The 288,358-nt window shown below is 34.5% G+C and overlaps 1 protein-coding gene across 1 annotated transcript; it reads left to right on the top strand.

Annotated features, from left to right (window-relative positions):
- The first annotated feature begins 24,868 nt into the window (after window positions 1–24,868).
- SEMA3D (semaphorin 3D) lies at window positions 24,869–218,110 on the top strand. The gene is made up of 19 exons (XM_028846124.2): window positions 24,869–25,393; window positions 58,558–58,689; window positions 89,870–90,061; window positions 114,172–114,332; window positions 130,460–130,522; window positions 138,889–139,008; window positions 144,563–144,656; window positions 147,298–147,426; window positions 158,511–158,653; window positions 172,418–172,532; window positions 173,967–174,036; window positions 177,384–177,528; window positions 191,758–191,980; window positions 194,044–194,132; window positions 196,077–196,118; window positions 199,162–199,319; window positions 201,855–201,919; window positions 207,764–207,903; window positions 215,426–218,110. The coding sequence occupies exons 3-19, from the start codon at window positions 89,911–89,913 to the stop codon at window positions 215,849–215,851; spliced, it is 2,334 nt and encodes a 777-aa protein (XP_028701957.1). The 5' UTR covers window positions 24,869–25,393; window positions 58,558–58,689; window positions 89,870–89,910; the 3' UTR covers window positions 215,852–218,110.
- Window positions 218,111–288,358: the final 70,248 nt, after the last annotated feature.

Genomic DNA, 288,358 nt, shown 5'->3' on the forward strand with positions numbered 1-288,358 from the left:
AAATTAATTTTTCAGAAACTGTTGTTCGCGTTTAAGCCCATTCATCCTCTTTGGTTAAATAGCATTGATAATTGCTCTTATGAGATATTAAATTGGGACTGTGGAGAATCAGAGAATCTTTTTACATTTATTTTGTAGTTAATTTGACAGCAGATCTGTCTCCCCATATTAACTACTGTCTCCCCATATTAATCATAAAGTGAAAGATGATTTTTATTTACCATGTTCTCTCCAGCATCTACAATATTGTCTCTTAATAGACTTTCCAATTATATTTGATGAATTAATAAATGAATAAAAAGAGAGGAGGTTATAGTAGAATACTTTAGCCTAATCCTACTAAAGACCATAGTAAGTAATAAGTCAAATAGCCTGAATATTATATATTTCTTAGATCGAATGGTGTTGAAGATTACACAAATTAGACAGTAATAATTGGGATAGCCTAACATAGCAACTTTGAATTTATTGCCTTCTGTTACTCTACAATAGATAAACAAGTTTCCATTTCTAAATATAGTATCTTCAATCTTTAATCCTAGTGAATGCTTTATCACCTTTAATCCTGCTGAATGTTTGTATATCTACTGTAGACAGTAACTTTTTAAATGTTGCTAATGTAGGACAAAGTATGGACTTTGATATAATTTTATTCATTTAAGACCTATGCTTTGAGTCTAGCTACATAGAATCCTTCATCATTGTTCCTTTCCTATGTGAAATCTCCTAATAATCCTAAAATATTTATGCACATATGGGTAATTTCCAATTACCTTTGGAATATCAAATAATGATTTAAGGAATTCACTAAAAGCATAAATTAAATTAAAAGAAGAAAATGTATCTTATATAGTTATAGTAGTTTAACAATAACCTTTCATTTTAAAAATTAATTTTGTTATGACTACATAATGATAAACGAACATTTGAATAAGAAAAAGAAAGGAAAGAAGAACTAATAGATTATCTTCCCTAATGTAGAGACCAAGGTTTTGTGACCAAAGGAAGATTTGCAATGGTTTTACTTAATTAGCATCTGCTGAGAGAGGCTGTGATCTATAATAGAATCTGCAAAACATGAGTGTTGTTCAGAGCCTCCCATTAGTTAATGGTGTGACCTTGGTCAAACAGATCTGACCCTTACTTTATTCATCAGTATATGAGGAGGTTGGATCAATACATTCCAAACCTAGAGTTCCACTGTTTTCTGTGGTAGACCCAGGAGTTATCAATCCACAACTGGTGTTCTTGGAAATTTTTGAAGGCATTATAAATAGTTTTCAAGGTTTAATAATAACCAAGACAAAGACTGACAACTTCAGTGAAGACTATATTTTGTCAAAGTTTAAAAAAAAACGTGTTTTAATTGACCTTGTGGGGATTAAATCTGTGCATACATGTTGCATATAAAGTGTTTCAAGCTTAAGAGCTGAAAAACTAGTTGATTATTTATTGTTGAAAATGTCTTAATGTATTGCATTGGACAGCGTGTTTTCTAGTTTCTACAGGTTGATAGTTTTATATAAAAATTGTATTTGGGAAGAAGGAAGTAAATCACTACAAAATATCAAAGCAAACATGGGAATCAGAGGATAAGAAAGGAGGTAATCAATAAAGAATAATAATTCTTTTTGCTCTTCAAAGCTTTTAAGTAATCGATCAGTGAGAAACAGAGCATCTAATCAGTGGTGATGCATTATGATGGTTCAGTCTGTCCCCACTGTCCTGCTTCCTCCCCATCATCCCTTCAGAGGCCTTTTCCTGATTCACATTTGCCTAATTAGTATTTACCCAGTGGACCAGATTGTGTATGTAAACTTTGATGACAATAATTTGCACAGAGCTTTAGTTCTACAGCACCGGTTGTACGTGTGTGGTAGTTTACCACTTATACCAGAATTGGTTTTGCTATAAATCATGTCAGTAGATACATTTTGAGTTCATTCTGTCAAATTTCGTGCTACATACTATGCTATATGCTATAAACTGATTTTAATTAATATATTTTGTCATTGCTACTTATTAACTTGGAAATCTGGTCATATGCAATGTTGTAGCTTTAGTCTCTGGTTAAATAAGGCTAACAAGGCATAAAAGTGTCAATTGTCCTTAGCTACACTTGACTGGAATGGACACATGCCTTATACTTATCTTCCTTCAGTGGTCCTGATCTCTTCAAATCTAAAACTAAGTTACCCTCTTTCAATGAACATATCTAGATTGTTTGTAGTAATGTGTATATTTTCTTTTCTATATAAAGCTATATATAAATAAACAAACATAAATGCATGTGAGAGAAGGATATAGCTCATAGCTGCCTTGACTTACCTACTCTCTTTGCCACCCCGCCCTTCTCACATTTCCAGTGGCAGGGCAGGGAGAGATCTGATAGAGCAGGCGAGTGCAAAGAAGCTTATCACTTCCTCAAAGTTACTAGTGCTGCATCTCCAGGCTCAAATTCCCAAAGTCTGGATTTTGTACAAAGGATCTGCTGAATTTATATTTTGACAAATGCCAAATAAGCAGGTAGCAAAATCGAAATTCGACTGAACCTGAAACCAAATCTAAATTTCACAAGCATAGAATGAATTTCTAGAAAACAAGAAAAAAATATTTAAAATTAATTATTTTGCTAAAAATCAAACAGTTAATTTTATTTCAAGTTTGGCATTATGGTGCACTAATTTCTGAACACTATAGCTTCTTTATTCCTGCAGGTACTGTATTATAAATCTACAATATCATATGGATGATCAAATATTATATCTGTTGCTGTGTCAATCTTAGGCATTCAGAGTTGTTTAAATTTTATTCATTATACAACGGTTAAATAAGGTAAGCAGTGTCTCAATTTGTGTTGATATTATATATTAAAATATTTTAAATTTTTAATTAAGCAATATTTTACACTTAGGGTAGTTACGTGATAAATGCAATTATGTAAATTAACAGGTATATGGTATGTTGTAATTAACAGTTGCTGAACTTTCTTTTGTTAATTATCACATGCAAGTTTTAAAATTGAATGTGAGTAAATTGGGAATCATTTAGCATATTATTTAAACAAATGAAATCGAAATTTTGAAAGACATGCTCAATATCATCTGAAGTCAGTAAAAGCAACAAGATATTTTCATCTAACTGACAGCATGCATTACAGATAGTAATGTTATGACTAATGCATTAAATGATTTTTTTCCTCTAATAAATGACCAAGATAAAGATCTATCTCCATGTAAGCTCTATAACTTGAAGAGTGGTAAGGATGAATTTCACGGAAGCAATCCACAGATTAATTTTTTAATGATTAAAGAAAACCTTTGCGAATATTTTCATGAAATTAACATGATTGTTCTAATTTATATGTTTGTTTATGTTTAAAATACCTGCTGCTTCACAAAATCACTTGGGAAAAAAATTAGCAATCCGTCAATCTAGATATATGGCAACAGAGCAATGTAATTGACATGTAAAATTTTTTAAAATTCTGAATTTTCACCCAGGTCTTAACTTTCCTTTAATACACCTTTCGTTCCACAAATTTCCTGAAATGGAGTGATTAGCGGGGCATTCACGGTAAATATCATGGGAAACATTTGCACTTTGAAAGAATATCATTTTAATGTCTTCTACAGCTGGTTTTGGCAAACTATTTTCTCTGTAATCAACCATTGGATGTTATTAAATATTTATTACCTAAAAATACAGTATTTAGACATTTATTGAAACCTCCTTGTCAATGTATGAAAACTGGTATTCTACCCCATTGAAACATCGTGCATAAACAGATGAGAGGGCAGTTACAAAGCCTGTCCTCTGTTATGGTGTTTGGCTGAAGGAGATGAAAACACCCCGATAGATTTCTACTTATGACCAGTAATTCTGTCACATGTCACATTAACCACTTGCCAAAAATACAAATAAAGGATGTAAAAAAAAACCTTTTAAACTTTTAATTTCTAAATTAATCATAGCTTTCACTATTTGTTCTATTGTCTAGGACAAGTTGATAAGTATATAGCAATTACTGATTTTCCATGCCATAAATCTCTTTAAATAGACTATGGTGTTAGTTTCTGATATCAAATCCATATCAAATTCCTTATTAATCCTGTTAATGAAGAATTAAAGCAGAAGCCAAATGCATTGGATATGATGAAAATTTATTAATTATAGGACTATTGATTGTCTAAAAGTTCAGCAACAATAGCAATCATGTGGATATATGCATTTGATAAGCAGTATGTTTTCATCAAACAATGAGCCTGATTACACACTTTAATGACCACACAATGTACCCATTCTTTTCCTCCTCCACTCCAGTCCCATGTCAAGATGCACCCACATTTTGGCAGAGAAAAGTGACCTAGATAATCATCTGGCCATCTTCTCCAAATTGGGAAATCATTTTAAGTATCTGAGTATTTTTCTTTAATCTTTAGACCCCCAAGACACTTCATTAATTCCTATGCACATGTAACTGGTTAAAATTTTTTTTTAAAATTTATTTATTATTATTATACTTTAAGTAGTAGGGTACATGTGCATAATGTGCAGGTTTGTTACATATGTATACTTGTGCCATGTTGGTGTGCTGCACCCATCAACTTGTCATTTACATCAGGTATAACTCCCAGTGCAATCCCTCCCCCCTCCCCCCTCCCCATGACAGGCCCCTGTGTGAGATGTTCCCCTTCCTGAGTCCAAGTGATCTCATTGTTCAGTTCCCACCTATGAGTGAGAACATGCAGTGTTTGGTTTTCTGTTCTTGTGATAGATTGCTAAGAATGATGGTTTCCAGCTGCATCCATGTCCCTACAAAGGACACAAACTCATCCTTTTTGATGGCTGCATAGTATTCCATGGTGTATATGTGCCACATTTTCTTAATCCAATCTGTCACTGATGGACATTTGGGTTGATTCCAAGTCTTTGCTATTGTGAATAGTGCTGCAATAAACATACGAGTGCATGTGTCTTTATAGCAGCATAATTTATAATCCTTTGGGTATATACCCAGTAATGGGATGGCTGGGTCATGTGGTACATCTAGTTCTAGATCCTTGAGGAATCGCCATACTGTTTTCCATAATGGTTGAACTAGTTTACAATCCCACCAACAGTGTAAAAGTGTTCCTATTTCTCCACATCCTCTCCAGCACCTGTTGTTTCCTGACTTTTTAATGATCGCCATTCTAACTGGTGTGAGATGGTATCTCATTGTGGTTTTGATTTGCATTTCTCTGATGGCCAGTGATGATGAGCATTTTTTCATGTGTCTGTTGGCTGTATGAATGTCTTCTTTTGAGAAATGTCTGTTCATATCCTTTGCCCACTTTTTGATGGGGTTGTTTGTTTTTCTCTTGTAAATTTGTTTGAGTTCTTTGTAGGTTCTGGATATTAGCCCTTTGTCAGATGAGTAGATTGCAAACATTTTCTCCCATTCTGTAGGTTGCCTGTTCACTCTGATGGTAGTTTCTTTTGCTGTGCAGAAGCTCTTTAGTTTAATGAGATCCCATTTGTCACTTTTGGCTTTTGCTGCCATTGCTTTTGGTGTTTTAGACATGAAGTCTTTGCCCATGCCTATGTCCTGAATGGTACTACCTAGGTTTTCCTCTAGGATTTTTATGGTATTAGGCCTAACATTTAAGTCTCTAATCCATCTTGAATTAATTTTCGTATAAGGAGTAAGGAATGGATCCAGTTTCAGCTTTCTACTTACGGCTAGCCAATTTTCCCAGCACCATTTATTAAATAGGGAATCCTTTCCCCATTTCTTGTTTCTCTCAGGTTTGTCAAAGATCAGATGGCTGGAGAATTTTAGACCAATATCCCTGATGAACATCGATGCAAAAATCCTCAATAAAATACTGGCAAACCGGATTCAGCAACACATCAAAAAGCTTATCCACCATGATCAAGTGGGCTTCATCCCTGGGATGCAAGGCTGGTTCAACATTCGCAAATCAATAAACATAATCCGGCATATAAACAGAACCAAAGACAAGAACCACATGATTATCTCAATAGATGCAGAAAAGGCTTTTGACAAAATTCAACAGTCCTTCATGCTAAAATTTTAAAAGCTCTTCATGTGCTTCTCACTTTCTAAATGCCTTGGAAATTTGGCAAATGTCTTGGTCTGTCGGCAGTGTCTGTTTCCTAGAGCCCTGGAGTGTTTTCAAAATAATTTCTAGGAAAAGAACTACAATAGGCATATGATGTTCAACAATAAGATTTTACAGCAAGCAGCAGTATTGTGATGCAGGATTGTCTTGAAAGAAAATTGTCTATTTTTCCCCTTATCCTTTAATATGTTCAGAGTCAAGCTTGGCCTGCTGGACCAAAGAGTTTTATGTATGGTAAGTTCACATATTTGGAAATAGTAAAAAGAAGAAAAATATTTGTAATTTCCATCTCATGGAGAATAGAAAGGAGAAGGAGGAATGAAAGCAGAGTCATGAGGTTGTCAAATGTATCCCGATTTAAACCTGATGAGGGGAAAGTTCATCAGATAAGTTAGTGTGGAAGAAGGCTATGTCCCTAACCATGCACCAACCTGGCGCATTCACATCAACTCAGTGATCTCTGTAAGGGAGGTCCTAAGATGTCATTTTCCTCAGAAACATTAGTTTTCACGGGACTCAGCTAAAGAGACCTAGCTAACAGTTCGGAGAGACTGCCAGGGAGGTCAGAATGTCATAGCAGGAACTGTTTTGAGACATGCAGAAGAAACTGCCTGACCTGTGACTATGTGGGCATAGCAGGCAGATCTCAGAGAGTTTCATAGAAACAGCGAGGGCTGAGACAAGCCTGAGACAGTTTTGAAACACTGCTGGGCCTTATGAAACCAAAATATCACTAGTTGTTCCAATTACGGACTTTAGTGAAGAAACTAACAGGGCCAGCAACACCCACATGGATAAGGCATATTTTTCTGGAGGACAGAAGAAGCTGAAGACATCACACCCCAGGGCTTTGGTGCTTAACTGCTGCTTTGGTGCTTAACTGCACTGGGTCATGATTTAGGGGAAAGAAGCAAAAGAAGGACAAATTGTCCCAGGTTTTGATTTTTCTTAATCCAAGAGACTGAACACTACTTAATGGAATATTTAAATTATTGATGCTAACTAAGGGATGTCAAGGGGAAGGAACAGAAAAAATGATGGGGTCAAGAAGAAGGAAAAATAGAAAGTAATAAGGGAAAGATAAAAAAAAGTTAAAGGGCACTTTTTAAACTGACAAATAATAATTCTACAAGTGTTACGTGGTACAATGATGTTTGATATTTGTATAATGATTGAATTAAGCTAATTAGCATATCCATCACTTCATCTACTTACCATTATTTTGTGGTGAGAACATTTAAAATCTACTTTTTAAACAGTTTTGAAATATACAAATGTGTTCTTATTAACTTCAGTCACCATGCTGTTAATAAAGTAAAGAAACAACCCAGGGAGTGGGAGGTAATATCTGTAAACCATATTTCTAATGGACTAATATTCAATATATACAAGGAACTCAAACAAGTCAATAGTAAGAAAGCAAATAGCTCAAGTAAAAAATGGAGAAAGAATCTAAATAGACATTTCTCAAAAGAAGACATATGAATGACTAGCATATTTATGAAAAAATGCTCAAAATATGTAATTATTAGAGAAATGCAAATTAAAACCACATTGAGATAACACCTCAAGTATATTAGAATCACTGTTATCAAAAAGAAAACTTTTATGCTCCATTTTTTTTCTCTAGCTCCTGATGTTACTATTTATTAGGATATTTGAAATATCTTTGAGTTTATTTCAAGGTATAGAGTGTTCCAAGGAAAACTGTAGTGGTGTGTTGGAGTTCTTACTATATTTGGAAAGAATGGAAGTCAGAGTGATAATAGAAAAAAAGGATGCAAGAGGTTGGTTCCTAAGGCTAGAGGAAGAAAATGAGTCAGACTGGGAAACATTGGTTCCAAAGATCTCTACTTCTAAAAGCTTCTATTCAGTACCCTCAGCTCCCTTTTAGTTTGACCACTGTGCAAGAAGCCTCTCCTTGTTGATGAACATAGTAATCAACAATATAGAAGGGAGTAAGTTCCCATACCTATCATGAGCCCTTTTCTCATCATCCTACACTGAAAGAATTAAAATGCCTCCTCACTAAAATTGTTATTATGTAGTAAGTTTAAGCTGGTTTACACTGGGTTGGGCCTGGAGAACTAACTACCAGCTAAAAACTGAATCTAGGAAATACAATTTTTTAAGTATAACTAAATCAAGAAATGACATTGGAAGGGTATTTTTAAGTGGCCTAGAGTCTGTTTTTTTTTTTTTTTTTTTTTTTTTTTTTTTTTTACGGTATTAGATCAATAGCTGCAGTTTAAAAGGTCTATTCATTCAAGTTCTTTGGTGTAATGCTCATTTGATTTCAAATGCCTTTTACAAGTTGGAAAAGTCACTGCTCTCATATGACTAAGGCAGAAAAGGTCAATTAAGTAATAGTCTATTCTGGTCTAGCAAGAGTCTCTTCCTTTCCAATGTTAAACTATGTATTCATTTTTAAGAGCTCAAAGTTTTTCAAAAGTGTTTTTTTATAAATTAGTAATATAAAAAAGTATTCATTTTAAAATCTGCTTTCACGTTTTAATCTAGAATATATAGTACATGTAGTTTTAAAATATTTCTCATACTTGAATCTTCCCTTCATTCCATGGGTCATTGCTTATATTCAGATCTTTATTACCTTGGAATATGGAATAATCTCTAAGAAAGAATTTTTTATTCCAGTATCTCCCACTTCTAACATATGGTACTGGCAGATTAGCCTTCTTAAAGAGAAGAGCATTGATTTTACTACTAGGTTCAAAGTTTTTGTTTTTGTTTTTTTCCACCCAATATTTCTCTAGCTCAATCTGTAAAGTCCTCATTTCTTTGTCAGGCATCCACAACCTTCCATAACCTCTTCCACAACTACTTTTACAACCTCGTTTCCTACTCTTTGATAGATCCTCATTCCAGAAAAATTGCAAATTTTCAGATTCCCTTTTAACACTGCTGGCATTCTCATATCAGGAGTTGCTTCACATGAAATATTTTTCAGGAAATAGCCTCGCCTTACAACCTCTTCCACCCACACAGTTTCCAGGTGTTCATCATGCAAGATCTTGCTCAAAATCCCTCTTAACAATATTCTATTCATATACTCCAGCCTGTACTGTCTTCTGCACAATGTCCGGTTACATGTTTTTCCTCTGAACTCCAATAAAACTTTAGGTTTAGTCTCTTTGAAAATAATATTTTTGTCTTCAAAACAAATGGCAAAAACTTCAATTCTAGTTAAATCTAACACTTCCTCTACTCAGTCTATAAACACATGCAGCTGAGCATTTAACATGTTATAAGAACATATTTACATTTTTACAATAAATTAAGATAGAAACATACAAGATGCTAACTTGATGACTACCACACCCACACTCTTCTGGATATCTCCTGCATACTTCTGCTCTCTGCTCATTACATCCTCTCCGATCTTCACTTTAGCTACTGAGCTTAATCCTGTATTTTTGAGAAAAGAGAGACAATATGAGGAGAACTGCTAAAATCTCATGAAAAATTATCTACCTGTCAACCTGCTTTGCAGGAACCTTATTCTGTCCTACTTCATTTTACCACACATTAACTGTCTTTCCTGTTAGTATGAAAACTTTCCAACTTGGTATTAGACCTCACCCTCTCTTACCTATGCAACAATGTCATCCAGAAGTTATTTCTCAATTCTTTAGAATCATGTAGTATCCTTTGTTCCACTATATAGTTTTCATCAGCAAAAAAAATGTAGTGCAATTGTTTTTATATTTAAAAAAAAGATAGAGACTAGTGTGGTGGCTCATACCTGTAATCCTAGCACATTGAGAGGATGAGGTGAGACAGTCACTTGAGCCTACGCATTCTAGACCAGCCTGAGCAACATAGTGAGACCCCTTCTCTACAAAAAGAGATTAGCCATTCATGGTGGCACAAACCTGTAGTCCCCACTACTCAGGAAGCTAAGGCAGGAGGATGGCTTGAGTCCTGGAGGTCAAGGCTGCAGTGAGCCCTGATTGCACCACTGCACTCCAGCTCCAGCCTGCAAGACAGAGAGAGAAAGAGAGAGAGAGAGAGAGAGAGAGAGAGACAGACTCTCTCTGAAAAAATAAATAAATAAATAATGGAAATGAAAAAGGAAAGCCTACTCAGTTCTGGGTTTCCATAGAATAGTGGCAATTGAAATCTTTCCACACAGCCTCTAAAAACTCACATAGAACAAGAGAGAGCACACACAAAACCACTCTTAACTCAGATCTAGAGATTAACTAGTAGACAGAAATTACTAAAATCTCTAATTTACATATAAATAATAAAATAAACTCCCCAAAATGAGTAGGGTCAGACCTGGAACCCAAGCTGATGCTAAGAGTAAGAAGGAAATTGAGTAGAAAGGAGATGGTGGTGAAGCCTAGCAATAGCAGGAGATGTTAAATGACTCAAGAGAGAGTTCCATACTTGGTGGAAGTTACTGAGAAGAGTCACAGCATGGACTACTGGGGAATTGTAATGAAGGGGCTTAAAAGTGTAGGTGATCAAAGCTAGTAGTTTTCAGAAAGCACAGCTTCTGGGGAGGAGGCATTCCTTGGAAATTGGGGCTGGTGAAAGAGAAGAGAACAAATGTTGGAAACCAAGCATCCTATGAAAACAAGAAAGAATTGCAAAATCAGAAGACCCATTAATCGTTTTCCTCTGTTGAGATGAAGACAGATATCTATGAACAAAACCACGTTTTGGTATATCAAAAGAAGAGGATACTGTGGAACAAAGAAACTTGAGAATCCACATACCTAAACTTCTCTTACAAAATTACCTATTTTGCTGGTCTAGGAAAATATGAGACAATTCAAACAGAAGATAAATTAGCAAAAATAAAATAAAACCCATATGCAACTGTGTATCAGTCTGTTTTCATGGCCTGGACTCTACTGTGGCCCCTTTCGGCCACAGTTGAAGTGTCTGGGATGCAGGGCACCGAGTCCCTAGGCTGCACACAGCATGGGGACACTGATGCTGGTCCACTAAACCACTTTTTCCCCCTAGACCTCCCGGCTTGTGATGGGAGGGGCTGCCCTGAAGACCTCTCTCATGCCCTGGAGATATTTTCCCCATTGTTTGGGCAATTAACATTAGGCTCCTTGTTACTTATGCAAATTTATCCAGCTGGCTTCAATTTCTCCTCAGGAAATGGGATTTTCTTCTATATTGCATTGTCAGGCTGCAAATTTTCCAACCTTTTATGTTCTGCTTCCCTTATAAAACTGAATTCCTTTAACAGCACCCAAGTCTCCTCTTGAATGCTTTGTTGCAGAAAATTTCTTCTGCCAGATACCCTAAATCATCTCTCTCAAGTTCAAAGTTCCACAAATCTCTAGGGCAGGAACAAAATACCACTAGGCTCTTTGCTAAAACATAACAAGGGTCACCTTTGCTCCACTTCCAAGAAGTTGCTCATCTCCATCTGAGACAACCTCAGCCTGAACTTTATTGTCCATATCCCTATCAACATTTTGGGCAAAGCCATTTAACAAGTCTCTAGGAAGTTCCAAATTTTGTGCATTTTCCTGTTTTCTTCTGAGCCATCCAAACTGTTCCAACCCCAGCATGTTACCCAGTTCCAAAGTCACTTTCACATTTTTTAGTATCTTTTCAGAAACACCCCACTCTACTGTTAGCAACTTACTGCGTTAGCCCATTTCCATGCTGCTGATAAAGACATAGCTTAGACTGGGCAATTTACAAAAGAAACAGGTTTAATGGACATACAGTTCCACATGGGTGGGGAAGCCTCACAATCACGGCTGAAGGCAAGGAGAAGTAAATCACATCTTACGTGGATGGTGGTGGAAAGAGAGAGTTTGTGCAGGGGAACTTCTCTTTTAAAACCATCAGATCTCGTAAGACTCATTCACTCTCATGAGAACAGCGCAGGAAAGACCTGCCTCCTTAATTCAAACACCTCCCATTTAGTTCCTACCACGACACGTGGGAATTGTAGGAATACACCCAAACCATATCAAACTCAGTGGGAAAAAAAAGCAGAAAATGAGAATGAACAATTTCAGCTGATGAAAATCATATCTATTCAAAATAATATCAACAAGAAAAAAGTGAAGGATAAAACAAAAGATAAACATTTTCAAACTAACTCACAATCTAGAACTCAATTATACGCTGAACGCATGGGACAAACTTAAAATGGTGTGATTCTAAAATACTAAAAATAAAGGAATTGGTGAAGGTGTATTCAAAAAAGTAAATAAGAAAAAATGGATTGGATTTCTGATAACAGACAAGGTACAGTAGGTCAAAAGGCATTAAAATATATACTTTATAATGCTAAAGACCACAATATACAATATTATGAATATCTAAACAACTAACAAAACAACTAGCTTTATATAGTACAAACTACAAGTGATGCAAAGGAAACTGAAAAACCTAAACGTAGAAGAATTGAACACACCATTCTCCGTACAAAATTCAAGTAGAGCAAATACTGATAATAATGATAATGTTAAAGAAGACTTAAGCAACATAATCTTATGCAAATACACAGGGTAACAGAAAAATGCCTTAATCTCAAGTGCACAAGAAATAGTAATGAAAATTAAACATATATTTGGCCCTTCAAATCCCCAAACTTACCACGAATATTACAAGCAACATTTTCTCACAGAGCTACAATAGATTTAGAAAATAACACAATTAAAAACTAGACATTAAAAATAATAATGATGTCTCTTTATCCTGAAATTAAAAAAAAAGAACTTCTCCTATTAATACACAGGAGAAAGAGGAATTAGGAAATAAAATTCTGAAAACTAATATTAATGAAAACACTACATTTGAGATACTAACGATATAAAGTAGTAATCATAAGAAAATGTATGGCTATTTATATGTATAGTAATACAAATCAAAGAAGGAATAGGATTGAAGCAAATTTTCCCAAAAAAGTTAAAGAACAAATAGAAAATCCTTTAAAACAGGAGCGAAAAGAAAATAATTAGTGGACAAGCAAAAAGTCAATAAATTTTAAAAAGGAAAAACAGTTAAACCAGTTAATGAAAAAACTTTTAAAAAGTAAAATAATTATTAGATAAACAAATTAAAACATAAAAGACATAAAACATAAACATAATAAATTACCAGTGGTAATAATTATTGAATGAAAAAATGAAAACATAAAATGATTTTGCCCAACAATATGCAAATAAATTGATAAAACTAGATAAAATAGATAACATTCAAAGGAAAATATAATTTATCTAAATTTATCCCAGTATAGAGAGAGTTATACTTCTACAGAAGAAATAGTTACTAAAGATTTACACCAAACCTTTAAACCCAAGCTAATCTCAATTATATAACAGTATTCCTGAATAATCTCAAAGGATCCATGATAAAGGTAGGAAAACAATAAAATAATTCCAAAAGTTTGCAGAATATAAAACTAACATACAAGAATCAATAGGCTTTATATACAAAAACAATATTTAGTGAGACAATATAATGAAAGAAAAGCTTTACTTACAGTATCAGTGAGAAAGTTAAAATACCTAGTAATGATATCATTAAGAAATGGACAAAACCTATATGGGAAAAAGCTTTAAAACATCTTTGAAAGGCAAAAAGGAAACTTGAAGAAATGGAGTGAAATTCTTATTATTGGTTTGGAAGAGTCATATCAAAAAGAGTCAATTCTCCTAATGTTATGGAGTTATTTTTTTATATGAATCTTAGCATCATTTTGTTTATTCCTAAAAATGAGAAGACTTTGCATGGTGATAACCATAAATCGTACTGAGTGTGTCCTCTTTTAATGACTACTAATTTTCTTAAAGACGTGTACATTGTTGGTGTAGTTATAGTTCATTTATTTCTGTTGCTGTATAACCTTCTTTTGCGTGGATTTTCCACAGTATATTCATCCATTCTACTGTTGAAAATAGTGTGGGTGATTTCTAATGTGAGGCTATTTCAAAGAGTGTTGCCATGAACATTATTGTCCATTTCTTTGTTGAAAACATATTTCTTGGGCTGTATGAGTAGAATTGCAGGGTTATAGGTTATTAAAACATTTAATTTTTAATCTGTACTGCCAAAGGCTTGCCAACGAAGAGTCCAAGTCTGTAAAATATTTTAAGAGATTTATTCTGAGCCAAATATGAGTGACCATGGCCCATTACACAGCCCTCAGGAGGTCCTGAGAACATGTGCCCAAGGTGGTCGGGGTGCAGCTTGGCTTTATACATTTTAGGGACATATGAGACATCAATCAAATACGTTTAAGAAATATATTGGTTTGGTCCAGAAAGGCGGGACAACTCAAAGCAGAGGTGGCGGGGGTGGTGGGGGTTCCCAGGCTATAGGTGATATAAGTAAATATAGGTACATTTAAACATTTTCTGGTTGACAATTGGTTGGGTTTATCTAAAAACCTGGGATCACAGAAAGGAAACATTCAGATTAAGATAAAAGATTGTGGAGACCAAGGTTCTTTTGAAGTCTTATAGTTTGAAGTCTTATAGTGGCTGCCCTTAGAGGCAATAGATGACAACTGTTTCCTATTCAGATATTTAAAAGGTGCTAGGCTTTTAGTTAATCTTTTTAGGATTGGGAGGGCCTGGAAGAAAAAGATCTAGCTATGTTAATAGAGATTCTTTCCAGTTGCAAATATTACCCCACAAATGACAGCTTTGCAGGACCATTTCAAAATATGGCAAAGAAACATGTTTTTGGATAAAACATGTTGATTTTTTTCCTTGTCTTGTAATGTTATGACAGAGTCAGGTTGGAAAGTAAGTCACATTACACAGCGTTAAAAAAAATAAATAAAAAAATAAACATCTGATGAAAATTCATGATTTGTAGGGCATGACTCCACAGACCTCTTAAATAGGAATTTGGGCAAGATAAAAAAAAAAAAAATCAGAGTTTAGTCCTCAGGGTTTTCCAAAGTGGTTGTACAAATACTTCCACCCACTGTGTATGAGAATTCTGATACTTCCAGCCTCAGCAACTATTGGCATTTTGTCTTTTTCATTTTAGTCATTTTTGTGGGTATGTAGTAGAATCCCATTGTGGTTTTTATTTGCATTTCCTTGATCACTGCACAAGTTGTTGGCCTTTTGAATCTTCTTTTCTAAAATTTAAAAAATATGTTATGGATATCTAATAACTGTTGAATACCCCTTAGATGAAGATTCTTTTTAAGTCTTTATTCCCTGTTTCTACTAGGTTGCCTTTTTCTCATTCACTCAAATAAATCCTTTACATATTCTGTATATGTAAAGGATGTGAAGATATACGGATTGACAACATCTTCGCTCACTCTGTGGCTTGACTTTTTACTATCTTAAGTGTTTCTTTTGATGACCAGAGTTATTAATCTGATACAGTCAAATTTATGAAGCTCTTTCTTTACGGTTAACGTTTTTTGTGTACTGTTCAAACTTCCTTCTTCTACTCTAAGCTCATGAAGATGTCCTTCCATGTGGTGGTGTTGTTGTTGTTGCTGTTGTTGTTTTCTAAATGATATTGTTTTTCCTTTCACTGTTAGATCAAATCCCTCTGGAATTATTGTGTTTGGGTGTGAAGTAGGATTTTAGATTCACTTTTATTATATTTGTAATAGCGGTCTCCAGTTTTCCTTGAGCATGTCAGTTCATTTTTACATTCCAAATGTTAATGCAGGCATTCTACTTGGAGGAATGTTGTGGGGAAAAAAGCTGCTAACTTTTCTTAATATTTAATTAATCATTCTATTCTAAAACTATTGATTATATCTCTTTGTCTCACAGATTTTAAATAGTATCTTTGGTTATATATGCCATACATTTTGGAGATAACATTTTTGAGGTACAAATATTTTATCCCAGCAATTCCTGATTGCCTCAGGACTCGTCATGCTTTGGGTAACTAAGTGTTCCATGAACTATGTGATCACTCACTGAAAGGAAGACAAGTGAATTGAATAAAACAAAGCCAACTTTCAGCTTTAAGATTTCCAAATAGACTTATTTAAATGCTTAGCAGTATCTCAAAATTGAAGGGTTGGTATTTTCCCAAAAAGTCTCTTTGTTTTCAACTTTCTAAATTCTAAAAAAAAATAGTATATGCCATAAAAAAAAGAGTTAAGAAAGATAATAGGTGAAAAACAAGACTATCCCTACTTAGGGCTATATGAAGTTTGAACATTCTGGGAAAAATCAGCGCTGAGCTGACGAGAAGTAAAACAATTAGTTGAAAATTAGCTGGGTGTGGTGTCCCATGCCTGTAGCCCCACCTACTCAGGAGGCTGAGGCGAGAAGAGTGCTTGAGCATGGGAGGTCGAGGCTACAGTGATCTGTGACCGTGATGCTGCACTCCAGTTCTAGCCTGGATGTGACAGCGACTTAGACTCTGAGTGACATTGTCTCAAAAAAAGAAAAAAAAATGAAAAAGAAAAAGTTAGTGGGTTTTCTTCAGTTTCCCAATGTTTGGCAAAGTCTGGGGATTATAGAATATCTTGTACCTTTGGTTAAACCTACCCCATTGTATTTATGGGGTACAACTGTGAGGTTGCTGGCTGCAGAGGCCCAGAAGCAAGGTACTAATGTCCTTTACCAGCATTTAACCAAAGGAACCTAGTGTTTAAAATAAAGGGCAGACTAAGGGGGATTTATAAGTGGATGCTGTAACTAAACTATAGGTATTTCACAGACACAATGGGAAAACAAGATAAATCCTAGTAGGGAACTTTGTATTCATCTTAGTGTATGCCAGTGGAAGAAAGAAAATGTCTATAAACAAAAAATTCCCTTCACTCCTTTTGTGGGATGAATTGTGACCTCCATCAATTCATATGTTGAAGTCCTAAACCCTGGCACCTCAGAATGTGACTGTATTTGGATATAGGGCCTTTAAAAAAGTAAGTCAGGTAAAATAGATCAAATGGGTGGGCCCTAATTCAATATAACTGATATCCTTATAAGAAGAGGAGATTAGGACACACACACACACAAGATGATGAAAAAACACCAAAAAAGATGGCCATCTACACACCAATTACAAAGAACTTAGAATAAACCAACCCTGATGATACCTTGATCTTTGACTTTATAGCCTCCAGAAATGTGAGAAAATAAATTTCTCTTGTTAAACTACCTGATCTGTGTTAGTTATTATGGCAGCTCTAGAAAACCCAATATACCTTCCTTCCACTCCTAGATTTATTTAAGCCCTCTTTGAATTTAAATGCTACCATTGGGAGAAAGCAAAAAATGGTAGAACCCTGGATTGAGATATGATTAAAATGTTAAATGGCTGAATAATTACTGACAGAGTTTACCTTAAAACAATTAAGCTATTTTTTTTCTGCTTGCCCAGCAACAGTCAAAAGAAAGGGGGAAAAAAAAAAAAAACTATACAATTATATCAATAAATACAGAAAATGGATTAGACAAAATCCAACACCCATTCATGATGAAAACTGTCAGCAAATAGGAATAGAGCAAAATTCCTCAACTTGACAGAGAACACCTGCAAAAATCCTAGAACTAACTTCATACTTAATGGTGAGAAATAGGAAGCTTTATCACTAAGATCAGAAATAAGCAATGTTATCTCCTCTCACCACTGCTTTTTAACAAAGTACTAAAACTCCTAGCTAGTGAAATAAGACAAGAATAAGAAATAAGAGACATACTGATAGGTAAAGAAGAAATAAAACTATCTTTGTTTGCAGGTGACGTAATAATCTGCTTAGCAAATCTGAAAGAATCGACAAAAAAAAAACTATCTTGGAACTAACGAGCATTATAGCAAGGTTGCATGGTATAAAGCTTATCTACAAAAATTAATCACTCTACCAGGTTTTCTACTTTTTCCATTAAACCCTTGGCATATTTATCACAGGTTTTTAAAGTACCTGGTCTGATAATTACAACATTCCTGCCATATCTGACTCTGGTACTGATGCTTGCTCTGTCTCTTTAAACTGTGTTTTATTTTTTCCTTCAGTATGGTTTATAATTTTTGTTGTTATTGTTGAAAGATGAACATGAAATACTATGTAAAAACAACTGCAGCAATAAAACTTTAGCAATGTAGTGGTAAGATCCAGAAGAAGAGGAAGTAGCCTACAGTCCTATGGTTAGATCCCAGTCTTTTATTAAACTTGTGCACGTGAACTGTGAACTTCATCCTTGCTTCTCAGTTTTGTTTTGTTTTGTTTTGTTTTGATTCCCCCTCCATTATGTGGGATAGGATGACCAGAAGGGGCTGGAGTTGAATATTTTCTACTTGCAAAGTGGTAGGCTAGAGCAGGTTGGCTTTGAGTATATCCCTTCTCCCATGTCACTTAGGCTCTGATAAAATCCCAGCAGGTCAGTCTCTGGTCATATAGTTTCTGCTGAGGGTAGCCTTGCCAACAAGAACAGAATATTCCAGAGTCTTTTAAAATGATTCTTTTTTTTCCCTCTCCCTGCTAAAGGCCAAGGGGATATTTTTTCTTGATACTTATTGTGAGGACCAGGTACAGCTCCAGGATGTAAAGCTCACAAAAATGTAGGGATCATCCTTTGTTTGGGTCTCCCTGGAATGTTTTAATTGTCCACTCTGAGCCTCCATTAATTTGTGAATTTCTGTTCAGGCTTTCCCACCTAAAGAAGGTTCCTGTGATTTTTGTCCTGGTAAATTGTGATACTGTGCCCCCCTGTCTTTCTCTCCTATTTGGTGGACAGAATTTGCCCTGTGACCTTACTTCTCTGAGCGATACAAGAAGAACTGTTGATTCATCATTTTGTTCAGTTTTTTTACTTGTTGTTGGGATGAAGTGCTGGCCGCTAATCTCCCTACATGCTGGACTGAAACCCAGAAGTTAATGGCTATGTTATCATCTTTTGTAATTATCTTCTTTTCTTAGAATTGTAAGTTTTAAATATAGTAAAATTAGAGATTTTTAAAAAATAAATGGGTTATCATAGACTCCTAATGTAGACTTGCTTTTGACAAACTCAGGAATAAAAGTTGGAAACTAAAACTTTGCTTGATGTAAGAAAACATAATTTTATTGAAGTGGCAAATAGAAAAAGAATACAAGTTGTTAATAGTATTATGATGACACAATATTATTCACTACAATAAAATGAAATTAAAAATTCTAAACTGTTTTATGAATATTATTTCCTAATAATTCTAATGAAAGTACATCTGTGCATCAAAGGTCAAAATGTACACTATGTTAAATAGACTTAAAGCAACATGATTCTATGTTATTGTGTGCCTTAGAAAAGCAGTAACTCTGGACATTAAATTGGACACTTTGAGAAACTGCATTTATTCTTTCTGATTAGTAAGACAGAATTTGGTCTAGTTTGGTAGTAACTTGCTAAATTAAGGGTGAAGATTAGAAGTACCCTACTAGCTCACTTAATGAACAAAGGAGATATAGTCAGATGGTAAATATTTTATTTTTAAGTCACTTATCTTTAAGTTTCATTACCTGTATAATAATAATACTAAAAATAATAATAGTGATTATTATAGAGTTGAAGTAAAAATTTAGCAACCTGGCCTGTTTTAAGCCTTTGACATTCACTTAGTTACTGAGCTACTTAAACGAGAGTTTGTATGAAAGTCATTTTCTTGATCAGAAACTGTTTCACACTAACACAAAATTTGTGTTGTTTTAGAAAAACATGGTGGGCATTTTTGTGATATTATAAAATTAATTACATCTACAGCCCACAATATGTAACACACTTGTTACATCCTTATTTCTGAGTAAAGTAGAGCAAAAGGAGAGAAAAATATGCAAGAATGAAAATCACTATTCTCTTAATTGCTTCATTATATACTTCACTTTTTGTAGTGGAAAAATAAACACATCTTACAGTCAAAGAAATGGTAGAGGCACAAATATAGTAGAAAAGGAATCATGAATTTTCTCACATTTGTGGAAACCGATGGTTTAAGTCTATCCAAAATAAACTTCAATTTTTAGCAAAGAAACTCTATCTAATGCATTTATTTGGAAGGGGTTTTGATAACATCTATACAAATTTATGGGTTATTTTGGAAAATCTTGCTTTTCAGGGATACTGATTTCATTGTGGCTAAGCAGCTGCTTATGACCTTGAACAAAGCAGAAGTCTTGGAATGCCTTCCTGCTGTCTGTGTGGACCTGCGCTTGCCAGTTACTGCACAGAGAAATAGTTTAATTCCACATGGAATACAGGTATGGTTGGGTTTCAGGAAATAATAGAGTACTGTTGATTAATTGTGAACCAGAACAAATAAGCCACAAGAGGGCATATTTTTCTTTATTTCATCACTCATATACAAATAAGGCTTGCCTCAGCTGGGTATCACAGGAATTCCTTCTTCAACCTCATTTTCTTAGAAGGATACACTGCGTCTAAAATATGCTCTAAGGGTAGAATGATGGTGGTATGAAGGTATTTTTAAAAAGCAAACTTAAATATGATTTTTTATATTATGCATAGGAAAGTTGTTTATTTTTCCTTAAAGTCCTTCTTTGGGGATTGTTTATTGATATAAGTACATTGTTACAAATCAAACACAAAGAGTCATTTATCTGACTAAATTCTACCAATCTGCAATAGCCATGTAGACTCCTATATCAGGCATGGAAAGCCTTTCCAACTTCTAGTGAATGTTCATAGTCAAGGAGGATTTTCTTTTCTGAAGTCTCAGGATTTGGGCCAAAGAGGCTGGACTGTGTTTTTATTTTTATTTTGAAGTACATTCCTGCTGAGTTTAATTATTCAGCACACCCCAATCCAGCTAAGTAAATATAGCCTTAAGATTCTGGCTTGGACAGTTTTGAAAAATAGCCGATTTTTTTTTTTTTAATTTTCTTCTTTTCTTTTCTTTCTTTTTAAGAAAAGTCTCTATAGAAAGGTGAAATATTCTATAGAGGGCATTGAGGCAGAATTCACAAGGAGCTGAGTGATAACTATGTCTTCCTTGGCCCTGGTTTCCTTGTGTCTAACATGAGGGCTAGAAGGTTTTGAGGTGTCTTCTAACTTTGAATGTTTATGATTATTTATGATTTTATAAGAGTTTAAAACTTAAAAGTATGAAGCAATGTTTGGACAGTTTTACATCCCAATTAGCTAAACATAAACTGTTTTCTGTCTTTATCTGATGATGAGAAGCAGGGATACATTTACTTCGGAGAGTTCTATGTATGTATAATTAATACAGAAATAAAAGATGAAAGTCAGGTGTGTTTTTTCCCACCATTAAACACATCAAATGATTTTATAATGTAAATATCTAATGATCCAGTGATGAGTGTATTGCTATGATCACATGAAGTAGATGGAAAAAATACCTGGAGTTTATAAGAAGAAAATAGCTAACAGAAGATAAGGAGCTAGATGAGCTGCTTTAAATTCATGCCCTCACTTGTTCCAATTAGATGTAATTTAACATATATGCCGATTCTCTTGGATGAGGATAACAACATTCCTTATCTGTCAGTGCTGATAAATTGATATATGAGAAAACATTTGTAAAGTGGTATTTATTGGTATTTATTACAAGACAGAGAGGTTTTGTGTATGGCTAAGGTATGACTAGTTTTAGAGAAGTAAGCATTAAAATGACATGCTTTTTAACCCAATTTTCCTTGCTTGCCTCTGTGCATAAACTTTGGGGTCTCCTTTATCAATAATTTTCTTTCACGTTCACCAAGTTTTCATTTGATTTGTGAATATAAAACTGTTCAGAGAGAACTAAGATCGTAGATTTTGTTGGATTTAGTATCTTCTGCTGAGAGTACAGCCAAATTTTCTGCTAGATTTAAGCTCTGGACCCAGTAATTACCTTTCTCCTGTCTTCTGGGCAGAGGTAGCTATATGTGGAATTGGAGAAGCCTACAATATGTCTATTCTACCCTAACCCATCCCTGCCGCCTTTTCCCATGGCTCTCAACATAGATTGATGATTACTGAAATTATACAATTAGAATTTTATTCTTTGGATTTGTTTGGCATCAAATTTGATCCTTTGAGAAATAGTGTATTTCATATTGCCTAACACAAATTACTACCATAAAATGAAAATTACTTATTCATATTATATCTGTGAGCCTGCATAGAGATGGGTGAGGAGTAGTATGTCTCAGAATAGCCTAGATTCTCAAGGCACACAATTTATTTATTCAATAGTGTTTCCAAGAACATGAAAGTTATTTGTTTTCTTTTCTTCTTCTTTTTGTTTGTATTTTTCCCCTTGGATTGAAACAGGCATACAAGCAGCAATTAGGTGGTTTTAACTGATGATATACACATCGCTTTCAGTGAAATTAAGGCTCACTTGTTAAATCTTGAATAGTCACCCTTGAAGACTAAACCACACCTTATATTTTTTGTAAAACATATTTTTCCCCCACTGGGTTTTATTTTAAGAATTTAGATAGGGTATTACCCCTATAGGACAGAATACTAAATTGCTTTTGATGAAGGTAAATCTCAAACTCTTAGAAAGGGTTGTTAAAGCTATCTTGGTGGGACCCTATACAGTTATTAGAAATTGAGAAATAAATCCAGTGACTGAATATTAACATTATTTCTACTTTTTTTTTTATTAACTTGTTTAACATACAAATATTGGTTAAACACCTAGCACATTCAAGACATTCAGGGAAGCAGCCTGAAGATTACGGAGCCATGGACACAGCTGAGGCCATTTATCACATTGGGCAATATATTAACAGTTGATTCTGTCTGCTTTGTGCTCAGAGTCATTAAAAGGAAGGAAAGCACAAAACTCACGTTCCAGATGTTGTTTTCTCATGGTATGTTCAGGATACTCTGGTAAATTCTGTCTAAATTTGAAGTCTGAACATCTTAAACTAAATCACTACAATACAATGTAATAGGCATTATATTAGAGGCTGAAGAAACAAAGACACAAAACAGCCAACACTTTTGTAAGGGATGCGGACACATGCATAACTAATTATAATATAACATGAAAAGAGCTTATTATAGTAGTGAAATCAAAGTGCTTTGGGAAAACAGAAGGGAATGATTAATTCTGTAGGGGCTTTATTGAAAGGATTGAATGGTAGCAAAGGAAGGTGTCATTTGGTTTAAGCATATTAAGCTACAACTTAAAAGAGAAAAGAGGAAAATGGGAAATCCAAAGTTTACCACAATTCTAGTTACACACAAAATTCTGGCCAATAAACTGACAAAGTTATTTAAAAGTTTAAAAATAGAGATGTTTTTCTTTTTTAAATCAAAAACTACTTACTATAGACCCACCATATATGGGGGACAAAAAGATATTTTGTTTTCACAACGACCTTGCAGTTTGGAGGGAAGTGCAATGACATATACAAATGAAAATAATATAAAAACATAGAAAAATACAATAAACAATTGCATGACTAGGTGCATAATGAGTGGTGTAACATTAAATATAAAGCATTCAGAAAAAAATGAAATAAAAGTTGCTATAGTTTGAAATAGTCCATGAGGACTTAAAATTTTTTTCTCTATCCAAAGAGGGTATTTATGGGGTTGATTGGTTGTGAGTCCAAACCAAGGTTATAGAGTGGGGCAGCATGAGACACAAGAAAGAGCCTTGGTCAGATTTGGGAAACCTGAGCCTTTCCTTAGCCTGACTCTGCCATCAACCACCTATAACTTAGAATGACTCATTTAGCTTCTGTGGCCCTCAGCCCTTTGTCACAGATAAAAGGTCAAATGAAGAATGTCTTCTACCCCTTTCAGTTATTCCATTACTGCATTTTTCTGTTCACCATCTCCAAATCAAGACATCTCTTGTTACTTGCTAAGGAAGCTTTGGGACCCTTGATTTGTGTTCTTAAATCAAGCTGACAAACGAAGGATCCCATGGCTGCTTTCTTTCCATGTCTCTACCTCATGTCAGATTTATGTTTGGGACTAAGGGCAAGGTGTGTGACTATAAACATGGATTTCCCATCACAAAGGATTTACCATGCAGCTAAAAATGCCTGACTTACAGGGCTCACCAAATGCACAGGCCTTTTTATAATGTCCCTGACGGTGGCCTCATGAGCTCACATTGTCATATATTTTTGCAGAATCTGTAGAAGTGAGATATTTCTGTGTTACTTTTGCTTCAAGAGGTAGAAGTGAGATATTTCTGCATTACTTTTTCTTAAAGAGGATCCTGCATTCAAATTGCATAGGTTCCAGGTTCATCAAAACTTAGATCTTCTCCTTGTCGTCATATACTTCTAAGTTCCTATTATGTGAATAACGGGTGCAAAAATCTAAAAAAAACAAAACAAAACAAAACAAAAAACCAAAAAACAAAAAAACCTCCCGAAGACAAAGATTATGAAGCATATCTCTTTGTAGGTCTGGTGTAAGGGAAAGAGGAAGAAAGGATTACATTCTACTCGTTTTTATCTTTTTCTGTTTTGTCTTTATTGGGCGCCAGCCCCTTAATGGAGGGCTGATCCCTGTTCTTCATCCCTATGCCTGCCTTGTCAAGGCTATTAACTATGGACTGAGGTTTTACATAGTGGAACGCAGATATTGTTTTGTGGGATTAGCATTTTTAGGACGGTGCTTGTGGTCACTCTCTCTGTTTCTTCCTCACGGGGTCCCTTAACAGGTTTTATGGTATAGAGAAGGAAATAAAGAGGTCCTCAAACCACCTAGAAGGAAGATCAGACGTCGGAGGTTGCTTTACATTTAGGGTGCCCTGTCCTGATAAACATCCGTCAGCGCGACCGGGGCTACCTCTAAATCCATGCTACTGGCAGCCTCGGCGCAGCAGAGATGAACTTCTGCACGCTTGGGAGTTCTGGCGTGCGCAGTGGAAGGGGGGCGGGGGCTGGGGGAGGAGATCGGAAGGGGAAAGGTAATCCCCGGCGTTTTCAGCATCCTCTTTTTAGAAAGACTGAGTATCTCCCAGGACAGCTGCTGCGGTCACACCACAAACTTAAAAGCCGCCCTCCTGTTTGGAGCGTGCCTTTTCTCGCCACCCTCGCCTCCCCAAAGCTCCAGCTGGTGCCTCGCTCTCCGCCTGTCCCAGCGCGGCGCTCGGGGAGGCAGCAGCGCCCCCTGCCTCCCGGCCTGGCCCCTGCGGCCGCAGCTTCCCGGCTCTACCAGGGCTGCTGGCGGTTCCGCTGCTCAGCCAGGGCTGCGGCTCAGAGGAACGCGCGCCGGTGTCCCGGGTCGCCGCGCCGCTGGACCTCAGCCTGCATCCCGTTCCTCTCTCCCTGAAAAGCCACCAGGAAAAGAGAGAGAGAGAGAGAGAAAGAGAGAGAGAGAGAGAATAGTTCACAGCAGGTAAGTCTGGTTTGGGTCACCTGCTACTCCAGTGGGAGTGTGTGCTGGAGACCGCGGTGCTAAGCAAGGGTAGTGGGATTTGGGGGTGGCTGTGTCCGAAGTGGTGGATGAGCAGGGTCTGGGAGATAAGGAACCGTCCTGAGACAGAGAAGGCTCCCGCGAGCGGACAGAGAGTGGGCGCCCAGGGGAGCAGACGCGAAATCGGTGCGCAGTAAGCGCGGCACCGGCTTCAGCGCGGCCCCTGAGGCGCAGTCCCACCCCGCCTCAGCAGCTGCGGAGCCTACTCCTCCCAAGCCTCCGCTTGGCAGCACTGCACAAAGTTTTCCTCCCGAGACGCACCCAGGAACTTTGCTCTCTCCCTGGTTTCCTCGCTCCCCCACCACCCCTCCAGTTCTGGGCAGCGGAGAGCGCCTATGAACGTGTCCCGGGCTTCCGCCGGCTGCAGGTTCATTTGGAGACGCTTTGGTCGGGAACATCCGGGGAGGATTTGACCAAAGGGCATCTGCGCCCTCGCTCGCTCCTTTCGCTGTTGGTCTAGGGGGAAGCGAAAGGGGCAAGGAAGACGGAAGGGAAGCGTGGTGGTTTTTTTTGTAGCATTTTGGGAGAGGAATGGGCGACGCCTTTTTCCTCGCCGGGGAATCGCGACGCTCCGTCTGATGGAAGTGTGCATCCTTTTAGATTTAGAGGGAAAGTTGGAGTCAAAGAGCAGCCACAGAGCTGGCTGTCTGAAATGTGGTTAAGGCAAAACACTCGGGGGATCCCTTTGTAGTAGTGGGCTTGGCTCACTTTGGAAAGGCCGGATTTGACTCGTGCTGGGCATTTAACCAGGAGTGCGGTCCCCCGGGTGTTTCCTCCCGGCTTCCGCCCAACAAGCCCGGAGTTAATGCGTTAATGGGCTACGCTGGTAGCGCACGGGCCGTTTTCGGCGCTGATTCTCCTCCTCTGATGACTTGAGTTCAACCTATTGGGCTGAGTTGCTTTGACTCCGTCCCAGTGCAAGGAAGGAAATTGACAGAAGGAGGAGACACCGCGCTCTGGCAGGGCGCTCTTGGATCCAGGGTACTGGACCAGAGCCGCGCCAGCAGCTGGGGCCGCTAATGTCCGGGATTCCGAGTTATGGGGACAGGAGTTAAACGGGCGAACTTTCAGCGATTTCGCCTCGAGCGAAGCGGTAATAAAATGCAAGCTTCTCTGCGTGGACTCTTATTTCATCACCAAAACCCCACCACTTCTCCCTTAAATTAGTGCTATTTACACAAGCCAAAGAAGAGAGGAGAGGATCTGAAGTTTATGGTTTAGCCTAAAAAGGGTTCTCCTGAATGTGTGCGCAAGCTGGGGATGGCGTGGTGGGGGCGCGCGGAGACGAGGGGGAGGATTTCCTAACAGAGAGGGAAGGGTTGAGGCGGAGGTAGAGGAGAGGTCTGAGACATCTCCTGGGTCTGGTGCTGCTGCTATTGTGTAACCATGACAACCGCGGGGGCAAGGGCGGTCAGAGCCTTCCCAGTCCTGCACGTGGAAAGAAACATGTGAAAGGCGGAGAAGGGAGAGAGCCACATGTCATCACTCCAGTGATGCCTTCCCTTCTCCTTTTCCTTCTCTTTTTCGTTCTCCTTCTTTGAGGCCAGACAGCAAGGAGGATGAGCAAGAAGACACACATATCATCACTCCCGTGATGCCCTCCCTTCTCCTTTTCCTTCTCCGAGGCCAGACAGCAAGGAGAATGAGCAAGAAGATCGGGATTGGGAGTGATCAGCCCCAGCTGGCCACTGCTTTAACCCACTCCGGTCTTAAGAGTCTCTGAGACTCGCCCCAGCAGCTAAGGCTGGTCAGGGGTGCCATCGCTGACAGGCGCAAAGTGATGACCCTGGTCAGGGAGATGGGAAGAGACCTTGGCTCTTGGAAGGGAAAGGCCAGGAAATACAGGAAGGTGATGTGGGACGAGATAAGAGTCGGGTCAAGGGCTGAGAGACAGTAACACAGTACTGATTCGGATTGCCAACATTTCCAATGGAATTTGCCCAATTGTGAAATGGAAAATTGCTAGAGAAGGGAAGAGACATTTATCAAACACCTATCATGTTTCAGATGCTGTGAACTTTATCACAATTAATAAATATCCTCAACAATATGATACAAGTGTTATTATTCTCTTATTCTTTTCTTTTCTTTTTGAACAGAAAAGAAAGAAAAAAAAAAAACCAGAGACATAAAGAGTTATAAATGGGTATTGTCCCATTTTGGCTTTTATGTTCTTAACAAAGAATCATAATTCTTAAAAAGTTGTGTTGATGGGGGAATAAGCTAGGTAGTTATTATTTTAGACATGATAATAAATGAGATACAAAAATGTTGCTTGATGTGCCCAAATATAAGCTAGTAAGGGACAGGGCTGAGATAGGAACTGTTTTACCTGGGTGTGGGTCTCCTTTCAGAAACTTCAAGCAAGTTGTCGTGACCCTACTTAATGGGAGGACTTTCTGAGGTCAGTTATGATGCTGTATCTGTATCTGTTATCATTTACATGTGGAGGACACTCAAAAATTTAAATGCAATTCATGGTTGAGAATGAGAATGAACCACATCAAATTGATAAGCCCAGAATCATATGTATGTGATATTAAAGATCTATTCATACCTATAGGTTTCATTTTCCTTTGTAGGAATTATTAGTTTCTTTAACAATGTCCATAAAGGGGAACAAAAAAAGAAAATAATTTATCAAATAGAAATCCCATGGTTATGTTAAGAACATTTCCTGAGATTAGTTAAGTTTTCCTCTGTCTACTTATTGTCCTCATAACCTGAATACCTAAGAATTTACTTCGTATTTCAGCACCATTGGTTCACTTTTGTAGTTTGCTCTGGTTACTTTCCTGTTGACATTTTGAGATGGGAGGTTAAGAAAAAGTATCTGGCAATGTAAAATGTTTTGGAATTATCAGGAAACTATAATCAACACTAGCAGAAACTAATGATAAAAGATAGAAAAGTAATTGCTGTGGCTTTCTTTTGCCTTTCACCAGAATTGCCTTCATAGGTATGTCTTTACTAATGATTTGCTTTATATTTTGCAGAAGGAAAATGCACAAAGAAAAACTGAATTTGTAATCACTCTTTTATATAGGGGGAGGACTAGTAAGCGTGGGAATGGGAATTATTTTTGGTGGCAGGGAAGGTCAGGAATATAAACAACTGGAAAGGCAGAGGAAGCACATCTTCTACTGTTTCCGAAAGGGTAACAGACCGGACTTCAGGTTTCAACTTGAGTCACCAAGCTGATTTACTCCCACATATTTTTCTTTTCCAAAATTAAGAAGGATATTGCTTGGGGTTGAAGTTAAATTAATTCAAGAAGTTTCATAGTCTCCAGTTATTCTTCATACTGTGCTCTCATTCCATTGCATGGACATTTATTTGTTAACTATCAAAAGAGTTATCATAAACCAGAGGTGTCTCTGAAGATAACTTCAGGGATTGGCAAGCCTCTCTGTGTCTCAGTATCTGTTTACTACATTAATAGAGCTACTGGGCTAACTCATTACTAATTTTATTATGCCTGTGTAATATCAAATTCTCAATCTCAAGGGGAAGACATTCTAATTGGTGCTAGTTTAATGAGTATTATGTCTTCAGGTTGTTTGTTATAGCTTCATTATTTTGGAAAAGCAAATGTTCACTCTGAACTTTGCTGTTCTGTCTGGGCAGTTCACTACATTGCTGACACATGTTCCTTGAGAATCATCCTTGTCAATTAATAAATAATTTTCTTCATCAACAAGAGTAGCCATAGGCTGGTTTTGAAAACTTATTATTCTTCCTCTAAACACCTGGAGCTGCACAGAGTACTTAAGTAAAGTAGTATTTCAACACTCCATAACATAATCCTTGAAAGGAGAAACAAATATTCACATTTGTGGAATAAGTCATAATAACAATAACAGTAATGATGATTTTCTATGGGCAATAACACTGATCACATTCTTTCCTGCCTGAAAACGTGGTTTTAAAACAATTCCCATTCTCCAGGAAACATAGCCAAAATCCTTTTTAATTTTATACATTTTCCATACCTTTCAAGCTAATAGTCTATTTTCAAACATTTGTATTCTTCTTTACTTTTTCTGTGGTTATGATCCCTTACTAGGTAATAAAGAATCTTGAGGGTAGGAATTTGTCTTCCCTAACTTTTTATACCTTCCTGTTGTTCAATGCTGAACAAATTCTAAATACTATTGAAGTATAACCAATTGTTTAAATAGGTAATAGTGATTTTGAATCTTTTTATTGACTGTAAAAGTCAAACTAAAGATTTTGGAGTTTATAATTTACTTTCTCTGAGATTTTAGCAAAAAGTGTTATTTATAATATTAGGATTTTACCCCTCATAAAAAATTGTGAGAGACTGGGAGTTTTATGATAATGCATAACATACAGAAATAGTGTAATGATCAGATCAGATAGAGTATATAAAAATAATAGTTAAAAATTATTTAAAATTATTTTTTGTAATGTTTAGAAGGATCCCATTAATAAAGATAGGTATACATCATGTATGTCCATGTTAATTCATCCTAACTTTAAATACCTAAATAATAACTAAAAAAAATAAAAGAAAAGAATAATTCACTGCAACCAAGAAATACAGTGATAAACAATTGCAACACTTTTGAGATTATTTTGAAACTTGAGTGATACTAAGATTAGTAGACATTTATATATAATATAAACAATTAAACATCTATACATAGGTAAGTCTTTTTAAAAAGCTGACATTGTAATGAACTATACTGTTTATATTTGCATTTTAATAACTGTGATGATTTTCAATCCATCATTATTAATCTTGGATGCTTTAGATCCATGTTCATGTTTAATAATTTTAATAGCCATCAACTAGGTCATCTTTAACTAGCATGCTAATCTTTCACTGGTCAATTTATTCAGTTTGCTCACTCATTTGCAAAGCTCAATAAGCTACAAAGATTACCTTCATTTTCTCCCCTGCTTTTTCCATGCTGTACTCTTTGGAAGGAGGTCAGCATGCTTAGCCCACACTTCAGGAGTAGACAGTTAGGCTTCTCTTCCTCGTGGGCAGAGTAGCTACATACATTACTTGAAATTATTGTGCATGGAAGAATTGTCTTTTCCTCCATACTTGTTAATTTATTCAGTCACTTATTTATACTAGCATACTATCATGGTTATTTATTTTATACTTGCATTATAATCAGTACTACTTAATTTAATTAATTTATTTATTGCTCAAATTTTTCCAGCTTTGGCCTCTGGGAGCTCTTTCAATTGGCTCCTCTGTCTTTTCAATACACCCCTAGCATTGTGTGTGTGTGTGTGTTGTGAGCATGTCTTTATTTTTTGGCATTTCAAGATGCTGTAGGCTCACCCTGATCCAGTCCTGGAATGAGCCATTTCTCCAAAAATTACTGGTTCTTTCTATTGGAGAACAATATTAGAAAGCAAGATTGGCATGGGGTAGCATTTTACAGTGGATAAGCCTGAGGAGCCCTATCTCACTATCTTATCCAGGTAATCAGCAGTGGGTGGTAAATCATGTTGATAGTATATGCCCTTGATATTACTGCATTAAAACGACAATTTGCCTCTGTGATCTTTCTCCCCAAAACTCAAATCTTCAATCTAAGCACAAGAAAAAATCAGATAACTTACGCTAGAGTAGCATTGTACAAAACACCTGATCAGTAATCTTCACAACTGTCTTCAAAAACAAAGAAAGTCATCAGTTCTCAGCGCAAATGGACAAAACCAAACAAACAAAAGCCTCAAAATAAGCAAAAAAAGTCTGAGAAACTGTTACAGCATGAGAAGCCTAAGCCTAAAGAGATATGACAACTAAATGTAATATAGTATCCTGCATGGGACTCTGGAACAGAGAAAAAAAAAAGTTAGATTAAAACAAAGAGAATCTGAACAATGTATGGACTTTGATTATTGAAAATGTGTCATTATTGATTCATTAATTGTAAAAAATGTCCATACCAATGTAAATGTCCATACCAATAAATAATAAGAAAAACTGGATGTGGTTTATGGCAGACTTATCTGTACTATTTTCTCAATGTTTCTGTAAACTTAAAAGTATTCAAAAAATAAAGACTATCTTAAATGTATATTTAAATTATATAGTGGAAAACTCTACTAATAGTGAACCTTTCTCTGGTGTCAATAAGATTAATGCATATATTAGTCATTTTCACACTGCTATGAAGAAATATCCAAGATTAAGTAATTTATAAAGGAAAGAGGTTTAGTTGACTTACAGTTCCACATGGCTGGGGAGGCCTCAGGAAACTTATAATCATAGCAGAAGGGGAAGCAAAAACGTCCTTCTTCACATGGCAGCAGGAGAGAGAAGTGCAGAGTGAAAGAGGGAAAAAACCCTTATAAAACCCTTATGTCTTGTGAGAACTCACTCACTATCATGAGAACAACATAGGAAAACTGCTCCCATGATCTAATCACGTCCCATGAGGTCCCTCCCCACAACACATAGGGATTAGAATTCAGATTACAATTCAACATAAGATTTGGGTGGGGACACAGAGCCAAACCATATCATTCTGACCTTGACTCCTCTCAAATGTCATCTTTATTGCATTTAAAAACAAAATTATGCCTTCCAAAAGTCTTAACTCATTTCAGCATTAACTCAAAAGTCCAAATCCATAGTCTAATCTGAGACAAAGCAAGTCTCTTCCAGCTATGCACCTGGAAAATCAAAAGCAATTTAGTTCAAAATATAATTGGGATACAAGCTCTGGGTAAATGCACCCATTCCAATGGTAGAAATTGGCCAAAACCAAGAAGCTACAGGCCCCATGCAAGTCTAAAATTCAATAAAGTAGTCATTAAACCTTAAATTTCCAAAATGATCTCCTTTGACTCCATGTCTCATATCCAGGTTATGCTGATACAAGAGGTGGGCTCCCAAAGCCTTGGGAAGCTCTGCTCCTGTGGCTTTGCAAGGTATAGCCCCACTGCTGGCTGCTTTCACAGGCCGGCATTGAGTGTCTGTGACTTTTCCAGCACAGTGCAAGCTGTTGGTGGATCTACCATTCTGGGGTCTGGAGGAAGGTGGCCCTCTTCTCACAGCTCCACTATGCAGTGCCCCTAGAGGAGGCTCTGGCCAGTACTCTATTACTTTGTGGGGGCTCGCACCCCACATTTCCCTTCTGTACTTCCCTAGCAGAGGTTCTCCATGAGGGATATTCTCCTGCAGCAGACTTCTGCCAGGACATCCAGGCATTTCCATACATCCTGTGAAATCTAGACAGAGGTTCCCAAGTCTCATTCTTGACTTCTTTGCACCTGCAGGACCAACACCACATTGAAGCTGCCAGACTTAGGTTGCACCCTCTGAAGCAATGGCCTGAGCTGTAACTTGGCCCCTTTCAGCCACGGCTGGAGCACCTGGGACACAGGTCACCAAGTCTGAGGCTGCACACAGCAGGGAGGCCCTGGATCCAGCCCATGAAATGTTTTTCTTCTAGGCCTCCAGGCCTGTGACAGGAAGGGTTGCTGTGAAGTCTCTGACATGCCCTGGAGACATTTCCCCATTGTCTTCATAATTAACATTTGGCTCCTAGTTACTTAAGCAAATTTCTGCAGAGGCTTAAATTTCCCCTCTAAAAATGGGTTTTTCTTTTCTGTTGCATCATCTGGAGGCAAATTTTCCAAATTTTTGTGCTCTGCTTATTCTTGAGCCCTTTGCCAGTTAGAAATTTTTTCTGCCAGATACCCTAAATCATCTCTCTCAAGTTCAAAGTTCCACAGATCTCTAGGGCTGAGGCAAAATGCCACCAGTCTCTTTGCAAAAACATAGCAAGAGACACCTTTATCCAGTTACCAACACATTTCTCATCTCCATCTGCAACCACCTCAGACTGCACTTCATTGTTCATATCATTATAAGCATTTTGGTCAAAACCATTCAACAAGTCTCGGAAATTCTAGACCTTCTCACATCTTCCTGTCTTCTTCTGAGCCCTTCACACCATTCCAACCTCTGCCTGTTACCCAGTTCCAAAGTCGCTTCCGCATTTTCAGGTATCTTTACAGCAGCACCACACTACCCAGTACCAATGTACTGCATTAGCTTGTTTTCATGCTACTATGAAGAAATACCTGAGACTGGTAATTTCTAAGGAAAGAGGTTTAATTGACTCACAGTTCCACATGGCTGGGTAGGCCTCAGGAAACTTACAATCATGGCAGAAGGTGAAGCAACATGTCCTTCTTCACATGGCAGCAGGAGATAGAAGTGCAAAGAGAAGTGGGGGAAAGCCCCTTATAATACCATCAGAGCCCATAAGAACTCACTCACTATCATGAGAACAGCATGAGGAAACTATCCCCATGATCTAATCACCTCCCATGATATCCCTTGCACAACACATGGGTATTACAATTCGGATTAGAATTCAAGATGAGATTTGGGTGGGACACAGAGCCAAACCATACCGGTGCCTTTCAACTGAATGCTTATGTTTTCCTCTACTTCCATTTACTACTTTGCTGCCATTTTTTCTGTTGATAATACTATCATAATAAATAGTACTGTAAATTAGCTGTTCTTGTAATTACTTATTTTTCTAATAAAATAACACTTGAATTATTAAAAACATTCAGAATTCAAATGATGATTATAATTAAAGGCTGTCATGCAAAAATGCTATTTATTAGTCATCTCTATAAATAAATCTTAAACATTTAAAAAATATGTGCATTTTTTACTTCTGTCTTTGCTGTTTTAATGATATTGACAAGACACATCAGTGCCAGATGTTTTCAATTCTAGATGATGATTATGCTTCCAAGATTCTTGCCAAAATTACTGTGTGACTACTTACTCTTTTTTTCTCTTTCAATCTCAATAACGTCTACCACATTAAGTGCTTGAAAAATCACTTGCCATCAAATGTTATATGTGTAATATATAGACCATGACAATTTTGAATATTAAATTATACCCAAGAGGCTTCTGCCTCCCCCTAAAATAACTTTTAGAAGCTGAGACTTACATGTGTTCCAGACAATATAGAATGGGCAGCAAATATGGCTACCATCTTACTATCTCCCTATTACATTTTACACACATATGTGCATATCTGTACATCCATCCATCCATGTATGAATACATGCACTTATACAGTCATGTATCACTTAATGACAGGGATACGTTCTGAGGAATATGTTATTAGGCAATTTTGTCATTGTGCAAACATCATAGAATTAACCTATGCAAACCTAGATGGTATAGCCTATTGCTCCTAGGCTACAAATCTATACAGCATGCTACTATACTGAATATTGTAGGCAACTGTGACACAGTGCGAAGTATTTGTGTTTCTGAACATATCTAAACAGAAAAGATACGGTAAAAACATGATTATACTTTTGGGACCACCATGATATATGTGATCCATTTTTGAATACAACATTGTATACATCACATGACTGCACAGATATATCTCTAAATGTCAATTCTCTCTCTCTCTCTGTCTCTCTCTCTCTCTCTCTCTCTATACACACACACACACCCACACATACACACACACATATATGTATATATCATATATACACACACACGCATATACATGTTACTTTACACATTATTCCTTCTCTTCCTTTTGTTCCAAATTGTTGAATTTTTTTTTTTTAATTGAGTTTTACTGTCTCTCGGGAAGCTTTCCTTCAGTCAGACCCAAAGTTGTTTTCCCTTTTCTATATAAGTTTTTATACATACCAAAGTCATACTCTTTTTACCTTATATTTATACTTATTTAATAATGACCTGATTCTGTTACAGTTAACTGGAGTTTCTGCTGAATTTGTGCTATACCAGAGCAATGGCTGAAAGTTTAGGCATGCTTTTTTATTTCTGGTTTTAGTTTGTATGAGTCATAGCATACAAAACACATTTCAAGAACTTGTTTGGAAAATGTCATGGAACCTGATCCCAGAATGTGTGACTAAAGGGTGATATCCCACTGAAATTTCTGAAACAATACAAGTGTCTGAAAAGACTAAGATCAATATGACTAATATGATTTGGACTCTTACTAGAATCTTAGATTTTGGGTTTTAGTTTCCATTACACAAAATAAAATTTAAAATGTTTTATAGAGTGATCTTGTCTTGACAACTTAGCTCAATCCAATAGAGGGATGAAGCAATATAATATTCTGACTAAAATTCTTTAAATGCATACTTAATTTGCACACTAAGTATGTGCAACTCACTTTTTTTGTACAGACTCATGTTGTCTACCTCTTTGTTTTAAACTTTTATCAATATATATATCATCGTGATGGCTTGTGAATACTTAATCATAATGAGAGTATTAGTTTTAAAATTTTATTTGTAAATGAAAATAACCATCTCAAATGTTAACAAGATTTTAGGTTTGACTTTACACACCAGAGAGTTAATTCTTTATATATTTTTGCAGTTATATATATATTAACTTTATCCTTGACATATTTTAAAATTCAAAATTCATTCTTTTGACCACACTATCTTTGGACTTGTTTCTTCATATATTTATATAGTTCCCCATCATAACTTAATTCATTGTTATCTGTTTCTTCCCAAGTAGATTGGCCATTAAAAAAGTAGCCAGGTTATTCTGTCTGCAAAATTACCTGCATGATGACAGAGTGTAAGACAAATTATTTATAATTTTGGAAATGGAAGTTAATACAAATTAAGAAATTATAGTAGTAGATTTTGAAATTGACTCCTATCACCTGTAAAGTAGCTGTTTAAAAGCACTTATACTGGATGTACAGACGGGTGAAATAACATTTCCCTTTCTTTGGCTCGATGCACATTTCACAGAGCTGTGGGGATTGTTGACTTAGACTTCACTATGATGAGGCTTGGCAGAGAGTATTCATTGTTCGGGTTTTAAAAAGGGCAAGTTTTTGGCCAGAATAACTTGCAAAGAGAAGGAATGCTATGCTTACACATGTGTACTCAATAAACCTTCAGAGAGCCTGGGTTAAGATATTACAGGATTCCTCACCCTATCCCAGCCCCCGTCTCTGGATGTTGATTGTTTAGAAACCTTCTTTGGTTATGTCACTATCACATGGGTCTTTTCATATTTCAGGAAATAGTACTTTGATTCATATTTCAGAAGTTAATAGTGTACAGTGAATAGTCATTTCATATCCTGTGCACTTTCACTCGAGTTATTAAAAATCACAATGGCATTCAGGCTTACTTTCCCCTAGTATTTAGCAGTACAAAACCATCATCTCCAAATCAACAAACAATCATTCTTTTGTATACTTGCAACCCTTTATTACATTCAATAATCGTACATGACATTATGAAGAAAGATAGTTGAGTGCATGGTCTCTTAGAAAGAAAGTATAAAGCATAGAACTTTTATTTCTGAATCTGTTGCATGTTGATATTATCTGTACATACCTATATTACATAAAGAATCATTATTCTACATATCTAGCCCATACTGTTACAGAAACAAAATAATAATTTAAATACTGAAAAAAAAATAATCGTACATGAAGATTTTGAGTTTTCCTTTACTAACTGGGTACAAACAGTGTTGAAGTATGTGTGTGCTTTAAGTTGATAGTGTATTAGGATGAGAAAAATCTACTGTAAATTTGCTAAATTGATAAGCAGAGCAAACCAGCATTAGCCGTATGGACCAGGCATAGGGGTCTACAGTTTTGCTGTGCTCTTTCACTGAGGGGCTCTGGCTATGATTTTCCTTTTCAACTGGAATAATTTGTGCAACTCACTTTTTTTGTACAGACTCATGTTGTCTACCTCTTTGTTTTAAACTTTTATCAATATATATATCATCGTGATGGCTTGTGAATACTTAATCATAATGAGAGTATTAGTTTTAAAATTTTATTTGTAAATGAAAATAACCATCTCAAATGTTAACAAGATTTTAGGTTTGACTTTACACACCAGAGAGTTAATTCTTTATATATTTTTGCAGTTATATATATTAACTTTATCCTTGACATATTTTAAAATTCAAAATTCATTCTTTTGACCACACTATCTTTGGACTTGTTTCTTCATATATTTATATAGTTCCCCATCATAACTTAATTCATTGTTATCTGTTTCTTCCCAAGTAGATTGGCCATTATTGCTTTTATTGCTTTTATTGCTTTTATTGCTACCAACTCTCCCAGCCATCAACCGATGCCCCTACTCCCTACCCCACAGACACCCACTTAATCTCACCTGGAAAAGATTTTTTCATTCCAAATCTACCCACTTCTTTGTAAGATCTCTTTCAGTCCTCAGTAGCTCTTGCCCTGTCCCTTACTTCTTCTAGTGCCACAAGATTGTTTCTAAAGGATACAAACCAAATGGTTGTTACCTAGGTATCTTTTTTCCATATTCTTTTAGCATATTACCAAGTATTGCACAAAATGAGTGCACAGTTTCTAATACTTGATTGAAATTAATCCATTTAGAATCTAATGCATCTGTTTTTTTTTTTTTTTTTTTTTTTTTTTTTTTTTTTTTTTTTTTTTGTTTTTGTCTTGTGACAACTTGGGCTACGGATCTTATCACAAAGCTTATGTCACTCCTATATTTCCCATATATTTATATTGCTGTTGAAGCCCTCCTAACTCCAACTCCCCTTTTGTCTTTTCTTTAATGAGTATTTATTGTTCACGTGCTACATGCCAGGTGCTATAATAGTCACTGATGAAAAACAGATGAAAAAACATGGCTAGTGCCCAGAAGTAGACAATTTTAAAAGAATTTTTTATCCTCATGGGTTAAATCACATATCCTTAGGGTATCAAACACAAATCAACAACAGGATCTGTTTGTAGTCTTGGTCTTTTTTCTCTGCAGCCTATGCTTAATTACATCGCCTTCATCCTCACCTGCTTTTATCTATGTGGAGGTTATGTTCAGAATATTATCTCCCTTCCTTCTTTCTTGGGTCCCAGCTATTTCAGCACACCAGGAGCCCTGGCTCAACACGTGGTATTAGTCCTGATTACTCAATATTTCAGTTATAAAGGCAGTCACTCACTTTAGTAACTAAAAGTGTTAGAGTCCTTGATTAGTTTAACTTTCAACTGAAGCTTTAAAGTATGGAAATGAATGTGGTGTCGTGGCTAAGACTATGGGCTATGAAAGCAGACATCCTGGGTCCAGGTCCTAGCTCTGTCAGTTCTTAGTTTTGTGATTCAGACAAGTTACTTTCTACATCTCAGTATCCCATTTTTTAATTGGAGTTCATGAAAACACTAATCTCATAGAGTTATTGTGAGGAATACATGGCTTAATACAGGGAAACCAAATGCTATATGGCATATTCCAAGAGCTGTATGTTACTTTTTCTTTGTCTTATACAGACTATGTGTATTACAATAGATCAAATTCCCACTCCATTCTCCTGCCTTTGTATTTTTTATCTACTGAGTTGCATCCATCTCATTCAAAGAACAGCCCCTTGGTGGCCTACTTCAAGTATATACTTTCATAAGAGAAGGGTGTTTTAGAATTGAATATCCCATCTGTTTTGGCACGGAAGTGTGTTTAAAGGGATAATTTTGGGGCACATTGCAATGGATCATGTTACAGTGATGTGAGGAAGAAGGCAGGACAGTGTAAACCCTTAATCCTAGTTGCCACAGAAGAATCAGCCAGTTATAGAAGCTGAACAGCAAGTAGTAAAAGCCTTAAGCACCCCCACTCTGAATTCCCAGACTTATTTCCTAGCATCTCTCTGTTCACTTTTAAACTATCTACTACTGGATTCATAATATTACATATTTTTTGCTCCAGTTATACACCCTCAAATGTGCAATGTATTCAATTGTTCAATTCTCTCCCTTTTTCTCTCTCTCTTTTTAACACAATGCATAGTTATTTACTTAGCCTTCCAAGCTGGATCTGCTCTCATTCCCATCTCCTTGTCCAGTTTATCTCCACTGTGTGATCACTACCTTGTTTCTTTTGTGCCTTGTTCCTTGTGCCTTTTCTAACCAGGTATTGCTCTTGGGATCTTTTGTTAAACGCTCTCACTATTCTGCTGTTTCAGAATATTCTATTTTAGTCTCCCTCATAAGAAAGTGAGGGGAAACAAAATGACCTAATTCACCATCCACTCACTCAAGGGTCTGGAACTCAGCCCAGAAACATTCTCCATAGTGCAGTCTCATGCCCAGAGACAGGATCATTTGTAGACCACACACCAGTGCTCAACTTGCCCTACTTGAGCTGTCTAGTTACTAAGAGAGCCCAGAATGCTTGCTCCCTAAATTTGGGCTTCAGAGGACTGTGTAGGAACCTGCAGTACAGCACTTGTGCAATCAAGTTGCCTAATAGAAGCTAAGCATGAATCCTTCAAGAAGCAAGTTTAGGGAGAACCCAGAGATAAATGAGTAACTTCTGCATCTGTAGGGAATCTAATGTGCAAAGTACATCTTTGTTCCATGCTGCTTTATCGGCTTGGCCATTCCCTAGAATACAGTTTAATAGAAACAGCAAAGTATGTTAATCGATGATGTTTTCCAGAAATTGAACTTGAAGGTCACTTCAGCTTCTGAGCAAGTTGAAGTGAAACTGAATAATGTTCTGATTATTTTATGAGAAAATACTTGTTGAGTGCTTTTCTTGGTATGGTTTCAAATTAGGCTATTCCCATAATTGTCTCTTTTGCTTTTGGGTCCTCATCAATATATCAGATTTTAATAATAATTTACAAAACCCTATCTACAGAAAGTGAAACGTTTTAGAGATAGGATAAATAACAATTACTCTAAATATTTTCTAAGTAATCACAAATAATTATTTATTGATTTCTAAATAATCATTCTACAATATTCATCTTGGGAATATTAAATATTGCCCCATGTTTGCAGATAAATTGGTATAAAATGTTTCTTGTACTCTTTCAAGTGCAGAGGGAAAAGAAGCCTTTACTCATATATATGTGTCTATGTATGTATGTGTGTGTCTCTCTCTACATATATTATAAACACACACACACACACACACACCCCGCTTTAGCATGTGTAATTTTCTATTCCATGAGTCCTTTAGGATAATTTTGTTAGAGCAAATCAAGAGAAGGAAACAATTTTAAAGACTAAAACCAAAGTCAATTCAATTCAAGGTTCATTTTTGTTTTATTTTTCCTTTTTTATATATAAATTCATTCATTCCTTATGTACTTTTATTACTTTAGTGGATACATATTATAAATATGCTGGCTTGATTATGAGATTTTTAGTAAATGAGATAAACAATATTAATTTTTAATTATTTTGTGGGAGACATACAGGGTGTCCTTTTTCAAATTATTAACTTTAGGTGTTGTTTAAGGGACATGCCTATCAAACAGTGGGTTTTCTGGGTAGTTCCAGGACACTAATAAAAAGGTTGATCTTGATCAAGGTTACAATTGTTGTTCCAGGTCCATAGCCTAGGACTGAACACAGGTAGGGAAGATGGACCAATCCTAGGGCTTTCATGTGGGTTATTTTGAGGCCCCCATAATTCCCAGGCTTCCCCTGACTGTTCCCTCTCTAGCTCCATCACGGTTGCTTTCTCCTCCTCTCACTACATTCTCTTTGTTCATATTCTGTTCTTTTTCTCTCTATAGACTTTGTTCACTGACCCACTCACTTTGCTCATTCCAGTTATTATTTAAATGGGAAATACACATAAATTATTAACTCTAACCTCTCAGCCTTCATGCTTTTCCAGTAGGCCCTAGTCTACAGCAGTGAATCATCCACTTAGGGGTTTATATTCTTATGATTTCGTCACATGCCGTCTTCTACTGGTTGTGACTTTGTATGCACAAGTGTGTACATTGTATTTTGGTGGAAAGGAAGCTCATTTTGAGCCACAGTCACAATTATTCTATTAATTATTTGAGAAAATTTTAGTGTACTTATATATTGAGATAGAGGCAAATGACAATTTTGCATCCAAAATGCAATGAGTTTTAAAGAGAATATATAAAGAAATAATCTATTCTGGTGCCTGACACCATTGTTATTTTAAAAGTCAACACTAGCGTTTTGATGTCTTCTCACCAGTATATATTAAGCATGTTCTGCTGGTTGCAGAAACTTGAAATGCTGTGACTTGGAATTTGGATTTTATTCCATAGTTGATAGGGAATGACTGAATATGTTTGAACAATGAAATAACCCAAGAATTAGTGTCTTGGGAAGACGAACCTATGAATAATTTTGAAGGAGATTAATTAACCTTTTCACATATGTGATATGGACTAGACTATTGCAATGGTAGTGATAATATAAAAGAAGGATACCAGAGAAATTATAAGAAATAATTTTTTAGACTATTATGGCAGACTTTGCCTGATAGTCATATGGTTTATGATTTTGCCCTATTCTATATTCAAAACACTCTGCCTGACATAGAACTTTTTCTATACCTCTCAGGACCTAGATACCCTAAGATCCATACCTTTCCATTGATATTATACTTTTTGAAATGATTGTTGTATTGTTCCCAGAATTCACCGTGGAACAAGAAATATCTTTCCACATACATAGAAGTCTGAGGTCAGACTTGATTCTAGCAGTATATAAAATACTTCATGATCTTTTTCCTGATAAAGGAAGATGACTGTTTCAGACTACTGAAATAATGAGGTACAGAAAATAGGTTTGTACAGGCAGCAACTTTCAAACATACATCATAGAACTCGAAATAGAAACCAATGGTAATCTTACTAAATATTTATTTTGTGAAATAAAGTAGTGAATACTTATTTTGTTGTCATTTATATTTAATATTTAGGGCCCAGCATTGCTCATGCTGTTCTTCCTGAAAGGAATTCCTTCTTCCTCTCTCTTTTTTTTTAAATCTTGTGCTATTCTATTTTTTAAAAACCAAATCACATTTCACCTTCTTTATCCATCAGAATACCAAATCAGATCACATGTATACTGAACTTATTTTTATTGTTACATTCACAAACTCACATTCACACATCAAAATAAATAATTTAAATTTAAAACTATTTCATATGGATACTTTGTCTCACTAGCAATCTACCAGTTCTTAAGAACTGATAGTTCCACATTTCATATTCATTCTGTGAGATACCTAGCATAGCAATCAACAGTTGTTGATTTGTAATTGCAAATGAAAAAAAAAAAAGTAAGTAGAGTTTTGAGAAAAGAGTCTAAAATCCTGAGTTGTATGTAGCATCAGTAAAATATTTTTGTTTAAATAAATAATGAAATAGATACCACAGCACTTCTTTTCCAATTTTTGTTAGAATCAGAAAGACTTAAGAAGATTATCCTTTTCTCAATCAAAGATATCCAAAATCAGTGTCTTAGGTGGCAGTACTGATTTAATTTAAAACATATGTTAGATGGAAGGATGTACATTTTAACCTCCGTAACATTAAGTTAATAAGCTATGAAAATGTTCTAAGTACTCTATTTTGCCTCCTTACTATCAGTCCATTTCGCTTTAGGTTATCTTCATTCAAAAGAATGTTACGAGCAAAATATCCTGTGAAAGTAGCAGACAACCTGTTAGTGTTCAGAAAACAGTGTCTCTAAAGTTCAATTTTATTCTAAATATATTAAATTAGTGTATATCCCCTAAGTAATTTTTGAATTTCTCCAACAAGCTGCATTTTGTTAAAACTTGTTTAACAGAACTAGTATCTGAAGGTTTTTGTTTGGTTTAATTTCAGTTTTGGATGTAATTGGAGTATGAGTGTGACAAACTGTCGGATTCAGAATATTTATTTGAAAATCTTTCTAATTAATAAAATAATGATAAAATAATTTTTTCTAGTGTATCTCATGGACTCATAGTATAAGAAAATAATGATAAAATATTTTTTTATCTAATTTGTCTCATGGACTCATAGTATTTCAGGATAAAAAACAAACTGAGATATTGTCTAGTCTAATTTCTTAATTTTACATGGATAACTAAGCACAAGCTGGTTTGAATTCCTTCCCCTGCCTCAATGCTTTACTGCCTCTTTCTTTCTTTCTTTTCTTTCTCTTTCTTTCTTTCTTTCTTTCTTTCTTTCTTTCTTTCTTTCTTTCTTTCTTTCTTTCTTTCTTTCTTTCTTTCTTTCTTCTTTCTCTTTTTCTTTCTTTCCTTCTTTTTTCTTTCTTTTTTCTTTCTTTCTCTTTCTTTTTTCTTTCTTCTTTCTTTCTTTCTTTCTTTCTTTCTTTCTTTCTTTCTTTCTTTCTTTCTTTCTTTCTTTCTCTCTTTCTCTCTTTCTCTTTCTTTCTTTCTTTCTCTTTTTCATCCTTATTTCTTTAAACATGAATATATATATATGTTAAACTATATATATAGTTTAAAATAAATGCTAAGTGTTCAGAAGAGAATTGCCCTGGGCTTGAGTAATTCATAATCCAATTCTTAGGTTGGTACAAAAAATAATTAAAATTAAAAATTGCAAAAACCGCAATTGCTGTTGCACCAATCTAAGACACTGGTTATAGTGTGCTCAGAGGCACATGACTGAGTTATCACAGAGCTGAGATTACAACTGAAGCCTCTTCATTCCCACAAGAGTAAACTTTTTGCTTCTTACTGAGGTTGACAACTAATTTAGAAAGAAGCCTGTAATGCCAGAATTCTTGACACATATCAAAGCAAGGTGACAAATAATAGTCATATTGAAATGAGCATTTCCAGATGAACAAATTAAATTTTGTATCAGATGCTGAAGGATTCTATTCTGCTATGAGCACCCAAATCTATAAAGCTGGCACGGTCTCTACCTAGAATATATTCCTTATAAAAACTTGGCTGGGCGCCATGGTTCATGCTTGTAATCTGAGCACTTTGGGAGGCCAAGGTGGCAGATCATCTGAGGTCAGGAGTTCGAGACTAGCCTGGTCAACATGGTGAAGCCTGTCTCTACTAAAGATACAAAAATTCATCAGGCATGGTAGTGTGCACCTGTATTCTCAGCTACTTGGGATGCTGAGGCAGGAGAATCACTTGAGCCTGGCGGGTGGAGGTTGTAGTGAGCCAAGATCATGCCACTGCACTCCAGCCTGGGCAACAGAGTAAGACTCTGTCTCAACAACAACAACAACAGCAAAATCACAATAGTACATTTATACACGTGTACCATTTATTAACACTATACAAATTTATATTTATCTATTTATCCATATATACCGATGTATATGCATGTATACATAAATGCCTATTATATAACATGCTAATTCTATCTTGTATATATGTGATTGTATATACTGTATATCTATGATTGCATATATTATATATTGTACATAAGAGAATGTTTGCAGACAGCAACTTTCAGAAAGTTCCTGTGTAAAGTAGTTCTTATAATGACAGTAATAGCATGAAATCACACACTGACCCAAATGCTTCTCCTCCAAGTATAACACTTATTCCTTGAAATTGCCTATTTCTACTCTATTTCCTCCATTATTACATGAACTCTATTAGGGTAGGAACATGTCTGTCTTGATGACCGTTTTATCATTATGGTACTTATAAATACATGGTAGATTCTCAATAAGTGTAAAATAATTAATGTTTTTACAGGATAAATGTTGTCAAGTGTCCTTTGTGATGCTCACCCTGACTTAAGTTATTCAATACAATTCTTCCAGACAACTTTAAATTGTTAATCATTGTTTGGCTTTCTTTGTCTTGCTTGAGTACCCTTGGATTTACATTGCTCTTATCTATTAATTTTACTGTGACATCATCATTCAAGAAGTATAAACCAGGGATAGGCATGTTTTGAAGAGAACTTGCACTCATACACTAACTTGTAAAAAAGAAGTTTTTGAAAGTCACAGAGGTATTTTAAAATAAGAATTAAAATTAGATCATACATTGATAAAAAGTTAAGTGGTATTTGCTGTTAGATGTTTCTTGGAAAACTTGTTCTGACTAGCCTGTAGAAAGGATGAAACTTTCCTGAGACTACTGTGTGACTGCATCCTCTCCCCACCAAGCCACCCAAATATTAAGTAACGGGTAGGCTTTGTAGGTGGAGATGGGCCATTTCCCACATAGTTGTAGTTGTTTTTAAAAAATAGTAAGAGCCACAGGTTGATTAATCCATTTCAGCCATTAGACTATGATAAGAAAAGTATAAAATTCTGTCAAACTTTTCAATTATTATATACACTTTAGTCCAAAATATATGTCTTCATCATAAATATGCATGGGAACAGTATAGAATACCCCTACTAGTGTTTTGTTTATAGCTATTTGTCTATGGGAGGTAGACTTATCTAAGTATTACCATTTTCCATTTGATATCTGGATGTGAACAAAGAGAAAGATAATGTTTTTACACAATATCATGTTTTCTTGATGTGGTCACCTTTAATAATAGAAACCAAAAGAAACATTTCCCAATGTATTCATCATAATTCTATCAGGAAGCAGATGTGCAGTCTTATTTTTCTTTTAAATCATGTATTTATTTATTGCATTATATCTTTCAGTTGTAGATATTTTCCTGTAGAGGGAAATTCCATCCTTCCTGGAATCATAATTCCCCAAGTTTTCGATGTATTTTTTTAAACTGGAGATTTGACATGAAAATACACCCTTCCTTCTTAAATATATTGGTCTTTTGATTGTATGTCTCTACCGGTAAACCTTGAATGCTTATAATGCTTCCTGAAGATATTTCTGTATATTTATCACAGTAAATCAAGATAATTTTATGGGCAAAGTCACATTCTTACTAATCTACCACAAATAGACTTCCAACATTAGTATCAGCTACACAGTAAATTATATCATTCAAAGGTGAAAATTTATAACACAACCACCTATCCTTCTAGCTTTCTAATTACTTTTCTTCATTCCTGTTGAAATGCTTTATGTTTCCATGAGAACATCTCCACCCTTGACTGTTCTGTATATTTCCAGATACTCTTGGCCTCACTTCTGTATTTAACCAGCCAAGACCTCCAGATGAGGCATTTCAAGCAAAATGTTTCAGCCTATTATAACATTTCTTCTCTTGACATTTCAGTGTAGTTGATGTAGCTCCCTGCATGATGAAACATAATATTGTTTTGGCTTTTCATGATCTTCAGGGTCTCAGTTTACCTGTGTCTAATGAAATATCTGCTGTTTCTCCAGCCACCTTCGCTAATGGATATTTCTCTAAGGCCAATCCATTTGTATTCATTTCAGGACATTGTTTCAGTTAAATTTTGTTTAATTTGGTAATTTACTTTCACATTCACTGTATGCCATCATTTATCTAATACCTCTGATCCGTTGCTTTGGCTGTAATCCATTATCACCTTCGTACAAAACCTCAAACTCATGTTTTCTTATCCACTTTAATGTTCTTTCAGCCCTTCAAATATCGAATGTTCAAAATAAAACAGGGCTTTCATTTTTATTTTCTCCCTCACCAACTCACTGAACCTCTTTTCTTTGTTTTTATCAGCACCATACGGCTAGTAATTTGACCTTTACACATCAGTCATCCCTAATGCAATACAGAGCAGGTCCTGTGAACCTAGTCCCACCTGGATTCCCATCCTGATTCTGTCACTAACAAGCTTGTAGCCTTGGGCAACTTGCTTTATCTCTCTATGCCTTAGATTCAGCATCTGCAAATGAAGTATTAAGAGTATTTAATAAATTACTGTGTGGATTGAGTTAATATGTGTTCACAACTTAGAATAATGTCTGGTCCTTAGTAATACCTCATAAATGTTAGCTACTATTATTATCACTTTCCTTTGCTCTTTATTTCCAATTACTTCAGCAAGTTTTCTTAAAACTTGCCTCCTTTCCATCGTCACTGCCAACACCATGATTCAAACCTTCATGTTCTTTTGCCTGAACTATTTTATTAGTTTTCTAACTCATATTTCTGTTCTCATTTCATCATAAGCCCTAATCAAGTGAAGATATTGCATTTAAGAACCTTTGTCATTGTTAGTAAGACTTTATTTGGTAAGGTCAACATCGTGTAGAAAAATACATAATTTAAGCAAAACTAACAATGACATTAAGTATCACGTGCATATATAGTATGTTTTAATGTGTATATGTGTGTAGGTATATGAAATATAGTAGTAAATGAAGAACAATATCATTCTAAGAAAGTCAGATTCTCATGGTTTTTAAACCTGCTTATGCCATTAACCATCTTCTTGGCACCTTCCTCTATTAAAAAATCGATGAAGCACATTATATACTCAGGTACATATTTATATAATTTTGTTAGGAATAATATATGTCCTTTTAAGGCATATGAACCCATCTGCATTTTCTCTTGCTTATGTTTTTAGTGTCTTTTCTGAATATTTCTGTAAAAGGCTGACTTTTGCAAATACTTTGTAGTGTTTGAGATGCATGATTGCTTTCTCTACTACACATTTTCTCCATAAATGGAGATTGCACCACATACTTGCTCCTATTTTATATGAGAATAATTGTAAGGAATAATTGATGTCCTTCTTAATTTAAAGGGAATGACCTGAATTGGGATTAAAGAAATATATTGCTAACTTTTTGAGAAATGGTATGCATATGTACTCAGATATTGCAACATCACAAGTGATGAAACTACTGTGGGTGAAGCATTATTTTCGCCTGATAAGGTAAACTCAAATACAGTGACTGCCTTGTTTAGATACCTCTGGTGTCATTCACTGCCTACTGTAAGTGATGGCAGAATCCATTGTAAACACAATACCTTTGTCATGATTGGGTTGTAATCTAACTTTGCAGTTTAGTCCGTGCTTATCTTAGCCACATGAAACTATTACATCACATCTTTTCTCATGCCATATCTTATGTGTCTATGGAAACATTATCTACTTACAAACTCTAGCTTAAATGATTTCTCTCTACTGTGAAATTTTCTTTGATTCTACTACATCTCCCATCCATCTCACTCAAGAAGTTTTGTTTTTTTTTTTTTACTATTTAATTCATCTTCTATATTTCTTGTATAGCACTTTCATTCTACTAAATTACAGCTCTTTGTATACATGTTTTATATCTTTAAGTGCCTATTGTTTCCTGGAATAAAAGACCATATTGTATTTACCAGCTACAAATACAATGGAGTTGAGTTTTATACAGGTTCTAAGTTCTAAAGTCAATATTTAAAGTTAAAAATTACTATTGTCAGCATTATCCAGACAAATCCTAATGTAATATATAAAATGTATTACACAAAATTTGTGTGCCACAAAAGTGGCTGACATTCAGTCTTTCAATAAACTACAACACTGAAAGTTTTCTTCCTGTATTGTGTCAAGTCACTTTCTTCACTTCAGCACCAGATGAAGTAATTAGCTTGTCTTTAGAGGCTGTGTTGTATGAAAAAATCCATGCATCTTTAAGCATGAAAATCAAATGCAGCTTGCGGAGATGCTCAGGCTATGAGAACTTAGAATGACTAAGAGAATCGAGTTTTCCTTTCCAAAAAAATATTTTTTAAATAGTGGCAGTTCAAAAATGCTCTCTATCTGCTTTAATTTTAAGAAATTTGGTTATCAAGTTCATAAGAGTTTAGATAAATAAATATATGTATAGATACATACAGATAGAGAGATAGGTTTCAGTTCAAACAAACAATAACAACTAGTTTAAATAACTAGTTTAAATCCGTGATTGATGGTATCATTATACAATGATATTACGTAGTGACTCTATTCAAGTTATTATTCACTGAAGGCTCTCAGGTAGCAACATTATGAAAAGGACATACTTTTGCTCAAATAAACCTTTATTCAAATCCATGCTCTGATAGTGACTGACTGTAAGACCTGAAGCACTCACTACACTTCTCTGAGCATCAACTTTATTGCAAACTAATTAGCATTTTTGAAAAGTCTTCCAAAAGAGTCTGAAATAAGATGTGTAGAGTTTATTTCATAGCAAACATTCTAAAAAGATTGATGATTATTACTGTTGTTATTGATGTTTCCATTTACAAAATAAACATTTTTAACTTATGAAAATTGAAACTTTTCCTGTTAGAATGGAAGTCTGTAACTTTACTCAGTTCAAGTTATGTTTGCAAGATTGGCAAAAATTACTTTCCCTTACTGTTTCTGAAAAGCATTCAGATATGAAATGCTTGGTTATTTACTTGAATCAGGATTGAAATATTTGGCTGGTTGAAAGCAATTCTGGGAATGAGAATAAGGGAGCCACTTTAAATGATTGAAGCTGGATTTCTGAATTAGGTCTTTCAGAAATAAGGGGCTTCTTTGCCCATTTTCCATGAATTTACATTTTTCATAGTAAATTGTCTTGGATCAGATAAATTTTAAGTAACATCTTTCACTTTATTCATTACTTTAAAAAAATTCATCTTTAAATTGCCTAATTATTTCCTACTGTCCTGTTATCCTTTCTGTTGGACTGATTCTTTTTTTCTTATTTTTTCCATCATGCTGATCATTTTCATAGCCTTTTTTTGTTCAGATTCCATTTCTGATCTTTGAAGTATTATAAATCTTTCAAGACTTTGGAAATTAAGATTATAGTTTACTGTTCCCTCTGATGACAAGCACTGTATTCTTTGCTTTATAACAATTTTCTTACTGAATTCTCTTGATTTATTGTGTGGTGGGTGATACCTTTTCCTTTTTCAAGTGAAGAAACTGAGGCATAGAGCGATTAAATAACTTGCCCCAATTTCCTCCTACTGAGCTGTGAAGATAGAATGTGGACCCAGGCAGTTGGATTTTAGAGTTTAAGCTCTTCACTGCTGCACAAGCGTTAGCTCACTTTCATGGACAGGCGACTTTCCATGTGCCTTTTTTTTTTTTTTCTTCACTGTTATGGAGAGGCCACTTTCCAAGTGCCTTTTTTTTTCTTTTCTTTGTATTCTGTTTTACTTTCTAATCTTACTGTATATTTTGGATTTATGTATACTTCTTTTATATTCTTACTTCACATCCTTGTCTTTCCTTCTCCTTAGCTCACCTCCTTGGATGTCCTCGGCCTCTAAACCTCTGCCTTATGACATTCAATCGCTGACTCAGTTCCTTTACTTCTGTCTTCCAAGGAGTCTGAACATTTTAAATGTTATTTTCCTTTCAGTCAGTTCCAAGATGATGTTTGCCTCTGCTAAGTGTATTTCCTCTCAGCTACTGGAACCTTCTGTTCTGCAGATTGCTCCTTGGTGCATTTGGAAAGACGTTGCCAAGTTTCTTTTTGTGCATATGCTTGTTTTCAGTTTCTGGAAACTTGTAAGAGCTTCCACTCTTTTTCCACATTCTTCCTCAGGTTTTCCTCACCCTCCCAGTACACCTTTCCCATATTGTTCCTCCTTCCATTTACTGCTCCACTCCACCCATCTTTAGAGTGTCCTTTTGTTCTGAATGCTTAAACCTACCTGAAATTTCTGGCTTTTTTCACTGTGGCATGAGTTGCATTTTAATCAACTATGACATGTCATACTTAGAAAACAAAGGTCATTCTGTGAAAACAAATGGCTACACATTCTGGAAACTTAAGCTAATAACTTTTGTTATTAATTTTTACTTGATCTACTTCACCTGCTTCTTTCATTTTTCTTTCATAATAATTGCACTTTTTATGTTTCCCAACAAACTCATGATAAGGGTGTGGTTTTATGCAGTAATCACTGTTTTGTTAACTCTGTGTTTATTGATGCTGTGACTTTGTACATGAATTGCTCAGGACTTACAATGCAGTGGAAGGATCACTTGCTGGGCAGTTGGAGGATGAGGTCTTTGTTGTTGTTAGCCCTTCTTTCTACTTGACTTAGGCTGCTCAGAAACCCCTCTGATTCTTGCTTTGTTACTTGTGAAACAGAGGAAGAGCAATATCTAACTCCAAAGCTGAAATTAAAATGAGATTAAAAAAAAAAACCACACATGTTTTACAAATTGGGAACAGCTGCAAAACAGGTACAGTTTATTATTACATTGACTCTCAAAGCACAGAGATGAGTGTCAGACAAGCAAATGCATAAAACGCAAACAAATGGACAGTCTGACTAGAGTGAGAATTTCATTTCTTCAGAGTTTTCTATTGTGCAACAGATGTTTCTTAAAATGCAGAAATCTTCACTTTGAGTTTTAATAAAAATATATTTGTATGCAACATTGTGAATATTTAAGTTGCGAGATGGTGGATGACATACCTGTTTTGCTAACTCAAATATCATAATCCAAAAATAATACCTGTGTGGGTAGTTCACTTTCTTCCTAATGGGTATTACAGAGTGATTCATAGAAAAAAATACAGATTGACCTCTATGTACATGCAACAGCCTGTGTTATTATGGATAAATAAGTCCCACCTGAGAATTGTTTGCTTCCTTTTGTGAAGAGCCACCTCACTCCTACATGAATGATAGTTGTTTTCCTCTCTTCCTGCTTCTTGCAACTCTCCCTGCCTACTCAACCTGCAGCCATCCTCAGTTCCAGCCCTGTCTTCTTTGCCCCTCCAGAGGCCATGGGTATCTGGGTTTTTCATACCCCGCAAAGTTACAGCAGGGGAGGGAGGAATAATTTAATGATTAAAACATTATAAAATATTTATGATTTATTTCCATATCTATCTATATGTTATTTATATATTTTATATTTACCCCCATTGCTAATTATATGAGTGATTTATTCACATTTCAATATTTTAAAATATTAATTTGCAAATCAACACAAAGAATCACTGTAAGCCGTGTTAAAATGACCAATTATTCGATTTTATTTAGTTCCCTTCTGGAAATTACTGAATTAATTTATTATTTCAGGTGAAGGCTAGTGTAACAAGAAAACATGGAAGATAAAGCTAAAATTTTTCGTCCTTTTGAAAATTGAGTTTGTATTATTAATATAATTCTGATATTTCCTTATTTTATGTTGATTGTTTTGTCTTCCAGAATCACGGTCACCCTCTGTGTGGTCAAGTTGCCTGTATTTTATTTACATTGTCCAACTGATGTTGTCCATTCCCCTCCTCCATACATGCAAGTAGTCATTGCTTGCATTTTTATACTTCACTTCCTAATTTTAGGGTTGACTTCTTTTCTGCTTCATTGCAATTATTCTTCATAAACCTCTTCTCCTAGTACCAAATTTAATAATACTTTTTTCCTCCAGAATTTTGATATATTTTGCTGGTTTGTAGAGAGATACTTTGCCCGTCAACTTGTTGCTCATCCAAGTTGAGCTTCTTTAGTGCTTTAATCTTCCATCAGAAATCATCTTTCTTTGTATCTTAATCATTTTTCCATCATGTCTCTGAACTCCTTCCAGCTTCCCTGCACCTTTTAGATAACGAGATGCCGGGTCTGAACACCAGGTGCAGTCCCACCAGTCCTGTTTAGGAGGGTCCCATTACCTCCTGTGCTGCTATGATGTTTTCTTGTTCCCCAAGGTTCTCATTAGAATGATGATGCGTGTTTCTACAGGCAGAGAGTCAGGCACACTGCGTCGCCCCCATTTGCCTACAGCTGCCTTCTGGCTAATTCTTTTTCCATCGTGGAAATCTCGGTTTCAGTTTCTCTCTCTCTTTCACTATGACTCTGTCTCTCTTGTTCTTTATAGTTTTTATTTTTACTCATTCTGCCTGACTCAGATCTTATTCATGTATTTATTGACCTCTTTATTTTTTTTCTGTATCTTGATCAGATCCATTATCTTCCCAGTGCTATACTTTCATGCTGGTGTTGATAGTAATCTCTGTCACTCTGACTGCATGTTCATCCATCTCTTAACCATATCAATTTTGTTCACACTTCAATGGTAAAAAAATATACATATTTCCTTATTTTATATAATGCCTTACCTTTTTGTTTTTTTATCAGATCAATAAATAGTTTGACATTATCCTGTTAGGCTTGAAAATTCAATTTTATCAAAGTTGAATTGAGATATATATTATTTTCAATGTTACTATTTTCAGTTCAATAAAATAACAGTTCAGTTTTTATCCACAAGTGATATAGTTTGTGGAGAGATGTGATAGATATATCATCTCTGGAGTAGTTACTGTAGAACTTATGGCTTGTGTTTCTTGAACACTAGTTGGTCATTCTCTCTTCGTTCACTTCCTTCTTTCCTATCTTTCTTGCTTCCTTCCTCCAGTTATGTAATGGTTACTGAAATCCTACCATCTGCAGGACAGTGTGAAGGAAAGAATGCGCACTGGTATTAGATGGCCTGCTGTCAAAGTGAATAGCTCTGCAGCTACATCAAATCATTTACATTCTGTCACTATGTTCTCACTCATAACTGGAGTGGAGTTCAGCAATATGATGATTAAGTGAGAATAAGACAACGTTTTATTCACAAATTAGAAGCCTAGTTAGAGATAAAGCCATAATAAATTTTCTGATAATACTGAGAAAAACCTTGACCACTTGAAAAGTTTGTCTTTCTGGTTTACAAAACAACACATGGCTCCCCATTGCCTACCAAATCAGTTGTATCAAAACACATTCATAGTACACATGTGGTTTGTATATGACCAGAGGACGGAAGTGACAGAAGATAAAAAATAATGTAATGGTTCATGAATTAGGTAATAAAGACAGATGAGGACTAAAGTTAGAGGAAAATCTGAGTCTGGCACTCTAGATTTGGGAACCGATTTTAAACTCAATGACTGTTAAAAAGGGATAGATTCTGTCCTACCACCTGGAGTGCTTTCATGATTAATCCAGATTCCTTATCACCCCTCTTTGACTTGCTGCAATGAAATATTTGAAGATGATGGCCTGGAAACTGCAATTTAACACCCTTCTCTACCCTCACTGCCATTTGATTTATGTGTTTATACTTGTTACAAAATTTTAGCTGAAAGTGCAGCCAGTCATTGTCAAAATAAGAGAATATCAGGGTCTAAGGTAAGTAAGAGGAAAAAACAGACGAAGGGGGTTAAGGAACTACAGGTGTTGGGTCCTGCCAGTAGCTGAGGTGATAGTAAAGACGGTGATGTGGGTAGCAAAGCAGGTAGACACTATAGACACAGTCGGTGAGAAGGGGAGAAATAAGTCACTATGAGGAATTTGTAGAAAGGGCCAGAAATTGAGTTTCTGATCTTAGTGGAACAGAAAAAATTCTGATGATACAAATCAGTGTGCTTTGGGGGACTGAAGTGAAAATGTGAGGACTGCTGGGCGTTGTTGAGAGGAGCTACATCTCCGCCCAGCAGAGCCTTTGTTGGCTTGTTTTGTTTTGCTTTGTTCTCCCCAAACAATGTTGATGTATGTACAGCATAAATTAATGCAGTTTATTTACTTACAAGCCTTGTAAAATACAAGTCACAAGAGAAATATAAGATCATATTGTCACATGGTACAAAAAACTCAGACATCAGAGTATTATAGTGAGCACATTTTAGACAGTATACATAAAGTGTAGGCAAGGGTCAAATTATGAAGAAAAGGCGCATAAAATGTACAATGGGGAGCTGTTTAAGTGTACCAAATTGTCAACTTATAAAAGCATCTTTTCAGGAATTTAGTCTCACTTGGAGAAACAAAAATATTTTGGTTAATATTTTGAATACAACCAGAATCTTTCATACAAGTTATTTTTATTGCACTGTGCTGATATTTTAACGTTGATATCAAAATTGTTACCATATTTGATATTGTTAACATAATTTATTAGTTAACTGCCACATTTTTAGTATTGACTTTCTTTATCCATCTCAGCAAATAAGGATGAAATATTGTTATTATAAAAATAAGAAATAGAATAAAACCCTAGGTCTATTTTTTTTTAATCAGACTAAAAAGGGAGGTTTGTGCCAGAAACAGTGAGACATTCTGTATTTCAAAGTGCCGTTTATTTCCGAAGCATGTCAGCCTCTGCACAGTGACCTTCTGTGTTTATCTTTATAAAGAGTAAAGTAAACCATTATGCAAACACACTTCCATTTGGGCACTGTAGTGCCAAGTGTTAATGGCATCATTATTCCAAACAAAGCATGTTTAGAACCATTACTTTTTGTGTTATTTTTCTTGTGGTGATTTCCATAAAGTGTCTGTAGGCTAAGATATTTGCTGATATAACTATTTTCTTCTTACTGTCTGTTATGCTAATGGTATTTTGTGGTGTTTTTGGTAAACTGGTTGATTTACTTCATAAAGAGCTTGTTAAAAAGATTACTTTTTAATCTGTGCCAGCTCTCTTTCTTTGTGTGTCCTCTATATTTCATGAATATAAATGGCTTATAGGTGATGACTTGGGTGGAAAATGTAAGCAACTCATAAGGGGTTGAAATTTGCTCATAAATTAGTAAAATTCTTAAAATTTTTCAATACCAAACTAAAATATAGTTAACACCATAGGTCTTAAAGAGATATTATTTTTCTGAAATGTGATTTTTATAACTTTATACTCTGGAAAATTCAATTATTCCTTTAAGTTGGAAGAATCAAACTCTATAATTCTATGCAATACATTGAAGTTGGAGATTGCTTTATTATCTTAAGAATCACTTGTGGCCAGGCGCACTGGCTCACGCCTGTAATACCAGCATTTTGGGAGGCTGAGGTGGTGGATCAAGAGGTCAGGAGATAGATAGAGACCATCCTAGTCAATGTGGTGAAACCCTGTCTCTACTAAAAATACAAAAATTAGCCAGGTGTGGTGGTGCGTGCCTGTAGTCCCAGTTACTCAGAAGGCTGAGACCGGAGAATTGCTTGAACCCTGAAGGTGGAGGATGCAGTGAGCCGAGATCTTGCCACTGCACCCTAGCCTGGGTGACAGAGCGAGACTTCATCTAAAAAAAAATCACTTATATTACAGCATAATGCAAGATAAATTAAAATATTATTTTGTTCACATTTCTAAGCATATATATATATACACACACACACACACACGTAACAAATAGGTGATAAAGCTAACAATTATCAGAAGAAAAATAAAAACAACTGGATAAGCCAGTGCACATTTGGACTTAGAAGCACATCAGCTAAAATAAAAGGAATTGTGTAAGTGTGACATAAGTCATATTGTTCATTCATATTCGCAAGAGCTCAGCATTTAATTGTCGTTTACTGAGGTGCCACAATTTTATGAGATGTCAAGGGCTCATTACTTGCTGCTGTATGATAAATGCAAATATTATCTCTGGCAATATTAGACATTTTATAATTTATACTCTGTTGAAGAGCTAACCCCCATTAGAAATAAATATATAACTAAAATAAAACATGAATATAGGTAAGTATGACATCTCTAAAAGGTAAATAAATTATTGTTTATTATATATTTTTTAAATAATAGGTTTGTTTTATAGTATCTAAATGTATAAGTGAATCATTTGTAAAATGTCTTTAATTAACACCATCAGTTGGACCTGTTCCCTGATTTGTCTATTATTTAAGATTTGTGTCTTTAGCATGTTACACCCCTGTTGGAAGTACATTAAGTTTCAGTATGACTAAATGTTATTAGGGGTTTAATATGTACCTATGGAAAACAAAATAACTAATGGACCCTCAGGGAGATTAAAACTAAGATGATAGCCTCATAAGCACTAAACTCCAATGGATAAGTAACTAGTGTCCAACAGATTTAGTGCACAGTAAGACATCTATTTTGTTATATATTTTTATCCCTTAGCAACATATATATTTAAGTTACAAGAGAAAATACAAATATTTTTATTCTGATAGAGTGTTTAGGGGTAACGTATATGGATATCACTGTCCTGCTTTGAAAAAAATATTTTAAGTCGGATGGATTGGCAGGAATGTATAATGTGATAATAAAGCAAATGTCAAAAAAAAAAGAGTGATTGTAGAATCTAGGTGTGGGTATACAGATGCTTTTTGTATACTTCAACTTTTCTGTATGTGTGAAAATTTTTATAATAAAATGTTTGAAAAATCTTCGCAATGCAAGATCGTTACATTATTTTTAAAGCAATCAATTTGAAAAACTGTGGAGATGACAGTAATAACATGACACAATTTTTTATATGTAGAAAGACAAGTTGTGCTTTATCTTTAAATGAATACCTTTAAAAATAATGACATCTGAGCTTAGCTAAATTCTTTTCAGATTTTTGCATATTTTTGTAAAAAGGTTTTACTCTTTTCTCTTTAGATTATGTGTTCAAACCTAATTATCTTTTATGGTTGTCTATTATTTAGGGCCAACCTAAACTTATCACCTTGTGTTGTATTTTAGTCAATGCACTTATTCAGTTTTATGGTTCTCTCTGGTACATTTACAAAGTGCATTTTATACTCCACTTCTAGTTTCCTATAAACAAGGAAACAATCTGTTCTACTGTATTTCAAATCACTGCCATCCTGACCATTACTTCATTTGCAATAAAAGTCACAAACTGTGCAAGTGCATTTCATACATGCTCATTTCCAAGGTGTTAATAAGTAAATGTCTGGTCAGCCTTGGTACAGAGAAGGTGACAGACCCCCCCACATGGTAGGGTTTGTATGACGTTTGATGGGATACCAAGAGTATGCTTCCCTGCCATTTCCTTGAGGCTCCCTTCAATGGGAACGTCCATGTTTGTTCCATCTTTCTAAAAAATAAAATAAGGTTTCTACTGAAAGGTAAATGTTATCAACCACTAAGAGTTATTAATAACTGAGCATGATGAATGTATATTCTAGCCAGCCCTGAGAAAACTGGGCATGATGAGAGTTTGGAACTTGGGAATTCTCTGTAGTGTCTGAACATTCCTTGGTTTAGCAGGCACAGGCAATATGATGACTTGGAGGTCAGGCAAGCAGAAGCAAGCAGTAAGCACTCTTAGCAGTAAGGAGCAGCTAAGGGTTTCTGTGACGGTTGATTTCATGTGTCCACTTGACTGGGCCATGGGGTGCCCGGACATTTGGGCAAATATTCTAGATTTGTCTGAGAGGGCATTTTTGGATAAGATGAATTGGTAGACTGAGTAAAGCAGATTGTTGTGTCTCCTGTTGTGGGTCTCACCCAAACAGTTGAAGACCTAATAGAAAAAAAAGCTTGACATTCCCACAAGTGGGAGGTAATTTCCTCTTGCCTGACTACCTTGAGCTGGGATATTTATTTTTCTGCCTTTGGACTTGAACTGAAACGTCTGCCCTTATTGGTCCTGGAACCTGAAGGTGTTTGGACTGGAACTGTAATATTATCTCTCCTGTTTTTCAGGCCTTCACACTTGGACTAGAACTATAACATCTGCTGTCCTGGTTCCCAGGCTTTTGAACATACACCATTGGTTCTCCTGAATCTTCACCTTGCCAACTGCATATCTTGGGATTCGTCAGCCTCAATAATTATGTGAGTCAGTCTCTTAAATAAACCTCAATAGATAGATAGATAGATAGATGCATGTATTCTCCTATTTGTTCTGTTTCTCTGAATAATTCTAATACACTGTCCTTGGGCTGATGTGATTGGAGAGGAAGCACTCTACAGGACGGTTCGTTAGGGCAAACTTTGGATCATCTATGTCCACACTACATACGATGTTATTTCTAGACATGATCACTCCAAGACCTTGGAATGCAAATAATGATTGGGTCTCTGCTGTATCAATGACTCTCAAAACAAATATAGTGTAAAGTAATTGTAATGCTTTGAGTCCTGTTAGTTATATACAGTTGACCCTTTAACAACATGAGTTTAAACTGGGTGGGTTCACTTATATTAGAATATTTTTTTTTCCAAACAGATACAGTATTCTCAGGATGCAAAACCTGCTTATACTAAAGGCAGTCTTCTTATATAGCAGGGTTCTGCAGGGAGGACTGTGGGAGAATGTTGCACACGTGGGCATATGGGAATGGCAGAGATCCTGGAACCAATCTTTGGTGTGTATCAAGGGATGACTATACATTATAATGTTGCCATTACATTAGTAATCACCTGCAAATAGTTATTTACCTCTCTCAGAATTAGCAGACATAGCTTTCTTGTGATTTCTTGATTTGAACATGTCACAGTGTCCCAGTTCCTTAGGCTGCTAGACTTGACTTTGACTTCCATCAGTGACTACTTTTGCTTCAGCTCCAGAGCTAAAGATGAACAATTATGTTAGTCCCTTCTACTATTTTATTTGTTGTATAGAATAACAACATATACCATGTAAGCACCAAGTAATTTATCAGTTTCTAATCCTAATACATGTGTGTATTTGTTTTATAAAATAAACTCTTTCAATATAAATTATTTTGATGAGATTATTAATCTATGTTTGAAGACACTTTGCTTGTATGTAATCTTGGCAGTGCTCTGTTGAGTTATTACTATACCAAAAATCAACATCATATTCTGTTATTGTTGTGTTGTTTCATTGTTTGATAGGCATAATTAATAGCTCTCATTTTCCTTTTACTATAAGATTGTGATTAACATTTTAGGCACTTAGCCTGAGATCACTTTCATCCTAGCTAACTTGTCTTCTTCCTCAAATTAGACATAGCGTTGTCCTCAAATTATAAACTATTAATTTTCAGGCAAGAAAAATGATGTCTTTTGACTACCATATAATTTAATTTGGTGATAAGAGATCAAATGTAATTGTAAATATTGATTCCTCTTTTATTTGCTTATGGCTGACAATGATTCTTTTACATGCATCTTTGGCTTATTCTAACAATCAGTAATAGATAATTCAGTCATTACTTATTTACACATTACAGTAAAATTTGTTTAACAGGTACTTGAAATAATCGAAACCAAAGATTAAAGAACCCTCACTCTGAACAAACAAATATTGTCCTACAAGTAAGTATAGGTATAAAATAAAACATAAAAACAAAACAAGGAAGAGGTAAATGTTTAGTAAATCAAAGGGAGAAAATATCATAAAGTGGTTATGAAATCAATGATTATGAAATTTAAACAATTTTGTTTCATATATTCAGCCATAGAAGCTATAAGATAATTAACTATTATATAATTAGAAAACAAAGAAAGCATCTCAAGGCATATAATACAATTGTAAGAGATGTTCTTTGCAAAAAAGTTTTGTGGACTTTTTCATTATTTTTATCATAGTAAGGTCAAAAATCCTTTTTTTTTTTTTTCTTTCAGACAGTCTAAACTTTGGAATTTTTAAATAGGAATTTTAAATTTTCTTCTAATATAATAGTTTAAGTTTATCTAGAACCTTCAGATCAATGTGATGAACTAAACAGAAAATATTATCACGAAAAGCTGTGCCAGTACAAGATGCTTTGAGAATATAAAGGAAATAGTACTAAATACACTATAATATACTGAAAATTGCATACCTTGATCACAGACACACACACACAGATGCATTCACACATCAACTACGATGTTCTAGTTTAACCCATATAGAAATATATATTGTCTAATCCCTAGTTCAGGTTAAGAACTATATTCTTTCTGGAACTGATTTGAAAATAATGTGTTACTGTTTGTTAAGAGTATGACACTGTTTTTGTTTGCTTTGTCTCAATTTGGGGTTAGGAAAAATTTCCAGAAACCTTCTATACATATATAAACTTGGAGATGTTTAGCTGGTTTATTTTGAAGATTTCCAAAGTGAAGAATGAAAGAAGAAATGAGGACAGACTATACAAGCCCAAATTAAGGAATAAGAAAATGAACCATTTTCTTGAGTTGACAACACTTTCTCTATTCAGTTTTACATAGGGTTTTTGCAGCAACTTTTTTTACATAGTTTTACTAGACTTTCAGTATCAGTAATATCAGATAACGTCTCTAATTATATATGTGCGGTGTGTGTGTTTGTGTGTCTGTGTGTGTGTGTGTAGATTTTTTTATTGTAGGTAACAGTGCTATTTAAACATTTATATTGCTTAGTATTTGAGAAACTTTCAGGTGATATTAAGCTTTTAAATGGGTTAAGCTTTTAACTGAGTTAAATTGTTTTAGAACTTTAGAAACATTGTTTTAAAATATTATTTTGTTTGTCTAACATTTACAATAAAAGGAATTAACAAGAAACACAAAATAACACCATTCACCACAGAGGGAAGTCAACGTAAAGAAAGTCATCTTTGGATCCTTTCCAGTGAGGCTTAATCGTGGCACCACAATAGGGACATTGTTATGCCAGGTCTTACTTACTTCATTACCTTATACCTAAACTCAGAGAACCAAAACATAGAAAAGCTGCAATGACTATAATCTTCTGGGTATAAATGTAGCAAAAGCTGGAAGATACTGAAGAGTAAAGGAGACAAAATGAACGTTAAGATGTAAGCAATAAATCGATTGGTACATTGCATACCCAAATTCTCCTTCAGGTTTCAGGTTTGATTTGGGAAGTGATTCGATTTACAGGGATATATATATATAAAAATATATATATATATTTTTTTTTTCTAGAAAAGTATTTAGAACAGAAATATCTTTCCAAAATTTTCAGTTCTTAGTGCCATAACAGCTCATTTTTTTTTTTTTTAATCACACTTCTAGGCCAACAAACAAATACTAAGAATTCTGATTTTTATAGTTAAGGCCAAACAACTTAATAAGTGTTTATGTCCTGACAACATAAATTAAAACAAAAAAAATGTTTTACATGTTTTAAATTTAAATATCCTTAAATTACATGTGAATTACTTACTAATGGGGAGTGCATATGTGTTGGGCACTGTGCAGCTTCTCAAACCTTGGAATCGGATTGAATATTGCGATCCTTAGTACCTGTTCCACAAGGACTTTTGAGGACACTTGCTTTACTGAGAACCCAACTTCACATACCTGTGACCCCTTGAATGTAACCCCCCGGAGTGTTGAAATTAAGAAACAGCTTGACTAGTAGTTAATACAGTGTCTGATAAATAATGAGTATTGTTGTGTTTATCTTGAAATTTTAAAATATCTTACAGCATTCCTGGTGAGTTCACTGTATTACTCCAGAGTGCCTTGCACATAGTTTTGGAATCACAGTGTTAGACTATTAGATGCTAATGTTAATCGTAGCCCCTGAATCTTAATTGAGAAGTCCAAAAGCCTCTGACATGGTGGAAGTGAATGGAGGAACTGTATGGCGACTATAAAAGCTCAGTATCTTCTTTAATCTCATTGTTTTCTGATTTTTCTCAGTCCAATACGCCAAATATTTCCTAGGATTTACAGTATCACAGAGTCTGTGACTGAAAATTTGATGTTAGACAGTGATGGTAAATGGGACCACTATCATTGTTTAAGGCAAGTGTTACTTTTGTTTTTTGTTTGTTTTGTTTGTTTGTTTTTTGAGACAGAGTCTTGCTCTGTCACCCAGGCTGGATCACAGTGACACGATCTTGGCTCACTGCAACCTCTACCTCCTGGGTTCAAGCAATCCTGCCTCAACCTACCAAGTAGCGGGATTACAGGCACGTGACACCATACCTGGCTAACTTTTTGTATTTTTATTTATTTAGTTATTTATTTGGGGAAGCGAGGTTTCGACATGTTGTCCAGGCTGGTCTTGAACTCCTGACCTCAGATGATCTACCTGCCTTGGCCTCCCAAAGTACTGAGATTACAGGCATGAGCCACCACGCCCAACCGAGTGTTACTTTTGTATTTTTAAGAAAATAATATTATCAGTGTTTATTAAGACATTTTAAATTTTGACATAGCATTTTAAGATTTGGTGTTATTTTGTGTTTCCTTTTAATCCCTTTTATTGTGCAAATGGTTTTATTTTTTGTTTCTTGTTAATTCATTTTATTGTAAATGTTAGAAAAATAAAATATTTTTTAAAAAGTTTCTAAAGTTCTAAAATAATTTAACGCAGTTAAAAGCTTAGCCTATTTAAAAGTTTAATATCACCTGAAAGTTTCTCAAATACTAAGCAATATAAATGTTTCATGTAGTACTGTTAGCCACAACAACAACAAAAAAATCTTCACACACACACACATACACACTGCACATATATAATTAGAGACATTATCTGATATTACTGAGACTGATTTAACTAATTTTTTTCAAAGTTTCTAACTATATTCAGAATAGCTACTTGTTTTAACATTCCTGTGAGATGTATTGTACTGAGAGGAGAACTCTGTCTTCTCATGAGTCTACCCTAACTGCAAATAAACCCGGGGGTGCTCTGAGGAAGGAGATTTGAACTAATTTTTCATTTTATCTCATTTTCGTGTTTCAGTAACCCAGTTAACTATATAAACACTGTTTCCTTTTAAAAACAAGTATCTTATAGAAATGTGTATTTTCTCTCAGCTAAGGACCTTAGTGGAAATCTTATCTGGATTATTAGGAGAACTCAAATATGAGAGTCCTTGAACTAGATGATGTTAACCATTTCCTGCTCAGTAAACTGAGTGCCATCAGTGTCCACACTGAAAGCTCAGAACAGAAAACTAAAACAAGTCATATTAAGATGAATAGTAAAAAATATAAATTGTTTTGTAAGTGAAAAGGGAAACAAGATATGATGACAGAGAATTCTTACAGATCTCAGGGAGGGTTAATTAATGATCATCATTAATAGTGATACTTAGCAGCTGTTTCTGACACTCTTGTGATTTTAAATTCAAATTTTTAATCTTCATGTTTATTTTTAATCTTCATTTCCTAGAACCTACTTTGCTGATCAAGTTTCCATACCTTTAAATAGATTGTCATCGTGATCTCTGACCATAGCAGAGATAATATGATTAACTTTTGTTCATTGGTTGAAATTGTTTACACTTACTAGGCAGTGGGTGTTTGAGAGAATGAAACTCAAAGCTAGTGCTGAGTGGGTTGGTATGTTAGGGACAGAGTGCACTCTCCCAGTTGAAAGACTCCTGAAAATTGATAGGGAGATGAGGCAGGAAGTTGGCCAAATGAATTATGCTGCTAGGAAATAATAGGAAGGGCACTTCTCCTATGTTGTATATCCAGAACTGAGTCTGGTTATTTCATATATAACTACAAGATCAGAAAACAATAAATTAGTAGATATATAGGTAAGTGAAACAATATCAGTGATACTAAAGCATTAGGATAAATAATATTTAAATAATAAGGTACTTGAAAAAATTGATTAAGATTTTCATGAAATTCTGTTGTCTAAATATCAGAAAAAAATACTTATAGACACAAGATTTTGCTTCTAAATTGATTGAGACATCATATTTTTCATTATTGGTATAAATTGCTTTCTAGCCAGGTTGCTAACAGCATGTCTATAAATAGATATATTTACAGATAATTAGAAATAGGGATCATTAGAAAGATGGACAGAGACCAGGAGCCGTGGCTCAAGCCTGTAATCCCAGCACTTTGGGAGGCCGAGGTGGGCAAATCACCTGAGGTCGGGTTTTGATACCAGCCTGACCAACAGGTGGGCAGATCACTTGAGGTCAGGCATTTGAGACCAGTCTGGCCAACATGACGAAAACCCATCTCTACTAAAAATATAAAATTAGCCGGGCATGGTGGCTCATGCTTGTAATCCCAGCTACTCAGGAGGCTGAGACAGGAGCATCACTTGAACACGGGAGGCAGAGGTTGCGGTGAGCCGAGATCATGCCACTGCACTCTAGCCTGGGCAACAAGAGCAAAACTCCATCTCAAAAAAAAAAAAAAAAAAAAAAAAGAGAAGAAAAAGAAAAGAAAGAAAGATGGACAGAAAATTCCACTTCCGTGACTGGAACTGTAGCCATCTAATGTTGACATTGTGGTATACGGAAAGATGAGCCCATTCTCTGGAGGAATGAACTATGTTTTTCTGGTTCACTTACTTCCTCCTAATTGCTGTACCAACATTCTTTCTTTTAGACTTTCTATTCCTGAAGCTACTCCCTTGAATTGTTCATATTAAATTTGCTACTCCTCTGAGTATCCCCACAAATCTGCGACATGCTTTTGTAGCCTGCTTCCATTCACTGGAGTCTTCTGCTTTGTCATCATCCAAACATATCTGGAGATTTTACTGTACATTTTTCCAGAAAGATATACTTGTAAACAGAAGACTGGCGCTTGTATCTTATTTCTCCATTTCTTTTATCTGTGATACCTGCTGTTAGGCTAGTTTTTATTTTCTTTCAAAAATATGACTTATTTCTTTTTACCAGCACAATTGCATATCTTAAATGCAGAATTGTTAAGTAAAAGTTTTTTTTTTTTTTTTTTTAAGATGGAATCTCACTCTGTCACACAGGCTGGAGTGCAGTGGCCCAATCTCAGCTCACTGCAACCTCTGCCTCCCAGTTTCAAGTGATTCCCTTTCCTCAGCCTCCCGAGTAGCTGAGGTTACAGTTCCCGCCACCACGCCCAGCTAATTTTTGTATTTTTAGTAGAGACAGGGTTTCACCATGTTGGCCAGGCTGGTCTCGCACTCCTGACTTCAAGTGATCTGCCCACCTCAGCCTCCCAAAGTGGTGAGGTTACATGCATGAGACACCACTCCTGGCTAAGGATTTTTAATAGTATATGTGAAATGTGATTGTATGTATGTGTAAAAATACATATATGTATACATATGTGTATATATGTCATTAAAGAACTGTAAGATGTCATACAAATATAAAGTTGATTGAATAAGAAAGATTGAATTATCTATTTACACCAATTGGTTTTTCTTTATATGTACAATTAGCCCTCTGTATCTTTGAGCTCCATACCCGTGGATTCAACCAACTACAGATCAAAAATATCTGGGAAAAAAATTATCTGAAGTTTCACAAAGCAAAACTTAAATTTGCTGCCCACTAAGTTCTATGCCAAATCCATGGGAATGAAATTATGTGTAGGCATTGTATTAGCTTTTATAAGTAATCTAGATATGATTTAAAGTTTATAGAAGAAAAAATGTATAGGGGAAGAGGTGAGTAGGTTATATGCAAAAACAACATCATATATAGGAGACTTGAGCATCAGCAGATTTTAGTATCCAAGAAGGATCTTGGAATCAATCTCCCAAGAATCTTGAGGGACGACAGTGTGTTTTTAATCTCAAAGTTTTGTATTTGAGAATAAGAAATCACTTCTTTTTGTAAATGCCTTATAATTTCCCTCCAATAAATATCCTTTTTTTCCACCAGATTTTGTATTATTAAACATACTGTATCATCTTGCTTGGTGACAAGATGTGATTCCTGAGAATTTCCTGTTCCTTTAATGGGAGCTCTTACGTATGAGTTGTAGATTTAGTATTCTAAAATTCCAGCAATGTAGCTTTTAGAATGGCATTTCTCCATTTATTATATAGTACTTAAATACCAAATAACTAAAAGTAACTAACAATGATAGCAAAAAAATATGTCCAATTCTGCTTCTTATGTCATTATTTAAGTATAGTACTTTTGTCTATCCCCCCAAACCAATAAAACATTAAAAACTTTTTGATATATTGTTCAGACCATCACATCCATGTCACCTTACACTTTATGTTTGACTTCACTTTTTCATTCACGCATTTTTTCTTTGGTTTTACATAATAAATTTAACACATCTATTGAGACATGTATTATGCCAGACTGGGATCAAATAAGGGTTAAAAAAACACTGTCAACATAATTCCCATACTTGAATGGCATCATTCCAGAAAGAGTTTAAAAATTTGGAATTCGATTTTTGTGATGCTCTCATGTCTATTCATAATTCAGAGCCCTTGAAACATTCCTAATGAGGTTTCAAGTATTTTATTTTTCCTCCATGCTTTATAAACAAATAAAATTAAACCAAACTAAACACAAATAAAATCCAAGCTAGAATTGTGTATATCATCCAGCTGCTCCAGGATTTCTCTCTAAAACTGATTTGCTCTCCTTAGTTAAATACAGTGGACACCAAAGCCAGATTAATTTATAATGCCAATTTCTCCCATCTTTGAAATGTTAATCATTGGGCTGGGATTAAAGTAGGAATCTACAATAAATCCAATTCTATGACATATTATTATTTGTTTTACACTATTCATACATATCATACTAGAGGCAGGGGGAACAGAAAAAATAAGAACAAATGCAGCTTTAATTTTGGGCTCTAGGCTGACTTAAATGTTGGATATTACAGGCCAGTTCCCAAAGGAAAAATAAAATGTATATATGAGTATACATTCTTAGAAACCTTGATAAAGATCCTTACAGAAATCCTGATGGTTGAGTGAATTGTGTTCATTTTTCTATTACACGAAGCATAAGGCAAAAAATATATCTTTATTCTCAGAATCTTTCCCCTCTATCTCATGTAAAATATATTTTCTACCTCTGGGGAAGAGGATGAAGTTTGCAGGTATTTACATCTTGCTTTTGTTTCAAAGCTAGCTTTAAATTCAACTTTTATGTTATTTAATTTAATTAATTTAAATTTAATAAATGATACTCGATTCAGTTATCCGAAAACTTTTACATTTGCTTGAAACAACTTGAGTAAATTCAATCTCCTTTTTTAGTTGTAAATTTTATGAAATCAGAATACAAACCAATTTTTATTGCTAATAAAAATTCAGCATCCACTTAGAGAAACAATGAAAGTGTAAAATGCACACCTGAATCTGAAGACTTAGCATGACAATGGTTTTTTGATTAATAATTTTATATTGTATACATGTTAACACGATTATATATTGGATTAAATATATAAGAATTGGTTTTATCTGTTACTTTTTACTTTCATATATAACTACAAGAAAATTTAAAGTACTGTGTCTCGGGTCAGGCTCGGTGGCTCATGCCTATAATCCCAGCGCTTTGGGAGGCCTAGGTGGGCGGATCACTTGAGGTTAGGCATTTGAGACCAGCCTGGTCAATGTGGCGAAACACCGTCTCTACTAAAACTACAAAAATTCGCCAGGTGTGGTGGTGCATGCCTGTGGTCCCAGCTACTCGAGAGGCTGAGGCAGGAGAATCGCTTGAACCTGGGAGGCAGAAATTGCAGTGAGCCAAAATCATGCCACTGCACTTCAGCCTGGGTGACAGAGCAAGACTCCATCTCAAAAAAAAAAAAAAAAAAAAAAAAGAAAGAAAAAATTACTTGCCTTATATTTTTACTAGAGAGCACTATATATTATACAACTGGATTATATTGCTATATATTACAGTCATGTGCTGCATAACAACATTTCTGTCAACTGACAGGCTACATATAGGATGGTGTTCCCATAAGATTATAGTATTTTATTTTTGTTGTATCTCTTCTATGTTTAGGTAAGTTTAAATACACAAATACTTCCCATTGTGTAACAACTGCTTTTAGTGTTCAGTACAGTGACATGCCATACAGATTTAGTGTTCAATACAGTGACATGCCATACAGTGACATGCCGTACAGGAGCAATAGGCTATACCATATAGTCTAGGTGTGTAGTTGGCTGTACCATCTAGGTTTGTTTAAGTTCCCTCTATGATGTTCGAACAATGATGAAATCACCTAATGACAAATTTATCAGAACATATTCTCATTGTTAAAGCATGACTGTATATTTTTATGCTATCCTTATCTTTAATAACTTTGAAATCACTGGAATTATAATGAAAGTATTAACATTTACTTTAGAGCTTATACGTTAGGCATTCTGCTAATCACTTTTCTCATATAACCTGATTTTATCTGCAGGTACCATGTCATGTCAGTTTCATAGCTAATTATGTGTGGCATCATGATAGCTATGTGATAGGTACTCATTATCATTATTGTGAGTAACTTACTTTTAAGATTGTCTTATTAGAAATAATTATTGCATTATGAGTAAACATATGAAAGGCGTATTTATTGAAAAGATAAGAAAAACGTTTAGTAAGTTGTCTGAGGTAGAATTCCTCTTGACATTACTTTTCCTAATTAAGGTGGCATTGTCTCAGCATTTGGGATTCCCAGAGAAAGTCTTTTCAACTCATGGACATGGCTCAAGAAAGACATATTCAGAAAAAAAAATGTATAAGATGTGTTATATTTATTTTGAGAAACCATCACCCAGCCAAAGAGAGAAAAGGTTATTCCATTCACATCATGTGGTTAGTCTGGGAATCTTTCTAGTGTAAAAGCAAGAAGAGTCATAAAATTAAAGGAAACATTGATGGGGTTTTTTAGACGCGCGCACGCGCACACACACACACAAACACACACACAAAAATGCCATCCTTCTTTGCTTTCTTCTAAAGAATCTCTTTCTGGACTCTCTGAAATAAAACAAATATCCAAAGCCTTTATTCTTCTTCGTAAAACTTGTCTAAATTCTGTTCTTGAGATCCATGTCCAATGCAAATTGGGGAAAATACCGTATTACCATGGAGAATGATTAAATAAAAACAGGACCACCATGAGCTATATGCCTTATTTCCCTGGTGTAATCTGTGTCTTTTGTAAATAAATTATGACATCTTTAGAAAGATTTTATTATTGAGTTTTAAATAAGGTTATAATTTCATGTCTAGAGAAATAAATTTTGATTTTAAAACAATACAATTCATATGGAATTAACTTTGGCTGATACTGAATGTGTAGATAAAGCTAAGTACTTTCTCAGTGTTTTACTAGATATTATTGGTTCAAAAATTTATTATATTGGTAAAGAGATGATATCTCAAACCTTGATTAAATAAGCAATTAAGTAATTTAGAAATTGGTAGACAGACACCCAGAAAATTGTCCTTTTTAGCAATGTTGATATATATTATTAATTGCTTAGAAATTTTAATACATCAAAACTAAAATGCATTGCCAAGTTCCGTATAGTTCACAGAAACTTGTTTTGTGTTTTTCTCTCTTACCTTCTATTTTGCTGGCTATTAAATTTAAATAGTACATTAATGCATTAAAGCTTTGGTTAAATGCATTTTTAACTCTTTTTCCTATTCTTTTTTTTTTTTTAATGCAAAGTGCATTGCACACATCATAAATTAATACTGAGAAATCTAAATTTATGCCAATAAGGTCTTTCAGTGAAGGCTTTATAAACTGGGCCCTTGTTTGTTCTGTGTGTGGCCACTTTGGTTATTAGTAGGGGTTACACTGACCGCCTTTTCCCAGATTTATGAGACTTGGCAAAAACCTTGAGAAAACAGAGCCCAGCTCCTCTCAATAGAAAACATTATTAGATACTAAATAAACATTAATTAGGTAAACTGGTACTATTCAGCCCAAAAGGAACATGTTCTTATTTAGATTTGCTCTGATGGGTGAAAGAATATGTGCCAGAAATGATTTATAGAGATAAAAAAGAAGGGAACTTAAGTGATTTAAATTTCAGTAACAGTCAAGACTATCCTTAGAAAGACTTTGTGCTCATTCATGAAGGGCAGTAATCCTGTGCTAGGGAGGACATGCATCATGTCCTTCTCCCAGTGGAGAAAGATCAAGAGACCAATCTTTTTTTTAATATTAGGACAGAATCCCCAATAGTACAATCATTAATTTTCTCTGGATTCCACTAAAAACTGAGAAATAGGGCATATTGTGCAGTTAGTTGACATATGGTTTTGAAATAAATTATTAAGTTTTTGACAATGTTAAAATTCCTGAAGAGGTTAAAGCATTTTAAAAGGAATAACTTGAACTTGTCCCTCTTCAACAAGTTAACATCATGAAAAATAAGAGAGGGGGTTAATATGTGTACTATATTAAAAATGATAGTGCTGCAACTAGGTAGGTATAGTGTGCTTAGAATTAGATACCAAATTGGACAAATCCACCATAAAAACAGTTTTGAAACATCTCTAAAATTTTTAATGTGACTGAATATTAAATAAAATGAAAACATAGTGATGGGTAAAGTGGAAACAACTCATTAGTAATTTATAAACTAGATTATTGATATAATCTCATTGTTGTGAAATACATTTATGTATATGCACAGAAAATAGGGAAAATATAGAAGATGTTAACAGTGATCATCTCTAACTGAGGTGCTGATAGGAAGATGGTGTTTTGATATTCTTTTTGCATACCTACCTTCTTTTAATGGTAGAATGTAAAAAAAACTACTTTTATAATAATCACAGTCTATTATTAATAGAATAATTAAACGGCAGTAAAATATATATACATTAATTCATTCATTATTAGGCCAATCCCCAGGGAGACCAGAAGAAACTTGTATTAAATAGATTTATCTCTTAATAATGACTCCTTAACAGAAGCACTTAATAATGTGTTCATGTCTTGCAGGTTGTAGGCTGTAGATTATAGGGAGTAAATATCATGTATATATACATAAAACTCTGCTGTAACATGTCGGACAGAAATTTGTGCTGATGTTTGAAGTGACTATGATCAATAATGTCTCAATTTTTCTTTTTAATGTAAGTGATCCTGTACATATCAGAACAATAAGTCACCTTAAATCCCATCTTCACTAGTCCTTTCATTTAAAGATGATAAAACTGCAATTCACAAAAATAGAATAATTTAACAACATTTACTGGCAGGGTTTAAACCAGACCTTAGCTTACATGGTTTCTAATGCTGTGCATTTTCATTCTGTCACAATCAAAGTTTTGCATATTTGAGGAAAAGAGAAAATGCAGAAGTCTTATTTAATAAATAAATTATTATTTTTTATTGGGTAAAATAAAACATTTTTATTGATGTTAAAAAACATTAAGTAAATGCTCTTATAAAGTTAATTTTTTAAATATTAGTAAATATGTTAATATATAAACATTTTGAAAATTATATGATACTTAATAGTAGTCTGCAGTAATATATTGTTAATACATTAATGTAATTAATAGTAGCCTGTGTAATAATTACAGCATACAACACATTTATCTAATTTAATTTCATCTAATTTGTTTTGATCACTTTTTCTGTGGTTATTTATTAGGTGTGTTTGTTGTGTCATGGGAATAGTTGTTTATTCTGCAACAGCACTGTACATAATAGTATTTATCATTTGTCTAATTCTTTGATACAGAAATAGAATGTACATCTTAATATAGTCAGAAAAAGAAAATACAATAGTATTTCATAAGTTTTAAGATGGTTGTTTTTTTCTCACTTCAATGTCTGAAATCAATGACGTCTTACAACCAATGCCATGTCATAGTTAAATTGACAAGATTGTTTTCTTAGTGACACCTAAAATAATGATGTATATTAAAATGGTATCTTAGGTTAGATTAAATAAGTTATAATAAATAATATTTATTCACCTTCTTTGGAGACATTTTCATTATAAGTTCAAAAGCATTGTTCTTAAAGAATAGCATTCATCTGTAGTCCCTTTGTGAAAAAGACAGAAATATTATTACAAGGATTTTAGGATGCTATACATCTTAACTTTAAAGCATTTGCTGATATAAAATGATGTTTTCATTGTGAAAATAAAATAAAAAATATATATAAATGTATATATCTATTTGAATAACTTGATATTTTTGATCCATTGCATAACTCTTTAGTACTGTTTAAATCTAATAATCAGTGCTCAGATCTTACCTTATTGACATATTAGTAACATTTAATCCGGTGGCTCTGTTGATCATTTATCTTCCTCTGATTTCTGATTCCTGTGAAGATTTCAAAGGAATACAGAGTCTCACATATTTCTCATTGTCCTTCTCCACAAGTAGCTTTTACCAGTCTCAGTTGCTGGTTCAGCCTCATCTCTCTGACCTTTTAATAATGGAGTGTGCCAGAGATCAGTCCTTGCACCCATTTTTTCCTCTATCGGAATTTCTTCCCTTGGCAATCTCACCTCTCATAAATGCCACCCATATACTTATGACTGCCAAAATTATACATCTATCTCTGACTACTACTTTCACCTTCTGACTTTAATTCAGCTGCCTTCTCAGTGTTGCCAGGTGAACGTCCAATAGAAAGCTAGAATATATACAAAACCAAATCTTGATCTTCCAGCAACCTCCAAAATGAGAGTTGAACAATGAGAACATAAGGACAGGGGGAGGGGAACATCACAGGGGAGGGATAGCATTAGGAGAAATACCTAATGTAGATGACGGGTTGATGGGTGCAGCAAACCACCATGGCACGTGTATACCTATGTAACCTATCTGCACATTCTGCACATGTATCCTAGAACTTAAATTATATATATATTTTAAAAAAAGGACAGGGAGGCACAAAATGGAACACAGGGATGAAAGGATATATTAATATACATGTAATATAATTTTGATATTTGAGTTACGTACATGTTTTATATAATAAAAAAGCAAAACAAAAAATAAGATAAAAAGTTTAAAGTAAACAAAAATTAGCCAGGTGTGGTGGTGCACACCTGTAATCCCAGCTGCTCTAGAGGCTGAGATGTGAGAATCTCTTGAACTGGGGAGACAGAGGTTGCAGTGAGCAGAGATTGTGCCACTGCACTCCAGCCAAGGTGACAGAGTGAGGCTGTATCAAAAAAAAAGAAGTAAAATTATTAATTAAAAAAGAATATCAGTTATTGCTCTTATAAAATTTACAGAACCTTTTATTCCTAAAGTTAATTAATTGTTTAATGAGTCAGAATAGCAGATTTCTATTATGTTTCCTCTATGTAATTGTTTGACTTCTTATCTGTCTACTAAACATTTATTATGCTTTTACTTTGAGCCCATTCAGCTTCTATGAGCTATCTGAAGTAGATTTAAGACAGTATACATTTTCTGTGCCTAAGCATCTTTCCAAATTTTTTGGAGAGGTAAGAGGCTTGTAAAATTCAGGCCATATGCAAGAAAATTTGACTGTAAGTCGATGTAGTTGAGAAAAAATCTGCTGTAGTTACCCTGGTAGAAAGTGTGTGAGTGTGTTGATCTGGAACTTACCCAGAAATGCTTTTTGGATGAGATTGGATCAGGACAGCAGAACATCACACACAGGAAGAAGGAAAAGAATATAATTTAGATGGGATGTGTTCACTGACTATTTTGCCTGGAACAGGGGGTGCACATTGAGGAACAAGGAAAGTAATTTGTGTAGTTAAAGAAGGGATTTAGATACCAACCTAGGGAGTTTATATTTCAAATTAGAGATGGCATTATGAAAGCAAACATTTGAGGAAAACAAGTATGGAAAACAAGTTATCCATTTCCAGGATTGAAGTCTACGGGTCAAGTCCGGAATACCAATTGTAGCAACCCAGGCATTCAATCAGAGCAACTCGATGCTACATTAGTGGCATGAAAATGGAGTAGAAAAATTAATCTTAGGTAAAAAAGAACATGTACATTATTAAAGGTATCATTAATATTGATGACAACTTTGATAAAGAGCAGATATTCCCTTGCCATATCCCTGTAGTGTCTGTGTTATGTATGTGAGTATATATGAGATTTATATATATACACACACACTCCTATGTATATACCATATATGTCTTATATATCATATCCTGTATGTATCTGATGTATAGACTATATATGTCATATCTATATCATATATACACCACATATATACACATCTTATATGACTTTTATGTATATCATATATGCCATATGTAATACATGGTACTTCTCTATTTCATAAAAGTAAATTGCAATATCTGAATCAGAGTTTCTCATATCTGACTCTGCTGTACATAAGATTTAATAACATTGATCCCTAAAAAAAGTAAACTTGAATTAAGTCAAAAAGGTTAATCTCTTTTTAAAGAAAAAAGTCTATGTATGTTGTTAATTATTTAAAAATATTCATAGACACTTTGCTTTGCTAAAACTACGTACGTCATATTCCTGTAATATTGATGACATATCAACAGACTAAATTTACATAAAAAAAACCCTGACCCTGAGTGGCTAATTGAATTCCCGAAAATAAGATGTCCTGTATGAGGCAAACCAGGACTACAGTCATGTCTTTAGACCTTTAACTCAGAGCACTTTCCTCTAAAGCATAGTGGTTCCTTATTCATGTTCCCTTTGCATTCTTTATCAAAGAGTAACTGGAAAATCTGACACTTATATAAAACATCAGAATTTAATAGTTCAAGTTAAATGATAATAAAAATCTGTAAATTGTAAAAAATAAAAATGTATTTTCCTAGTTGATACACATATTTTTAGCAAGACAAAGCATAATATGCCTTTCAATGCATAATGTTTTTACTGTTCTTTAATATTTTAAATAAAAACATATTATAGACAATTGTATAGTTTGTTTTAAACTGAAATAATCTTGAAATACCATTTACATATTATAAAAATGTTTTTTTAAATATGTTACTTTACCCTTTTGTACTACATTGATTGGTCAATAGATAGATGATATAAGCTTGTTTTAAATAAATCAAATGCAGTATTTGGAAAATCAAAGTTCCATGTATACTTAATGCTGATGCTTATCATAATCCCTGGAAGTTGGCAGTCTTTGTTGAATGATTAGGTAAAGTACACAAGTCAACTTTTTAAAGGAGAATTCTTAATTTTATGAGGATAATGCAGTACAAGAGTTTAATGAAGCATTGTCTGAAAACTGATTTATTGTAGTGACAAGTATAGAAAGATATCTTTTTCTCATTGTTTTATAATCAAGAATTCGTTACTCTTCATTGACATTCCAAAGGACGCACTCATGAACTATTACAATTGAATTCCACATTCTTTCTTACCCAAGATAGCAATAATCTCTACATCTCTACATTTTTCCTCTGAGTAGCTTGCATATTTTACCACTTAGACATTCCTCTCTCATCCTCTTTTTAATCTGGGTGTGCATTTATTTAGGAAAAGGTCCGTGCTGTGAATTTTCTAGAAATGTGGGAATCATATAGATAGGATAAATGCTTAATGGATAATTCTTGAATATGTCTTTAAATTCTACTTAATTTTATGGTTTGTCTTCTGGATATAACTCAACAATTCACAGGAAGAGAGGAAGAGAAGTAGAAACATGATAGTAAATAATACCAGTAAATATATCATTTTCATATGTGTGTATGTACACACACACACACACACACACACACACATATTTATATTTATTTATTTATTTATTTATTTATTTATTTATTTATTTATTTATTTTTTACTGAACCAGCAGGGATAGGAAGAGGGAGAAACTTGACAAAACTTTCCAAATTGTTAAATGAGCATTTGCTCACTTCTGAATTATAAATACCGACATGATTCATGGACAAATCATACCCAGTTGAGGGAATGGAACTATCTTAATCTATAATAAGAAATAATTGTCTCAAAAAAACCAAAAAAGAAATAGCTGTCATAATAGCCATTGTTTTTCTGCAAGTACTATTTATGTACAGATTTTAATGTACATTATTTCAAATGCAAAAACATAGCAAAGTTGTCATTATCTGCTAAATTTCAAAGAAAATCTTACCCTGGAAATGGTAAAACTGGAATTCAAAATCAAGCCTGTCTGACTACAAAGTTCAAATGCTTACCATTATCTCACGGCCCTTCTCTACACGCAGGGGTTTTCTAGGATATTCTTAAGTGATGTTAGAAAAAAGTGTTGTTCTAAAAACTTGCAAAAAGATACCCAGAATTACAAAGAATGTCCCTGAATCGCTCAGATATTCCTACCATTTTGGAGGGTATGAATCTTTATAACATCTATACCTCTTTCTAGTTTAGTCCCCACATTCCCATATGTTCCTTGGACTCTTGGGGAGACACAAGGTTTTTGAGTTTTTCTGATATTACACATAAGGATGCTGTAAAGAGATTTGAAAAGCTTCTCCATCATATGTCAAAGAAGTGGGCTGGTGAAGGAAAGAGGAGATTGAGTTCTTCTTTCATTTATTTAATAAATAAATACTCATATCTTACTCCATACTAGGGACTGTGTTAAGCTTTGAGGATACAGTGGTAAATTTAATAGATGTCCTGAATTCATGTGGTACAAAAGAAGAAAAAGTACATGATTCAGTAGATGGAGATTATGCTTGTTCTGGAAGGTACAAATGAAAAACTTGCAAGATTTAGGGAATGATCTTCTAATGACTTGGAAATATATTTTAAACTGTGATTTTATTATGATATAACAAAGGACTCATGTTTTGAATACTCTAAAAAGTACAGAAGTTATAATTAAAACTAAATTTCTTGATATGCATAAACATTGTTGGTTATTATAATATCTAAATAAGCCTTCAAAAATAACTTTAGGTTGGCTTTCTGTCAAAACCATTTCTAAGCATTTATATCAGCTCCAAGACCTCCCTCATAGACTTTTTCTTCAAACATATTTAGTAATCTCTAGTAGAAAATTCTAGAAAAAATATTTTCATTCTCCCTTTTATTCTGTATAGTCTGACAATTTCCACATCCAATAAAGCAATTAAGTATGTTCTTTTTATTAGGATTTCAGTTTGGCAGTGCATAGGGGCCCATTGAATTAGAAGTTTAGAGGAAAACAATGTATTATTAATACTGCAATAGGGATCTTATCTAATTGTGCATTGAAAAACATGTACACTGTGGAATGAGAGTTGAGAACGTTAATGCCAAATTATACAAACACATTTGTAACTATGATAGGAGAATATGGGAGTTTCCAGACTTCCTTTTAAGTTTCATATTTACTTACTATCTTTAGAAAATACTTGCTATCATAGTCCATGTAAAAATGGAAGACCATTAAGCTAACATTTGTTAGAGCTAGTTATGTGCCAGAGAAGATAGTAAGTGCTTTTCATGCATTATTTCATTTTATTCTCACAACAATCATATTTGATAAGAACTGATAATCCTATTTTGTAGATGCAGAAACTGGACTTAGAGAAATTAAGTGAATTCTCTCAGAGGATAAAGTTGATAAGTAACAAAATAGAAATTACAACCAAACCATCTTATAGCCAGAACCTGAAATTTTAACCAGTAGGCTGAGCGATCCCTGGAAAATTCAAGAATTTTATCTCAGTTGCTATAACACTTGGTAAAAACAAGTAAGTTTAATTATTGAGGATTTTGAGAGACTATCTGAGTTGAACTCTGTATTTAAAAATTCAGAATGTTGTGCTAGTTTTAGAACATTGTGCTAGCTTTCAAGTCAACTTCTGAGATATTGTAGTAAAAGGTATTATATTTTCTCCAAGAGGGAAAGATGTAAAAAATAAAAATGGAGAAATATCCATCGGCAGCTGTATGCTCAACTCAGGAATCCCCTGCTTATCCTGACTGAGACACTTTTTAACATTCGTGTAAGTCCAGTTGTTAAGATGTAGCTGAGGATATAAGGATGAGACTAAACACAGCTCAGAAACTGATATTACTATGTTGATAGAGAACTAGATAAGGAGGGTGATAAGGGTGGAGGGAGCACAAATATTCCACACATGACTTCAACAGAACAGTCATGCAAAAAGAAGAAAGCAAGCAAACATATCTACATAGGAAGACCAGAGAGGTTTTTTATAAATGTGTGACTGCCTGATAAAGAAGCTGAAATTTCTGGCACTTTATTAGTCTCACTATTACAAGACAACACCCCAACTCATTCTATACGCATTGCGTATGCACTGGGTAACTGCAAGTTACTTTTTAAACACAAATATATTAGTCCAGGAACTGCTCCCTTATACACATTAAGAGAAGGTAAAAGATATGAATTCAGCTTTAATGATAGAAGCTCTTTAATAAGATCCATATTATGCTTCTATATTGCATGTCCAGTACATCAAATAATGTTTCTAAAAGAGTGTTATGAGGTCATACTTTAAAATATAATAAATTCATGTGAAGGCATATATATAGATAATATAAAACTTGTATTAATTATAAGATGATATTTGTACATTTTATTATGTTATTTGGAATTATGTAATATATTGATATTAATTTTTAATTTTATTAATTTATATTTGAGGACAGTAAAGTTCATGCTAGAGAAACAGTTCATCCTTATGCAAATATGTATTTCAATAACTATTTAATATGAAATAAATTTTTTGATGTGTTCTTTTAATAGTCCACCTTAGAACTACCAGAAATATTAAGATGTTCTAAGATGCATAGTAGCTCTTTGAATCTGTGGCAGAAACAACTTCAACTCTTGGTATGCTACAAATACAGTAATTTTGAAAACTGTTACAAATAATACTGGCATGTTTACACATGTGAAATGGTTTAAAATGTTATTAAAAGTATTTTTGTATGTTTAACCTACCAAAACCTAATTAAATCTCAATATGATATCCAATTTTGCCATGTTTTAACTTAGGAAACATTGCTTCACCGTTTTATGCGTTACTATAGTCAATAAAATAATTTTTGTTTTCCTGCTATATATGAAAGTTTCGCTATGTTTGATATATAATCACAGGGTATTATAAATGAAATTTGATCAAAACAGTTTTTTAAGCTGGTATGAATTTTGAAATATACTTGGTAAAAGCATAACAATTTTAATGTAAGTAAAACTAGTTTCAAAAATTGATCATAAACACAATATAGCTGTTTTTAAACATGATTACTTTTTCATGTAAAAATTATTTTAATTAATTATTTAAAATAATTTCAGGCATATGTTCAAAAATGATCAGAAACATGTGTTCAAAACTATAAATTGGTGAGGTGCCTAAGTGACATCATAATTATGAAGAATAATTTTTTAAAGAAAGCTGAAAACAGATGACATTAATAAGAGTTCGTTAAAGATCTTTATACCTTTAAACCATACTATACTAGTTGTAAAACTAAAGACTAGGTGTGGGAATGGAAACTAGAACACTGAATTAAGTCTCATAGATGCATAAATTTTTTTTAAAATTACAACCTGTTAAGATTCAATACAAAGAATATATTGAATTGCAGACATACATAATCGTTATACTTTGAATATACTGTTGAATGTACTATATCTTTGTATTTCACAGGATCCACAAGATTTTTAAAATTTGTTTTCCCCTTTAGAAGGTAGTATCCTTTCTGGAGAAGGCACTCAGGGAAGCATACTTCTTTTAATCTTTTTAATCCAAGTAAAAATCTTCAAGTCAAGTACTACACATATTCACCAATGTTTATTCTATTTTGATTTTAAAATTTTATATGAAGTTATTGTTGATCAGGTATTTAGTTATTTTCTCTTTCTTGATAAATTATGTGATTTAATTTAAATGAGTAGCATTAGAGGCGCTCCAGATACAATTATGTTATATCCTTCATAATCAGATTCAAACCATCACTTTCATTCTCCCCTTTTAAAGTAGAGAAAAGAAATTTATTTATTTGCTTGTTTATTTGTGTTTATGATCTCAAATAATTAAAATTATTTTCTTCATTTGTTTTCATACTCTTGGATGTTATATAGTATTTTCCTGAAAACTCTGCTTTAAAGGCCTTATAAACTGTAATTGTACTTTCAGATAATCATGAGTTGTCTTTAAAACCATAATTTTCTCTTGTTCTTAAATCGAGTTTTAATAGAAAATTAAGACAAATTGATTATGATTTTTAAATGGCTAACACTGATAGATCACTTACTCTGTACTGGGCAGGGTGTGGCGCTTTACATTATGGTTTCTGAGTCCTTACAACGAAGGAACCAAATACCCTTGTTATCCACAATTTCAGGTGAGAAACATGAGACACAGTATGGTTAAGTAACTCGCCCATGGATAAACAGAAAGCAAGTGATAGACCTGGGCTTTTTGTCTGTGCGCTTAACCACAGTGCTACTATCCTTTTGACATGTCCCAGAAGAGTTATATAACCTGGTATATGTGGAAGTGTAGCTAAAAGAAGCTTTTACTTTGTATGACAAGGCAGTCATATAAGGTACAAATAATGGAACTTATGATATCAATTTATTTATAAAACTTATATATTTGTTTTAAGTTGTTTTTAACTTTCTCAATAGCAGAGTTAAACCAAACATAGGAATATTTACTGAACCAGGGATTTGAAACTTTTGAATTTCTGGTAGAAGCTGGTAGATTATTTATGGCAAAATTCAGATTTCTCCTATGGATAAGATTTTCCAGATATCCAGCTTTTTCTGGGCCAGGAGACCCCAATAATGAGCATGTGCAAATGTATTCTACAATGTTTACCTTATAATGACACAATTAGAAATACAAGTGGGTTGGAACAATTGCATTTGAAGCATGTTAAAACAAGATGAAATGCATGAACATATGAGACATAACATCATTAGAGACATAAACAATGATCACTAAATAACTATTACTGCTAAGAGTGCTGGACCATTCTTTTATTTGTTGAAAGAAAAGTTGCCTTTTTGATTGCATAGTCATCATCAGGTGTTGAATTTAAAATGTTAATTATTAATAGTTGATGAGTTGGGTCAAATACAATGAAATTCAAATCGGATATGAAGACTTGGTTCCTAAATTCCACTTGTGATGCTAAGTTCTTTTTACATGCTGCCTATTTGTGTTTCCAGATAGCATTATGTTTATGAAGTGAATTATTTACATTTTTCTCCTATTTCCCTAGGGTGTTTATTTCCCTAAGGTGTTTCATTAAAGAGTGAAGAAAGAAACAAATAATGTTAATGTGTTTAGCACATCTTTTGTTAAAAAAAAAAAAGATAAAATAAGGCTATATAGGATTCATTTAACTCATAAGTGTTTTGATCTCAACAGTTTATGTGTTCCTGAAGAATATATGTGAGTATGAAACTCAAGGTCATAGTTTTCCTGCTATGTGCAGTTTTTTTAGATTAAAAGTTTGCTATTAAATATGGGCATTGCTGGTAGATTTGATGGCATTTCTTTATCTGTTTATGTAAAAGGGTTAGGATTTTTATGAAGAATACGTATAATTGTCCTACAGCATACATCTCAAAAATGTAATTTAATTACTTCATAATTATTTACTGGTTTCCGATAGTTACAACCTTAAGATTCTAAACTAAGTATGTATAACCCCATGTTATAATTTAGTCTCAGTGTAGGAACTTATCGAAATGCTATTTCCTATACATAAGTGGTTTTGTATAAGCAGGCTTATATAGTTTTACATATTGGCAACTATAACCTCTGTATGTTGTTTTCATGATAAGATGAAATCCCCATCTCACAGTCTGATAAGACATGTATTAAATAATTTTTAAAAAATCAATTTTTCCTCCTTTGGCATAACCAATTTTTCAGTAAATATTTTTAATTGGAAAATTAAAATATACACATGAAGACTGTGGGAAACACGACTACCACACGTCAATAAATGAAAAGAAATTCTGTTTTACACATTTGTCTGTCTTTCCTATCTAGGTGTTGTGCTCTTCTCTTCGTGCATCTCTGTATTGTTCTTACCTTAGAATAAGTGCTGCTAAAACAAACACCATGATAATATTTTAAAATATAATAAAGTAGGTGAGGCACAGTGACAGTGGCTCACACCTGTAATGTCAATACTTTGGGAGGTTGAAGCAGGATGATCACTTGAGGCCAGGAGTTCAAGAGCAGACCAACCTGGTCAAAATAGTGAGACCCTATCTCTAAAACAAAACAAAACAAAACAAAAAAAAAACAGAATAGAAAATTAGCTGGGCATGATGGCACATGCCTATAACACCAGCTCCTCAGGAAGCCAAAGCAGATGGATCACTTGAGTCCAGGAAGTCCAGGCTACCATGAGCTGTGGTCATACCACTGCACTCTAGCTTCAGTGACAGAGTGAGATCCTATCTATCTCTTAAAAAAAAAAAAAAAAAAAAAAGGAAATATACATATATCATAAAAATACTCGTATTGCTTTGAAAAACAAGTTTCCAAGTGCAGAATTATTTATGCTGCCACAGAGACCATGGAGCCACTAACTTGGTTTGTAAAACAGAATATTCTGTACATTTTATTGTGAATAATCAATTTTTAAAAATTCGAATCCATTTATTCTTCACATAGGTAGAATACTTATAATATTAGATACATATTATAAATTCTGGGAAAATGTTAAATGGACATGTAATTCAACAGCTAAATGAATAACTGAATGTGAATTTCAGAAAAGAATAAAGAGAAATTTTGGATATTTGCCAAAATATTGTTTAGTTTTGATAAAAATGACATTTCTAAAAAATAAAAGGGCTTGACTAAATTAGAAATAAGCATATCTCAATAATAAAAATATAGTTGGCCCAGCGTGGTGACTCATGCCTGTAATCCCAACACTTTGGGAGCCCGAGGCTGCTGGATCATGAGGTCAGGAGCTCGAGACCAGCCTGATCAACATGGTGAAACCCCATATCTGTTAAAAAATATAAAAAATTTAGCCAGGCACGGTGGCACGTGCCTGAAATCCCAGCTACTCAGGAGGCTGAGGCAGAAGAATTGCTTGAACCGGGGATATGGAACTTGCAGTGAGCAGAGATCGCTCCACTGCTTTCCAGTCTGGTTGACAGAGTGAGACTCTGTCTTAAAATAAAAAAAAAATAAAATAAATAAATAAATAAATAAAATAAAATAAAATAAAAGTTAATTCTTACTTCATTATTCCAAGAAAATATAATAATTTTGCCTTCATATTTTCAATAATTCCTACTCTGCTTTTTTCAAGTCACTTCATTAAAAAAAGCAGAAGTACCTAAGAGGCACATATCAGAATATTTGAGGTCGATGCTTTTGAGTTTTAAAAAACAACCGATTTATGTTTCGAGTGTGCACATTAAAATTTGACAAAATGTTATATAATTCTCCAAAAGCATATTATAAGATTATCTTAGTCATGAAAAGTTGCATGAGTTAAAATGCTCCCAAGAGTGTAAGAATTTGAAAGGAAAATATTGAAACTTTGGACTGTCGATTAATCTGATTTGAAGAAAAGCCAACTCTGATGATGTTGTTAGTACTTTCTCTGACCCTTCAAATTCATAAGTATCAATTGCTGCTTTGAACACCAAATTGATGTGAGATTTAGGATGAGGAAAATTAATATCAATAAAGTCATTCACAGTAGTATTTTATTAAATTTGTATAAACGTGTTAACAACTTCAACACAGTTTAGACCTTGGAGGCACTTTATTTCTTTGGGACCTTTTTACAACTTAAACATTATTTTGTTGTTACTGTTAAGGTAAGAAAAAAAAGAAACTCACAATATTAAACCTAAGAGATTACACACATACATTCTAAAATCTCACAATTGTATTATTGTATGTTGAATTCGTTAGAGGTGAGATCTTACAGAATTTTATTTGGCTTTTAGTATATGGCTATAACGCATGCAAACCCAAGTAAAATGTTAACAGTGTTGCTTTGTTGAACAAGGATTATAAAACAACATACTCTCAGTGTATTTTAGAAATGCAAACATAATGTTTAAACCACTAAAAAATTAAAATGTAGGTAGTTTAATTTATATTTACTGACAAATAGCTTAGCTCAGCTCTACAACTAATTCTGATGATAATCATAATTTGTTTGGTGTGTGGAGAAATATCATTGGCCATCATAAAGAGGCCAATTAAATGCTATATTTGATTAGCATTTAATCAAATATAAGACTCTTCATGATCTCTGAGGAGTCAGATGGCCTTCCACACTCCTTTAGAATATATCAATTGATGGAGAATTCATGACATCTGAAGACAATGAAGTCCATTAATGGACAATTAGTCTTTCAACAAATACTTGCTATCTTACTAAAGTAGTAGAATATTTTACATGCCTATTAGAAAATACACAGAAGGAAACTTAAAAAGGATAGGATAAATTCAAGTGAAAGTTCCAGCATTCCAAGCTCTGCTCCTGTGGACCTTTTTACATACCACTTGAATCCTACTTTGATATTATTGCATTTGATCAATGGAATGTATAACAGCCCCCTGTAACATAAAGCTTCTCTTTGTTTGCCTATGTTACCTCTTTGGCTTTCAAGTGTTTTTCTATAATCCCTTTTTGTTGTTCTGTCCACAGCCATGCCATGAAGCAATGTTACCAATAATTGATCAGTCATGTGCACCCTACAGGAAAACCATCTAATCAAACAATAGCTCAAAATAGGAGCAGCAATTTGGCCAGAGTGAGTTAATACAGATATTGCTTTTAATATTGAGATAGGCATATTTCCTTGTGCTTTCTGAATTGGGTAAAAAACATTCTCAGGCGACCTTATACATACCACTTAGTTATAAAGAACAAAGAGCTCTTTATAAAATTAAAAAATCAGGGGTTCCTTTCTTCCCTTCCCCAACCTACACACCTATACACACACACACACACACACACACTTGAGAAAGAGTCCTACATCTAAGTGTTCCAGATTTTCAGGCATGAAGACTTATATATTCTAATTATTGTTCTGTGCATAGAAGCTATTTTTTCACACAAATAGTACCTGATCCTGGCTTAATGACTTTTGGAACAAATGCATATGAATAAATAAGACAAATCAATGAAGTTCACATATAAAATTTTGTATCTCTTGCTCCTGAAATAAATTTTTTGACAAGTTACCATCCATCTAATAAGTTCTGGATTCTTTGTGTTCCTTAGGGAAATGGCACAAGGTCTTCTTGAGTTTAGATTATGCATTTGGATCTCTGATTTAGTGGAACAGTGTGTAAAAGTCTCTCATAATCAGAACACTCCCTATTGGCTCCACATCTGAAGATCCCCAAGAGTGCTGTTTCTATCAGGGAGCATCTGGAATAGATTATATTCAGTTAATTGGCTCCAGATCAAGCTTGTTACAGACAGTAGCATGCAGTATAACCTATGCATTTCACTAAATCCACCCACTTTGGGTTAAATCACACCTACTTCTCTCCATAATTCATCCCAGATGCACAACACACACACGTGCACATAACACACACACACACACATACGAAGACAGCAAAATATCAACAGAGTAGGGAGGAGGTTGTTGGCAAGACTAACCCGTAAATTATCTGAATTAAAAGATTAACTATTGAATTTATAGGATTGTTGGGAAGAAAAGCAAAGAATCAGGACCAGCAGATTGTAGGTCTTGACTGTTTTATAGTAGAAAAATATATAAAGGCTTTTATTTTAAGTTCCAGAGGTATTGCCATTTTTGCTTTATTTTGTTCCTCCAAGTACAGGTTCAGCACACATAGGCACTTCTCAGAATGTCTTAGTAGGAAAGCAGGGCTTTGATTTTTAACTTATTTAACAATATTAATTAGTTGGGTTACAAGGAACAGTGTTACTACTGTTCATTGAAAACCAAAACATCAATCTTCTTAACTTACGACATTAGAGGCACAGGGCATGTCTTAGCGATTAATGACCAGTTGGAGGAGTGGATATCTCAATGCATAGCCAAGGGCCATTAACCCCAACTAGTCATTAATTCCCAGGAAATGTCCTGCACTAAGGTCATTATTGCTAATAAAATGCACATATGGAAAATTCCCTCTTTTTTGCCTATGTATATAAACATACATTCACATTACATGCATTGTTACATGTCATAAAAAAGTATTTCACATGTCCAGAAGCTAAAAAAAAAAAAAAGAAAGAAAACAACTAAGTATAATGAGAAATTTAATATATTTAGTCTCTACATTCCTTTTACCTTTCACTTTTTTTAGAGGGTATGGGTAGGAGGGAGAATACATGTTTGTATGCCAAGGCTGTGAGTCTGCTGCAATCAGATATCAGTGCTTTGCTAATAATGTGAATACAAGAAATAACGGAAGGAACAGGGTAATGGGATTGGAGAAGCACTGATGAATGTGGGTGGAACAGCACACTTGATCAATACCAAAAGGCAGTATGGAGTGATCATATGTATTGTTTCGAGTCATAATATATTAGGTACAAGAACATGCATGAGCCAAATTTAAGAATTAGCCAAAGATTCTCTTTGGTGTGCTTCTGTTCTATGCCCCTGAATTATGCCACATTCTCTTCCTTCTCATAGCCATATAACCCAGTCTATCATGCAGACTGCCTCAGTGTTCAGGAGTCCTTAACAAGGTTTCACTGTTTTCTGGAATTGTCGCTGTTTGCTTTCCCAGTCTCTTTTCTCTGTCCTCCATGAAAGTATACTTGTCTTGTTTAAGCCTATATGATACTCCTTTGAGTTATTTTGCATAGCGTGTCACAAATGTCTCCATTTTAAATTTATTTTATGGTACTTTATTGTTTATAATTAACCATTCCCTTCAGAAAAAAATCTTATTCATTTCCTCACCTTATAAATAGCGATTAGATATGATGCCAATGGCTAAGAATATATATAAGTGAATATGTTAGATATATTCAAATACCATCATAAGTTATATAAATATATATTTATTAACGTATAAATATGTAAATATTTAAAACTTGTATTGGAATTTGTGTAAAAGCAGCAAGTTTTTAAGAAGAATCTATAAGTCAAAGAATACTGGTATTTTAACAAGTTAAAACTAACTTTTAAAACTAACAAGTCGTAAGAATGCATTGAGATTGAATGATTCAAAACTCATATTCAAATCTAATCTGATTTTTTTTTCTGTAGATCAGTTAAAGTAACTGTTTTGTGGCAATAGCATTAATGTGTTCCTACTGGCCTTTAAATAATATAATTTTTAGGACTTCATGTCTTTTTTTAAAAGAGGCTTTATTAGTGTTCTATATTAAAATTAGCATAACTGAAATATTTAAAACTAAAATTTTCATAAAGGGCTGCTGATGGTGTAGGTGTTTTTCATCAGAAATACATTCCTATTGTCTCTCACATTTTATCTAATTAGGGGAAACGTTCAGGAAATGTCAATTAAATGTGACTAAAATATGCAACGTTTGTTATATTTAACACAATATGATTGAAAGAGTATCTAAATCAACTTGATTATCTGCATATGGAGTAACCTTCTAAAAGAAGAATTAAATGTTGACAGATTATATACGAAGAATAATTTAGTATTTCTTGTAGGTATCTTTGAATGTAATGAAAGTGATTGAAGAAACAACTTATTAAGCACTCACTTTTCATTTCATGAAGAAATTCAGCATAAAATTGAAGTCTATCCTTAATTATTTATCATGTATAAACATAATACACATCAAAATTTGATTTTATTTTACTTCAAAGACTTGACTTAGCTGCTGAGATTTAAGGTAACTGAAAACTTGGTATTCAAAATCTGGGAGACATTTTAATACACTGAAGAGCTGATCTCACTTAAGGAAAATTCATCCCTTATTAGGCCTTCTCTTAAAACTAAACCATATAGGCATAAAATATTGATTCTGAATGTTAACTAATTAGAACATTACTTAAAGTCTAATACTTTTTTATTATGATCAAAGCTATCACCATGCAATGTATCATCAAGGAAATTATGGGTTCTGTGGCCTATTTCCTAGTAAGATGGCAGTAAGTTAATTAACATAGAAGAGAAGTTGAAGACTCTAGCAGGAGCTGAAGATCACTGGTTTCTACCATAATGCAAAGCACCCGAAGACTTAGGTGCGAAGAAAGCAGACTCCAGCTAAAGTCCTGATCATGCGTTGATTTGATCCATCTCTTACTTGCCGTGTACCCCTGGAAGAACTATTTAACTCTGTACCTCAATTTTGTTTCATTGGTGAAGTGAGATAAATAATTACCCACCCTTAATGGTTGTTTTTAAATTAAATCATTTAATCTATGTAAAGCACTTTTCAAAAAGTATTGGGTACATATAAATGCTCAATAAATATGATTTATAATTTTTATTACCAGGCTTAGTTTAGAGTACGTGTTTTGATTTACTCTACATCTCACAGAAAACAATGAAGTTAGCCTATTTTATGGCAACCCAGTTAATAACCACCCCCTTTCTTATAAACGCTTATATTTTATAATTTGTTTTTCTATTCATTACTTCCCTGTGTGGAATAATATAGGTTTCAGGTAAGATTGCATTGTTCCAGGCATAACACCTATACTGGGGCCCTGACCTAATTAAATTTAGTTTCTCACATTTAAGTGGAATTTTTAAATGTCTCTAAACTCAGAAACAGGATAACTTGTCTCAAAATGACAGCTTTTGTCTGTTTTAGTTGGTGGACCTTTTTATTTGGGGATGACATGGGGCAAGTATGGGCTTCTATCAGTGAAAGTGGTCTCATCTGATCAAATAATTCAAGTTTCAAAAAAAGTTGGTTCTTGAGATATTTGCTTAAACAAAACACAGAAACAACTTTAGTCAAGGAAAAAATGTTAAATATCAAAATAGTTTAAATTCTAGTGGTGCTTTTATTTCTACATCTGGAGAAAGCCAGTCCTTAATTTTATTCCTCAGTTCCGATTCGTTTCTGTAAGGGTAAAATAAGAGCTATGGAGAAATTATTTTTAAAAATCTATATACATTCAATAAATTATAATTTAGTAAATTGAGGAAAACCTGCCAACTGCTATCTTAATAGTTTTTTTTTTTTTTTTTTTTTGATACTTTAAGTTCTGGGATACATGTGCAAAACATGCAGGTTTCTTACATAGGTATACACGTGCCATGGTGGTTTGCTGCAACCATTAACCTGTCATCTACATTAGGTATTTCCCTTAACGCTCTCCCTCTCCCAGCCTCCCAGCCCCCAACAGGCCCTGGTGTGTGATGTTCCCTTCCCTCTGTCCAAGTGTTCTCATTGTTCAACTCCCACTTCTGAGTGAGATGATGTGGTGTTTGGTTTTCTGTTCCTGTGTCAGTTTGCTGATACCTTAATAGCTTTTTTTTTGTTTTTTGTTTTTTTTTACTCTTTCTTAGATTTAAATTAACACTGTTGGAAAGAGAACATTGTTTTCATCATGAATGCTAATAAAGATGAGAGACTTAAGGCCAGAAGCCAAGATTTTCACCTTTTTCCTGCTTTGATGATGCTAAGCATGGCCATGTTGTTTCTTCCAGTCATTGGCACTTCAAAACAAAATATTCCAAGACTCAAGCTAACCTACAAAGGTAAATATATACATATTTTCTAAATTGTTTATTAAGATTTTTAAATGTCTTTTTTGACTGCTATATTTTTTCTTTTTAGAAAAGCATATTGGCTTCTGTGAAATGTTTATTATGTTGGCATCAATTCATAAAATAGAATTATAGAACACGAAGCCCAATCACTCATTTTTATGAGGAAAAATATGCTAAAGCTATTCAAGTATGCTTTTCAGCCCAGTATTTATAATAATCAGTTTGATCTGCAAGTGGTAAACGGTTTGGTGTTAAAACAAATCAATCCTTAAAAATAGAAAAATGTTAACTAATTTCACATAACTATTGCTAGTTTATTCCTAGTCAGAGGGGATTTTTTAAAAAAACACAGTAAGATATCTTCAAAAAGAACTTAAGACAGCAGGATAGCTTCAAGTTCTCAACTACATATGTATTTGGTAATAGAAAAAGACAATGTGAAAGGTTTAAAATACAAAAAAGATGAAACAACTTTGCTAAAAAATGAAATCTGCTAAGCTAGTTTTTAAATGTTTGATATAACAGCAAAGTTTATATGAATTACGGTTGGTCATCTTTGTGTGTGTCTGTGTCCAGTTTCATGCCCAAATAGTTTTTACTTTGGTTTCCCTTTTTGATGTACTCTGGGGTTCATTAATACCTCAAGAAATAAAAGGGATGTAGGGAGAATAAAACTTCTTTATTCTCAAAGTGGTAGGCAAAAATTATGCTGGCAATTTGATATCCTCTGATCTCTTTAAGATGACATTTTATAGACAAACAAAATACTAATAAAAGCATGTTGGATGTTAAATCTAAGAGTAAGTTGAATTAGCACATTATATCCATTACAAATCTTATATGTTGGTATTTGTACAGAATATATGTCATGTATTAAAGAGTTAAACAATTTATATATTTTTGAGTTCTTACGTTTTTATATGTATCAAACTCATTTGCATTGGAAGTCTATTTTTTGGTAATCTAGGATGTTTTTATCTGGAAACATTGATCACATTATGAAATTTAATTTATTGATGTCTTATTTAATCAATAATTAAAACCTTTTTTTTTTTTCTTTTTGAGATGATGTCTCATTCTGTTGCCCAGGCTGGAGGGCAGGGCATGATCTCGGCTCACTGCAACCTCCGTCTTCCGGGTTCAAGCGGCTCTCCCACCTCAGCCTCCTGAGTAGCTGGGATTACAGGTGCCCACCACCACGCTTGATTAATTTTTGTATTTTTAATAGAGATGGAGTTTCACCATGTTGGCCAGGCTGGTCTCGAACTCCTGACCTCAAGTGATCCGCCCACCTCGGCCTCCCGAAGTGCTGGGATTACAGGCTTGAGCCATCTCGCCCGGCCATAATCAATAACTAAAACCTGTATTTGATTGTCTTCCATTTCTTAATCATAGATATATTCAATTTTCTGTCATTCCCCTAAAATTATCTTAGTTTCAAGTGAACATTAACAGTTATGGCAAGGTTTAGGCCATAAATAAAAAACAAAGTCAAGGCTTTTAACCATGCCAGTATAAATAGTACTGAATTATGCCTTCTTCCATAAACAACTATTCATCTAGATAAACTATATGAAGCAACTATTTTTAGACATTGAGCAATAGGCAGCAAAGATGAAAGAAAGAAACTACCAGTGGTACATGCCTATAATCCTAGCTATTCAAGAGGCTGAAGCGAGAAGATTGCTTGAGCCCAGGGGTTTGACTGCAGTGAGCTAGGATTGCATCACTTTTAGAGACTCTGTCTCTAAAAAAGAAAACAAACAAACAAACAACAACAACAAAAAAAAACACACACTTAATGGCGCAACTCGGAAAGGGTTTGGGACAAACGGGGAATTTGTGTGCTGAGCCGAGATATTGAGCTGAAATATTGGAGGTCAAGGAGTGCCGAATGACATAGCAGTTCTGTCCACCCAGAATTTTAAAACTTCACCAAAACCTGGGGCACTCAGTTGACATGCTGCAAGGGTCATTTTATTTTTTAATTTTTATTTTAAGTTCAAGGGCGCATGCCCAGGTTTGTTACATAGGCAAGTTGTGTCATGGAGATTGGTTGTGCAGATTGTTTCATCAAACAAGTATCAAACCCTGTACCCATTAGTTATTTTTCCCGATCCTCTCCCTCCTCCCTACCTCCACACTCTGATAGTCCCCAGGCTATGTTATTCCCCTCTATGTGTCCACATGTTGTCATTGGTTAGTTCACACTTATAAGTGAGAACATGTGGTATTTTTTTTTCCTCCATTAGTTGGCTAAGGATAATGGCCTCCAACTCTATCCATGTCCCTTTAAAGAACATGGTCTCATTCTTTTTTTATGGCTGCATAGTATTCCAGGGTATATACGTACAACATTTTCTTTATTCAGTCTATCACTGATAGGCATTTAGGTTGATTCTATGTCTTTGCTAATGTGAATAGTGCTGCAATGAACATACAAATGCATGTGTCTTTATAATAGAAAGATGTATATTTTGGGGGTATATACCCAGTAATGGGATTGCAGTTTCTAATGGTATTTCTGTCTTTAGATCTTCGAGAAGTTGCCACACTGTCTTCCACAATGGTTAAACTAATTTACACTCCCACCAACAGTATATAAGCATTCAGTTTTCTCCACAACCTTGCCAGCATCTGTTATTTTTGACTTTTTATATAATAGCCATTCTGAGTGACTAGTGTGAGATGGTATCTTGTTGTGGTTTTGATTTGTATTTCTAGAATGATCAGTGGTGTTGAGTTTTGTTTTTTTTTCCACATGATTGTTCCCCGCATGTATGTGTTCTCTTGAAAAGCATCTGTTCATGTCCTTTGCCCACTTTTTAATGGTGTTGTTTATTTAAAACTATAAAAACCCTGAAAGACAACCTAAGCAATACCATTCAGCACATAGGCATAGGCAAAGAGTTCATGATGAAGATGCCAAAAGCAATTGCAACAAAAGCAAAAATTGACAAATGGGATCTCATTAAACTAAAGAGCATCTGAATAGCAAAATAAACTATCAACAGTTGACAGTGAGTAAGCAGGCTTGAGTCAACAGACAACCTACAGAATCAGAGAAAACTGTTACATATTATGCATCTGACAAAGATCTAATATAAAGCATCTATGAGGAACTTAAACAAATTTACAAGGGTCACATTATAAGAGCTCAGCTATTCTATTCCTACTGTAAGGGATACTTTAGTCCTGCCTTAAAAAACGTGACAATAAGTCTCAAAAGGATTGAACTGATCTTCCAGTAAACTTAATATCCGCGAGAAAAAAAAAAAAAATCTCAACAATTTTTAAAATAAGAAAACCCAAATCAACCATATTCTCAAAAATTTAATATCCATAATGTCCAGATACAATAAAAAAATTACTAGACCTACAAAGAAACAGGAAAATTTAATGATAACAAGGTAAACATGTAGTTAATGGAAGGTAAATTGAAGTGATGCAGATGTTCACATTAGCAAAGATTTTAAAATAGCTATTATGAATATGTTCAAGAATTTAAAAGAAAATGCTATCAAAAGGAATAAGCAGATATGGAATCTCAACAGAGAAGTGAAATGTATTAACAAAACTAAATGAAAACTCTAGTAATGAAAATTGTATCTGAAATTAAAAACTTACTGCATGAATTACAGATTGGAGATAGCAGAACAACATTCAGTAAACCAGAAGATAGAGAAATAGGGATCATCCAATATAAAGAACCCTTGAGTTTTTTACATGTCAATTTATAACATATTCCATTAAACCAAAGCCATATCTAGAAAGTTATTTTGTATTCCTTATGCTCTTTGTGTGACTATAATGGGATATCTTTAAATTCTTTGAAGCTCTATTGTTTAAATAAATATATATATATATCTCTTTACATCTGTATCTATCTATAAAAATACATATATCTTTATATCTATATATATTTATATCTATCTCTATATATAGTGTCTATATGTATCTCTATATATAGTATCTATCTCTCGATATACTATATATAGAGAGAGAGAGATAGATACTCTTGCTCTGTCTCCTATATGTAGAGAGAGATAGACAGATAGATACTCTTGCTTTGTCTCCCACACTGGAGTACAGTGGCAAGATCTTGGCTCACTGTAGCCTTGACTTCCTAAGCTCAAGTAATCCTCCCACCTCAGCCTCTGGACTACAAGCATGATCCATCATGCATGGCTAATTTTTGTATTTTTCGTAGAGACAGAGTTTCACCATGTTGCCCAGGCTTGTCTCCTGGGCTCAAGCAATCCGCCTGCTTCAGCCTCCCAAAATGCTGGGGTTATAGGAGTGAGCCACCTTACCTGGCCAAAAGATAATCTTTAAAGCCACAGGTTTTATGTTTTGTTATGGCAATGCCCATTTCTAAAACCAAAATGTAATTTGGATAACTACTGCTGTATAACAAGTCATCATAAAACTCATTCCCTTAATAAAACAACAATTACTATATCCCTCAGTTTCTCTGGGTCAAGAATTTGGAAAGGCTTAGCTGAGTGGTTCTGGTTTGTACTCTTTAATGGAATTGTAATCAGACAACGGCTAGAGTTATAACAGTAAGGGTCTGGCTGGCATCTCTTCCTTGATGTATCCTCAGGTTCCTCCGAGGGAGTCTTTTCACTTGGGTAGTTTGGGCTTGCTCAGGGCCTCAAGTGCATACATTTAAACAAACAAAGAGGAAGTTTCATTGCCTTTTTATACCTAGCTTTAGAAGTTACATGGCATTGGTTCCAGAGTATTCTATTGGTTGAACCATGAGAAAGCTTCACTCAATTTTAAAAGGAGAGCACAAAGACTGTACTTCTCAATCATAGTAGTGTCAAAGTCACATATGTAAGGAGCTGTGGCATGGGAGGTATTGTTGATACATATATATATATATGTGTATATATACACACATATATAAATTCTTATATATATATATCTCTGAAATAAATTGATAATAAAAAACAAGTTTATATAGGGTAAAGTACTTATTCAGACACTTCACAAACATATACATGGCCAATAAACACTTAAAAATACTGGCCCTCATGAGTCATTGGGTAAATACAAATTAATATTACAATGAAATACTCATATATCTGTTGGAATAGCTAAAAACATGAAACATTGACTATATCAAATATTTGTGAATCTGTGGAACAATTTGAGCTTGCAAACATTGCTAATGTAAGAGTTAAGGTGGAAATTGTTTTGGCAGTTTCTTATACTATTATACATGCACTTACATTCATTTGAAGTTCTAGAACAGGCAAAACTAATCAATGGTTTAAAAATATGATAACAGTTGCCCTTGTTGTTGGGGGACAGAGAGGATTGACTGAGAGGGGCATGAGAGGAAATTTTCTGGGAGTATAGATGTGTTTTCTGTCTTGACAGGGATGTTGAATACCTAAGTGTAGAGATTTGTCACAACTTATTAAATTGCACATGTAAGGTCTGTCCATTTGCCTATATATAATATTGCCTTAAAAAGAAAATGAATAGAAAACAAACATTAAAATCCAAGGAATAAAGAAAGGATATGGAAAGTTTGAACTAAAGGAATTGAAGACATAAAAAGGGAAACTCTGGTTTCTTTAATACAGTGAATATCGCAAAAGCACTGCATTGACAAACATGGGTAATGCAAACATCACACTTGCAAATATATTTTAATAATTGATAATATTCACTAAAGAGTCATAATGAACAAAACATTGGCATAAGGACTGTGTGTGAATTATCTCATTACCTCGCTGTGAGATGCGTATTATCATCCCCTTCCTATGTATGAGGATACTGAGGTACTGAGAGATTGAGAAATTTGCCAGGGTCACAAATTTAATTCATGGCTCAACTCCTGGGTCAACCCCAGGCTACTTAGAGCTAGGATTCTAGCCAAGTCTCTCTCACTGTAGACAGAAGTATTTCCTTCCTGAGGCACTTACCTGTCATAGTGAATAAATTTACAGAAGCATCATGCTGATATTTGACTAAAACTGATTATGTGATTTTCAATTGTCAACATTAAATGAAGTTGAAGAAGATTACATGTACTCTTTAAGATCACTGGGTAGCCAAAAAGATTATTTGATTTTTGTGGGATTTTATGCCATTTGCTAAACTTATTTTTTAAAAGTTGATTGTGATAAATTGTCTTCATAATCAAAATTTCATAGAAAAGTGAGTCTTAATATTAAATCAAATGTATAAATTGTCATCTGAAAATAACAGCTTGTATTAATGTATGTTTTTGGCCTTAGAGCCAACTCTATAAGGATTAAAAATCTTGTTTTATTTATCTTTCTCTAAATTTTCATTCCTCTCAGCACCTTATTCTTATATATAAGGATAATTGATATGTTTTTCTTGGAGTAAATGCAAAAAGCTGTACTCTTTTGATGCTTCTTATATTCAGTATTCATTTCAAATTCATAATTTTTTCAGATGTTTTAGGTTGTCTACATGTCAAATGCTGGTAATCAGAAGCAGAGACTGAATGCAGGATAGAAATCCTAGATATCTTCCAACACACCCTCAGCACACACCCATATTTCCCTCCCAGCTCCCCAGGGCTACTGTTAGTGAGTCATTTCTTGACTGTATGCTAATAGAGTAGTCACCTTTCTTAAGAGAACTACTGCTAATCCTTTGCTGCTCACAACACACCATTTTAAGGAATGCTGAACCATTTTAATGAATGCAGAGTATTCATTTTGAATATCACAATTGTTCAGCACTGTGAAGTGTATATTTCCCATTCACTTCCAAAAATTTCAAGTTTTCCTATCCGCCTCTGTAAAATCAAGCTCTTGAGAAAGAAAGTAGCTCAAATCCTGACATACCACCTTTTAAAAGCTGTCTTTTCCTGGATTTTAAAAAGCTGTGACACAAAAATTACCGTTAATTTTGTGTTCTGGTGGGGCAAACTGCTTACATACCAGATTCCTGCTTCTGAGGTAAGAACCACAACATTTCTTGACATTTTCATTTTTTCTCTCATGACAACTTATTGACTTGAGATCAGCTGGGACTATCCTTTGCTTAGACAGTATTGAGAGTCTGAAAGGTTATTCTTGGAAACTAATACACTGGTAGAACGTGAGGTTAAAAATAATCAGCCAAAATAAAAAAAAAACTACTAATTTTAGTTTTAAAAATAATTAACTTTTATGGACATAAAATTAGCTTTGTTTTCTTTGCTTTCCATAATTCATATCTTCTCAGTGTAAACCAAAGATGCAGGCAGTGTCTATGGTAGTAGAGTTAGCTACTTGGACGAGCTGCAAGGTAATATTAAGGGATTTCTTTTCTTTCTTTCTCTTTCCTTCTTTCCTTCTTTCTTTCTTTTCTTTCTTTCTTTTCTTTCTTTCTTTCTTTCTTTCTTTCTTTCTTTCTTTCTTTCTTTCTTTCTTTCTTTCTTTCTTTCTCTCTCTCTCTCTCTCTCTCTCTCTCTCTCTCTCTCTCTCTCTCTCTCTCTCTCTCTCTCTCTCTCTCTCTTTCTTTCTTTCCTTTCTTGATGGAATCTCACTCTTTCGCCAAGCTGGAGTGCAGTGGCCCGATCTCGGCTCACTGCAGCCTCCGCCTCCCGGGTTCAAGCGATTCTCCTGCCTCAGCCTCCCGAGTAGATGGGACTACAGGCACATGCCACGAAGCCCAGTTAATTTTTGTATTTTTATTAGAGATGAGGTTTTACCATGTTGGCCAGGATGGTCTCATTCTCTTGACCTCGTGATCTGCCCACCTTGGCCTCCCAAAGTACTGGGATTGCAGGTGTGAACCAACACGCCCGGCCTATTGAGGGATTTCTTAAAGTATTTCTTAAACAACAAGAGAGTTGTAGCAACCATTTTATCCAAAGAATGCTCTTTAATAAAGACTTAACTGAGAACCTCTGAATCCACAGGAGCTTGGTAGTTTGGTTCCATTGTTGTGCAAAGAAATTTCCCTTTGGTCCATGTTGTGAATTCTTGCATATTTATGACTACTAAACTTTTTTCTTGAATAATAAGTAAGGAATCATGGAGGTCAGAATGTTCTATATTTCCAGGTTTTGTATTATATGATTATTACTATAAATATTGTCTTATAAATTGGGCTTCTCATAGTGACTTCTACAGTTCATGCCGCAATTATAAAAATAATATTTGAGAGACGATCTTCTTAAATTGCACAATAATATAAGTATTTTCTATCTCACCATCATCACTATAGACTTTGAATGTGTTGGAGATATTTATACTCAAGAATCACTGGTGTCTGTAACGTTATTTGTTTGGAAAACTCTAGAAGATGAGATAGGTGTAAGTCTTCAGCAAGAAAAGTAACTCATTTAATATTTACCATGTATTCATCCATTCTACAAATACGTAATATGGAATCACTATTTACTAGGCATTGTTTTAGATAAAAGTCACTGTCTCATTGGAGCTTATTTTTCACTTAGGGAGACAAACAGTGAACAAGCAAACAAACAGGTGAATATCATTTCAGATAGTGCTAAGTGCTATCAAGACTATAAAGCCAGAGAATGACTGGGCCCAGGTACCCTATTCAGACTTTATCATGTATAAGCCTCACAACACTGTTTTTATACCCATTGTTTTCATACCTACTTTATAGATAAGATACAGGCTTAGAACAGGAGTCTCTTGCCCAGAAGCAAAAAGCTATTAAATAGCCCAACCAAGTTGTGTGCTTACATTTATCTAGTTCAAGGTCCATGTTACTGTCAACTCACCATGCCCTTGAGGAAAACATTACATTTTCAAGAGGATAAATATTAAGATATAAAAAATAACAAGGTTTTACCATTATTTCTTTAGCATCAAGCTATTTTCAATAACTTCTGATAGTAGTAATTATGTTGTGCACCTCCAACATTTATTAGATGTATATTCATTGACAAGAAAAACTTCAAAATTCCCTTTTGAAATTTTATCTGCCTATCTTATAACTAGGGATTACTGTATCTTCTAGAATTGTTCTTTGTTTTATCAGAATTTTCTAAAAAATGAATAAGTAAGGCTATATATTTTTCTGTAATTTACAAATTATTTAGCTGTGAAATTTAGCATGTGTGTCAAGTAGAGATGTCATTTAACTCATCTAATTTGTTTGATTTGTATTGATACATCTAATAATATGTATTTTATCTGGATTCAGTATGATATAGCAGTGAATTATTTACCAAGACAGAAAGTGACCAGCACTATGGAGAAAAATGAATCAAGACAGGGAGCTCAGTAGTGGTGGGAGTGCAGTCATCAAATACTGTGGTCAGGAAAGCACTTCCTGAGAGAATATTTTCACAGATGCTTAAGCTAGTCATGCAGATATCAGGAATATTTTTGCAGAAAGAACATCAAGTGCAAAGGCCCTGGAGTGAAAGTGTGTCTGGCATGTATAAGGATCCTAAAGAAGATGGTATGGCTAAACAAATAGCGGGATGGAAGAAAGAAGAAAACTGACTAAATAGAGAGTTAACAGGAGGGAGGAGGGATTAGATCTTCTACTGCTGGCATTTAGTCTGAGTATTATGGGAATCCACTGAAGAATTCTGAGCACAGTCTGACATGATCTGACTCTCAGAATAATAGAATCATTGTAATTTGCATGTTGAGAATACACAGAAAGAAAGAGATCAAGAAATAGGGAGCCAAATTTGAGGCTATTGTAACAATTCATGTGAGAATTAATGGTCTGTGGCACAAAGTGATAGGAGTGGATACACATAGATAGAGCCAACAAGATTTGCTGATGAGCTGAATATAAAGTGAGAGAGAAGTCAAAGATGACTCCATGGCTTTTGTGGTTTTGTTTTGTTTTGATGTGGTCTACAGGTGGAGGTACCATTAATTAAAGTGGTAAATACTGTGGAAGAAATAGTTTTGTGGAGAAGATCAAGTGGACATATTTTGTTTGAGAAGGCTATTAGACACCTAAGTGAGATGCCAAGAAGGCATTTGAGTACATATATAACCCTGAAATTCACGGAGATGTCAATTGGAGATATGAATTTGGCCATTAATATATAGAAATTTTTAAATCTACAAGACTGTGAAATAATTAAGGGATGAAGCAGAATTCAAAAGATTGGCTTCTGGTGTACTACCAAGTCAGGAGATGGGATAAAGGAAGAATTAACTGCAAAGTGAACTGAAGAGGAATGCCCAGGTATATAGGAGAAAAATTAGGAGTTATAATACAGAAGGCATTAAATGAAAAAAGTAAAAGGAAAGAGATAATCAGTGGTGTCAAAGTCAGGTAATACGTCTAGAGAGATGACAACTAAAAAGTAACATTAAATTTAACAGAGCTCACTGTTGACTTTGATAAAAGCAGTGTCTGAGTGTGCCAGCCAAAGCCCGATTAGGATGGATTCTTGAGAGCATGGGACTGGAGACACTGACTATAGATAATTCTCTCAAGGAAATTTTTGATAATTGTGACATAGGCATTAGCTGGAGGAGCAAAGCGATCAAGAGACTTATTTTAATGCAAGAAATAACAACATATTTGTATTTTAATTGAAATAATCTAGAAGAATAATAATTGATGATTCAGGAGACATAATCTACACCTTATTGAAGAAAGTATTGATGAGATTATTTTCCCTAAAACAGGGTACATTTAGAACATGTATTAATAAAAGTGGCTTATTTTGCATAATAAAGTTCATTATCGTTGCAACTATTGTCTAGAAAGGAAGCTAGGTTAAACATAAACAAGTTTTCAAGGAGGAATGCTTAAGTACGATATAATGATACAGGCTGTAGGCACTATATATGTTTAGGAGATTAATATGTAAAGATTTGGAAACAAAAATACAGACAGATTAAATAATAATGCTAGGGTCACATAAGTAGATAATTTTTTTAAAAAACTGATGTTCAGATCTAAATCCACTGTTTTTTAGTAAAATAGTGTTTGTATTATTAATACAACTTACCTGTATGCAATCTCTTTATACGATAATAATTGAAATCCATTTAACACTGTATATGGAACATTGTTCTAAACATTACTGGTCTATGGAACTTTACAGAGTGGTGGAGTGCCACAATAATATAAGGTAATATATGATGCAGTATTGCCATGCAAACACACAAGAAGCCTTCCTGGAATTACGAAGATAGATAAAAATCACTAAGGGCTACAGTGATCATCTATGTACTCCTAGCAGGGTAAAAGAGAGCTCAGCCTTGAGGCACTTAGGTTGTGTCTTTGTCTTTGCATAAATGTGGAAATAACTTTAAAAAGGGCATAGTTTGTCTAAAGGCAATTTTTATTGCGATAAAATCCAGTCAACTATCTTTTGGTGGAAAACTCTTTTTGAATAGATCTTGTAAGCAACTGGTTTACTATTCTATAAACTATTGAGGAGCAAAAGTTTTTATGTGCAACTGCTCATTTCACAATTCAACTTCCCTAAATTTGGCGCTAATTTCTTGAGCCTTATTAAAGGAATTTTCACAGTGAGATTTTTCCATACATGTGTATAAATATAAATTCAATGGCAGTTTAAAAAATAATGTCATTAGGTCTTTTTTAAACAGAAGATTTGACAAACAATTCTCTGATTTCTTAAGAACTAGTAATATACAGTTTGCATTTTTGTAAGAATCCTTTAAACATACTGCTTTAATCCTACTAATTCAAAAGAGGCATAAAGTAGAACGAAAGTCCTTTTTACTTACAAAGATGGTCATAAAGGGGTTTATTTGACTAAAGCCACAGTGAGCCAGACACAGTTTGGAAATTAAGATAAATACTTCAGTAATCCCGATGGAGTGGTGAAGTGGAAGAAGCAATAGAAGTGAACCTGTCTGTTGGAATATTCAGTGGGTAGAGAACTTTTGAAAAAGAATCTTGTTTATCTAAGTAATGCTAAACATTAAAATATAAAATATAGCTGTAATGGGTGATGGGGCTTAGAATCAGAAGATAAAGATAGGTTTGAGCTCTTTCTGTGACATGAACTGTCTATGCACCACTAGAATCGTAAATTGTCTTTCTGAGTCTAGGTTTTCTCATCTGGAAATTAAGTTCTTCTTGGGGATCAAATTAAATAATAAATGGGAAAGTTCCTCAGATGTTACAAACCACAAAATGGAGGTTGTGACAGATTTCAAAGACAGACCATACATGTTTATAATTAATTGAATATATAAAGAAAATTTAAGATGTTTAAGAATATAATTGTAATTTAGCATCTTGGGTAGAATTTTTGCTACCACAGATAACAGCAAAGATATTTGAAATGGAAGTCTACAATGGATACTCATCTTGACACCTTTCCCCCAAGTAAATGTGTGTTAAATTAATGTACTTCACTTCTTTGTATGAAAAAAAAGCTGAAGGGAAAAATCTTATATATCATTGGTTTAAACTAAACATTTCATTGATCACTTCTAGAAATTAAGGAATAAGCTAGCTAAAGATGTACAAATGTGACCAATTTAGAATTGTAAAAGAAAAAAAAAATACTTTGGCCACCTTGCATAAATTAACACACACCATGAGGTAAAAGTTTGAGAGACATTCTAGTGTGAGGAAGAATGAAATAATTCAGCTCTTTAATGCAGGCAAGCTGAGAATAACAGGCGCACACTGTATTTATTTTAAACCTTTCTACTCCAGGTGTGGTTCAAACTGCAGTAGTATCAGCAAAATCTGAAATTTGTTTGAAATGCAGAATCTCAGATATACTCTGTGACTTCTAAACAAAAATAACTGTATTTTAACAAGAATCCTTGAATGCATGTTACATCCTGAAAAGTAATTCTTAGGGATCCCCGCGATACATGTGAAATATGGAGATTACAAAAGGAACCCCTTATGACTGCAAAACATTATCACAATTAGGTCTCTAAATAGCACTTCACTTCTCTAAATTATTAATAAGATGGTAATAAATCCTGATTTATATCGAAAGTAGATAAACCAAGGCAAACAAAAATCACTAGTTTAAAATATTGTGAGTTAAAACTTTATTAGACTTATGTATAAGAGGTGGTGTTGAAATACAGAAATGATTTTGACATTATTCTTATCTTCTAGGGCTTCTAGTGTTTTTAAGGAACAAAATAACTACACAAAATAACTGCCAAAAGACCAGTGCCATAGTATAAATAAAACCAAAAGTTTAAAAGAATTTAGAAGAATTTGGAGATGAAATTGAACTTTGAGCACTGGAGAAAGTTTAAAGTTTATTCAATGAAGCGTATGTTGGTATTAGAGTATTTTAATCATGAAATTGACCTAATTTAATTGTGATTGTCGGGCAAATGAAATAGGCAGCATCATGCGGGAGACGCTGTTGGGAGAGTGGGTGTAGCAAAAGATAATTTATGAACCGTTTACAGTAATTTGGAGAAGTAGTAATATGATAGGCAATAAGAATAAATATTCAAAAAGGGAGAATAGAAAATTTACTTGATAGACTCTGTAAGGCTTTAAATTTAGCTGGATGTTGTGTGAGGTGGGGGTTAAACAGATTTAGAGTGATGGATTATATAAATAGGGGAGAGAAGAGTAAGGAAGAAAAACTAAAAGTGATTCAGAAATGTTGAGCCTCATGACTAGATAATTTCATTGAAGTCATTAAAATCAATGAGATCAGATGATTGGAGGAAAAACTGACAATACCTAGCAAGTGATGGCAAATTCTAAACTGGAACACTTGGGAGCGATGATGGGGTTGTGGTTGTGTATTTTAAAGTCATCAGCAGAGAACTAACAATTTGTGGGAGAGAAACTATTTAAGGAAGATAATGCATAAATGGAAAGCATTTCTTCATTGCTTATACCCACTGAATAGTACCTGAAATTGAGAACAATATTCCATGATGATATTTTTAAATTTCCCTCTTGAAGTATATGTGCAAGTTCTGATGCAAATTCTCTGCACACCTTTACCAGGGTGATGCTCCTTGGGCAAGTGATTAAGAACTTTCATCTGGAAAAAACCTTGAGAAAAGTCTCACAGATGATTAACATTAATTTGTTGTAGATGAAAAGCCAAAGTGAAATTTTCTTGAATCTATGAAAATTGAATTTTAGATAAAATGTCACACTGAGTGGCCAGTATGATCAATGATTAATTATATATATCTGTATCTGTATGCAGATACAGATATATATAATTATATATATATTCTGGTAAATTATTTAAAATTTCATAATAGCAAGAGAGAGGATGTGATTTGAACAGCTTCCAAGAAAAACAGAAGGCACATTCAAAGGCTTGGAAATACAAATGGTGATATGGTTTGACTGTGTTGCCACCCAAACCTCACCTTGAATTGTAGTTCCCATAATCCCCGCATGTCCTGTGAGGGATCTGGTGGGAGATAATTGAATCATGAGGGTGGTTTCCCCCATGCTATTCTCCTGATAGTGAGTGAGTTGTCAAGAGGTCTGATGGTTTTATAAACATCTGGCATTTCCCCTGTTTGCACTCATTTTTCATCCTGCTGCCCTGTGAAGAGGTGGGTTCCACCATGATTGTAAGTTTCCTGAGGCCTCCCCAGACATACAGAACTGTGAGTCAATTAAACCAGTTTTTCTTTATAAATTACCCAGTCTGGGGTATTTCTTCATAGCAGCTTGAGAACAGACTAGTACAGATGGCATGAGACATCTCAACTATGACTCTCACAATTGAGAAGTTTCACATATACCTTTTAACATTATTTTTGATATACATATACTTGACTTCAATTAATCGAATTAATTTTATAAAACAGTATTGTTATAAAAGTGTTATCTGTTTTATATTACACACATAACTTTTTGCTTTATTCCTTAATTTATGGGGATCTTACCTTGAGGAAATATTTGCTCTTGTCATATTTGTCTATTATTTAGAGTCAATAATAGATGTTGTATTCAGTTAAGACCTTCCGAGGTTTTTTACATTAAATATATATACTTGATTGAAACAAGTACCAAATATGTGTGACATGGTGCTTCATTTTAAACATTCTTTGAAACTTGAAGAAGGAGAAATTCTGAATAACTTGAAGGAAGCTACGAAACAATTGTAAAAGTAGTATCAATCGTGCTCAGAATGATACTCTCAACTTTTTATCAGGAAGTTTATTCTATCGTGACATTGCTTTTCTTGAAATGTACTAGATATTTATAACACTAACTTTTTTACAGGTCAGTAGAAAAAAAGATCACAGCAAAGCTTTTGAAAATGTAAAAGGACTCCTTCTTATTCAAAGTATGAATTTACTCCATAACTATACATCACAAATGTCACAGTGATGGATTATATAAAGCATCCACTATTGAAAGCTGGCCAAATAAGAAGAAAATGTAATTTAAAAGTATGGATATGACAGAAATACAACCGTGTATAATTGCCACACTCCTACTCCACAACCTGTCTTGGCAAGAACACAGGCCCCATGACATAATAAGTTTAATTTGTTTCTAATTTATGTTTCCCTATGTGATATCATCTGTTTTATTATTGATATAGATAATGTTCTAAGACCTAATGAACAGAATGATCTATAACATTCCATCACAGAAAAGCAAGAAAATTTGATTTGTTTGTGTTCTTTCTGATTTGGACTTGCATTTGCAAGGAGATAATGGTTAGCATGGATAGCATAATGATATCTAAGTCAGCACAATAATAACATAATCTACACCTGCAATTTTGAAGCAGTCTTTTGTAGCGCTTTTAGGTTTGACTAATATTTTTTCTTCATATGCTTTGAAAGATTAGCTTTAAAGACTAAATGTACACAGTAGAGAATCATTGGTATTTTTGTGTTGGTAGAGGTGAATTATGAGTTATCTTTATAACCAGAATGTTTTCACATGATCTCAAGCCTCAGAAAACATATTGGAAGTCAGCTGATGCCAAGTTAAGATGAGCTAATTTTCCCAATGTTAAATCTAAGGGAGAATCAGTGTCTTGCCTTGGACAAAAAGCTGTAGTATTTCTGGAAGTTATGGGAAGAAGCTTTGAAGGCACTTCATAGAAATGATGCTCTGATAGTAACTTAGCATAAAAAACCTGGAATTTTAGAGATCAGAGGAGAAATGCTGAATTTAGGGGGAAGGCAGAAGTAGAAAGGATGCTGAAAGGCTTAAAGAGAAACGTTTTTACTTAGACAGCTTTGTAGAGAACACACTGGAGATCTGACTACACTAAAGAAACCTGAGGCCGGGCGCGGTGGCTCACGCCTGTAATCCCAGCACTTTGGGAGGCTGAGACGGGCGGATCATGAGGTCAGGAGATCGAGACCATCCTGGCTAACACAGTGAAACCCCGTCTCTACTAAAAATACAAAAACTTAGCCGGGCGAGGTGGCAGGCACCTGTAGTCCCAGCTACTCGGGAGGCTGAGGCAGGAGAATGGCGTAAACCCGGGAGGCGGAGCTTGCAGTGAGCTGAGATCCGGCCACTGCACTCCAGCCTGGGTGACAGAGCGAGACTCCGTCTCAAAAAAAAAAAAAAAAAAAAAAAAAAGAAACCTGAGAATAGCCCTATTGATAAAACTGCTATTTCCTGAAGGAATAAGAAAAGTGGGTAGGGCAGTAGGGCAAGAATATATGCTGAATATCCTGAGATGGCAGGGAAAGGTGATTGTATTTTGATCTGGATCTATTTTTAGTCGTAACATTTCTCTGCTGAGGAATTTTCCTCTTTAGATTGGAATACATTGGAATTTAAGCTTCTCCAAAGCTGATTTTCTTTTTAGCCCCATGAATTTCTGTCTTTCATAAAATGTTCTTTAAAGGATGTGGGAAGCATTTTTTTCTTTTTTTTCTTTTTTCTTTATCTATGTAGTCTTCTCGTGAGAGAAACTGACAACTCCACCCAGTTCGGGATCTCTGGCAATAAATGCAGGATTTCAAGGTTATAGGATCTTGTTCATTTAACACTCAAATACTGAGGAAGTCTGTGTTGCTTAATCCTAAATTTATTAGATTCAATATGACTCACCACTCCCTTCCTTTCTGGGGTGAAGAGGAAGAATATAGACCATTGGGTCAAATGTTTCCTCAGGCTAAATGAACAATTGTATTAAGGGACACTAAAAGGGAGACACAAAGAATTATTTTTAGAACAAAAGTATTTCAAATAAGAGCAGAGATTACCTAATCCTTAGCCTTCCCTTAAGTAGGGAAGCATCTGGCTGTCAATTAGGAGATTCATTTTATTAGACTTGCTACAGGAAATATACATAAAAAGATATTTCCATTTTACCATTAGAGGTACTTACTGATCTACTACATTATATGGTTGTCCTTTGTCACAAGTATATTTTCATTTTTGTTGTAGATGAGCATTTTCTCTCCACTAGGCTGTGAGTTCCATGAGGACAGGAGTGTGTCAAACTTGTAATCAGTGTCTTTCCAGCATGTGCAGATACCTGGTGTTCTTAGATGAGTCAGTTATTGCCTGCAAAAGTCACATTTTAGGAGGGTATTGGCTCACTTTCTTGTGCTAGCAATGAGAAATTATTTTAGATATGATTATTAACTACATGTGGAAAACATATAATTTTCCCTGTGACTTCTGGTAAGATATCAAGAGGTGTTAATAAAGACACATGCAGAAACTCTTCAAAAAATACACACATACATACAAACGTGAAAATGTCATGTTGTTTACATGAAATTCAATCCTCAGACCCATTTCATTGTCCCATGGTGGTTTACTGATAATGGGTCAAGAACATCTTCTCTGTGTCACCCATGCATCAAAATCCATAATATGCAATGATTTCTATATTTAACCAAGTAGATAAATAAAAAAATCATGTCCTTGCTTCATTAATTTTAGAAATGATGACACTGTAGATTTTTCCAAAAGTGTGTTGCTAGAGCAAAAGTGGGAATTTCAACATCTGTGAGATTAAGATTACAAACTGGGAACAAGGTAATAGGAGAATGCACTGCTAAAAGGAACAGTGAAAAAGAATTATGGTGGATTAGGTCAAAGGTTTAGGGAGATAGAACAAAGGAGTCATTTAGCAGGTAAGTGCTGCTGACATCCCGAGGAAGGGTGAGGCTGTTTAACCAAGCACAGAGCTGGCCTCCTCTCAATGGCACGTGTGAAGCAACACACTCACCCTTTTACCTAAGGGGAAAAATAAAAAAAAACAAAACAAAGTTCCTGTCCAAAAAGCTTTAAAACTATGGACAATCTCAAAAATCACATGCCCAAAAACTTCCAGTTTAGAATTTTTTTAAAAAAGCTCCAAAGTATATTGCCAAATTATTAGTCTTCAACTTTGATGAGTTTGACCCCAGCAGAGCCAGCATCCATTTCTGATTTATGAAATCCACTGAGTGTCTTCGCTTTATGTGTTAGGATACAGACTCTAAAATTATCATTTTTTTTTCAGTTTTGGTTAATAATCCTGTGGACACAAAAGTGTCTTTGCTTGGTTTGGCAGAAATGCAAGAAAGATAAGCTGGTTGGAAAAGAGGGAACCTGTTCCAATCCCTGTCCCAAAGTCTTTTCATAATGTGTGCGTCAGCCTAAGAAATTCTCATATGTAATGCCTAAATCTAATTATTTAATTTGGCTACAACAAATTGTTGAAGGATGTTTAATCGTTTTGTTGCTAGCATTGTCACAGGGCAATATTAAATCATTTGGAAATGATAATACCCCAGGTTAGTCACTATTTTTTCAGCTGTTTTTTCTTGTCAAGTTGGTTTGAAACTAAACCCCATAGAATTGGTTTTGATTAAAGAAAATAAAGCAAGTGGCTATATCAACTTTGTATTTATTTTTCTCACTGTATAAGTAAAGACAAAAAATGACATAAACAGCTCTTAAACACCTTCCTCTTCTCATTGCCATAATTCAGGGACTCCTCATGTTTCAGAACCTCTGGATAGTCTTCCTGACCCCACCTTTCCCTGTTCTCACCCATCCTGAATAATTTAGCCAGACTTATCTTTGCAACACTCAGCTAGAGTTGTTGCCACTTTTCTGAACAAAACATTTTAGTAGCTTCCAATCACCTACATAATAACCAAAATCTTCAACGTGCCATCATAGGCTGTAATCATCTAGATGCTGCCTTTATGTCTAGTCTCAATTCTTTCCATCCCACATAGTCCCTATATTTCGGCAAAGCACATTTCCTCAGTTCTACAAATAATTATTAAGTACTGAATTTGTCTCAGACTCTGAGCTAGGTGCTGGGAATTCTAAGATAATTACACCATGGTCTTTGCCCTGAGAGAGGTCACGCTCCAGAGTAGGAGACATATTAGAAGTGCAGTATGTATGTGCAACCTGGAGTAACATGTGCGCCTGTACAGCCTAGTGTTCATTCTGCCTGGAAAAAATTTTTCTTTATGTGTTTCCTCTCAAAATTCTATCTGTCTTTCAAGGCTGTGCTCAAATCTCACCTCCTTTTAGAAGATGATGTATAATTGATTATCTGAAAGGTTTAACATTTTATATATACTTCTATTAGAATTTATTTCACATATGTTGTGTTTTATATACATAACTGTTTCCACACTGATCTGTGAGCCCCTTGCAAACAAGGCTCACTAATCCCACAATCTTTTTTTTTTTTTTTTTTTTGAGACGGAGTGTCACACCGTCACCCGGGCTGGAGTGCAGTGGCGCGATCTCAGCTCACTGCAAGCTCCACCTCCCAGGTTCACACCATTCTCCTGCCTCAGCCTCCCGAGGAGCTGGGATTATAGGCGCCCGCCACCACGCCCGGCTTATTTTTTGTATTTTTTAGTAGAGACGGGGTTTCACTGTGTTAGCCAGGATGGTCTCAATCTCCTGACCTCGTGATCCACCCGCCTCGGCCTCCCAAAGTGCTGGGATTACAGGCGTGAGCCACTGCGCCCAGCCTATCCCACAATCTTAACACCATACTCAACATTTAATACACACTAAATACTTCTAAATATATGTGGCTTTAATAGCATTTTAATATTATTCCATTATCATAAAAAATGCAGAGATGTTCTCATCTTACTAATTCTGATTTAACGGAAGATAAGATATATGATTTTAAAATATATCTTATTTGGCCCAAAGCAGAATTTAATAATCATACTCAAAATAATATTTATTGACTTTTCCTATCTACCCAGCATGGTTCTAAGAACTTTATATAAATTACCTCCTTTAATCATCATGAGAACTGTGAGTTGGGAAATATTATGATTTCCTTTTTATACATTTTGTATAGACTTTTAAAAATACATCATCATCACTATAATGACTGATAGATACATAGCGCTTACTATGTGCCAGACACTATTCATAATGCTGATCATGTATTAACTCGTTTATTCCTCACACCAACATGGCTTATTACACCGTTTCTGTTTTTGTTCTCACTTTATAGATGAGGAAACTGAGGCACAGAGAAGTTAAGTGACTCGTTCTAGATTACACAGCCAGTGAGTTGGAAGGCAGGATAATGCCCTGGTGGCCTGGACCTAAAGCTCATACTCTTACTCATTATGAGAAGTAATATTTCATTTTGTAATTAACAATGTAATGCATGGTTCAAAATAATTGAATATTATTCATAGGCACTTGAAACAATAAGGATTTCGATTATATAAACTACTTACTCTACTAGTTGGGTCAAAATATACCCCTGGGAATGCTTTTACATACGTTTGATTTTGCTGATTTCAGTCTTTGTTAAATAAGGGAAATTGCATGGAAGGCAACTGCCTGATTGAAATAAGGTTTGTGTGACATGTATTTTCTCATTAAGGCTTTAGATTACGTTCGTTTACCTTTTGTCTTGGTTCCATTCTTCTCTTCTCAATTCTACTTTACAATCAGTATGGCGTGTTTATTGGATATTATCCCTGCATTCGGAACTGCTATAAAATATTACACCATTGGGTCTCTAGTCTGAAAAATGATTAAAGTTATATTTAGCTTAATAGAAAAATAATTAGTATCAATTTCAGACTTCTATCCAATGTACACAAAGCATGATCCATAAATGTTAGTGAGACATTTATGTTCGGTAAAGTCACGCTCATTTGAGATTTCAAATATCATGTCTTCTTCAGCATACTGCCTTTTGCTTTGTAAAATCTAAGACAAAACCCAGCTTAGAAACTAAGGTAAAAAACATTTAACCATTATAAGGTAGAAAAAAGAAGGAAGGAAAAGCTAAAAAATATGAAATAATAATAAAGCCCATTGTTGGTAGATGGAATATAAAGCCATTGTATTTAAGGGACTCAAATATCATTTTTACAGAGGTTAAAACTGCCATGATACTTTTTAGAATTATCTTGGTGCCTATATCCTAGACATTATCTCTTTTTTATCTTTCTCATCAATTAATGATAAGCTACTTTTAAATAATGAATTGGTTAAAAGTCAGATAGCACATAAAGAGCTTTAATAAAGTGATGAATATTAGTACCTTATTAGCATTCATTATTCTAGGATTTAAAAATAAGATGATATTGTAAGTACCTGAGGCAAAATCTAGTGACAGAATCTGGATAACTTATAGGAGTCTGTACATATTACAATTATAAATAAAACAAAGAATTGGGACCTAAAGAGAAGTGTCCAAAAAAAAAAAAAAAAAAAAAATCAAGACTGCAGAATCCAATTCAATTATCAACTTTGCTGCTAGGTAGTTTTATAACTTTAGGGCATGTGACTTCACCTCAAAACGATTAAAGAGCTTCATTTGTATAATTACGCTTTTGCATTAATTTAATTTCAAGGCCCATTCTAGCATTAAATTTTTGATATTACTGGATTACTGGTTCAGGGTCATATCTCTTTCAGAGTACATTTTCTGGGGTTCAGTTTCTTTCTTTACATCTTATTTCTGCACATATGGAATAGAAAAAGTTTAGTTCTTCAAACACAGGCATCAATCTAAATACTATCAAAAGTAGTATGGGCAAAAGACAAGCTGCAGACTGGAAATAATATTTGCAAAATATGTATCTGATAAAAGACTGTAATCCAAAATATACAAAGAACTATTAAAACTCAATGATAAGAAAACAAACAACCTAATTTTTTAAAATGGACAAAAGGCCTTAACAGACATCTCACCAAGGAAGGTATACAGATGGCAAATAAGCATATGAAAAGATGCTCCATATCACATATCATCAACGAAATACAAATTGAAACAATAAGGTACTGCTACACACCTATTGGAATGGCCAAAATCGAAAACACTGATACCACCAAATGCTAAGGAAGATGGAGCAACAGAAATTCTCATTCATTGTTAGTGGAAACGCAAAGTGGTACAGACACTTTGGAAGACAATTTGGCAGTTTCTCACAAATCTAAACAGAAGACCCAACAATCATGCTCCTTAGTATAATATTTACTCAAAAAAGTTCAAAACTATGCGTATTAGTCCATTTTCACACTGCTGATAAAGACATACCCGAGACTGGGTAATTTATAAAGAAAATAAAGTATAATGGACTCACAGTTCCACGCGGTTGAGAGGCCTGGCAATCATGGCGGAGGGCAACAGGCCTGTCTTCAACAGCCGCGGGCAAGAGAAAATAAGAGCCAAGTGAAAGGGGTTTCCCCTTATAAAACCATCAGATCTCGTGAGACTTAGTCACTGCCTCGAGAACAGTATGGGGAAGCCACCCCCATGATTCAATTATCTCTGACCGAGTCCCTCCCACATGTGGGAATCATGGAAGCTACAACTCAAGATAAGATTTGGGTGGGGACACAGCCAAACCATATCAGTATGTCCACACAAAAACCTGCACACAGGTGTTTATGGAAGCTTTATTCATACTTGCCAAAACTTGGAAACAACGAAGATGTCCTTCAGTAGGTAACAATTTAAATAAACTGTGGTACATCCAGGAAATAAAATACTAGCACTAATAAAGGATGAGCTATCAAGCCATGAAAACATGGAGCTAACTTAAACGCATATTACTAAGTGAAAGAAGCCAATCTGCAAAGGTAGCATATTGTTTGATTTAAACTATGTGACATCCTGTAGCAAGCTGAACTTTGGAGACAGAAAAAATTAGTCATTGCCAGGGAGAGGGGTAGGGGAGAAGGATGAACAGGTGGAGCACAGACAATTTTTAAGGCAGAGAAGGTACTCTATATGATACTACAGTGGTTGATACTTGTCATTATTCCTTTGTCAAAATATATAAAATATACAACACCAGAATTAAACCCTAAAGTAAACTATGAAGTTTGAATGATTAATATGTGCCATTGTAGGTTTATTGATTGTAATAATTATACCACTGAAGTGAGGGATGTTGATGATGGGAGAAGCTATGAATGTGTGGGGTAAGAGGTATATGGGAAATTTCTGTATCTCTCAGTTTTGCTGTGAACCTAAAACCGCTCCAAAAAAGAAGCGTATTTTTTTTAAAGTAGGAAAAAAAATGCTGAGAGATTTATGATACACTTGATTTGATATTTACTTTGTATACATTAATTTTATAGGTTTGCAAATATTGATATAGATAGATGCTTTAAATGATAAGAATATGAACATAGGGTTGTAAAATATTTTGTATTTAACTTTTTGTGTGTTTACATGTTTTATATTCATTTTAATACTGCGTATTTTTCACACATAAATATTGTGTTAAAGTACAAATATATTACATCTATTTCTAAATAATTATGTTGAAAACCATAATTACATATAGCTATATTGGCCTTTTTATGCTGTATGTATTCATTTACAAAGTGGGACAATATGTATATTTAGGCAAGTAAATATTTTGCTTATTACTAATTCTTTCTTTCTTTCTTTTTCTTTCTTTCTTTTTCTTTCTCTCTCTCTCCTTCCTTCCTCTTTCTTTCTTTCTATTTTTCTTTTTCTTTCTTTCTCTCTTTCCTTTCTTTCTCTCTTTTCTCCTTCCTTCCTTCTTTCCTTCCCTTCTTTTTCTTCTTCTTCTTCTTCTTCTTCTTCTTCTTCTTCTTCTTCTTCTTCTTCTTCTTCTTCTTCTTCTTCTTCTTCTTCTTCTTCTTCTTCTCCTCCTTCTCCTTCTCCTCCTTCTCCTCCTTCTCCTCCTTCTCCTCCTTCTCCTCCTTCTTCTTCTTCTTCTTCTTCTTTTTTTTTTTTTTGCTTTCCATAGACTTGCTGCTTTCAAATAGCTGTATTCCCTTTTTGGGTTCATCAGAAGGACTGGATTTTCAAACTCTTCTGTTAGATGAGGAAAGAGGCAGGCTGCTCTTGGGAGCCAAAGACCACATCTTTCTACTCAGTCTGGTTGACTTAAACAAAAATTTTAAGAAGGTCAGTATATTTATGTATACATTTGGTTAAATTCATTTACTTTCATCTTTCTTCTTCTCCCGTTTTGTTTTGCTTTGTTTTAAGGGACGCAATGTCAAATGCAGTGCATCATGTACATGTCAAAAAGTAGTATACTTGAAGAATATATTGCCTCTGATACACATTCTGGATTTTTATGGATTTAAGTACATATGCATGTTCTTTATTAAGAGTGAATAAATATAATAAAACCTTGAAAATATAAATGAAAACATCAAAAATTAGTTAATGTACATTAGGCTGTATAATAGAAATGCAAAGTTTGAGATTGAAGAAATGACAAATGAGTTATACATCAAGAATGAATATATCCATAACAATAGTTGTAAAATTAAATTTGATTAACATTCAGTTCACAAATAAGCATACTTTCAAATGATAACGTGGCTATAATAACAAACACCATGGGGCTTTTTCCACACTCCCATTTCACATCCGAATAGGTTTCTCCTACAAGTCAATCACTCTCAGCAAGTATAGATAAATAATCTCCCAACTATGGGTTCATTAAGACAATCTTACCATGACAAAGAAACATACACTAGTAATTTAAAAATCAAAAGGCAATTACTACCATGTCCTACATTTTCAACTACCAGTGTGAAACCCGGAGGAAAGGGTGCCACACTTTAGATGTCGTCTACTAACTAGTACTTTAGCAAATATCAATATCTATGTAAGCAGAGATAGATGCTAAGACTGGCAGAGATTGAATGGCTAATAAGATTACATAATATCAGATCTCTTCTGCATCTTTGAGACATCTTCTATTGTCTTTTTAACCCATCTTTTTCAGAAGTATTGAAAAAAAAAAAAGACTAGGAGCAATTGCAAGGTTTAAATCCAATAGTTACCAATATTGAGTTGTTCTTCTTCAAAGAGAATTGTTTATAGGCCATCCTAGGACTTTAGACTTTGAAGCTACATACAGTATTCATCTACAATGACCACTTTAACTCTCTAATTGTGAGATTTAATAGCCAAATATCAGTTGCTCAATTATTTTAGAATTATTTATTCTCAGGGCTTTAGTCTACACAAAACATTTATCTTAATATGCAGTATATTACTTACTTAATTTCTGCAATAGAACAATGTTATTTGGTTTTTAATCAATTAACTTTTAAGTAGTTTTTTCACACATTTTTAAGGTCTGCTAAAGGAACAGGACTTATTGCTTATAAAGGCTCATACTTAATAAAAAAATCATTTCTGCAAATGTGTACACATACATTTCATGTAATCTGTGTTTTCAGATGAAAAATTGAGGGCTAAAATACTGCTAGCAATTGTTTTTGACTTCTGTTAATCCAAACACACTAAGAAGCTCATATGATTATCTTTAAAAAAATTAAAGTTATCTGGTAGCCTGGATATTATTTAATGTAAATAAAATAAGCAGTTGATTATGTACTAGAATTTGAAAGTTTGTCCTCCATTCTAATCTACCATTATAGCTCCTTTCCGTTTTTTTCTTAAGGCTGTATTTTTTTCTTCAGGAATTTCTTTTAAAAATACTGACACTCCTAGCATGAGCCAATCGATGGCATCAAGTAACATCTTAATTTTCAGTAAATATCTTAGCAGGAGATGACATGTTTTATGAAAGTGGCCAAGGGAAAAAATCTTAGTTAACTTTGCAATTTTGCTTTAAGAGATGCCACGTAGCTTAAAAGGCGTTTTTTCCAAATATGTCTCAGTTTTACTATACTAGAAAAAGCAAATCATACTTTTAAGGGAATTTGTTCTTGTTCTGTTCTCTGCCTTCAGGGATTGGAAGAAAAAGTCCCTTTATCTGAACTGAGTGTATTAGATCATTGCTTAAAATAAATTCTTATAGCATAACTTCCTGCCGTGACTATTTTAAGCAAGTCTCTCTTTGGCGATGTTTCATGCATGAAATGTGCTAATATTTAATAAAGTAAATGTTTATGAAGTATCAATTTATCTTATGATATCATTAAAATAAAGTTATTTGAATACATTATAAAATTAGATGTTGTCTACATAACTGATATTTCTTTATATCTCTATAAAATGTATAATTCATAAGGGGATTATGTATGCAAAGGTAATAATTTATATTATGTAGGTATCCACCATTCCAATTTATATAAATCACTCCATTGCTAAGGATACTCCACAGTAGCACATAAGTGTCAAAATGTAGTACTTTAGCAGTGTTTAGACACACTTGGTTTGCACTGGCTCAGTGCCCCTCGGCAAAGATCCAAACTCTCCTGCGGAGGAAACCACACATGTTGGGACTCTAAGGGTCTGAAGGCTGTCCTTTGTACTCTTTAGGGTTAAAGCAACCTACAACATATAATTGAGTTATCAGTGACTGGTTGGGGTTTTTTTTTTCCCCTTGGAAATTTAAAAAAAAAAATCTGTAGAAAATACTCGAAGTTAGCAAAATTTACAATATATGTGAACTTTGAGGTTTTGTACAAACAAGGCTGTGCCTCTTGAAAAAAAGGCCATTATCATTCATATTTGCCATGGGCATTTAGCGTAGAATCACCAGAAATTATAGCAAAATCATTCACAAAATGCGTTTTGTAATAATTATTTAATAATACCTTTTTACTCTTTACTGTTGTTCAGACGAGATTTTGAGTCTACTAGAGTGAATAGTGCAGGTATATAATTAGTAAATATTTGACAAATAAATGATTGCAGAAGAAAGTCAAAATTAATTAGATTTTTGGGGAACATTTCCACTATCAAGAAAATAAAAATTAAGTAGACTGAGTTGTTTTTTTGTTTCTGTTTTTTAAATTCTCTGGCATTTAAAGAAGATGGATGAGATTATGACCTTCTTTTTGTCTTTTCTGAAATATTTTTTGAGAGAAAGGACTATTTCTATAGGAACTTAGACTTAAAAGCAAGTATAAGCACACATTGCAAGGATGTGACACTTCACAACTTAACTATTCCGAAGTTTAACGATTCCAAATTTGGTCCGTAAGGCCTCTCTTCAGCTAGCGAATACTCGTGGACTCCTTCTCTGGGACGTGGTCTGGAAAGATGATGCTTATTGATTTGACAGTCCCTTCCCCCAATACTAGATCAACATGGAGCAATCAGAACCACCCAGAAGTGATCACATTGCGAGAGAAGGACATGGATCTAGAACGGTGTTTGCCATTTCTGACACTTTTGTGTAGGTTGAGTTTCTCCAGAAGCCAACTCTGAGATGAAGATTATATCATCAGAGAGTGTTTTTGGAATCAGCCCAGTGGGAGGAAAGCTAGGAAGCAGTATTAGGCAAAGGGAGATTTGAGCTGTGACACAGTCCCAGCAAAAGCCTCAGCTGACAAGCCAAGCTGATAATGTGGCAAACATTTCAATATATTTTCCTAGTGTGAGTGATAATACCATTTTTAACTTAGTTTATCCTTTTCTCCTATCTAATCTGTTCACCACAACCATAAGAGTTATTGTCACAAAATTAAAAGTCTGAATGTGTCTCACTCACTCATACAACTCTGGCAGTTTTTCCTAGCAACTTGAATAAACTCCAGGCTTCTTAGCATTGACTTTTTTTTTTTTTTTTTCCATTATTATACTTTAAGTTCTAGGGTACATGTGCATAACGTGCAGGTTTGTTACATATGTATACTTGTGCCATGTTGGTGTGCTGCACCCATCAACTCGTCAGCACCCATCAACTCATCATTTACATCAGGTATAACTCCCAATGCTTTTAAGGCTCTTCCTAGCGCATTTCCACCCTGTTTCCAGTCTCACTGTTAACTATTCTTCATTGTTCTCTCACATGCACTCTAGTTTCTGCTTCTCTCTCCCCACCCCTCTCTTTCTACTTTACTCAAAGCATCCTGTTTATTCTTCACAAAATAAAGAATTTACTATCAAGTTCTGTGCCTTTTCTAAAACTTCCTGGATTTCACTTTCTTGCTCATTTCACTGCTCTTCATTCTTGAAAGACTTTATCAAATTATATTCTTTTGCTCTCCAAGGCTTCACCTTTTGCTCTCCAAGGCTTCACCTCACCCTTGGGAAATTTAAGTGTTCTTCACGTTTACTGGAACATTTTGTATATTTATGTCAATGTCAGATGTCCTAGCTGACAGTGTTGTCGGTATTGATTTGTGTCAGTATGTCTTCATCCACATTATACATTCCTTGAATATGGGAATAATCTTTTATGCACTTCTGATTCTCTTTTAGCACACTGCACAATGTCTGATACATAAAATACACTAAGTGGTGTGTTTCTCTAATTTTTTTGAATTTGTGATTTTGTTAGTTTTCCTTTTTTTGAGTAAGAAACTACTATATTGCTTTTATCAATTAGCATGGAATAGATAGCTAACAGAAAAAAAGACACCTAAATTTCAATTAAAAATTAAGAAAATACAATCATATAATATAAATATGTTCACTGTTTGAGTGATTACAAAGATGAAAATATCATTTGCTTAATGATGTTATCGAGGACCCAGTTCTTTCTCTGTCAGCCATTTTTGGGGTTGGCATTATCTTTAGGTTGGTAGCAAGATGACTGCCACAGTTTTCATGGGTCACATCCAGACAAAGAAATATAAATGGAAAAATAGATAATCACTTATATCTCTTTTTCAGGAACAAAAATAGTTTTGTAAAACCCTTTCTTTCATCTCATTGGCCAGAAATATATTAGTTTCAACTCTCAAACTTGCATGGAAAGGACGGTGACTATAAGGTGATTATATCAATCACCTCAAGTTGAAGGAATATTTAGGAACCAAACACTTTGATTACAACACTTACAGAGAGGGAGCAGAAAATAAACTTTCTTTAAAAATTAATTGACTTAGAAGACTGACTTTTTCTTTTTCAGTTTAACACAGGTAACACAAGGGAAACATAAAAGTTTTCTCAGCCAAACAAAAAGAAGAGGATATATTGCCTATTTGGAAAGACTTATAAAGATTAGCTAGTTCTACAAGAAAATTATCTGGAAGAATTTATTATTCTTTCAGTAGATAGCCTCGGAAGGTATTTGTTGCCAGTAAAAATCCTAAAAATGATGTAGTTTTTTCATCTTGTGTAGTAAAAATTGAAAAATTTGCTAATCGTCATAAATAATTATTTTCCTTCACAAGAGTTTATTTGCCTCTGCAAAAGTTTTCTCTGTCTTGATTTAATGTAAACTTCATGAAATCTGGTCTGCTGCAAATCTTTTATGGTAGTATCATGTAAGTTTTCTCCCTTTAATATTTTGACTGTTTTGGGGGGCTGACTTTGATGAGAAAGAGTAGATTGTAACTTAGTTCAAAGACTTACATGTTATTCTATAATCATAGTATTTAGCATTATATGCTAATTATTTAATGTACAGAGAACATATTTTTAAAAAAATCAAATAAATATGACTTAAGCACCATTTAATATATATCTTAGTGTAATTATAAATAAAATAATGCTGCTTTTATTGGTTTGGTTTTGTCAGTCTCTGCAGCCGAAACAACTGATATGCATTATAGAAATAAAACTTGGGATATTTTATAAGTGACTACACTTTGAATATTTTTTATTTTCCCCTTCTACTTGAGCCAGCATTTCTTTTTCATTTGGTTCAACAAAAATCCATTGAGTATCTATTATTATCACTAAGCATATTGTAATAGAATATAAAACTCAGATCTTGTCATTGCTTAAATCGTAGTTAGGGCGACAAGGCATAATACAGTTACAAGGAAAGTTAGAAAATTTTAAATGTCCAAAATAATAAGACAGATCACATATGGTAGAAACCTAGAGAGAGGAAAACAATTACATGTTGTTCATGGTTTTGAACTAGCACAAGATGGATGAGTAAAATTTGGATTAATGTTAACTGGTTAGTTTAAAATGTTTGCATTTAAATTTGGAACTTAGGGTTTGCTGTTTCTTTGTTGTTCAGTTTGAATGGGGAAATATATGTTTGAAAAATGGAGCAGAAGAGAGTCTATTCTCTATTCTGTATGTAGATTTCTCACTTGATCTTAGCCAAAAGGCTGAGAAGCGATTGTATGTAGATTTCTCATAGTTTAAATTAAGAGAGCTGCATTTTCCTGCCCCAGCCCTTAACATCCTACTCCATCTCCTTAGTCAGAGGAAGTATATAAAAGTAGAATTTTTAATAGTCCTTCAGAAAGGTGGCCAACTGTGAATAGACATTTATATCTATTTATCATTCATTTACAAGTGATGCATTAGAAGCCTGTTCAGTGTAGCTATTATAATAATGAATGTGTTTGACATTTGTACAATATGGTTTAAGGACCCATGGTTTCCAAACAAATGATTCGAAACTACATAGTAACTGTCAGTTTGACTACAAGTGAACATTCTCTACTTCAGCCAGCCTTAAGTAGTCCTAGCAATAATTCATAAAAAATCCAGAGCCCTCTCTATGTAAACTTCAGGAATAATGTATACAAACTGAAAGTCTTCCTCTCCCTCTTTCTCACTCTTTTTTTTTTTTAATGGAGTCATAGTTGATGGTAAAAAAAATATATCCAATGCTCTCTGTTTGGTTATGTTACTTAGTTGGACTTCTGAGTTAATGAATTATTGGGATTCGTCCATATGAAAATGTTACTTATTTTGGAAGCAGTTCAGACCTGCAGGGATGGAACGAGTCTCTAAACCAGTATGAAAGCAAAGGGTCACAAAGAGAATGACGTATGACTTACCAAGCTGAGTACTGCTTTTGTGTCTATATAATTCAAGGATTTATTTGTTGGCTTTCTTTCTCTCTTTCTCCTTCCTTCTCTTCCTCCCTTCTTCCCTTCCTCCCTTCCTTCCTTCTTTCTTTCCCTCCCTCCCTCTCTCTCTTTCCCTCTCTTCTTTCTTTCTTTTCTTTTCTTTTCTTTCTTTTCTTTCTTTCTTTCTTTCTTTCTTTCTTTCTTTCTTTCTTTCTTTCTTTCTTTCTTTCTTTCTTTCTTCTTTCTTTCCTTCTTTCCTTCTTTCTTTTTCTTTTCTCTCTCTCTCTCTTTCTTTCTTCTCTCGTCCTTTCCTTCCTTTATTTATCCTTTCTTTCTTTCTCTTTTCTTTCTTCTTTCTTTTTGCATGTAATCATAAAAATTACTCAGATTACTTGAAATCCTTAATACTACACCCTTATGTTTGAGCATTTATATTGTGAAAATAACTAACCTAAATGAGTTTATAATTTTACATATAATAATTTTCAGTGGACTATTTAAACACCTTTCTTTGCCTAACATAAAAAGAGCTTTGTTATTTCCCTTTCTTTAAGGAAGTCTACAACAAGACTTTTGATACATGAGGACTCTACACTTGCTTGTTTGATATTAAGTATAAGCAAAAATACTATTATAAATCAGAATGATTTTCTGACTCCAGTTCTATTAACTTACTCTAGGGCTAAATAAGACATTTCTGTCTAATGCTTTAGCTTGTAAGAAGTCTATTATATAGTGGGAAAAGAATAGAATAAATAACCTTCTCACTTAAAATCAAGTTATTGGTAAAACAAAATTGTCAGTCTTTTAAGTCTTATTTAATACTTGAAATTAAGAAAATATAAACACATGGAAAGCATGTGGACAGCCTAATAAATTAACTTCGGTATAAGGCACCCGGCTTAGATTCATGGGATTAATCTGTTTCCATTGCCTGCCAAGCATATGCTGTCTAGTAATCACAGAGCTAAAACAATCGACTCGTTCATGGATGTGCTGGCTCTCTAGCCCGGGTGCTCATGTGCAGGTCCCATCTGGTCACTGTAATGGACTGTCAGGATGTTGTCAGACTGCTCAGACCTCGCCAGAACTCTGACAAGAACTCATTCTCTGTGTCCAATTCTATGGGAAACTCTGCAGATCACTTTTCAATGAATAATTATTGAGCGCTCACTATGCCAGGTTCTGTGCCAGGTACTAAAGGTGATAGGAAGAAAAAGCAATGTTCCTTGACACTGGACATCAGTGCTTATTAAACTTCAGTGAGTCATGGATTAGAGGTATTGAATAGGATTCACTACAAAAGTTTGAAGTCCATCCACAAGAGTAATTGGACCGCAACTTCTAAATTACTGACCATTTGTGAATTTCTTTGAATGTATTTTAATTTGTATGGTATATTAGCATTTCTCTCTCTTTCATGCAATACATATTGGTAGGTTTTGTTTGTTTGTTGGTTGGTTTGTTTGTTTTATGAGATAGGTTCGCACTCCTGTCACCCAGGCTGGACTGCAGTGATGTGATCTTGACCTACTGCAGCATTGACTTCTTGGACTCAAACAATCCTCTCACCTCAGCCTCCCGAGTAGCTGGGACTACAGGTGCTTGTCACCATGCCCAGCTAACTTTTATTATTGTTATTTTTAATAGAGACAGGGTGTTGCCACATTGCCCAGTCTTGTCTCAAACTTCTGGGCTCATGCAATCTGCCCACCTCACTTGTAATCCCAAAGTGCTAGGATTACAGGGCATGAGCCATGGCACCCGGTCTTGCAATACATATTTATTGAGGTTCTACTATATTCCTGATACTCTTCTAGATCCTGAGAATATAGTGAAAAATAAAACAGGTCAGACATTTGTGCTCATAGTGTCTTCAATTTGGGAATAGAGAGTTAATGGAGAAAAAGAAACAAATAAAATAACACTTATTGTGAAGTGTTATGTTAAAAAATGTGTGGTGTTCCTGGGAAACTACTTCAGATTGTTATTAGAAAAGACCTTTCTAGGGAGATGATAATAAAATTGGCATTTGAACGTTTCTTTCAAATGAGTATTAACTTGGTGGAGATGATGATTTGTATTTTAAGGCTGGGCAGCTGAGACTCACACCTACCTAAAGTCACAAATCAAGCGGCGATGCCGTAGGGACTCACATTCACATCTTCTGATTGCACTGCATTTAATTGATCTTTACACCTGGAAAAAGGTCTCAAACTAAACTTACTTTTGAAAAAGAAAGTACCAAATGGATGTGATAAGCAAAAGTATAGTAGAAGACAGAGATAGTTCGTGGTAGAAAGCTAAAATGCAGGTGAGGCTCCTGAGCTGAGTCGGGAAAAGGGAAAGACAATTGTCACCCAAGGCTTCAAGAAGAAATATCATGGAAAACACCACTTTAGACTGTGCCTGGAACTCCATCTTCTGTATTGAAGGACATTTTCTTGGAAAATTTGTAGGCCTGCCCTTATATAAAAATCTAAAAAAAAAGAAGTGGAGAACTTAAACTTCCCTTCCCGTCTAGGCCTGGCCTAGACAGAAATTGTAAAGCTGTGCAAGCTTTACCTTTGGCGCTGTTGCTCTTGTTTTGCAATAGGAAAACACCTCCCTGTCCTGGGAAACCAGATTAACCATTGCTCTTTTAGTTGTTCAAATACTTATATAGCACTCAGAGTGACTTTTTTTTTCTTTAAAGACATTCAAAAACTTGTATCCTGTTTTTTGAAAGAGATGGCCACTATCTCAAGGGTTCTGAATTTTTGTCTTTAATTAGGTTCTATGAACAAGTTTCAACTTCCTTTTGTGTGTCTCATTCAGTTGTTTTGACATCTCTGAATTAGGCCAAGGGGCATTTGACTGACCATGCACTTGCTAACTTGAGACAATTAAATCGCTTCTCCAAAGATGAAACAAAGAGCCGATATAATTAGAATTTCCATTGGATGTTGTTATAAGGTCTTATCATTATTTGAATGTTTCTGTGACTTGCCTAACACTGAATAATTAAAAATTAATTGTCTGACATTTTCACCTTACTAAAAGATGACTGTTCATTAATTATATAAATCATGAATGAAACAATAATTGTTAGGGATACTGCAATATTTTGTGAGTCCCTTCTAAGTATTTTTTTTCAAAGTGAAGTAAAAATAATATTAAAAGGACAAAAAGTTGTTTTGGATTTTGGACAGAGATAAGCAAATAAAATCAATATAACTAGATCACAGCTTGTATTTTAAATTCACACAGTTTCCACTACATTTTCATTAAAAAATATTATTAAATCTTTTTAAGAATCTGTTTAAACTATAACTTTTTGCACAAAGCCTATTTAAGGAGGAACTGAAGACAATTTTTATTTCAGTAATATGGTCTCTTTTCGTAGTAGTAAGCTATACAACTCTAAAAGAAAATATACAGATATATGTTTAGACAATAATATTTGAGCCTTCCAAGGTTAGCATGAAAAAATTAATCCTTTGCAAATGATCAACTGTGAAATACTATAAAGGCAACATAAATACAGTAATATGGGTAAGTCAGTAAATTATAGAATATGAGGACTGGCTTATGAGACATACTTGTTTTACAGTGTTGACCCATAAACTCTTATTTCTAAGTGAAGAAATGTTATAAATTTATTTACTTCTGTTTGCCAGTTTTCTGTTATCAACTAGATCTATAAGAATTAGCACTCAAATTAAAACCAATTGGCAAGTATTATTTAATAATTGTTCAATTAGTAATTATACCCTGAATAAGTAAGTTGAGAGGAATTCTTAGGTTCTTCTGGATCCACAGAAAAGATCTCCATTTGATTTCTGATGTCTCCTGCACGTGGATAGATAGCAACAGTAAGCTCTCTGCATGTTTGCAGTCCTTGATATCAAGGCTCTAAGGTCCCAAAGACCACAACCCACCAAAATTATATCCTTAAAATCTGTATCTGGTGCATCAGCACAAGGTTAGTTAAGAATTAGTGTTATGTGGGAATATTTCAGAACAATTAAAACCTGGCCATTAGGCAATGGCATCTCTGCTTCTGATATGATTCTCTTTGATAAGTGAAGGAAAAATATCTGTGGATGACTTTCTAAGGGACAAACACAGTTGGAAACAGGGACATGTGCTTTGTTGTGTGCTGTTTCGTGCAACTTTTAATATGTCAAGATACTGTGTGCAAGACACACTACAGTGCAGGAAGATTTATGAGGCATTTTATTGCCAATGAATTCAAAATACAGTAAGAATATTAATAATCACTGTCTCAAAATTGTCCATATTAACTATTGATCCTGAGGGTTGACATTTAATAGATAATGTGGATATTATATTTTTTAACTACATCATGTGACTTTTGTCTAATAGTGACACAATCTCAAAGTGTACTGACTAGGCTACTAAAATAATCCAAGGAACACAGGTATGTCTTGGGCTGTTGTACAAAATATGCTGAAACTTCAGCCTATATGTGAAACATATCTTATTCTATACCCAGTCACCCTATAGTTAACATCTCTATTTTTCCCTTTATATAACTGTATGTGTCTCTGACTTTCTCTCTCTTACTTCCCCCTCCACATGCACCTATACACACACACACACACACACACACACACACACACGCATACACACACGGGGGGGGGAGTGGGAGAGAGAGAGAGAGACTAGAAAAATATGAAAATAGTGGAATGCTATTATATATGTGCGTGCATTGTACATTATATATCGCATTCTATAAACATTATATATAATGTGATATATATACATATAACACTTCAAAAGATTATTGAAAATTTTGCCAATTCTATGTAAGAATAAGAGTGGATCTTTAAAAATGAATTTGTCTTGTTTTTTGTGTTTTTAGATTGAATTAAGGGAAATTCTGTCTCTTTACATTATTTTCCAATTAGAAATAAAAATGAATATTTTTTTTAAATTTCTTTATTCTAATGACTAGGTAGTCTGTAAGAAAAAAGTCCACCACAAATCATAATTAAACTGACATCTTTTCAATATTAACACAGCTATAATGACTCTTTTTCCCTTCTAAGTAAATGTTTAGAGTCTAAAAGACAATCAGATATATCATGGGTTGTTTTTATTTAAGGTAATTCTGTTTGTGATTACTAAACCTTGGCAGCATTGTGTCAAAATAAGCCAATATGTAATTTCAATAAAGCGTTATTTTTGAAGGTTTTAATTTTATGTTAAGAAGTAAAATTTTCTTTGTGATCCCATCTCAGAATCCCTGTGCTTGTATGTAACATTTACTTGCTAATCAAAAAGTCAATTCTCTGAAGCTTGTAATTAGTTGTATGGCTTCATCAACTAGGATGATGCAACTCAAATTACAATTATATGACTTATAAGCAATAACTGAAAATGTACAACAAAAACATTAAAGCATCTTTTACAGATTTGTATTTCTTTACAAAAAGAATAAATGTGCAATTGCTATTTTGGTGTCAAGTCCCTGAGACAAAATTAGAGTTGAAACCACCTAACTAAACCAAACTATTACATTAGAGTTGAAACTATTAAGAGCAAGTAATTTAAAACAGAGGCTCAAAAGTAGAGACTGCTAAAGACGCTGTTTACCAGTAAGCGCTCCACAGTGCTCCCTGGGCACAGTGGTTTCATCTTGTGTACTCTTTTCTCGCTCTGTCTCTCCCATCCTGACTCAGATCCAAGCACCTCAATCTTGGCTGACATACAGAAGGCCCTTCATAATTATATGTCTAGTGAACAAACAGTTAATGAAGAGTAACTACTTGATGCTAACTTTGAAATCTTGATTTAGATTTCAAAAACGATTGCTTCCACATTTTGTCATTCTTTAAATAAGCCCCTCCTCTTAGAATTACTAATGAATATATTCACACTTAATTTTGGTGGCATCGTTTATCTCATAATTTAACTCAATCACCCAATACTATGATTTGAAGTACAAGATAAAACCCTTAAAACCCTTTATCCTTTTTAAGACTCATTTACTTAATATGAAAGAGTTATGTATTTTTTGTTTCCTACATTATTAATATTTGTATGATATGTAATTCTGAACAAATCTATAGATATTTGCCCTATATGTATTCCTGAATTGCGATTAAACCTGATTGTCATCTAAAACAAACAAAAAAAGAACAGGATCTTTCATGCTGAAATGGTTCAAAGAAACATTAATCTAGCACCATAGCAAAGACATGGAATCAACCTAAATGCCCATCAGTGGTAGACTGGATAAAGAAAATGAGGTACACGTACACTATGGAATACTGCCCAGCCATAAAAAAAGAAACAGATGTTGTCCTTTGCAGAAACATGGATGGAATTGGAGGCCATTATCCTTAGCAAACTAGCACAGGAACAGAAAGCCAAATACTTATAAAATGGACTTCTGTGTGTCCATGTGTTCTCATCACTCATAAGTGGGAGTTCACTGATGAGAATACATGGACACATAGAGGGGAACAACACACAGTGGGGCCTTTTGGAGGGTGGAGGGTGGAAGGTGGGAGAGAATCAGAAAAAATAACTAATGTGTACTAACTAGGCTTAATACCTGGGTAAAGAAACAGTCTTTACAAGAAACTCCCATGACGCAAGTTTACCTGTGTGACAAACCTGTACTTGTACCTCTGAACTTAAAATAAAGGTTACAAAGAAAGAGGAAAAAAAAAGAAAATATTCTAAAATAAAATAAAATAAAATAAAATTCTAGGCTTAAGATCTGCATCAATAAATATATTTTGAGTGCATTAAAAAGATTAAATCAATTGACAGGTTATGGATAAGTAGTCTGTGTACTATTTTCAGTCCAATGACACAAAGTTGTCCTTTGTAAAAATCACTGTAATATTGAAGAACCAGCAAGTACAGCATTTCACTATTGCAAGATGAAAAAGTTCTAGAGATTGGCTGCAGAGCAATGTAAATATACTTAACATTACTGAATTCTACACCGAAAATTGTTAAAATGATAAATTTTTTATGTTATGCGTTTTTAACCAAAATTAAAAATAATAATAAAATTGGACCATTGGAGGGGGAAAAAAGTGAGAGGATACCCAGAGATCTCATAATCTCATATCTAAAGCAAAGACTCTGAATTCAAGATGCAATTTTTTTTTTTTTTTTTTTTTTGGCAGAGCCTTGCTCTGTCACCCAGGCTGGAGTGCAGTGGCACAATTTGCGCTCACTACAAGCTCCACCTCCCGGATTCAAACCATTCTCCTGCCTCAGCCTCCCGCCTGTAGTCCCTGCCTCCAGTCCCGGCTAATTTTTTTGTATTTTTAGTAGAGACAGGGTTTCACCGTTTTAGCCAGGATGGTCTTGATCTCCTGACGTCGTGATCCTCCCGCCTCGGCCTCCCAAAGTGCTGGGATTACAGGCATGAGCCACCACTCCTGGCCAATGCAATTTTAAAAGAGCACTCAGTCCACTATTTTTGCTAGCAATGATGAAAAACAAAGGAGCAACCAAAACAAAAATAACAAACAACATTGGAAGAAACTCTCCAGTTTGTGGCCAACTGCGGTGTTCCATCTGGATTATTAAGTTATGGCTTCACGATTCTGGGTTTACGACTAACCATTGTCCATTGGTCCAAGCATTGCCCATTTTAATCTATTTACTAACTTACATTAATCTCTTGTTCTTAATTATGTATTAAATGCCTGAAAATGTACCCTCAAATACAAATGCTAGAATCTGATAAATAACCTGTTTCTTACCACCAAGTCATCCTTCTCCTCGTCTCCCATTTTGGCTGGCCATTTTTCTAAATGCACCCGCCTATACACCTGAAATGTAACCATTTTATTTTAGTTGCTTTTAACTTTAATCTAAAGCAAGATCGTGCGGTTTTCAATCTGAGGACATATTCTTTTTTGACCTATTACTGAGTTGCTAATTTCCATTCATATTGCTTTACATTGCTGTAGCTCATTGATACTTGACTGCTGGCTGCTATTTAAAGTTGTGTGATAGTAGAACTACAGTGATTCAAACCATTTCTGAATAAATAGCATTTTCTGGTCTTCACTGTGTACCTTATCAAGGTTAGCTCATCACTTGAGCCTCCTGCTGTCTCTACCACCTGCCTATATACATATCTGGATTGTAATTTGTGAGTGTTAAGATCTTCTCTAAGTAAACAATCTTGCTTCCATTTAAAATCTCAAAAATTTCATTGTATTTGTCTATTTTGAATGCTATTCTCTGTTCTTTATTTAGAGACATAAAACCCTAAAATTTCACCACAAAGATAATATCATATAAACATTGATGACGTCTAAATCCTTTGTTAATTCCAGGTTTAACAAGTCTCTTTCAGTATATTCCCTCAGGATATTTCCTTTTTTTTCTCACCTATTAAAATATTTTCTGCTACCATTGGTAAGAAACATAATAAAAGTCTGTCCGGAACTCCTGGAGCATATATTATAAGATTTTAGAGCTTGCTTTTCTTGTTCCTTCTTGCTTATAGCTTAACAGAGAGCATTTCTTTCTGTAAGCTAATGAAGTAACATAACTGTTTAAACTTTATTTTTCAAAAACTTTCTTACAGAATTCCTACAAAAACTTCCTGACAGAATTTAAAAGAAAGAAAGAAAAGGCTTGAACACAAGATTGTGAAGCATAATTAAAAGCTATCAACCAATGAGTTTGGAACCCTTGAGTTATATAATGGTTGAGAACCCCCCAGTTCAGGAGTGAGATGGACTTTGAGTCAGATTGTGGCTCTGCCATAGTGTTGTGGTCCTCAACATGTTATTTAAAGACTACGTGACTAAGTTTTCTGATCTCAAAATGGGAAGAATAAGTACAGCCATCTCAGAGGGTCATTGTGAAATTTAAATAAGATAATGCTTATAAAACATTTAGCTAAGTGTCAGATGCATCTGAGTTCCAAGCATGTTAAATACTGTCAACAAATTCACACTGGTCCTTGGCTTGAAGAAAGAACTTATGCTCTGACAGAGAGTTGTTTCTAACACTTCATGGCACATGTTTATGATGTACTGCTACTCTGAGTAAACACAGAAAAACATGGTACATACAGCCGCTTATTCAGACAAATGCTCATGTGAAATTCTGTTGACATCATGATAAAGCTTGTGGACCTCTGAACATAATGTATCTACTGTTACATACATTAAATTAGAAACTAGAAGATTAACAAAAATGGATAGTACTAGACACTTTTCTTTTAGAAACTTTCAGAGTGGCTTTGGGAAATATTTAAATCTCAGATTTCCCACACTGACTCTAACAACATGCTTAATACCCATTCTTCAATTTCACACATCACTCTCTAATCAGAATTGCAGAGTGTTAGGGTGTTTCAGATACTCAGATTGTAACATACTTTGAAATGTTTTGCAGATTTATTGGCCTGCTGCAAAGGAACGGGTGGAATTATGTAAATTAGCTGGGAAAGATGCCAATGTAAGTATGAAACTTTAACAATTATCTTTGTAAAACTTCTACTGATATGAGAATAAATATTTATATTGGGCTTTATTGAATTAATGGTATTAGTGTATTATTTTTCAGACTAAACTAACATATTCCATGTGAATATTACTGTGGAATAAAATATCTCTACCTTACCGAAAGCCATGATATTATTTATAAAATTTAAGAAATCTAGAAATATTCTAATGTATTAATTCTAAATATTATTTTTTGTCACAAAAAAGATTAGAAACACATTAAAATATTCAAAAATAAACCATCCAAAAGATTGTAGTTGTAAGAATATATATTTTTCATGTATGCACATGTATTTTGTAAGTGTACATAAAACCATCAGTTATTTTAGCATCACACAGAATTGATACGTAATTTCAATTGAGTTGAAATTAAAATATCTATAAGAATTCCTTTATGTAGTGACATGATGGAAAGAACAATAAGAATTAGTTAATAATGAATGACAATTCTGGCATAAGAACTAGTAATTACTTCCTCTGAAATTTACATATTAGTAATAATGATTATATAAAATAACTCATAAAAGACAACTAGAGGGTACTAATAGAAGCTTTTAGTTTAAGCTGCCTTGAAGAGCAGAGAAAACCCTTAAACAGGTATGACTTTTTGTCTGCGGGATGGTCTTATCTACCTTGATTTCTGCACTGTTCAAGCTGTCCTGCATGCTCCCTCTAATCGTGTTACCTGATTTATCTCCAGCAATGAGGGCCATGACTCTGACTGGCTCCTCTCCTCATCTGAGTTCTCTGATTCAGGCCAGATATTCTGTCTTCTGCCCTGACTTCTTGCATTATGGTAATGGGGAGAATTGCTCTTTTTTTTGGCAAAATAAATTTCACATCAAGTTGTAACCCAAGATGACAACAGATCGTAACCTGGGGCAGAAAAATGGACACCTTGAGGCTTCTTTTGCACCATCCTTTAATCGTACCTCTAACCACAATAATGCAGGGGTATTAAGCTCAGTAATACCGTCATATTTAATAATAACAAATAGTGTTTGTTATGAAAGGATGAATAAAGAATCCTCTATCAACGTGATATAAATAAAACAATATAACACATAATGCCTAATGATGTGAGGAGAAGCTCAGACAGCTAATAATCTCAGACAACAGGTTAGTTCACTCATTTCTTACTCATTTATTCAAAAAATATTTTTAGAGATCCTAAATATGTATATGAAATTCATATCATATCTGCCCTCATGCAGCTTTCAATCTAATGGGGGATACAGATTTGCTCAAATGATGACTTCTACATAGTAACTACAAAGCAAAATAATTGAAATGAAACAAAACAAACTTGTGGTGACCCCTGATTTTATATTCACTTATTAACAGAATTAAATGTCATCCTTTCAGGCATATTTATATTAGCAGAAATATATCAGGGAGTGTTAACATAAAATGCAGTGGGAAACAGTTTTTACATTTCGGCCACTAGAGATGAAAGAGATTAAACTATTCTGTAATGTATTCTTCTTCCTCCCATGGCTTTGATATCTTCATCCAGTTCAATATTCCAACACCAAACAGGTACCCAGGTCTGCAAAAGCACCAATACTTTACTGAACACTCATGGAGAAAAAAAAAAAAAATACTTTGGTTATGAGAGTTTTTCAAATTATTTCATTTAATGGACAGTATAAGCATGGCATAACCACCATGAACATTTTAATATTTCTGTTTCACCAGTATTGAGTATACGATAAGGAGGCAAGAAGGAAAAGGATGTTTTCAATTGACTCCAATAAACTGGTTTTCCCATGGAGTAGATCAGGGATAAACAGTCAAGGTCAAACAGTCAGTGAAGGTTTAAATTCTGACAGTGTTCTCACTTGGGTATGTTCACTAATTCCAGTTACATAGTAACTTAATTGCCTCTCTTATTAAGTTAAAGCAAACGGAGATAAACTTTTCTGGAGGTGATATCCTTGACCATGTAGGATTCTGTATATAGAACATATTGTTCCAATTCGGTCATAATTGTGAGCTAGCAACCACCTCTAACCTTTAAGTACATTTGCTGCTAACCCAGGATTAAAGATATGAGGAGCTTTTTGCTTTTTGCTAAAGTCTATAGTTTGCTGTTGAATCATGTAGTGATAATTTTTAATTTTTGCCTCATTTTAACTTGTTCCTTTAAAATAATGTTTCATTTTAGAGCTACTGATAATAGCTAACACTTTTGTAGCAGTTACCATGTTCAAGGAACTGTTTTCAATGCTTTACATTTATAACCTCATTTAATCCTTATGACAACACTATATGCTAGATTTTATTATTATTTTCTATTTTCTGGATGAGAAAACTAAAGCCAAAAATCTTAAATGGCTTGCCCAATATCATGCATCTGGTAAATGGTAAAGCCAGGGATTGAATCCAAAAGTCTTGCCCCAAGGTCTGTGCTCTTACATAACATTATAAAATATACATATAAGATCCAAAAACTATATCCTTCAAATTATTTCTCTCCGTAATATCACCAGAACATAGATCCTCATTTTTAACAGCATTACTTAGATTTTGGCCGACAGAAAACTGAGACAGCTCTGTGATTTTATTGACATCTTTTATTATGTTTGGCATTACCCTCTCTCCTCCTTCCTCTCTAGTAATTTTTACCTACTTCCCAAGAGTGTGTTTAGGATTAACAAGTGTTTGGAAAGACTGTCCCTTTACACAAAGGTACTATATAACTGCAAAACAGTGAATTATTTACCCTAATGAAAGTTAGCTAATTGGGGTGGGGATAGTAGAAGATGAGGAAACAAAAGGGAACTATTCCACTTTGTTGAACATAGTCCCCAGTTTAATCCAAAGAAGGGTAGAGGTGACAGGAAGATATTTGGTAGTATTTTACTTCTGTTTAGTGGAAAGTTATTCAAAAGAAAGTAACTAAAGAAATGTCTTTAGTCCTGACTATATAATTGTGGGTTCAACAGCTTACTCCAAGCAAAAGAAACCACAGGGTGAGGGGAGCCCGGGCTGTTTGTCAGTTTAACCACAGAGGGGCACAGCCTGTCCACACAGACATTACACAGAGTTAAAGCGTCTTCCGGAACTTCAGTTCTTTGATTATATTCACCCTCCTTCCCTCTCTCCCTTCTTTCTTTCCTTCCTTCCTTCCTTCCTTCCTTCCTTCCTTCCTTCCTTCCTTCCTTCCTTCCTTCCTTCCTTCCTTCTTTCCTTCCTCTCCCTTTCTTTTTTTCTTCCTTTCTTTCTCTCAAGAAAGTCTAAAACTAAAATAGAACGTTCATTGTAGAAAGTTTGCAAATTATATACAAGCAAAAAAAGAAAAACAAGTCATGTATAAATACCTCCCCCATGAACACTAACCAGAGATAACTGGTGACATTTTGATGTTTTTCTATCTTATCTATTTACTATTTTTCAGTATGAAATCATTGTGTACATAGTCACTTAAAACACTTATTTTTTTTACTTCACAGACTGCCATGAGCATTTTCCCATGTCATTAAATTCCTTTTTATAACACTATTTTAATAGTTACACTGCATTTCTTTATGTATTATTTCATCAATCCCCTATTGTTAGAAGTTTGGTACATATCCAGTTTTACTATAGAAAATGACACTGTACATGAAAAATTTTTATGTAAATATTATGAACATCTTTGATTATTGAGTAGACTTTTATTAGTTAAGGACATAAAAATTTTTATAAACATGTTGCCAAATCGCCCTCCAGAAAGTTTATGGCTCATATGCTCTAACCAGCATTATGTGATCAACGGAGGGTGTATTTACCTAGTATACCATTGTTAATATTGGATACAACATACAATTAATGCTTAATACAAATGCATATGAATGAATAAAATATGTATATTCTTTGCCAATAAAAAGAAAATTATTTTTGCTGTTTTAGCTTGAATTTTTTTCATTACTCTAAACATCTTATATAGCGGTAAAATAAAATTTTTAAATAGCATATCCCTGCGGGCTGTATTTTTTTAATTTTCCTGTTTGCCTTTTTTGTGCTGATTATTTACAGATTTATAAAACATATACACACACACACATACACACGTATATGTAGATGTATATAATAACATAAATATGTATAGAGTATACATAAGGTATAATGCCTTGTGTTCCATGCATGAAAACATATTCTTTTATCACTTTATCAGTTACCTTATTTGATGTATAGACTTTATTTAAATAGTCATTTCTATCTTTTTCTTTAAAATGTTTTCTTTTGCACTTTTACTGTAACTGATTATTGCTCTGTAGATATCTTCACTGTTAGATTTCCCATTTTTAAGTATAAATGTGATATATGAGATTTTCTATTTTTATTTTGAAGTGTTAACCATCTATTAAATAGTTTTTTGTTGTTGTTGTTGTTTGTTTGTTTTAGACGGAGTCTCGCTCTGTCGCCTAGGCTGGAGTACAGTGGCTCAATCTCAGCTCACTGCAACCTCTGCTGCCCGGGTTCAAGTGAGTCTCCTGCCTCAGCCTCCTGAGTAGCTGAGATTACAGGCACCTGCCACCGCTCCCAGCTATTTTTTTTTCTTCGTATTTTTGTATTTTTAGTAGAGAAAATTCACCATCTTAGCCAGGCTGATCTTGAACTCCTGACCTCGTGATCCACCCGCCTCGGCCTCCCAAAGTGTTGGAATTACAGGCGTGAGCCACCGCTCCCGGCCCTATTTTAAAGATTTTAAGACCTAAACTGATATCTCTGCATCCTGGATCCTGTCTGAGAACTTCTAGACAAGCCTAACATGTAGCACAGAGACAGATATAGGTGAAAAGTCAAAAAATGTTTGATGATAACAATATTCTGTAACACACATTAAAAATAAAACCAGATAAGATTCCTAAATCATTAGTATCTTCTAATATTTAACATAAATAAATTAAAATTAGCTATTGTAAGTCAATTATCATACTAGATATAAAGCTGTTTTGGATTTTATTGGACACTACGTACGTCTTGAGAATTACAAGTACTTCTATTTTTCTATTATCTTTCCAGGTATCTGGGGAGAAATTAAAATTCTAAGTGTTAATGCATAGACTAATATGTTTTTGCTTTTTTTCTCTCCAAGTATGAATTCATCTTTATACTTGTCTATTTAGTTATTTATATATGTATGAATATGTCTGAGAGATAAAACATTGAAACATCTAATATTACTTAGGATAATTAAAAAGTTGGCGTTTCCTTTGGTTCTTTCTCTCTTCTCCCCCTCTTCTCTTTTTCTTTCTCTCCCAGTGGGGGTAGGGTAGGGCCTATGGAAAGTCATGTAGGTAGGAGGAATAAAGGAAGGAAGGAGAAATTCAATACTTTTCCTAAGTTGAATATATTATTCCCTGGGTTGTCTGGTTACATGCAGTGATTGACATTGTGGGCAATAGCTGACAAATTAGCTTTCAGGGAAAGTTACAAAGGCTGCTTCTCAAAGTTATCTTTCTTCATGCCTCACAGAATTACACTACCATTGATAGCCTTGCAGGTCACTAAGTGAATTAAATCAGGTTAATTATTGATCATGCTATTTAAACAAATCTTTGAAACTTTGTGTATAAGAATAAAACAATACAGGATTTCTGAGACTTAAAAAAGTGAAGTTATGAATTGAAAGGGAAGTCATTGTAAAGTTTTTTTTGCAACAAGGATTGTTTGGCTTAAATGTCAACCTCAGCCAAAATTTAAAGTGGGAGACCTTATCTTTCATGATCTCTGTTCACAGGTTTCTTTTGCTCAGTCAGCCAAGGCCTTTCTATTGCCTCTAGGCTGCTGAGAGAACCATCCTCTCTCAACTTCCCTACAGAAAACTTTGAGCACAACTGACATTTTTGTAAACTGTGTCAGATACTTCAAGATTCACCCATACTTTTTTTTATTATTATTATTCCATGTCAGCCCAATCAGACAGAAGGAGGAATTTCACAAATTAATCTGAGGTATGCCTTGTCAAGTCAGGAAATTGGCATATTAGGCAACTTTCTAGGACTAGCACCATTTTAATAAAGTACTCCTAGAAAAGTGAAAGGAAATGAAATACTTTAGATGTGATTCAGAATTTTTTTTTAAATAATCAACAAAATTATATCCCCACTGTGTATAAAATGTTACCCTGGATCATATTTGTCTTTTTAAACAGTGCTGCGTCACTGGTGGCTTCTAATCTGTTTGACTCCATAATTTAAAATCTGGAAAGGGAGTTATATGTCTTTATCCAAATATTTATTTCAGAATCTTGCAAAATTACTTTCTAAATTCTAACTGAGCTTTTGAAAAAATGAACTAATTGGTGGTGAGTCAGTCCTCCCTCACTCCAGCCATATGATTTTACTGTTCCCTGCCCTGCATGCTCTCCCCGATGCACTAACGTCTTTGTGCAGGAAAAAACAAGGAATAAAAGTCTTTTCAAAAAGCGAGCATGAGTGAGCAAATTAAAGGCTGAATTATAAAACTTCCTACTCTAGCCATGAGGTCATCAATAAAATTTACCTGGTGATCAAGTACATTTTCATACTTTTATCTTATCTTTTCTCATATTACTTTGTCTTCATTGTTTGTTCAAAACTATTAGTATTGACCTGCCACGGTGGCTCATGCGTCTAGGGGTTTGCTTGAGGCCAGGAGTCCCAGACCAGACTAGGTAACAAAGCGATACCCTGTCTCTACAAAAAATTACAAAAATTATCCAGGAGTTGGTGACTTGCACCTGTAGTTCCAGCTACTCAAGAGGCTGAGGCTGGAGAATTGCTTGGGCCCAGGAAGCGGAGGCTGCAGTGAGCCGAGATCGCACCACTATACTCCAGCAGCTTAAACAAACAAACAACAAACAAATATGTGTGTGTGTGTGTGTGTGTGTATGCCAGTTGAAACGTTGTAGCTCAAAATCAGGGTAAGGAATACACAAGTATTAAATTTATATTATTTCACTTAATCTACATAACAGCCATAACAATCCTATCAGTAAGTCATTGTCTGCCTTTTTAAAAAATTTTATTTCATTCTAAGAAACACCCTACCAGTTAGGTTATCATCTATTGTTGGGGTTTGTTTGTTTTTTTAAATATATTCCTCCTAGGAACCCCAACAACAGCAGTGGACCATTAGATCCATGCCTGACTGGTGAGTAACCTATGGCCACTTGGGCAGAAATAAACTGAACTTTTTCTGTGAAATCCAGTGGTTTATAATCAGATTACCAACTTCCTTAATAACCCAACACTTGCCTGTCTCCTGGGTAAATTCAATCTAGAATAAAAGTGTACTCCAGCCCAGTGTTTACTTAAGTGTCTTTGGATCTAAGAATCATGAAGCCATGGTTAAGAAATTGCATCTAACAAATATGTAAAGATACAGTATCACTTGCAGGAGATAGATTGAAAATAATATGTAATAACAAGAATAAATACTTTGAAAAAGAGAGAGTCACTATTAACTGCTATCTGAAGCATATAAAATAATTAAATTCTAAAGATCATGATGACATAAGGAAATATTTTTAGGCATAAGCTTATGCAAAACAAAAAGAAACAAAAATTTCTTCAAAAATTTGACTCGGTGTAAAAAAAGTCCATGAGAAAAACAGGGATTATTGAAATTAACCAGAAATAATCTGATTCTTAAAGGCTCTGAAACATTGGAAAATAAATGGCAAAAAGTGGTAGGACATCTGGTCAATAAGAATAGAATAAATAGGTAGAGATGCACGTTTGTGTTCAGTGTTTTGTTCAGTGTAGCTGAGACAGATGACATTGCACACAGTAGTAGCTATATAGTATAAATTATGTGGTAATAACAGATCATGATAGATTTTGTGTTCTATGTATTTCTTGTAGAAAGTAAGGATACCAGGTGTGGTGGTTGGTGCCTGTAGTCCTAGCTACTTGGGAGGCTGAGTAAGGAGGATCTCTTGAGCCTAGGAGTTTGAGGCCAGTCTGGACAACATGGAGAGGTCTCATCTCTAAAAAAATTTAAAAAAGAAAATTTTAAATATGTACATCTAATTCACATTCTGTTTATATCCATTTTCTAGGCCTCACTGAGTTCCACTTTAGAGGCTTGCATTCTAATTAACCCTAATTCTGATTAGTTCAATGGTTTTATAACTTCAAAAATGTAAAACGCTACTCCTTTATCCCATGGTTTCTATATTTGTCTTGCCTTCTTTGCTACAACAGATGTCTAGAATTTCTCATAAATCTTTTTTCATTTGTGCTCTTACTTTTGAAGACTAATCTACTTGGAAAACAGGTGGCATAAATGATAATATTTCAAAAACCTGAATTGTGTGTTAATGCTTTTAATTTTTATGCCCAATAGACAGAATGTGCGAATTTCATCAGAGTACTTCAGCCATATAACAAAACTCACATATATGTGTGTGGAACTGGAGCATTTCATCCAATATGTGGATATATTGATCTTGGAGTCTACAAGGAGGTAAATAATGAAAAAGCATGAAAAGCATAATTTATTGTAATACCTTGTTACTTAATTCTTATGACATAAAAGAGGCAGATTTGAATATAAAGACTGAAACATATATGGCCAGGCATGGAGGTGCATGCCTGTAATCCCAAAACTCCAGAGGATGAAGTCAGAGGGTCCCTTGAGCCAAGGAATTCAAATCCATCCTAAGCAGCATAGGAAGATCCATTTTAAAACAAAACAAAACAAAAAATGAATAGTTTATGAACAATATAGTAACTCATGTTCTTAGCCATTCTATGGACTGTCGTTTTCACCATATACTTGATCTACCTAATAAAAATGTTTTTCTATTAAAAGTGGTTTTTAGCAGGATGATCAAAATTAATAGTGTAAAATGTTAAAAGCATTTGTTTTTATGGGCTCCATGTATGTCTTTATTTTCTATTGACTTTCCTTTTTAACTAGATATATATATATAGAATGTTGCTGTTGGTAAAAATTCATTTTCCATAAGATCTTGTAGTGGAATTGTATTATATAAATAATTTCATTTTCCCATCTAATAAAGTTTACCTGTTATGTATAATAGTGGACGCTAAGTAAAGAATATTTTAATAATTTTGTTAAAACTTTATAGTCATTGGCACAATGAATTTATTGTTTCAGCTGGACCAAATTGGCATAATGGAAATAAAGGATGTATTAATTAGGAGTCATGTATTCCAGATATCAATTAGAACTTTAATAAGTGAGAAACATGCATATTTTGGCAATTAAATTATTTACCAATAATTCAGTTTACTGTCCTTGTGTTATGAACTTCATGCCATCCACTTTACATGGATTAATGCTTTGGAATTTCACAACACTCTTAATAAAGCCAGTGTCATTATAATTACCAATTTACAGGTTAGTAAAAATTAAGTCTCAATGGAATAAATAATATGCTAAATCACCCAACTAATAAATGGTCTTGCAACAAATTGAATCAAGGCAGTGTAACTCTAGAGCAAGCATGAGCAACTGAGCTTTAGGATAAGTGCTCCCAGTTGTTTCTTGGTGATGTGCAATGTCATCCTGATGTTTCTGTAAGTACAGTCATGTGCATCATAACAAAGTTTCCATCAGCAACAGGCTGCATATAATACAGTAGTCCCATGAGATTATATTACCCTATTTCTACTGTATCTTTTCTATGTTTACATATATTTAGATACACAAATGCTTACCATTGTCTTATGGTTGCCTGTAGTATTCAACAGTAACGAGCTGTACATGTTTGTAATCTAGGAGCCGTAGGCTATACCATATAGCCTAGGTGTGCAGTAGGCTATACTATCTAGGTTTGTGTAAGTGTACTCTGTGATGTTCACACAACGATGACATTGCATAACGATGTACTTCTCAGAACATATCCTGTCTTTAAGTGATGCATGACTGTACTTTTTGTGAGTAACCACACATATTTGCAGGATAATTGGCTGTGTTTTTGAAAGTAAAGTCTGGGATTATGGAAAAGGTTTCTTTATACTGACTTAACTGATTCACACAGAAATCAAACCCACAACTATGGATGGATAGATTTTGCTCTCTAACCAACTTGTCTAACCAGCCCAGACTCAACTGTTTGAAAATAAAGCAACCCTGACAGTTAAATTTCTGAACCACTAGGAGACTAGGAAACTTGAATCTATCATTCTTTGTTGGTGGTGTAATGCTCTCTTGTCTAGCTCTGATGCAGGGTAATATATAACGTTAGCTCGTAGCATAGGGTGTAATTATGTGATATAGCCCCACAGCTTGAGTGTGTTTTGAGGCCTAAGGATAAAGGCCAAACTCACAACCTGCTGAGGAGGGCAAATAGTGTTCTATAGCTTCTTAAAAGTCACAAATGCTGGCCGGACACAGTAGCTCACACTTTGGGAGGCCGAGGTAGGCAGATCACCAGAGGTCAGGAGTTCGAGACCAGCCTGGCTAACATGGTGAAACCCTGTCTCTACTAATAATACAAATGTAGCCAAGCGTGGTGGCACGTGCTTGTAATCCCAGCTACTCTAAAGGCTGAGGCAAGAAAATTGTTTGAACTCAGGAGGCAGAGGTTGCAGTGAGCCAAGATTGTACTACTGCACTCCAGCCTGGGTGACAGAGCAAGACTCTGTCTCCAAAAAAAAAAAAAAAAAAAAAAAAAAAAAAAAAAAAAAAAAAGTCACAAGTGCTGAAAGGGAATTTAGATTTTAGATGGAGCTAATTAGTAGCTAATTAGCAGCTTGGGACTGTCAAGAAGCTCTGGGACAGTCAAATTTACAAGTTTCATGAATAAGAGAATTATAAGTAAACAGGGGTTTTCAGACCAGTTTTCAGCTGGTCTGGCGTACAGGTAATTGTATGGCAGCCCTGCTTGAAAGTTGTTAACTTTTTAAATGTATCATTAGTCCCAATAAATCATTGTACTTCTAGAGGGAGTTTAGAAGGACCTTCCATTTTCAAATAAATAAGGCTCCTCCTAAGGTGGCTGGGAAGAGGGAACAGCAATACACCAAAGGAGCAGAAGAAGGTATACTTCAGGGACTGCTGTGCAGTGTGGCTGGGGCAATGGGAAGAAACAGGGAAAAGCTAAGATGAATCCCAGATTTCTGACTTTGCCAGTGAGTTGAAGAGTGGTGTTATTTATTGAGGTGAGAGTAGTAGCAAGTTTGAGGGAAATATGGTGAGTTAGTTTTTCACATTCTGCGTTTGAGGCATATTCAGTAGGTCATGCCAAGTGGCCAACTGGAGCTGGAATTTAGGATGGAAGTCAGTGCTGCTGTCAACAACTTCTAATAGTAAGTTGAGGACAGATGGCCAGAGTTTGAAATATGGTTCCAGTCGTTTACTAACTCCATTGCTGTGTGCATACTCTATAAACTTTCTACGCTTCTGCTTATTCAGTAAAATAATGATAATAGTAACTATTTCACAGAATTATTTTGAGAATAAAAATGAGAAAATGATTGTATACTATTTGGCATAGCACTTGCTTCATTCTAGTCACTTAACATTCATCCATTTCTAGATAACAGAAACACAGAAAGCTAAACAGGCGTGGATATACACAATATGTATATTTTACATATTTCTATAAAATAATATTTGTATCCCACAGTGCTGGGAAACCTTGAAAGTTGTTTAATACTTGGCTTGGTATCGTTTCCTCTGGGACCTCCCCTCTGCTGCTGCAGATCTTATCTTTAAATTGCCATGATATTGACAATAATGTTGCTTAGCTGTTGTGATCGTTAAATGTTTTCTTACTATCATTCCTACCTACTTGTATCATCTTTACTTCTCTGCCCATATTTCCATCTGCATAGCTCAGACAGGTGCTTTTTGCATAATTAATCAAGAATAAGGAACTTCATAGAAGCAATCTTATAAAGTTGAAGTCTCAAAATATAGAGTGCCATTAATTCAGTCAGTTTATTTCAGGAAGCACATGGAATCATCCATTTTTTTATATATATATACTATTTTCTTGTATGTGTCCTTGACTGGCTCAAGGAAACTTGCTTTCTTGCTATCTTCTATTTCCAGTAGATTATAAAGGGAGACCTTGTCCTCAGCTTCCACAAATATCAATATAATGGGCTTCCATGGATCATTTAATCAAATATTGTATTCAAAAACAGAAGTCTATACAATTTTAAGAGTTTATCTAGTACCTTGGATCCACTGTTACATTTTCCCAGGTATTTTTTTTTTCTTTAATACTTCCTTCTTTCCTCTTTCCCTCAGTTCCTCCCTCCCCAGCCTCCCTTCCTTCCTTTTTTTTCCAGCTTTTTACTGTAATTTTCTGGGGCATCAGGATTCAGTTCACTTTTCTCTTTACAATATCCCATTACAGATTTTTGAGTCAATAAATCTATTTGATCTGTGGAGAATAATGTACCCTTAATGATATTTAAATATGCTTCCGAGTCACCATCTGCAGTTGTTTTCCCCTGGCATATCTCTGACCCCATCCGCAGTTGGGAAGCATGCCCTAAATGTGTTCTCATTAAACTTTTTTTCATAGCTCAGTTCCACTATTACAACTTTTCATTAGTTGGCCTATTCTAACAAAACAAACTTGGATTTGATCATGTTGTGTTCACAGTGAGTCTACAAATTAACTTCAACACATTTTTAAATTTATGTGTTTGAAATTCTGAGACTAGATTAGTTAAGAGGATAAATTTTGGAGACAGTCATTAATTCAACCTCCGTTTTGCCTCTTACGAGCTATGTGAGAGAATAAGGTCAGTAACCCTTTCTATCCTCAATGCGATATTTGCAAGTCTGGAATTATTAAAGTATTACCAGCTACATTATTAGGCTGGTGGTGAGAATTCAATGAGATAAAGGGCATAAAGTTGCTGGCATTAGATTAGTACCTATTTAGGTACCCTTATTATTTGTATTAAAGTGTTTACTTAAAATTATGATCCATAAATTGTTAACCAGGCTATTTAAATTGCTATTAGTATTTAGTATTTTTTTTTTAAATTAGGCAGTAGTTACTATTGGTCTTGTTCAAAAGAAAAACAAAGATCTGAAGTGCAACATAACACATAATTTTCTCTGTCTCTTTTGCTTTGTTGCTTGTGTTCTACGTAAGTTGCACTGAATGGTCCCTTTTTATTACATGGGTGCTGTGATATAACCTAATAGATACGTCACCTAGCCAGAATGTCTGAAGTGCAGGATTTCTGTAACTAGTGCATGCACAGAGTGAGTCATCATCCTTTCTGCTGGATGGTAGTGCTGTCATTGTTATGAAACACTCAATCTCATGGGGCCATATTCATTATACATTCATATTTTTTCTTGGAAAGTTCAACTTAAGATGTTATTTATTTTCCCGAATACTAAAAGTCTGCCAATGTCATTCTGTCTGTGACCACTATTATAAAAATAGATGTTTCAGCCAAAGTAACTATGTGGTTTAATGTGTACAGTGCTTTCGTAATAGTGAAATACTACCACAGGATTTTTTTTTTTTTTACCCAGATGTATCAACAACTTGAAAATGAACTGTCCGCCTTAGAACACTTTTATGTTACTGTAATTTTAAAAACTGTTACAAGGTTTAAGTCATTTGACATAGTTGAAGATGCTTAGTTATATAAATCATAATCATTATCCTGAAAGTATGATTATTATAGCAAATCTATTTCTTAAAAGATGAAGTTGGTTTTATTAGGCTTAATAAGTTATTCATGAAGCTCAAGAAATGTGTGTTCTTAGTGGTGATTTTGATATTGATAATGGTGGAGACTAAATGTACTGATGAGTACATTACTACTTCCATTTGAAAAACTCACTCAGTATTATCATTGCCACTTTGGGCAAAGGGAGACCAAAACATGGTTATTAAGTCTTGCCAGATATGTTTGCTAAAAAGTTAAGGAGTCCAGCATGATGCACATGCTGTATACTCAATTAATTTTATCAAATTCATGAGTTGGAATTCAGTTTGTATCTCCCACATTCTTACTGTTTGTAATATTTTTAAAAAGCTCACTGATATTAATATTTCTCATAACAGGATGTTATATTCAAACTAGACACACATAATTTGGAGTCTGGCAGACTGAAATGTCCTTTCGATCCTCAGCAGCCTTTTGCTTCAGTAATGACAGGTAAGATCAATGACAGGCAGTTCTTATCCTTAAATGGTTTTCTAAGAGTCATTTGTTGACTGAACCACATTTTCCTATTGAGTTAAAGTAATTGTTGACTAATCTACCATCAGCAATTTGTTTCCATTATTTTAGTGCCAGATTTGTCTGTACTGAGCATCCTTCTCAGTAAAGGAAGGCCACAGCAATCCATGGTGTCTGCACAGTTACTTTTTAAATGCACTTCTGATTGAATTTTTATAATGTAAAAGAACACATAATTATGTGTTCTATATTTTATATTTAGATGTCTGGGGATTTTCTTATGTTGTAATATCTCCCTATCTGACTTAGTATGGAAATTAAATTTAGCAATTCCCTATGTGGGTGAATTAAATCAAATTAATCAAGCTATAGAATACAGATAATAGAATGTTATAACATCTTCTTTTGCAATTTCACTATAACCTGATTTTATCAGTGGAAACATGAAATTTCTGCTAGCATAGCTAGTCTTCTCTCACTTTGTATACATCTTAAATTCTCTTATGAGATAGCTATCTTGTTCAAAGAAGCAGTGCTGTGTGGTCTGAAGTCTGCTCCAAGGAATGTCGCCAAGACTTCTGAATATCAACCATTATAAGGACTCCTTTTGTCTTGGTTTGGTTCATGACTTTAGTCTCTTTCTATTTAACTTGTCTGTCAAATGTTTGAATAGACGATAAGAGTGAAGCACTATGACATTTTAATTTTCACTTAGTGAAAACTAGTGATTTTGCTTTGAAGTGACAACATGTGTGTATTTGTGTTTTTTGAAAATTATGTGACTAATGATCAGTCATTATTCTCAGAAAATGAGATACATGGTTTGTGATTCTGATTTGTGAAGTGGAGTTGGCACACTCTTAATAAAAAGCAAAACAAAACAATAGATTGGTGGCAGTTGTTACACCCCTTATGAATCTCCAAGTAATTTTAGGTACAAGAAAGAAGTTTGAAAGCCTGGATATTCAGATCTAATTTTTATGTTGAAATATATTTTTCCTAACAAAACATTCAAATACTTGCAATTTTATAGTTTTCAAAGTGACATTTCGCTTCGTTTACCAAACTTTTTAATAATGTCTTTGTTGTTATTTTATTCTTTTTAAAAAATATGCCCACAATGAAATATTGCCATTTACCTGATACATCGTAGGGAAATACTGTAAGAGGATGGAAGCAGTACCTAATCTACATCTACTTTACATAGCTGGAGTTTTTTTTTTTTTTTTTTTTCTCTCTCTCTCTCTCTGTGTGTGTGTGTGTGTGTGTGTGTGTGTCTGTGTTTCTTTAGAAGTTAGCTATCTCATTCTTGAGGTTGAATTATCCCTGACCATTCATTGAAATCTTATTTAGATGGATATAAACAGGGACTATAGAAAGTATCTTCATGCCTTCTTATACAAGGCAGAATTTTAAAGATATATTTCTGAGCAAAAATAAATTTCAGTGACAACACAATGTATTTGTTCTCATATTTAGGCTTTCATAAAATCTAAATGCTTTGTAGGAATTAGCCATTTTTTACATTGTTCTATTACATGTAAAGCCAAGTGGTTGACTAACAAGTTTCTTGAAATAGTAAAGGTTTACCTCTCAAAGAGACAACATATTCTCCTGCAGGGACAGCCTTCTTCCTGCCACTCCACCCCCACCCCTACCCAACATCCTGACTAACATTAGGGAACATGGATCCTTACTCCCTTCTTCTCCTTCCCTTATGTTTTTCTCACTCCCCTTCCTTCCATCTTCTTCCTCTCTCTAACCTGCCTTTTCTCTTTTCTCTTTGTCCTCCCCTTCTCCTGCCTCCACTTTTCCCCCTCTTCCTCTTACTTCCCTTCTTCCTCCTTCTCACCATCCCTTCTCTCCTCCTCCTTTTCCTTCTCCTTTCTTCTTCGTTCTTCTCTCCTTTCTCTCTCTTCTTCTCCTTGACATTCCCCTTCTCTCTTTTCTTTCTTTCTGTCTCTGGTGAAACAGAACATGCATTTTACACAAATAACAGAACAAAGAAGTTTGGTATGCAGTAATGGCAACATCTTTCCCCTTTCAAGAATTCCTGTTTATCAGAACTATTAGAGACATGATTAGCTACAAAGAATGCAACATGTTATAATTACCAAGAATGACTTCAGTGCTGAAAGCTCCCTTTCAGCAGAGGTTAGGCAAAGAAAATTTGTGGTCATTGAGGTTGTGTCAGTTAAGTACTAATTACACAATCCATTCCTCATTATGGCATATAGCTTTTCATATTTTTTGTGTCTATTCTAAAGAGGAACTCTTAATTATGATACTTATTTGAATTACTTGTGGGGAGAAGAGAAAGAGGAATCGCTTATTATTATTTATTGAAAAGGGAAGCTGATGCATGTGCAATTATTAATTCAGAAGAATTTGCCCTGTTTTATATTCAAGTATTCAGCATCAGCTTACCAAAGTAAATTGAGTTATCCTTTCTTCAACTGAGATAAATTTTCAAAATCTGAATGTGAAATTTATGAAACAATACATTCTGATATTAAACAACAAACATCTTTGGTGTCATGCTGTAAAATTTGTATATGTTAAATAGCATCTACTGCTGTACTCTTAAAAGCTCTGTGTACTTTTTTCTCCCTCTCAGATGAGTACCTCTACTCTGGAACAGCCTCTGATTTCCTTGGCAAAGATACTGCATTCACTCGATCCCTTGGGCCTACTCATGACCACCACTACATCAGAACGGACATTTCAGAGCATTACTGGCTCAATGGTTAGTGATTTTTTTTGTTGTTTGCTTTTGATTGTCTTGCCTTTGGTTTAAGATAGATAAGAAGTGCATTATTATTCATTCAAATGTATTTTGGAATAATTGATTTAGCTCAACATTATAAAATACATTTGAAATAATTCCTCGCTAAGAAAATCTCCAAACCCTTTTGTTTATATAGTAATACATAATATTTATTGAGTGTGTGCTATTCCTCAACACTCTTCTATGCTCTAATTAATATTTTACATATTTACAATGACATCTGGGATGTATGATTATTTTATTCTTTAATACACATAAACTGTTATACTATAAAAATACTGAAGTACGGAGAAGTAATTTGGTCAAGGTCTTACAACTTGTCAGATGCAGAGTGAGAATTCAAGCAGGCAGTCTTACTCTTGCAGTCTTTGTAGAGACCAAGGCATGTACTGTCTGTTAGCCCAATGAACTGGGGTTAGATTATAATGGTAACTTCTGTTGCTTAAAAATAATATATATTTGGGTTAAGACACTTCTCTTCAAAATTTTAAGCATATTAATACTGACATATTTTTGTCTACCATTTTATTTAAGAATCATACAATATTTTGAGTTTATTTTTTTTAAAAAAACATAAGAGTCTTATAAGTGAATTTATTTAATTAATCCAAGGAACACTACAAGGCATTCAACTCCACCCCACTCCCCACTACCGCCTTACAACAGATCAAATTTTATCATGATTCTCTAACATATGACTTTATTCCATTGCGTGGCAGAATTACTTAACACTATAATTTAAGCAGGCAGGCATTTTTCATTCCCATAATAAATATTGGACCTTAGTGAAGGATGCCAGGGTAGAGATTTCCTAGGGGCTATCTCTTTATCTCTCAGTGCCTTTTAAGCAGTGACAACATAAACAAAAGGAAAAACACTTTGAAAACATTTCTTTAGTCAAAAACTCCAGATCTATTTGTTTATACAACAATGTGTTTCTCATCAGCCAAAAAAGTACCCTTAATAGGTAGTCTTAAAAGGGAAAACAAATATAGAATATCCAGGACTATGTGATTACCCATTAATTTCTTGACACACATGAAAAGCAAAGCTATCTTTTTGTGCATTGTCAGATATTTGTGGAATTATTTGGTTTGAGAGTAAGTTCTTAGATGTCACCTATAGAATAGCTTAGACACCTATTTGAGTAAAAAGATATTTTATGGCTTAAAATGAAGTATAAGATTGTATCTCTGTATTGGGATGGCAAATATCACGTTTCTCCTCATCTAAAAGACAATAGTACTTTTTTCCATTACTGTAACATATTCATTAATAAGTCAGCAGCATTGTCAATACAATAAATGTAGGAAATATGCATTCAACTCTTATTTGCCTAGATATGCTATTTTTAGTGCTGTATGAAGAAGATTAGAGATTAGGAAGCCTTTGAATTGGTTTAACAATTTGCTTAATAAATAACTTCTGAGACCCTATTGGGTGCTACTCTACCCTTGTGGCCTGCATAGATAGGTAGGGGAGGGTCACTGACCTCACAGATGATGAATGCCTTGCTCAGCCTGAAGCATAAAGCGAGAGTGGCAGACAAGGCTACAAAGCTGTAAATATTATCTTGAAATCATGATGGCTTACTTTTTAATCAAGGAGTCAGAACTTTGTTTTTCTAAAGGTAACTTACAAAAACAATAGCATGTTTTATAATAGCATGAATGGAAGACTGAAGAAGGATGAGGACAGAGAGACAAGAGGCCATTGCATGAAACTAGGGAAATGAAAAAGGGACAGCAACAAAGGTAGTGGAAGTGGGGATGGGCATGAGAATATACTGCAAAGAATATTTGAGAGAGAATACACTGGCTTGTAAATAGAAGAATCCAAGGACACGAGGCAGGACTCAAGAGATTTGGATGCTGGGAAAATTTGCAATTAAAGAAGCCAGTAGAATGGAAGAAATTGAAGGTAGGAGAAAAGACAAATGGTAGAGGAAGTCTCAGTTGACCAAATTCAAGTAAATAATTATGATGCAGAAAAACTGACTTTTATGATTCTAGGAGATTCAAGGCAAACTGCTTAGCAGTTAAAAGTCAGGGTGATCATATGACCTACTTTGCCCAGGACATTTTCAGTTTGCTTCTGTTCTTTTACTCTTAAAAGTATCCCAGTTTGGACCAAAATTATAGCTTTGTTTCCGTGGAATTTATTTATTTGTGCTTAATTCCTGAATGGTGACTTTGATCAAACTTTAATGTCCATTCAAATTATTTGTCTGTAAATATGGAATCTATTAACAACAGAATCTATTCACAGGGTATTATAAGGATTAAATTAAATCATATTGGGAAGTCTATTAGAAGACAATTTTAAGAGCTGAATTAATGTCAATCTCATCGTGATCATTATTATTCCTGAAGGCAGCAGTGGGAGGTAGAAGTGGGGCTAAAACCTGAATTCCGTGTGATTCTCTACCATCTCTTTAGCATTTTGTATTATTGACCGTCTTTTCATTCTCTCCCTCTACACCTCATAATTCTGTGAGCTCATCCATCCGAATAGTTTCCACTGTTTCCTGTGTTCCAGTGTTTCCTAAAATTGTATTTCCAACCTTTTCCTGTAACTAAGTGGGCTTAAAAATAATTTATTTGGATGACTTCCATTTTCATTCTAGATTAAAAGAAAAAAGATTATTGTTTTATATAAAAATCAAGATATGTAAGCCTTAGTTTTGACTGTGCTGTTAAATTGCTTTAAGGTTTTTACAAGTGGTTTAATGACCCTTTGTTTTAATTGGATCTAAAGTCTAAAATCTTGTGAATGTTATAGATATTGCTTCTTCTTTCAAATCTGTCCTTCAATATCCATTTCCTCATTTTTATCTATTTTAACTTTCTTAACTTCATCCACCCAGTTACCTTGGAGCTATCTTTGATTCCTTCCTCTTCTTCCTCTCCTTTATCTAATCTATTGCTAAGAGCTTTTACTTCTTTGAAAATATCTGCTGACTTTGTTATTTCTATGGTTACTATTTTCCTATAGGGCTTTCATTACTTCATCTCTGCTTTATTACCACCATTTTATTGTTTACTAACAGCTCTCCCCATTTCTCTTTTCCCATTCAAATTTATTTTATATAATATCCATGCTAGTCCTTTCTTTGGCACTTTTAAAGTGCTATTTTATTTGACTGTTATAATCCTGAGAGAATTACTATTTGCACTGTTTTACATTTGGTGATATATTAGATGTCAGATAATAGTTCGTAGTTAAACAGCTAGTAGAGGTGAGATTGAAGCTCGAATATGTGTATCTAGCCCCCGACATTGTATCATTTCCGTTGTATGATACAGTTCATCAGCTCAAAATCCGCTCTTTTGATGGCATATCCCCAGCTCTTTGCAGCCTCACTACAAACTGGGCCATATGTGCATGCCATGTAGGGAAACAGCAAACCAAGGATGTGGGTCTGGTAGCAGGAATTAGGACAGATAGAGAAAATGGAGTTCAGCAAGCAATGAGGGAGACCTATGCAGTCTGGCTGGAGCCAGGGAAAGCAGGGAAAGTGCAGCAGCCAGTCAGATGTTTGCTGAGGGAAAGGCAGGCCAGAGCTAGAAGACCACAATGCTTCAGGAGACTCAGTCATTCAGGAGTTCCCCAGTCCACAGAAACTAGGGCAGAGTAAGGGGAGAAATTATAGAAACGATGATATTCTTATAATGAAGAGGGATCTGATGGACTTAGACAAAATATTGGCTTGCTAAGAGGATGTTTCTGTCCTTTATGAGAAATGGCCATTTTCCAGATACAGTCAGCCTAAGGTCCAAAGTCAATGGGGTCATCTGTCTGGAGTCAGGAGTGGGAGTGGAGAGAATACAGATGAACTGCGACAACTGAATATTTAACTGTTAAGATGCAGTTTCTAAAGAATTATCATTTTTAATATGATGCTACATGAATCTTTTATAAATCCATTTTTATCACTGAAGCACTTAGGGAGTTTAAAATTCTTGATACATGTGTGCATGCCATATTGTGTTCTGTGCCCCACTTGGCATTAACCAGTGTGAGATCAGCTAACCACTTAACAGTATAAGGATCCTTCTCAGAATTATTCTAGGACTGTTTAATCCAGTTTCAAGATTTAAGAAGTAGGAATCCTGATTCCTTCCTTAAGATACTAATCCATCTAGCAAATACCTTACGAGGAGGATACAAAATGGCAAAGATGAATTTTTTTCATCTTTGAGGCAGTTTTCATTTGAAGTTGTAAAAAGTGTTTTTTACAGTACTTTTATGGGCATTTCTAAATGAAGACTGATGGTTCCACACTTTGATTTATCAACTTAATCTTAAAACATATAGGAAATAGGAATATAGATGCAAACTAGGGTGTTTACTCAAATGCAGTTGAGCTTTTGTTACAATTTTAGGATAAAACTAAGAAGTGTGACCACTTGGAAGATGAAAGAGAGCAATAACGCCTCAGATGCAAGCAGATGTTTTTGTTTTCTTTCTTGGAATAGATGAGAACTTTTGTTTTAAAGTTTCATTTTTAACATATGGAGACAGTTTTCATTTGAAGTTTCTCTTGGGGTGATCTGTTGTCTGTAAACTCTCCTTCCACATGAAAGGAGAACATTAAAAAATAGTAATAGGAAAATGAGACTATAAGAAGTAGTAAAAGGAAGTTAGGAACTTACTGTCTGTTCAATAATGCTAGTGTGCTCATCTGGGTGAAAAGAGGTTTATAGGGAGAAAGGGAAGTAGTGTGTGCTGCAGGCCACATGAGTTTATGCCATTTTCTTTTGGCAGTGCCTCTTGGTGTCATGCTAGAAGTTCATCTGAAAATGCATGATTTCAAACTGCATTCCTTTTGGGGCATGTACTTAAATGCCAAATGGAGAAAATGTGCTATAATAAAGCCCAGGTGCCTAATGGTATAATTTTAAATTGTTGAATTCATCAAGTATGCACTGATTAAATGATACCTCTTTTTATCCAAATTTGGCAACAAATCAGGAAGAGCTTCTGTCATAAAATACTAACATCAGAGTTCTAAGACTGGACCTCAACAGAATCTACAAGAAAGGAATTCTGTTCTTGCAACTTGTATTTATTTTTAACTCTCAAGTATGTTTCCTGTTTAAATCACAGAATAAAGCACTATTTGATACTAACTCTTTTTCTTATAATTAAATTTCTTTATACAATAAACATTTAGCTTTAACACCTCCAGTATTCCCCTCTAAAACATTTTTTACAGTGCTGACAAGAGAACCAATATTTAAAAGAGAGTTCAATAAAATCAATAATGACTGAATAAACAAATAAGACTATCTATGGTATACATTAGTTGAAAGGTAAAATCAATATCGCTTGGAAAATTATCCATGCTCTTTCCTTCTCTCACCTCATTGATGTCATACAGAAATTTCTGAAACGTAGACTGGTGTCATAGCCTACCTATTGGCCATTTCAAATAGCCATACCTGTCAACACTTGGATGATTTTTTTCATATCCTAAATGGATTGTCCTATGCATTTCTACAATATGACAATGAATTGCCATATTTATTTATACTCTTTTTAGACATCTTTTATCTTTCTATTCTATTTTATTATTCTGCTCTTTTTCTTTTAATTGAACTGTGAAAATAAGTGAACAGAAATCAGTTCATGGAACCTCTTCTCCCATTTGAGTGACTGAGGAAAGCTTTATAAGCGACTCTCTCCTTCATATTGGTATCCCTTTTAACTGTTATGTTTTCCTGTTTCAAATCACTGAGTTCTAATTTTTTTTCTCTCTCTTTAGAGAGGAGATTCTATACACTTTGTACCTTTATGTTATTTTTTAAATTATAAATTCAATTCAATCATTCTGTAGGTTTGACAGGACACTAAAATTTCAAGGGCCATCATGCTGCATGTGTAATTTCTATATTAATTATATGTAAGTGCCACGATAAATTCTACTAATGTTAATACCAATTTTAATCCCACATATTTGTGAAGATAAGGAAAGCCCATCATTTCCTATAATTTCTGCATAGTTTCAGTTTTATATATCTTCCCATTTATATTACTTAAGAATTTATTATTAAGTCACCATACCACTCTGTCCATCCATACAACTGTATTACTGACCTTGAGTTAATGAGTCTAAATGTATCTTTTTCCCATTCCATGTATACATAGGGTTTTATTTATTTTTGTATTTGTATATGTTTGAAATACACATGGCAGTCCAGCTAGAGAATTCCATCCAGTTTGGCAGCACTGGATTTAAACATCTGTAAATTCAAAAAGTTCTGTAGATTCTTATTCATCCCTGGTCTGTGTTTGTGGGAACCCACAGTTGGTTGTTTTTCTCTGTTCATTGTTGTAATATCATTTCAAGTCAATGGGAAAATCATGGCTAGGCATTCTCCTTAGCCATGTCTTGACCATTTGTCAATATTTCCTTAATCCAGATTATACTTGGTTTGATATAGAGTGTCAGTTGTTATTAATTCTTGTATTAATTCAATAGTTTTCTTTTTTTGCACTAAGTTCCTTGAATATAATAATTAAATACATTATTTATCTGTTTTCTTAAATTTCAGAAACCCGAATCTCACATTTATAGAACAATTTGATCCCACAAAGAGTTCCTTTTTTTTTTTTCTTTTGAGACAGTCTCGCTCTGTCACCCAGGCTGGAGTGTAGTGGTGCGATCTCTGCTCACTGCAAGCTCCACCTCCCAGATTCACGCCATTCTCCTGCCTCAGCCTCCTGAGTAGCTGGGACTACAGGTACCCACCACCAGACCTGGCTAATTTTTCGTATTTTCAGTAGAGACGGGGTTTCACCGTGTTAGCCAGGATGGTCTCGATCTCCTGACCTGGTGATCTGCCGGCCTCGGCCTCTCAAAGTGCTGGGATTACAGGTGTGAGCCACACCAAGAGTTGCTTTTTAAAAGAAAACATATTTAAATAAAAAATCTGAAGTACTGGTTTGAGATTTAAAAAAAAGATTTTTACTTTGCTCAGTGATTAAAACCAAGTGTTTCTGATTTACTAATAATTTGAAAGAGGGCCGGGGCGGGGGTGGGGGGAGACGTTGAATGGAATTGTTAATGGACCTTGACAATTTGAGATTAGTTAGAAAAAATAAATAAATAAATACTTTATGTGATTTTCTAAAGTTTTATTTTTATATGTTTTTGAAAAACCATACCAAAGTGGGGTTATCAAGAATATAAAAAGTCCATTGAAGTTCTAAATTACCAACAAAACAAACAAAACAAAACAGGAAAATAATATAGAATAAGGAGAAGAAAGTTCATGAATGTATTTCCCTCCTCTGTTTTCCTTTCAAAGCTTTGCATTAAAGCAAAGAAGAGATTGGATGGGAGACACACAGCCAACCCAGAGAGGCTGAGACTTTTTGTTGTTGTTGTTGTTTTGTTTTGTTTTGTTTTGTTTGAGACGTAGTCTCTCTCTCTGCCCAGGCTGGAGTGACCTGGTGCGATCTCAGCTCCATGCAACCTGTGCTTTCCGGGTTCAAGGGATTCTCATGCCTTAGCCTCCCAAGTAGCTGGGATTACAGAAGTGCACAACCATGCCTGGCTAATTTTTGTATTTTTAGTAGACAAGGTTTCACCATATTGGCCAGGCTGGTCTCAAACTACTGACCTCAAGTGATCCACCCACCCCAGGCTCCCCAAAGTGCTGGGATTATAAGCATGAGCCACCACACCCAACCCCAACAATAACTTTTGTCTATTGAAAAAGGCTACTGTGAAGCTTTCTTTATTGGGATATTGGCCAATTACTGTGCATTTGCAGGAGAGTGATTTTCATAACACATGGGGCACACAGCAATCAGAGCTCTAGGCAAAACTCTAGAAAAGGCAATATTGATCTTTTTCACCCCCCGCCAATTTATTTTTCTTTTAAACCTTTTTGGCTTCTCTTCTCTCTTCCTTCTACTTCTTAAAATATCAGTGCTCTGTGCTTCTTTCCAGGTGCCACACATTTCCTACTTAAAGTCTTTCCTTCATTTCTCAATAACCATACTGTCTGTCTTCTTTGCTTTAATCCAATTATTTCTGAACTAATAACGTCCTATTACACATCTGTTACCTGGTTAATTCACAGTTATTTAAAACCAAGACTTAAAATGCCCAATAACTCTTAAACAAGGATTTAGAAACCCAAATAGATTTGTCACTGATACAGTGAAAAGAGGTTTATCATATTACAAACATTTTTACACTGTACATATATTATGGCCATCTTTCCAGCTCAGTACATACAGATCTAGTAAATTTTTAATAATGACATATTGTTTTTACAAGTACATGGATGTACTAAATTTTCTATTAACCCCTCTGTATTGTCATCATAATGATAATGCTTATCAGCCCCATAACTATCTTAATAATAAATCACATTTATTAAACACTTATTGTAAAATCAGCCTTTGCCTGATGCTAAATGCTATACATATATATATATATGCTGTGTATATATATATGCTATATACATTTCAGTATGACATCAATGAGGTGGGAGGAGGAAAAAGCATGGATATTTTTTGAAGTGCTATTTATTTTACCTTTTAACTAATATATACCATAAATAGCCTTATTCTGTTTATTCAGTCATTGTTGATTTTATAGAACTCTGGTAAACATTGGCTTTTGTATTGTAAAAAATTGTTTTGGGGGGAATACTGGAGGTGTTAAAGCTAAATGTTTGTTGTATAAAGCTATATATATAAATGCTATATATTTATTTATATATAGATATAAATAATATATATATTATATATAAATGCTATATATAAAATGCTATATATATGCTATATATATTAAATGCTATATATAAATGCTATATATAGCATATATACACATATAAAAAGGAATTTAATGCTTATATAGATGCTTTATGTATATAAATGCTATATATACACACATATAAATTCACTTGGTAATAATATAAATTATCTTATTAGGTAGATGACATTGGTAGTCTTATATTACATATGAGTAAATTGAGTCATTGAAAAGGTAAATAATGTGTCAAAAGTCACCACTCCAATAAGTGGCAGAGAAAAGATATACACTCAGAAAGTTTACCTAGAGCCTGTACTGCTATATTGAACTTGAACCAAACACTATTGGTTGTTTCCATTTTTATACCCCTAGGGCAATTACACAAAATTCATCAAAGTATTAATACATCACAATATGTCAAAATCAGTGCTAGATATTTACTATTTCCTAAGCCTTTTATGAAAGACATGGTGGTTACTTGAGCTTCCCACAGTCGCAGCTGCTGCATGTGTTGCCCCAGCCTGGACTTGCTTCTGACTTCACCTCCTCCTTCCTTTGCCCTCCACCTTCCAGCTCAGGGATTGCTTCCCTCAGGGCTGTGTTCTCTGAGTAGAATATGGTAGATGGTGGATCATAAAAGTAAATACCTTTCTGGGGTACAGAAAAAGTTAAGAGAGGATTAACCTGAACTAATCATTCAATGTGTTCCCTGGCACCTAGCTAACCCTGGCTCCAGACTGAACCCCTAACACTGACCACAGACTGGGCCCTCTAACCTTGGCCACCATATGATTGTTATTTGTGGCCGGACACTAAGTAAGAAGATTTCTTAGGGTGTGTTTTTTTTATTGTATTTTGGGTTCTGGGGTACATGTGAAGAACATGCAGGTTTGTTGCATAGGTATATACGTGCCATGGTGGTTTGCTGCACTCATCAACCTATCATCTATATTGGGTATTTCTCGTGATGCTATCCCTCCCCTAGTCCCCCACCCCTAGACGGGCCCTGGTGTGTGATGTTCTCCTCCCTGTGTCCGTGTGTTCTCGTTGTTCGGCTCACACCTGTGGGTGGGAGAGTGCGGTGTTTGGTTTTCTGTTCTTGTGTTGGTTTGCTGAGAGTGATGGTTTCCAGCTTCATTCATGTCCCTGCAAAGGACATGGAACAGCCCTTCATGCTAAAAGCTCTCAATAAACTAGGTATTGATGAAATGTATCTCAAAATAATAAGAGCTATTTATGACAAACCCACAGCCAATATCATACTGAATGGGCAAAAACCGGAAGCATTCTCTTTGAAAACCAGCATAAGACAAGGATGCCCTCTCTCACCACTCCTATTCAACATAGTATTGGAAGTTCTGGCCACGGCAATCAGCAAAAGAAAGAAATAAAGGGTATACTCAATTAGGAAAAGAATATTTAAAAAACAAAAGTTATTGCCTCAGAGAAATCTTATCATGCCCCACCAATAGAGACATAATTCAAAGGACACATCCTATCTAACTGATTATAAACTCAACAGTATATACTTTTACCAACTGTAATTTATAATCCATCAGTAAAAGATAGGAGGATGAGAGGCAGAGAGGGGCAGCAACAGAATCTCTTATGTAGGTGAACAAATAAATTGAAATAAACAGAGCCTACTCCACCTGGACCTCAGAACCTCATGGTCAACAATATCAACGTGCTTTTTATTATGTTTGCTAACATAACCCTGCCTCTACTCATAATGAGAAAAGAGGAACTGAGCCATGATGCCAGAATATTCATGAAACTAAATATTTATAAGCAGAACAGACAATAAATGTTTGAGAACAGTAACCTTACAAGCACTCAAATATGAAATATGCAACCTCTGCCCTTTGTTGTAGCTTTAAGTTGTGAAGAATAGTTTTAAAAATAAAATTTAGTCTCCTAATGAAAAAAAGAAAAAGAAAGACATGGTGGTTAAAAACTTCATTATATAGAAAGAGAATATAAAATCATAGTATCTCCGTATCTGAAAAGATCTACAAGTAATTTAATCTAGTCATGTTCTCACCTGTTCTCTGGAATTCCTGGAGAACTTGTTCAGTACCTCTATGCTGATACATATTTATACATTGTGTCATGTTCATTTATATACAACATCTCATTTTCCACATCCTGCCCATAGTTCATTTTTTTAAAATCCTACTGCTAATTGCTTTTACATGGAAATATCACCATACTATGATGACTGGATTGTTTCAGCATCTTAATTTATAGCTTCTTTTCTTTCAAACAGGAGCAAAATTTATTGGAACTTTCCCCATACCAGACACCTACAATCCAGATGACGATAAAATATATTTCTTCTTTCGTGAATCATCTCAAGAAGGCAGTACCTCCGATAAAACCATTCTTTCTCGAGTCGGAAGAGTTTGTAAGGCAAGATATATTTATATGTTTTACTTAAAGCATATATATATATGTGTATGTGTATATACACATACATATATACATAATATATTACATACCTATATACATGCATATATACATTATATATACATAGTATATATACATAATATATTACTTAAAGCATATATATGTGGAAAAAAATGCAAGGTTTAAGTCAAAGTTAATGCCCATTATTCATAAATGGTATGATTCATACTACCCTAGATGTGTAATTTTTGAGATCCAAATGTTAAAAAAGAAAAGAAAGGAAAGAAAAAGAAAAGAATTCACATTTTTCAAACATTACAGTTTGTTTTCCAACAGTGCCTGAACTGTTGCCCTGGTGTGAGTTACATATCTTTGGCAGCTTATTTCTTTTATTGAAGGGCTATTCCTTTGCCAGTGATTGCTATTCCCAGTAACATCACTGCATTGTCCTGATTCTCCTGATCCTGGAGCTTAAAATGTTTTTATATAATGTTAAATAATCTAAATGAAAGTAACTTAATGTAATCCCTAGAGTAATTTAAGTATCATCAGATGTATAGTCTATATTTTTATCATCATGCACATCACATATGTAAAATTATATATCATTACATGTATCAAGCTGAAATTTTGTTATATTATTACTCTATTAAATATTTTCTAGACCTGTAATCTAGATTAGGTTCTGAGAGAAAATGAAGCAAAGAGGAAAAAACAAATAACCACAAGGAAAAATATTTATTTTGAAGAAAACTGCAATGAGTTTTTAATCTTGCTATTTTATGTAAATTATAGATAAGTACAGATACTCTATGAGAAGCTTCCATTTTTGATTGATACAAGCTTTATGGAATAATAATGCTACTATAATCATACTTTGACTTCAGTATACTATTTTTCTGCTTAGATTTGTCTCCACTGAAATAACTTTTCTTAAATATACACCTTTAGCATCAACTCAGTTATTAAGGGGAAGAGCTGTTAATAAATACTCTCAGCGGGAAGCTTTATTTGGTCTTGTACAAACTTCTCATTTTCTTCCATCTGAACCTATCACGTTTTTGTTTCAGTCTGTACCCTCAGGCTTCCGAACACTTTCGGGGACAGAAATACAAACCATCATTGCACTTAAAAGTGCTAATGAAAACATGGCTTTTGAATGAGGCCAACTTGTGAGCCCAGATCATTCTTTACCTAGTGTCCTGGCCAATAATGCTGTCTCCCACTGATCCCCTCACCCCCAGGGGACAGATTCTCCAAAAAGCATTCTCATTCTTTCAGACTCTAAGAATTCACAGTAATTTCTCTTGAAGCCTCTTGCCTAGAGATGAATGCCTGTTGTTTGGAGTAGTCCTAGTGTGTTAGTGTATTGAAGCATGCCTTATAGCAACAGTATCCTGATCCTGAAAAGCTGTGTTGTGGATTGACATTATTTGTATAAATGAGCTCTGTTAAATAAAGAATAAGGGATTTACAATCAATTAAATGAACTTCAAGAGTCACTTTCTGATGAACATACATAGCAAGTAAGTATATATTTTGTGCACCAGTTCAATGCTTATTTCTTGATAAATATAATCTATTTAACAGAAATGTATTTATAACAAAGTAATGTCTTACCCTAGTATAAATATACTGAAAGTTAATCTCAGAGGTGGAGAAATATATTAAAGAAAAATGTAGTTGCCCCATGTATAAATTCCTATATTAAAATTATAACCTATTCTCTAAACATCAACATGTAATATTTTATTTATATTATGAAAAAAACACCTAGAGAACTGGAAAGGCAGAGAAAATTGTCGTAAATGAGTTTTCCAATCACACACACGCACACAAAACCTCTGAGGCCACACAGCAAGAGTCTGTCATGCTATTGTTCTTGGTTAAAAAGCTAACAAATTGTGAGATCAAAGAAGAATATATAATGGATGAATTTACTTTTAAAAAAATAGAGGTTCTTCATTAATTAGTGTATCTCTACTCAATCACTTTTTTAAATGAGCACCTCTTCAGAATTTCTCACTGTACATATAATCCATTGGTCAAATGTCTACAATGTTTTGCTTCTAAATGCTTTCCTTGCAGTTTCTTAGTTGCATCACATGCTGCCCATGTTTCTAACTTAATAATCTAAGATTAAGTTGTGTCAAAAAGTGAACACTTTCAAGTGGAGATTTCACTGACAACATGAGAAATGACTGAAAATCTTTATTTAAAATATGACAAGATGTCCTACAAAACTATAACAATTTTAGCAATAGTTTAAAAAGACCTCAGCATCATTGTTGCTGTGGTATCTTATTTTCACATAAAAAAGATTATTTTGACATTATTTGAAACTTATTATTCCTTTCTGTTGTTTCTTACCCCCAACGTCATTATAATATTGTTTTTTCTTTTGACAAATAATAACAGAATGCACCTCTATGCTGTGAAACAAAATTGAGTTCAATAGATACAAGTAAAGATCTAAGAAGGAACAAATCACGTTAGAGGAAACTAAGAGTAAACTCTGTATGCTTCACTGAATTGACAAAGATTTTTTAGTAACATGAGAGTCCTTTATTCTATTTGTTCCATCAGCATATTCCCACAGAACATATTTGGAAATACTCAGGTTTTGTTGTTCTTACTGTTATAGTTGTTCATTTGTTTTCATGTTTCACTGAATACGTTAGCACAGTAAAGAACTGCTGACAATTTAAGAGCTCCCTTCATCTTACTAACTGAAAAACAATTGTTTTATTGACTTGTAAAACTCGTTTTATTGACCTGTCAAAGATATTATTATTAGTCTAAGTAGTAAACTGTGATTGGTGGGGAAAAGGCTTTGGCAATAGGAAACATTATATAAAAATGGGTAAAGGATTATTCGCAGAACATGGGTAAATCTTCTCAATTTTATAACTCTTTTGTTTATTATTTTATCATCTCACTTTTCAACAACAGCAAGAAAATATGAAATAATTTCTGTGCAAAATGCACTCTACTAGACAATTAGTGTAAATAATCAACCACTGTCCCTTTTCTTTCAAAGTTTATAGTGGGGGCAATAGACATATCAACAAATAATCATAATGTGATGTGATAGAGTTACGAGCTGAGAACTCAAGGATTTGGTGAAGCCCAAGGACGAAGGAAGTGGTGCTTTAGTTGAGTTCTATGAGGAAGTGGAACAACACTAAGGAGTGGAGGTCAGGCATTTGAGGCGGCGTGGTGACCGTTTTTTTTTTTTTTTTTGGTTTTGTTTTGGTTTTATTTTTTGTTTATGGAACAGTGAAATCTTGTTGTAATTGGAATTCAAGGGATGTGTCTGGGGAGCAATGACTTTTGAGATTAGAGTGGTAAATTAGTTGATAAGAAGTCGTGTTTCCATGTTAGTGAGTGTGAACTCTATCCTGTAGTCAATGAGGGATTATAAAATATTTAAAGCAGAGAAGTGTCAAGATAGGTAAATACAGCTAGCAGCTATTTAAAGAATGTATCTGGATCCAGAAATATTTGTGACTGGGAGAATCTGTTAGGTTGTTCCCTAAAGACAACAGGAACAAAGAGATAAGCACTAAGAGTAAGTTCAAGAGATAGTTCAGGTAGAAAGTATATGTAGATTTCTATAAAGTCCTCACTTTATTACTGCTCTTTTATTATTTGCCTGGTATGCATAGGGCTGACCAATAGAGCATTCTGGTAATGATGGTACTGTTCTACACCTGCACTATCCAATAGCCATGCTATGTAGATGTTAGTCTTCAAATATGACTGGCATGACTCATGAGCTAAATTTTTTAATGCATTTTAATTCTCTTTCTCCCATCACAGAGATTTTGATAGCCACCTTGTAGACAAGTACCCTTTTATTCTTCGTAATTGTGATTCCTAGAAGATACAGTATGGACCAGGAACATGTACACAGATACATATTTTGATATGAGACAGTAAATAACAAAAAAAAATTATGAGCACAGATTTTTATATTTGGACATGAAGAACTTGATGTGGTTCTGAGATATGGGGACTCAATAGCCAGTTGAAAATATAACCTGAGGCTCAGTAGTCTCTGGACTAATAAATTTGAAAATTACCAGTATACTGGCAGATCTTGAAGTTATGGAAGTGCCTGACATTGCTCAGACAGATTTGTAGTGCAAGATCAAAGGGCAAGCATAGAATCCAAAGGGACAATGACATTTAAGAAATAGAAGAGAAAAATGTCTGCAAAGGCAATTTGCAGAGTGGAATGGTGTCATTGCTGAGTGGAAAAACTGGAGAAGAGTGTTGTCACAAGTCAGGGGAAAAGACTGCTTCAAGAAGAAAGCAGCTATCAAAAATGTCGCTTATCAAAAACAGGTCAAGTAAGATTACGATTAAAGACTAGGTGTTAGATTTGGCAGTAAAGATATCATCAATGACCTTTGCCTGGAGTATATGAATGTTCAACTTAAAATCAGATCTAGGTTTACATTTTGCTCTACTTCTCATTCTCTCAGTTTCTTAACCTAAACAAATGAGGACACCAGGGACCTATTGCTTCCATGACTGTTTTACCAAACAAATGTAAGGCTTTAATGAGATCATATGAATTTGGATGTGACAGAAACTGAGGAAGTTACCAAAAACAAGGGTAACTTAGATATATAAGTTTACAAGCATGCAACAATTTACTATAAGAGATTGATGAATAAATAATGTAAATATCTGGTCACACTACAGTGAATTTAATCCCAACAATCACACATATGCACACGTTCATGTGCACGTGCATGCACACACACACACACACACACATCATACATACATTTGGAGCCGTATCAGTGTACCTGACCTTAGGAGTGGAAGAAGTTGGTGTTCATGGTAGTGGTGTGTGTATTTTGCGGTGTTAGGGGCAGGTTAGTTACCAAAGATAAGATACGTCATTTTATTAGTTTTAAAGGCTGGAGTTACCATTATTATTTTTCTTTAAGAGAATTTGTGCTTTGAAGATTGATCTTATTTCTGAACACAGTCAAAGTAATTTGGAGCTGTATTTGGACAAAGTTGCATAAATGATCTGAACAATGCAAATTTTGGTCAAGGGATATCAATGAAGAGAGTCACAATAAATAAACTGATTTAAAAGATAATTTTACTTGGCAATATTGATCAATGAGAGCCTGAGGAGAATAAGTACCTTCATCCACAGAGTGTCTTTTAAACTTAGTATGTTTATAATTGTACATGGTAGAGCACATTTTCTAATGGATTATTTTTAGTAGTGTTCCCACTTTCCAGTCAAACTACTTACTCTATTTTTCCAATAAATTGTTTAACCTTGAAGGATTTCTAAAGTCCTTGTCAAGCTCTACAATTCTTTCATTTTGTGAAGCAGTCAATATTTTGAAGCACAAAATGGTGCAACTTACACCCCAAAGAACTGCTCTCGTAGATGGTAAATAACACAGATCTTTGTGATGGGGTATTAAATGCTAATTGAATGAACAGCCAAAACCACATGAAATGAACCCATGAAAAGATTTGTGTCTATTTACTTTGCAAGTTAGTACTTTCAAAATACCATTATTTATGTCTGTGTGATGTTTATTACTCTGTGTGTGTGTGTGTGTGTGTGTGTGTGTGTGTGTGTGTGTTTCCCTTCATGCCCCACCTTTTAAGCCAATGGGTGGAAATACTAGTTTCTTCAGTGAGACTTGCTTTCAATTTTTCACCTCAATGCTGTTTTGCATTATTTTTTAATTCTATTCATTTTTGGAAGAGCTCTCCGTTATACTTACGGGAGTCTACTCCAGATCCCAGCTGTAGTTTATGCCAATTCTCTTTTTTGTTTTTCAGTATTTCCTTTCCCCATGCCAGGAATTCAGTTTGGATGGCCCTTTCACATAACTTGCCTGGGGGTCTCATTAATAGCCCTTTGCTTCAATTCCACTTGCATTGTCTATTTTGATATATGGTCCTATTTGGACAATTACTGCCTTTGAAGATTTGTGTTTTTAGGCCGATGACACTTTCCGTATTTATTGATCTCTGTTGAGCTGTGGTTTTTGTGCTTACTTTCAGCATGTCACTTACAACCTACATGAGAGATTTAGTGCCCACGAGTTACAGATGTGCTTTTGCTTCACTTCCATCTGTTTTCCTGTCTGAGAAATTCCTAGGAAAGGGTTTATACTGTTTGCTACAGCTTTTTTTTTTTTTTTTAATTGAATCAACTCTGATTCTACCTGAAAAGGACTGATTCACATGCCTAGATTTACCTAATTGAATGTGCTAAATCTTAGAAACTGAGTTGTTTAGGATAGTGTATTACACCAGTCCTGTATTTCCAATAATTTTTATGAGTTTCTGAAGTAGTTAGAAAAACATGCTCTCCATTTCTGTTTGCTTAGTCATTAACAGCAAATCATAAATAGTAGTCTCTAAATACGAAGTGTTTTTTTCAGAAAAAAAATAATTGCCTTGAAAGCCTCTATAGAATTTATCCATTAAAACTTAGTGTGTTTAATACCTGCCACAAAAGGTTTTGTTTTTTGTTTTTTTGTTTTTTTTCTTGTCTATCCTTTTCCTTAGATGTTTGAGTTTGTATATTTTTATTTCCTCTAAGGTATTTCAAGATTATTAGTAGGTGAGGTAAAAGACTCTATGTTATTATATGTCAAGAATTTTGGGGGGCTTCCTAAGTATCAGAAATGGGACAAAAACCTTTGAAAATAGTAAAGGGCAAGTGCCGATAGATCTTCCTCTAGTCAAGAGAAATGGTATCCATAAATTTCTCTTTATATTAAAAAATGCTTATAATTTCAGTTGCCAAAGAAAATAAGTGAAGAGATATTTGTTTCTACATGTTATATTTCTACATGTTCTATGTTACATAGTTGTTTCTACATTTGTTTCTACAACTTAACTTACCTGAGTTGGTGGCCAAATATGGTTAGGTGAAAACTCACAACCTTATTTTTAAAATTCATATTATTATTTTTGCCTTTACTTTTTAGTGGTCAGACCCTTTTTTTTTAATCCCAATGAACCAGGTACATGAAACATAGTTATAGCATTGCAACTATTGCAAAAGAAGACCCACAGGCTAAAAAGTGAATTTCAACATAGTTTGTTTCATTTGATTTAATGAGCATAACTTCACTATCTTCCATTAGTTCACTTAATGTATTGAAATATACTCATTTAAGATCTTCTTCACAATATAGTAATATAGGTCAATATATGGCATACACTTCTAATGAGTGTCCTTGGGGCTTATGACAGGTTTCACTTTTTGTTTCTACCATGTCATGGTCATAGTTTCAACCTTCTGAATAGGCCACCCTGAGTTTTGATTATCCTTATCATTATTTATTTATACAGCCCCATGAAGATCATTTGTACTAAGTTTTCAAAGAAAGATTCTAAAATCTGTCTCTAGAAATAACCCAGTGAAGATTGAGACAACACAGATAGATGTAGATTGGACAGTTGCTGTGGGATCTATTATAAATGACAAATCAAGCAAATAATATTAATGATGGATTGAAATATAACAGGCATTAAATCAAAAAGATAAAAGTATTAAATTTCTCTAATCTTATTTGTTGAATTTGTAAAAATGGCCAACAGGAAGCCTGTATGTTTGCCTCCGTGTTAGTTTGAGTAATGGAATAGGTTTTTATTAATTTATAATACTGTAGTATTTATATCACGCTTCAAAAGAAGGTGAGTAGTATTAATTCAAACTAAAATCTATAAGCATAAGTGTTACTAATGGGTAGAACAGGGAGTGGGGCACACAAAGGATGCATATATCATGGTTTTCAAAGAGTCTGAGAATTTCATTCTCTTGCTTGCACAAAGATACAGAAGAGCAGTATTAGGTAAAATAACTAAATGTTAAGCAAAGAATAATTTATAACCTCTAACTCCAGCATCAACTATTTTTTTAAAGTTCTTAAACTTTGTCATTATCCAGTTTCTATTGATTTGAAAATAGTATCCTTCAACTTAAACTCATTAATAGGGTTACAAATCTCTGCATACAAATTAGTAGATTAACAAAACACTTGTTTTCAAATATCTTGTAAACTGATTTTATAAAATCTTCAGGATTTAAGAGCATAGGAGCTGAAAGTCAATTATTACATTTTCCAAAAGCCACTATTATCTAATATATAGGTTAAAATGACAACGTTTATAAAGTACTGAGGGATCCTTGAAGAGGATGGATGGTATATACAGATAACATCATGTTTAACAGAGGAACCCAGCATAGTGACCCAAAGGTCAAAAGGCACACTCAATAAAAGTTCAGGTGTGACAGCTGCTAGCTACTTTACATGTCTATGTAAGATTTATAAGAGTTTGAGTTTTTCTGGGACAGTAGAAGGAAAATGTAATGCCATATTACCCTGCTTTAAGTCTGATCTACCTATTAGTAGACGCTATGATTAGAAGATCTTAGTAATTCGTAACATGTAGCCATCATACCATCAAACGACTCAGAGGTACTATATTTTAAAGCTGCTGAAGTATTGCAAATTGTGGTTTGTTTTGTCTTTATTTTTTCTTTTTTTAATTAATCATTTTAAATTAAGAAATATTGCAAACACCTAGAAAAGTACAGGAAAAAGAAAACAGGCAGCCTCTCTACTTACCACCCAAATTGAACACATGTGATCAGGCTTGTTTACACATAATTTCTTTGTTACTTTCATCTGCATCTTTGAGTAGAGGGTGTCAAGGCTTTTGGAAACCTGGCTACAAAAAGTGAATGATAAACAGTGTAGAGACTCACAGAAGTGACTGGTGACTAAGAACTGCTGATTTTGACATCTTAATAATAAATCTGTTGTGTTAGTGAGATGGTTGTATTCTTTAGAACTTCACAAAAATAAGCAAGGAGGTGACAATTTAGTACAAAAGTGGTTACCTCTCTTTCAGCCCTCTCCTGGGCTTAAAGTTCTTAGAGGAGATTGTGTGGATATGCAAACAAATCCAGGGACTGAGAAACTGGTCAACAAAATCCACCCAACTGACATTTCCCTGCAGGAGAAATACAACTCCTTGTGAGTTGAACTTTGCCATCTCAGGTCATGCTTCTGGATGTCTGTAAGAGTTACTATCCAGTCATTAAATGCTTATAATCCATTCCTGAGTGCTATTATCTCGGGAACTGTATTTGTTTCCCTTCTGACCACAGGTGGCTTTCATCTTTGGCTTGGATTTTTTTTGGTTTTGTTTTGTCTTGGTTTTTTATCTTTTTATTTCTGAGGGGCTAGAGAAGGCTGTAGGATGGGTAGGTAAGATTATTTCATTCAAAAAATTTCATTTTTTTTTAAATCAGGTTAAAAGAAATGCAGGTACAGTATAAATCCCTTCTCTGTCCTTCAAATCTAGATAGGATTATTCTACTAGTTAGAATGTTCTCATGGTTACCTTAAATATCAGTGATAATTATAAATAGAAAGGGAGGCAATGTTTGAAAATGAACATTTATTGTCGCTTTTACTTAGTAAAATGTTTAAAAGAGGATACAGTTGTTCATTTTTATGAAGTAATACTGTGTATGCCTGTTAAAGGAATGTCATTAAGCTGATATTCTGCTTATATATGTATTCACTTAACAAAATAATTTCAGCACATATTCTGAGTTGGGTAAGCCAAACTTGAGTCTCTGGCATTATATTCATGATCACTGATATCTTTGTTTATATTTATTGAATCAACACTATTTTCAGTATTCACTGCTGACCCTCTCAAAACATACAAATGTAGGCAAAGAAAATTTAATAAATACTATCAATATATAAGAATGCATTAAAATAAAATTGTTTTTTTTTACCAGTGCTCTTCTTAGCACAACTAGAAAGCTGATGAAAAATGTAAAGATTCAATATATTACTTTAAAAAGGTCTAAGTCAAGGGTCATGAAATAGATGGGGAAATATATTTTTAAATTTATTTAAAATTATCTTAGTTTCTGATAATTCCAGATATACATCTTCTCACTGGAATCCTACTATATGTGAACACAGAACTCATTGTTACATTAGGAGAAAGATTCAATATTTTTGCTCATTCTTATTAATGTATAGACTTTTTTTCATAAATGATCTGAGGATATTGGCATTAAAAATAAGTCATATCTAGATAAATCTGTCTGCATCTGCAGACATCTGTAATCATCCAATAACTAGCTGAAATATACTTTATTTTTTAACAATGATACTCATAATAAAATTATTGTATATAAAATATAAATGTAAGAGCAATTACTGACATTTTTTATAAGAGAGTCACTATATAGAATATATTATGCATTTTCTTAAAAGGAAACTGATTATTTAACTTCCTTACCAATTACTAAATTTTTTAGTAGTTCTTCATGTGAACTTAATAACATACAGACACTCTGGCCTGGCATTAAAGCTTTCCTTGATCTTACCCCAATTTACTTTTATAACTTTTTCCTTCACTATTTTAATTGATCTCAGTCTTCAACTAAACACAGTTTATCCTGATTCTCCCTAGATGTGCTGGATTGTTCCACCCATTGTCCTTTTCCCTAGTTTCCAGCACTAAGTGTATTTTTCTGAACCAATTTCTCCGTATGTAGTTTGGTCCCATCAATTATTGTAAAAAGTGAGCATTAAATCCAACTCTTCAGTGAAGCTTTTGCCATTTTCCCACTATAATGAAATTTTAGAGGAAACTCAAACTCCTTGGCCCTTAGTCTATACCATTCTGAAAATTTTTTCAATTTTGTCTTTTATTCTTAGTTATGTATTAACTACTAATCATGTCTTCATTCAGCAGTGATAGGGATTTAGTGACATATCAGGAGTTGAGTGGAGGGAATTTTACGGAGTGCATTGTCTAGCAAGAATTAAAAATTATTCAAAAACCAATTAAAAATTATTGTGCTTTTTATTATCACCACATGCCAGTAATTGTAAACAGTATCAGTGACAATATGCTAATCATAGAAGAGTCTTTTCAGTCTAGATTTTAAATTGTTGTTTACTACTGTGTATCTATTATGTATATGTATATGTGTATATATGGATATTTGTGAGGATAGTCAGCCGCCAGCACACATGTACTCAGTTACACACATGTTCCAAGAGTAAGTTCATAATGATTTGGAATCATTTAAAATTTAAAACAGTGAGACATAGTGCAAACTATGAGGTGTGATAGTTTGTTCCTTAAGTGCCAATTTTTAGTTCGTACATGAAATATTTTATTGAGTGTTGTTGCTTTTAAATTTCAAAGTTATTATTTTAAAATTGTGTGTTATAAACTACGGAGCAAATAAAGAAAATAATAATTGTTCCTGAGTTTTACAGAACTATTATTGAAAATGTATCTTTTGTTTAGTGGGAAAGGAATGTAAAAAATGATTCACTCTGGGTATCACATACCATAGATGCCCGTGGTGTTAGGTGCTAAGGCTATAAACATACCTCTGGTCTCTGGTTTCCTTTCCTTCTTCCCTTCCCCCTTTTTTCATGCATAGTATTTATATGATTTCAAATTCTCCTGTTTGTTGTAGTCACTTAAATGCCTTTCTCTAATTTAGTTTAATTTCAGAGATAAAAGAAGAAAGTTTCTAGATATTCAGACTTGAAACTTAACAGTTAACTTCTCATTAACTTTACAGAACATAGATTGATTCAAGGATAAATGATTTTTTGTAATTTATACTTAAATGTAAATAAATTATTGGAAAAGATAGGCTCCAGTAGTAATTTAAATAAATTAGTTTTATCATAAGCACAGCAGAGCTAGTTGAGTCAAATGAACGAAAAATCATACTTATTCAGTGTTCACAGGTGTATTAGTCTGTTTTCATGCTTCTGATAAAGACATACTGGAAACTGGGGAATTTATAAAATAAATAGGTTTACTTGGACTCACAGTTTCACATGCCTGTGGAGGCCTCACATTCCAGAAGGCAACGACGAGCAAGTCACATTTTACCTGGATGGCAGCAGGCAAAGAAAGCTTATGCAGGGCAACTCCTGTTTTTAAAACCATCAGATCTCGTGAGACCCATTCACTATCACGAGGACAGCATGGGAAAGACCCACCTCCATAATTCAATCATCTCCCACAGAGTCCTTCCCATAACATGTGGGAATTATGGAAGCTACAAAATGAGAGTTGGGTGGGAACACAGAGCTAAACCATATCAACAGGTATATATTAATTTAAAAATGAGAATATAAATTTTTATGCTGAATTATTGAATACTGTGAATTTTTTTTTTTTTGGAGACAGAGTCTCGCTGTGTCTCCAGATTGGAGTGCAGTGGCGCGATCTTGGCTCACTGCAAGCTCCACCTCCCCGGTTCACGCCATTCTCCTGCCTCAGCCTCCTGAGTAGCTGGGACCACAGGCGCCCGCCACCACGTCCGGCTAATTTTTTGTATTTTTAGTAGAGACAGGGTTTCACCGTGTTAGCCAGGATGGTCTCGATCTCCTGACCTCGTGATCCACCCACCTTGACCTCCCAAAGTGCTGGGATTACAGGCGTGAGCCACCACGCCCGGCCTGTAATCTTTTTTATTGTGTAATTGATTTAAGTGTTTATGTTTTGCTAAATGCTTAAAGAACATTTTTAATGAATCATTTCAGAGTAAAAATAAAGAACGGAAAATATAGATAAATATTATTTAAAAGATTTGTTTTGGTTTTGTTTGCTTTTGAGACAGGATCTTGCTCTGTCACCCAGACTAGAATCAGTGGCACAACCATGTCTCACTGCAACCTCGAACCCCTGGGCTTAAGCAATCTTCCTTCTTCAGCCTTCTGAATAGCGGGGATTACATGCACACACCACCACACATGACTAATTTTTGTAGAGATGAGATCCCACTATGTTGACCATACTGGTCTAGAACTACTGGATTCAACTGATCCTCCTGCCTCAGCCTCCCAAAGTGCTGTGATTATAGGCAAAAGGATGGTTTCTATATATGTATTATTATGCATATGTTTATGTTGCATTGATGTTTAATCAGTAAGATATTAAATTTGAAAAAGACTTTTAAGTCTATAAAGAGACATATTGCTAAAGGCTACAAATACTGTTTTTAATCCTATAAATACTATACAAGCCAGTACTAGCATTCATTGAACTCAAGTTGCCTAGGACTATGCTAAGCATTTTATAGACTTTTTTTTCCCCATTTACTCATCAAACTAACCGTATTTCAGCTGGGTACAGTTGTATGCACCTGTAGTATCAGCTACTCAGGAGGCTAATGTGGGAGGATCACTTGAGCCCAGGGGTTTGAGGCGATGATCTTACCTGTGAATAATTACTGCACTCCAGCTTGGACAACATAGAAAGACCTCATCTCTGAAAAACAACAACAAAATTAACTAACCATATTTCAAGAGATTTATCATTTTTATCAATGAGAAAGTAGAGACTTAAAAAAATAGTCTCTTGCAAGTTATGAAGCAAAAAAATTGGCAGGTGGGATTTAATTTCAAGTTGCCTTTACTATTACCTTATATGCATCTACTCATCCAGTAGAGCTGAATTGCTTGTATTGAATTCATTTAACAATGAGAAAAACATTTAAGATTGAGGGCATATACTATCTTTTCCCTTATTTTAAAGTTCAAGGATTCAATATCTGAATCCCGTGTCTTTGTAAACAATGGCATCAATAAAACACTGTAATACCTGTAATAGCTACCAGTTTTCGTGAATGAAAGAATTGTGCTGGTAAATATTTATCTTTTGTTTTTTTTTTTTTTTTTTTCATGTCAGAATGATGTAGGAGGACAACGCAGCCTGATAAACAAGTGGACGACTTTTCTTAAGGCCAGATTGATTTGCTCAATTCCTGGAAGTGATGGGGCAGATACTTACTTTGATGAGCTTCGTAAGTTCCTTCTTTCCTCCTTTCTTGGAAAAGCCTCACTGCCTAATTAAGTAACTTGGCATTTGTTTCCCTTTGGCTCCAATTTGGCCTGATTAATTATAGCTGAGCAAACCTTACAGGAGTGGTTCTTACTGAAATTCACATGCAAAGTACACGGAAGTGCTCTAGGTTTGGGCACACGTAGTAATGCAGTAACTCTTCTCTTTGTAAGAGTCCTCAAAGTAAGTGAAGGAAAAAAACTCCAGCAAGACACAGAAAGGTATGAGCTCTGAAACTACAAAGTTCATCCATTCTCTGTGCAGTCTTTCATTTTGAAAGGAGCCACCTTCTATAGGTAGGAAAAGTTGGATTCCTTGTTCCACGGATGCCCTCTGCTGGCGAGTACAGGAGACTTGGTGAACACTGTCCCTCCGACTTGTTGATGAAAAGAATAAGCACAAGCAGTAGACAGCTTTTTCTATTTCACTTCTCCTCTTCACTCCCTCAAAAACTCCTTCCAAGTCCTAGAATGATTTTTTTTTCTTTTTTGGTTGTGTATAATGTTAGCATTATTAGCTTTTAGCTTCTTGAACTTGTTCTTGTTTTTGCCATGTAATGTATAAATGATAATCTGTATCATTAAATTATTTCATCAGTATTGTGTATTTTACAAGCTTAAAGTATATATTGAGTAATCATGGATGACCTCTCATATTGTGTGTAAGCACATTCACATCTTAATCTTTTAAAGAATATTATTCGCACATAACTTACTGTCAATACTGCACTAATTTTGGGGTAACTATTTCCTTACGGTTACCAAATAAGTAAATGAGGCTGGGCGTGGTGGTTCACGCCTGTAATCCCAGCACTTTGGGAGGCGGAGGTAGGCGGATCACTTGAGGTCAGAAGTTCAAACTGTCTGTTAACTAAAAATATAAAAAGTAGCCGGGCTGGTGGTGGGCACCTGTAATCCCAGCTACTTGGGAGGCTGAAGTAGCAGAATTGCTTGAATCCAGGAGGGAGAGGTTGCAGTGAGAAAAGATCGTGCCACTGCATTCTAGCCTGGGTGATAGAGCAAGACTCCATCAAAAAAAAAAAAAAAAAGAAAGAAAAGAAAAGAAAAAAAAAGGTAAATTAATTACTAACGACACAATTATAGGACAGAACTTTTTCACATTAGAGGGTAAAAATTACTTATTTTTTGGTTTGTATTTTCTATGAAATCAAAGATTTCTAATTGGAAACTGCCTTAGAGATTATCAATTGTACCATACTATACATAGTCAGTGAGAAAAAATCAATCTTATATTTGATTTCTCAAGGCATAATATAGTGCCTCTGTTATTTTAATCTTATAAACTGTTTAGATTTTCAGAGTTTCAGTCGTATTAACAAAAAAGCAAATGTAATACTGAAAAATAAGAGTAAATATTTATTTTTTCCCTTTAATAGAAGATATATATTTACTCCCCACAAGAGATGAAAGAAATCCTGTAGTATACGGAGTCTTTACTACAACCAGGTATGTTCAACAAAATGCTTTTAATGCTTTTAGAGAATTGTATATGTATGCAAGCCATTATAGTTATAGGATCTTTTTGTCCCTGCCTTTGTAGTAGCATGTCGTAAACATTTTTTTTTCATTTTACCATTTTACTTAATGTTCCTTAAAAATCATTTAATATCAATGTAAAAATCATATATTTTTTCTTTTTACACCAGCATAGCATTCCCTATAATACTTACGACAAGTTATTTAACCAGTCATCTGAACGTGGACATTTCTGTTATTTCCAAACTCCTACTTTTGCATATAATGCTTCAGTGACTAATCTTGTTCAAATGCCATTCCCCATAGGAACAAATATATCTGTGAGATAAAATCCTAAAATAAATTTTCTGTGTACAAAAGGCATATGCAGACCGGGCTCAGCAGCTCACTCCTATAATACCAGCACTTTGGAAGTCCAAGGGGAGGATGACTTGAGCTCAGGAGTTCAAGACCAGCCTGGACAACACAGTGAGACCCAGTCTCTACAAAAATAAAAATAAAAAAATTTAGCTGGGCATGGAGGCACATGTCTGTAGTCCCAGCTACTCAGAAGGCTGAGGTCAGAGGACTCTTTGAGCCTGGGAGGCAGAGGCTGCAGTAAGCCATGATGGTACCACTGTACTCCAGCCTAGGTGACACAGAGAGACCCTGTCACCAAAAAAAAAAAAAAAAGTTGTTTGCATATATTAATCATCGTAATTCCAAGATATGTGTCATACTGATAGTACTAAGGAAATACGTGGGTAAATGTTTAAGTTCATTTTTAAGGCTATAATCATGAGATGGGACACTCTTAAGTTTTAAAACATCATCACATGCTATCCTATTATCATTTCCCAGTTACCCTACAAAGATAGGTGTGGCTATTATGAGTATTTCACCGCTTTACTAATTTAGGCAAAGAATGTTTACATTACTTGCTCAAAGAGAAGCAGCCTATAAGTAGTAAAAAAAAAAAAAAAAAAAAAAGATTGAAAATGAAGATAATTTCATGTTTTCTACTCCTGTATTTTTGTCTTCTTTTTGCATAATGCTCTCATGTACTTATCATTGAGACCTTCTGACTTCCTTAAAAGCTGTACTAGCATCGCTGGGCGTGATGGCTCACGCCTGTAATCCCAACACTTTGGGAGACCAAAGCGGGTGGATCATCTGAGGTCAGAAGTTTGAGACCAGCCTCCCCAACATGGTGAAACCCCATCTCTACTAAAAATACAAAAAATTAGTCAGGTGTGGTGGTGGGCACCTGTAATCCTCGCTACTCAGGAGGCTGAGGCAGGAGAATCACTTGAACTTGAGAGGCGGAGGTTGCAGTGAGCCAAGATTGCACCATTGCACTCCAGCCTGGGCAACAAAAGGAAATTCTGTCTCAAAAAAAAAAAAAAAAAAAAAAGTTGTACTAGCATCTATGAAACTTTCTCAAATAATATGTAGGCCCCCCTGCCTTAATTTTATTGAATTCAGTAATTTAAATTTGACTATGTTCAAAACACACCCTTACTCCTGTTCCCTATGACTGCCTACATTGTTGGAAATAGTTTTCATATTTTCCAGTTTTGCTCTCAATCGTTATCAATGTATATTGACATCAGCATAGAAGGAATTGAAGATACTGATATTGGTACTGAAGAAAAGGTCTTACTGCCTCCTAGTGAATAAATTTTTAATCTATTTATATGCACAATATAATTTTTTTTCTGTGGCACAATCCTCATTTAGTTCACAATACCTTATTCATAAACTGAAATGCACTGCTGGTTCAGAATATATCAGAAAACAAAACACTATTTGGTTAATTATAAGATATAGGATGTGAATGTTTAAATATGAGAATAAAGACGATTTCCTAGGAAGCTGCTATTTTGGACTCCATTTTTCTGTTAATTTATATCCTAATGTAAAAAGGTATAAAAAGTGCCTCTAGTCGAGTATCTCAATCCCAGTTCCATTGGCACCTTTCCAATTGCAGCACTTTCTTTGAAGTCACTGTGCTCCACACACAAGGCACGGATATGTGCCAGGAAAATATAGCCCCAAGATAGTTCGTTTTTTTCTCCTATTAAGTTTCTGCCCACCCAGAGTTTGAAGTTACAAGTTGGTTCTTTGTTCTTCTTATACTTTATTCGTTTGTTTTTAATGCCATCCTAAAGACCAAGGTGACATTGGAATGCATATCACATCCTTTGTCCAGCAAGAAGACATAATTAACCTACAATAATGGCAATGCCATTAAGCATGAGGCATCATACCTTTAAAATATCCTAGGCAGGTTCTGTGATTTTTGTGGCAACACCACCTCTATTCTCAGCAGCTACTTTTCTCCCACCTACCTATTTACTGTTACCTCTCTAAAGGTTCCCATTAATGTCACTCCAAGAATATTAATAATTGAGTTTCCATGCTAGAGAATCATTAGCTTGTTAATGCTAAGATGTTTAATATATTTCTTAGATCATAAAGGGTGATCTCATTTTTGAAAATGGGAATGATTAAAAGTTTTCAACTCAAAGTATCTTTTAATTTCTAGAAATAAAGCAAAATAAAAAGACATCTGATTAGTGTTCATTTTTATTAGTTTGCAAAAATTTGAAAACATTCCTATGGAGTTTTTTGCCTCTTAATACTTTCTCTAATCCTGCGTAATTTTAATTACTTTAAGTATCAGATGAGCTGCTGTAATACATAAACTCATAAATTTAAGGAGGACCAAAAAGAAAAAGATTGTTTCAACATTTTAAAATCAGTTTAATAAAAATCATATAAGTAATTTAGCAAATAATGTTTATAGATATTCATTCATTGTAAGAAAACAAATGAGAGTATTATTATTAAAATATTTAAATAATTATTTTTAAAATAAATAATATCACTTTTTTATTTTGTAAGCTCTTTGAAATGCATTACACTATGATAACTTTAAATAAAATAGAAGAACATATAGAAAAATATAACAATCTTTCATGCATATATTCCTCTTTATCCTCCAGGGTTTGTTTTAGATAATTTCTGTTTATCTATTAGGTGTCAATTTAGATGACACCTCCTCCCTGAAAACTTAGTTGGCAGCCCAATACTGGGTACCCATGCATGTTCTACTTTGCTTACCATATTTACTGGCAATGGAGTTATTATTGCACCTTGTTTAGAATTGTTTGGCTATAAGCCACTTGAGGACATAGGTACATTGTGTCTACAGTGCTCGTCAAATTTAATGTGCTAAGTAAATTTTGTCCACAGCACCTGCTGGTAGTATGTGCTCAATCAATGTTTATTGAATTCATCAGTGAATGATTGAATGATGTCGCTTATTTTTTCAGCTCCATCTTCAAAGGCTCTGCTGTTTGTGTGTATAGCATGGCTGACATCAGAGCCGTTTTTAATGGTCCGTATGCTCATAAGGAAAGTGCAGACCATCGTTGGGTGCAGTATGATGGGAGAATTCCTTATCCACGGCCTGGTACAGTATGTATCCAACCTAATAATCAAATTATTTTCCTAAGCTCATATTTAATTCCTAATTTAATTGTGATAAATTCTGCTATTCACCAGAGCCACGTGTGCTGTAATAACCATTATTTATTTGCAGTGATGTATTAGCATTTTCATCCTTCATTTAAATTTAACATTTCACTAAGAATTTTAGTTACTTTGAGAAACAATGGACTATGTCATAAGGATGTAACCATGCTGACAATATGGAGCTTATCCCCAGCATGTTTATGTTTATAGAATCACTGGAAAGATTTAGTTATCTAGAATGACAGCTATTCTAAATTAGATGGAAATGTCAAAGAAGTATTATTTCTCACATACAGCTCTGCAGATAGCTCTAGTCTTCTAATCCCCACTTCTACTTTGAAAAGACCATATCATAATGGTTCACTTAATTTATCTCTTTTTTGGTATGCATTTATCTTTTCTTTACTTAATTGTACCTTAGAATAACATGCATTTTTTAAATGGGAAAGGAATTTTAGACAACCCTCAGTCAAAATTTTTTTTCAAATAGTATAAATCATGTTTAAAGCACAAATGATGTAAGAATGTATTTTAAAGTTTATACAGTTGTTTAAAACAAAAAACAACTGCAGTTCAAAATGCTGTTATATGCATTTTAAGTAAAAGGATTTTTAAAACGTTTGTTGATATTACTATGACAGTTTAAGTTATGTTAACATCAGGATTATTTATTGACCTAATATTAGAGGAAAAATGTGTTTTTTCATTTTGGATTTATTCTGAATATTACAACCAAGAGGTATAAAATGATTACCAAAATATCTGAGAAAAAATATTGACTTAACTCCTCAAGTTTTACTGAATATTATCTTTTCATATGTTCATTCTTAAAGGAGAACCAGCTGGTAGATATGCTTTCTGAATTCTGTTTCCATCTTCCTGTTATATAACTTAATTAAATTTGGGAAGCATACTATACAACCATCTCTATTTTCCCCTTAATAATTCCTCAATATAAATTTGTTTCAAGGATAGTTTCTGACTTGATTATAAAGTAATAACGATGTTTGTGAAAGCGTGTTTTTTTTTTTTAAATAATAGCATGATTTTCAGGAGTCATTTTTTAATTTTCTCACTTTTTAATATTGTGATAAGAACATTTAACATGAGGCCTATCCCCTTAAATTTTTAAATTTACCAGCCATTATTATTGAGTATAGATACAATGTTGTACAGCAGATCTCTAATGCTTGTTTCTCTTAACTAACAGAAACTTTATATCCACTGATTGGTAACTTCCCGTTTTGCTCCCTCCTAGCCCTTGGAAACCACCATTCTGCTTTTTGATTCTATTATTTTGACTATTATGGATACCTTATATAAGTGGAATCATGCAGTGTTTATTTCTCTGCAAATGGCTTATTTCACTCAACATAACGTCCTTAAGATTTATTCATGTTGTTGCATAGTGTATGTAGAATTTCCTTGTTTTTCAAGGATGAATGCAGTCCCATTTTATGCATATACACACACACACATCCCATATATATATCTCTATATGCACATATAGAGATATATATGTATCACATGTATATAGATATATACATATATGATGCATATATCATATATAAATATATGTATGATGTGTGAATGTCTAAATGTATCATGTATCATATATACATTTATATATATGATACAAGTGTCATATGTATATAGATATATAATATATAATCCCAGATATATTGTATACATATAACGCGCAAACACACACACACACACACACACACACACACCCCAACCATAAATTTTCTTTATCCATTCATCTATTGACAGACATTTAGGTTGTTTCCATGTCTTGGCAATTGTGAATAATGCTGCAGTTATCTAAGAGTGATAATATTTCATATATCTTTGATATCTGAATTTTGATTATTTTAGATAAATATCCTGAAGCAGGATTGCTGCATCATGTAGTAGTTCTATTTTTAATTTTTTGAAGAACTGCCACACTGTTTTCTATAGTGGTAGTACCATTTTGCATTACCACTAACAGTGTGCAAGGGTTCCAATTTCCCCACATCCTCCTTAATACTCACCTTTTGTTTTTATGATATTATCCATATTATCCATCCTGACAGATGTGAAGTGATATCTCATTGTGGTTTTGTTTTCAATATCACTGATGATTAGTGATGAACAATTTTCACGTATCCATTGGCCATTCATATGTCTTCTCTGGAGAAATGTCTATTCAAGTACTTAGCCCAATTTTTAATTAGGTTATTCTTTTCTTTTTTTTGTCAGAGTCTTGCTCTGTTGCCCAGGCTGAAGTGCAGTGGTGCAATCTCGGCTCACTGCAACCTCCTCCTCCCGGATTCAAGCAATTCTCCTACCTAGGCCTCCAGAGTAGCTAGGATTACAGGTGTGCACTACCACACCTGTAATTTTTGTATTTTTAATAAAGACTGTGTTTCACCATGTTGGCCAGGCTGGTCTCGAACTCCTGACCACAGATGATCTGCCTGCCTCATCCTCCCAAAGTCCTGGGATTACAGGCATGAGCCACTGGACCTGGCCTAGGTCATTCTCTTTTTTAACTATTTTTTATTCATTGAATATCATAGCTGTACTTGCTAGTTTCATTTACTTATATTTGAACAGTAATATAGCACTTAGGATATGGGGATATTCTTCTAGATGTTTTACAAATATTAACTTCCTTAATACTGATCATAATCCCATGAAACACATGCTATTATCATTAATTCCACTATGCAGATGAGGAATGTCAGGCACAGACAGATACAGTAACTTGCTCAGGATCACAAAGCTAATTAGTAATAGGACTGGGTTTCAACCCCAAGCTCCAAATTCTTGGTTTCTACTGTGATTCAAGGTCATTGTTCTTACTCTAAGTCCCAGTTATTAGTTTTTATACTATGATATTGCACTATAAAAATGTTAAATTAAAATTTTTAACCTTCCATAGGAGAGTGTGTGTGTGTGTGTGTGTGTGTGTGTGTGTGTGTGTGTGTGTGATTAAAATTGGGAAACGGCTCTAGCTGGGTAAATTTTACGGTATTAATACTTCGGGGTTACATATTATAGACTGTCACATTCTGAGCCTTCTCTTACTACATGAGCTTTTTGGCTTTGGGTTGTTTTTGTTTTTATTTGTTTTTAATAAAGACTGTCACCATTCAGGCCATTTTTTTTTTCAATTATCTAGATATCATAGGAGAATGAATTGGAAGCTGAAACTATTCACATTTATTACAACAATAACAAATTATTTGCATATGTAGACATTGAGTCCTATAATACTCAGAAATAGAAAATAATTATCAAAATGACTACATGCTGATGCATCACGGTTACATTATTTTCCAACTCGAGTGTAAGTTAAGATGCTTTACAAGTGGTGGTTGTCACCGCTTTCCCTGCTGCTGCCTAGAACAGCTGTGAATGTCATGCAAAGCTTAAAGAGAACTCCCGTTTTACATGACTGTCCTCATAAGTACACATACACTTCTCTGAAATATGAGTAAATGACTCCCCAAAAGTAGGAAAACAAAAATGTCAGTGAGGAGTGTCTTTCATTGATGAGAAAAGAAACACCAAATTATGTTCAACATAGTGGTCTCTTCTGCTGGCTACTCAGAATACAGTCTTTATGCTGTAAGAAATTGTCTTGAAAGTTCAAAATTATTTAGCAAATAGCCTGTATCTAAACCATCAAATAAATACTTATTTTTTCCTTTCTAACAACTTGAGAAAACAAAAGCATTATTAGGACTAAAGAAGGGTCATTTAAGAGAGTTGTTACTCAATTTTTTCTCAACATTAATATTTATCAGACAATTTCTATGCCTTTAAAAATATGTAAAAGCATTTGCACCTGAAGTTGAGCTCTGAGAACCATGCCTAATAATGAATCTTTCCACCGTAGCCTCTATTAAGGTCATAATCGGTTATAGAGACAGAAAGACCAAGTCTCCCTCTGGAAGACTCCACCGAGAAAACTCTCTTTCATCAAATATTATGTCCCTTTATAGAACAGAGAGATTTTAAACATGCCAGTTACTGTCAAAATTTATTTATTTATTTTTACAGGCGTGGTTAAAGGAAGGAGGATTTTCTTTTTGTTGTACTGAATTAAACTGTTATATCTATGCTCTCTTTAGATAAGTAGAAACCACATAATATAAATTTATTAGTATGAGACTAACAATATTGAGGTATTTTAAAATATTTTTATTGATCAACCCTATCCAATTGGTTCTGTGTTAGAATAGTGACAATCATTTCTACTAACATATTTGCGGACTTTATATAGAAATCTGTGGTAGCTAAGGACATCAGCTATTTCCAAATAACTAGTTACTTATGTATTCTCTTTGAAATCACTGTGACCAAATTTGAAAAGTCTAAAATCATGCATAGATAGGTAGCCTTTTACTTCATTGCTTCTTCAGTCATTTTTACAACATCTTGTTTTCTATTAGCATTAAATGCTATTAGTCTGCTTTTCTACGTTATGTCTTATATTTAGAATACTGATGTTGAATTTAGGAGCATCATGTATGTGATGTGAAAATCTGTTATACAAATACACTTTACAGAAACTAACTTTACCATTAATAACACTACACATAAAATCATTGAAATTATATTTCACAGCATATCAGGTAACTATGCTTATAAAATTTGAGAATGTAAGAACTGAAGTGAATGATAAAGACCACATAATTCACCCTCATTTTACAGGGGAGGGAATTAATATCCAGAATAATTAAATAACTTTACCAATATCATATTGCGAAAAACAGCAGAATGAAGAGGGATGTTGAATTTTCTGATCAATCTTCTCTCTCTATTCATTAATATTATCTAATATGCACTTATTTCCTAATACATATCTCACTGATATACTGCCAAATGTCCCACCTAAAATTAGCTGCATTGAATTTTACATTATCTCCTGGCATTCTTTATTATTTGTTTTCTAAAAGCAGCCCAATTTCAGTAATTTTTGTTTACATGAAGTTATGATTCTGTTTCTCTAAATATCCAGCATATTTTGATCAAAGTCATGATTTAACACTCCTTGCGATCCAGACACTCTGATAAGCCCTTATTTGTTATCTCACTACATTCTTAAAACAAACACATAGGTATTATTATCCCAATTTTATAGATAAGAAACAAGCCCAGTGAGGGTAAACATATGTTCATGATCTCACAGCTTATGGATTGTTATAACTGGAATTAAACTTACTCTACTTAACTCCAAATCAAAAGCCATTAACCCACCTTTTGTTCTACCTTCAAAATGATAACAAATGAACAACCAAACAGAACCTTATGCTATTTTTTCCAGAGATTTGTCTATTCTCTGCACAAATAATAATGAATTTTGAAACCTTATTACACTTATTTATCTTACTGCAATTCAGAGGAACACATCTTACTTTAATAAAAGTATTGCTGAATAATTTGCTTTCTATGAAATTGTTAGAACCTTTACTAAAAGCTGTATTACACTTAAGTTAAAGCTTTAACATAGATTACTTTAAAAAAATTTGTTTTTACATTTTCTGCAGCTGTATTGCTATTAAGATTGAATTCTAAGTTGTTCTCCCAGTAGTTACTTCTGTTGACATTATCACTCAGTTAAATAAACACTACAACTTGCAGTGTGCCATGCTTACTTTAAGTTTTTGGTTTTGACAGAATGCTGTACTTCTTTGACAAAAAGTCAAACTTAAACTCCTAGCTTAACCGTGACATCACTGCTCTGCAATGTTAATAAGCCTAGAAATGCAAGGATGCAAAAGGATATATTACAGAATGCCTTCACTTCAAGTGATTCTTCCGCCCTCTGCTGTCCAGATAGAATATTTGAACAAGCCATATTTTGTTCAGGAGGATTTTTTCAATCATTATTGACCTGCCGGGTCTTGGTAATAGGAAGTTCCAAGTGAAATAAAATATTAAAGGGTCCATGATACAGTGAATCAATCATACAGGTCAGAGACAGAAACCAAATTGAATCCAACCCAAAATAACAAACTACTAGAAAACCCAGAATGTAAGAAAGATTTGTAAAGGCAGAAAATTTCCAATTTGATAGTTGATTTTTTATAACTGATGTACTCTGCAGTTTTATTTTGTGTTGTCAAGGTATTTTTTAGATTTATGTGTAAATGTAAAGTATTAATAAATGTTTGCTCAAAAGTGAGTTTCAGTTTTAAACCATTCCCTTATCAAAAAGAATGCATGTTTTACTTTTCTTGAATCCTTTTGCCACCATTTTTAAACAACTACTAAATGTTTGATTTTGTAAAAATAACAATTCCTTTTTAAATTCTATTTACTCCCAAATTGTTATTGTGTTAAATGTTAGTTGTTTTAGTTTTACTTTTACAGATAAAAGTTTACACATGAATTTCCCAACTAAGTCTCCATTTTTTGGTAGGAAATAAAAGGAGGTAGTTATAAGTATTTTTTAAATATTTCATAAGTTCGTTTTACTATGTGGATGCTGATGAACATAAAGGCATGATAATTTCTATTAATAGCTCAACCATGAGAAAAGCCTTTTATTTTTACTTTTTTGTATCTACATAGTTTAAAAAAAATAGGTGGTGAAAAATGGTGATTCTAAGGATTCCTGAAAATTTATTGGTTCAAAAATTTGAAACAAAGCCATATTTAAGGAACATCATAACATGGTAAGAAACATCCTGGATAGAAAACCTAGAGACTGGACTTCTCACGCCAGCATTGCCTCTTCCACTATCCAACACTAGAGACACTAAGTAAATGCTCATTTTCAGCTCAAAATCTTTTTTTTTTTATTCAGGGGTGGAGGTTGTGGTTAGTTTTCTTTTGTTTAATCTTTTTTTGATACCAACTTTAAATACAGTTTTGTTTAAGACATTCCACTTACAATACAATGTTTATAAAGTGCAATGTTATTTCCTTTCCTTGTGCACATGTTCCATATTCAAGCATTGAGAATGCCCACTAATTTATTATAGCAACTTGACCTTAAAACTGCCATAGAATTTGCAGCAAATTTGGGTTCTTCGGTGCTTTAACTGTGTAGAACAATGCTTCATCTATACTTGGGTTAGCTTAATCAACCTCTTCAGTGGTGGGCCCTGAAAATCACCACCAGAGGCAGGAGCTCTACCACCAGGAAATCCCCCTGACATTCCTCCTAGCATGCCTTCTGCACTCTAGTCCAGTTTGTTTGTGATGGACTTGCAGACTTCTCCAGCTCTTGCTGTGCATGTTCAAATTCTTTCTTCTCTGCAGTCTGATTCTTATCAAGTCAGTTGATAATTTCATGGCACTTGCTAAGAATCTACTTTTTGTGCTCACTGTTAATCTTGACTTGAAGTTTCTCATCTTCAACAGTTGCTTTCATGTTGAACACATAGGAATCAAGTGAATTTTTGGATGACACCTTGTCCCTCTGCTTCTCATCTTCAGCTTTGTATTTCTTAGTTTCCTGGAACATAGGCTCAATGTTTTCCATGCTCAAATGGCCCTTGTCATCAGTGATAGTAGACATTGAGGATGCCCTTGGCATCAATATCAAAGGTAACTTCAATCTGATGAACACCAAGGGGTGCAGGAGGTATGCCTGTGAGCTCAAACTTGCCAAACAAGTTTTTTATCCTTGGTAATGACATGCTAGGCTTGTCAGAGTAGGCAGTGAAGGTCTGTGTCTGCCTGGTAGGAATGGTAGTATCACACTTAATGAGGACAGTCATGACTCCATCAGCAGTCTTAATATCAAGTGAAAGAGGAGTGACATCCAAAAACAGAAAATCTTGAACATTTTGAGATGTCTCCAGATAGGACAGCTGCATCATAAGCAACAGCTTCATCAAATGATACGCTCATTCAGTTCTTTTCCATTGAAGATGCCTTGGAGAAGCTACTAAATTGTGGGGATACAATTAGGACCACCAACCAGGACAATATCAGGAATCTGTGGTTTGTCTAGTTTGGCATCTCAAATGGATTTCTCTGTGGGATCTAGAGGACAACAGAACAGGCTCAGCATTCAGTTCTTCAAATTGGGCACAGTTAATGGAGATACAGAAGTTGATTCCTTCATGAAGATAATTGATCTCAGTACTGGTTTCGGTGCTGAAAGAGAGTATGCTTAGCACGTTCACAAGCAGTACGGAGGCACCGGACAGCTCTCTTGCTCTCACTGATGTCCTTCCATGTGTGCACTTGAACTCACCAGTAAAATGGTTAACAATTCAGTTGTGAAAGTACTCTCCACCTAAGTAGGTGTCTCTGGCTGTAGATTTGGCCTCAGAGATTCCATCCTCCATAGTGAGGATCAAAAACACCACCTCCCAGGTCAAAGATTAGCATGTTTCTTTCATCTCCAACCTTTTCCTCTAAACTGTAAGCAATAGCAGCAACAATTGGCTCATTGATAATTCCAAGTACATTGAGACCAGCTATAGTTCCAACATCTTTGATAGTCCTGATGCTAAGAGTCATTAAAGTCATTAAAGTAAGCTGGCACAGCATTGGTAACAGTCTTCCCAAGGTAAACTTTTGCAATTTCCTTCATCTTTGTCAGAACCATAGAAGACACCTCTTCTGGGTAGCAGCTTTTTGTCTCTCTCTTGTACTCTACTTGGACCTTGGGCCTGCCAGCATCATTTACCACCGTGAAAGGCCAGGGGGTCATATCACACTGGATAATGGCATCATCCAAATCACATCCAGTCAGGCATTTGGCGTCAAAAGTCATGCTGGCACGGTTCATTGGAACTTGATTATTTGGAGTATCACCAATCAATTGTTTGGCATTTGTAAAGGTGACATAGCTTGGCATGGTTTGGTTTCCCTGATCATTGGAAGTTATCTCTACTTTTCCTTGCTGGAAAACACCCATACAATAGTAGGTGGTGCCAAGATCAATACCAATTGCAGGTCCGTGAGCCTGCAATTTGTTGTTTGTGTGCACACTCAGCTCAGATTGCAAAGTGAGACACAGGAACCCTAAAAGCTGCCGCTGTGTTCAATGAAACCCTTGTTTAATACTCTTTTATGTTGAGAAAACAAACATTAAGTCACATAAAACATCAAAAACACTAAGCTAACGTCCTTCTTCCTGCTAATTGTCTTCCATGGTTTTTCTTCTGAATATATGTCCTTTCAGTGAGAAAATAAAATACCCTATAAATCTTGATTAACAAAATTTGACTAAGAATATTCTGTAAAACTCTATTAAGAAAAAAATATATTTTTTCAACTACCACCAATGTAAAATAATGAAATATGTCCCCTTCTGCAAGATTTCAAATCTTTGTCTAAAAAAAAAGGCCCCATCATGTACAACTCACGTTGGTTTTCACTAGAGAAAATCAAATATAAATGCTAAAACTTTCCTCTTTTGCTGTAGGACCTTTATTGTTCCTCTTTTTTGCTATATGATAAAACCTTCAAACTTGACATATAGGTGTAGATATGTCTGACAATCATTTATTTCCCATCAAATCATTAGACTTTCTAACATTGTAAGAGTCATTGAGAAATTATGAAGTTCTTTTGATTCTGGATCCACTGAAAAATTCATCTTACAGATGCACTACCATGAACCATCTCTGGGTCCTGGCATACCCTTCTGTTGTAGAAAGGTCTTTTTCACTCTAACATATCAAGGCATCACTGCCATGCCTGAGCTTGGTTTCTGATTTTGCTTTACAAAAGCAAACCTTGGAGAAGATGGATCATAGGATAATAACACATAATATCAACAATTGGGATTTCATAGTGGACTTGAAGTACATAATGTGTTCTTCAACTAGAACTGGAATATTGCTTAGAAATTCCAACTTTTACCTTGGTTGATCTTCTCAACAGCAAGGGTTTGAGGTAACCATGGATTCCACAAGTCAAAACTCTTTAGCTACCCTGTTTTCTCTTCCTGCTCCACCTAAACTATTTTACTTAAGCTTCAGCATGATTCTAAATACATTCTTTTCCTAAAGAGCTGATGTTTCTCAGAATATATGTATTTCTTAACCTCATACATTAGATTTTAATTGTAAACTTTGCTGATCCTATTAAGTAAGAGTTTTTAAAGACATGTTTTACAGTTGACTTTCAAAGATAAGTGTAACTTACCAAAACAAAAAAAAAATGTAATTCAAAATAATATCCAGAACTTTCTATTAATTTGTCTAGTGTTGGACTATAATAGTCTTTCCAAAGGACACTGAAAACTACAGAGTATGATGCAAGAATTCTCTCATAGTGTCTCACACTATCTTCCCATTTGTGTGCCTGAGGAATGTAGCTAACATCTTATTGTTATTGTTTGTTTCATTTAAGCAAGTCTTTCCTAATTAATTCAAAGTCTGCAGAAAACTTTTGGGGATATCTCATTTTAGGCATCAGTAGCTCACTCATGTCTCTCTAGCATATTGAATTCACAGTTTTATTTTCTCTTTAATATTTGTTCACTCCATTACCTTCCACTTATTGGATAACAATTACTTTATCATCTCTCTAAATTACTGAGGATATCTCTAGTTCTGTTCATTCAGTCCTGGTTTTGGTTCTAGAAGGGAGAAGCAGAGGCAGGACTAGACTGTGGACATTCTGAGTCCAGATTCCTAAAACAGATGACACTAAAGGAGATGTATCATATATCACTGTCATTTCCCTTTAACTGTGTGTAGGCCATTTTTCCCTAAAATGGAGATAGTCAAGAGGCTTCCAACAGGAATTGACCTTTCCAACTGGCTTCAGCTTTATTTTCCAGAGGGCAAGTAATTTGCTTTTAAAATTAAGTTCTTCAAATCCCAGGCTATTTACTGTGTTCAATAGTGTTTTGCTTTTTCTGGCATAGAAATTCCTCTAAGAGAAAGGGAACCTTAAAGAGAAAGAGAGGGAGAGGGAAGGACAGAAATTTACCTCTATATGTTTGCCCCAGGCCTCTTTGTCTCTGATGTTTAATATAGGATCTTTCCTTGCCCTTATCTGTTGTAGATTGACTCTTCGATGAATAAGCAGGGGGATAAGATGGCAACTGTTACATTTGCATTTTTACTCTATAAATAAAACTCAAGCTTCTGAAAACGAAAGCCTAGTTCTGTCTTTCCTTTGCTATGTCTTCCCTCAACGTTAGTCATTCCTCTGATTTGTTTAAAAGGAAACTGCAACCTGTAGAGAATAGCCTGAAGCTGCAGGGAGAAAAATCCTTTGGCAGCTATCTGGGGTCTTGCCAAGGGGAAAAGTTCTCTCATTGGATAAAATCCATTTTTCTCCTCTTATCCATTGCTTCCCACTCCACTACTAAAGGCCCTAGACAAACACACGGACTTGCCAAGCATAACATGATCACACCTAGCCAGCTGTGGCAGCCAGCCATGGGAGATAGGCCCTGAACCAGGGCTTGTTGCTGTCGGGTTTTCCCTTTCATCTCAGGGTATGTCTAGGCATGTTCTATTTTCTCTTCTTCTTTTGCTCTGGTATTAAAATTTCCAGCACAAGAGAAGAATACTGTCTTTGAGTATTTTACAACAGTGGGTAGAGACACAGATACATTTCCTGATTTATTTCCTACACTCCTAGTAGCTAAACTGGCAAATGTAAGAAAACTGAAGGCAGAAATAAATGGCCGCCTATGGTATGTTCAGGTGGGCTGTGTTAATACCGAGAAATTAAAAGTACGTACATACAGAGAAAAACCCACTAGATTTCTAATACCTGAGATGTATAGCTGCCATAGGAGAATTTTCTAGAATTTGTTAAAGGAAAATAACTGAATATGAATGACCATCTGCTTTAGATGTAGCATTTCCCTACACTGTCTCTTTGCCTTTATGGAATTTTTCTTTCCTACTTTACTCTTACCTACATACATTGCTTGGCATCTCGTTATTTTTAGATCTGTGTGCAGCACAGCTATATGATATCAAAGCAAAAATTTCCCGGGTTTGAATGTACTAAAATAACAATATTTAATTCAAACTGTACTATCCTAAACCTCAGAGAGTAACTCTACCAAATCATTTTCGTTTGTGCAAGCATAGTGGAGACGCAGACCTGAGATATCACGCATAGCAATTGAGAGGATAAAGATCTTATCCAAACACTGGCAACATGCCATGAGGAAAAGCTGCCATAAGAAAAAATACATATTTTCAAAGATCATTTTATAGTCAATAGAAACCAGGTTTTCCTTCCCTTTTTTTCCCCTTAGATTTTATTACACTTAAACCTTTTTTGTCAGAGCAATGAGGAAAATTAATATTTATTTTTTCCTAAATGTTTATATTTTCATTCAGCTATACTTTCTTACATTAAAATTTCTAATTATTTAACAATTTGATATCAAAAACTATGGCTTGAATGTCATGATATTATTTCTTTGAAAACTTTGGCTACTGCACAACTACAGCCGCAAAGTCAAAAGTGATTTTTTTCTTAAGTTGGAGGGCTTTTTAAAAATTGTGTGCAAGCAAAATCTTGCTCTGGCTTTGATTCTAATGATACACCAACCAGATTGAACCGCAGGCATTATAAGCCTGCTATGAATCGTCTTTGACTGAGCCTCAAACACGCAGCCTATAATTGGACAAGAGCTTTGTATCATTTGAGCTCCATATCCATTTTGAGTCCCTGCTTAATCTGCTTAATGCAGGGCTCTTCCATTATCGAGTTGACGGATTCCGCTTGGCTGAAGGTTAAGTGCTGGAAATAATGATTGAACCTGCAGACTTAGATCTTTAGAACGACATCCAGTTAAGAGTGTGTTAAGTAAATGCAAAGTGGCTAATATTCTAGAACATTTCTAAGCTCTCTGATGCAGACCTGGGACAAATAAGTAAATATCAAGAAAGTATCAGTTTCTTAATACCAGACATTGAAAATTTTTGTTAAAGATATTCTTAAGGTATTTACAGGAAAACATTAACAGACTTTTAGTAAAACCTCTTTGATATTTCTTTTAATTCATAATGAGTCACTATTATTTTATTGGCATAAAATTTGGGGTCAAAGTCAAATATTGGAACTAGTTCTAGTATCTTCAGCTCCCTAAGAATGACACTCTTGAATATTTGATATGAATACATTATGTTTTTGGAGCCTTGGCATGATTCTGATTAGTGCCAAGTATAAATGGTTCAGTTCCATGGAGACTGTTTCCAATTTCTCTAAAAACTGAAATAAAGGAAAGGCACCATTTAAAAAAAAAAAAAAAAAAAAAAAAAACCTTTCCTTACTGTCAGTCATTTTATTCTCCATGACTGCATTAATTGACTAAAGTTTTCCACTCCAAAAGAATGCATTAGTCCATTAGGAATTCAAATATTATAACAGAACCGTTCTATATGAGGTACCTTCCTAAATTGCAATATGTTTAAACATAAAATAGACTTAGGATGTGGGAGAGGTGATATTTTCTGGAAAAAAAAAAAGTCTAATCATAAAGTGTTTTTTCCCCTTTATTTTTTGGCTAAAGGCACATAAAATTCATTTGATTTGGACCATTTTGAACTTTTTACTCTTACCACCAGGGGGCAGGTCATGCTAACTATTGATTTAGTGGATGCTGAAAGGCGCATAAGTCAATTTTAGACAGAAGTATAAAATTCCGTAAGGGTTTCTTCGCAGACTCTTTAGGAGAAGAGCTGTTGAATTGTTCGAAGTGCAATCTTCACACTAATTATAAAAGAAACTACATAATTACAATTTCAAGCTATTAAATACTTTGAAATTAATTTTTGTGAACTGTTTATTTGTTCCTTTTTTATTTTTTAATTAAACATGGTTTCATTTGAACCGAAATTATAAATTACTCAAAGGAAATTGAAAATAATGGCTTTCCACATGTTCTCATGTTTATAGATCAGTTTCTTAACAGTTATTTCAAGTTAGATTTCAAATATCTTCATTAGAAACAATCTTCAGAAGAAATAATCTTCATAAGAAAATAATTCACTATGGAAACGTTAAAAAATGCAGATATAATTTAGAAAATTTTTGAAGGAGAAAACTGGGTTTACATTTATTGGAGGCACACTGCATTTATTTACAAGTACAAATGATTCCATATTGACTCTGTTGTCCATTCATTTAATACTATTGATGATAAGCTATACAAGCTTTGTTGGAAATAAGTGTGAACTTCTCAGGTGCATAAACAATGTCTTTACTTTTCTCCACATTTATTTTCAGTGTCCAAGCAAAACCTATGACCCACTGATTAAATCCACCCGAGATTTTCCAGATGATGTCATCAGTTTCATAAAGCGGCACTCTGTGATGTATAAGTCCATATACCCAGTTGCAGGAGGACCAACATTCAAGAGAATCAATGTGGATTACAGACTGACACAGATAGTGGTGGATCATGTCACTGCAGAAGATGGCCAGTACGATGTAATGTTTCTTGGGACAGGTAAGCTAAAACTGGATTAGGATTTTTTCAAAAGGAATTTTTCATTATTAGACAAAGAGAAGAAAAACTTCAAAAATATTTATTGTTCAAAATCAAAATGAGTAATTATTAGATAAAACCTTGTCAACATTTCTTAAAATTATGTAGCTTTTAATTGATAATCATAAATATCTCCGAACTTCATATTTGAGATTTCAAAATGTATTTGACAGCAATGTGCCTGCTCTACCTTACATGCTCAATACATATTTGTTGAATGATTTTGAACTAAAATTAAACAGGTAGGGCAAAGCAATTTTTATTTTCAAACTTTGCCTTTCCCTCTCTTTACAAGTATATGCCCAAAAGATTCCTTCACCTGATTTTGAGAATCACTAACTTAGTTGACTTAAGATAGATTTTCGAAAACATTAAGCATTACTTTGTGAAGGTCTTTAAATAGAAAGTTCTTGGAGATTATCTTTCTTCTTGAATTTTGTGCATTAAAATGTATTTCATAGACTTGGTTTTTAAGCCCATTGTATTTTCCTTTGCATGTCAACTCAATAACTATGAAATGATTAAAATGTTTTTATGAAAAGAAAAATTTAATCTCAAAAAAGGTAAAAGTATTAACTAATAATGTCATGGAAAGTCTAATGGCAGTAAAAATAACATGTATCATTAAAACAAAAGCACTGTATTCCATATCATGTTATATAACTTAATGGATCAAGCATTTCATAAAGATTAAAAATTAAGAATTTTCAAGAAACAAAACTTTTTATTAGAATAGATATTTAAGAGTTCAAAACAATTTTAGAATAATTTTATTTTAAAAAATTATGGGTCTTATAGAAGTTAGGTTTATTAGGAAGTATGTGTGTGACGGACTCGCAGGACTTTTGTCATCGATTGTCAAACCTGATTATTTTCCAGATGGCAATTCCACAAACCAGAAAAATAAGGGATATTCCCAAGACAACAGAGATAGAAGTTAAAGAGTCAAAAGTAGAATTAATTAGTTGCTATTAATTCCCACAAGTTTGACACTTAATTTGCACCCTCCACCCAAAACTAGGTCTTCAGCAATTCACTGCAATGAACGTCATTTAGCCACTAGGTGGTACTATCTAACCTTTACTGAGAAAATTCTAGACCTGCTAAGATAGGCTTTTAATTTTGATATTTGGAAAAATGTACATTTAAAATTCTTCAAAATTCCCAGAGTTATTTAAAAACAATTACATAATTCAGACTATTTTGTGCAAACAGGATCTTTACTATATACGTTACTATACTCCAACACCAGTGCTCAGAAGTTTAAAAATGCCTATATTGTATAAATTAAAGTGGGATTGTTTTTTCTTTTTCTAAACTCTTCTTTTAATTTTCTTTCTATACTAACCTTACACCTCATGGAATTTCAATGTAAGATGATGTATTTAAGATACCTCTTTTAAAGGTCAATTTTTGGTTTGCATTATCAACCTTGTATTAAGTTGACGTTAAATAATTTTAAACAAATCTTCCATTTCTCATCTATTAATAATGATTCTGAAGATGGAATACATTTGAAGAGTGAGCTACAGTTTCCCTCAGATAGCTGCAATGAATTTTTTTGTTCATTTGGCAATGTTATTAAAAGAATATATATCTGTCTTCCATGAACTGGATATAATAACTATTAAATAAATATATATTACATGGAAGGAAGAGAGAGAACTTGTTATTTTAATGTATTGTTAACGTTTTAAGTTAAGGTTCAAAACATTTACTCTACCCTTGTTAACATTTCAAACAATATTTAAATTAGACATTATATATATTACTTTTGTTAAGAATATACTCTGAATATGCATCCTTTAATATTCTCTCTATAAATGGGTGTTCTACTAGCTAAAAGCTATATTTTAGGAGGACAAAACTTATACATTAAACTTCATTTCATATATGTTTCATTTAATCTTTTTTTTGTAAGGCATTTAAAGAGGAGGGGAGTAATTTGAAGGTTTCTGGGAATATGCTTACCACTGATTTTTGAGATAGAAACAATGGGATCATGCGTTATGCTTTTTTTTCAGACATTGGAACTGTCCTCAAAGTTGTGAGCATTTCAAAGGAAAAGTGGAATATGGAAGAGGTAGTGCTGGAGGAGTTGCAGATATTCAAGGTAAGACTTAGTCCAGAGTTCCAGGAGAAGAGATGTTGAAACTGAGTAGCCCTTGTTATAGGGCACCCTTGTTTTAATACATCATCACGTTTCCCAGAGAAGCCTTTGAAATTAGCTTTCTTAGTTTTCTTTTCCCGAAGCAGTGGAAAAAGTTTTATAGGCGACTAGGAATGGGACTCACCTTCCTCTGTAGCATACCGCTGAATTCAGGGCCCCCGGGATTGCCTCTCATTACTGCATTCTCTAAGCATATAGTCAGACAAATTGCCACATTAAATGAAAGCCTGGGGGCTCTTTTACTATCCAGATGCTTTTCTACTTTATAAATTTTACTTTTCAATTTTTTCCCCAATTGAATTTGAGAAAACTAGACCAGTGTATAAATCATGTGTCCCTGCTTTTCTGTAAGGAAATTAAAAAAAATATATAGGTTGCATGATACTAAGTCTTCATGTATGCTAAATTCCTCTCGCCCGCCAAAAAGAGTTAGTAGATCTAGAAGAATAGTTCTCCAGATTTGGAGAATGAATACCTTTGACTTTTAACAGTAACTCTCAACTGTGGCATGTTTTGTTAATCCTCGGTAAAATTAAGTTTACAATTATTTGCTGATAATAACATTTGAAATACTTTTTTGCTTAGAGAAACTTTTTAAAAAATATGCTTTGTCTATTAGAACATTTTTATTGAGACTGTTTATTAAAACGGATTGTTTCCATGTCAATATCTAATGCTTTAAAAGAGAATAAAGCCCTCCTCTGTGAGGTGCTCAAGTTAATTAACATACTGAGTTCCACAGGATCCTGTTTACATTGTGATGATAATAGTGGTCAAGGAGTTAACAAGAACAAGACCTGCTATCTGGTGTCTACCAAAACAAAATCTTGGGTGGTTCCTAGGGGAAGGCCAGATGTCAAATATAAGTGTGAACCCAGAGGCCAAAAATACAGTCCCTGTAACACACATAGTTGCATTAGAACAAGTCTCATTCAATGGTGTTAGACAGTGGTCAAGAAGAATTACTTGGATTCTTCTGTTAAAATTACATAATGACCAGCTTTTGTTTTCTTTTCTCATTTTAAAAACAGTTTTATTGTGGTATAATTGAGATACAACAAAAAACTGAATATATTTTATGTATATAATTTGATGTTTGGCCATGTTTTTAAAATTGATAACAAAAAAATGCTATTTGATAGAACTTTCTCACTGAAATTTTTTCTTTAACATATTTATTTAAACTTTAACATCTGGTAGTCCTTGTCAATTAGTAAATATGAGCTGGTGCTAAATGAAAAATAGCAGAAAGATGATAGGTAGATGGAAATTTTTTAAATCATCTTGTCCTTTTTCGTTTGGTAGCTTTTTTGTTCATGTTTCTGATTTTATCTTGCATGCATCAAGCCATATTTTCTACAAATAAAACTAGCCTTAGTTCATATCGTGAAATCATTTGCACCAGTATTGTATAGTGTTCCGTAAAGAATGTGGTCATCCACAAGGAGCACTATAACTTTTCAAAACTCTGCTACTTAAAACAACTTTTTGAACCACTGATCTAAGTAAGAGCAGAAAGAGGTAATAAATAATTACAGAGATGTTCTTGTCAACACTAGTTTGACTTATATGGAAGCCGTTAAGATAAGCAGATTTAGAAGAAGAACACTTGGGAGTAACTGGGAACAATTTTCAATGCAGAGTATTTTCTTATGTATTTAGGTCACTTATCTTTAACAGGATACTATAAATAATGATTTTTATCATTTCTGTTAAGGTACAAACACTAAATTTTGAAGAAAATAGCAAACAATAAGAACTTTTTTTCCTTATGTAATAGACTTGATGTTTACTTCAGTGATATATGGCATCAGATAAAACAACATATTGTTTAATATAAAAACCTGTTAATGATTATCTTTATTGACATTTAACTTCTTTTTTCAGCACTCGTCGATCATCTTGAACATGGAATTGTCTCTGAAGCAGGTACTTTTTAACTTTTGTGTGAAAGTTAACCACAAAAGCAATGGGCTGCTTGAATCAAACTTTATTTGGAAAACAATCCATTGAAATTGGAAGTTAAATTTTAAGAAATGTAAAATGTTATTTGTTTCTCTTATAATTCATTAGAGAGCATTGTTTCAGCCTTGCCTTGGGAGAAATTGAGTTAAATTTCATTAATTGAATGATGCATTCTCCCCTTCCTTTGGATCTTAAAAACTGAACTCACTTTCCTAGTCTCATGAGAATGTCCTTCTCTCAAGCCCATTAGACATTCATGTAGAATATCAACCCTAACCATTATAAAGGGTTTTAAATCTGGGAGTCTAGGATTTAGAATATGAACTGTGGTGACAAACAGCCCAAAAGTCAACCTTCAACATGTCACATAATATCAAACTCTCACAATCAATTTCCTCAACAGTGAAGTTAGAAAAACAATATCCACCTCCAGAGTTTGTTGGGAGTTTAAAGAGGATGCTTCATGTAATGTTCTAAACAGAGAGCAGACACACAAGTGTAAAGTAAATGGTAACTAATTATAATAATAGTAATAATCTTTAACATGATTTCATAACTCTCTGATGATATTCCAAACTGTAATTGATTCAAGAGATTCAGACTGCACTATCATTTCTATTTGCACCCCCAATATTTAAGAAAGCCATATGACATGTTCAACATCAAGGTGTTGCTAAAATTGTCTTAATCTATTACAGTTCCTATGGCAGAGTGATTTTTTTTAGAAAATGATCTACATAGTTTTCTTCTTCAGGTCTTTGTCATTTATTTGTTTATTCACTTATCATTTATTTATTGAAGGCCTAAGGTGCTTGGAGGGTACATAAATGAATGAATAACACAGCTCGCCATTAACCTCCAGAAGCTCACAGTAGAGCTGAGAGTCAAAGGAAGACGCTAACACTGCACAGTAATAATAGGGTATATACTAGAGAGACAGAGACAAGAAAGTGACCTAAAGGGAGCCAGAAGGAACAGGGAAAGATAACTGAAAGACGAGACATACAACTTGAATTATGAAGGATGTCCTAGTTAACCAGATATTAAAAGGAGAATGGAATGGAAGAGCATGTGCCAACCAGAAGGGCAGAATCTTTGCAAAAGTGTGAAGAGTGAGAGACCATAGCTTATTGTAATAAGTGTGTGTACAATTAGGTTATGGATCATATGTGTGTTCAAAGGGCAGGAAGGCTAGAAATGAATCTGGAGAAGTAAGACAGAACAAGATTAGACACATCTTTATATATCCTCCTAAGAAGTTTAGTAGCATATCTTAAAAACAGTGAAAACCCCTGGATGCTTCGGTAATGCTCACCTGTAGTCCAGCTACTCAGGAACCTAGAGTGGGAGGATACCTTGAGCCCCGGAGCTCAAGTCCAGTCTGGGCAACATAGTGAGATCCAGGCTCAAAAAAAGAGAGAAAAAAAAAAGAAAAAAGCCATTGAAAAGGAAAACAAACAAACAAAAATACATTAATGATTAAGCAGAAGGGTATTATAATAAGATTTTCTTTTTAGAAAAATCAGTCTGGTGCGGCAGTGTGGAAGATAGATTGGGTACTGGGGTAGAGGTGGTGGTTGTTGGAAAACAAAATCAAAGCCAGCAGAAATAGGACACTTACAAGTAATCCAGGAAAGAAGTGATAAGGACTGAAACAAAGTCAGTGGCGGTAGAGAGGGAGGAGACAAAATAGATTAGAAAATTCTGTATGAGAGAATGGAAATGAAGTGATGACAGATTGAATGTGAGAGAAAGAAGATTCAAAGACAACTCCCAGATTTCTGTCTTGGATGACTTGGTGGATGAGGGTGCTGCTCTCCAAGGTAGGGCAGGAGGAATAGATTTAGGGGGGTTATTATGTTCATATTTATACTGTTTTCAAGATATGTCTAAGTCTTTTGTACAATATAAAAGGTAAATAAATAAGAAGCGAAAAGAGGGAAACCCAACATTTAATGCAAAAAAAGAAATCACAAAGGAGACAAATGTCTTAATCTGAAATAAAAAGGGAGAATAGAAAGTGGAGAAAGTTTCAAGGAATATATAGTCATTAGTGTCAAACAGTATAGAGAATTTCAGTAAAACAAATACTAAACAGTGTTCATTGCATTTAGCAACTAGGAAGTCTTAATTGACAGTTTAATGGATGCTAGAGGTGTAAGATATATTTCTGTAAGTTGAGTACTATGTTGTTATGCCGATACCTATTTCTAACATGGATTTCCCTCCTTTAACTCTTGAAATGGTCCGCTAGAGTGGACCATGAGTTCTTTGGCACAGATTGTGGCTTATTCACTTTTATCACCCCTCCTCCTCCACCACTACTACCACAGACACTCAAAAGAATGTATAAGGGAAGTAATTCATTACTTTCAGGACTCATATTGAGAATGTGATCTTATTTGCTGGGTTTTTCAGTATCATGCAGCCTTGCATTTTTGATATGGCATCCCTCAAGCCTGTTTAATACTTTCTTTCAGAATGATAACAAATACTCTCTCTCCCACTAATAACTCATGTTCTTTCAAGGATCAGTACTTCAATAACAAATGAAACAAATGAAATGGTTAACTGAAACCAGGGGAATGCTTTATAAATTTATTTTCAGTCATCTCTTATATAAGGAGTCATGGGAAGTCTTGGGAAGACCGTGAGCTTTGCCTATAGCATCTGTGCTGGACATAATCTCTCAAAGTACATTTTCTAATATTGAGAAAGAATTTGACATCTTAATTCCTGTCTAGCAGCTGGTTTTTGACCTTCTGAAATTACTGCCAAGCTTGTAGAATGCTGTCTATTTCAGCATCAAAATCTTCAAACTATCATCCAACCAGAATAGAAATGATTGACTTATTTTACTCCTCATTATGTTTCTGTACAAGTGTTTACAACGGGCAGGACACCCAGAGAAACAGATTTATATGTATTATGTGATATTCAAGAAAAGAAAATTCTTAAGACTTGTCTGAAAGATGCTTCTAATTCATTTGTTTTACCCGATTTGCAGCAACAATTGTACATTGGTTCCCGAGATGGATTAGTTCAGCTCTCCTTGCACAGATGCGACACTTATGGGAAAGCTTGTGCAGACTGTTGTCTTGCCAGAGACCCCTACTGTGCCTGGGATGGAAATGCATGCTCTCGATATGCTCCTACTTCTAAAAGGTAAGAGGCACATTGAGTTAGTATAAAGCCTTCCTTTCTACAAGATGAATATCTCACATTAATGCCTTGTCTTATAGTTTAAGTTAAAGAGAAAATATATACCAAACATGGCCTATGGAAGGAATATTGAAATCAAAATGTTGTTTTATATTTTTACATAAAATTTAATTTTGAAGGAGGATAAAACAGACGCTCTGAAATTCTGAAATATGGAACGTCAAACAATTTTAATAAATTGTTTATTCACTATTTTGGCTTTTTTATAATTGTTCCTTCCCTATTTCTTATTTCTAAATATGCATATACTGATGCCTACTGTTTTGCAAATAATATATAAATATATATGATGGTACAAGCACAGATTGTATAAAACCCACAGTGTAGCCCAGTGACTTGGTATAATTTTAGTTTTACTCTAATAATTATAACTTGGTCAATTTCTGCCACTCATATAATTAAACAACGAACATTTTCCTTGCTGTTTGTAGTTCATTGCTTTATGTGTTCTTAGAAATAGTGCTATTTTGAGCCAACAATTCCAAGCTAGGAATTTGTTCTATATACACATGTGCAAAAGTACCACAAAGTTCTATGTTCAAGAATGTTTATTTCAGCATTATTTTTATAGCAAAATAACTGCAAACAATCTGAATGTCCATTGATATGCTTGCCGCTAGCTAAATATATTATATTAATTAGTTTAATGTCAATTATAGTAACATTATTTTCTAAAGTATTCAAAGTATATTTTCCTGTAGGTGAAATGTAAGCAAATGTATTTTTAGGTCTGTTTTCAAACTAACAGGCACATGCTAGTCTCATTACCACATGTACACTTTCTTCTTTTTGGAATTTTATGGATTTCTCTAATTCTGATTTCTAAGAAATTACGGATTGAATGTATAGTGCAATAACAAATATTACTTAAAATTAGAAAACATTTTATATTCCCTGAAATCCATGAATTAAATTGAAATGGGTACATATGATTATTAGAAATTACAAGTTAAAAGTCACCCACATTTTGTTATAGTTTTTGGCCAAGAACATACTCATTATAGTCTTTGGGGAATGCTTTCCTGGAAAGCTGAAAAACAAGAATGCTCATTAGTTGGTAATAAACCTCAGTGTGATGAATTGACCCTGTTCCTTAAGAAGCCAAGATTTAAAAACATTCTTGACCTTTTGTACCTTATACCATCATAATTTTTTCTTCTTGTATTTCCCAAGACTGTATCTCTGATCTTTCAGACATGCCACTGTGATGTTTTCCCTTACCTAACATAATGTCATGTGAGCCAAAAGATGTGTATAATGGATGAATCTTGTCATCTGTTGTCATCTGTTCAGCATTACCCTCAAGGAACACTCTAGATATCACAGAACGTTTATTGGTGCTTTTCTGGTCTCTGAAGTGACAAAATAAAATAGCCCAAGCAAATGAAAATATGCTGTAAGGGTGTAAGAACTTACTTAGATGTAGCAGGGTTTTTTTGTTTGTTTGTTTTTCTTTTTCTTTTTTATAAAATAGTTACTACTTTATTTTAAGGAAAATGTGTGATGTAATACAAAAGCCATTGTTTAATATTATTATTATCATAACTACCAGAAAAACAATTTGAGCTACTCATCAGCAGATAGAAATAACAGGTAGTCTTTTATACCATATTGAACTTATAATTCTATTTCAAGTTACAGTATTTAGTTTGTTGCTTAATTAAATCTATGCAATAATGAATCTTTCCATGACAAGGTGTTTTGTATTTGTGTATATGTTCCTATCCACTGACTGAACTCTTTTATACATTATTATTTCTCAATGACTGACTAAAAAGAGAGTTCCTAAAGAGAGTAACTGGCCGGGCGCAGTGGCTCATGCCTGTAATCTCAGCACTTTGGGAGGCCAAGGCGGGCAGATCACCTGAGGTTGGGAGTTCGAGACTAGCCTGACCAACATGGAGAAACCCTGGCTCTACTAAAAATACAAAATAATAATAATAATAATAATAATAGCAGGGCGTGGTGACACATGCCTGTAATCCTAGCTACTAGGGAGACTGAGGCAGGAGAATCGCTTGAACCTGGGAGGCGGAGGTTACGGTGAGCTGAGATCGCGCCATTGCACTCCAGCCTGGGCAACAAAAGCAAAACTCTGTCTCAAAAACAAACAAACAAACAAAAAACAACCAAAAAAAAACAAGAGTAGCTATCCTCATTTTAATTATATAAAACCAGGATTATATTTTTATTTAACCTTTTTTGTTGAATACTTTGTGAAAAATCAGAGAAAAAGAAGCATAGTTAAATAAAATTCATGTCATCTCATTGTCTGAACAGGATTTCTTCTATTAGGACCTCACTACCAGTAGTTTTTTAAATCAATGTTAGATTGATTGGAATATTGACTTGCATTTAAGTTGAGCTGTAAGACAAGCATAAAACTGCATCTGCTACTGTTGTTAGTGTTAGATGTAGCCTTTCTATATGATGGTAATCATGCTTGAGGTTCTAATCAGTGTAATCCCCTTTCCGTAGGAGAGCTAGACGCCAAGACGTAAAATATGGTGACCCGATCACCCAGTGCTGGGACATCGAAGACAGTAAGTACAGCTTCGATATGCTTTTTCTGTGATTTAAAATGCTAAGCCCATTCTTTTGTGTACTTTTATTATATGACTTAAACCATCTATTATCTGGGAATATCTCCATTTTGTGTAATGCACGTGTTCTGGAAGAGCAACAGGAAATTGTATAAATCAACCCCTGTCTACGTGCCTAATAGAATAATCCTTTGTTATATCATTATTTGTTTCATATGTCTTTTAAAATTCCTAAACTGTAGCCTTTGTTTCTTTTTACTACCATATCCATCCTTATAAAGTTTGAAAACTGCTATTAGAGATAAAACAGGATATAACAGAAAACATTTGGACATTTAGAGTAAACTCAAATAGACCTCCCAGAAGTCTGGTAAAAGTGTAGGTCTTATTTTGAAAGAAGTTTTTAGGTAGCCTATACTTTATTTATATTCACCTATCAAATCATATATTCACTTAATCAATAAATATTTATTAAGCGACTTTCATATGCATGTAATTGTCCTGGGTATACTATGTGACTAAGAAACTCCTTAGAGAGCTTATGAATCTTTGAGGAAATGTCATAAGGCACAATTAGTGATAGGGGAGTTTAGTGAAAGAGAGGCTGTATTGTTTAGAAAAATGAATCATAGAATAGAAGGTCTTGAAAGCCTGAAGGAGAAGGCCAGTGTGGGGGAGTAGAGAGGAGACCTGGTGAGTGATTCTGAAAACAGAGAAAAAAAAAATCGATAAAAGTATGTATTCCAGAGCTTCAGTTACTCTCCACTCTCAAGCTCTACCTTCAGATAGAAAATATGTGCACATACACACCAAACACACACACACACACACACACACAAAAAAAACTGGTAGAGGAAGTGCACATTCATCACAATGTTACTGACCACCCCACCAGAGATGTAAGTAACCCAGATTTCATAATCTATAACCGGTGGTCTGGTAGTGTTTTCTTGATTTAAAAGCAAAACAGTTATTTTTAACTTATAACTTAATTCTTCTGAAAAATAAGCCTTCATCCAGATTAGTATGTTTGGGTTCTTGTTCTAATGTGTAGGTGATTCATTGTGATGTCCATTGGTTTAGTTACCAATCATTACTGTGTAATACATATGCAATTCTCTACACATGCATATGAAATATATCAGGGATGATTATAGGTATTGAGGATATAGCAATGAACAACAAAGAAAACAACAACGGAATCTGTGCACTCACAATACTTATATTCAAGAGTATGTTAGGGGAGAGAGCAGACAATAAATACCAAAACAAGTAAAATAAATGCTATGTCAATGATAAATGTTATGAAGAAACTGACACAAAACATAGTTGCTGCCTAAGGCACTCACAATTTTTGTCTTCACTTTACCATATCCTATTCATGCTATAACCCACTGCACGCAGTCTTTTCTAATCATCATGATCATCACTCTATCCAATCCATTCTTGTGAAGGTCACCGGCAATTTCCTCCTTGCCAAATCCAATGACCAATTTTCAGTTCTCATTTTTACTTAAGCTGTGACTCCCTCCTTTTTGAAACACTTTCTCTTGACTTCCATGCATTTGTGTGCTGGAGCCAGTTCATGTGGCCTCATATAAGTTGGTTGCTTAAAATTTTGAAATTTTGTGAGCTGATTTTAAACCACTGAAAGCTTGAATCAGTCAGACATGTTGGGAGTATTTACACCAGCAAAATCAGCAAGCACTACAAATTAGTTTTTTGGTTGTTTTGTTGTGTTTTCAGAGAAATGATGTTCCAGCATACCTATGTGCCCTTGTACCGTATCCTTCTGGTTTACCTCTTACCTTGCAAACTGTGCCTTCTGAGTGTCCTTAACTTTCCTTTTTGTCCCACCTTTTAAATATTGGAGTGTCCCGAGCCACTTTCCCATTCTCTGTCTACTCACTCTCTAATACTGTCTATTTCAACACTGTCAGAGGCTATTTCCCTCCCAAATTCATAGTCCAATTCTGAACTCACCCTTACATGCCAGACACAGATACTTGTATGCCTACTAAAGAGCTCCACTTGAAGGCCTAATTAGCATCTTAAACTTATTCTGAGAAAGAATTCTTGTTATCTTCTTCAAGACCTATTTGTTCTGCAGACTTTCCTTTATTAACAAATTGCACACCATTCACCCAGCTACTTATGTCAAAAAGCAGCTAGGAGTCACTTTTATAATATTTTCTTTCCTTCCCATCCTATCACCAACCTCTCAATTAGTCCTTCTGGCCCATGGTCAAGCTTTCCTACTTCTCATCACACCCACAAATGCCAGCCTAACTAAGGCCATAGTAGTTCTTCAGTAGCTGCTTCACTGGTCTTTCTGCCTCCACACTTGTGCCACTTCTATCTGTACCCCACTTAGCTGTATACCCCACTTACTAGCCAGAGTCATCTTTTTAAAAACTTCAGTCAGAGCATGTCACTCCCTTACTCAACATTTTTCAATAGCTTCTTAGAACAATTGGTAAAAAAATGGAAAGCTTTCCTATGGCATGTAAGATTATTCTTGACCTGATCTCTAGTATATTCTCTGACCCTCCTTCACATCACTGTTGCTAGATTCACTTAGTAGCTTTCTCTTTTTCAAAAGCACCAATGAGTTGCTGCCTTATGTATGTTTGCATTCATTGTCCTCTGTACCTGAGGAACTCGTTTTTCAGATGTTTATTTAGCTCCATCTTTTTACATCAATTAATCCTATGGTTACATGTTAATTATTCAGAGAGACCTTTCCTGATCATCCCATTTAAAGTACTTTTTTTTTTTTTTGCCCGTGGTATTTTCTAATCTCCTTTATTGTTTTGTAGCAGATATTACTTCTTTATTCATTTACCTGATTACTTTGTCTATGTCACTAGAATGTAAGTTTCTAGAGGGCAGTGAAATTCATATTCATCCTGTCATATTATTCTAGCACTTAAAATGATGTTAGTGTGTTAGGCACACAATAGCAGTTGTGTAATAGACAAGTAAGTAGAGGGATATTCAGATGGATAGCATTTGAGCCATGCCTTCAGGAGAAAGTTAGATTTTATAAAGTAATGAAGAAACAATAATTAAAATCAGAAAGACCTCACATAGATTGGGTAAACTTTGTGAAAGTGTCTACATGATTCTATTAATTTTATGTTTACTTTATAGGTGCTAGGAGCTATTTCATATTGCTCAGAAAATTTTTTTTTTAATAAAAGTAATTGATACCTGTATAAAACATTGATTGGAATATGAGATGCTAGAGGTGGAGAATCAATTGTGGGAGTTAGAGTAGAGACTGTAAAGATATTTACAAATTAATTGACTTGTCTCTAATCCATCATAAATGTGTGCTGGATTTTATTAGGAAGTCAAGTCTTGAATAATGGGCAAAGATTTTTCTTTTCTTCTTTATTTTCTTTCTTTATTGCTTTTATTGTTAAAAGCTGCAAAACTGCATGGTTATCGATGACATAAAACCAGCAATACATACAGAAAAATAGTTCAACAACATTAAACAGATCAATCTTGCACTTCAATGATAAGCTATATATTTATTATAAAGAGGTATTCTAGGCATTTTACTATAAAAAATTTTTTTGACTGCAATCTGAAAGAAAAAAAAAATACTCCACTATTATCTTACATGTCATAAGAAGCTATTTTAACTATTTCAAACACTATTGTATATAACTTTTACACATTTAAAATTTAGGTCATGATAGAATAAAACAAGTTGAATATTCCTTATCTGAAATGCCTAGGATCAGAAGGTTTTTGGATTCCATATTTTATCAGATTTTGGAATATTTGCATATACATAATGAAATATCTTGGAATGGGATCCAAATCTGCACACAAAATTTATTTATATTTCATATACACCTGATACACATAGCCTTCAGGTAATTTTGTATAGTATTTTAAATAATATTGTGCATGAAACAAAGTGTGTGTGCATTGTATCATAAGAAAGTAAAGGTGTTATTTTCTTAGCCACCAATGCGGACAATCTGTGGTTGTATGGCATCACCACCATTCCTGACTCTGAATTTAGATGTTACCAATAAGCAATCATCATCTTATTCACACATAAACTGTATGTTGTGTCCTTGCCTTTTGACTGCAACCCATCAAGTAGAATTTTCCACTTGTGGTTCACGTCTGTGCTGAAAACGTTTTGGATTTTGGAGCATTTTGGATTTCAGATTTTTGAATTAAGGATGCAGAACCTTTGTGTATGATTGTGTGTGTGTGTGTGTGTGTGTGTGTGTGTATATGTGTATGTGTATATAATATGCATACATCTATATACATTTAAAAACTTTTAAAGTGGGAAACTTAGAATTCAGAAATGAAACAAACGTTGTTGGAAGTAACAATAAATTCATTTTCAGTGAAACTGATGTAGAGATGTCAGACATTATTTTTATTAATTTGAAAAAAGAGTTCAGATAATGAGCTCGCTATCACTTTTCCAGTTGATTTCACCAATTTATCTTTTACTAAATTGACCAATTCTTTGGTCAAGTCAGTCTAATGGCATTTCTCCTGAGCCCTTGCCCCATATCCCAAAAATTAACCTGCATCCTCCCCTACTTTGTTGACAAAATCCTTTTCTCAGGAAAATTGTATCCGTTATTATAAGATGGTGCATATCTTTCTTTTCCATAAGTGGCACCAGTGATCTTTTTGTGCATTAGGAATTTATTAACTGTGAAAATCACAGCTATAATCTGTTGAATTGGTGGAGATAGTTGATTGACTACAGGTTTTAAATGGAATCCACACATTTTGAAGGTTAGATGAGGTTAATTCATAATGGTGTCAGCATGCTTGACTTAATCCTTGCTGGTAAAACACAAGTAAGTTCAAAATAAGTTTCTTGAAAAGAAGCCTAACTAACATATGTGCATTTATGCCATTGCTGATCATTTGTATGCTTAGGTTTAGGATTCACTTGGTCTTTTAAACCTTACTCTAGGTGATGTTCTATAGTGCTAAGTAAGCCAATCTGTAAAATTGAGATATCTGAATATATGATGAGATAGTGCATATTTGGGCTAAGCTGAGCAGCTGTCATTTTTTGTTTGATCAAATTTGAGCTAGAGCTCTTAGATCACACAAGGGACACAGCCTTTGGCTACTCTAGATGGAATGTATTTCAGATGGTGCATTGATTTACGAGAATAAGGTGTCTGAGACACTGTTCTTTTAAGCATCCCAGTAACTATCTCATAGCAAATGTATATTGGGCTAAAATATCCCTCTGTATAAAAAAGCATAAAAATGATAGATTAATACAGATAAGGCCCAGATATTGAGTATTAGTGCATCTGGCTCATGATCATCATCATAGAATTTTGTCAAGCGTAGATCACTATAACTTACTTTTCTGATATCAAAATTTTATGTTATCTGATCAGCTCTGTGGACCAATTCATGATAGAAATTGCCTTTAAATTAAAGCAAACTGCTCCGGAACTATCTACAAAATTGTTTATATTTTATATTAACAAAAAAGTATTAAAGCACTAAAAGATGCAAAAGATTTATTCAGCTCAAAGAAAAAAATCTCAATATATAGAGTTAGATATTATGAACATTATTTTTTTAAATCAAGTGCAAATAGCTAATATATTGATGAAAGAATAAAAATTACAATACAGGGATAAAATTTTAAAAATCCATCTATTGTGTAATATTTGTCTCAGGTAACAATATTATAACATGAATTTCCTTTCTCTTTAATAATGTATATGATTCTTTCCCTATGGCATCTGTTCTGAATCAGTCTGTTTTCCCATTGCTTTTAAAATCAGGTCAAGGTTAATCTCTTATTCCATGTTTGCTTTCCAGGCATTAGTCATGAAACTGCTGATGAAAAGGTGATTTTTGGCATTGAATTTAACTCAACCTTTCTGGAATGTATACCTAAATCCCAACAAGCAACTATTAAATGGTATATCCAGAGGTCAGGGGATGAGCATCGAGAGGAGGTAAGCTGTTGTCATCAAAGAATACTCACTTTGAGGGAAATAGTGTACGATTGAGAGATGTTCAACTTTTAGTGCTGTATGCTACTTTTATCATTATTTGATTAAAAAAAAAAAAGGTTTTGCTTACTAACACCAAAAGTAACAATAGCTTTTAGATAAGAATAGGCCAACTTCACACAAATGTTTTCATAAAATATATTTAAAAGTAGACTGAATTTTTTAAAGACTTTTACATTTTTTTTCCAAATTGCATATTTCATAGATTGCCTATATTTAGGAACAAATCCCTAATAACAAGAACACCATATTTTTCTTCCCACAGTAGCACAGTGACTACATTTTAGTTCGCATTGTGTTTAATTTAGATCATTAAATGAAGCATGTTGAGGTTGTATCAAAACAGAAATATCTGGTCGGGTGCGGTGGCTCATGCCTATAATCCCAGAACTTTTGGAGGCTGAGGCGGGCAGATCATGAGATTAGGAGATCGAGACCATCCTGGCTAATTCGGTGAAACCCTGTCTCTACTTAGAATACAAAAAAATTAGCCAGGCGTGGTGGTGGGCGCCTGTAGTCCCAACTACTGGGGAGGCTGAGGCAGGAGAATGGCATGAACCCACGAGGTGGAGCTTGCAGTGAGCCAAGATCGTGCCACTGTACTCCAGCCTGGGCAACAGAGCAAGACTCCATCTAAAAACAAACAAACAAACAAAACAGAAATATCTATGTTTATCAAATTATATGAGCAAATTAGATAAGTATCCAGACATGTTAAACTAAGGACACTGTAATTAATAATGGAAAAAACACAGGATTCAGAATTACATATCTTGAGTTGAAACATGGTCCTTAAACCTTTGGTAATGTTCCTGAGCCCCCAATTTTCTAAGTGAACAAAATAAATTCAAAAGTTACTATAATATTAAGTGAAAAAATGCATATGAGAATGTAGAATTTCAATAAAGAGGCTCTCACAACCGTAAAATATGCATGTAAAATTACAGATACCCTATTAATGAGGGTATTTTACATGTGCATCAGGAAACAGTACTAATCATGTGTTTAGAAAATACTAGTTCTACCTTTGGCTTGACTCCTGAGAATTCATGAGCAGATCGTAACTTCTCTAGCACTTAGTTTCTCTCTTATATAAGTAGATCAAATTTCCCTAAAATATCAGCCTTATTGACAAGTCTATAAACATTTAAAATAGTACATGTAATTAAGTCAAATATTAGTACAGAACAGTGGATCTCAACCTCTGGTAATTTTGTTTCCAGAGTACCAACATTGGGCTATGTCTGGAGACATTTTTGAACATCACAGCTGGGTGGGTGGGTGGCCAAGTGGGTGCCCCTGGTGTGTACTGGGTAGAGGTCAGAGATGATACCAAAAATTCTACAATGCACAGTTCCTCACAATAAAAATCTATGTCACTCCAAATGTCAAAGATGCTGAGGTTAAGAAAACTTCAGGTAAAAAAAAATCAAATTTTATCATAAGAAATTGATTTAAAGATATAGTTATACTGTTACATGAAGAGTTTAACATCATTCTCTTCATCTAACAGCTACAAGAATAACTTTTTCTAAGTGTTAACTCTTTACATACTTAATATATAAATAAAAGAATAACTTCATGTTTTGTTAAGTCAAATTTCACCAATAAAACTAGATACATCATCATTCCTGACTTCTATAAGTCCTAAGACTATGGCAGATTCATATTTACACTGCATATTTATTTTAAGGGTTCAATTTTTTACCTTTATATTGAAATATTATTTGATACAGAAATGATTATTTAATTTCAAAATACAAGGCATTTACTAGAAATGTTGAAAGAATGATACTGAAATTTTTTAACTTGCAGATTTTTTTATTATGTTGCAATGTTTTAATCTTAAGTGTCACAAACCAATATTTTGAATTTCATAGCAAATAAAGTTTGATAATTGCTTTTCAGTTAAATATAATTCTTTAATAAATGGATTTTTCTTCATGGGAAATTTAATCTGATTTTTAAAATTATGTGGTCCTCTGCTTGAGTTCATCTCTCAGCTCTAGATACTTACATTTGCCTGTGGTTGTTTGCATTCACATCTTGCATTTTCTTGAAAATTCTGTGCATTACTTTAATTTACCTTTTAAAAGTATATTATATATTCATAATGGTACCATGCTCCATGAATTTCAATGGAGCAGAAATATTTATTGAATTTTACTTAAAAGTATCTTCACTGTAATATTTCAACTGGTATTTTCATTTATCTTTGTAAATAGAGAGTTTCACATTATCCAGGATATGCAATACTGCTTCCTGAGCTGAGGAAAAGGGCAATATCCAGATTATACTTGAAGCATTTTTCCCAGCAGGATGCCTTCTGCTTCTTACCCATAAGGTCACAGTTTGGAATCTTTCCTCCACTCCAAAACAGCCTGCAGGAGGGACCGTGATCTCCTGTGGCACAGAGGCTGTCACCAGGTTATTCTCTGCCAGGAGGAGAACATTTCCTTACTGAGCTGTTTCACAGCTGGGTGCTGTACGGGAGGTCATGAGTCAGTTATCTGCTGACTTTCTTATAAAACCGTTCTTAAAATTGATGATGTTTATGCTGTAACTAGCGAGTCAATTGGCAGTCCCCAAGCTTCTGTTGAACTTTTGGGATCTGAATAAGTAAACGAGGCCGTACTATATTTTCTCTGTTTATGTTAATAATATTTTTAAAACATCTTCAAATATTTGCATTATTCCACTTGTCGATCTTATTTGAGTTTTATTCTAAAAGCAATATAAATGATTTTAAAATTATTGTAACACATAAAATAAGTATGAGGCCACTAAGTGTAGATAAGCATAAATAATATTTTGATGTCTATTCCAGCTTTTTTTCCCACTCACCATTGCACTGTGAGCATTTTCCATTATCATTTAATGTCAATACCATGCTTTTTCTGTCTCCCACACATCCCACCCTGATGCCGTAGTTATCCATAGGTATTCCAGGTGTTCTCTCACTAGATCATGTTCCTGCTTGAAATAATAATAATGAACTTTGTTATATCTGAGTCTTTCTCTGCTTTTCTAACTATTTTCTTAGGAAAAAATCTTAGAAGTAAAATAAGTTAAAGACATTTGTTATCTTTGTGGATTTTGATAAACAACACCATATTGCCAATTTCACATAAAAATCACTGTATTAGTGTCTGTTATAAATCCCTGAGGCAAAATTATGGTTCACAATTTAAGAAAATCTTTACCAGTTTAATATGAAAACTGTATTGCCTTAATAGCTACTTCTTTGCATATTAGTGGATGCGAACTGACCTTCTTATGTGTCTTGGTTCTTGGCTTCAGTTGTATTTGGCGAATTGTCTTGCCTGTCATTGCTTACTTTATATGGGCATATTTGTTTAATAACAATTGTAATAAGTCCTTTGTATATTACATATATTAATAATTTAATGTTATACATTTATACATTTAATTTTTATTTTACATTTCTTTTGTTTCTGACAATTTCTGACTTTCCTACACATTTCGTTTTATACAGGCAAATCTGTTGATTTATGGCTCTGTGATATTTCACCTGTTATGCTTAAAGACTCCTTCCCCCTGGCCGGGCGTGGTGGCTCAAGCCTGTAATCCCAGTGCTTTGGGAGGCCGAGACGGGCGGATCACGAGGTCAGGAGATTGAGACCATCCTGGCTAACACGGTGAAACCCCGTCTCTACTAAAAAATACAAAAAACTAGCCGGGCGAGGCGGCGGGCGCCTGTAGTCCCAGCTACTCGGGAGGCTGAGGCAGGAGAATGGCGTAAAACCCGGGAGGCGGAGCTTGCAGTGAGCTGAGATCCGGCCACTGCGCTCCAGCCTGGGCGACAGAGCGAGACTCCGTCTCAAAAAAAAAAAAAAAAAAAAAAAAAAAAAGACTCCTTCCCCAATCAGACAGCAATTATATATTTTTTCCAGTTATTTTATGAGTTTTTACATTTATATTTTACACATTATATTTACATGTACCCAAAGATTGTAAATTAATCTAGTAGTTATTTATGTATGTATATATTTGATTTTTCTTTTTAATAATGAGCTCATTGCTCTAGCATCGGTTTAGCAAGTTTTCCTTTTTCTAATGTTTGCTTAAAAATATGAATTATTGGTTTCGTGGTATATTAATAGATGGATCATATACAGTGTCATGTAAGTAAACTCTGATAATTTAAAAACATGTATACAAATGATTCTATTCCAGTTCCTTTTCCTTTCTTCCAAATTAAATAATAAAAGTTTTCAGTGTATTTTTTAAATACAGAAAAATTTTTGCCACAGTTTTGCAGACATTTATTCTCTCACACAAGCAGCTTTCTTTATTTTTTAATCCTAATTTCCCACTAGTAATATTTTCTGTTAGAGAAAGGGGATATTTTTGAAGCCCTGACCTCTTCCAAGGCATGTGCAGTGCTTTTACTATGGAAGAACTCACAGGTGAATTATCTGTAAAAGAACTACCATTAGACTGCTATTATAAGAGATAAAGTCCCTGACCTTTACCTGCTGCTTAATACTTAAATGTCCTTTGTCCCTTCCATGTTACTCTTCTCATGTTAAATGAATTGCCCTTCACTGGAGATCTACATTTAATAACGCCAGATATATTATCCTTGTTCACATTAGGCAAATGGATAGTCGACCCCAGCTCAAACGTGGTTTTAATTTGTAAAGTTGAGCAGTTTTTACTTATCACTTCTAGAGTGGAGAAAATTCCAAGAGTTTAAATCAATGACCAGAGATTACATTATCTCTTTGTTGAGGAGCTGAATTTTCTAAATTGACTGTGCTGACATTTCACTGTTGAGATACAGTCTGCATAATGCATCCTATTTCAGCAAAGAATGAAAGCATTACAGAGAAAGAGAATGTAAAGGCAAATGTTAATCAACTACTTAGTTTCTGGGTCACAGATTTTTATCTCTAGATTGTAAACATTCTCTGTAAATATATCTATTCAAAATGTCTTTTATTAGAGCTGCCAGTTTACTAAAAACATATTATTGAAATTTTAGCAAGAAAAAAATTGTTAAATGATCTAATTGACATTAGTTAGATGTAGAAAGCTGAAAATTTATTAAATCAAGTATGATATCTGTAGGTCAAAAACCAGAGAACAAATCCAGCACTCCACAGAAGAAAAGAAAGTTGAAAGATCATGACCGCATAATGGAATGCCAGGTGTTTATGGAATCCTGAGTCCTGTGGGGACAGAATTAGAGGGAAAAAGATGGAAGGGGACCAGACCTCAAAGTACAACAACATAAACAGGATACAAAAGATAATAGCAAAAGCAATGATGAAGCGTTGCACAATATGTGTGAGATCAAGTCATAATTTCTTCCTGTCAGAAGATTAAAGAGAACAATCAAAAGTCCTGGTCAGAGCTGTGACAATCTCTAAAAGCCACATTAAATGTAATTTAAACAGTAGCAAGAGTACCAGTTATGTAAAGGAAATCTAGAGATGAACTAGAACTGAAGATATCCACTTTGATTGTCATGCTAATAACCTCAGGCCATTTTCTATTAAAAGAATTACAGTAATAAAGACTTCAAAATATTACCTCTCAAGCAGCATGGCAGTAGTATGTAATGTTGCTAATAATACTTCACATTTTAACCTTCAAAGAGCTTCGCTTTTAATCCCCCAAATACACCATATGCTGCACCACAACTTGATAGATGGGAGACCAATGGGGGAAGATAAATGAGTCATCATAGGAAACAGAGTAGAGACCAGAAGGTTCGGCTATGAAGCTAGTATTTTGAGACCTAAAATGTATTAAATTAAAAAAATATATATACAGTGAAATCATCTAAGGGGAAAAAAATAATTATACATAGTGTATTAAATTTGACATTGTCATTTCTGTTTAAGATTGGCCATTTAGAACTCTCCTAATTCAAATCACATTTATTTTAGGCATGAGACTCCTATGGTTTCTGAGAATGTAAATTAATTCAAAGTTAGTTTGTATTACAATAGCATTTCTAAATGTCTGGGCTTTTAGAATAAATCCATAAGAAAAAGAATACCACATCCAGCTTACCAAATGGGCAACATAAGAGAAACAAACACACAAAGCTCTGATGGTGTGGATTCAGTGCAGAGCGAAGGCAGGCCTGGAGACCATTCAGCCTCATTAACCAGGGATCTGAGCTGTGACCTGCCTTTGGCCTCAAATGGTTCCCCGCCAGCTGCACTTCTCTGGCACAGAGGGTGGCTTGCCATATACTTGTTAGTTAACTGGGCTGGTAGCCAGAGATGTTTCTTTTCCTTTTCTCATATTTCTAGAATTGGGGAGATTTTTTCCTACATATTTTTCACATAAAGATGCAGAGTACAATCCACCCACTGTGAATAAATTTAATTTAACCATCTTTATGCCTCCTTGATTTCCATCATCTAAAAGTCTACAATACAGGGGCAGATGTGTAAACTGGGAAATCTTCCAGACTTCTTTGTAGCTGCTGTTGTTGTTTTTGTTATTCCACTTAATGCTGAGCCACTCAACAATACTCCACATTAAGCAGGGCTCTTTTGTGGTTAAACATGCCTCTAGTTTGACTGAAGATAGGTTCATTATTCACACCATATCATGGGCCAGGCAAGCTTAATGTTAGAATTGTCTTTTAGTAATATTGCTTCAAAGGCTGGAGAGCATCACATTTCAGTTGAAGTTCTTTGTGTTCATTGTGCTTTCTCACACTTGAAATCACATTACCATGTAATAGTATACGAAGGCATGGCAAATATTTCCACAAATGACAGTTGAAAGTATCACGTATACATACAGTATGAAAATTCAATCCACAATAAAGAGGGAAATTCAGCTTTCAATGTTGCTAACCTTCTGACTAGAGTCCTACTCAATTACAGCTCTAACTTCCAAAAGACTATACCCATACCTTTGAGTTTGACTTTAAAGACGTCATCATTTACAGCTTTCATATGCTACTCACATAGCTTATTTGGTGATATCTGGAAAATAGTAAATTCCACTTGGAATTATTGTTCTATTCTACATTATAGGTAGTAGCATGGACTGAAGCTCATTCTCTATACAATGATTATAAATGTTGTATTCTTGCTCCACATTTCAGGTGCTAATTTATGATCTTGGTATAGTAATTTGTATATGAAATCTCTGTAAAGAAGGTCACTTGATGGTTTCCAGTTTTTCATTCCTATCTGTAAATTGGGAGAAAAAAATAACTGTATTCCAAAGGCTGTTAGACTTACTAAGATACAAATGTGAAAAATTAAGGATAGAGTTTGGGGGCGATTACTTTAGTTGAATTTTTTTACCCTTTTAAACTATGGCTGACAATATTATGCTTGATGACAGAGACAAAGAGACAGTGAATATGTCTTTTAGGTTCATCTAAGTAAAACTATGTAGCCTGGTTTCATTTGCTCTTAGGTCTCTCTGTTTTTAATTTATTACCTATATTTTTCCAATTCTGCAGTTGAAGCCTGATGAAAGAATCATCAAAACGGAATATGGGCTACTGATTCGAAGTTTGCAGAAGAAGGATTCTGGGATATATTACTGCAAAGCACAGGAGCACACTTTCATCCACACCATAGTGAAGCTGACTTTGAATGTCATTGAGAATGAACAGATGGAAAATACCCAGAGGGCAGAGCATGAGGAGGGGCAGGTCAAGGATCTATTGGCTGAGTCACGGTTGAGATACAAAGACTACATCCAAATCCTTAGCAGCCCAAACTTCAGCCTTGACCAGTACTGCGAACAGATGTGGCACAGGGAGAAGCGGAGACAGCGAAACAAGGGGGGCCCAAAGTGGAAGCACATGCAGGAAATGAAGAAGAAAAGAAATAGAAGACATCACAGAGACCTGGATGAGCTCCCTAGAGCTGTGGCCACGTAGTTTTCTACTTAATTTAAAGAAAAGAATTATTTACCTACAAAAACACTGTCTTCTGTTTTGTATATCCCTTATAATAATTCATAAATGCTTCCCATGGAGTTTTGCTAAGGCACAAGACAATAATCTGATTAAGACAATATGTGGCGAATATAAGAAAGGGCAAAAAAATCATTTGAACCAGTTTTCCAAGAACAAATCTTGTACCAGCAAAGTATAAGAATTATCCTAAAAATAGGGGCTTTACATTTGTAAATGTTCCATGTTTTGAGTTTTGAAATTTATTGTCATGTAAATAATTGAGCTAAGTAAGCACCAAAGTTGATAGTATATAAGGTGCTTTATTCCCTCAAATGTCCATTAAGCATGGAATTTACCATGCAGTTGTGCTACGTTCTTATGAACAGATATATCATTCCTATTGAGAACCAGCTACCTTGTGGTAGAGAATTAGAGGTCAGACACAAATTAAGACTACTTCCATTATCAACAGGAACTTTCCCAGGGAGCCATTCGCTCCTGGAGAATGGTATAGGAATTTGGAGAGGTGCATTATTTCTTTGTGGCCACAGGGGTTAAATTTAGTGTACTACAACATTGATTTACTGAAGGGCATTAATGTTTCCCCCAGGATTTCTATTGACTAGTCAGGAGTAACAGGTTCACAGAGACAAGTTGGTGCTTAGTTATGTGTTTTTAGAATATATGCTAAGCTCTACAGGGACAGAATGCCTAATAAATATTTTAATAAGATATGGGAAAATATTTTAATAAAACAAGGAAAACATAATGATGTAAAATGCATCCTGATGGAAAGGCATGCAGATGGGATTTGTTAGAAGACAGAAGGAAAGACAGCCATAAATTCTGTCTTTGGGGAAAACTCATATCCCCATGAAAAGGAAGAACAATCACAAATAAAGTGAGAGTAATGTAATGGAGCTCTTTTCACTAGAGTATAAGTAGCTGCCAATTTGTAATTCATCTGTTAAAAAAAATCTAGATTATAACAAACTGCTAGCAAAAGTCTGAGGAAAAAATAAATTTTTCTGAAGAATCATAGGAAGGGTAGACATATTTTATTTATAACCAATGATATTTCAACATATATTTTCTCTCAAAAATATTTATCATTCTCTGTATATTATTTCTTTTTACTGCCTTTTTTCTTTCCTGTATATTGGATTTTGTGATTATGTTTCAGTGAATAGGAGAAAACAATATATAACACAAAGAGAATTAAGAAAATGACATTGCTGGGGAGTGGGGATATATATTTGTTGAATAGCAGAACAAGTGTAAAATTTTGACAACGGAAAGGGTTAAATTAACTCTTTGACATCATTTCTTCACGCAACTTTTTCGCATTGCTGAGTTAATCTGTTGTAATGGTAGTATTATTGTTTTAGTAATTTAACAATAAATAAGCCTGCCACGTGTAAAAAGAACCAAACTCACAATATTAACATAAACATCTTTCATATTTTGTTAGTACTTTCAAATGTTTTCAATTTGACTTTCCCTCTGACTATGTATGATGTGTTTCCTGTCTGTTTAAGCAGAACTCACCTTTCCTTCCTGTAACACAGAACCCTTACCCTTCCTCGGTTTTGCCTTTTCACGCCCTTTATAGTGTGAAATGAAAAATTAGTCACTTCCTCACATGGAAGGCAGCTTTTCAGAAAACTAAATAACAGACATTGCTCGTTTCTCATGCATTCTACATATCTTGAAAGAAAAGTCTGTGAGAAACCCATGTGATTAGAGGGCAACTTAATGCAAAATCTGTGGCTTTATGTTGAGAGCATTATCTCTCTGTTATATTTATTTTATTTGCATTGGTTACCTATCTCAAAGTAGTCAAACTGGTCAAACTGATATATGAGATTGAGTATTCCCTTTTGATATTATACTGATGAATATTTGTAGGTGTTTCACTGTAAGGAAACCTAAGGAATAATGTTAATAAAAGTGAACCAGAACAAATCACTCATTTAAAAAGTAATTCAGAAGAACTGTGTGGCATGACCAGACTTCTAATTGAATAGCATAACAACAGTGTTTGTAATTATAGATTTGCTTGGACAAAATGTTCCAAGAACTCATAGTGAGCTCAAAGCAATTAAGTGGGAATATTTTTAATTAAAAAAAAAATTCAAAATATTTGTGGGTCCGAGAGTAAATATGAATGACTTTGGAAAAATTACATGAAGCTCAAATGTTAGGATTGACTTATGAAAATAAATTTTATTTCTATCCAAATTTGAATGTCCAAACCATTTTTTAATTACTTCTTTCTAATCCTAGTTATTCAAACAAAATTTTGGAAACTTATTTTATGACCACCTCTAATATTCTGGCTGCTTTGGATACAATACTCTTAATTTATGATAATTAGTTAAAATATATTAAAAATATTATAGGTAAAATAAAATTTCACACAAAAAACAACATAGAGGACAAATATTTATGTGTATTTTTAAAGATAAAGAATATCTAAACTGTGTTTTTTTCTTAGCTTTTTAGTTGTGTAGAACATTTAGAGAGAATATGAATATATTAAATCCACAAACACACTATATACTTCCTTACCACTGACTATGTCATCAAATTTGCCTTAAAATAATGAAAAAGAAAAGTATAATTAATGGTTTCAAATATTCTAAGAAATTGATTCTCTATGGAGGGGATCTTAAAATGCCTGTTTACTCATGTTTTTGAATTTTTCTTGTCTCTAATACTTTTGTCTTTGACTGCCTTGTGTGTTCTTTTCTGAATTTTCTGAATTTCATTTCAGCAATCTATGCTGCTAAATAGAATCCTGCATGTCTGCATTCATTTACATTCAATTTATTGTAAATTTGAAGATTTTATTTAGAAATGAATAGTCTAATTAATTTATGTAGAGTCCTTTTTTCCAAAGAGCTCAAAACACTACATCCAAATTATTGAATAAACACTTTCAGAAACCAACCAAATTACTCAAGAAATGGAAAAGTAGTCATAGAGAAACTTAGTAATTTGCAAAAGGCACAACAGTAGTTGAAGAATTAAAATTCTTAAAGTCTCATCATTCTGTTGGCTAAAATAATGCTCTTTACAATATGCTGGCTACAAAATGATCTTACTCTTGAATTTTGCTTTTGGTTCATATTTTGGTTCTTCATATTCTAGTATGTTTTGTTCCTGCTGAATTTTACAGCCTCAGCTAAACAATAAGTTATCAGTAGTCACTTTTTACTTTTCATTATCAAAATTAAATTTCCAAGAACAGCTTGATATCATTCAACTGTCCACAAAATAATAAAAAGGACATTCATTAAATACTGATTTTCTTAATCTTAAATGTTATATTTCATATTTATTTATATAATGCAAGTGGAAATCAAAACTGAAATAGCCTCCCTTTAGAATGTCACATTTTTCTTCAAAAACATGTTGGAATTGGTTAGCCTTATTGGGAATGGATAATTTAGAAACAAACCAAAAAAAAGAGAAAAAAAGATATTTGAAGTGTTTTTATAGGAGATGTATTTTTATCATCGTAAATGATCACAATTTTAAATAATTCATCTTACAAGTGAGGTAAAGCAAATACAATCTAAGATTCCCAGATTCCATACATTAGGAGTGCAAAGACAGGATCGTACACATGACTTATACCTCTCATTTAAATATTTTGTAGTATAAAGTATTTATGGGAAGTGTTTGAGATAGATGGTTTTTGGAAAGGGGCAAAATCTGTCAGATGCCATAGTTAATCATGTAATTTAATTCTAGTATTGTGAGTGGTTAGCAATCAATTTTGAATTTATAATTTTGCTATTTTAAAAGAAATGTAGTCTTGTAGATGAAATAATTAAAAATTGTTAAATGTATATTTTGGTTGTATTATAATAAAACATAAACATTAGTGTTCTATGACTATGAAAACCACTGGTTTGTGTGCAAATTTTGTTTTTAAACCCCAAATATGGTAATTTTTTTTATATAAAATGGGACTAAAGAAAATATAAGATGCAGTATTTTCAGAAATGTTCAGTAGATGTGTTTTACACTGTAAGTACGCAGTAATTTCATTTATGAAAGAAAAGAATGTGTCCCACCCAATTTGACACAATTATATTGCTAAGCTTTATTGTGATTTAATTTAGGTTTTAGTGGATTGAGATAAATGTTATTACCACAAATAACTACTTATTTTAAATTTCCCAATTGCCATCTGATCATTTGAAAATACTTATCTATATGTTTAGCTGTATTGGAGTATAATTTATTAAAGAGTAAGGTGTGGATTGTCTTTAATTTTGCTTTATAAAAACATTTTTAAAATTTATTTTACAGACATATTTCTTGCCAATTTGGGACACACATGAAGAACATTTAATATTTGCAAATAAATAATATAATGTTCTACAAATATGGTACTCAAATAATATAGAGAGATACTGTGTTGAGAAATGTCAAGTTTTCTGACTTTACTGATAAGCTTGTAATGTAAGATTACACTAATAGTCTTTAAAAGAACAAATAATTTTCACACAAAACACTTAAAAATTATTACTTCATTTGGGCTACTAAAAGAATACAATAAACTGGGTGGCTCATAAACCACAGAAATGTATTTCTCACAGTTCTGAAGCCAGAGAAGTTCAAGATCAAGGTACTGGCAGATTCTGTGTCTTGTTAGGGCCACTTTCTGATTCATAGACAATGCCTTCTTTTTGTCCTCACCTAGTGGAAGGGGTGAATGAGCTCTCCTTGGCCTATTTTACACAGGCAATAATCCCACTCATCAGGGTTCCACTCTCATGACCTAATCACCTTCCAAAGGCCTCATTTTCTGACACCATCACCTTGGGCGGGGGGGGGTAGGATTTTCATGTATAAATTGAAGAAAGAGGGAACACAAAAATTCAGACCATAGCAGAGCTGTTAGGTACTAGATCACGTCCAAGCTTTTACTGTAGATGAAATACAAGATTAATAATTGAGAAAATTTCAGGTATATTTGTTGGAATACATAAAGACACTTAAGTAATTCCCAAGACAGAAGAAACAAGAATGTATTAGTTTAGTTGAGAATGGAAAGCATGTAAAAGACCACACAACTTGCTGTCTTTATTAACATGGCTTTACTAGTCAAAAAAACTCTTGCCCAAAGAAGATGAAGTTGAAAATACCTTTATTGTTTGTTTCAAAAGCTCGTATACTTTTACGTTACATATATGTTGGCATAAACACTCACCTTGGAGAGTGATTTGGCAATATCCAATGAAGTTGGATTTTAGTGGATTGAGATTAATGTTATGACCACAAGTAACTACTTCTTTTAAAGTTTCCGGCCAGGCACGGCGGCTCATGCCTGTAATTGCAGCGCTTTGGAAGGCCGAGGCCGGTGGATCATGATGTGAGGAGATTGAGACCGTCCTGGCAAACACGGTGAAACCCTGTCTCTACTAAAAATACAAAAAAAATTGGCCCGGTGTGGTGGCGGGCGCCTGGAGTCTCAGCAACTCGGGAGGCTGAGGCAGGAGAATGGTGTGAACCCGGGGGGCGGAGCTTCCAGTGAGCCGAGATCCGGCCACTGCACTCCAGCCTGGGAGGCAGAGCGAGACTCCATCTCAAAAAAAAAAAAAAAAAAAAAAAAAAAAAAAAAAGTTTCCGATTGCCGTCTGATTATTTAAAAATACTCATCTATATGTTTAACTGTATTGGAGTATAATTATCTCAAGAACAAGCTCTTAACAATTAATATATACCCTTGAGAAACTTCTCCACATGTGTAGTAGTAGACATTTTCGAAACTCTATTACAGGATAATTATAACAGAAAAACTAAACAATCTATATGTTCAATAAAAGGAGAATGAATAACTTGAAATATACTTACTAAATAGATACAGAAATTTAAATTAAAAAAAAAGAAAGGTTGTATGTATTAACAGAAAAATCTCAAAAATATAATGTTAAACAAGTAAAATCAAGGAGTCTAGGGATGCAAAAAAAATTGTCCCGGGTGTATCAAGTTTAAAGAAGCAAATGATAACGCTTATGGTACATATGCTCATATGTAAGTAGTAAATATATAAAAACAATTTTTGGAAAAGTTAAGTAATAAATTCAAAATAAATTTTCCTGTAAGTATCAAAGGAAAAGATGAGGACATAGGGAGCTACAATTGTTTCAATAGCTTTTAAAATACTTTTTTTTTTTTTTTTTTTTTTCTTTTTGAGACGGGGTTTTGCTCTGTCGCCCAGGCTGGAGAGCAGTGGTGCGATTTCAGCTCACTGCAAGCTCTGTCTCCCGGGCTCATGCCATTTTCCTTCCTCAGACTCCCAAGTAGAGTAACTGGGACTACAGGTGCACGCCACCACGCCCAGCTAATTTTATTTATGTTTATTTATTTTTAGTAGAGACGGGGTTTCACCGTGTTAGCCAGGATGGTCTCCATCTCCTGACCTTGTGATCCGCCCGCCTCAGCCTCCCAAAGTGCTGGGATTACAGTTGTAAGCCACTGCACCCGGCCTAAAATTCTTTTTTAAAAAAATCTAAACCCAATATAATAAAAAGTTGAATTTTAAAAAGTTGATTGTTAGATTACAATTTCAGTACTCTATATTACTTTCAACATAATTGTGTGCTTGAAATAGTTCAAATAAAAAGTACATAAAGTATCTCTACCTCAACAAACGAACAAATTACTCAGTAGTAAATTCTGAAGACAAAGAGAGAGGTAAAGAGAAAAAAGAATAACACAGAAATAGTAAACATTCGGCTACTATACAGTAGATACAGTTCCAGTTGCTCTTAAAACATGGACTTTCTTGAACACCCTGATTATTTTAAAAATATGTCAGCTAAGACCTTGGTTGACCTCAGAGATCCAAGAATAATGTCTAGTCTTCAAAGTAACAACATATTGTTGTGAAAATGCCTAAGACATCTAGGATATCAAGCTATTTGCTTAATATACCAGAAGACTCTGAACAGCTGAGCTGGCCTTTTCTTAGATTGAATACTGTTTAAGGTTAATGTTTAAAATATAAAGTTTATTTTTCCTGGCTTACAAATCAAATTTATAAACCAACTCATGCTCTTTATGTAACCTGAAGCATAAAGAAGAAATATTTACATCACTTTAGATGTCTTTAAATGGTCTCACACATGGTTATTTTCTTAAAGAACGATTCTATATCAATTTAATTTTCACTTTAAATTCACAACGAAAATTTTATGTGTAGACATAGGTCAAAATTTAGCCCAAGATTTTAGACCTTTGCAAATTCTCAATTTTACTGGGTTCTGCTAGTGAGGAGCTAGAATTTTTTTTTTTTTTTGGAGATGGAGTCTCGCTCTGTTGCCCAGGCTGGAGTGCAGTGGCCAGATCTCAGCTCACTGCAAGCTCCGCCTCCCGGGTTCACGCCATTCTCCTGCCTCAGCCTCCCAAGTAGCTGGGACTACAGACGCCCGCCACCTCGCCGGGCTAGTTTTTTGTATTTTTTAGTAGAGACGGGGTTTCACCGTGTTAGCCAGGATGGTCTCGATCTCCTGACCTCGTGATCCGCCCGTCTCGGCCTCCCAAAGTGCTGGGATTACAGGCTTGAGCCACCGCACCCCCCGCCGGAGCTAGAATATTTAAACAAGTATTTTAGAAGTATAGGGTAGCATATTCTGAGAGTATTAGTTTAAAGTACAAAAACATAGATAAGGAGAAAATGAGACCAATTTACTGAATGAATCAGGAAAACGGTTGTTCAATGGGTGATATTTCTCTACGCTTTTAATATATTGAAATAAATTACTGTTGCACAATTATCTCCAACTATTGAATTGTGTTTCAATTCTAGCTTTCTTGCAGGTCATTTTTATCAGTGAAAAACGAATAAACAAAAAAACTTTGAATCTCCTGTGGTAATTTGTGCTGTTGTAATTAGTCTTTAAAGATATTTGGAAGTAGCCTTTGGTTTCAGTAGCTATGGCAAAAACTAAGAGTGAGAATTGCCACACTTTATTCATGTGTTGGAAATTACAGAAAGTTTGACAAGAAGACAGGGGTCTGATTATTAGAAAGTTCTTGTTCACACTATGTAGCGATTTAATCCTGTAGGCGGGGGAGACGTTTTGGTATTTTTAAGCAGAGAAGTGGCATAGTGAGATTTCAGAATTTTCATATATGAAAAATAAGCACAGAATTAAAACGACTCCTTGATGTTCATGGTATACAACTGTGTGAATGTTAGTGTCATTTAAAAATAAGAGGAAGTACAGTGGGGGAAACAGGATGGGGTTGGGAGAACATGGTTTCAGCATTGAACTCTATGAGTATGAGAAGATTTGAGGAGTATCCAGTAGGCAGTTTTATATATCGGTTTGGTGTTCAGGCAAAATGAAAGTTGGGGTTATTTTGTGGTTTCTGGCCTACAGATGACAGAAGCAATGTAGTAGGGAATGCAATGAACATAAACAGAAAGGGATGGTCAACTTGGTGCTAAAATTAGTGTATATGTTGATGTAAGTCAACATTAATTTCTCTGTACCCCAATGCGATGTCTCTAAGGTATAAAAGAGCTTAAAGTTTATGAATTTCCTTTTTTTATCAGAAACTAATTTTATTAAGGACTAAATCTTTATTCTTAATATCTACTACAATCTGTATCAACTAAAACAGTTAAAACTTTTGCAAAATAAGTTTTCTTTAAATTATGATTTGTTATTGTAAAAACTAGTAAGAAAAAATTCCACCAAATGAAAGCATTTTCTAAAACTCCTACCCCATGTACCTATTTTTAAATTCAATTAGTAAATTGATGAAGCTCTATTTTCATTTTGAATGCTCATCTGTTTTAAAGAAAACAATTACAAACTGATGCTGTTGATCTTTTTTTTTTCCTTTTCTTTTTTTTTTTTTTTTTTTTTTTTTTGTCAAATTGCTTTGACTCAGGTGGACTCAGTGCCATAAACTACACAGTTTGAAACTGATAGACAGGGGGGCCCATAGAATTTGTAATAGATGGTTTCTTTAAGCACAGGAACTTTGAAGAGGTCTTTGAAGAAAGCTTTAAAGATGTAAATTCATGGCATAGTAAAATATTGACAGATTTCTCTGACAGTTTTGGGTTAAAAATATTTTAAATTATTTTTTCCTATTATCTTTCTGTTTGATTTACTTTAAAGAGCACAAAGTCTTAGATATAGTCTTCTTGAAAAAATTCTGTTAGAACTTTAAATCTCAGCACTAAATGAGACCAAACCAAAATTATAACAGTTTCTCATCCATTTTCTACCATCATATATCGTCTCAAAAATGTAGTTGAATTAGGCATATTGGATATATTTACATATTTGATCCATTAACAGCAAAATATTAAGTTGGTGCAAAAGTAATTGTGGTTTTGCCATTAACAGTAATGATAAGAACCTCAATTACTTTTACACAAACTATTATAATAAAGTTAATTTCTATCATCGACTTAAATAGTAACAATAAAACTCATTATGTATTTTTAAAATAAAATACATATATATTAGAATTTTGATTTGAATTTGAACCCAGGATGATACATGTAATTTGATAAACAGAAATCAGCTCTTTTGGACCAGCTCCTCAGAAACAAGCATTTCTAGTCATTAATGAAAATTGTAGCTCTTTGCTTTTTTTGTGATTACATAAAAACAACAAACAACAAATAACAAACAAAAATAGTATCTTTTGGTTATTTAACATTCATATAGCATCATTTTATATAAGTATACAAATAATTTAACAAAAATATAAAAATTAATATATTTCTGTATGTAGAGAATTAACTGAGATGTATATGATAGAGATGTATATCTATGCAATCTAAGAAGGAAAATCACACAGCTTAGACAACGCTTCTTTATTTTCCATTTACTCTAACCAAGGGAGTGAATAGCATAGAGAAGTATTTTGTGACATATCTTTCCGAGATGGCAAATTAGATAAAGTTCTGGTTTATCCCTCTCAATTAACCCTAAAGAAATGCTAAAAGACAATGTCAACAGGATGGTGTGAAGGGTGATAGGAATCAAATGAAAATAAAAGTGTTCAATTCTTATTTTATAAGTGAGGAAATATAGATACCAATAAGTGTAAGAAATCATAACCGTGAATACATATATGTCTTAAGGACAATCACTATAGAAATAAAATAATAACGTCATTTAAACTAATTGAAGAGAACTATTTTTATCCAGGAAAAAGCAGAACAAAAGAAAGGAATGAGGGTGGATTTTGTGTATCAAATATGAAACAAGGGAATGGAAACATGACCTAATATGATATGTAGAACAAATGGAAAAATAAAATATTCAATTCATTAATTAAGACAAAGAATTCAGATAGGCTTAAAAAATTCTAGCAAGTTATGAATAAGAAATAAACATAAAGCAAAAAGATACAGAAATAAAGAAGACAAATATATATTAAAAATACTGAGCAAAGAGTCCACGGGGATCACGACCGACAGGAGGCAGGACTAGATTGCAGCTCCAACTCGGATGCCCAGAGCAGTGTGTGGAGGCCTGCATCATGAATTTTTGCTACAGAATGAATGCAGAAACAAATCAGCAAGTCTGAGAGGACTCACAGAGCCCCTGAAGGAAGTGGATTGATCCTGCAGGACCCGGGAGACACCCCAAATACTGTGAGGGTCCAAAATGTGGAAGTGGGAAAGGGGGATCATCCACCCTCGAACACACCCCTCCACTGAAGAAACTGAGGGCCTAGATTATGGGAGAAGACTTTGACGTTACTTGGAGCTGAGTCAATTTAGATAACTGAGTGAAATACAGCGGTAGAGAAAGCAGCAGAAAAAGGCCTGGAAGCTCATTGGGTTCCCTAGCAAGCTGTTTTTGCCTGGCCTCACAGGGGTCCTTCCGGAGGGCAGCCAGAGGAACGGGAAAAAGTCCACAGGGAGAAGGAAGTCTCCAGCTGAGTTTTGTAACAATTTGAATTGATCGAGAAGCCTCCTGGCCAGAACTCAGCGGAGGGAGTGAATTCAGTGTGCAGACTCCACAGGCCGGGGAAGAAAGAAAGCCATATTTGGTTTTGCAGCTGGGATGTGGGTAGCCTGGGGCAAATTCTCAGCCCAGCTCGCCCACTGACTGGAAACAGACTGGGTGCTGTTGGGGGCGGGGCATGGTGGGAGTGAGACCGGCCCTTTGGATTTCATGGGAACTGGGTGAGGCCTGTGACTGCCAGCTTTCCCCCACTTTCCTGACAACCAGTATGACACAGTAGAAACAATCATAATCCTCCTAGGAATATAACTCCATTGACCTGGTAACCTTACCCCCATCCCCCACAGCAGCCACAGCAAGACCTGCCCAAGGAGAGTCTGAGCTCAGATATGCCTAGCCCTGCTCCTGCCTGATGGTCCTTCCCTCCCCAGCCTGGTAACTGGAGACAAAGGGCATATACTCTTGGGAGTTCTAGGGCCCTGCCCACCACTAGTTCCTCTCCATACTACCACAGCTGATGCTTTCGGGAAAGCTCCAGCTCCTGGCAGGGGGACAATCAGCACAAAAATAGTGCATTAAACCACCAAAGCTAAGAATCCTCATGGAGTCCTTTTCACCCCACTGCCACCTCCACCAGAACAGTTGCTGGTATCCGTGGTAGACAGACCCACAGACAGATCACATCACAGGACTCTGTGCAGACAATCCCCAGTATCAGCACAGAGCCTGCAGTCTTGCTGGGTGGCTAGATCCAGAAGAGAGATAATTTCTACAGCTCAGCTTTCAGGAAGCCACATCCATAGGAAAAGGGGGAGAGTACTACATCAAGGGGACATCCTGTGGGACAAAAGAATCTGAACAACAGTCTTCAGCTCTAGACCTCTCCTCTGACCCAAGTGAGAAGGAACCAGCAACCATCTCTAGTACTATAACAAAACAAGGTTGTTTAACACCTCCAAAAAATCACACTAGTTCACCAGGAATGGACCTGAACCAAGAAGAAATCCCTGATTTACCTAAAAAAGAATTCAGGAGGTTAGTTTTTAAGCTAATCAGGGAGACACCAGAGAAAGGCAAAGTACAATGTAAGGAAATTCAAAAAATGATACAATAAGTGAAAGGAGAAATATTCAAGGAAATAGACAGCATAAATGATAAACAATAAAAACTTCAGGAAACAATGGACACACTTATAGAAATGCAAAATTATCTGGAAAGTCTCAGCAATAGAATTGAACAAGTAGAAGAAAGAAATTCAGAGCTCAAAGAAAAGGTCTTTGAATTAACCCAATCCAACAAAGACAAAGAAAAAAGAATAAGAAAACACGAAAGAAGCCCCCAAGAAGTCTTGGATTATGTTAAAGAATCAAACCGAAGAATAATTGGTGTTCCTGAGGAAGAAGAGAAATCTAAAAGTTTGGAGAACATATTTGAGAAAATTATCAAGGAAAACTTCCCTGGCCTTGCTAGCGACCTAGACATCCAAATATAAGAAACAGAACACCTAGGAAATTCATTGCAAAAAAGATCATTATCTAGGCATATTGTCATCAGTTTATCTAAAGTTTAGATGAAGGAAAGAATCTTAAGAACTGTGAGACAAAAGCACCAGGTAACCTATTAAAAAAAAAAAAAAAAAAAAACCTGTTAGAAAAACAGCAGATTTCTCAGTTGAAGCCCTATAAGCTAGAAAGGATTGGAGCCCTATCTTCAGGCTCCTCAAACAAAACAGTTAGCCAAGAATTTTGTATCTAGGTAAACTAAGCTTCATATATGAAGTATACAGTATTTTTCAGACAAACAAATGCTCAGAGAATTTGCCACTACCAAGCCACTACCACAAGAACTGCTAAAAGGAGCTCTACATCTTGAAACAAATCCTGGAAACACATCAAAACAGAACCTTTTTAAAGCATAAATTTCCCAGGACCTAGAAAAAAAATACAATTTAAAAAACCAAAACAAAAAACCAAGGTATACAGGCAATGAATAGCACAATAAATCAAATGGTAATTCACATCTCAATACTGACATTGAATGCAATACTAAATGCAATACTTAAAAGATACAGAATGGCAGAATGGATAAGAATTCACCAACCATCTTCTGCTTTCAAGAGACTCACCTAACACATAAGGACTCACACAAACTTAAGGTAAAGGGATGGAAAAAGACATTTCAGGCAAATGGATACCAAAAGTGAGCAGGAGTAGCTATTCTTATATCAGACAAAACAAACTTTAAAGCAATAGCAGTTAAAAAAGACAAAGAAGGACATTATGTAATGATAAACAGCCTTGTCCAACAGGAAAGTATCACAATTCTAAACATATATGCGCCAAACACTGGAGCTCCCAAATGTATAAAACAATTACTAATAGACCTAAGAAATGAGATAGACAGCAACACAATAATAGTGGGGGACTTCAATACTCCACTTAAAGCACTAGACAGGTCATCGAGACAGAAAGTCAACAAAGAAATAATCAATTTAAACTATACCCAGCAACAAATGGGCTTAACAGATATATACAGAATATTCCATCTAGCAACAGAATATACATTCTATTCAACAACACATGGAACCTTCTCCAAGACAGATCATATGATAGGCCACAAAATGAGTCCCAATAAATTTAGGAAAATTGAGAATATATCAAGCACTCTCTCAGACCACATTGAATAAAACTGAAAATCAACCCCAAAAGGAACCTTCAAAGCTACACAAATACACGGAAACTAAATAACCTGCTCCTGAATGATCATTGGGTCAAAAATGAAGTCAGGATGGAGATTTAAAAAATTCATCAAACTGAATGACAATAGTGACACAACCTATCAAAACCTCTGGGACACAGCAAAGGTCGTGCTAAGAGGAAATTTCATAGCCCTAAATGCCTTCATTAAAAAGTCTGAAACAGCACAAACAGACAATCTAAGGTCAAACCTCAAGGAACTAGAGAAACTAGAACAAGCCAAACTCAAGCCCGGCAAAAGAAAGCAAATAACCAAGATCAGAGCAGAGCTAAATGAAATTGAAGCAGAGCATAGAGGATTTTTAGGCCAGTGAAACTATTCTTATGATACTGTGAGAGAGGCTCCATGCCATTATACATTTGTCTAAACCCATAGAACATATACAATACCAAGAATAAATCCTAATGCACTCTATGGACTTTGGGTAATAATGATGTGTCAATGTAGTCTTATTGATTGTAATAAATGTACCATGGTGGTAGAGAATTTTGATAGTGGGAAGAGCCTATGCATGTGTGGGGATAGTGGAAAATCTTCATACTTTCTACTAAATTTTTCTGCAAATCTAAAACGGCTCTAAATAATAAAGGGTATTATTTAAAGGAAAGAAATACATAGCAAAAATGAGCAAAAAATAGTTAATATCTGACAAAATATGTTTTAGGTGAAGAAATATAAGCAGCTTAGTGATTATATTTAAAGACATTTTTATCTGTTAAGACAAACATTAAAAGTTGAAATGAGATAATTTTTAGAATAAGAAAAGTAGAATATATACTTTTGAAACAATAGTTGCTGAAGCTAGCTTATGGATGCAGGGAACTTATTTTCTCCCTACTTCTGTGCATTTTTGAAAATTTGCATAATAAGGAAATTTGCAAATGTAAAGGGGCAAAAAATGGTGTTAAATTCAGATGAGAGTCATAACAGAGAGAAAATACATTCACTTAAAATGCATATGTATCGAATATCACAAAATCTAAGCAATAACTGGATGATTAACTTAGGAAAATCTAAATGATCAATAACTTTAGTTGGCTATTTTTAAAATTTAAGTTCTGTGAGACAGGTGCAGAACATGCAGGTTTGTTACATAGGTATACCTGTGCCATGGTGGTTTGCTACACCCATCAACCCATCACCTATGCTTTAAGCCCCACACGCATTCAGTATTTGTCATAACGCTCTCCCTCCCCTTGCCCCCCACCTCCTGACAGGCCCCGGTGTGTGATGTTCCCCTCCCTGTGTCCATGTGTTCTTATTGTTCAACTCCCATTTATGAATGAGAACATCCGTGGTGTTTGGTTTTCTGTTCCTGTGTTAGTTTGCTGAGAATGATGTTTTCCAGCTTCATCCATGTCCCTGCAAAGGACACGAACTCATTCTTTTTCATGGCTGCATAGTATTCCATGATGTATATGCGCCACATTTTCTTTATCCAGTCTATCATTGATGGGCATTTGGGTTGGTTCCAAGTCTTTGCTATTGTAATTAGTGCTGCAATAAACATCTGTATTCATGTGTCTTTATGATAGAATGATTTATAAACCTTTGGGTCTATATCCAGTACTGAGATTGCAGGGTCAAATGATATTCCTGGTTCTAGATCCTTGAGGAATCACCACACTGTCATTCACAATAGTTGAACTAACTTACACTCCCACCAGTGGTGTAAAAGTGTTCCTATTTCTCCTAGTCAGCTATTTTAATGCATTATTCCTGGGAGCTGATAGTACAAGTAGCAAAAGAGTAAGTGAAGAATACAGTAACATATATATAACACTGTAACACCACATTCATAAGAGAGGTAATATACATTTTGAAGAAATATAAAAGATTCACAAAAATAGATCATGTATTAGCCTATAAGAATATTTTTTTTATTATTTTTTAGTTTAAGCTAAAAAGGGAATTTGTTATATGCATAATAAGATACAAAGACAAAGATGTGGCTGGACCCCAGAAATAACTAGAAGGAGCGATCTGAATTCAATGAAGACTTTTTTAAATCTCTGCTCTTCTTTACTTCTCCTTCACTCTCATCATTAGACGTAGCTCCTATTTCTTTTTTTTCTTTTTTCTTTTTTTTAAACTTTTATTTTAAGTTCAGGGGTACAAGTACAGTTTTGTTACATAGGTAAATTTGTGTCATGGGGGTTTGTCATACAGATTATTTCATCACCAGATATTAAGCCTAGTACCTATTAGTTATTTTTTTCTGATCCTCTCCCTCCTCCGACCCTCCACCCTCTGAAATGCCCTAGTGTTTGTTGTTCCCCTCTATGTGTCCATGTGTTCTCATAATTTGCCTCCCAATTATAAGTGAGAATCACTTGAACCTGAGAGGCAGAGGTTGCAGTGAGCCAAGATCATGCCACCACACTCTAGCCTGGGCGACAGAGCAAGTCTGTCTCAAAGAAAGAAAAAAAAAAGAAAGAGAAAAAAAAGAAAATAGCTAACAGAGGCAAATATTGTAAAACTGTTTGGCAAAATCTGTAAAGGCTGAGCATGATGTATCTTATAACTCATCAATACTGCTCCTAGCACAGCCCCTACAGAAAGGTATACTTGCATTTTTAAAATACACTGACAAGTATGTTCACAGCAGCACTATTAATTGTCAAAAGTTGGAAACATTCCAAATTTCTTTCTACAGCTGAATGAGTAATTAAATTATAGTACATTTATGCAAATGGAATTTCAGACAGGAATGAGAATTAGTAAACTTTAACTGCATACAAATGGATCCATCTCAAAATATAAGGGTTGAAAAAAAAAATGAGGCACAAAAATATACGCTCTATGATTCCATTTATATAAAGAAATTATGGGCAAAAGTAATCTCTAGTCAACATAGTGGTTTCCCTGAGGGAAAGGGAAATAACAGGAAGAGAATAAGGGCTTCTGGGGTTCTAAGAACGTTGTTTCATGATCTGGAAGACAGATGCAGAAGTGAGTTTAATTTATCACAATTTTGAGTTTTGCATTACATATCAATTGATAAATAGTTAATAGCTGAATAAAATCTACATTAAACATGACAAATAATAATTTGATTAAGGATTTATCCCAGAAAGTTAGTATAGTTCAGTAACAAAGGAATCTATAACTCTGCGAACATATTAAAGCCATTGAGTTGTACAATTTAAACAAGTAAATTGTATAGTACATGAATTATATCCCAATAAAATTAAAAAAAAAAGAATTGATAAATGTAATTTACCAGCAACTACATAGAATTAAACCTAGCTATTATTCTAACTGGAAAAAAGAAAAAAAACTTTTGATAAACAATGATTTTTTTACTTAATTCTTTAGCCAATTCTAAGTAGAAAAAAAATCTGTAATTTGGCAAAGGTTATAAATCAAATGTATAAAGCAAACGTATGGACAAAATTTTGTTACATTCCTTTTAGATTGCAGAACAAAACAGGGATGCCCATTATCAATGCTACTGTTTAACATAGTACTGAGAGTCATGTTCAATATTAAAAGAAAGATAAGTAGGCAATAATTAAAAGGATTGGAAAAGAAGTGATAAATACATCATTGTTGATAGATGATACATTTATCTTCTAATGGGGAAAATTAGTAAGCAACATCTATTAATATAAACATAAAATTAGCCTAAAAATTATAGCATTTATTTAAAACAGAATTAACAGATAAAATTATAAACTAAAAATAAATTCTAATCACACAATAATATGGTTTGGCTCAGTGTCCCCACCCAAATCTCATCTCAATTGTAATCCCCACGTGTCAAGGAAAGGACCTGGTGGGAGGTGACCAGATCATGGGGGGTGGTTTCCCTCATGCTGTTCTCATGATAGTGAGGGAGTTCTCACGAGAGCTGATGGTTTTTAAAGTGTTTGGTAGCTCCCCCGTCTTCCTCTCTGTCTCTCCTGTCACCATGTAAGATGTACCTTGCTTCCTCTTCACCTTCCAGAATGACTGTAAATTTCCTGAGGCCTCCCAGCCATGCAGAACTGTGAGCCAACTAAACCTCTTTCTTTTATAAATTACCCAGTCTCCGGTAGCATTTTTATAGCAATGTGAGAATGGACTAAAACACAAAAATAAGAAAAATTATAAAACGTCTTGGATTTAACTAAGAATACATACACTTCTATGGAGTAAACATTAGAACTTTAATTGGAATATGATCTGAACAAATGTAGAGACATTCTAGGCTAAAGGATTGAACAAGCCAATATTAATATTATAATAAAAGATTTTAAGTTTTTCCAAATAAGATAAATTGAGTTGAATTCCAATCAAAATTATTATAGAACATTTACACTGTGCTTTATTGATTCACAAGGAACTAATCTATGAAAGGTAAGTGAAAAAGAACAGTATATTTTTACTTAATAATGAAATGATTGAAATATCCAACCTATTATCATTTTATACATTAACAATGTGTGCCTATGAAGCTGAAACACTCATGTTCACAAATATAGTCATTAAACTTCAAAATATACAAATTTAACATAAATAAATGATAGTTTAAGGAGAGAGAGGAAATTAAAAGTGGAGTATCTGCCGTAAAACCCCAGGAATTGGGCAGCTGCATGCTCTGCCCCTCTGCTCCGTAAGTGAAACTCAAGCACACTTCTAGGGCTTGTGAATTTCTGTTTCTTGAGTCCAGTAATCCACGATGTTATTAAAGAAAAAACAGACTTGGACAATGGTTAAATCAATAAAAATAGATTTTATTCAGGAATTACTGCAGTAGGAGAAAAGAGACCTTAGTATAGAGCTGGGCTCAATTCTGAATACAACATGGACAAGTGGAGTTTTGTAGCCAAGGAACCACTTGGTAGTCAGTGGATGGAAAATTACTAAGAGGAAACATCAGGGTCAGTGGCAGGTTCTTTACCTGCCTTGAATACTGCCTTGACAGTATTCCTGCTGAAGGCAGTCCAGTGATCAGATATTACCTGGGGGATGCTGGGAATGAGGAATTTGATTAGATAATCGGGGGATAAAATATCAAGGGTGAGGGATCCTAGCTACATCAACTAGACAGGATTCTTGCTAAAACTCAGCAAGGCAGGCCCAACAAGGATAGACACTGAAACTCAAGATAAAAGCCTAGTTGAGAGGAGGGATTAGAAAGCTTGATTAAAGTTTGATCAAGGAGAGTCTTCGTCAGTGTGGCACTCCCAGGCCCAAAAGGGAAGTTAGTAGTGGAGGATGGAATACAGATGTGTAGGCTGGGGTATTCACATGGCATTTGCTTGAGGCTGGTTGTGGTTCAGGGAGCAGAGAGAAGTAAGTCATGAACCTGAAGCCTGAGTCTTCCATTTATACTCTTGCCCCAGCCCAACAAATATAGTGGGCTAGGCTAAGAGAGTGGATTTGCACAAACCAATGATAATAATGTGTGATGAACTGTGGGCTATAATCAACTCAAATCTCTGTAACTGAGGTTTTAAAGGGAAAGAAATAGCAATGCAGTTTGTGCAGATCCACAGGAGAGGGGACCGCTATTGAGCTACTTGTTCATGGGAGCATCTGCTCCTTTGTGGACACAGATCCCACCACAGATGCTACCGCACAAAGAGGACTCCTTCCAGTGACGGTACCCATAGTCCAGAATTCCTAAGTAACTACTTAGACCACTATATTTTCCACTGGAATGTTACTTTCATTTTAGTTAATTTTTCAGTGAAATAGTCTCCCATGGACTTTTCCAGGATACTTACTGGCAACAATCTCAAATACAGCTTCTTGGAAAAAATGAGATATGAGTTTCAAACCTGGGAACATAATAAAAACTAAAGAAGTTATTAATATCCACCAATTATTGAATGCATACTATATGCCAGCTACTATGCAGCTATAATCTCATTCAGTATTCAAAACCACCCTTAGACATAGGAACTATTAGCTCCATTTTTCAGAAGAAGCAGCTGAGACTGACAGAGAATAAATGTGTGGCTTAACATTGTTACAGCTATCACAAAGCTAGTAAATGACAGAACCAAAATACACATCCAGGCGGTCTGATCTAAATTCCAAGTTGTTAACAATAACAATACTATATTTTGGCCCATTAGTAAATTGGAAATATCAGTAGTAAGTATTCTTATTACTGCTAAAGGATATTTAATTTTGTTTTTGTTAATAGGCAATAATTATAGAAGCTAGTATTTTATGTAATGCAAAATATTAATCCATTAATAATCTAATAAAGTAAATACCATTTTAATTTATATTTATTAATGAAAAAACTTAGAATTCCACTTTAGATTAATTATCCAAGGATATTTTATTTTACACATACTAATACACATAGTTTGTTTCAGTTCTAAGTGTATTAAGAATATTAGCAACATTTAATTCCTACAACCTCTTTGAAGTCAGTACCATTTTGATCTAGATTTCACAGATAAGGAAAATAAGGCACAGAGAGGTTAAATATCTCGTCTGAGGCCACATAGGAACAAAGATAGGACTCGAACCCAAATTTGGTTATTCTGACATTTATTCTCTATTGGTTTAGGCTGAAAATTGACAAAGCAAGCCCTGACTTTCAAGTCCAACCCTTAAACTCTGTTATAAGAATATCTATGTTATTTCACCACAGTCAAGAAATTGTTAATAGTACTCTACTTAGTTTTTCATTCACATTTGTGAAGTCAAAGCTCTTTTATTTCCATAAACATTTAGTTACTTTTCTGTTTTAACATTAGCCTTTCAGCTAAGACCAATTGCTGTTTTTGGAATGAGTATCGAATAAATATCAAATAAAGGCTCTTTGCTAAGTTTGAGGAGGATCTGTTTGTCAAATGTTGCTCTGCTGCCTAGAAGTGAAGAGTGATAGCGTCTAGAAATTAAGTATTATGACTCCATTCTAAGAGACATATTAGACAGAACCGCCTCTCCCGGAGGTTTAGAGGACTTCATTACACTTTCCATTTTGGCATAGATCACTTTCTCCTCAGGAAGCCAAGTTTGTAATCAGGACATAGTTAGGTAACACTATCAGTAGGAGCAGGCTGTACTTTTTTCCAGAACAGCATTTGCATATTCTGAACTGACCAAAGTGCAAGACTGATTATATTCCATTGATTACACACCAAAGAGTGAATTCTAGAAGAGAATTACAGTCAATTAATATAATGTGTATTTAGAAAAACAATGAACTAGAGAGAACATCTTGTTCTAAGACTGACTTACAAGGAACAAAAAATAGAAAAAGACATGATATGAGATGGTTAGTAATAATGTTATAAATAATATTTTATGCTTTATTCCAAATTATCTTCTGTCCATTTTTTTCTTAAAATTTGACAATGACTTGTGTGAACACACTGTGGATTAATACATACTGCACAATTATCCAATATTACAAGAGAGACTGAAGCTTCCCAGAGAGGCTTGTCAAACTGTATCTTTACTTCCCTCTTAGACCTCTTTGTGGAAAGTTCTCACATCACTGTTGAAATGGAGATATCCCTAAAGCAACAGGATCAAAAATATTTCCATTACAATAATAATCTTTTTAGAAGCAGAATCTAAACTCTTCAGATTCGGTGTGTATCTGTGTGTTCATAGGCAATCTTTACTCATCATTCTGACTTTTTCTGCTTTGAAGATATGAGAAGCAAGAATTGAATCCAGCCAGGGAAAAGAAAGCAAAAAGTGTATGGGAAATCCCATGCTTTTCTATGAGAATCTTGGTATGTTAAGAGGTTGGCAGAGGTTTATCTCTACCTCTTCCTGGCATAATCTTCCACAAGATTTCAATAGTTCCTTCCAGCTTGGTCAAATTATACAATATATTTCCTGGTCATGTCTCCGGAAATTAGCAAGTCACAAATGTTCAACAACCTACTTACACATGCCATCTTAGTTTATTTAGGCTGCTATAACAAAATACTATAGACTGGATGGCTTATTAATAAAAGAAATTTATTTTTCACAATTCTGGAGGCTGAAAAGTCCAAAATCAAGGTGCCAGCAGATTTGTGTCTAGTGAGGGCCTGCCTCCTGGCTCATACACAGATATCTTCTCACTATAATCTAGCATGGCAAAGGGCAAGCGAGTTCTTCAAGACCTCTTGTATAAAGACACTAATTCCATTTATGAGGGCTAATAACCCACCCCCAAAAGCTCCACCTCCAAATACCATCACATCAGATTTTAAGTCTCAGCATAGGAATTTTTGGGGCATGCAAATCTTCAGTTTATGGCCCATGCCCTTCCTGGGTGGACATGAATACCCGCACTGAACAGTGGGTGTCAATTACATGTTTAGTTACACATTATGCCCACAGTTACACACATAGCATGTGTACATCTGATGATAATATTAAAAGTAGAAGAGAAGATGAGTAAACACAGCAAGGGTATTGGGATAAGAAAGAAAATAAAACTGAAATGGTAAACCAAATAGTAGTAGAGATTACAGCTAGAAACTTGACAGGGAATAAAACCTGGATAAGAATCCAAATTAAAGACCAGAAAGAAGGCAAAATCAGAGGTTTGAATGATGGTACTCAACTTTTGAGACTGACAAACGCACAATTTAAACATCAGAATCTGGTATTTTGGACAGTGATATAGGGAGAATTATATGAATTATTGTGGAGTTATGGTGCATGGAGATTTTACTCCAGAGAAAGAAACGCCTGTCAGCTTGAAGAGCCCCAGGGAAAATAGAGATGAAAGTCAACACGCAAGTCAAATGATGCTGTGTCTCACGTCTTCACGACAGGGGTTGGAGAATTGTGTTAAGGGCAAGAAAGCAAACAAAGATCAGGGCTTCAGCCATGTGGACAGATGGAGGCACTCATTCCTCTCTCCTTTGTTACTGTTAGATTGGACAGTTGTTTTTAATTCCTCAAAGAACTGGGTTGCAGCCTGAATGACGTCAAAGGGTGGACCCACTCATCCAGTTATATTATCTTGAATTTGCTTCTTTATATCAGGGAGTTCCAACTAAGATGAAAATGAAAAGATTCCTATGTTCGAGACTTAGAACTTTGTGCCTTTGAACTGCTTCAATAAATCATTCCACAAATAATTTAGGATATTCTCTTTCATTCTAAGTACACAGTTACATTTTAGCTTAGGAGGAAAGGCCTTAAACATAGTTCATTTCAGGCTCTGAAATTTTGCCTCGAATTAGGCCAACTTCTGACCATAGCGCACTGAAAAAATGCCACCATGACAAACAGTAAATATTCCTGGCAGTATTTAGTTCACTCCCCACCCTCTCTTAAGCCAAAAGTATACCTATTCTAATTGTGACCCAACACCAAACCAGTCATTTTGTAGCTTAGCTAAGAAGTGTCTCCAAAGAGTATTCAAAAGAGTCAGTCTTTCTGATCCAGATTCACTCCCAAAGATAGACTCAAAGACTTCAATCAACCTTCTGAGCTGGTAACAATTGGTAGGATATCAGCCACAAAGGAGGTGCATCTCACATTTCTGCCCCTCCATCTACCTATTCTCAGGATCTGCAACCAGGCAGTTGACTGCCTTAAGGTGTAGGCCCCACAACATGTACAACCTTGCAGAAAGTCAAACCAGGTGCTCATGACACAAACTGAGAAACATAGGAAAGCAATAGCTGTCCCCGAGAAAGAAAGGATCAATAACCAACAAATACTGGGAACAAATCCACAGAAGTCACAATCCACAGAACAAATTTTAGCAAATTATTTTTTCTTCAGTTAATCTAAATTTGAAAAAAAAAAAAAAAAAAAAAAGAAGACAGAGGCTTTTTCCCACCCCTACTGTATTGCAACCTGCAGACAGAAATCCGGGAGGCTGACTTTAATAAGAATTTATCTTGGGCTGGTGTTGTCAGAGAGTCCCAGATTTCAACTGCATCTGGAGCAAGTGAAGTGTCCCAGCTATCTCATTTTCATCATCAAAACTGTAAGAAATGAAAAAATATTTTCCTCTAGCCATCTTACATTCTCAAGCTGGGCTCTGGAAATTAGACTGGCCAAACACAGATTGAGGGTGTTTGGCCAGTCTAATTTACAAAGCCCCAGGCAAAACCAAATGGAACTTTATTCCCATGTGTATTGTGCTTACACATGGGAGTACCCAGAGAAGAGTAGCTCTTCACTGTTAGCCTGGGACTCCGGGTTTTGTTAAGATAAATAGAGTGAAACATCACTAGAAAATTTTCCTAGCACTAAATTTTCTTTTTCTGCCAAATAACTCAATTTTCAGTCAAGATTCTGCTTATTGTCAGGTGTAATTTAGTCATCTCAATGGCATATATGAAGACATATTATAAACTCCCCTTTGACCAAAGAACCTTCTCTTCTACTGATCTGTTATGATGGCTGACAACATTGTTATTAGAAATGGGTAGAGTTGATTTTTAAGGATAAAGTATTTCATTTCTTTTTAAAAAATACCAATATGCATTATGCTTTATTTTTCAAAGAAAAGAAAACATCTAGTACAAATTTCTTCACTTTCTCCGTTATATATATTGTACCTGCACTTATTATCTCTAAACTGTGCCTTAGAATTTGAAGATAACTTTCTAATGGTGCTCTTGATCTCATCCACTTCAGCCTTCACCAGAACTTACTGCTTCAATCATTTTTTTTTTCTATTTTCAACATCACTTCTTCCTGGCCTACACTCTTTTGTTATATCCCTTCCAATCTCCTTTCTTTTACAGTAGTGTTTCAAGATAAAGGTACTACAAATTGCTACATATATTTTGTATCTTTCCTTATATTTCTTAAGCCATGAAAAACTTAAGTTTTCCTAAGATAACCAATGACCTAGGAGGTCTCGGTTCCAACAGATACATTTTAGTTTTCTCTTTATTTATTGATGTACCACCTCTAGCACTGATAACTAACTGTCTTGAACTAATTTCACCTTCAAATTCTATCAAATGAGCTTTTTTGGCTCTTTTTTGTTTTATCTTAAAAATAATAATAATTTTTGGCTGGGTGCTGTGGCTAACACCCATAATCCCAAAAATTTGGGAGGCCAAGGCGGGCTGATCACTTGAGGTCAGGATTTTAAGACCAGCCTAGCCAACAAGGAGAAACCCTGTCTCTACTAAAACTGCGAAAATTAGCTGGGTGTGGTAGTGGGCACCTGTAATCCCAGCTACTTGGGGCCCTAAGGCAGGAGAATCACTTGAACTTGGGAAGTGGAGGCCACGGTGAGCTGAGATCACACCACTGTACTCCAGCCTGGGTGACAGAGTGAGACTTTGTCTAAAAAAAATTGTTTAATTTGTCTAATAAAAATTGTAAATATGTATGGTTTAAATGATATTTTGATATATGTATATGTTGCAAAATGGCTAAATCAAGCTATTTTCATAACTTCACATACAGATGATTTACCATTATGGTGGAAATGTTTAAAATCTATTCTCTTTGCAATTTTCAAGTATACAATACATTGTTATGAACTATAGTCATCATGCTTTACAATAGGTCTCCTGAACATATCCCTCCTGTCTAACTCAAATTTTGTATCCTTGAACCAGCATCTCATCGCCTCCCACAACCTCCCATCCCCGAGTAAACACCATTTTACTCTGATTCTATGAGTTTGACATTTTAGATTCCACATACAAGTGACATTATACAATATTTTTTTTCTTTGACTTATTTCACTTAGCATAATATTCTGTAGCTTCAACAATGTTATTGCAAATGACAGGGTTTCCTTCTTTTTTAAGGCTGAATAGTACAGGTACACAAAATGGAATACTATATATTACTATAGATACTATATTATAGAACGTGTACATATATATACATGATGGAATGCTATATATAGTCTATAACTATAATCTAGAATTATGTGTGTATATATACATATATACACACATATTTATATATACTTCATTCATCATTGATAGAGAGCTAGGCTGATTCTATACATAAGCTATTCTGAACAATGCTACAAGAAACATGGGAATACAGATATCTACAAATATCTCTTTGGCATATGAATTTAATTTTCTTTGGATATACCTAGAAGTAAAATTGCTGGATCATATGGTTGTATGGTTGTTCTATTTTTAACAATTTGAAGAACATCCATACCGTTTTTCATAATGCCTATACTATTACATTACTACCAACAGTATGTGAGGGTTCCCTTTCTCTATATCCTACCTAATTCATTATCTTCCATCTTTTTAATATTAAACATTCTAACATGTGAGAGGAGATATGCAGTTTTTATTTGTGTTTCCCTGATGATTAATGATGTTGGGCATTTCTTCATATACCAGTTCACTATTTGTATGTTGTCTTTTGTGAAATGCCTATTCATGTCATTTGCCCATTTTTAACGTGATTATTTGGGACTTTTTGTTAATTGGTTGAGTTCCTTATATATTCTATTTATTAATCCCTTTTCAGATGCATAGTTTGCAAATATTTTCTTCCATTTTGTAGGTTGTCTCTTCACTCTGTTGATTATTTCCTTTGTTATGCAGAAGGTTTCAGTTTGATATAATTTCATTTGTCTATTTTTGCTTTTGTTGCCCGTACTTTTGGGGTCCGTCCATTTATTTTTGCAGTTTCAGATCTTATGTTTATGACTTTGAGTTGATTTTTGCATATGGGGTGGTTCTGCATATGGACATCATGTTTTCCTAACACCATTTACTGAGGAATCTATCTTTCCCCATAGTGTGTTCTTGGCACCTTTGTTGAAGATCATCAATCTTTTGGTTATTCCTGCTTCCCTGGTATTCTTTTTGAAGGTGTTTTTTTTTTTTGTTTTTTTTTTGTTTTTTTTTTTAGCATCTTTTTATCTTATCTATTTATTGTGTTCTGACATACCCCAATGAGGTTTCTAGGTTACCTGAAGCTATATTTCTTTGGTTGAAATCTAGGCCCTATTATTTGACAGATTTGTGACTTTGGAAAGTCATGTATTCTTTCTGTGGCCCACCTATAAATTGGGAGTGACAACAATAATATAGTATATACAATGTAAGTATTAGCTTTGCCTGTTCTTTTGCACAGGCAATTTATTTCATGCCTTTAACTCCATCGGCTATTTCTACTCTGAAGATTCCCAAATAAGTATCTTGTTCTGAGTCTTCTCCTGAGCTCCAGACCCTTATGCTAAGATTTCTCTTATCTATTGTTTTCTGGATTTACAATTCACTGCAAGTAACTTGACCAAATCTGAACACAAGATTTTATATATATTTCTTATTCTGGTGGATTGCAACATCCAAAACTTTTTCTCCTATTTTGCCTCAAACTTGACATCAACTATCATTACTTTATTTTGATTAACTCTTATTTATTAACTCAAAGAAGAACCTAATCACTTTTTATGTCCATCTTCTTAATATCTCAATTATTATTGCCTTCATATAGGCACTTCCACTTTTCTGCTAATTATTACTGAATTGTTATCACCTACTTTCTGATTTTCTTGACTTGTCATATGCCTCTCTAATCCATCCTTCACAGAGATGCCAATGAAATTTTTTAAAGGGAAAATCTAATCACTTTGCTGGTTTTCTTTCAGAAGCCTCTAGTATTTCTTTATGATTCACAAAGTTTAAACACTTCATGTCATGGTAAACCCTTCTAAGCTGGCTGCTTACTTCCTGCTTTTTTTTTTTTTTTAGAAAATGTCTTGCTACATTGCCCAGGCTGGCCTTGAATTACTGGGCTCAAGCAATTCTCCTTCCTTAACCTTCCGCCTCATCTTATGGTATTCACCCTTTCACTCCATCCTTTACATTTAAACAATAAATGAAGGTTTCCTTCTTTGCCTCCACATATGCTGTTTCCCTCATCTCGACTGTCCCATATCTGTATCTACACACATCATTAGGGTCTTGTATTAAACATTACTTTTTGTGAATCCTGCCCTGAATCTTCCACTCATCAGTCTTGGGTTCTGTGTGTGTGTGTGTGTGTGTGTGTGTGTGTGTGTGTTTTTTTTTCCTCCTCTTCTCCCAAAATATCTTTATTTGAATTATAATGAATCCTTATTATTTATATATTACATATTTGAGAACTTGCTGACTTGCTATAATTTATATGTAACCCCCAAATCAATGCTCACAACCCTTTTGAAGTTCTCCACAGACATATGAATAAGCTTTGCTCAGGCATCAGTTGTGCTATTGGCCATGAGTTCAATGTTAACAAATCTACAGTATATTTAGATAATGTCTTTTAAAACAGAAACTTACATAGAACAAAGTTACATCTTGATTGGTTGACAAAAATATTGTGACTAGAGACTCAGAGGAAGCTAAACCTGTGTTTGCCCTAGAACCATCGGTTCAGTACTCATTAATTCAGTGTTCACAGTGACTTTATAAAACATTACTAAAGTCAGCAATAAGTATCAATTATATATATTTGTTTTCACGTCTATGTGTATTTTTTTTTGATGGTTGTCACTCTATCCTTTCATATTGTCTATCTTCAGGGCCTGAACAATCCTTAAAAAATAGTAGATACCACATAAATATTTGTTGAATAAGTAAAAAGAAAATGAATATATGCCAGGATTAGGGTGTATGAGAACATTATTCACTGTAGTGTGAGTATAATCTCTCAAACAATAGAATAAAATAGGTGAGTTTCAATGAACAGAAAGAAAAAAAAAAGACTCTCTGAGGCTAGAGCTTGCCAGAATACAACTGTGTCCCAGGGTAAGTGAAGGAAGAGAAGTGGTGAGACAGGGTCAAGAGCCTCCAGGCAAGGGAAAATTTAAAACAAGTTGCCAAGAAAACAGGGGTGCATGGGAGGATACAGAAATAATTCTTAGCTTTCTTCAGATCTAGTGAAGGTTTATATTGCCCCTTCCTTGTCTTCATTTTCTATATACCAATAAGCTGAAAAATCATCGCAGAATGCCCAAGGCTGTCCTAGATTTTGCATTAAAATCCCGTTTTCTGGGAAACTCCTCAATTCTGATAAACCAAGATACTTGGTCACCCTATTTATAAACTACTATATTGTAAGGTGAAACACATTTTGTAAATTATGACTGTGAATTTAGTGTTCATTCATTGTTCACACAAACAATAACTGCCAAACTGCTATTACTTCACAAGCACTATCTAGTTTTTGAGGACACAAAGATGATTTTGCTATCACTGTTCCTTAAGGATCCCTGCATAACACCTCAAAATAATTTACACTTTAAAGTGTTTTTATAAATATGTATGAACTCAGGGCAGAAAATCATAACAATGGATACTTCTGATACAGACTCTTCCTAGGGCTGAATAACCAGACTGATTTAAGAGATAGGGAATGTGTAAAGGTTGGAGGCATTTTTAACCTGTACTTAGGTGGGACAGAAAAAAAAATCCGGAAGAAAGATCTTGACAATACAGAGGAGAAACATTTGTAGAATAATACACTTGGGAAAAGTTGGAAGAAATAAGCTTCTCTTCTCTCATATGGCATGTTATCAGGTTTCCCAAGGACTCAGAAACCCATGTCTCTGAATTCCAAGAAAGAAAAATAAGTAGATTTATTTCACGTAAAAACTAGTTCTCCACTGGATTTTGATAAACTTTCTTCTTTATTAAAATAAGAAAGTTTGTGACACTTAAATCAAAGATCTTTTAAAATAATAAACATTAATAAATATATTCACTTAGCATGATAACTCAATTATTGTCTAAGAGAGTTAATTAATCCAAATTTTATCTTGGTTTAAAAATAATAATTCTTACTAATGGCAATAATCAGATTTTAGGTATATTTTATTTCCTAACTTCTCTCCAGTTTGGTAAAATTGTACTTGCTCTTCAATTTAGCACATAGTTAAAAAGATGTTCAAGGGAAAATTCCAAAAGACCTTTGTATAACATTGCTATTTTTTCCCTGACTCAATCTTTTACAGTCACTCTTCCACCCTAGTTTTGTTTACTGAGTGAGCTAAGTGCTTCCATGATACTTTTACTGCTGACACTTTCCTCCAAGAAATTAATGTATTTCATATATTATTGAAATGTTTAACTTGATTAATAGCAAAACTGATTATTTATAAAAGGGACTTCAAGCCATGGTTTATTCTAAGTATGCAGTAGATACATAAACATTAGATTCAGATTTAATTTACAGCTGTGGCAATGAAGAGAAACATATTTTAGGCCAATATGAGCTACTTGACAATATTTTACAGGCTGTAATGGAAGATTTAAACAAAATTATCCAATTTGCATTGATTTTTAGCAATCTTGCACTTATTTTTTATTAAAAACAGATATATTTGGCAGCATAGTCAAATATGGACAAAATTAAAACATAGCATCTTTGGGAGTTTTGAATTATTTACTTGACTGTAAATTCACTAAATAATAAAATGACTAATACATTCTAAAGGAATAAATAATATAATTTTATACAGATAAGTATGTATAACAATGATCATCTGGTAGTGATATGCCTACAAGTTGCAAGTCTGTGATGCAGTGGAAAAATTAGCCTGGAAATCAGGAAGCTGGGTACTATTCTGGGAACTGACAATAACAGATTATGGACATATCACTTAGCTTAACTCTGTCAGATTTCATTGAAGAAAATGAGAAAGTTGGGACAGATGTTGAGTTTTGTATATAGTGCTTCCTAAAATGTTTTTCTAGAAAATTTTAACAGATATGAATCAGAAAATGGGTTGTCAGATAAGACTAGTTTGGGCAATTCTCTATTTTCTATCCTGTCTTGAAAATTCACAGGGCATATTTATAGTCTAAAAAATTAAAGCTGCAATTTACCTTTTTAAAGGACTATGTAATTAACAAAATGGAACACATTTTTAAAGTATTTTCTAAGCTAGATGACTTCCAAAGTTTCTCACACTTTGAAAATCTATAAATATAGTTATTAAAGTACCTAAATAATATGCCAGTTAAAAAGAAATTCATCCTAGGGCTGAGTGTGGTGACTCACACCTGTAATTCCAGCATTTGGGAGGTCAGTGAAGGATTGTTTGAGCCCAGGAGTTTGAGACTAGTCTGGGAAACGTAGTAAGACTTTGTCTCAAAAAAAGACAGACAGACAGACAGACGGAAAGAAAGAAAGAAAGAAAGAAAGAAAGAAAGAAAGAAAGAAAGAAAGAAAGAAAGAAAGAAAGAAAGAAAGAAAGAAAGAAAGAAAGACAGAGAAAGAAAGAAAGAAAGAAAGAAAGAAAGAAAGAAAGAAAGAAAGAAAGAAAGAAAGAAAGAAAGAAAGAAAGAAGAAAGGAAGGAAGGAAGGAAGGAAGGAAGGAAGGAAGGAAGGAAGGAAGGAAGGAAGGAAGGAAGGAAGGAGAGAAAGAGAGAGAAATAAATTCATCCTTATCAATCTCATTCAAATTAGTGAGCAATGGCAAAAATAAAAACAATTTTAAGGTATTTTTCCTTTATCAGGCATTGATGGTTGTAGTATTTTTTACTTATAAATTATGTTTTTCTGAACATAATAATAAAATGCCCACATTCCTTTACTACACATCCATTGGTTTCAAGAGTCAGTGATTAGGATTTTCTGGATGACAAGAGGAAGTCAACTTGAGGTTTAACATTAGACTAACTCCTGTTCACAGAATTCTTCCTTAAGAACAGGTCAGCAGGTTTGTAAATTGGCTATCTGGTCATCCTTTTGATAGATATGTCTATGTTTGAAGTGTTGGGTTATACAGCAGTAAGACACTTGAAACTTTCCTTACCAAAGGGTACTGAAAGCATCTTTAATTCTGCTTGCTAGTTTGTTTCTCTCTCATTTGGAAAGGATGGGGCATACAGTTTACCTTACTCTGAGAATTTTGGATTAATGAAATTTTGCAGAGCTTATAACCATTTACATATAAAAACTTAAATACTTATCATAGGCAATATACCTTTTCTGTTTCAGTCTTTAGAAATCATACATTTCTCTAGATAAGTGAGTGAAATAATTACCTTTCAAACCAATTACTCTTTTCTCACACCAGTTGTCATGGAAATTATCAGGAGAATATAAAAATAAGGAAAAGCTATATTAGATGTAAAAACTAAAGAAGTCTGTTGCTGAAGACCTTCCAGACATTTTAGAGTTTTTGCTGTATCTAGCCAGATGGGATGAATTTAAGGTATAGTATGGAAGAAACACTTGGGATTTCCCTCATATCATTGCAGTTTGTAGGTAATTCTGACAAAAGCCCACTAATCTCCCTAACACAAGATGGAAACCACAAAGGGGAATCTAAAGTGGGTGGGATCATCAATCCAAAAAGTAGATACTTGGGGGCTATCCTTGAATTGTATGGCCAATCAAGGTAGAATGCAGATGGTGACAAGATTCCTTTATGCCATTAGATGATTTCACAGGAGCAAAATTCTGTACTGTCACTCCTGTGACCTATATACTCTTTACTCTCCAGCAAAGATCTTTGATATTTGCAAAGTGAGTTCAAGTTCACATTAGCTCTATTTTTCTTCTTTTTGTAGTCTGAAGATTTCAGGAAAGGACTCACCCTGTTATCTGACAGGATCCCTTCTATTTTCCACATAACTATGCATCAGCACTCTCCATGAGAAAAGACCTAGAGAGAAGTGAGAGCAAATAGAGAAAAGCAAGCATATTGATAAAAAGATTATGCATTGAAAAAGATTAATACCTGGCAGTTGAGACGTAGTAGCTAGGTCTAATATTTTCAACTAAATATAAACAACCCTTGCAGAATATAAACAAAACCCAGACTTGGCCACCCGTGGACTGTGGTGGATAAGACAGGTAAAACTGCTCCATAATGATACCTAAAACAAGACAGAGATAGAAATATTCTGCTTACAAAAAAAAACAGTTCTTCTTTTTACTATTTATCAATGACAACTCTAGCTTCCTGACAGCATTCAATTCAAACTGAGCCTTTACTTTCTTAATCCCTTCTTAGAATCACACAGTCTAAGCCAAGTACTATAATAAGCAAGCACCTCTTAAAAACATCTTCTCTAGATACCTCACATGTCTACAGCAAGGGAAACAAACATTACAGGTGTGTTCCTGGACGTCATGACTGGTGAGCTTCAACACTTTCTTGAACTATTAGAGGATGTGATTCGGTATGAGGTATGAATTTCTTTGACAGAAAACAAACTAAAACAAAACCAACAACACAAAAATGACGACAGGGAAGAGACATTTTAGGTTTCTTTTTCCTTTTTTTTGGTTAGATTTAAGAGAATATGAAACTCTTAAACTTGAGTAAATGAATAATTAGATGAAGAAGGGAATATTTGAGCCAAAGAAAGAATTCATGAAGACAGAAGCATAACTGATAAATTTAAAAGATAAGGTCATCAATGACCACTATATTGGAGATTGCATAAAATTAGTTCAATAAAAGAAAGGACAATAGAATATAGAATAGACATACTATACATGGGTACCCAGTAGATGAGTGAGCAAGAGCTAAATCCAGCTCACATACCTCTTGCCAGGTCTCAGATATTGCAATGTAGGGGCTGCATTTTACCAGAGGAAGGAGAGCATATTTACCCCACAAAACTGCCAGCAATCCAGCAGGTACAAGGGTCAGGATAGGCTAATATCAGACCTGAAGAAGAGTCTATTTAAAATGAAGTTTTCATAGGTTAGGTTAGTGCTTTCCATGCATTGGGCCACAACACAGAGAGGTTCTCAGGAACTCGATTGCTTGTCATTTGGGCATCCCAGTAAGGCCTTACAAGGTTGGGAGCCCAGAAGTCAATACTCTACAGCTGCAAGAAACTACTTCAGTTTATCCCAGTTTACCCCAGTTTTGAAGCATTGCCCAAGAACAATTTACATGTTTTGTCTCTCAGTTCTGATCATGTTTCCATAGTGTGCCTAGTTCTGGAGAAGAGCTGAACAAAAGAGCTAAGGGCCTTCCATGAATCCTACATTTCTCTACCTTTAAGCATCTTTTTCAATATCCTCCTAATTTTACTTTCTCTCTCACAACCATACTGTCCTAAATAACTCCTAAAATCTTAATCTATAGGAACACCAAGTTTCAGATGTCTTAATTGTTAGTTTGAAATGTAATAATGATGATCTCAGTGTCAGTGCCTCTGTTACTGAATAAATGTTGTGAGCAGGCATGTTGGATGAGATGAAAACTGAATACTACAAAGGCAAAGGTCATGGATGTGTGTCTCATAAGTGCAGTTTAGGTCAATTTTATTTGAATATTGAGAATTTCTTGTAAGTTTCATACTGCTCAGTCCACTTGGTCAAGTTCTTGGTCAAGCCAGTTTTCCTACTAGAGCCACTGCAGAAGTCAACCACAGATTAAGCACTTCTAATAACTATTCTTTGTCTTTTCTCTTATTTTGTAGATCCTGGCATGAGACCCAGCATTTTCAGACTTTTTCTTTTGCAAATATAACAATTTCCACTCTCAATTTTTATTTTAAATTATTTCCTTCACTTCTTATAATGTCTAAATAGGATTAAATTATTTTCTTTTTGAATTTCAAGTTTAATTTTTTGCTAACAGTGATTGAAAACAAAACAAATTAAATCAATGTAAAACAGCACAAAACAAAAAAGCAATAGTGACTTCACAGCTACCTCCCTGACAATCACCATTTCCCTACTTCTTGTTTCTCTTCAGAAATTCTGTATTCTAGATAATTTATCATTCTAGCCCCTGATATAGGCCCTACTCTCTACATTAAAGACTTTTGAGTATTCTTATCCTCTTTTTCTCCCTCCTGTTAGACAGTTTATTAGGTATTGACCTTGGATTCTGTTTAGCAGCCATCATCCCAGATTCTTAAAAGGGATCCATTCCCCGAATCAAAATGAAGACATATGGACCAACGACAGCATAAAATGTCTACAACTGTGACAGGGAGCTAGTTTCACTTCATAGCAGCAAACAACAGAAACACTGTGAACAACTTAAGCAAAAAGGGGAAGAATGAATTGTAAGGACATTTGAGACTTCATAGAATTGATAAAACTTAGTTAATTGCTGGAAGTAGAAAACTGTGTGCCCTCTGTTTAAGTTTTCATAGTTTGATGTGGAGCTCTAGTGTGCCCTATTTTGGGATTTGGAACGGATATTCAGATGTTTTCAGCAAATCCAAGTCATAAATTCATTATTAAAATACTGCTTTCTCCTTTCTATTCCAACCTCTTTATTCTAACTCCATTTTAAAGGCTGCTACTCTTTTTTTATAATTTCTTTCTTTTTATTTTTTATTTATTTAATTTTTTTAAATTATACTTTGAGTTCTAGGGTACATGTGCACAATGTGCAGGTTTGTTACATGTGTATACATGTGCCATGTTGGTGTGGTGCACCCATTAACTCGTCATTTATATTAGGTCTATCTCCTAACGCTATCCCTCCCCCTCCCCCAACTCCATGACAGGCCCTGGTGTGTGATGTTCCCCACCCTGTGTCCAAGTGTTCTCGTTGTTCAATTCCCACCTATGAGTGAGAACATGTGGTGTTTGGTTTTCTGTCCTTGCAATAGTTTGCTGAGAATAATGGTTTCCAGGTTCATCCATGTCCCTAAAAAGGACAGGAACTCATCCTTTTTATGGCTGCATAGTATTCCATGGTGTGTACGTGCCACATTTTCTTAATCCAGTCTATCATTGATGGACATTTGGGTTGGTTCCAAGTCTTTGCTATTGTGAATAGTGCCACAATAAACATACGTGTGCATGTGTCTTTATAGCAGCATGATTTATAATCCTTTGAGTATATACCTAGTAATGGGATGGCTGAGTCAAATGGTATTTCTAGTTATAGATCCTTGAGGAATCACCACACTGTCTTCTACAACAGTTGAACTAGTTTACAGTCCCACGAACAGTTTAAAAGTGTTCCTATTTCTTCACATCCTCTCCAGCACCTGTTGTTTCCTGACTTTTTAATGATCACCATTCTAACTGGTGTGAGATGGTATCTCATTGTGATTTTGATTTGCATTTCTCTGATGGCCCGTGATGATGAGCATTTTTTCACGTGTCTGTTGGCTGCATAAATGTCTTCTTTTGAGAAGTGTCTATTCATATTCTTTGCCCAATTTTTGATGAGGGTTGTTTGATTTTTTTCTTGTAAATTTGTTTAAGTTCTTCTTAGATTCTGGATATTAGCCCATTGTCAGATGGGTAGATTGTAAAAATTTTCTCCCATCCTGTAGGTTGCCTGTTCACTCTGATAGTAGTTTCTTTCACTGTGCAGAAGCTCTTTAGTTTAATTAGATCCCATTTCTCTATTTTGGCTTTTGTTGCCATTGCTTTTGGTGTTTTAGTCATGAAGTCCTTGACCATGCCAATGTCCTGAATGATATTGCCTAGATTTTCTTCTAGGGTTTTTATGGTTTTAGGCCCAACATTTAAGTCTTTAGTCCATCTTGAATTAATTTTTGTATAAGCTTTAAGGAAGAGATCCAGTTTCAGCTTTCTACATATGGCTAGCCAGTTTTCCCAGCACCATTTATTAAATAGGGAATCCTTTCCCCATTTCTTGTTTTTTTCAGGTTTGTCAAAGATCAGATGGTTGTAGATGTGTGGTATTATTTCTGAGGGCTCTATTCTGTTCCATTTGTCTATATCACTATTTTGGTACCAGTATCATGCTGTTTTGGTTACTATAGTCCTGTAGTATAGTTTGAAGTCAGGTAGTGTGATGCCTCCAGCTTTGTTCTTTTGGCTTAAGATTGTCTTGGCAATGCAGGCTCTTTTTTGGGTTCCATATGAACTTTAAAGTAGTTTTTTCCAGTTCTGTGAAGAAAGTTATTGGTAGCTTGATGGGGATGGCATTGAATCTATAAATTACCTTGGGCAGTATGGCCATTTTCACAATATTGATTCTTTCTATCTATGAGCTTGGAATGTTCTTCCATTTGTTTGTGTCCTCTTTTATTCCATTGAACAGTGGTTTGTAGTTCTCCTTGAAGAGGTCCTTCACATCCCTTGTAAGTTGGATTCCTAGGTATGTTATTCTCTTTGAAGCAATTGTGAATGGAAGTTCATTCATGATTTGTCTCTGTTTGTCTATTATTGGTGTATAGGCACGCTTGTGATTTTTGCACATTGATTTTGTATCCTGAGACTTTGCTGAAGTTGCTTAACAGCTTAAGAAGATTTTGGGCTGAGACGATGGAGTTTCCTAAATATACAATAATGTCATCTGCAAACAGGGACAATTTGACTTCCACTTTTCCTAACTGAATACCCTTTATTTCTTTCTCCGGCCTGATTGCCCTGGCCAGAACTTCCAACACTATGTTGAATAGGAGTGGTGAGAGACGGCATCCCTGTCTTGTGCCAGTTTTCAAAGGGAATGCTTCCAGTTTTTGCCCATTCAGTATGATATTGGCTGTGGGTTTGTCATAAATAGTTCTTATTATTTTGAGATATATTCTATCAATACCTAGTTTATTGAGAGTTTTAGCATGAAAGGCTGCTGAATTTTGTCCAAGGCCTTTTCTGCATCTATTGAGATAATCATGTGGTTTTTGTCTTTAGTTCTTTTTATATGATGGATTATGTTTATTGATTTGCATATGTTGAACCAGCCTTGCATTCCAGAAATGAAGCCAACTTGATCGTGGTGGATAAGCTTTTTGATGTGCTGCTGGATTCTCTCTCAGACCACGGTGCAATCAAACTAGAGCTCAGGATTAAGAAACCCACTCAAAACCGCACAACTACATAGAAACTGAACAATCTGCTTCTGAATGACTACTAGGTACATAAGGAAATGAAGACAGAAATAAAGATGTTCTTTGAAACCAGTGAGAACAAAGACACAACCAGAACACAACCAGAATCTCTGGGACACATTTAAAGCAGTGTATAGAGGGAAATTTATAGCACTAAATGCCCACAAGAGAAAGCAGGAAAGATCTAAAATTGACACCCTAACATCACAATTTAAATAACTAGAAAAGCAAGAGCAAACACATTCAAAAGCTAGCAGAAGGCAAGAAATAACTAAGATCAGAGCAGAACTGAAGGAGATAGAGACACAGAAAAAACCCTTCAAAAAATCAATAAATCCAGGAGCTGGTTTTCTGAAAAGATCAACCAAATTGATAGACTACTAGCAAGACTAATAAGAAAAGAGAGAAGAATCAAATAGATGCAATAAAAAATGATAAAGGGGATATCACCACCCATCCCACAGAAACACAAACTACCATCATAGAATACTATAAACATCTCTATACAAATAAATTAGAAAATCTAGAAGAAATGGATAAATTCATGGACACATACACCCTCCCAAGACTAAACCAGGAAGAAGTTGAATCCCTGAATAGACCAATAAGAGGCTCTGAAATTGAGGCAATAATTAATAGTCTACCAACCGAAAAAAATCCAGGACCAGATGGATTCACAGCCGAATTCTACCAGAGGTACAGAGAGGAGCTGGTATATTCCTTGTGAAACTATTCCAAACAACAGAAAAAGAGAGAATCCTCCCTAACTCATTTTATGAGGCCAGCATCATCCCAATACCAAAGTCTGGCAGAGACACAACAAAAAAAGAGAATTTTAGACCGGTATCCCTGATGAACATCAATGCGAAAATCCTCAATGAAATACTGGCACACTGAATCCAGCAGTGCATCAAAGGCTGCTACTCTTATTGTTGAGTTTTCCTGTTTATGATATGCCCAGCATAGTGCCTGACACGTAATAGACGTTTAATGTGAGTTTCATTATACTTACATTTTCTGTTTGAGTACATCTGTTCATCTCTCCTATCTGGTCTACCAAATTTTTTTTTCCTCGCTTCATTTTGTACATTATCTGGGGTGACATTATTCACAATTCTGGGCTTCATCATATTTGTGACTTAAAGCCAATGACACTCCATTTTTAAAACCCGAAAGTCCCCGTGATTACATTTCCACAGAAATCTGTTGGGCCCACCCTTGGGAAAAGTGATTTAAATCCGTAGTTCTTTGCTCTGGGTGTAGTATTTCTCTAATATGTCCCCCTTAATTGCGAAGTCTCAACTAACCAGACCCAGTCTCTTTTTCTCTCACACTTCTCTTCACTTATTCATTTTCCCAAATTCTATATTAGGAAGGAAGACAAAAGGAAGAGACAAAAGCTTATTTCTAAGTTTTGAAACTTTTTTTCTGACTCCCCTTGAGAATCAGGATTTAAAATCATATAGATGCTCTTCCTTTTAAAGATAAAAGGAGATATTGTTACCCCACATGGTAAATAAATCATAATAAATCTAAGATGCAGAACAAGATGGGCTTTAGCAAAGGATCAGAGAGCAAGTCTGAAAAGTCGGAGGATTAGCCAATTGCTCCCTAATGTCAAGCCAAGATCCAGTAGAAATCATCATTCTGGCATCTGACAGAAGAAGTCAAAGGTCAGGATTTAATGCTGCCGCAGTCCGATTTCCCAACTTGATTGAGCAGGTGCTTAATAAGGCATGATTATTTGTTGTGTTAAAAGAGTTCAGAGCCAAGTAAGATGTAGAGTCACAAAACAGAGTGATTCTCAGCTCTATTATTCTGTTGAGAACATTGTAACCTTTTTGTTAACGACAATTATGTTGAGGTGATTACTTTATCAGAGTTGATTTCTTTGCCTAAGAAAAATATGGAATGCAAACATATTAGATTATACGGAACTGGAAATGTCACTGATGAGTCTGCACTGATTACAAACAAGGAGAAAGAGGTTAAGGTCAGCAGAAAGAGCCCTGAATGGGTGATTAGATAAATGTGTTTCCCTTTGATTTTTAAGTGAAAATACAGTGTAAAACTGGCAGAAGTTTTCAAGGCACCGTCAGGAGTTACCCAGAAGAAGAAAGAGTGAGAGCAAGAGCAAGAATGAAGAGAGTGAGAAAGGGAGGAAGACAGAGAAAGAATTTTTCACAACAAATCTAATTAATTTTGACTGCAGGAAGTTTGAGTTAATTAGAACTTATTTAAGCATAAGAAGCATAACATCAGGGATTTAAAACACTGCTCGGCGGACCCATTTCCTTCTCCTCCCCCCCCCCGCCCACTGCTTAGAAGTTGTTTGAGTCAACAAAGGTAACACTTAAACACTTCACAAAAAAAGGCAGGTGCTCAAAAATCCAAACAACTACCTAGATTTGAATTCCACCTGCCTCACTTACTAGGGGAAAACTGAATAGTGAGGCATGGTTTGATCTTTATGGTGTTTTAAAAAAAATAGATTGAAAAAATAAATACTTGTTGAAAAGTTAACCAACAGTCAAGAACACTAATCTCCAAGATGGCCCACAGTAAACCATGCCTTCTGGTATTTATGCCTTTGTGTGTGTGTTTCCCCTTCATTCTGATTCTGTGTTGGCTACGTGAGTCTCATTAAAAAATAGCGGGCAGCAGCAGTAACATTGTGCAAGTTCCAGACCTAAGCCTTAGGAAGGCCTCGCAGTTTCTCCTTTTGAGCTTTGGGAAGCCCTGAACCACCATGCAATAAATTTGGCTAGCCTTCTGGAGAGACCACAAAAAAGAGTGGCTTAGCCATTCCAGCAACTAAGACCAGCCCAGCCATACACCTCTCCCTGCTGAGGAGCCAGACTTGGGACATTCCAGCCCCAGCAGTTCTCAGACTCTAAAAGCATGAGAAACCTGAAGCAAGACGAGAGAAATGACTACACAGTCAACTCAAAGGATCTTGAGACATAACATATTGTTGTTATTTTAAGTCACTGTTTTAGGGGATAGTTTGTTATACAGTAATAGATAATGGAAAAAAACAACACATATGGACATATTGTTCAATGAGCTAGCCACTAGAAAAATGGTTATGACTGATAACTGAATTTTGAATTTTGTGTGATTTAATGTATTAAGTTTAAAAACTGAAGCAATGCAAAATAAATTTTCTGTTAAACAAAACTTTATTTTGGTAGGATGACATTTCACTTTAATGGTTTTATTGTCTATTGTATTGTTACTGGATCGTAGTTCCGTCAGACATCTGCTATTTCTGGTATTACACATGAACAGACCACCAAAAGACTGTAATACATATTATTAATAATTTTATACCAGGCTGAGTTCTATGGCTCATGCCTGTAATCCCAGCACTTTGGGAGGTTGAAGCAGGAGGATTACTTGAGCCCAGGAGTTTGAGACCAGCCTGGGCAACATAGTGAGACCCCTATCTCCACAAATAATAACAAAAATTAACCAGGTGTGCTGGCAAGTACATGTAGTCCTAACTTCTCAGGAGGCTGAGGTAGGAGGATTGCTTGAGGCCAGGAGCTGAAGGCTGTAGTGAGCTATAATTACACCACTGTACTCCAGTTTTGGTTATAGAGAAAGACCCTGATACCAAATAATATTAATAACCAATTATTGATTATTAATTGATATTATTTGATATCAATCATGTTGAACTGATAATATTTTGTACATACTCGGCTAAAGTGTTATTAAAATTAATTTTATTTCTTTTTACTTTTTGAAATGTGACTTCCAGTAAATTTTAAATTACACAGGTGGTATGCATTATGTTTCTATTGAACAGACCTCTTATAGAAGAGTAAACATAGAATTATTTTAAAGTTAACTTTGTTCTTAGAATAGTTGTAGATCCCATAAACTCCACATATGTTTTCCTCTGTTACTAGCATATTACATTAATATGGTTCATTATTTAAAATGAATGAACTCATATTGATATACTATCATTAACTACAGTTCATACTTTACTCAGATTTTCTTAGGTATTACCTAATGTCCTTTGTCTATTTCAGGATCCCATCCAGGGTACCATGTGACATTGAGTCATCATTTCTGCTCAGGCTCTTCTTTGCTGCCACAATTTCAGACTTTCCTCTTTGTTGATGACTGTAGTGGTTTGAATGGTGGTCCTCAAAAAAGCTGTTTTCATGTCCTAATCTCCTTGAACCTTTCTATGAAAATGTTCTCTTAGAAGTGATTAAGGGTCTCAAGATCACCTTATTTTATTTTATCCACCCTTATAAGAGACCCACAGAAAACAGATACACACTAAGAAGAGAAGAAGCAAAGTGGCAGAGGCAGAGGCAGAGTCTGGAGTGATGCAGACATAAGTCAGGGAACGCTGACACCTACTGAAACCTAGAGGAGTTTAGGAACAGAATCTCTCTTGGTGTCTCAGGAGTGTGCACAGCCCTGCCAATATTTTGATTTTAGGCTATTATTAGTCCCCACAACTGTAAGGAATTTTTTTTTTTTCATAAGCTACCAAGAATGTGGTAATTTGTTATGTTAGCCACAGGAAATTAAAACAATGGCCTTGAATGTCCTGATAGTACTGGTCAGGTAGTTTGCCTAGTTGCAATTTGTCTGGTGTTTTTCTCCTGGTTAGAGTGGGATTATGCGTTCTTGGGAGGAAGACCACAGTGGCACAGTGCCTCTTCTATTAAGTGTACATACTATTAGCATGATTTATCACTGTAGATGTTGATCTTGATCACCAGGGTCAGGTATGTTTATCCATTAAGAAGTTGCCCTTTTTCCCCTCCTTTTCATATTGCACCTTTTGGAAGGAATTTTGAGAATTCAAAATAAGACATAATTAAATGGAAAAGAAGAGAGAGCTATAAGAGCACCCAAACAGGAAGAGCGAACACTGAGTAGCTACTGGTCAAAGAGTAAAATAAATCAGTCATGACCACAGGCAATGTCAGTGTCACATTCAGATAAAAGAAGAGACCTCTCTACTCCTCTGAAACGAGAAGGAATAAACAAAAGACAGGTAAAGAGACATAAATATTGAACAGTTGTTGCAAAGAAAAGATAAAGGTATCATAAAGGCCTCTTAAAGAAAGTAAAATTCAGTTCAATTATCAAATATTTATTGAGACTCACTGTATACCATACAATGTCAACCCTGAAGAATCCAATTTAGCAAGATATAGTTTCTGTCATAAGGCATATATTATTTGAAAAAGAATATCATATGAATAAGGTAGAAAAAGAAATATAACACTGTAGGGATACTTCAAAAAGGCTCTACAAAAGTGGCATTTACATCCATCTGAAACTCAAAAAAGTTTTCTAGGATCAACTGATATTTGAGAGAAAAAGCACTAACCACAAAAAGACATGGTAGCATGACCTAATAATAATTTTGAAAACAACCCTTAACTCCGTGGGTTCTGAAATGCTATTTGTCACTGACCCAGAGTTTATTGGAGTTCAAGGAATAGAATTCAAGCCAAGAAAAAATATAAACTAGAATGAAAAGTATTAATTATGTTGGGAATCAAAACTGTCAGACAAGCTTAATGTGGGAAAATTATATTAAAAAATAAAGGTATTAAAAGACTGTTCGATAAGCCTTGAATGGGAGAATGGGGTACTAGTTATTTACGTGAGTTCAATCTGTAAAGCCATTAACCTGGCAAACTTCAGTTCCATGGTCTGTGAAAACAGAAAATGGAGCTCCTACTTCAAGGAATCAAATGAAGTAAGGTATGCTTATCATACGGTCTGGAACATAGTCAACTTCCAGGAAGCATTATCATTAGTATGACCATAATTATTTGTTTAGTCATCATTTTTCTTTCCCACTATGGCTTACTGCAAGACTGCAGCCAGATTATACTCTCTTATGCCCTCCTAGGTGCCTCATACAGTGCTTGTCATCAAGAGGAAACACAAAGAAAGAGAATGGATTTTATTTAATGAAGCGGGGTTGATTGTGGCAAAGTGTAAAAAGTGGAATTAATTTAGAAGCTGATATAAACAATGTGCTTTAGACTAAATTGGTCCTATAAAAAAAGAAAAATATATATATTTGTTTGAAATCATGTCCCATTAAAAGCTATTTTAATGTTCATGAATATATACATAAGCAAATACATACAAGAGAAAGCTACAATTTGCTTTGCAGCAGAACTGTGTCCTGTTCTTAATTAAATGGAAAGAATGAAAGACAATCACCAGGGATGGGGGGTTGGGATGGCTGTGGTTTGGAGGCATGGTTGGTATTTATTAGTAAAAAATGGAAGAGAAGGTGTCATAAACTTAAACTAGGGAGGTCCAATACTAACTAAGTCACAAGATTTTCTCTATGGACTGAGTTAAGCCCCTTAACAACTTCTCTGTTTTATTCTCTCCATCTGTTTTACCAGACTATTGGGAGGATTATTTAGTTAATGTTGAGGACTATGTTTATCAATTCCTCAAAACGTCTGTTATTTAATGATGAGAGAACTCTAAACGACGCAGCGGGAGTATCACAGGGGTTAGCAACAGCGTTATTGTCAGTTGAGTCCTTTAGAGACCCACAGGACAAAATATGATATGCAGCTCTCGGAGCATTTGGAATTGTGTTTCAATAATTATTTCTCCTTCTAACTCCTCAAGTCAATTGGGTTTTCTACTTTGTGGGCTTGACAAGGAATTTGTTTTTTATGATGGTAAAATTTTTGAGTGGTCTCAAAATTATCCTGAAAATGATTTCTCTAAACAGAAATTACAGTGACATCATGCACTGCAAGGTGACAACCTGTCTTTGTACCTACCTATATAAGTGAATTCTTCACTTTACCTACTTATCCAAGATGCTTCTCTTTTTCTTTAGTGAAAAAAACAGTCTAATTTTTAGTAACTTGATCCTAAACCAAAGACTAGGACGCCCCCAATATATCACATTTAAATGTAATTTTCCATAGAACATAGAACACAGAGAAACTCAGACTTTGATATAATAATGTATGCTGACTGTTTCAAAAAGAAAATAATCTCCTTTGTAAATCTGCAGTTTTAAAATTCCACAATAGTTGTAATCCTGACTTAGTGAAGATGAAAATATAGCTCAATATGCTATAGCATACCTCCAATTTCCAGTTCTAGAATATTAAGTCAGCACTTTGTAATCTGAAACCAAATCTGAACCTTCCTACTTCAAAAAAAAAAGGACCATAGGGAAGAAGAATATTCCAATTCACTCTTAATCAGTGTAAAATATCTCAGACTCACAATAAAGCCTGGTAAATAAAATCTCCGCTAAAATGAAACCTCCATATGAGGTAAATCAGTTCTTTCAGGTCAGTAGGGTACCATTTGGTAAATTACCTCTGTTTCCTCCTCCCACTAGAGAATGTTATTACCTCACATATGTGGGCTAGTAATGCTCACCAAGCATCAAACTCTCCTGTATTGCTCCAAGGATCATGCCCAGTTTGAATAAGACTGAAAATATTATTAATGGGTAATTTAGACTTTAGGCCTGAGGCTAAGTTCATGCTGTTACGCGGTCAGGATATTGGCACTTTCCCTTCTTTAGTTTATGTTTGCACAACAGTGACATGAACTAAGTTTGACTGTTCTTCCAGAAATCTGGCCCAAATCCCTCTTTGTGTGGCTTTAATTTGCACCCTTCATAGTATTTCTGTGTATTATACTTGCTTGCATACCAGGTTTGAATGGAATCTAAGATATGATTGAAAAGAGTTCTATTTTTATAATTCAAAATTAATCATGCCCCAGCAATGCGAACATGGTTCTCTGGGTGGTAATCCTGGAGTTAAATGTTCTCATTCGAAAACAAAAATACGCATTTGTGATCTTTACTGAAGGTCATCGTGTATACAGAGTGTGTGCTTAGCATGATTTCAGAGCATTATTCCTGTAATTTCAACTGTGCTGCATATTAATTCAGGAGCTAGATTACATGTCAGAATAATAAACAGAGCCGACATTTGATGCTTTCCAATGTGAAAGCGGGTGTGGTACTGGAGATTTCAAGGAAGGGTCAGCAAGGGCCCAAGTGAAACTTTTTAGAAAGTGAAGACTGAGAGAGAGATTCTGCAACCTGACTGCTTAATAATTCTTGTCTTTTTTCCATTTGAACTATTATAGGAGCTTATAGTAAGTAAGCTCCTATTTCTTTGAACTGAAACTCACTCCTGGAAAAATTAGGATGCCTGATTTAGGTGCTCCAACATAAATTTCACAGTTCAGCACCCTCCATTTCTGCTCATTGTTTTCTCCTATCAGTTGTGTTCTCCTTCTTATCTCCTCTTACACTCACAATGCAAATCCTGCCTCTTGCTCTTGTCTGCCCAAAAAAACCTGCTATGAGTCCTAGCATCAGTCTCAGCTGGGATCTTTATTCATGTGCCAGTGATTATCTGAATGGACTACAGGCTGAGGTTCCCCCAACCCCCAAAAAATCAATGATTTAAACTGGCATATGTATTTGTATAGATGGTTTTCTAGGTAACATTTACATTTTAATAGTGTCCTTTAACAATTTGAACTAAAGGCAGTGCTAAGCAATTTTTTAATATGTGCTCAACATTGTTTGAAGCACTTTGTTCATACAATAATAAAGTTTCATGTATTTATCACATACAATAAGATGCTTTAAAGTATATATATGTTGTGGAATGACAAAATTCCAGCTAACTAGCATATGCATCACTACCAGATTTGTAGTGAGCACATTACATCCACTTTGCCAGAATTTTTCAAGAACATGATACATTGCTAACTATAGACAACATGTTTTACAATAGATTTCTTAAATTTATTTCTCCTACCTAACAAAGAATTTTTTTTTTAATTTTTTGACCAATATCTCCTCAGCTTCCCCATCCTTCCAACACCCCAGCCCTGGTAACTACCAATCTACTCTACTTATATGAGTCCACATATGAGTGAGATCATGCAATATTTAATTTTCTATGCCTGGCTTATTTCACTTAACATAATGCCCTCCAGGTTCATCTATGTTGTTGCAAATGATAGAATGATTATGGATTAATGCTAATGATGGCTGGATAGTATTCCATTGTGTATTCATACCACATTTTCTTTGTGCCTTTATCCATGGGTGGACACTTAGATTAATTCTATACTTTGGCTATCTTGAATCATGCTGTAATAAAAATGGGAGTTCCGATATCTCTTCAGCATACTGAGTTCATTTTTGGTTTGAATATAAACCTATTAGGGATTGCTGTATCATGTGGTAGTTCTATTTTAAATGTTTTGAGGGATTTTTATACTGTATTCCATAACGGCTGTACTAATTTACACTCTCACAAACAGTGTGCAAGGGTTCCCTTTTTTCCGCATCCTCTCCAACCATTGTTATCGCTTGACATTTTGATAATAGCTATTCTAACAAGTATGAGGTAATAGCTCATTGGGGCTTTAATTTGCATTTCCCTGATGACTAGCGATGTTGAACATATTTTTTTATATACCTATTGCCATTTGTACATCTTTTGAGAAATGTCTATTTCAGGTCTTTGTCCATTTTTAAATTGAGTTATTTGCTTTTTTGCTATTGAGTCATTTCAGCTTCTTGTATATTTTTGATATTAACCCCTTATCACATATATTTTGCAAATATTTTCTTTGATTATATATGTTGTCTTTTCACTCTGTTGATTATTTCTTTTGCTATACAGAAGCTTCTTAGTTTACTGCAATGCTATTTATCTATTTGGATTATTATTATTATTTTTTTTTTCATGATGAATCATGCAATGCAGAATCTTTAATAACAAAAGCTTTAAGGACTCAGGAAGGACAAGGTGGCCATCCAGGTTCTTCATGAGCCCATGCTTAACATTAGACTTAGGTCCTCTTGAATACCAGCTGTTTCTCTAATTCAGGTGCATAGCACTGATAACTAATAAGTTATCACAGGTAATTCGACTTAGACCAGGGAGTTCATTCAAATTGTATATTTAAACAACTTCAGTATTGGCTGATTGATTTAGCACAATAATATAGAGTTTGATTTTGAAAGGTTAAATACCAAAGGTTTAAAACATTGGATATTACAAAATAGAATCTTAAGTTACCAAAAGTCATTCATTTGGTCAAACTGATAACTCAAAAATTTTTTAAAGGAAAAAATATTATTCTGATAGAGAAGAGACCCAGCTTTCCAAACAAGACCCAAAGAAGATAGCATGAGGCCAACTGATTCTGTCTCCTTTCTTTCCTTCTCCCTCCTTTTTTATAGTTTACTTAAGAAGTAAACAAAACCCTTTCATTATGTTTTGATATTACATAAAAATCCTTTTAAAAGAGGAACCAAATTTTATGTTTCCATTAGTGTATTTTTAATGATAAAGCTAGGTTTTAGTAACATTTTATAAATCTGTTCAGTTTTAATTAGTTTGACCATAAGGTAAGATTTTAATAAACCTTTTATAACCCTTTACATTTTTTTTTTCCCTCAGAGCTGAACAATGTTCTAAGAAAACTCTGTTGTGCTTTTATTCCAATGTCCAATTTATGGGGGAAAAAAACAACAATAACAATCCCATTTTAACTTTAGCCACTATGTTCACACATAGAATCTCTTATAATTAACTTTCATAAACCTTCCACAACTTGTTCAAACTTTTAGCTTTAATTTAAAACAATCTTTAACTCTCTAACCTAGGCAAAAATCTACATTCTCATAGTTTCTTATAATCTCTTACAAAAACACGTTTCATTCTCCTTATATATCTTGCATGCAAACCTATTTTTCCAGTAGTCTCAATTGCATATTACAATGTTAACTCTTATCAATTTTTACTTTGGGTGAAAATCTTGGTAAGTAAGAGATTTTAATTATGTACTAGGTGTGGAGTCTGGGACCCAGACAGAAATACAGATAAGGTCTGACTCTTTCCAATCTCTAATTCCACGTGTCCCAGGACTTAGCTAGCTGTAAGCAGGCAAACTATACAGTTAAGAGCCATATTAGTATTTTATGAAGCATTTAGGAGGCCTAATGTTAAATTGTATAACATTTCTGGCATAAATTCCCTTTTATAAATTATTTCACGACTTTCACAGACCATGAACAACATGTTTAGACTTTCTGACTTGCCCTAAACATTCCTCGTTTTAAACAACCACTCATTTTACTTTAGGACAAGAATTTACTATACAACATTCTTTCTTATATAAAATCTCTTTTCTGTATAACCTTCTTTTCATAGCTAGGGGGCATGGGTAATTCCAGATATCCCCAGGCCTTATTTAGAATGTAATGTCTCCAAAATAAATTGAACAATTTTCAAACGTCAAAGTAGTTTATAATCTTAAAGCACTTAGCAAACCTAATATCTGACTTGCATAATTTAGAAAAAATGTCTTTATTTTATTAATAATTTTTAAAGTTGTCTTTATTTCCCCAATATTACAAAAGTTACATGAACTAAAAGGTACTGCAGTTTTTATTTTGCTTTCAATATATTTGGTTTAAGTGCTTATTTTTGCTTAAGCCAATTAATTAGAGCTCTTATATATAAACATTACACACAACATATATATAATCACACAGAGAGACAGACAGAATAAGATTACTACAGTAGTTATAAGATTTTTCATTTCCTAGTTTTTAAGTTTCTTAACTGATTATTGGCTTTATGGTGTAGTCCTCACAAGCACAGGGCCAAGAAAGGGGTTTCTCATGCCTCTTGTTTTTCCTAAGGAGTCCTGGGTGTTAAAAGCCGGAATATCCACTTTTAACGAAGCTGACTTTTAAGCATAGCACTCTGTAATAAAGACCTTTTAAAATTTCTGATTACCTGATTTTAGGCAGGCCAAACGGCTGATATTTCTGGCTTTTGAACTTTACCAAAGGTAACCTCCCAGGTACTCAAGGAAGAAAAATTTAAGATAGACTATGGAGGAGAAGAGACTAGACAAGGTTATACAGATATTAAATGAGAAAGGAATTACTTCCTAAGCAGGGAATCAAACCCAGACCACCACTGTGAAATGGCCAGAATCTTGGTCCCCGAGCTACAGCATAGGGCGGTCTTTATTGAACTTCCCAGAAGAAGTCTAGAGTAGTTAATTTTGAGTTTCTAAAGACTTTTAACTACTCAAGATAATTTTTAGAGCTACAATATGAACTCTAAAATTCCTGTTCCCTGGAAGGCAGAGACCAACAGAAAGTTGCCACGCGGTTACAAGATCAAGCTCCCAAGGACATAAAACAAGATTGAGACCCCATCCAGTTTTTTTGTTTGTTTGTTTCAGGGACCTGCAGCAAAGTTTGTCACTGACCAACTTGCTGGGTCATGTTGAGCAGCAAGCTTATGAGTTCCTAAGCCCAGGTTTTATTCTACGGAACCCCTTTGACTCAGAAAAACGAATTCATAGCACAAATACATCAGTTTAAGACTAGCCTCCGAATTCTTTTTCTCATTAATCAAAACTTTACAGAAGAGATAAACAGTGATTTTTACCATTCATTCAACCGTTTGCATAGAGAGAGAGAAGCCAGAAATCTGACTGGTAAGAAACTCTCTTACCCTTTTGCCAGCATGCCAGACTTCTGGGTTCCCTTTTCTTGAGCAGCCCTAGTGACCCAGTTTGCCACACCGTCTCCCAGGGGACCAAACCACACTATAAAGGAAAATTATCTTTTTCCATTCTGTCCAGAGCAAAATACATGTGATAAAACATAAATTATTAGCTACTCTGCTTAGCACCCAATATCGAACAGGCAAGGCTTAAATCTGCCCTCATATGGGTCCCATCATCTTTAACCAAACCTCCGACTAGCAGTTTCTACACCTGGTGTCTGGGCAAGATAGTTGCCCTGAGTAATAGAAAAGACAAAAAAGGGCAAGAAGAGAGAGAAAAACATTGCTTGTTGCAGGGTGGAGAAGGTGAAATGCTCAGGCAGGCCAGAGAAAGACCCACCCATTTCAGCAGTACTGAAAAGTTCAGGAAGCTGCAGCTGCTGTCATGAAGGGATTTTTTCTAGTAGTCCCATAAACTCCCAAGTTTCCCCTTTTTGGGGAGGAAGAAGCTCCCCATGCCCCACTATCCTGTAGATGCCTAATTCTGTCAGTCATAGTTGTCAGCAAAGAGTGCAAAGCAGATTATTCCAAAGAGAACAGCAGTTGCCATCCTGTAGTGCCAAACCTGTTCTTAGCCAAAAGGGACTTTACCGAGAGCCCTCATTTTTAAATGTACTTCAATGCATTATTGTTCATTTGGAACATTCCACTGTAAGTTATCTTTAGTATGATTTTGCCGTTTCTATAAGACTTCGCTGCCTCCCAGGCCTAATGTACAACCCAGAAGAAACTCAGTTTTCCAGAAATTAAGGATCCCATTTTTACCTAAAATATTGGCTTTACTCTCAGGATCTCTTGATTAACTTAGCCAGTGATTTTTTTTTTTTTTTTTTTCTACTTAAGCAGGCAAGAAAAATAAAACAAAGGGGGTAGAGCAAAAAATTCCCTGTGAATTTTCAAAAACCAAATTTTATAACCCCTGCATTTTCACTGCTTACTACCTTTCCTTTCTGACCCAGTCAGATGTAAGTGGCCTCTAACTGGAACCAAGCCAGTTAATTCCCAGATGAATTCCATTCCTGGACCCAGTCCAGTTTCTGTCTCAACTCCAAACCCAGTTTGGATCAGAAATTTGCTCAAAGAAACTCAGAGAGCTCAAAACACAAATCTGTGGAGCTCCGAAATCCAAGAGGGAGCTTACCCATAATCCCCAGCGGCTCTGAGAGATCTATGGATACAAGAGGGTCCTGCAGGTACCTTGCGTGTTCACTCAGCGCTCCTGGGTGTCTCTAGAAGCTCCACTTCGGATTCCGCTTCTGACACCATCTGATAAAAGAATAACGTCAGCCAAATTAAATTTAAAGTTTAATTGAGCAATGAATGATTCACGAATGGGGCAGCCCCCAGAATCCGAGCAGATTCACAGGGGTGCCTCCCAATCAGAACAAATTTATAGACAAAAAAAGGTAAAGTGACTTACAAGAATCGGAAGTGAGGTGTAGAAACAGCGGGATTGGTTACAGCTAGGTGTTTGCCTTATTTGAACCCAATTTGAACATTCAGCAGTCTATGAGCGGTTGAAGTATGGCGGCAGGGATTAGCCAACACTCAGCTGTTGTTACTGGTGTATACTATTAAGTTAGGTTTTCAATTTTGCCTGACTATTAAGCTAGGTTACAGTTCATCCACAAGGACTCAAATATAGAAGTAAGGAGTGTTCTTTAACAGTTGATATATTTCTTTTTATGCCAGTGCAATGTTGTCTTGGTTACTATAGCTCTGTAATGTATTTTGAAATCAAGTAGTGTGATGCTTCCAGCTTTGTTCTTTTTCCTCAAAATTGATTTGGCTATTTGAAATATTTTGTGGTTCTATAAAAATTTGAGGATTTTTTTTCCTACTTTTGTCCTTCATTTTGTTAATGTGATGTATCATATTTATTAATTTATATATGTCGAACCATTCTGGAATCCCTGATATGAATCAATGATAAATGATATTTTAAATGCGCTATCGAATTTGGTTTGCTGACATGATGTTAAGGATTTTTGCTTCTATGTTAATCAGGGATATTGGCCTGTAGTTTTCTTTTTTGTATAGTTTCCTTGTGCCTGGTTTAACGTATAGTTTCCTTGTGCCTGGTAAAGCTGACCTTGTAATATGAATATAGAAGTAGTCTCCCCTCCTCAAATTTTTGAGTGAGCTTAAGAAGAGTTAGTATTATTTCTTCTTTAAGTGCTTGATAGAATTCAGCAGTGAAGCCCTCCAACTCTGGCCTTTTCTTGATGGAAAGAATTATTACTGATTCAATCTCCTTACTCGTTATTGGTCTATTCAGATTTTCTGTTTCATCATAATTTATTTTGTTAGGTTGTTTGCATCAGCAATTTATTCATTTCTTCTAGGTTATCCAATTTGTTGGTGCATAATTGCTCATAATAGTGTCTTATGGTCCTTTGTATTTCTGTTGTATCAGTTGTAATGTCTCCTTATTTGTTACTGATTTTGCATTTTTGAGTCTTCTTTTTTGTTCTTTGGGCCAAAGGTTAATTGATTTTATCTTTTCAAAGAACCAACTTAGTTTTTTAAATATTTCTTTTAATTTTTCTAATCTCTATTTCATTTATCTCTGCTCTGATCTTTATTATTTCCTTCCTTCTATCCACATTGGGCTTAGTTTGTTCTGGTTTTTCTAGTTTCTTGAGATGCAGTGTTAGGTTGTTCATATGAAATCGTTTTTCTTTTCTCATGTAGCTATTTATTCCTATAAAATTCCATCTTTGAATTTCTTTTGCTGTGTCCCACAGGTGTTAGTATATTGTTTCCAATTTTATTTGTCTCAATAATTTTGTTAAATTGTCCTTTAAATTTCTTTATTGACCCATTAGTTCAGTAACATGCTGTTTAATTTCCAAGTATTTATGAATTTTTGAATATTCTCCTGTTATTGATTTCCAGTTTAATATTGTTGTAGTCAGAAAAAATATATGATATAATTTCAGTCATTTTAAATTTGTAGGACTTGTTTTGTGGCCTAAAATATGATCTATACTGAAGAATGTTTTATGTGCCGTTCAGAAGAATTTGTACACTGCAGCTGCTGGATAGAATGTTCTGTATGTGTCTGTTAAGTCTATTTAGTCCAGTGTATAGTTTAGATCTGATGTTGGTTTACTGTCTGAATGATCTGTTCATTGATGAAAAAAGGGATTTTGCATTCTATCTCTCCCCTTAGATATATTAATATTTTATTTACATATTTAGGTGTTCTGATGTTCAGTGGATATATATTTATTTATAACTGTTATAGCCTGTGGAAGAATTGACCCCTTTATCATTATGTAATAATCATCTTTGTCTTACATTACAGTATTTGACTTAAAGTCTATTTTATTTAATATAAGCATATAATCATAGCCACACCTGCTCTCTTTTGGTTTCCATTTGTATGGAATATCTTTTTTGCATCCTTCCACATTTTTATGTGCACTCTTATAGGTAACATGAGCCTCTTGTAGGCAGAATATAGTTGGGTCTTGTTTTTATATCCATTCAGCCACTCTGTGTCTTTTGGTTGGAGAATTTGGTCCATTTACATTCAAGATAACTATTAATAGGCAAAAACTTACTACTTCCATTTTGTTAATTGTTTTCTGGCAGTTTCATAGATCATTTTTGTCTTTCTTCCTCTCTTGGTGTCTGCCTTTATGGTTAAGTGATTTTTCTCCAGTGTTATGTTTTTATTCCTTGATTTTTATTTTTTATGTATCTATTATAATTTTTGTTTTGTGGTTTTCATGAGGCTTAAAAAAAAAAAAAACTGTTGTAGTTTTAACAGGTTATTTTAAGCTGATAGCAACTAATATTTGGTCACACACAGACGCACACACACCAAAAACAAACAGACAAATAAACAAACAAAATCTTCTACACTTTTACTCTACTTTCCTCACCCCAACATTTTTAATTTCTAATATCACAATTTAAGTGTTTTTACTAATGTTTATATATATATATATATATTTTTTTTTTTTTTTTTGAGACGGAGTCTCGCTCTGTCGCCCAGGCTGGAGTGCAGTGGCGCGATCTCGGCTCACTGCAAGCTCCGCCTCCCGGGTTCACGCCATTCTCCTGCCTCAGCCTCCCGAGTAGCTGGGACTACAGGCACCCACAACCGCGCCCGGCTAATTTTTTGTATTTTTAGTAGAGACGGGGTTTCACCGTGGTCTCGATCTCCTGACCTTGTGATCCGCCCGCCTCGGCCTCCCAAAGTGCTGGGATTACAGGCTTGAGCCACCGCGCCCGGCCCATGTTTATTTATATTAATGTTTTTATATCACACATCCTTTAATAAATTATTGTTGCTATTGATATTTTTAATAATTTTATATTTTAATCTTCATACTAAAGATACAAATGTTTTATATACCACCATTAGAGTATTAGAATATTCTAAATTTGGCTGTGTATTTACTTTTACCAGTAACTTTTATACCTTATATGTTTTTGTGTAACTATTTATTATTTTTTTTTCTCAGTTTCAAGAATTCTCTTTAGCATTTTTCAAAAGACAATTCTAGAGATGAGGAACTCCTTCAGGTTTGGTTTATCTGGGAAAGTCTATGTCTCCTCCTCTTCCTTCTCCTTCTCCTTCTTCTTATTTCTTCTTCTTATACTTTGTTGCTTTCAGGATCTTCTCTTTGTCATTTACTTTAGACAGTTTGATTATAATATGTCTTGGGCTAGGTTTGTTTGAACTGAATCTGGTTGAAGTCTAATGACCTTCTTGTATTTGAATAGTTACATCTTTCCAGGTTTGAAAATTTTTCTACTACTATTTATTTAAATAAGCTAATTATATTTTTACTTTTTTCTTGTTACTATTACAGTCCTATGATTCAAGCATTTGTTCTTTTGATGCCGTCCTATAAATCCCATAAGCTTTCTTCATTCACATATATATGTATATATATGTGTGTGTATATATATAGAGAGAGAAAGAGAGAGTTGGCACAATAGTAATTGTGGTTTTTGGGCATTAAAAATAACGGCAAGGGCCGGGCATGGTGGCTTATGCCTGTAATCTTAGCACTTTAGGAGGCTCAGGTGGACGGATCACAAGGTCAGGAGATCAAGACCATCCTGGCTAACATGGTGAAACCTCATCTCTACTAAAAATACAAAAACAAAATTAGCTGGTTGTGGTGGTAGATGCCTGTAGTCCCAGCTACTTACGAGTTTGAGGCAGGAGAATGGCATGAACCCGGGAGGTGGAGGTTGCAGGGAGCCGAGATCGCACCACTGCACTCCAGCCTGGACAACAGAGTGAGACTCCATCTCAAAAAAAAAAAAAAAAAAAAAAAGTAAAAAACGTAATGGCAAGAATATATATACTATATGTATTTCTGACTTCATATGGTCATTCACACATAATATTTCTATCAATTTTGAATTGCATATATGACAATGATCCCATAAAAATATAATGGAACTGAAAAATTGAGTGATATCATAGCCATCATATAACACCATAGTGCAATGCATTACATACATATTTGTGGTGTTTCTGGTGTAAGCAAACCTAATGTACTGCTAGTTGTATAAAAGGATAACACATTCAATTATGTTCTATACATAATGCTTGATAATAATTATAAACAATCATGTTACTGCTTTGTGTATTTGCTATACTATAGTTTTGATAGAGTACATGTGTTCTACTTACTTAAACAAGTTAAATGTATAAAACAGCCTCAGGCAGGTCTTTTATAAGGTATTCCAGAATAAGGAATTGTTTTCATAGGAGATGATAGCTGCATTGCCTCTGATGATGTTACAGTGGGTCAAAATATGGAGGTGGAAGGAATCATATTGATTATTCTGATTCTGTGTAGTCCTAGGCCACTGTTTGTGTTTGTGACTTAATGTATAACAAAAAGGATGGGAAGTAAGTTAAAGTTAATTTATTATTAAAGAAACACATTTTTAAAAAATACATTCAGAATAGACTAAATGTACTCTTTATAAAGTCTACAGTAGTTCATAATAATGTTCTTCACATTCACTTACTTCTCACTCATGTCTCACACAGAGCAACTTCCATTCCTGCAAGCTCTACTCACAGTAAGTAATTTATACAAGTGTACCAGTTTTTATCTCTTATATTTTATTTTTACTATACCTTTTCTATGTTTAGGCACAAATAATTACCATTGTTTACAATTGCCTACAATATTCAGTACAAAGCATGCTGTACATGTTTATAGCTTAGGAGCAACGTGCTACACCATATAGCCTAGGTTTGTAATAGTCTATACCATCTAGGTTTGTGTAAGCACATTATATGATGTTTGCACAACGGCAAAATCACCTGACAATGCACACCTCAGAATGTATCCCCATTGCTAAGTGACACATGACTGTATTTTCAAATAATCTGTCTTTGAGTTTCACATATTCTTTCTTCTACTTGGTCAATCCTGCTCTACTTAATTTCTCTTACATTTTTTTATTTCATTCGTTGTATTTTCTGGGCCTAGAATTTTTGTGCTTTTAAAAATTATTATTATTTTAGTCTATTAAATTTATCTTTCTGATAACTCATTGTTTTTCTCATTTTATTGAATTGTTTCTCTATATTTTCTCAAAGTTCCAACATCTTTATTCATTCCTCCAGGTGAATTCTGAGGTGGCGGCCTGTCTCATATCCCACTTCTAAGAAAATCAGTCCTATCTGTGACTTATATCGTAAGACCCTTCTCCTTTGGAGTCTTGACTAATTGGTTCGGGGTGGGGAATTGATTAAGGTTTAGCCAATCAGACTAACACTTTGGGTATGAGGATTGAAGGATCAGAGAAGGAATTAACTAGCTTTGTGGAGCACAACAGAAAAAATAGTCAAGGAGAACCATGTATTAAAAGCAGCATTTTTTGGCTGTCCATTTGTGAGTTGATGAATAAAGGGAAGTCAATCTGTAGGAAGAAAAAAGAAATATAGCAAGTATCTTCAGGAAGATAAAGGTGAGATTCTCTCTTATCCAGGAAATAGATAGAATAAGCTTCTTATTTACTTTCAATTATTTCCACACCTGGCTTTCATTTTGTATGTTTGTTTAACAGGATACTATATATAAAGTTTCTTTTCTGTGTCTGCCATATATACATACCATATGTGTCTACCAAGAAAAGTTTCTTTCCAGCCCGCTCTTGAATTTTCTTGTTCTCTCTCTCTGTTTTACTCTCTTGGTATCTGAAATTCTCTCTCTCTCTCTCTCTCTCTGATTTCCTCTGCTTCCTTTGTCTTTCTAGCATTCTGTCCCTCCTTCCCTTTTAGTCTTTCTTTGGTAATCTCTATTTCTCTCTCTTCTTTCCTTTACATATCTATTTCAGCTTCAATTTCTCTAGATTTATTCTTCTTGAAACTACATGGTACAATGAAGTTTTTAAGTACATTGATAATACGAATGGACACTTCACATTTATTTAAACTTAAGTAAAACTGTTGTTTTGGGGGTGGGTTCCTTTGTGCCCCTTAAATCACACTGTTTACCTAAATGTACCTAAGAACATAATTTGTGGTAAAGCTTTCTAAAATACTGGTTATTAAAGTATATATTTTCTGTAGAAGCTACGCTCAAAAAAAAAAAAAAAAAGAAAAGAAAAAGAAAGAAAGTCTATCCTGGTCTATTTTGAAGAATAGTGTAAACTGTTAGCAGAGCTATGATGTACTTTCAGATGAAAGAATGGAAATTGTGAACTCTGAGAGGCTTGGTGGTATTACTGCAAAATCATTTGCGTACTGTTAAGCGACATACTGATGGAGGCACCAGTTTCTTAAACAGTATTCCCTTGATATTTCCAACTTGCCCAGTCTTTTCACAGCTTCCTTTCTGAAATTATGGAGTAGATGAGAGGTAGAAAATATAGAAATTTGGATTGAAATATTTCATTTGGGAATTTGTAAAATAGAAAGAAGTGTGAGCTCCTCCAGTTCCTTTATGGTCTGAGTAGCAGATAGAACAAATGAAATCTCACCTTCTGTATGGAGCTGAAGTTTCACATGTGGTCATTACAATGAAATTCAATGCTCACCTCTCTAAAATAAGTAATTATCTTAAATATTCTAAAGTTATTATCATAACTTTATCCAAGTTGAGTACTCTGTTGATTTGGTTCACTTGGATTATATATTATTTTAAAAACATACATTAATTTTAAAGAGTTTATAATATTACATGTATACATTAAAGTATAATGAGAAAACCAACTTTTGGATCTGCCAACCAGTTTAAAAAATAGAACACTCAAATATAATGTACTCTAAATATAATTTTACTCTTTCTTTTTCAATCCATTTTCTTCTTTTGTTTCCCTTCAGCTTCTTTATTTTTCCTGCCTAAAATGTCAGTGCAAGGAAGAATTTAAATGAATACTATTTTGTTGGTTGCAGTGTTTTATCATTAATGATGACGTTAACTCTATTTTTATTTTTGATGCTCTTCATCAGATTCAAAAAATATTTTTATATTTCTGGTTTACTGAAATTTTTTGTCAAGAATAAAAATGGAATTTGCCAATTGATTTTTTCTACATACACTGGATTACCATATATAATTTTTCCTTTATTCTGCAACAGACACTAACTATAATTCTTAATTCCTGATCTAAAAATTCTCATGGGAGAGAACTGATTGACCTAGGGTCAGGAATGAACATGAGTCCAGCCAATTGTAATGCAGGGCAGGATATAGGTCAGGTTCATGTAGATCATTGCCCAGACAGTAGGGACTATGGTTAAAGACCCAGTAATCAAGAATGTGGCATATTCTATATTATCTATAGCATATATTGGGTAGGGGTAGTAAAAAGCTGATTGCTACCTGTTTTATATCTTTTATTTATATTCTAATTTTATCATATGAGTTTGGTAGTCCCCCATCCTATGATAAAAGGCAGTTGTTACATGAGTTAATAAGAGGTAAATGCAAAATGTCATCAGTATTTACTAAATGACTTCTGTAAGCCATAATGAATAAAATTAGAATCAACAAACCATGAGAAAACCATAATTTTTAAAGTATTTTTATGTTTCTTCATATTTTACTATTGAAAGGTGTCTTCTTGCTAAATTAAGGCCGAATGTCAAACTAATTTATATTTAATTCAATACTCTCAGCTTACTTAGGAGATGATTACAAACAGGATATTTCATTTCTCATTATATATCTTGGCACAATACCAAGTCTGACATTAATTGACAGTTATTCTGACTTAAATAAATCTTCATTTTTAAAAAAGTACTCAGTGACAATGTAATAAATGGGTTTGGGCCTGGATGATGAACATACTATCAGTATAGCAGAAAAAAATGAGGGGGAATTATATGAGTTTTGGTGAGGTGGAATAACAAAGAATAATGAGAAAAAAGCACAACAAAATTTGAAAGTCAATGATTTGACTTCCTATGCTGGCTTAATGGGTTGGGGACATTTTCTATCTATCAAATAGTTACAAAATAAAATCAAGTATTACTTATTAACTTAAGAAGCTAAGGTTGTTTAATGTAATGCAATAACATACTGGAACTTTGCTTTAACTGTAAGTAATATTTGAATAGTTATTAGCCTTTCATTCATTTTAGTTTAGAAGGAAATTTTCAAAAAAAATTACTCCTTGGAAAGGCAGATTGTGCGACTCTCTGTAATACGTAATGGTTCATGTGTTCAGTTCACCTACTTCGTGATATAAGCTGTGAAAGAAATATTTTGGTCAAATTTTTACTGGAAAAACATCTCCTTGTATATGGAGAAATTGAATGTACAAATAGACAATGGCCAGAACATAAATGATGATAAAACGCTGACCCACAATCTGAGCCAACCTGCAGGGAAGTCAAATAGGACTTCTGCAGCACTCACCCCAGAGTGAACAGGTTTTCTTCAATGACTGTCAGCTTCCCTAAATTTTTGCCCTGCTCCCAACTTAGGATCAAGTAAAAGTCAAATACACTCCCTAAACCAAATGACAGGAGGTCGCACTTCTAGCTAATCCACTTCCAGCTTCCCCATGCCAACAATCTCTAATCAGAGCATACCTAAAGCCTTTTAAGTATTATTATTTATTTATTTTTCTTCATTACAAAGCTTTCCACTCTGGTAAATCCCTTGAGTCTCTGACAAGTCCAAGTGATGGTGCCAAGAAGGGCAGATCACAAGGTCAGGAGATCGAGGCCATTCTGGCTAAATGGTGAAACCCTGTCTCTACTAAAAATATCAAAATTTAGCTGGGTATGGTGGCACGCGACTGTAGTCCCAGCTACTTGAGAGGCTGAGGCAGGAGAATTGCCTGAACCCAGGAGGTGGAGGTTGCAGTTAGGTGAGATGGTACCACTGCACTCCAGCCTGGGGGAAAGAGCGAGACTCTGTCTAAAAAAAAAAAAAAAAAAAAAAGAGAGAGAAGTTATCTAACGGACAACACGATGAAGGAGGTTACAACCTAGAGTACAGCCTGGAAGAAGCATGTGTATCCTGAAGAATCACAAAGAAACTTAGAGCCAGAGAAATAAATGAATAAAAAATAAATATTTTTATACAGAAATAAATGAATTTTGCCAGGTTAACTAGAGAATGTAGTGTCCCAAAATAAAGAGGCCTGTATTCTAGGTTTTCAAGCTTTCAACAATAACCAACTCTCTGCTCAACTCTAAAACATCAAGGAATCAAGGAGTTCCAACTAAATATACACAGTTCTTAATTGGCATAACCAAGTGGGGAACACTGCTTCTGAGTAAGATGTAATAAGTTTAAGCAAGACAAAATTTCATGGTATAAAGTTCATATTTTTTAAAGGTATCAGAAAGCTATGCAGGAAAAGAAGTCTTGATGAGCTAACAGTCCAGAGATAGGATCACCATTCAGACATGAGCTAACAGTATGCATCTTATTTCCTTTGGTAGCATTTGGTGATTTTGAGGATAGGCTTTGCATACAGGTGTGTCACAACCAAAGGACCTCTTCAAGGTAAAAGAGAAACTTAGCAAAGCTTTAAGCAGTTTTATGGAGAAGGAATAATTAAAGTTAATATTTGAGGAGACCCAACAGAAAGCTTAATTTCTGAAGAATTTGCTGAAGCGTAAGGCAGCAGGGAGGTCAAAAAGCATAGTCTGGATCAATGTATTAGCTCAAGCAATAAGAGTGGCTCTCTCAGTTTGCCTGGTTGGTCTACAGCAAATGAAATTGAAATTGCAGAACTTCCTTGGTACACTCTAGAAGAAGGTCTACAAAAGACTGTGAAGTCTGGGACCCTAGAGTAGACTTGTCACTTAAGTCATGCTCAGTCACTCCCAAACTATGTCCCCTGGGAGATTATAGAAGACACCTTTACAAAGCTTTTTAAAAAAGCAGTGTTGAGCAGTGCCCAGAAATTCTTGAGGAACTCTGTGGAGGCTAAGAATATAACGGGAATGCCATTGAACAGGGCTCCCTAAATTCAAGTTAGATGATGTGTAGCTGGGATTGCAGAAACTGAGTGTTAATTAATCACCAGAGGAAATGTGAATGTAGTTCCTGTAAAAGACATCATAGTCAATGCAGTAATTAGAATGATTTGACCTGCAGGGTCTTTGCCATTGGCTAATTGATCATGGTCTACCTATAACTGAAATACATAGACAGTCTACAAAATTCTAATTTAATGTACATATTCCAAAAAATTCTAAATCTTGTTAGTAGATATCTGACTTGAATGATCAAAATAGACAGTTACGATCCCTCCAACAGTTCCCGTACTTGATCCAGTTCACAGACTCAGAACTCTTCTTGAAATGTATGGAAGGCCAGGGCTCCTTAAGGAAGAACTTAAGGGGTTAACTGCCAAAATCGTATACTATAAATCTTCTTTCTTCTTCAAAGAGCTTGTAGTTGTTTTTGAGAGTGACTGAGAATTTGGAAAGGGGTAATGAACAGAGCTTTTCCAGGCATTGATTGTGAATTGACCCTAATTTCAGGAACACCAAACACTACTCTGGCCCATGACTGAGTGGGGGCTTATGGAAATTAGATGACCAACAGAGGTATGGCTCCAGATCATCTCAAAGTGGGACCAGTGGGTCCACAAATTCAACTGAATTTTGTTTTGTTTTGTTTATCCAGTTCTGCAAGACAGTTGAATAAAAGCACTTAGCAAACGACAGAATTTGCACATGTGCTTTTTGACCTACTAAGCATTTGTTGTAAAACTTCAGCAGCCAATATTCACACTCACAACATCTAGAATATGGGTATACTGGCTCAGAAAAGGAATCTTAGCGTGTCACTAACAGGGTCTGCTACTGCAGTTATTTCTGAGAGGCTGGGTAAGGGATTGGACATTTATATATTCAATGTTTCTTTAAATTGCATCTTCATTTCATTACTTTTAAATTTGTATTTCATTCCCTTACCTGTTTGAATTTTATTTTTGCATATTATTTTGTGATAATTTTAAACAATTTAAGGAAGAGAAAACAAATTATACTTTTAATATGTGCCCTTAAAAAGTTAATATAGAATGACTTACATGCATCTTTTTAATAATTCCTATGTTAAAAATTGGAAATGCCAACTTTTCAACCCAACATGAAAGCCTCATTCTTCAGAAAAACAACAACAACAAAAAAATGGTACTTACTGGTTTAAAAATTTTCTAGATATATCCAAATTCTCACTATTTCTCCATGTCTCTTTTGTATTGCACTCGTATTATGAAACAGTAGCAAAAAAGGCTTTTGTAGACATAAAATACTCTATTAGTCTGAGTTCTCTAGATAAAAAGAATTAATACAAGATAAATAGGTATACGTGTACATGTATGTGTAAGTATGTAAATAAATATATGTGTATGTGTACATATATATGTGTATACACATACATGTGTGTATATGACAGAGAGGGATGTATGTGTACATATATATGTGTATACACAGAGAGGAGAGAGGGAAATATTTATTATTCAGATGGTCCCTGACTTAACCATAGTTTGACGTACAATTTTTTGACTTTACTATGGTGCAAAAGTGATTCACATTCAATAAGAACCATGCTTCAAATTGTGAATTTTGATCTTTTCAAGGTCTAGTGATACATGATACAATATTCTCTCTCAATTCTGGGGAACAGTAAACAACCAATACTCTGCAATGTGCTGTGTGGCCAGCATTTTTTGATATTGTATTTTGTGTTTTTGCATCCCATTATGTGTACAAACACCCATTTTCATCTTATAACATTTTCAACTGACTATGGGTTTATGAGACTGTAACCTCATCAAAAGTTGAGGAGCATCTGTAATCAACTGGCTCACGTGGTTACAGAGGCTGAGAAGCCCCAGGATCTGCAGTTGGCCAGCTGGAGAAGCAGAAGAGCGAGTGGTATAGTTCAAACCTGAATCTGAAGGCTTGAGAACCAAGAAGAGCCAAGAGTGTCAGTCCCAGTTTGTGCCCAATTCTGAAGTCCAGAGAAGACTAATGTCCCAGCTCAAAGACAATCAGGAAGAGCAGGAATTCTCTCTTACTCCTCCTTTTTGTTTTATTGAAGACTTCAAAGGATTTAATGGATTGAATGAGGCTCACCTACAGAGGGGAGCCTGTGGGTCTGCATCCAATCCATTAAATGGGGAGCAGACCCACAGGCTCTTTATTCAGTCTGCTTTATTCAGTCTACCAATTCAAATGTTAATTTCATCCAGCAACACCCTCACAGAGACACCTAGAATAATGTTTAACCAAATATTGGGCACCTTGTGGCCCACTTAGTTGATACATTAAAATTAACCTTCAAAAGTTCCACCATGTTAGTTCTGAGGAACTTAGAACCAACTTGGTTCCACTTACTTATTTTAAAGATAATGTTATAGACTTACAGAGAAGAAAGATGAATTGCTTAAAATGGCAGATGTTTGGAAGAAGAGCTATCATTCACAACTATTGTGTTCCAGTGTCCTATTAACATACTCTCTACATATTTTACAAATCATAACTCTGAAATGGAAAAGGTTTGTTTTTGGTACTTTTCTGACCTTGCATTACGTCCTTATATATTAGGGAAGAGATAAATAAAACCAGAGTATATGGGTTTTGGTGCAAATAAATATTAATGATTATTTTAAAATTATGAAATGATTAAATTTCCAAAGTTTTTTTTTTTTTTTTTTTTTTTTTTGAGACGGAGTCTCGCTTTGTTGCCCAGGCTGGAGTGCATTGGCCGGATCTCAGCTCACTGCAAGCTCCGCCTCCCGGGTTTACGCCATTCTTCTGCCTCAGCCTCCCGAGTAGCTGGGACTACAGGCGCCCACCACCTCGCCCGGCTAGTTTTTTGTATTTTTAGTAGAGACGGGGTTTCACCATATTAGCCAGGATGGTCTCGATCTCCTGACCTCGTGATCCGCCCGTCTCGGCCTCCCAAAGTGCTGGGATTACAGGCTTGAGCCACCGCGCCTGGCCCAAAGTTTTTTTTAGAATAAGTTTTTATTCCAGAAAATGGGAGAGAAGAGTGTGTGGAAAATTTTAGGACAAGAACTAAAATTTTCTATTGGACGTCAGAAGAGGTAGGATGAGATCTTAGACCTAGAGATAGTAGGTAAGCACTAAATGTCAACTAAGCCAGCTGTCAATTACAAGAAGGTCAAATGAAGTGAGAACCTCTCCATAACAAAAGTTGAATATAAGTAAGAGACAGAAATGTGTTAAGCATGCTTTCTGACAAAATCTCTAAAAGTGAATAATACTTTTGTATCTGCCTGTAAATATATAAAATATACCTGTATAGATACAGAAAAAAATGATCATATTTGTTATTTTCAGCCAAGGAACCAGTTGTTGGAAAGCAAGTGAGGCGATTAAGAATTTCCAAAATACATCCTTTGTTACTCTTGAATTTTCTACCATGTAAATGTTTTATCTATCTATACATTTAAAATATTATGAAATAGAGCTCCAAATTTTTTAAAAAATGAGGACTAAAGTTTTAAAAATAATGAAATTAAATACTGTCTAATCATATCTTATATTTGTTGAGCACATATATGTGCCAGGCATTTTATACTCCTCACTTCATTTCATTCTTATTATCAATCCCATTTTTTAGATATTGGGAAAATGAAATTTAATGAGATTGTCTTTTTATGTTTTTCATATTTTTGAGCTTTGTGAAAGACAGCTAGAACATTAAGCATTTGTCTTCAGTTAAACTAAGAAATTAATTAAACACCAGATAAACACTGTTGAAGCAATTAGTACTTACAATCTCCTCAGGTATTTCTTGGTAAATATTACATATTAGCTTCAAAATTGGTTTACTGTGGTAAATCATGTTCAAGAACAGATTTTCTATATGTTCTGTGAAAGTGGGTGACTATGCATTCCACCTTTATTCATAAAAATCTAGTCTATTTTACAACTGACAGTTGAAGTTTATCCTGCTCGCTTTTTAAAATTGCTTATAATTACAAATTAAATTTGCATACTAGCAAATATATATTCTAAAATTTGACTGAAATTTACTTTTAAAATAGAAACATTATGCAGAACCCAAGGCATCTGAAAGGCTGAGCTTTTGATCCAGAATCTTGTTGACTATAATTGCCCAGGACAGATAGTCTCTTGGAGACAGAAAGCTAGTCACAAAATTGGACTTACAATCACACTGCCTTCAGTGTCTTCGCTCTCTGCCACTCTAAATGATCTTCAATGAGGATAACTAGATTGTGGTATGTTGAAAGCCATGTGGAAAGCATTTTCTTTACTGCTTGTTGAGATTGAAAGTGATCTTAAATTCACCTTTAGAAAACTTTTATTTAGGTGTGTTTTTTTCAATATCACACTTTGCACAAAGAGTTGCCCATAGAAATTCTAACACAATTTTAACATCTTAAAGGCAGACCAACAAACTACATGAAATAAAGCTGGGCTTTAACTATTATTGTATTTCTGGAATTCTGCTTTATATGTTGCTGAATATCTGAAAGAAGAACAACAAAAAAACACTCTTCAAAGGTTATATATAATTTCTAAAATGTAAAATATATAATGCCCCCATCCTTGTGAATCTGAGTGCTTCATATTTTTGTGCTGGATATTAGTAAATTTATTTCAGTTATTCCATGCAGATTTGGAAGGGGGAAAAAAAAAACTCTCCCATATAAGTGATTATTATTTGTACAATTTTAATTTCCTGGCCTCATAATTTCAGGATAAATCCCCCTTATGCTAATCATTATTAATTATTTTAGTAAAACAAGACCTCTTATATTGGCTGTTGTTTCATATCTGAATCATATTCATCTCAACAACAGCTATTTATTACAGTTTAAAAGATTTCCAGAGATAGAGCTTTCCAAATAATTGCTGTGTAGGAATAATGTAAATACCATCTCCTACAGTATAAATTCACTAAGTAATATTTCATAAATTAGTTTAAGACTTATCAGTATGAGTTTAAGCCAATTCAAATTAAGAATTACATTTCTGAGGACGTGCATTTCACATGCCAATAACATCAGGACAATGACTATAGTGTTCAAATATTAAATTTTACCTCCTACAAGTAATTTTGTTTCAAAAAGAAACTTCAACTTTTAAGAGGGAATTCAAAAGTCTCTAATACTTAATTTCATTTGAAACACTGCTTTATGCAATTATGTTAGAATGTATTTAACAAATCTTCTGTGTTCGTAGATTTTTATGTTTTTTTAAATTTTATTTTTATTTTTTGGAAATAATTGGCCTCTAAATTTCATTCTAATGCCTCATTTCATTACAACTCCATGCCACCTGAAAATAATCTAGCAGAGGGTTACACCTAGCCAAGTCCAATGGAGATGGAAATATTTAAGTATCTCTTTGGAGGAAAGGAAATGGTTTTGTTAATGTGCCTCTCTATATACCGTGTCAACCTCATAGTTAAATCACACGATGGATTCATACCAAGCCCTATTCATGATCGCACCTCTTATCCCTTTATTAACCTTTAGGTTTTTACGATCTGTTAGGCATAGATACACATCTGTTCAACAGACCAAAGCCATACCTAGCCACCTGCCTAAACGTTTGAAAGGCTACTTGTAAAAATGCCTTGAATGTATAAACAGTGCCTAGCTTCGCTTTAAGATGAACGTATTTTCTGCATCACAATCCTTAAGGCCCTGATTTTCACTCCTGTAGCTATTTGATTCTGGATTTGGATACAGCATAACATCTCTGGTTTAAAGTATTTTGCATCATTTAATAGGAGGAGGGTGCAAATTAACCCTGGGAATATATTATAAAAATTTTATAAAGCACTTGTACCCAAGTGCAAATTTAACTTGTGTTGTATCTCCTAGGTCTAGATGGCATAATAGAAATCTTAATATTTTTTAAAGCAATTTAAATATTAGAATATTTTTAAAAACTTGATGTTCCATTTATTTCAAAGTGCCATATGAAAGGGTGGACATTCTTATGTATTTTTTTCATTAAAATTTTCTTTTCTATAAATATTCTACCAACATATCTTTTAATTTATGTTAAAATAACAAGGAAAATACTCAATAGTTAATAAAGCTAGATCAAATTAAAGACATCAGAGGTAACAGAAGAAGTTCAACTTTAACTAGAATAAGTGTGGATGTCTGTCAAATGGTACATGGAAATGAGAAATAAAGCTAAGGCTAAGATTAACTTGTCTGTGACACAGTAAATTACTGAATTTAGAAAAAATAACAAGCAATAATATAGCATTTATCATATCACTGATGATTTCACCTTATTATAGACTGCAGGATAGCACAATACTTAAGACATACCACGAGGCTGAGTTGTATTTTGCTAAAAGAAAATATTGACCAATAAAAAACATACTCAGGTTAGGATTGTGTTGTATTTGGGAAAAATCTATAGTAGTCCAGGTAGTCTCTGTTACCCTTCTGGTGACCTTGTAAGAGACATAGAAAAAGACATTAGGGATTCAATTTGGATAGGGGCAAGGAAACCGTAAGTAGAAGTGGCACTATCCATTGCTACTATAGATAGGTTCATGTGTTGAAATCTTAATAGGTCAAGAAGCTTACAAATCAGAAAAACAAGTTTCCTAAAATGCCTTTGATTCTAATTATAGAAGGCCATGCTATTTGGAATAATAAATGAACAGAAATTTGATTTAAAAATGCAAAGTTATTTCGTATGCAAATAGAGAGTACTCTCCATTTCTCCCACCCCAGTGGAAGCATAATTCCATTACGAAATCTGTTGAAGTAGATTTATGAGAAGTTAACCCCATGATAGATGCCTAATATTCAAGGGGCTGTAGAATTTCAGCAGATTTTGCGTATGGCTGTGCTTCTCAGCAAAATATTTGTGTAATAAATACATTAAAAACACTTCTGAAAATTTAAAATGTACAGTACCTTTTGTGGTCTAGCCATTTTTCCATGAATTTAATATAAATCAAGGAGTTTTAAATGTATATTTTTGAATACATGAACAATATAACATTCATAACATTGTTTATATTTAGAGTAAAAGAATACACATTTATACAAGATTTATAACTAAAGCAATCTTATTGCTCAAAGATATCTAAAGAACATAATGATTTCTGTTACATTTTATGTCATATGTCTTTGGCAGGTTAAAATTTATTTTTATAATGGTACCAGTGAAATTAATAGCAGTTATGGGTCTTAAGATAAAAGTGACATTTTATGTCATATGTCTTTGGCAGGTTAAAATTTATTTTTATAATGGTACCAGTGAAATTAATAGCAATTATGGGTCTTAAGATAAAAGTGAAATATATAATACCGTACATTCTCATTGGCTACTGCACCTTTTCCTAAAAAATAAGACAAGTTAAATATATGTATATATTTGTGCATACCAGTAAAAGTATACATTTTTGTATTTATGCATACCATTGAAAGACATTTCTATATTTATGCAGACCAAATTAAATATACACACATATACATGCATGTGCATATGCACGCGCGCACACACACACACACACACACACCCCATTATAGATGGAAAGATATGGACGTGTACCTTCAATTCTTTTTCTGTTTGCTTGTTTAACTGGGTGTTCTCCAGTACTCTGATTAAAATAACAGCAAACAAGACACAATTATGTTGTCAAGGAATCAATGGTGAACATAAGATTTGTTGCTGCTTCATTACTTCTCATAATTTTTAGTGGCTAGCCTTTAATACAGGTGTTTGTCGTTATCAATCACTGAGAGACTCAGCTATTCTCCTCTTTCAGTCAACTTTCACTGTCTTGTTGATGCAAGGAGTATATTTCCCTCAAGCAATTGGCTTAAAAGCACTTGTAATTCTGAGAGGAACATTTTATGTTATCTCTGTTAAAATGTTAAAATTATAACTTTCTGCTAGATTTATGGATGTAGAGAGGAACCAACTAATGTGCTCCTGGTAGAAATTACTGGTGTGATGAGAGTATGAAACAGGTAATTTTGCAGTTAACAACAGTTTCGGGAAACTTCCTTTCTATTATTGTTTATCCTTATGTTAGAAGTTGGAAGGTATTGTGCTACTGATAAAACTATTATACAAGTTGGAATGTGAGCTGCTTGTATAACCAGTATTTCCTCAGACCACACTAGACTAAAAATTCAATAGTGTCACAATTGTAGTTTGAAAATTATACTGCAGAATTGTGAGAATTTAGTTACCTTCAGATCCCTCCCAGCAATTATAAGCATTTCCTGTTAGAAAGGAGTCTCAAAATGCTCCCAAGATTAACTCCTTGGGATTCCTGAACATATATAGTTACACTTTAAGTGTACACCTCCTCTGCCAAGACTCAGATGCAAGTTCATAGGAGATGAATTTAGGAATCATTTTAATAACACACTGCTCAAGAGTTAATATTTTCTCTCTCTTCCAAATTTTATCAGGCGTCTTCAACCCTCTCTCCTCAGGAAGATGTTCTCTGATGAAGTATTGTAGTTTACATCTGTTGGTCCATGTTGTTGACCCTTTAGATTTGCTGTTCAGGCCTTCTAATATATGTGTGTATATGTGTGTGTGTGTGTGTGTGTGTATATATATGAGGGATAGATTATATATGTCATAATGTATAACATATCATATCATTATATATGTGATATAGCATAATATATATTATATATGTCATATATAACATGCATCATGTTATGAATTTTGTTATTATAGATACTTCATATAGATAGAATCATATATTTTCCTTATAAAGTATGTAATTGAGTGGCATTACGTACATTCATATTATTGTGCAACTATCACCACGATTCATTTCTAGAACATTATCTGTATCTCAGTATCCAAATATCCTTCTTATTTCTCTTATAAAGAGACCAGTCGTTAGATTTACAGCTCACCCTAAATCCAAGATGATTTTATCTTGAGTTGTTTAATTAGTTACATAGACACAGACCCTATTTCCAAATAAGGTCACATTTTGGGTTCTAGGTGGATTATATGATTTGAGTCTGTATCTTCTTCCAAATCTCGTGTCAAATTGTAATCCGCAGTACTGAAGGAGGGGCCTGGTGTCTGGTGATTGGACCATGGAAGTGGACTTCCCCCTTGCTGTTCTTGTGATAGTGAGTTTTCATCAGATGTGGTTGTTTAAAAGGGTGTAGCACCTTCCCATTCTCTCTCTTCCTCCTGCTTTGGCCATGCAAAATGTGCCTCCTTCCTCTTTGTCTTCTGCCATGACTGTAAGTTTCCAGAGGCCTTCACAGCCATGCTTCCTGTACAGGGTGCAGAACTGTGAGTCATTAAAACTTCTTTTCTTTTATAAACCTATCCAATCTCAGGTAGTTCTTGATAGCAATATAAGAAAAGACTAATACATGAAATTAGTACTGAGAAGTGGGATATAAATATAAAGATACCTGAACATGTAGAAGCAACTTTGGAAGTGGTTAATGGGCAGAGGTTGTAACAGCTTGGAGGACTCTGAAGAAGACAGGAAGATGGGGAAAGTTTCAAACTTCCTAGAGACTTTTTAAATTGTTGTGACCAGAATGCTGATAGTGATATGAACAATGCAGTTCAGGCTGAGGTGGTTTCAGATGGAGATGAGGAACTTAGTGGAAACTGGAGTAAAGGTCCACTTTGCTATGCTTTAGCAAAGAGACTGGATGCATTGTGTCCCTGCTCTAGGGATCTATGAAACTTTGAACTTGAGAGTGATGATTCAGGGTAGACGGCAGGAGAAATTTCTGAACAGCAAAGCATTCAAGATGTGACTTGGCTGCTTCTAACAGTGTACAGTCATACACATGACAGTATAATCGTACGTGTGAGCAAAGAGATGGTCTGAAACTGGAACTTATATTTAAAAGGGAAGCAGAACATACAAACTTAGAAAATTGGTAGCCTGGCCTTGTGATAGAAAAGAAAAACTCATTTTCTGGGGAAGAATTCAAACTGGCTGCAGAAATTTGCATAAGTAAAGAGAATCTGTAAGTTAATACCCAATACAATGGGGAAAATGCCTCAAAGACATTTGAGAGAACTTAGCACAGCCCCTTCTATCACAGGCCAAGAGGCCTAGTAGGGAAGAATGGTTTTGTGGGTCAGATCCAGGGCCCCACTGATCTGAACAACCTTGGGACACTGTACCCTGTGTCCCAACCACTTCAGCTCCAAGCATGGTTAAAATGGCCCCAGATACATCTCAGGCTGCTGCTCTAGAGGATACATGCATAAGCTGTGGCAGCTTCTATGTGATGTTAAGCCTACAGGTGTTCAGAGGGCAAGAGTTGAGACATTGGAGCCTCCACCTACATTTCAGAGGACATAAAGAGATGGCATGCCTGCAGGGATGAGGCCCTCATGGAGAACCTCTACTAGGGCAGTGCAGAGGGGAAATGTGGGATTGGAGCCCCCACATAGAGTTTCCACTGTGGCACTGTCTGGTGGGGCTGTGAGAAGAGGGCCACCATCATTCAGACCTCAGATCCACTGATAGCTTGCATCATGCACCCTGGAAAAACTGCAGACACTGAACACCAGCCTTTGAGAGCACCCATGTGAGATAAGCCCTGCAGAAGCACAGTGGCAGAGCTGCCCGAGGCCTTGGGAGTCCACCCTTTGCATTAGTGTGACCTGGATGTGAGATATGGAGTCAAATGACATTATTTTGTAGCTTTAAGATTTAACAATTGCCCTGCTGGGTTTTGGACTTGCATAGGGCCTGTGGCCCTTTGTTTTGGCCAATTTCTCCCTTTTGGAAAGTCAATATTTACCAAATACTTAACCCCCACTGTATCTTGGAAGTAACTAACTTTTTTTTTTTTTTTTTAAATTTTACAGACTCATAGGCAGAAGAGACTTGCTTTGTCTCAGATGATTTGGACTTGAGAATTTGGACTCCTGGAATGAGTTCAGACTTTGGAGGACTGTTGGGAAGGCATGATTACATTTTGAAATGTGAGAAGGACATGAGATTTGGGAGGTGCCAAGGGTGGAATGATATGGTTTGGATCTTTGTCCTCACCCAAATCTCATGTTGAATTGTAATCTATGATGTTGGAAGAAGG

The sequence above is a fragment of the Macaca mulatta genome, chromosome 3 (genome assembly GCF_049350105.2).
Source record: "Macaca mulatta isolate MMU2019108-1 chromosome 3, T2T-MMU8v2.0, whole genome shotgun sequence".
Taxonomy (NCBI): domain Eukaryota; kingdom Metazoa; phylum Chordata; class Mammalia; order Primates; family Cercopithecidae; genus Macaca; species Macaca mulatta.

Coding starts and splice junctions, on each gene's coding strand:
- SEMA3D (XM_028846124.2), top strand. CDS start 89,911: ATGAATGCTAATAAAGATGAGAGACTTAAGGCCAGAAGCCAAGATTTT. Junction 114,333..130,459: donor TAAACAAAAATTTTAAGAAG/GTCAGTATATTT, acceptor AATGTTTTGCAG/ATTTATTGGCCTGCTGCAAA. Junction 130,523..138,888: donor TAGCTGGGAAAGATGCCAAT/GTAAGTATGAAA, acceptor TATGCCCAATAG/ACAGAATGTGCGAATTTCAT.